Raw genomic sequence first — 250,132 nt, forward strand, 5'->3', positions numbered from 1 at the left:
TCCTGCTAAGGGGCTGCTGGGGTTAATACAGCCTGTGCTGCAGACCCCTGAGCCGGCTTCCTCCCGATTTTCACCTCCTGGGTCCCGGATGTAAGAGAGAGTGTGTGCCCGACCCAGAGTCTGGCGGACTGGAACACGTGTCCCGGCAGCGCCGCCGCCATGCTGGGCCCACGCCCGCAGCCACTTCTCTGTACCTCAGTTTCCCTATCTAGAAAATGGGGATGACCATGGTCCCTGCCTCACGGGGCCAGGGGTGCTCTGCCATCTGGTGACGTTGTGATGTGATCCCTCCTGTTCTCTGCCCACAGGTGAGTGACGATGGTGGAGAGCACGTGACCTGCACAGACCCTTCTCTGCCCACCGAGTGGCACCACCATGCAGAAGCCCAGCGGCCTGAAGCCCCCCGGCCGCGGGGGGAAGCACTCAAGCCCCATGGGCCGGACGTCCACTGGATCAACCTCGGCCTCTGCCACTGTGACGGCCACTGGCTCCAAGGAAGGTGCGCGGGGCCAAGGGTGGAGCGGGGGTGGGTAGTGGTTCTTCCGGAAGAGCCAAGGGAACTTGGGCTGCTCCCTGACCAGCCTGGAGGCCAGCAGTTCCCAGAAGTTCTTCTTGATGTCTGACCACATCCCTTTGAAAATTAACGGGCAGGGACACATGCTTTATGTGCAATTGTTCCTTTTCACGCTCCTCCAAATTTGGGAGGCGGTACCACTGTTGGCTTCCCTTAGGGATGAGGAAATGGAGGCCCAGGGAGACATGGCAACTTGCCCACATCACTCAGCCTGGGAAACACAGCCCGATTCAAACTCCAGCCTCTGCCAGCCTCCCTGCCCCCACTCATTCCCCTTCCAGGGTCTGAAATGCTCCCCATCTTCCCATCAGCTTTCTTGTCTACCACCCAGACCTCTGCCCTTTGAGCTTTACTTGTGTAACCTCTAGTCCTCCTGCTGGTGGGCAGAGGGTTCCTGGCAGGGCAGGGGTAAGGCCAGGTGCTCGGGGTGGATGTACCAGCTCTGAAGGCAGATGGGTTGAGGACAGCTGTTAGCTATCGACTTTTTCTAGCGATAAAAAGTAAGAGAGTCCACTCTGTAATATTTGGAAAGTTTGATGTAGGGGTAAAATTGCCTATAATCTTCCCTAGAGGTAACTATTACTACTTTGGTTTATATCCTTTCACTTTTTTTTTTTTAATATATATCTTTGCAATCATGCTGCATATACAACTTGAAAATCTGCTTTTTTATTTTTTTATAAATTTATTTATTTTATTTTTGGCTGCATTGGGTCTTCTTTGCTGCACGCGGGCTTCCCTCTGGTTGCGTCGAGCGGGGGCTACTCTTGGTTGCGGTGCACTGGCTTCTCATTGCAGTGGCTTCTCTTGTTGCAGAGCTTGGGCTCTAGGTACGTGGGCTTCAGTAGTTGTGGCACGTGGGCTCAGTAGTTGTGGCTCACGGGCTGTAGAGCGCCGGCTCAGTAGTTGTGGCGCCGGGCTTAGTTGCTTCCCGGCATGTGGGATCTTCCCGGACCAGGGCTCGAACCCGTGTCGCCTGCACTGGCAGGTGGATTCTTAACCACTGCGTCACCAGGGAGGCCCTCTTATTTTTCACTTTGGTAAATAATGCTGTGATGAACATCTTTGGCACAAATTCCCACTTTGACGACACTCCAGCCAGCAGGGTAAGACGGGGTCCATCTCATCTGATTGGCATAGAAGTTTGGAGAGGCAAAACCAGTCACAGGCCAGACTGGGCAATCTGGGCCCTGGGTAGGGTCAAGTGAAGTTTGAGCCAAAGCTGCGGGCAGTTGCCAGAGCCAGGTCCCTGGGAAAGCCAGACAGCTAGCATGGAAAGGTGAGGAAGATGTGTCATGTGGCCCGTGGACTGCCCTGCCTGGTACAGGCTCTTGTGGAGGCCCAGACAACCCCTTTCAGGGTGGCAAATGCTCCTTTCCTCATTTCTGAGCCTCAGAAGACCATAGGCGGGGGAAAGAACAAGGGGAAAAGGCTGTTCCAGGTGAGGGAACAAGTAACACAAGGACCCCGAGGCAGGAATGGATTGTTTGGTAAAAAAGAGAAAGAAGACAGGTCTGGGTAGAGAGGAGTGTGAAATGAGGTTGGGGGGGGCAGCAGAGGCAGGTGGTGAAGGGCAGGGGGACTGGGTTTGTTTTAAGTGTGATGGAAGCTGTTGGAGGATGTTAGCAAAGGTCGTCTGGTGGTGTTGGCATTCCTCAGGCCACCAGGCAGAGAGCGGGTTGCGGGGGTTAAGAGCGGGGCTGGGGAGACTGGTGAGGAGGCATGTGGTCACCCGGGCAAAGATGTTTGTACTCACTTCCAGGGCTGTGGGAGGTGAAGGGGGCTGACCACCATGGGTGGGCTGCAGGGAAGACTTCCTGGAGGAAGTGTGAGTGAGCTCAGCCTTAAGGAAGGAGGGAGTGTAAGTGTGGAGGAGGAGGAGGACGATGTGGGTCCTGGAGACAGAGCATGGGCAGAGGCACCAAATGGGCCTAGTGGTCTAGAGCAGGTGGGAGTTGTATATCCCACTGGCTGGAAAAGGGCTCCAGCCAGGCTTGGCCCTGACCCTCTTCTCCACTGGAGAGAGCCCCTAGCACCTTCTGGATTCTTTCCTCATTGCCTCCTCTCTGATCCAGGGGACCTGAGTTCTGGCTCTGATCCAGCTCTAATGTCCCTCCTGTGTGACCTTGGAAGCATTACTTAACCTCTCTGAGCCACAAATGGGATAATGTCATTTCTCTCAGGGAATCAAGTGAGTTAATAAATGAGAAGTGCCTGCAGGCACAAGACTCATTAAAGAGTCATTTCTTTTCCTTTCATCCCTCCATAATCTCATTACAGAAAAATCTGAGTGATAAAAGAAGGAACTCCCATTAGCCCTCCACTTAACCTAATCACAGCCACCGCCGTGACCTATTCCTTCTGGTCTTTTTTCCTGTTCACGTGTTGTTGTTTCAAGCAGTTAAGTCATGGGTTGTATCCAGACTTGCCTCCTACTGCTTCCCGTTTGATTGCGTTCTGTGCAAAGCGCCCCCCCGCCCCCGTGCTACGCAGTGTCCTCTTTGCCATCATTTTGAATGGCTACATCCTGGTCTCTCGAGGGAAGGGGAATGGACCACACTGTGTGGCCTGCTGATTGCCTCCTGGTCACACCGCACGGTGGTCTGGGGGCCGCTGAAGGTGGGGCCTGGGTGGTCTGACTCTGCCTGGACCCCAACCCTGCAGGGCTGTTCCTGTGCGGGGAGAGGAGGTGCCGCTCCATGAATGCCCAATTGATCACAGAGACACGCCCCCTGCCGAGGGACACGGTGGGGGCAAAAGGCTGCAGCTGCGGTTGGTGCCGCCCTCCTTCCCGCTCTGGCACCTGCTGCCTTTGCAGGTCAGAGAGAGACAGACCCCCGGGCTGGGGGAGGGAGCAGAGAGCCGGGAGCAGTTGGCCAGGGCAGTGGAGCCCTGTGACAGGGGAAGGGAGATTTCTGCGGCCCAGAGCTGCTTTCGTCACTGCTCCAGGTCTCATAACAGGAGTCCCAGCAGAGGCAGGATGTGTGGCAGCAGCAGGGGAGGACAGTGGCCCCATTCCTGGCCCGCAGGCTCCCTCACCCACCCTATGGAACTGGCCATCAGCTCTCCGAGGTGCTGGAGGTGCCCACCCCCGTGGGAGGCTGGGAGGCTGGGACTCCGGAGGTGGGTGCTGGAGCACCAAGAGAGGGTCTGGCAGAGGCTGGAGCCTGGTGGTGGCTGGAGGGGGGCAGTGGCTCTGGGAATCGGGGCAGTGGCAGCCTCCCAAAGCATGAGCTCAGCCTCCGGGCAGAGGATCTGCCAAGGGTCAGGCCTGGGCTGATGCCTCCGCCCCGCCCGGCCTTTGTCGGTTCCCAGAGCCGCAGGACCAGAGGGGCCGTGGGAGGGGGTCTCTTACACCAGGAGGTGGCCCAGAGGCGGTCAAAGCAGGTGCACAGGAAGGCGGTCTGGGACCCACCGGTGGGCCAAAACCTGGGTGGGGCCTCTAGGTCAGGGGCAGCCCAGCCAGATGGGATGGACCCCCTGGAGACTGCTTCAGATCAGGCAGTCGGGGCGGGGGTGGGGGTCCTCGCTCAGGAGGTGACGCCGGCGTGAAGATCTTAGTGACAAGCAGGAACCCGCAAGGTCAGGGAAAGGGCATCCAGGCAGAGGCAGTGGTGGCTACAGAAGTCCTGAGTCTTGAGACGTCTAAGGACGGGGATGGAGGCAGAGCGGCTCGAGAGGCCTGGGGAGGGGTGTGAATGGGCCGGGGCGGGCGTGGCGACCAGAAGGGAGTTGGGGAGCTGTGGCCCAGGCCGCCTGGGGGTTGGGAGCCTATCCTAGGCCTGCGGAAGATGTGGGGGGAGCTCAGGTCTCCGGGCTGGTGGCCCAAGATGCTGCTGGGGTTAGGCCTTCCGTTTGGGCCAGGAGCAGCCGGCGCTGGCCGGGCAGGTCCAACACTGCTGGGTAGTCGTAGGACCACGGCAGGCTGTGCATAGGAGCCCTTAGTCCTTCCCGGGGTCTGCTTCTGAGCCTCAGGTGGGGGCAGGCCAGGCTAGGCCGTGGGTGTCCCTCTTGGGACAAGAAGGGCTGGCCGCTGGGGAGGGCTCTAGGGACAGGGACAGACCATAGGCCACTGTGAGGTCCCTCTGCCCTTGCCCCCCACTGGGGCAGGAGGACCCTTGGAGGGCCTCTCCCACCCCTTGCCCTCTGGTCCAGCCCCAGAGATTTCCCATCTAGGAGGGACAGCGTTTGACACTTGTGTGTCACAAGCCGGCCCTGCAGCAGGTGTCTTACCACATTTCTTTCTCATTAACAACTGAGTGAGAGAACTGCTCTTCTGTCCATTTGAAAGATGATAGAACTGAGGCTTGGAGGTCTCAGCTGAGTTGCTCAGAGTTACAGGGCCAGAGGGTAGCAGGGCTGGGCTTGGTCTAAAGCTGATTCAGGCTGCTGGCACCTCCTGCCCCCAGGATTGAGGCAGCTGCGGTGGCTGGACTCGAGTCCACTCCTACGCTCTGCTCAGGCACCGGCTAGACGGGCGGGGTTGGAGGAGCCATCTGTTCTCGTTAGGTTGGTCACAGCTATCCCCCAGTGTGCCTGTGGCCTTTGCACATGTGGACCCAGGACACAGGAGGTCGAGGACGCGTGTGCATGGGCGTCCCCCTCAGAAAAGCAGCGGGCCACTTGGGGCAGGGTCCACTTCCTATATGTTGATCTCCCCCAAGGGGCCCAGAGCTTTGAAGTTCTGGCTTATTGAGCTGGGGCCCGGGTGCTCCCACACCCTGTGGGTGCTCCAGACATGGGAGCCAGCCTGACGTGCCCGGGGTGGGGTGTCCCACAGAGCTTCACAGCTGGCCTCTAGTCCTGGACACTGACCCCACTCCACTCCACCCGCGGAGGTTCGTGTCTTTCACCTTGATCCCCATGCTCCCTACGAGGGTAGGTGGCTTCATCCCCGTTTTAACTGACCTGTCCCAGATGCTGCGCAAACCTGGGCAGAACCGGACCAGCTGCCAGCTCTTGCTCCTGCGGAGCTAGCCCTGGCTCCAGGCGGCACTCACTCCCTTCAAGGTCAGCTCTCCTGCTCTCCTCCCCTGACCACATCCTAAACTTTTTAATGGCATCAGGATGGGGAAAGCCAAGCTGAGCTTTTCTGTGGCTGGGCTGCGGATGGGCGGGGGGCAGGGCAGCCTCCTAATGTTCCTGATGACGCCCAGAATCGATCGGGAATGGGGGCGGGGGGGGGGGAGCAGGGGCCCAGCTGCCAGCGCCTGCCCGCCTGCCTGCCTGCCCTGGCTGGCGTGGCTGTAGCAGGGCTTCTCCATGGGAAGCTGGCTCTGCTCCTTCCAGGGTAAGCCGCCCGCATCTTTTTCTCCCTGGCGCCTCAGCTGAGTCTGCTGGGTAGGGACTCTTTCCCCCTGGTTTGGGAGTAAGGGGAACAGAAGGGGGCTTCTGAGTTCCCTTTGGCTCAGGAAGGACGCTGAGCAATCCTTGGGACTGGGGCCCGCCCCGGAACGGCCTGGTAGAGGGTCCCTTCTGCAGGGATGGATGGCTGGAGCCGGCGTAGCAGGGGAGATGCCGGGCCTGTGGTGGCCACAGGGGGCGGGCCCTGCCTTGGTCAGAGTGGGTTGGGAGGGGTCTTTCCAGAGACCATATGGGCGGGACGCTGTCAAGGGACTGACTGGAGGGTGGACCGGGCTGGGGGACTCACGGTGGGAAAGCTGGCGCCCTTGAGGAATGCTCTAGAGACCCCATCCCTTCCTTTGGACCTCGGTGTTGAATCCCTGCCAGGAGAGCCGGGATCTTAGAGCAGAAAGCTGCTTTGGGGTTTGTGGGGCATTTATGTATGTTGCATAGAGGCACCAAGGAGGGGAGGTCAGGGTCGTGGCCAGGGTATATTTCAGCCCCATTTTGGGGCCCCGGGGATGGAGAGGGGGTCTGTGTGGACCCCACCTCCCAGGGCTTGTCTTCTGGGTGGGGTGCAGACGTGTACCCTGGCAGCCTGGGTGGCAGGCTGTGCCAATCAGGGAAGAATGGAGTTCCGTGGGGTGGCAGTGCCAGTGAGGGGTGGTGGAGCTGGCCTGATGGGCAGGCAGGGTTTCCTTAGGCGACACAGAGAAAAAAATGCTATAATTTTAGGCCAGAGTAACTGTGTACTGCCTGTGGCAGCCCTAGTTTATGCTTGTGGTCTTGGCATGATACTATATTAATAGCACCTCTTTTCTCTCCACCGTGTCTAGTTTTGGATTATAAATTATGTAGGCACCTTATTTATAGCCCTCCCTAAGTCATCACACTGCTCATTTGCACATTAAAGGCTCTGACAAGTCCTGCAGCAAAGTAACCTTAACTTTGCTTAAGCCCCTGTTCCTCAAGTTGTTTGAATTTGGAGATTAAGGTTTTGTTTTCATGATACTTATTAACGCCTTGTTGAACTATGTTCTATGGAACATTTATAGATATGCTTTTTTTCCCTCTGGCTTTCAGGGGCAAAGGGCCAACTTCATCATGCTCCTTGGTGCATGTCATATCATCACTGTGGGTCCCTCCAAGGCCCCTCTTGTGGGTTTTTTTTTTTTTTTTTTTTTTTGCAGTACGCGGGCCTCTCACTGTTGTGGCCTCTCTCGTTGCGGAGCACAGGCTCTGGACACGCAGGCTCAGCGGCCACGGCTCACGGGCCCAGCCGCTCCACAGCATGTGGGATCTTCCCAGACCGGGGCACGAACCCGTGTCCCCTGCATCGGCAGGCGGACTCTCAACCACTGCGCCACCAGGGAAGCCCAAAATTAAGTACATTCTATTAAAAACATAGGTAATAAATATTCAAAACTCATGACTTCTAGTGTTTCTCCTAGTAGTGTTTATACCACCACTACTACTACTATTTTACTACTGGTAAAAAAGCTACTATTTACTACTAGTAAGATTTTGTAGCATCTGTGTTTTTTTTGTTTTGTTCTGTTATTTATTTATTTATTTATGGCTGCATTGGGTCTTTGTTGCTCCCATGGGCTTTCTCTAGTTGCAGTGAGCAGGGGCTACTCTTCATTGAGGTGCACGGACTTCTCATTGCAGTGGTTTCTCTTGTTGCGGAGCATGGGCTCTAGGCGTGCAGACGTCAGTAGTTGTGGTGCACGGGCTTAGCTGCTCCGTGGCATGTGGGATCTTCCTGGACCAGGGATCAAACCCGTGTCCCCTGCATTGGCAGGTGGATTCTTAACCACTGCGCCACCAGGGAAGTCCCCAGCATCTGTGTCTTTGAGGTTATTTACTCTGTGTTGGAAATACTATATATAATCTCTTCCCAATTCTGTGTTCAGTGGCATCACGCTGGTAGCTTGAGATGGATCATGGTGGGAGAATTTACACTATGGAAATTGGCAAAGGCTACAAAATCAGGGTTATTATTATTATTATTATTATTATTTTCTCTTGGAGAACTAGTTAAGCCTTTCCCAGCACAGCACTGGCTGGCATATAGGTGGAGAGGTAGTGGATGGAGACCACCCCATCGGAGAGGACCACCAGTGTGGGCCAGGGTGGAGGACTGGGGAGGCCCCAGTCCTGTCACAGGAACAGGGAGCCTTGAGAGGAGCATGGACAGCAGGGCCAGGCACCACAAGGCCGGGAAGGGCCCCCTGCAGTGCAGCGAGGCATCCTTGCAGGAGAAGTTTCCAGAGCGGGGAGGGGTCAGGAGCTGAGGGTCAGAGAAGGACTGGGAAGCAGAGTCTTATTAGGGCATGGAACCATTTCCTTCTAGACACTGCTGGATGGAAAAATACCAACTGCAGGGAGAGCAGAGGACCGAGTAATATCTAACTACAGCCTGACTTGTGTTTTTGACTTTTAAGTACTATACACACACACACACACACACACACACACACCCTACACGCACAGGATAAAGCGTGGAAAAACACACACCAAGATGTTAACTGTGATTATGTTTATATGATGGAACTATAGATCCTTTTCTTTTTCTTTTTCTTTTTTTTTTGCGGTACGCAAGCCTCTCACTGTTGTGGCCTCTCCTGTTGCGGAGCACAGGCTCCGGACGTGCAGGCTCAGTGGCCATGGCTCACGGGCCCAGCCGCTCTGCGGCATGTGGGATCTTCCCGGACCGGGGCACAAACCCGTGTCCCCTGCATCGGCAGGCAGACTCTCAACCACTGCGCCACCAGGGAAGCCCAGGTCCTTTTCATTTTTTTAATCAGTAACTATGTTTAAATTTTTTTCTGCACTGGACATGAATGATCTATGTAAGAAACATTTAGAGAGAGAAAAGCTTGTTTGCTGGGAAGGAGAATGGGTGACGGCAGGAGGGGGCGAGGTGAGGGAAGCTGTTTTGTGGGCCAGGGCGGTGTTCATGTCACCCGTGGGCTCTGACCTCTGTCGGAGGGCCATCGCGGGGAGAGGAGAGAGGTGGCGGGGAGGCGGGTCCCAGGGAAGACCAAAGCGGGATGGAGGTTTGCTTCTAAAAGGAGAAGAGGGTTCTTAGCTTTCCTCTGGAAACACAGGGAAAATGGGAAGGGCTCAGGGAGGTACAAAGGCGGAAGGGAGACCAGGTGAACCGGAAACTGCCTGGAGTGAGCCTCAGATTCCTTGACTGAAGAAATGGGAGCGACGTTCTGCAGCTCGGATTGTTGACTGTTCCGTGCACCCAGCACAGAGCCGGTGTGGGCCCCCGTTCTGAGCCGGCAGTGCAGTGCAGCTTGCATGGAGGGCCTGCTGCGGGGAACCAGGCTGGGTGCTGGAGAGGAAACAGCCCGTGTGAGCTTCCATTTCAGTCTGGAGGCAGACATACTCAGGTGAAGACGGGGTAAATCTCTTGAAGAATGAAGTGAGTAGAGGGTGCTGCAAGTGGGTGGGCTTTTAGGTGAAGCAGTCAGGGAAGGCTGCTTTGAGGAGGTGAGGGAACGAGCCCTGTGACTGTCAGGGCAGAGGTTCTGGGAGGTGCTCCCACCTCTGTTTGCAGTGAGCCCTCTCTCCCCAACCCCAGGGCCCCGTGGACCTTGGTGCCTTCCTGCCAGGCAGAAGGCTGGCTGAGTTGTAGCTGCGGTCCTGGTGTTCCCCCCACCCCTTTGCTGGGCCCACTTTGACACTGGGTGCTCAACGAATGGGGTCCCTGGTGGCTGAGATTCGGCAGGTATGAAAAATGCCTGTCTCCGCTTCCCAGGCAGGGCAGGACCAAAGCCCTTGCAGAAGCAGGGGAGGATGCGCTCTCATCTGGGCACCTCCCACCACCCCCGCCTTGAGCGCCCCCCGCTCACGTTGGAACAGGCCACCAGCTGCTGTCACTCCACACCATGTCCTTTAGCCCTTTTTATCAAAGTTCTACTTTGAACTTGAAACCAGCAGTCAATTCCCTTGTGCCTGGTGTCTGGGGAAGGGTCAGCTGCTGGCGTGAGGTTTAAGTCTGTTGCTGCCCTTTGCTTTCTTGGGGGTTTGCCGAGCCGCTGCTGGTCCATTTGGGAACTAGGAGGGCGGGGAGGCCCAGGCCCTGCCCTCAGGGAGCCTCCAGAACCACCCCAGAGGCTCAGCCCATCAGCCGGGTCTCATAGCTCTGATGACACGCCCCCTCCTCTGGGAGAAGAGGTGGGGCTTGTAGCATGTCAGTGCTGGCCAGTACCTTAGCAATTTCTGACCTCGCCCTTCGTTGCCCCATGGGGAAGCTGAGGCCCAGATATGGGAAGGGGCTCGGCCAGGCCCAGCCAGCGTGTTACTGACGGCTCCCTGGAGGGAACGGGGCTCTAGTGGGGTTACCACCCTTTCCCCAGCTCAGGCGGCTGCAAGCTGCCCGGGGTGAGTGGGGGAGTGGGTGAAGGTTTGTGCCTGTGAGACTGGAGCATCAAAGAGGAAAAATGCAGCAGAACGCCCAAGTGTGGTCGCCAGGCTCGTGACCTGGATTTTATTTTAGCAGCTGTTCAAACAACTGGTCCCCGGGGCCTGTGACCTCTGGAAGGGGCAGGGGTGGGGAAGAAAGGAGATTACCTGGGGGTCTGCCTGGGCCAGGACAGCTGGGAGGACAGCTGAGTAGGCAGCTTCTTGCCAAGAACAGCCACGCTAGGTCCCCCTCGACCTGGGACCCTCCTCTATGCTCTCTGCACAGACAACAGGTAGGGCGGGGTCTCACCTGAGCCACGGCCATTCCGTTAAGCAGACATCACAGAGCCCCTCAGCACGAGGAAGTGTTCTGGAAACGGATATGGGAAGGGCACTGACACCTGCTAGACACCCTATGCCTGCCTTACGGGGAGGCTCTGAGCCAGACCAGGTGGGCCTGGCTCCTGCCTGGGTAACTTTGGGCAAGTTTTATAACCTCTGTTTCCTAACCTGCAAGATAAGAATATAATATAGAAAAAGTACCCAGTCCAGGGCTTCCCTGGTGGTGCAGTGGTTGAGAATCGGCCTGCCAATGCAAGGGACACGGGTTTGAGCCCTGACCCGGGAAGATCCCACTTGCCGCGGAACAGCTAAGCCCGTGCACCACAACTACTGAACCTGAGCCCTAGAGCCCGCAAGCCACAACTACTGAGCCCACCTGCCACAACTACTGAAGCCTGCATGCCCAGAGCCCATGCTCCGCAACAAAAGAAGCCACGACAATGAGAAGCCCGTGCTCCGCAACGAAGAGTAGCCCCCGCTCGCCGCAACTAGAGAAAGCCCGTGCATAGCAACGAAGACCCAACACAGCCAAAAATTAAAAAAATAAATAAATAAATTTATATATATATATAAAAAAGTACCCAGTCCATTGAGGGCACGTAGTCTCACTTCATGAATGGTAGCTGCTGTCTTAATGATGATAACCTTGACCCCTCGTTGTTAGCAGGACCCACGGGCTGCTTGGGCAGTGTCACGAGGGACCTGGAACACCATCTAACTTGTGGCTTCCTCCCACTATGGCTGCTTTTCGGAGCAGGTTTTTTTTTTTTAAGGAACGGGCCCACCTGACCTAGCGGGGTTCCCAGGCCCCGTACTGCTGTGATCCCAGCAGAAGCTCCTTGTAACAGGATTGTCCTAGATGAGAACCAGGGACCCGGAGCTCAGCCCAGGCACAGGGAACAGCAGGACGAGGTCGGCTGCTCTGGTGGGGGGGGTGTGTGGTGGGGGCAGAGCCATGGGTCCAAGGTTACCAGAACTTGCTGGAAGCCCTTCTTCTGCCCCCTGATCCTTTTGTGGTTTTAAATTTTTTCTAATCCCTTAGTTTGAGGATCAGTCATTTTCATCCCAGTAAGCACGGTCAGCACTTGTTCACTTGTGTGGCCCAGGCACCGTCCCTAGGGCTTTGTGTCCATCACTGTACAGCAGCCCCGTGGCGGAGGGCAGGTGAGGAGACCGAGGCGGGGCTCCAGGGTCTGCTCCCTCAGCCACTGTGGCCTCCACCTTGTGGGATCTCAGGGGTGGAAGAGAAGAGCCTTGGGGACACCCCCCACCCCCACCCCCAGGGTCCCACAGAAGGAGAAGGAGACATCCCTCTGCAGGAAGGAGTACAAGATGAGATTGTTCCCTGCTCGAAGGGAACTGTAGGGTTTGGTCAGAGTCTAGGAAACGGGTCCATGCAGAGGAGTCCAAGATTGGGGTGGTTGTAGTTTAGGGCTTGGCATGGCGGGTGCCTGGTGCACATTTCCTGGACGAATGAAAGCGCCCTGCACCAAGAGCCAGGGGCTGTTGGCCGGACCTTGGCGCTGCTGCCTCCTGCCTGGGGGGCCTAGATAAAGCACCTGATATCTCCAGGCCTCAGTTTCCTCATCTGTAAAATGGGATCATGGAATCACTTCACAGGGTTAACTGAGGGTCCAATGAGCTACTGTATGTATGTCTGCCTCTTAGCACAGAGCATCAATTCGTGGGTGTGATCACTCTGGTTGTTAATCAAGTTCAGTAGCAAAGCTCACTGATTTCCCAGGAGCCCGGCTCACAGCTGAGAGGGAGCCCCTTGCCCCTCAGTTAGGACGCCCGTCCTGGCTCCCCAGGCCCTGGGTGATCACATGCTTTCCCACCACTACCAGTGCCCCGGAGGGAGAACCTGCCTGCTGGAGCTCGTATGTCAGCCCTGCCCTGGAGTTGTGTGGCTTCCTCATCTCCCAGAAGCTCTGTCCTTCCAGCCTTGAGACAGCATGCAGCCAGGCCTGCGGCCCCAGGCTCCTTGGCCTTGGGTACAAAGAGGATGCTGGTGGAGCCGCTGCCCCTGTGGCCCCTCTACTGGCTACCCATGGAAAGGACCAGAAACACAGGCAACTCTGATAGGGGCATGGCAGTGTCTGCTTGCCTCCTGTCCCCATCTGTATTTGACAAGTCCGTCAGCCTCTGGAGTAGAGGAGGAAAAGGATGAGTCCTTCCCTGCCTGATACTTGGTCTGGCAGGAAGGCGGGGCAGCCTCCAGACCTTGAGGTGTAAATGGGCAGGCTTGCCGGCATCCGCTTGCACAGGAGGCCCTGCGTGGGGCCCAGGAGCCAGACACGCACAAAGCATTGTGGGTTTGAGCTCTGCTTTGTCCTTTTGTGAGCAGGTTGCCCCCCTTCCCTTCTTCTTCTGAGTCTAGAGCACAGCAGAGCCCAGGCCTGGGAGGCAGGCCCCCTCCAAGGGTTTGAGTCCCCATTTCTGCTGTGTGGCCTTGGGCGAGGCCCTGGCCTCTCTGAGTCTCAGGGTCATTCTTTCTGTAAAGAGGGGCTGGATTAGGCTACCCAGTTCAGGCCAGAGAGCCTGGAGTTCAGTCCAGCAATAAGGTTAAGTGCTTGCTTCCGCCTCCCACCCTCCTCACACCCCCTTCTCCTGGTCTGTGTGCCCTGAGGCTTGGCCTGCAGCTTGGGGACCGGGGAGGAGAAGGAGACTCAGGAGTGGAATAAGAGGGTTTTCTGGCTCCTTCCTTGTCCCGAGATGTCTGTGGCCAGCTGCCAAGGAACAGTGAGGAGCCCTTCGTGGGGCCCAGAACTGGCTGGAGAAGAAGGTGGGGGGCACAGAGATCCCCCTACAAGACCTGAGTCCCACGTGGGACCATGGGCGGCCTCAAAGTAACAGCTGAGGGCCTGAGCCCACCGGGATGCAGAAGTAGCAGCTTGTAACCCTCGGTCATGGGTTCATTCTGCCCTCAATTTCGAGTGACCCTGAGCAGTGGAAAGCCTTCAGAGGAGGCACTGTCCTGAGCTTTTCATCCCTAGAACTTTCCAGAGGGGTTGGCAGAGTAGGGAGCCGCCCGGGGATGCCTACGGCCCAGGAAGAATGAGACCCGCCCCAGGCCCCACTCCCAGCCCCACCTGCCTCAGTTTCCCCCCGGCCAGCTGGACTATGCGCTCCTGGGACGGCCGAGGGTCCAGCCCCCACCCGAGCCCTAACCGCCGCCTCTCTCCTCCTCCACAGGCTCCCCCCTGCACAAGCAGGCCTCGGGCCCCCCGGCCGCAGCCCCCGCCGCCCCCGAGAAGCCCGGCGCCAAGGCGGCCGAAGTGGGCGACGAGTTCGTGGGGGACTTCGTGGTGGGCGAGCGCGTGTGGGTGAACGGAGTGAAGCCGGGCGTGGTGCAGTACCTGGGCGAGACGCAGTTCGCGCCGGGCCAGTGGGCGGGCGTGGTGCTGGACGAGCCGGTGGGCAAGAACGACGGCGCCGTGGGCGGCGTGCGCTACTTCGAGTGCCCGGCCCTGCAGGGCATCTTCACGCGGCCCTCCAAGCTGACCCGGCAGCCTGCGGCCGAGGGCTCGGGCAGCGATGCGCACTCGGTTGAGTCGCTGACCACCCAGAACCTGTCGCTGCACTCGGGCACGGCCACGCCGCCGCTGACCAGCCGCGTCGTCCCCCTGCGGGAGAGCGTCCTCAACAGCTCCGTCAAGACCGGCAACGAGTCGGGCTCCAACCTCTCCGACAGCGGCTCTGTGAAGCGGGGTGACAAGGACCTGCGCCTGGGAGACCGTGTGCTGGTGAGTCCCCCCAACCCAAGCACTCCACCCCACGTAAGTGAGCTGGATCCCCGGGACTGGGCAGGGTGGGGGACCCACGGGGCTCGGGTGGGGTCCAGGCTGGGGTACCCGCTCCTGGTCAGAACCACAGAGTGACCAGGGAGACAGGTAAAGTGGGTACCCTGGAGACTGTCACTGTGTGACCCTGGATAAGTGTCTTAACCTTCCTGGGCCTCGGTCTTCCCATCTGTAAAATGGGAACTTCAATAGCACCTGCCTTGTGGGTTGAAATGTGTGAATACATGTTAATGCCTTTAGACAGTGCCTGAAACTTAGTGCCCTCAAAGTGTTAGCTGTCATTGGTATTATCCGTTGATCCAGCCCACCAGCGTGGATGTGCCAGGATTATACGGAAAAGGCTGGGGACCAGAGTGCTCAAGACCCTTGGCCCTCCACTTCCTAGAGTAATGAAAATAAAAACAAAAATAAACAAATGGGACCTAATTAAATGTAAAAGCTTTTGCACAGCAAAGGAAACCATAAACAAAACGAAAAGACAACCCACAGAATGGGAGAAAATATTTACAAACGAAGCAACCGACAAGGGATTAATCTCCAAAATATACAAACAGCTCATGGAGTCAATATCAAAAAACAAACAACCTATTCAAAAAAAGGGCAGAAGATCTAAATAGATGTTTCTCCAAAGAAGACATACAGATGGCCAAAAAGCACATGAAAAGATGCTCAACATCACTGAGAGATGTTGAGATGTTATTAGAGAAATGCGAGTCAAAACTACAATGGGGTATCATCTCACACGGCTCAGAATGGCCGTCATCAAAAAGTCTACAAACAGTAAATGCTGGAGAGGGTGTGGAGAAAAGGGAACCCTCCTACACTGTTGGTGGGAATGTAAATTGGTACAACCATTATGGAGAACAGTATGGAAGTTCCTTAAAAAACTAAATATAGAACTACCATATGATCCAGCAATCCCACTCCTGGGCATATATCCAGAGAAAAACATAATTTGAAAAGATACATGCACCCCAGGGTTCACTGCAGCACTATTTACAGTAGCCAAGACATGGAAGCAACCTAAATGTCCATTGACAGAGGAGCAGATAAAAAAGATGTGGTACATACATACAATGGAATATTAGCCATAAAAATGAACGAAATAATGCCATTTGCAACAACGTGGATGGCCCTAGAGATTGTCATACCGAGTGAAGTAAGTCAGACAGAGAAAGACAAATATCATATGATATTGCTTATATGTGAGATCTTTAAAAAATAGTACAAATGAACTTATTTACAAAACAGAAATACAGTCACAGACATAGAAAACAAACTTATGGTTACCAGGGAGGAAAGGGGGGGATAAGTTGGAAGATTGACATATACACACTACTATATATAAAATAAATAAGTAATAAGGACCTACTGTATAGCACAGGGAACTCTACTTAATACTCTGTAATGACGAATATGGGAAAAGGATCCAAAAAAGACTGGATATATGTATATGTATAACTGATTCACTTTGCTGTACGCCTGAAACTAACACAACATTGTAAATCACCTATACTCCAATTAAAAAAAAAAAAAAAGACCCCTGGCCCAAGGTCGGGTGGTTCAGACATCTAATCAGCTAGAACCCCGAGTGGTCAGGCAAGCCGGCTTACAGTCTCACTGAGCTGTCCTTGGGGGTGCCTGGGATCTGAGGGCACCTGCTGGCCATGGCCACTGCAGGGAAATCAGGCCCAGGTTCGTGCCTTTGCTGCTACTTCCCAGCCGTGTGATGCTGGGTGATTCACTTAACTGGGCCTCATTCCCATTCATTCATCATCTGTCCATTCAGCAAAACGGGCATAGATAACTCCCGTGTGATACTTTCGTTGGGATCATTGAGAAGCTGCTGGCCGTGGAAGTGCATCGTAGTTACCAAGGACTCTGGCTGTGCAAGACCTGGGTAGTGTCATGTGAGTGCCCTGTGGGGTGGGAAGTGGAGCCCCTTAGGGTTATTGACCATCCCTGAATGCTCCTCAGGTTGGGAGAGGAGAGAGGTTTAACCCCAGTGTGATCCTGCCTGGAAATCCTCTTGCACCTGCTCCCGCCTCAGGGAGTGAGAACTGGACCTACTGAGCAGGGGGCACTCAAGCTGTCACGAGGCAGGCCCTGCTCTGGAAATCTCCGCCAGACTGCAGCCCTTCAGCAGGGTTGGCAGTAGCAGCAGACGGGCCCCAGTGACTTCCCAGCCTGAGACTGGGTTGCATCCTTTGGTTTGAAACACTGCTTTCTCCAGGGCGAATCCATGCCCAGCACTTTCTGCACCTTGTCTCTTTTGGTTCTCCCCGCTGCCTTACGCAGTGGGTGTTATCTCCCCATTTTACAGATGAGGAAACTGGGCTCAGCCCTGGAAAACAACCTGCCCAGGGCCACTCAGCCAGGAGGTGCTGGGCCATTCATTCCTTTATTCACTCATCAACTGTGACTGCCCTGGAAACAGGACATGCTTGGATTCTGGTGGGTTGGGGAGAGGAATTTGAAGGAGGGATTTACTTTCACCTCAAGGATGGAGCCCCACATGCCCCACCCTAGTCCACAGCTTCCCTTGGGTTAGTCCTCCAGCCTGGACCGCTGTGTACAGCCAGGATCCAGCTGGCTCGGCTGACCCTGGGACTTGCTACTTCTTCCTTGTGCCTTCTATAAACACCTGACACAGCATCTTCCTATCCCTACCCCTCCCTTTAACAAATTATATCCTGGACATGAATGAAGGTAGAGGCCTGAGCTTATACAATTTGAGGATGGGGGCTTTTTAGGAAACAACAATACAAAAAATATTGCTTTCGCAAATTTTACAAATCACGTGATCCCATGAATGTATTGTCAGGGCCCTCCCCACTCAGAGCCTCCAGAGAGGCTAGTGTATGTGAGGGGCTCTGATTACCTAAGCTACGTTAGCTTCACCAGCCACAAACCTGCTTCTGACCCAGGTCAAAGGCATGAACAATATTTGTTATTTTTGAACATAAATAACAGAATTTATGTCCATTAAGTTACGCTGCTCTTCAGTGATACCTCTGGGTCCTGGTTTCATTTGGGCCTCAACACTACCCCAGGAGGTCCGAGTACTCGCCAAATAGTCGTGGGCAAGATGTTTATCCTCTCTCTGCCTCAGTTTCTTCACCTGTAAGATGGGGATGAAAGTTCACCTGCTGGGAATTCCCTGGCAGTCAAGTGGTTAGGACTCTGTGCTTTCACTGCGGGGGCCCAGGTTTGATCCCTGGTTGGGGAACTAAGATCCTATAAGCTGCACAGCATGGCCAAAAAAAAAAAAAAAAAGTTCACCTGCTGCATATGTAGTGTTTAGAAGGTGGTCTGGCTCCAAGTAAGCTCTGTGAAGTGTTAGCTGGTATCAGCATTAAAGTCCATGAAGCGTGAGCATTCTCCCTGGGCCATGGGGTCCTGGGCACAGGGAGGGACTGAGCTCGGGGAGCCTCTCTGAGGTCACACAGCGGCTCACGTCGGCCTGCATGTCCTTGGCTTTCACTGGCCGAGTGCTCGCTGGGAGCGGAGCCTTGTGCCAAGAACTTTACACACAGAATCCATTTCCTCTTCAACCCTGAGGGGCCCTGGCCCCCGGAGGAACCTCTGGGAGGGTGACACAGGGGGAACATGCCTGACCTTCCTGGAATAGTGTCACTTAAATACTGGGCATCTTGTCACATGCCTGCCAGAGCGAAACTGGCAGAAGTTTCAGGTGTGGTTTGGAGTTTCCACACTCAGCTGCATGGACTCACCTCTTACTATCCCAGCTGCCCACGACGCACATGCGCATTGTTCCGTTTTACAGGCTGAGGATGAGAATCAGGCCTGAGTTTCCCACAGCACCCAGAGTGGAAGTGGCAGAGCTGGGCTGTCCTGCCTTTGTCCTTCCCGCCCTCGGCCCCTCCCCCGCCCCAGGACACACACAGGCACACACACGTGCGCGCGCACACACACAGATAACCTTTCTGGCTAATCCCTGAAATTCCTCCAGCATTGAATCATTCTATTCCACTCCAACTTCCTCTTCTGAAATCCTCCCTCCCCGAGTGCTCCCGTGGCTCGGACTGGGTGAGTTTGGGGTAGTACTCAAGGATCCTGGGTGTCTGGAGTTGGGGCGCATGGCAGAGGTGGGAGCAGAGAGATGCAATGACTTGTCCAAGGACACGCAGACTTTTAGAACATGCCTGGCACAGCTGAGACGGGACCCAGGCCCACTGGCCCAGGCTGGTGGGACCCTGGCATCCCAGGCCACCTCTCTATTTCCTTCTGCCTGGGAACACCCACCACCCCTTTGGTCCTGGGCACCTTCCAGGCCCGGGGAGCCTATGGGGGGGCACTCAGCTGCCTAGCTGGCCGGAGACATAGCTGCTGTGTGTGTTCCCCAAGGTGTGGTCCCGAGGGTCCATCCCAGGAAGTGGGTCTGTCCGCGTGGTTTTAGGGATGTCGCTCCAGAGGCAGCAGGGCTGGTGCGGCAGACTCTAGAGCCAGCCATTAGTTTGGGATCTAGGTCGTGGAAGAGAAGAGACGTTCCAGGGGAATTAACAGAGAAGCAGGAACCGAGACTATGTAGAAAGGCAGCTTGAGAACTGGTGGCACAGAAGAGGGGTAGGAAGACAGCCCCACCCGGGGGCCGATCCAGACTCAGACAGGCCTGCTGGGGCAGAGACCACCGGGCCTTAATCACTCATTGTACAGGGAAGGACCGTGAAGGCCAGAGAGGGTGAGCGGTTGCCTGGGGTCACACAGGACATCATGGGCTTGCCTGGAACAGGAGCTCTGGGCTTCTATCTATCAGTCCTGGAATGTCCTCTGTATCCCCCCCACCCCGAGTGGATCCAGCAGTCCAGGTGGAGGGCTGGAAGTATCTTGGTCAGCTACAGTTGCCAGCATGGGGTATGATTAGCAAGGACCAGAGGAGGCTGTCTCAGGAAGGAAGAGGCCTGGCTGGTTGCTTGTGGCTCCAAGAGGTGCCCCAGGGCCAAAGCCGCAAGGAATGGATGTCAGTGGGGTAATGGGAGAGCTCTGACCCCCAAAGATGTCAGATGGCTCATAGGTTGCTATGGAGGGTCGGGTTCTCCAAACGTAGGCGCCAAGGTGGGGTTTGGGGTGTTTCTTAGGGCTTTTAACTTCTGTGAAAGATTGGGCAGAGGGAGAAGTCAGACCGCTCTGCAGGCCAGACAGAGTCTCGGCCAACCTGGGGCAGCTCTGGAGCGAGATTGCCCATCACAGCGTCCCATGCTGAGCCAGCGTGTCCGGGCCTTTCTGCCCCGGCCTCGCTCAGTCACCGCATGTGAGTGCCCCATCTCAGGCGAGGGGCTCCGCACAGCAGGGCAGCAAGGGCTTCCTTGAAGCGGGATCTGAGTGGAGCATCTCCAAGTACTTGAAGTCTCTGCCCCTTTATGTCCCTTCATGTACTGGCCACAGAAGCATCCTGAGGAGGGTGGACCAAGAAACCTTTCCAGGGAATCGCCTCTCCTGCTGACACCCTCTCCCGGCGTATCCCAAAGCTCCCTGCCGGTGCCAGCCTGGCCTTGCAGATAACCCAGAGTGTACCAGCCCGCGAGGCAGTCTGAGCAGCCCGGCCCCTCTGCGCTGGGTGGGTAGGTTCTCTGCAGGGCTGTGTCCTGCCTGCTGCCCCCTCGGCAGCTGGCCTGGGCAGTGTGGGACCAGCCTCCTGAGAGATGAGGAATGAGGTTTTCTCTCTGCAGGTGTCTCCCTCTCTCCTCAGGCCCCGGTCAAGTTCCCACCACTCTGCTGAGAACTGACACCCAGCAGGGCCATCTGTAGTGTAGAGGCTGCAAGGTGGCCTCTGGGGTGTACAGGCCTGGGCGTGAGCTCAGCTCTGCCCTTCACAGCAGTGTCCCAGGGCAGGGTGCTGAGCCTCAGTTTCCTCATCTTTAAAATGGGCCTGATATTCCCATTTCGTAGGATTTGTATAAATTGAATAAGGAAGGGACTTCCCTGGCGGTCCAGTGGTCAAGACTCTGAGCTTCCACTGCAGGGGGCGTGGGTACCATCCCTGATCGGGGGACTAAGACCCCGCATGCCATGGCGTGGCATAAATAAATAAACAAACAAACAAATAGTTAGAATAAGGAAGACTCCCGGCATGTAGTGAGCCCTCGGGAAAGGCTGGTTTTCTTTCCTTGTTCTGGGTGTTGTTTCTTCACCCCGGAGTCTTCACAGCGGAGGGGCAAGTGCTGTGATGCCCAGTGTGAGGCCTGGCTGTAGACGGGAGAGGTTTGTGAGGACTGGCCAGGGGGCATCCTGGGGGCTGCTGTCCTGGGTGCTCAGGCAGAGGGAGCTGGTGTCTGTTGGGAGCGGGGAGGGGTGAGCAGGAGGGGACTCGGTGGCCCACCGAGCACACAGGGCTGCTGGGCCTCCGTGTTCAGGCTCTGCTAATGGGGGGCAGAGCCAGGTAAGGCAGGGGGCCCAGGAGGTACTAGAGCTGCCTCCTGCTTCCTCTGTGTGTCATGGGGCTTCTGGCTGGGTTCCATCAGGGTTCCATCCCCTGTCTCGTGTGTCAAGCCCTTAGTCAACATCTCCACTTAACCTGCATTAGTTTCCTATGGCTGCTGTAACGAGTACCATAAACTGGATGACTTAAAACAGAAATGTACGCTCTCCAAGTTCTGGAAGTTAGACATTTGAAATCCCAGGTGTTGGCAGGGCCATGCTGTCTCTGAAGGATGAAGGGAAGCATGTGCTCCATGCCCTTCTCTTGGGTTCTGGTGTTGCCTGCACTCCTCGGCATTCCTTGGCTTGTAGGTGCACTCCTTGAATCTCTGCCTCAGTCTTTACATGGCCTTCTTCCCTCTGTGTCTCTTCTCTTACAAGGACACCAGTCATACTGGATTAGGGCCCGCCCTCATGACCTCATCCTAATGTGATCACATCTAAAAGACCCTATTTTTATTTATGTATTTGTTTGTTTGTTTATTGGCTGTGCAGCACAGCTTGCAGGATCTCAGTTCCCCGACCAGGGATTGAACCCGGGCCACGGCAGTCAAAGCCCGGGATGCTAAGCACTAGGCCGCCAGGGAACTCCCATGAGACCCTGTTTTTTAATCAGGTTACTCTCATAGTCGTGGGAGTCAGGGCTTCAGCATGTCTTTTTGGGGAACACAGTGCAAACTATAACACACCCAACCCCCATCCCCGACCTGCTCCCCCGCCCCACCGTCCTCCCCCCACCCTCCCCATCTCAGTAAATGGCACACGTGTCTCCAGCAGACCAATCCAGGAACTTGGCAGTTGGCCTTACGTCCTGTTTTTCTCTCCTCCTGACCACGTGATTCACAATCAGGCCTCTGGTGCCGCCTCCAAAATTCACCCCAGTTGGTCCCCAGCCCCCCGCCTCTGTGGGCAGGTCCTCTCTCTCCAGCAGTGGAACTGCCGCCCCCTTCTTGGTCTCCCTGCCCCCAGACCACCACCTCTGTGGGCAGGTCCTCTCTCTCCAGCAGTGGAACCGCCCCCTCCTTGGTCTCCCTGCCCCCACTCAGGGCCCAACACTCCAGGAGGCCCCGTCTCATGTGGGATAAAACCCACCCATCTTCCCATGGCCCCCAGACCCTTGTGGTCTGCCCGCCCACCCTCGTATGATCTGACTTCGCCCTCTGTCCTGGCTGCACTCGGCCGCCCTGGCCTCCTTCTCTTTGCTCCCGTACCAGGCCAGTGCCTCTGCTGTGCCCTGCTGACCTCCTCCACCTGGGACTCTGACCCCAGGGCTCCCCACAGCTCACTGTCCCGCTTCCGTTAGGCCTCTGTGCCAATGTCACCTCTTGGAGACGGGGCCCTCCGGCACTCTTCCACGTAGCCCTTGTCATCCGCCTGGAATGACAGCATTTACTCACTTACTGCTGGGCTGTCTGCTTCCTGCCCTGACGAGGAAGGTTGTGGCGTTTTGCTCACATGGTTGCTCCCCCAGTGCCTGCAACAGAGCCTGGTGCCAGGAAGGCGCTCAAACCTTTTGCTCAGTGAATGACTCACGGCCCTGCCAGGTGGTCCTGAGAGCGAGTGAGGTACCTCGTGCATGACGTCGATGCCGCAAAAGCTAGTTGAGCCCCAGATGCCCCTCACTAGCTGTTCAGGTCAGCGACCGTGGACATGGTCAGGGAGGGTCACCGAGAGGGGCTGCTCACCTCTGTCCCCTCATCTCCCTGAAGGTGGCCCAGTGGCACCACTCACCTGCCCGTCTCTCCCGGGCAGCCTCTTTCCTACCAGGACCCCCTCCTTCCCCGCTTGCTCTGCTCTTCCGCCCCAGCGGCCCAGCAGGTGCTGCCCCAGGCCTTGGAAATGAGCCCCTCACTGGACCCTCATGGCTGCCCTGTGAGACGGGGGGACTTGCCCCAGCCTCCTGATGGCAGAGCTGTCTGTCCTTGTGGGCGAGATGCATGGGTTTATTTTAAACGAGTCACCTGTTTTAACTTCCTCAGGAAAATCCCGGAGAAACAGATAAATTCAATCTGCCCGCCTCCCTTGTTTTATGAGACCCGGGATGTAGTCGCTGTTTGGCCCAGGCCAGTGGGGATTCCAGCCTCACAGATAACCCTCAGGGGCTGGAAAAGGAGCGGGTGGGGCTCATCCCTCTGGAGACTGGGGCCCAGCCTGTGCCCCAGTGGGGGTGTGGGGAGGGACAGTCCCTTAGTGGAGCTGCAGGGACTCTGGTGCATTGCAGGGGAGGGCCAGGATGCAAAATGCACAGGCACTTAGGAAGACAGCTTGGCCACTTCTTACAAAACTAAACATACTCTCACCATGCGATTCAGCAGTCCTGCTCCTTGGTACTTACGCAAATGAGCTGACATATCTGCATGAAAACCTGCACACAAATATTTCTAGCAACTTTATTCCTAATTACTAAAACTTGGAAGCAACCGAGATGTTCTTCAGTAGGTGAATGGATAAATAAACTAAGATGCGTCCAGACAGTGGAGTTACTCAAGGCTAAAAGGAACTGAGCTGTCGAGCCATGAAAAGACACTCAGGAACCTTAAATGCGTCGTATTAAGTGACTGAAGCCAGTGGGAATCTGCCACGTACTATATGATTCCAACTGTATGACGTTCTGGAAAAGACAAAACTTTGGGGACAGTAAAAGATCGTTGGTGACCAGGGGGTAGGGGAGGGAGGGATAAATGGGTGGAACACAGAGCATTTTTAGGGCCGTGAAACTATTCTGTGTGATACTATAATGGTGGGTACGAGTCATTATATATCTCAAAGTCCATAGAATGTACAACACCGAGAGTGAACCCTAATGTAAACTGTGGACTTCAGTTAATAACAATTTGTTGGCTCACCATTGTAATAAAGGCACCCCACTGATGCAGGGTGTTAATAAGAGGGGAAACTGTAGGGGCGAGAGGTGAGGGGATATGTGGAAATTCTCTGTATTTTCTGCTCAAATTTTCCAGAAACCTAAAATATCTCTATAAAACAAAGTCTATTAGGGACTTCCTTGGTGGTCCAGTGGTTAAGAATCTGCCTTTCAATGCAGGGGGTGCGGGTTCAATCCCTGGTTGGGGAACTAAGATCCTACCTGCTGCAGGGCAGCTAAGCTTACACACCACAACTACTGAGCCCTGGCGCTGCAACTAGAGGGAAGTCCACGCGCTGCAATGAAGATCCCACGTGCCACAACTAAGACCTGATGCAGCCAAATAAATAAATTTTAAAAAGCAACATCTTAAAAAAAGTCTATTAATTTTGTACAGTAAAGACAGGTTAAATATAATAAAAAAAGAAAGAAGGGAAAGGTCTCATACCTTGGAGGGCAGGGCCTGGCACACATGCAGTGGGGTCTGGTGAGGGGGAAACTTGTCCATTTCTTCTAGGTTGTCGAATTTGTTGGCATGTAATTGTTCGTAGTATTCCCTTATGGCTTTGGGGATTTGTTTTGTTCTGTTCTTTTGTTGTGCGCCGCGGCATGCGGGACTTAGTGCTCCAACCTGAGATTGAACCCGGGCTACGGCAGTGAAAGCGCCGAATCCTAACCGTTAGGCCACCAGGGAGCTCCTGAATTGCAAGGTTTAGAATTCATGTCTTCAATGTGCCTGGCACGTAGCCAGTCCTTAAGAAATGGTGGGAATAGAGTGAGTTTTAATTAGGGAGCTGGTTCCTTTCGGGCACACCTGAGGCATACTTAAGGGTGTCAGAGAAGGTAGCATTTAGAAAGTCCTATTTTGGTTCAGATAAACACACACATTTATTTTCACCCTTTCCTGAATTTGCACTAGAATGACAGTGAAGGGATTTAAAAAAAAAAAAAAAGGTATTAAACCCTCAAGGACAAAGAGAACAGGAGAGGAGACAGCAGAAATACCACTGGAAACCCAGTGCAGCCCAGCGCACAGGCAGCCGCGGGGAAAGCAGAGAAGCAGTCAGTGTTTCCCTCAGAAGCCCCCTGAGGATGGGAAGTCAGCCGTATGGTGGCCTCTGGAAATGGAGCTGACGTTGTTTGAAAAATCTTCAGACTCCACCTCCCTGCCTAGGGTCCCCTCTGTGCGGTGACTGCCCCTCCAGCAGACGTCTGGGATGAGTGGTTGTCTCGTGAGAGGTTCAGAGAAGGAGTTTTTGGATGGGGGAACCCCTGGCATGTTGGACTGAAAAGGGAGGATTAAATGAACATGTCTATCCTAAAAGCTGAGCCCCTTTTTCCCACTGGTTTCTCCCTCATTCAGCTCCTAGATCACTGGCGGCCAAGCCTCCACCCTCCAGAGGGCGCAGAAGCTGCTTCTCTGGGGAGGGTGGCCGGTCCTGTGAGAAATAAGAGAAGGTGATACCCGTGTCAAATCTGAACAGAAGGCCACGGAATATAAATATGGATATTAAACAAAAAAGCCTGGATAATGAAAAATCTGATTGCAGACACAAGAAACACCACAGAAGTACTAGAAGATAAATTTAAGATAGAAGTACTAGAAGATACATTTAAGGAAATTAAGTTTAATAAATTTAATTTATTAATTTATTTAATGGAGTCTGATCAAAATGAAGCCATCACTGCGTGGCAGGGGTAGAAACCCAGTAGGGGTGTGTGCAGCCTGGTGATGGGGAGGCAACGCCTGCCCTTCCCTGATGAGTCGTAGATGGATGTCACCCCCAAATTGAAAAATTGACAAGTAGCAATATTAGCGTGTCATTTAGAAATATGGAGGTCAACACCAAAAACTTCATCTTAAAGAGTGAAAGTGCTTCTGGGGAGAGGTGGAGAAACTTATAAGGTTTTTTAAGGCTTTGGAAGTGTATATATATATACATACATGTATATATATATATATATATATATATATGTAAAACTTTATGTATATGTATAACTTGAATTGAAAGTTTTTTAAATCATTGTTACAGTAGTATTCCTGATTATTGGCCTGTCCTGAGTTATTTTAATTGTGGTAAAATACACGTAACGTAACATTTACCTTCTTAACCATTTTTGAGCGTACAATTCAGTAGTATTAAGTATATTCACATTGTTGTGCAACAGGTCTTTTTCATCTTGCGAAACTGAAACTGTATTCCCATTAAACAACTCCCCATTTCCCTTCCTGACCAGCTCCTGGCAACCTCCATTCAAACCATTTTTTTTTTCCTTTTGGCCGCACAGCTCGGTCTGTGGGATCTCAGTTCCCTGATCAGGGATTGAATCCGGGCCCTCGGCTGTGAAAGCGTGGAGTCCCAACCACTGGACTGCCAGGGAATTCCCTAAACCTTTTTTTTTTTTTTAAACATCTTTATTGGAGTATAATTGCTTTACAATGGTGTGTTAGTTTCTGCTTTATAACAAAGTAAATCATCTATACATATACATATATCCCCCATCTCCTCCCTCTTGCGTCTCCCTCCCACCCCCTAAACCATTTTTAAGGATAACGTTTATTGAGACTCTAGTATGCTCCAGACACTGCACATTCAGTACTTAATCTTCACAAAAGCCATTTTGACAGATGAAGATGCTGGAGCTCAGAGAGGTTAGGTAACTTGCCCAAGCTCATACAGCTTGTAAATGGCAGGGTTTGAACACAGGTCTGTCTTCCTGACTCCAGAGCTCTTGCTCGGGACAGCCCTGGGAAGCACTGTTTATACCTATACCCCTCCCAGCTGTCCTTGGGCCTCCTCCTCATCTCCCCTGGCCCTTGCACACTGGAAGGGAGGCGTGGGATGAGCCCGGGCACCTGGGTGCCTGTGCCCTCTCTGCAGTTCCCACTGCATCCTCTGGACCTGAGTCTCTCTGTGTGCCTATAGGTTGGTGGGACGAAGACTGGTGTGGTACGGTACGTCGGGGAGACAGACTTTGCCAAGGGCGAGTGGTGTGGCGTGGAGCTGGACGAGCCCCTTGGGAAGAATGATGGGGCAGTGGCGGGCACCAGGTATGGTGGGGAGGGAGGAAGGGAGTCCTTTTCTCCTAGGGTGGGTGCAGGGGTCGGGGTTGGGGCATCTGAGAATACCAGTGTTAAGCATCTGGGTGGCTGTGCCAGATACCATGTACAGATGCTACCACCTCCCTTCTGTCATAGCAGCTCATGGAAGCAGGTGGTGGGACTATCACCCCCATTTTACAGATCAGAGAACCAAGGCCAGAGAGGTCATTGCCCAAGGTCACACAGAGAGTCACGAGCAAGCGCTAGGAGAGTCATCTGTCCCTGGGTTCCCCTCCCCCTGCCACCCATGACTAAGTGAGGTGAGAGCACCAGAAAAGGAGAGGCAGGGGTCCTGCCTTCTGAGAGTTGCCCTGGGTGACACAGGAAATAATCAGACAGTGCTTGGTGCTCTACAGCCAAGGTTAGGGTCACAGCTGGGTCCCAGGTTTCTCAGCATCTCTGATGAAAGGGAATTGACTGCCAGGAATGCTGGGTTGAGAAGGTCTGAGGCCATGCCTGGGCCCTTTCGGGGGGGGCGTTGATGCTGTGGCTGAGCAGTGTCGGGGGTGTGGGGTAAGGCACGGTGGCCTGCGAGCCTGTGTTGGCTGTCCCTGGGCTAGGTTCTGTCGTCCAGGTGAGGCTGCAACAGCTCTGAGAAGGAAGGTGTGCTAGGCTGGGGGTCAGGCTGCACAAAGACCTGAATGTGGGAAGAGGCAGGTGGGGTGGCAGTTTCAAGGTGAGCGGGAAACTGGACAGAACTAGGTCCCTGGTCCCACGTGGAATCCATGGCTAGAGAGGTTTTGAGAGAAGATGATCCAGACTTCCATGACAACACTTGCCTTCCTGTTTTCAAGATGGATGTTTCTCTCAATTTACTCTTGCTTCCAGAATCCAGGGACAGGTTGGGCAGCATCCCTCACCCCACGCCTAAGGTGCCTCCTTCAGGCTTCTGCTTCTCCATTCGGGGCTCCATGGGCAGAGAGCTTTGGGGCTGGGGGTGGTCCAGAGGCAGCCATGAGAGTGGGGCTGCAGATATGGCTGGGGGCCTCTGACTGATGTTTGGGAGACAAAGCACAGTGGGCTTTGGAGTCCACTGGGTCCAGTCTCAGCTTTGCCATTTAACCAGCTCTCTGACTGTGGGCAGGTTACTTAACCTCTCTGAGCCTAAATCTCATCTGTGAAATATGGATAACAATAGAGGGGTTGGGGGATCGAAATGAGCATTTTTGTAAAGGGACTGGCATAGAGCAGGTGCTCGGTAATTGTTATTCCCCCATCCCCCAGAAATATGCCCAACCGCTGTTCATGGCTATGCAGAACATCAGGCCCTGCTCACCTCTATTCCCTTTCTGGGAGTCCTGTCTATTGGTCTTAGGGTGTGGGTGACGGGTCCCCCAGGAGAAGCCTCTCTCTGCTGGGCTCTGAAGAGGTAGGGGAGGCAGGCCAGGCTCCAGGCTGTGGGGTTGTGACAGCAGCATGGTCTCTCCTACCTCTCCAGGTACTTCCAGTGCCCACCCAAGTTTGGTCTCTTCGCGCCCATCCACAAGGTAATCCGCATCGGCTTCCCATCCACCAGCCCAGCCAAGGCCAAGAAGACCAAGCGCATGGCCATGGGAGTCTCGGCACTGACCCACAGTCCCAGCAGTTCCTCCATCAGCTCTGTCAGCTCGGTGGCCTCCTCCGTGGGGGGCCGGCCCAGTCGCAGTGGCCTGGTGAGGGATACCCTGGTGTGTGTATGGGAGTGGGGCGGGGACAGAGAGACCCAGTTGTCCCCTGACTTGCTCTGGTTCCAGGCATCCGTCAGTTTGGAGTTTTTGAACAAAGATGAAAGTATATATTTTTTAACAGAGAAATTGACCCATTTACATTTATTGTTATTTTTATATTACCGATTTGTCAGTAGCTTAAGCCCTTCCCTGGGAGTTAAAGAGGGTCATACAGAGGCAGGGCAGGTAATACAGGTGCACACAGGTGATACAGGTGCAGGGCAGGTGCTTTAGAAAGACTGGCACAGCCACCTTGGGTGAGGAGGGAAGGTGAGATTGCCCTTCCAGCAGAGCTCTGTCTACACGGGAGGTTCCTCCTAGTCCAGGAGAAGGTGGCCCAGGTGAGAGAGCCCACCTTGAGGCAGACCCCCAGGGGCTGTGACTCTCCTGAGAGAGGAAGTTCCCTGGATCGCAAACATCGTGATTCCCTCTACATAACTAGGCAGAGTGTCTAGGGCCCTGGGAGGGGAGGAACCGAACCCCAGGAGTTGAGGCACTTGGGCCCCCCACTTGCTGGGTAGTGGTGGGTTGCCTGGACGGTGCTCCGCATCCCTGAGTCCTGCCTGCACCCACGCCTTCCTGCAGCTCACGGAGACCTCTTCGCGCTATGCCCGCAAGATCTCGGGCACGACTGCCTTGCAAGAGGCGCTGAAGGAGAAACAGCAGCACATCGAGCAGTTGCTGGCTGAACGGGACCTGGAGCGGGCTGAGGTGGCCAAGGCCACGAGCCACATCTGTGAGGTGGAGAAGGAGATCGCCCTGCTCAAGGCACAGCATGAGCAGGTGGGTGGCAGGCAGGGCCACGGAGCACCCGGAGGGCACCAGCGGTCTCCTCGGGCCAGTCTTGTCCCTCAGTCACGCTCAGTGAGCAGAGAAAACTGAGACGCATGTTACCAACACCCCTCATCCTCCTGGTGAATTTCCTTCCAGTGGTAGGTCCACATTCCACCTCCAGAACCTCGATACAAAGTTGCGTGTCCTGCTTTTTCCTACTTCTTATAGTGCGAGCACGATTTCTAGGTCATGGAAAATTCTTCCCCGTTTGAAGGACTGCGTGGCCGTCTGTTGCGGGCCGTGTCCTTACTGACGTGGCCTGTCCCCTGCTGGTGTTTAGGTTGTTTTCCAATTCCTCACTTTTTCTAAATAATCCTGATGTAAACATTTTTGGGGTACCTCTGTCCACATTTCAGACCGTGCTTTCGAGCAGGTTGATTCCTGGTTGGGTTTCAGGGAAGGAAGTCCTTGCCCATAGCCTTGGCTCTGCTGCTGTCATGTGTCTACCCTTCCCTGCTGCTTGTTCCCCACGTGGGAGCTCCCTCCTAGGCCCCTGTCCCCATTTGGAGCCAGGCTCACTCTTCCCTCGGGTTCTGGAATTACTAAGTCCAAGCTCATGTGTGTGCCGTGACAGGGGCCTTGACAAGACAATAGGTCTTAGGCCCTCAAGGGCTGAGGGAGGTGGCAGGGACTGGGGGCAGGTGGACCTGAGGTTCCCGTCCCTGGCACTCAGCCGGCCCTCTTCCCTCACATCTAGGTCCACGGTTCCGGTCAGACTAGGGCTGGCAGGGGAGTATAGGGGTGGCTGGGTTCCAGGCCTGGCTCCTTGCACCCCCTCCACACCCGCCCCTCCGCCACCTGGCTCCCAGTCCCCAGGAGGAGGCTGACCCTGTCCTGGCCCTCGCTTGGGGCCCAGTATGTTGCAGAGGCAGAGGAGAAGCTGCAACGGGCCCGGCTGCTGGTGGAGAGCGTGCGGAAAGAGAAGGTGGACCTGTCCAACCAGCTGGAGGAGGAGAGGAGGTAGGTGCCGCTCCTGTCCTGGTCCTGGCGGGACACTTTCCCAGATCCTTGTTAAGGATGACCGGGAAAAGCAAGGCTCGGGACCAGCAGGCACAAACCCCCCCTCCACCACGTACTGGCTGTGTCACCTGGGCTGGTGACATGAGCTCTGCGGGCCTTAGTCGTCTCATCTGCGAAGTGGGGTGATGATCCCCATCTCTGCAGGCTGTTGGGAGGACTTACGAGATAACTCCAGTAAAGCACCCAGCATGACACTGAGCACATGGGAGACACTACATACGTCACTGTCTTCCTTCCTGACATGGGGTTCACCGTTCCTGCCCAGCTCGGCTCATGCAGCATCATGAGAACGCCCAGGCGGGTGGGGGCACCTCTCACTAGGGAGACGTGCATCCGATGTCCCCACCCCGTGACCCAGTTCAGCGCAGGGAACACCCCTTCTGCATCAGGTCCCTCACGTGGAGCTCACAGCCCGTGTCCTGAAGCTTCATTCCCATTTCATGTGTCAGGAAACTGAGGCTCAGAGAAGCAGCAGGAAAAGGCTCCTGGAAACACCTTGCGCCTGGGGCTCAGCCCCGGGGCTGGGCGCTTTACCTGCTCTGTCTCTCTCTGGCTCACAGTTAGCCCAGGAGGCAGGTTTTGCCCCCCAGGTCACAGAAAAGAAAACTGAGGCTCAGAGCAGGGAACGCACTTGCCTGAGGTCACCAGCCTCTTAGTGGTGCCACTGGCTCTTGCTGTCCTGCCAGTGGCAAGTGGGAGTTGTGTTCCCTCCGTGTGGGGACTCTGGCCTGACTTGGTCCTGGGTCACCTGGTGGAACTCAGAGCTGACTAGGGCCTGACAAGGGTTTCCCTCAGCCCAGAAGCCTCTCTTTGTCTCCTGCTGACACACAGATTTCTGCAGCTTCCTCTGCTCCCCTGCACAGTAGCACCTCCCAGACCCAGCCCTCCACCTCCCCCCGACTTGGGTCTGGTTTTGGGCTTTCAGCTGAGGCATGTGCTCCACGAGCTGTTGTTACTGTCTGGCTTGGAGACAGGAGGGCTTATTCATATCTGCCTGAGAGGGTCGGTGGGGCCCACGCATCTGGTTCCCATGGCAACGTGCCTGACGCCAACAAACAAAAACAGATCTTTGAGACGTCGTGGGAGTTGTGTTCAGGAAGGCCTGGGTGCAAGTCCCAGCATTGCCCTGCACTTGCTGTGTGACCTTGGGCAGGTCACTGGCCCTTTCTGGGCCTTAGTTTCATCCTCTGCTGGGAGCTGTCACGAGGCCCCAGGAGTAGCAGCTTTGTGAGCTGTAATGTGCCTGTGTCTCTTCCCTGTGCTCTCTCGGGGGTGGGTGGGTGTCTCCTTGAGGGTGGGCCCCACACTTGCAGCAGGGTGTTGGGGGCCCTCCACATCAGGGAGCAGCCCAAGCAGTGGGGGCTGGGGCTCTGGGCCCTGATTTTGAGGGGAGGGAATGAGAATGGGGTCAGTAAGGGAAGAAGCCCACCTGGCCTCCTTCCCCACAGACTGTTCCATGCGACATGTCTGTTCCCTGCTGTGATGAAAACAGCTGTTAGTGCCTCCATTTACTATCCATTCTGTTTTTTATTTAACCACCCTAGCGGGGAAGGATGCTGCATTAAACATTCCTATTTTATATATGTGTGTGTGTGTGTGTGTGTGTGTGTGTGTGTGTGTGTGTGTGTGTGTGTGTGTGTGTGTGTGTGTATTTATTTTTTATTTTTTTTTATTTTTTTGCAGAAGGAAGGATTTATTTCTTGCAGCAAGTAAGGAGAACACTGAGGATCTTTCCCAAAGCAGTGTCTATTTTAGAGAAGCCAGTGTTCTCTGTGTAGAGCATGGATCAGTAAATTGGGAGGGCTGGATGTTTCCGGGAACTTGGGGCTCTGGGCAGTGTCTTCTGCATAATCTGAGTGTGGACTTTGTGTGGCCTTGGCTCTCTCTGCTATTGCTGACTTGGCAAAGCCCACCCCTCTGGGTGATGCTCACTCAGCCCCCTCTCCCCCTGCAGGAAGGTGGAGGACCTGCAGTTCCGAGTGGAGGAGGAGTCCATCACCAAGGGAGACCTGGAGGTAATGGTCAAAGGCCCCCCCACCCCAGGCTTGCACCCCAAGCCCAGCGCTCGAAGGGCAAATGGCCATGAGGTCTAGGCAGCAACTCTGGGCCCCCTGGGAGGGGGCGGGGGTATTGCAAGGAAAAAATGGGGAAGGGTCAAAGATCATACCCTGGCGGGGGGGTTGGAGGGTGGCGGTCATGAGAGACTCAGGTGTCAGAAGTGGGAATGGCTCAGCTCCAGGAGCCCCAGAGGGACCATGCTTCCTGTGTCAGCAGCTGGGTGGAATGGACCCAAGGCATCCACAGAGCTGGGCCTGAGGACATAGTGGCCAGGCTCCCCCATCCCTTCTTTCTTGGGCAGTAGCCCTAAAGGTGTTCCCTGGGCCCTTTGTTCATCTTGAATTCCACGTAAAATTTTGACTGGAAATAGCTTGTGGTTGAGTCACAGAATTTATAGATGGGAAAACAGGCTCAGAAAGGCAAAGGGACCCTCCCAGTCATGGAGCAAGTCAGCAGCCAGTGGGATCAGGACCCAGGACTCCTGACTCCTGCATCCAGCCCGTAAGAATGGCTAGTTACAGTGCCTCCTCAGTTATAGCACCTGGACGAGGGGTCTGGACCTTTCACTCTCACTCTGCAATCCAACCCACCCTTTCTGAGCTGAGGGATGAAGGATGCTCACATCAATGAGTAAAGCACTTAAGGATCCCTGCCCCCCAAGACAAACACTAGCCCCCCTCACCAAATCATTTGGAGACCACGGGGCTCATTAGGCCTGCTCACAGTTGGGTGGGCAGGAGTGCCTTTCCACTGAGACCCTTCCTGCTCCCTGGGAGGTGACAAAAGACAAGGACTCCCAGAACCGTCAGATGGGGCAGGGGGCAGTCAGTTCAGTCCCTCTCCACACTCTGGTCCTGGCCCTAATTGGCCTTGGGCAGCCTCTTCCTTTCCCTGGGCCTCTGTTGGCTCCTCTGTAAAATGAGGAGGTTGAACTAGGTCAGTGATTCTCAGACTTGAGAATTCATCACCTAGAGGGTGTGTTCAGACACGAAATGCTGGGCCCTGACCTGAGTGGCCGTTTGGTAGGTCTGGGTGGGCCCTGAGAATCTGCATTTCTAACAAGTTGCCAGGTGATGTTGGTCTGGGGACCATGCTTTGGGAATCACTGCACTAGATCATGTCTGAGCTCCAAGGGGAAATTACGGTTTCTGATTTTGTGACAAAGCCGTGTTAAGACCCCTATGACTTCCAACGTCCAGCAGAATTGTGCACATGGCTGTCCTGTCCCTGGATGACCACGGCTCAGGGAGAGACATGTGTGATCTAGGGTCACGGACAGCTGCCCCTGTTGAGGCAGGTTTTGCTGCTTGAGCCTAAAGGATGGATACTGGGGCACAGCCTGGTGTAGGGACCCCAGCCTGGTATCAGGGTGTTCCAGTGTAAGTTTCCGTCTTAGCCAAGGGGGCAGGTCATGTGGTGATGTGTAGCAGGCTCTCCTGCTGGGCGGCTGCCCTTCTGCAGAGGCTGGGCGGGGGGGGCTTCTGGGAAAAGCACCTGTGGTTGCAAAGAACAGAGACCCCTCCTGCTAAGTCCAGTCATCCGGGGGTTACTGAAAGGCTGCAGGGAAGTCTCACAGCCCCAATGGCAGGCAGTTCAGGGAACCAGAAGGAGGAACAGCATCAGAAATGGAGCCTATTCTCCCCCACTGAGGGGCCTCCCTCTTCTCATGACTCATGGTCAGTCTGTCTGTCACCGTGTCTGCAAGTCTCCTGGCACATCTGCTCCCTTCTCCCCGACACCCATCCTCCTGGATCCGCCCAGCCTTCAGCACCCACTATCTCCCAGCTGTCCTCTTGGGAGAATCTGATTGGCCCCAGGCTAGCCAATGGGCTGGCTGGCTTTGGATCAGGTGTCCAGCCCAGATCCAATCAGCCTTGGCTGGGAGAGGCGTGGGGGTGGGACAGACAGTGACAGACAGCTAATTCAGTCCAAGGGCAGTGGAACCCCGTTGCTGCTGTTTTTATTTTGACTATATTCATGGTAACCAGAAGGCAAAAGTCCCTCTCATCCTCACCTGTCTTAAAAGTCAAAAATAAAACCCAGAATACATCCTTGAGCTTCTGGTCCCCCTCCAGCTATGTCACCCCAGTTCTCTGCTTGTCCTTCTCCTGTCCTCACTCCCCCAGCTACGCAAGGTGCCCCATTCCAACCTCTCACCTCCTTCCTGACCTTGAATGTTGGCCTGTCCAGGGGCTCAGTCTCAGTCTACACTCTCCCTGAGAGCGTCCAGTCTGTGGCATTAATGCCCTTTATAAGCCCACGATTCCCTTGGTCCTCCCCTGAGCTCCACGCCAGTATACCCACTGGACATCCCCACCAGGAAGAGCAAGTGGCAGCCACTTGTAGTAGTTCCCGGGGCTTCAGGAAGAAACTACCACAGTTCAGTGGCTTCAGACAGCACACATTTATGCTCTCACGGTGCTGGAGGCCACAAGTCTGAAATCAAGGTGTGGACACGGCCAGTCCCATGCCTCTCTCCCAGCTCTGGTAGGATGGCTGGCAGCCACTGGGGTTCCTCGGCTTGTCGCCGCATCACTGCCTCTGTCGTCACGTGGCCTTCCTCCCTGTGTGTTCCTGTGTCTCTTCCCGTGACCTTCTCATAAGGACACTAGTCATCAGACCCACCTTAACCCAGTATGACATCATCGTAACTACTTCCATGTGCAAAGACCCTATTCAAAACGAGGTCACATTCTGAGGTTCCAGGTGGACATGAAATTTGGGGAGATGCTCTTCAGCCCAGGACAGCACCCCCCACGTGTAACGTGCCCCAGACAGATCTCTCCGTTTGTTCCTGCCTCCCCTTCACCCCGCACCCCCCTTATCCTTCCCATCTCAGTAATTGGCCCCACAGTCCACACGGTTGCTCAGGCCCCGCAGCTAAAATTCATCTTGAACCTTCTCCTTCCCTCATCCTTCCATCAGAAACCCACTTGACCTTGCCTCCAAAATTGTCTTCATCCCCGCCGCCACCTTCCTGGACCAGGTCACAGTGGGTGACCTGGGACAAGTTACCCCTCTGTTTGGCCCCTGTGTTTCCTCTCTTGTTCCACACTGAAGCCAGATAGCCTTCAAAAAGAATCTTTAAAATTTTTTAACGTGGGAAAAAATTTTAACATAAGTAGAGAGGATGGTGTGATGCACTTCCATTTACCCATCGCCCAGCTTCAACAATGATCAGCTCCTGGCCACTCTTGTTTCACCGCCATCCGCAGCCCTGTCTCAGGTTATTCTGAAGCAAACTGCAGACAGCCTATGACCAAATCTCTTGAAAACATAAATCAGATCCTGCCCCTTCCCTGCTCACACATCTGGTGGCGCAACTCTAGATAAAAGCCGGGCTCTGTAGCCCAGGGACGACCCTGGGGATCCAGCCCTGCTCCAGGTATGTGGGGCTCCTGTCTGAGCTAGAACACCCCATGCTCTGTCTGAGCTGCTGCACGTGCTGGTTCCTCGTTTCTCCTCCACCCCTGCCCTGGTCAGCCGGTTCCTGCTTTTCCTGCAGGTCTCCCCTTGAATTGTATTTCTCAGAGGGCCCTTCTCTGCCTCCTTGATTTTGCGTCATCCTCCTTGCTCTGTTCCTAGGCCAAGTCACAGTCTGAAATGGTCCTCACTGGTCACGTATTGTTTGCATCCCTCCCCAGATGTAAGCCCCTTGGGGGGTCCCTGTCTGTCTTGCGCTCCTTCCTGTCCCTGATGCCAGAGCGGGGCACAGCATGGTGAGATGCTTCTGGAAAACAGGCCGGGGACATGTTTTGTGGTTCTTGAATGGGTGTGGCCTCATGTTGCCTCATGAAAACGTGTGCCACTCCCTGCTGCCCCCCTGGTGGGGACGTCAGGCAGCTACCTTAGACTTGAAGATACTGGGGTTTTGCTGTTGTTTTATCATCCAGGGGATTTGTGTTACTGTTCTGTGAATTAAATAGCGCCTCGGTGTTTTTTTTTCCTTGGCATGGGAACGCCCATTGTAAGGGGAAGAGTCAGAACTCAGAATCAGCTATTTGTTGAGAACTGGCTGTGCAGCTCAAGGCCTGGAGGGAGATTAAGAGGGGTGACGTGCCTCTGGCCTTCAGGAGCCACTGGTGCAGTTGGGGAGACTCCTCCCCAATTAATAATAGCAGCTTTCTGTTATCCGAGGGGTGTCCCAAGGCAGTAACTTCGTGCTTTGGAGTGGGGTAGACACCGTGCGTGCAAGGAGAAGGGGGAAAGCTGTAGGTCAAGGGCTCAGGCCAGGCTTCACCGAGCTTCTGGGATTTGGACGGGGCCAGGGACACAGGGAGTCCCCCATTTCAGGAGCTTCCGTCACTGCTCGGTGTTGCTGCTGGAAGTCTGTGTCTCCGCTCTGTGGAGTCAGGCTGGTTTGGGGGTGGGGAGGCCCTGGCTCTAGAACCTGGGAGTCTGAGGTTTAGGCCTCCTGCTGCCTCAAGTTGCTGGATGATTCTGAGCCTGAGGTGTTCCCCTGGAGTGGCCGCTGTGAGATAGGGAGATAACCGAGATACCCCGTGTGTGTGTGTGCGAGGGGGCAGGGCTTGGGTTCTAAAGTTGGCACGTGAGACAGAAATTACATCCTCCCAGGTCGTCCATCTCACCTAAAATCTAGGCTTCAGGGGCTCTCCCCCCGCCCCAAGCTCCTATGGGTTCTCCTGTGCCCCCATAGACCAGGAGGCGGGGAGTTCTGAAAGTGAGAGTGAAGGGTCCTTTTGGAGGGGCTACCAAATGAAGTTGCCCATGAACTTGTGAAGCTGGAGGCTTTTCTTGCCCTCGGGGCCACAGGTATGGTGTTTGTGATCAGGCTCTGTGTAAGTGCGGGTCCCGGGCAGGGTCGCTGTGCCTGTCATCAGAGGAGAAGGAGCAAGGTGACACGGCCCCTGCAAGGCTGGGGTTGAGGCACCATCTTCAGCCTGTAATTTTCTGGAAGAGACTGAGCAGGGCTGTATTTTAGCACTGGGGCATGCTGCCCTCTTGGGGGGAGAGCGAGAAGAGGCATTTGTTCCTTTAGGAGAACTCACAGGAATACGATCACGGGCCAGAGGACATAAAGGTCTCTGTAGCTCTTGGTGAACTGCACGAGTATTTCTGGGACGGTACTGTGAGTCTGCACCGTCACCATTACCCTTGCCCGTGTCGGGCGTATTCTTGGTTTTCACACAACAGGCTACGGTGCTAAGCCCTGCCTCTCCTGAACTGCCGCTCAGATTTGCTCTCACCTCGTCTCTCCTTGGTGATGATGGGATGCGCGGGAGGATGCAGACAGAGCACCCTGGCTTCTCCCTATGGAGAGCTTGGTGTCCAGACCCCTCTGGATGCCCTGGGCCTTCAGCCTTCTGCTGCCCTCGCAGATCTCTTAGGGGAAATGCAAATGCCAGCCTGGATGCCCGGAGAATGTCGGGCTTTGTCAGTGTGTGAAGCGGGTGTTGTGAGGCAGGGACAAAAGTGCTCTTGTGCTTTCGGGAGGCCGGGCGTCCTCGGCAGGGCCTGGGGAGTGGGCAGTGCTGGGGCCGGGTTTGGGGCAGGGCGGTGGGAGGCCTAGTCCAGCCTCCGCTAAGGAGGCCTGGCCGGGAGAATCCTGACCGTATGGGTATATTTGAAAACCTCCCGTTCAGTCGGTTCTTTGACCTTTAAGACAGGCCTGGGGGCCAGGAATCCTGGGGTCATTTACGGGGGCTTCCTGTGTGCAGGAGTCTGTGCCTAAAATGAGAAACAGCCCTAGGCTTCCTGATGGGGCGGGGGGAGTAGGCTTTGGCTCCTGCCCCGGAGCTGCAAGGGGAAGGGCCACCTGGGGGTGACAGAAGGGATCCAGGTGCCCGTTGTTGCCCCTTCCAGGGGCCGGCTTGGGCAGGGTTACTGCAGTCTGTGCTCTGCCCTTAAACACACCCAGCGGGGACACAGTGAGGGGCGGGCAGCAGGCCCACCCCGCCCCGCCTCCCCAGACCTCCTCTCTTTCCTTCACCTGCTCTCCTGCCTTGTGCACAGAAGATGACCTGCCTCTCTCTCTCTTTTTCTCTCTTCCTCCGGCTTCCTGTCCCTGTGCCCCTCTCTCCTGTCCCCACCTCGCCACCCGCCCCGGGTGGACCAGACCCAGACGCAGCTGGAGCACGCGCGCATTGGCGAGCTGGAGAAACACCTGCTACTGGAGAAGGCGCAGGCCGAGCGGCTGCTCCGAGAATTAGCCGACAACAGGGTAACCGCCGCCACCTCCTGCCACCAGCGCCTTCGCCTGCTGACGCCCCTTCAGCTGCCCTGTTTTTATTATTTTCTCTCTCTCTGGCCGCTCTCCTCACTTTTTTTTTTTTCTTTCCTTTTGCGCCCCTTCTAGGGAGGTTTAGGAACGTGCTTCTATGCTCCGTGGCCATGTGGTGCTTGTTGAGAGGAGGGGGTCTTGGTTCTCTGGGACTTTGCTCCCCAGCTCGTGGACCCACTGGCTGGGAGCGTTCTGTGCGAGCCTCCCCCCGCCCCCCCACCACTGCATTGCCATGACCGTGCTTTGTCATCTTCAGAAATCGGGGGCTCTTGGGAACATTCTGCCCCTTCTGTGGCCAACCTATCCATGCCTCCCTTCTCCCCAGGCTGGGGAAGGCAGAGGTTGGGAGACTGTGGGTCCTTTAACTGTGGATTCTTTAGCCTGGAGGGTCTTAAATAGAATGCCGTGAGGGGCCAACCTGAAGGACCTGGGGCAGTGGTGGGCCTTCGAGGGAGTGGGGTGTTCCCAGGGCATGAGACTCGGTGTCAGCCCCAGGGTGGGAGTGGTTCCTGGGCCAGGGAGAGCTCTGCGTGGGAGTGAAGTCCCCCCTGATTCCCAGGGCATGGGTCTGAGTCCAGTCTCCAGACCCTGCGAGCCCCTCCACGCCCATCATGCGTGCCCCGGGGGCTGGGCCCCCAGGCAGGCACACATCCAAACAGCTGGTCAGCCCAGCGGGCAGCCCAGCTGCAGTTCCCCCGGCCGTGGAGTTAAGCAGCCGCAGAGCAGAGCTTGGGGAAAACCACCGAACACAGGCTGTGGGTGTGGGGTGGGCGACCGTTGGCTTCCGCAGGTCGGCCTCAGTACACGAGTGAGCACGTGTGTGCCCGTGAGCATCTGGAGACACACACGGGTCCCTGTCCACACACTGGCCTTTGCCAGGTGACTGCGTGTGCAGTACACATGCATGGACACGGAGTCTGCTTGAAGAAACGGACCCAGTCACGGTTGACAGGCTGGAGTCCTCCACACCAAGGCATCTTCCTCTAGGGTTCAACCTGATTAGAAAAACAAAAGCAGGTTTATTGAAGTAAAGGTCACCTTCAGAAACAAATTTCTTAAGCTTGTAAAAGATTTAAAACTTTCAAATATATTGCACCCAAACCTGTGATCACTGACACGGTCGAAGTAGGTTTCTGGCGGGCGGAGCCTCTGATCTCAGAGTTTTCCATCAGAAGGAGGGTCTGGGAGCATTCTTTTTTTTTTTTTTCTTCTGCGTTAAACATTAAACCGGACCCTTCTTTGGCCACCCCCTCCAAAAGGCCTCTGTGAATCAGCTCGTTCCGGCTGGAACTTTTCTAGAGCAGGATAGTACGGAATTCCCTCTGTTGTGTCTGCCCTTTAAAAATAACATGAACTTGAAGAAAGCCATAACCTCAAATAGATGGTTTCCTTTCGCCACCGATTTTTCCCAAACCGCCTAGAGCAGCGGGGACCAGGGAGTCCCCGAGTCACTGGGACACAAGCTGGGGAAGCCTCCCTGGGAGCTGCGGTGGGCAGGGCGGCGCTCAGGTGGAGTGGGGCATCCTTCCCTTCTCACGGCCTTCCCCCGTGCCCTCCAGCCGGCCCGCTGACCCCGGTCTCCCTCTCTCCCGGTAGCTGACCACGGTGGCCGAGAAGTCACGGGTGCTGCAGCTGGAGGAGGAGCTGAGCCTGCGGCGCGGGGAGATCCAGGAGCTGCAGCAGTGCCTGCTACACTCCGGCCCGCCACCCGCCGACCACCCCGAGGCCGCCGAGACCCTGCGGCTGCGGGAGCGGCTGCTGTCCGCCAGCCAGGAGCACCAGAGGGAGAGTGGCCTGTTGAGGGACAAGTACGAGAAGGCGCTGAGGGCCTACCAGGCGGAGGTGGAGAAGCTGCGGGCGGCCAACGAGAAGTATGCGCAGGAGGTGGTGGACCTCAAGGCCAAGGTCCAGCAGGCCACCAGCGAGAACATGGGGCTCATGGACAACTGGAAGTCCAAGCTGGACTCGCTGGCCTTGGACCACCAGAAGTCCCTGGAGGACCTCAAGGCCACCCTGAACTCGAGCCCGGGTGCCCAGCAGAAGGAGATCGGGGAGCTGAAGGCCGTGATGGAGGGCATCAAGATGGAGCACCAGCTGGAGCTGGGCAACTTGCGGGCCAAGCACGACATTGAGACGGCCATGCACGTGAAGGAGAAAGAGGGCCTGCGGCAGAAGCTGCAAGAGGCCCAGGAGGAGCTGGCCGGGCTGCAACAGCACTGGCGGGCCCAGCTGGAGGTGCAGGCCAGCCAGCACCGGCTGGAGCTGCAGGAGGCCCAGGACCGGTGCCGCGACGCCGAGCTGCGGGGGCGCGAGCTGGAGAAGCTGGACGTGGAGTACCGGGGCCAGGCGCAGGCCATTGCGTTCCTCAAGGAGCAGATCTCCCTGGCCGAGAAGAAGATGCTAGACTATGAGCTGCTGCAGCGCTCGGAGGCCCAGAGCAAGCAGGAGGCCGACAGGCTGCGGGAGAAGCTTCTGGTCACTGAAAACAGACTCCAGGCTGTCGAGTCCCTGTGTTCGACCCAGCACACCAACGTAGGCGGCCACCCCTCCTGCCTGGCTGTGCGGGGACCACGGACGGCAGCGGTCCGGGCTCGAGGGCCTGGCTGGGGAGGGTCTAGGCGTCTACTGACTGTTTATTTCCAGTCCAGGGAAGCGTCCTCGTTGCCCCCAGGAGCACGCCGTGCGAGGTCGGAGGGCACCTGGCTCAGAGGAGGAGGTCCTTCCATTAGAAGGGCAGCAGGCCCGGGTGACTGTGGGGCCCCAAGGCGGTCTGAGCTGACCTGGCTGGGTCCCCACGGGCCAGGCCTGGAGAGATGTGTATCTAGGCACAGGGAACAGCCTTCTTCCCAGTCCCCAGACACGTCCTCCTGTGCAGGCTCCTGGGCCTCCCCAAGGCACCAGTACCAGATGCTCTGGCACTGGGCTGGCAGACATGTGGAGGGCAAACCCTGCCCATCTCCGAGGCGAGCACCGACCTGGGGGACCCGAGGGCGGCCCCCTACCTGCTGGTCCTGATGAGACTGAGCAAACAGTTCAGCAGCCGCTTTCCCAAGAGTGGGCTGGTCCCTGGAGCGGGACCCTGGAGAGGCTGCTGCCATTGGAATCAGCTTTGCTCCAAATCTAGAAGTCCCAGCTGAGCATGCTGGGGATGCCAAGACCCCGGGTAGCCTGGGCGTGTGCTCCAGCAGGGGCAGGAAGGGCCTTATGAGTGGCTCTGGGCAGCACACCGGGTGCAGGCCCTATGATGCCCTGTCTCACCTGGACTCCTTCAAGGTCCATATAGGCTTCGTTTCACAGATGAGCAAACTGAGATTCCGAGGCAGAGTACCTTTCCCAGGTTTTCTTGTCCATCAGTGGCAGAGCTTGTGTCCAGCCCCACTGCCTAAGGGCCAGCAGAGGGTGCCCGGGATGACAAAGTCAAATCTTACATGATAGGACAGCTAGCAGCAAGATCGTTGCCTTTTTATTAGCCTTGGGGGTTCCTGAGCTTCTGGTTCCCTTTGTACACTTAAACCAGCATTTAACAATTGAGCCACAAGTATTCAGGAGTTCCACGTACAGGAGGTGCCTTTTTTGTAAAAGGAGCTCTGCCCGTGTCACACCTTGAGGTCCCACTGCACCGGCCTTTCTGCCCCCTTCTCCCAGGGAGGGACCAGCAAGTGCTCTCCCAGGATGCTGGGCAGAGAGAAAAGGAAGATCCTCAGGTTAGCTGTGTACGCATGACCTGATTGGCTGCTCAGGCAAGGAGGGTCAGGCCTGGGACCCCAGGACCTGGACTCCTTAGCAGGGGAGGTTTGGGGCTGCTGTGGTTCCACAGGACGGCCTGCTGCCCCTCAGTCACAGACCTCAAGCCAAGGAGTGGGTGGTGATCTCAGGAATGCCCATCTCTTGATTTCCACACACGTGGGGACTTGGTCTGGACCCACATGCCTCCCAGATTCAAAGGTTCAAGTCCAGGGACAACTCAGTTTTTGGGTCTCGTGTAGTAAGTATAGGAATTTGGAAAAATTTTAGTGTGTGCCTCATTTTCCCTGCAGTGTGTGTAAATAAAGATCTAGGAAGCTTAGTTAATCGCAACAAACTGAGATTAAAGCAGGGCTTGGGATGTATGAGCAGAAGTATGAGGGGCAGGTGGATGGAGGTGACTGCCTGCTCAGCTCTGTGCTGCCCGGGTTTGCAGTGTCGAATCGCAAACTGCAGGCTCGGGGGACAGCCAGCTTGGGCAGGAGTCCAGAAACTTCCACCGAAAGGCAGCAAGGAGCGTGCTGATGTTTGCCACGCAGATTTTTTTTTTCCCTTGGTTGATCTTTTCTTCTTTGGCTTCCGGATTTATTTTTTTTTAAAGATGTGTTAGAAAAGAAGTAGCATTTCTTGAAGTCCCTCCGGGAGCCGACCCCGGTGCGTGCCCTGCACACGCTGCCCCATGGCGGTCCATTCTTGCTTTATGGATGGGAACCAAGGCCGGGAGTCTTGCCTCTGGATGATGGTGGAGACAGAGTCCCAGGACCAATCTCTGTAGGCATCCCAGGGAAGCAGACATCTGTTTAATATAATAGGCGTTTGCACGAAGGAAAGGTTAGGAGGTGATCACGTGGAAGCTACGTAAACAGCCTTCCGGGGCCCTGGGAGCAGAGGGGGTCCTCTTGTCAGGGAAGCTAGCCCAAGGACGTCTGTGCCCCCTGCTTCTTCGAGCCCCTGAAAGTCTCCTTGAATTGGGGAGAGGTGGGCTGGCTGGGGCTGAGGGCCGAGAGGGGGAGGCGAGTGTCCCCCTTACCAGGCTCTCCTTTCAGATGATTGAGTCCAACGACATTTCAGGGGAGAAGATGAGGATGAAGGAGACTGTGGAGGGTGAGTGGCCGCTGGGCCGGATGAGATGCGGGGCTATGGGGAAAGGCTGGGCGGTCCCGCCTCTGAGCTGGGTCCCGCTTTGCTTTGCATCATCTGCCGATTGGTGAGAGCACTACTGCGTGCACCAGCCACTCACCCACGAGGGGAGGAGGGCGGAGGCTCAGTTTATTGAGAACCTGATTGTATGTTTGGTTTCGTTATTTTTAAAATAGGTATAAACTTCAGATTGGTCACAGGGCATATGGTGAAGCATCCTCTATCCCCTACCTAGTTCCCTCCGTAAAGGCACAACGTTGGCCAACTCATGTCTCTCTTCCAGAGATGTTTATGCACATACAAGCACAGACACAGATGGTGCCACACTTCCCACACTATTCGGGCCCCTTACTCTTTTTTTTGGCCACGCCGTGCGGTTTGCGGGATCTCAGTTCCCTGACCAGGGATTGAACCCGGGCCACGGCAGTGAAAGTGTGGAGTCCTAACCACTAGCCCACGAGGGAACTCCTTCGGGCCCCTTCCTTCTTTTTGCCCATTTAGTATCGTATCTTGGAGACTGCTCCCCGTCTCCACATTCCTTTGTACGGCGTAGAGTATTCCATCGTGTGGAGCTACCATCGTGTACTTCGCTGATGGATCACGGGTTGTTTCCAGTTTTCGTCCGTTACAAACCCTGCTGCAGGAAATTACCTTGCCCTCCATCAGGCTCAACCCGGGCCATCAGCAGTGAAAGCGCAGAGTCCTAACCACTGGACTGCCAGGGAATTCCCAAGGCTCAACTCATTTTTTTTTTTTTTTTTGTGGTTACGCGGGCCTCTCCCTGTTGTGGCCTCTCCCGTTGCGGAGCACAGGCTCCAGACACGCAGGCTCAGCGGCCATGGCTCATGGGCCCAGCTGCTCCGTGGCATGTGGGATCTTCCCGGACCGGGGCACGAACCCGTGTCCCCTGCATCGGCAGGCGGACTGTCAACCACTGTGCCACCAGGGAAGCGCTCAACCCATTTTAACTCCCACCGGCTCTGGTTGAAAGTATGTTTCCCCACGAGCTTCACCAACAAAATATTTCATCAAACTCTGTGATCTTTGCCTATCTCAGCTGTAAAAGATGTTACCCGCTGTAGCTTCAACTTGCCTTTCCCTTACTGTGAGTGACACTCTATTGCCATTTCTCCTTACATCCTTTGCCCATTTTTTTCCCTGTTGGGTTATTGATCTTTTTGTTGATTTTTAGAAACTACTTATATATGACTTTGCAAACATTTTCGCCCCGTTTGTGGTTTGTCTTTTGACTCTTCTTTGGGTGGTGGTTGCCGTGCAGATTTTTAAACATAGGTCTTTTCTTTTTGGGATCCTGGGTTTATTATTTTTAAAATGTATTCCGTGGTTTCCTCTAGTACCTTTTAAGTTCCATTTTCTATGTTTAAATCTCTGATCCATCTAGAATTCTCTCTTCTATAAGGTGTGAGGTAAGGATCCATTTTATTTTTTTTCCCAAGAGTACCCACTTATGCCAGTACCATTTTTGAAAACCTCATCTCCTGCCTCCACTGATTTGAATTAACCATATTTACCATCTTTAAATTCCATCGGGTAATTGGCTCTATTTCTAGACTTTCGATTCCTTTCCAATGACTTGTCTGTCTCTTCATGTGCCATTTCTACAGTGTTTTGAAGCTTTGTTTATATTTCAGTTACTGGCAGGGCTAGTCTTCCTGTTCTGCTTTTCCAAAATTCTCTCAGCCATTCTTTTTTTTTTTTTTTAATCGAGACAAAATTAACGTAAAATAAAATTAACCATTTTGAAGCAAACAATTCAGGGGCGTTAATACATTCACAATGTTGTGCAACCACCTCCTCTATCTAGTTCCCAAACATTTTCATCACTCCAAAAGGAAGCCGCATGTACATTATCAGTCACTGTCTATTTTCTCCTCGCTGCAGCTGCTGACAACTGCTAATCTGCTTTCTGTCTCTGTGGATTTGCCCATTCTTGATGTTTCATATAGATAGAACCATACAATATGTGGCCTTTTATGTCTGGTTTATTTCACTAGGCATAATATATTCAAGATTCATCTGTGCTATAGCACATGTCTGTTTCATTCCTGTTTATAGCTGAGTCATGTTGGCATCGTACGCATCACCACATTTTGCTTATCCATTCACCTGTCGCTGGGCATTTGGGTTGCTTCCACCTTTTGGCTATTGTGAATAGTGCTGCATGCGCAGGTACTTGTTGAGTACCTGTTTTCAGCTCTTTGGGGTATATACTTAGGAGCAGAATTGTTAAGTCATATAGTAATTGTGTGTTTAACTCTCTGAAGAAGTTTTTTGCCAGACTCTCTTGGCTAGCCTTGCTTATTTTTTCCAAGCGATTTTAGAATCAGTTTATCTAGTTCCACAAAAATTACAATCTTGATGGTGTTTTTATTGGTATCATGTCAAATTTATAAATTGACTTACAGAAAGTTAATACCTTTCTAGCACTTTCCGTGAATCTTTTTCATGACTGTTCTGAGGCTGTCCAGTATTGAACGCACATGGCCAAGTGACCTGGGCACCATTACTATCCCCATTCTTCACTTGAGGAAGCTGAGACCCTTGAGAGTTAAGTTGCCCAAGACCACACAGTATTGGTGCCTCTTCTTCAGGGTGGGTTACCCAGAGGGACCACTGGAATGAGGAAGAACTTGGACTCTTGAGGCCAAGTGTGGCCCCATTTTAGGGTTTTGATGGAAGGGGCACCCCCTCACCCACTGGACCGCAGTGTCGGCCTTGGAGTATTGATGGCCCCTCATCTCTCCCTTCACCCCAGGCCTGCAGGACAAGCTGAACAAGAGGGACAAAGAGGTGACAGCCTTAACATCCCAGACCGAGACGCTCAGGGCCCAAGTAAGTGGTAAGTCTCCCTCCTTCAAGGCAGATGCGGGGAGCTTTCTTTGGGCCGTGTGCCAGTCCAGCAGGGGGTGGGTGGTACTGCGTCAGGGTGCCCTCCCCCACTCTGCCTTGAGGAGAAGGCGGCCTGGCCCAGTTCCCATGCACTGGGCTTCCACCTGGACAGCAGTGAATGGGGAGCAGTAGCCCACACTCGGTCCATAATATAATTGGGGGCCCCAGCCAGCTTCTCTCCTCAGAGCCAGGTCTGTGTTCTCTGTGTTCTGAAATTGCATCACTAGTTATCACTTTCTGGGCTTGAAGACCCTTGGGTTTCAGTCTCTCTACCTTTTGATACAGTATTTGTGCACCAGCCCCTAGAAGAAATACCAGGATTTCAGAATCAGGCAGAAGGTCTTCGGCCACAGCAGAAAGCAAGGCACAGGGAGAATGAGGCCAGAGGGGAGACTAGGGAGAGACGGGGGGGGGGGGGGTCTGGAATTTGTGACCTGGTGACAAACTGGCCCTGCTTCTTGTCCGCCAGAATGCCATTGGTGGTGTCCATGAGACGGCCCCCATCCTGGGAAATGGTTCCCACCCCCACTCCTATCCAGTTCCCATCACGTTCACGTGGCATAATTGGTCCCGACAAAGGTCAGTTGACCTCAGATTCCTCCGGGGCCAAGGTGAAGTTTTAGCTTTTCCTTGTCCAGGCAACAGTGTACGTACCCGGGCCCTGTCTCGGGAAGGGTGGACTGCTTTCCTGACACCAGAGGGCCCAGCTACTGTGTGGGAGCTTTGGTCTGCTTTTCGTAGTAGCTCTTCTCGGCCCCTCGCTGCCTGGCCCTACAGGACGAGAGAGGCCCACTCAGTGAAGTGTGTCCCTGTGACCCCTGGGAAACCTGCTCCCTGCCCGGGCCTTGGCCCCCAGGTGGGATAGATTCCCACGGTGATCCCAGCGCTCTCCCTCCTTACCCTGCCGGCTGGCCCTTAGCACTGGAGAGCAAGTGCAGGTCGGGAGAGAAGAAGGTGGACGCCCTCCAGAAGGAGAAGCGGCGCTTGGAGGTGGAGCTGGAGGCCGTGTCCCGGAAGACCCATGATGCCTCGGGCCAGCTGGTTCTCATCAGCCAGGAGCTGCTCAGGAAGGAGCGGTGAGTCAGCCGTGGGCTGTGTGTTCAGACCTGCCTGACCCTCACTCCACCCAGTTAATATTAGCCAGTCTTCTCCCGAGGCGGGGCAGGGATAGACCCGGTGGACAGATGGCTGGCATCACCGATGATCACCATACTGTGCACTGCTAAGCTCCGATGAAGCATCAGAATCCTTCTTAACACAGTTCTCCAAGCAGAGCTTATAGGAAAGCTTAGTGGTTCCCAAGCATCCTGGGCCCAGGGACACCTTGAAACTCTTAAAAATTATTGAGGATTCCCACCACCTCTTCCTTGAAGCTCTTCTTGGTTGATGTAGGCCACTGTGAGCTCCTCCATGCTTCTGTGGTACTTAGGATGGGAGTGGGAGATCAGCAGATTAAACAAGTAGAGATTTATTTTCCTCACATAACAAGAAATCTGGAGGTAGCTGTAGCTGGCATTTGGTTCAGTGGCTCAAGATATCAGTGCCAACACCTTTGTTCTCTTGGGTTCTGCTAGACTCTCCCTCGTGGTTGCAAGGTGGCTGCTGAAGCTCCAGCCATCAGGAGCCATCATTCCTAGCAGGAAGAAGGAGGAAAGGGAAAGGGTCAGTGCCAGCAGACTTCCATTTTGTTCTCAACTACCCATGGCCACCTAGAGAGGGAGTTTTCCCCTCCTCTATAGTAGATGCAAGCAAGGGAAAGAGCTTAGAAGGTGTGTGTCCTTTTCTCCCGTGCTGTGCCCATGGAAAACATTGCTACTTGATCACTGCACTCTTTTTCTGCAAAGCCCAGAATCATTCTCACCACAGTACTCCAGGTAGCTACTGCCAGTTGATTAAGTTGACATAGGAAATAAAACTTATTTGACATCAGGCATTTAAAATGTCTTGCCACGTGAGCTAGCTCTCTTGGATAAATGTTTTTTTAATTTAACTTTATTATTATTTTTTAATTTGAGATAACATTGATTTATAACATTATATAAGTTTCATATGTACATTATATTTCTACTTCTCTATTATTTAGTTTTTAATTAAACAAATACTATATTCTCTTTTTAAAATTTATTTTATGGAAGTATAGTTGATTTACAGTGTTGTGTTAGTTTCTGCTGTACAGCAAAGTGATTCAGTTATACATGCATATACATTCTTTTTCATATTCTTTTCCATTATGGTTTATCACAGGATATTGAATATAGTTCCCTGTGCTCTACAGTAGGACCTTGTTGTTTATCTATTCTCTATATAATAGTTTGCATCTGCTAATCCCAAACTTCCAAATATTCTCTTTTTTAAAAAAAACTTCAAAATCATCCTAAGAAAGGCTAAGTCCTCTTGACCGTACCATCCCCGAATCCTGGCCCCTCTCGGGTTGTGGTTGGACGGTTTCGGGCCTTGTATTTCCTCTCTGGCCCCTCTCGGGTTGTGGTTGGACGGTTTCGGGCCTTGTATTTCCTCTCTGGCCCCTCCTGGCACAGGTGCTGTCTTAGTAGCCAGCGTCCCCCTTCAGGGTGGCCAGTCTCCAGGCACTTGGCAAATTGCGGAGCACGGGAGAGGAGGGGCCCATCTGAGTGCAGGTGTTCTGTGCGCCCCCCGCCCCCTCCAGGAGCCTGAACGAACTGCGTGTGTTGCTTCTGGAGGCCAATCGCCACTCCCCAGGGCCTGAGAGGGACCTGAGCCGCGAGGTCCACAAGGCCGAGTGGCGGATCAAGGAGCAGAAACTCAAGGATGACATCCGGGGTCTGCGGGAACAGCTGACCGGGCTGGTACGTGGGGAAGGGGGCGGCCTCGGGATGGCAGACACCAGGGAGGGGCTGGGGCTATCTGCTGTCAGCCATGGAGACTGGTGACCTCCTGGAGCCACCCCAGGGATAGCCAAGTCACAGGGAGCGTTCAAAATCCCCTAGAACCACAGGCAGGGTCAGCGAGGTACCTGGTGAAGGGCCGTGGGCGGCCCCTTTTGTAGATATTGTGGTTGGCTGTGTGTCCGTCTGGGTGATGCAGTGCAGAGGAAGACTTCCTAAGAATCTCACCAGTCCAGAGGTGGGATGGGCTACCGGCAGATGGTGAGCTCACTATCCAGAGAAGTAATCAACCAGAAACCAGCTCCTTGTTCAGGGTCCAACAGTGGCGATTCATGCATCCACCTCAGGAAGGAGAGGGGAACAGGGGCCTGACTGAGCAGAGTCTCCAGAGGTGGGGGTGCGGTAGGCGAGGGATGCTGGTAGCACAGGACGGAACCATCCCACTCCATCCCCCTGTGGTCAACCTTCAGGACGAGCCTGTGGCCGGTTCCTGGGCCTGGTCAACTCCAGAACGTTGACAAGATAGGGTCTGGGAGGACAGGATTGCTGTCAGGGGAAGCTGCTCCAAAGCCCCTCGCTGCCCTCCCACCCAGCCACACAGGCTCAGCCACGCTGGAGGAGATGGAAGGAGAAGAGGGTCCTGCAGCCATGGAAGCAGCCCTGGGCCTACAGGGTTAAGGGAGAAGGGTATCAATCTGGCTGCACCCAACTGTGTGTGTGGGGACCACCGGGCCCAGCCGCCCTGTGGCCTTTCAGTCCTGGCAGGTCTGGCCAGCAGGGGGTTGGTTACACGTGGTCCTCGTGGTGCTGTGAGCGTGGACGTAACTCAGAAGCCAAGGCCCCGAGGCTGGTGTGGATTTGGGAGCTCTGATTCCAAGGCTTTCCCAGGGCCGCGCGGAGGGGGCAGAGCCACGCTGACTGTCTCCGTGGGCCACAAGCTGGTCAAATTTACACGTGACTGGCTGCCCCTTACCCTAGGAGAGCCTCTCCCATGTCCCCCTGCACTGTCCTCAGTGCCACGGAGCTGCCCCCCTGGGAGAACTACACACGGGCTTCGTGGTTAGAAAACCTCCGGAACGAGGAAGGTTTGGGTGGAGGGGGAGGTTTGGGTAGAGGGTCAGAGCAGAGCAGAAGGACCCTGGAAGCACCGGCCCAGGGAGGGCAGTGCAGGGAAGCTTCGTGTGGGAGTGAGGAGGCTGGTCTGCCCACAAGGCAGGTGCATCTCCAGGTACCACGGTGGGCGGGGTCAGCTGCAGAGCACTTGGAAGGGAGGGGAAGCCATGTCCTGTTGGGGCAGGGGAGGGTTCTGAGGAGAGGTTCGGGGATGAGGCTGTAGGTCTAGAGGTGAAGAGGAGGGACCCACATAAACAGTGTGGAGGGAGGCGGGGGGGGTGCAAGAAGGAAAGAGGGGGAGGAGGGGTCCTGGGTTTGGGGCCTGAAGAATGTGGAGCATCTGACAGACCCTGGGAATTCAGGGCGGGGGCCAAGGAAGATGCTTCAGAGAGGACCCTTAGGTGAGGGAGGGAGGCCTGAGGGGCATCTTGGTGATTCTCAGGCCTGACCCAGAGATGAGGCGGGACACATGAGTTTCCGGCCTAAAGGAGAGACCACCCTCCTGCAACACGTACACGCATGCACACGCTCTTCCTCTCTCCTACTGCTTCCAGGACAAAGAGAAGTCCCTGTCGGATCAGAGGCGCTACTCCCTCATTGAGCCGTCCTCGTGCTCGTCACCGGAGCTCCTGCGGCTGCAGCACCAGCTGATGAGCACAGAGGATGCCCTGCGGGACGCGCTGGACCAGGCTCAGCAGGTGGAGAGGCTCATGGAGGCGATGAGGGGCTGCCCCGAAAAGTCCCAGGTGAGCTGGGTCTCAGCCAGGTCCTGAGGGGAGAGACTCCGCCCTGCGCCCCGGGAGTCCCAGCCCAAGGGGTACATGGCTTTATCCCGAGGAGCTCAGACTAAGGGTGGAGATGCCCTGAGAGCCTGTGTTTCCTGGGGTGTGTCTTGGGACCCCTATTCTGATGGGTTCTGCTCAGAGTTTGGATCCTGAGATGGTCCTGTTGGGAAAACCTCGCCATCTAGTGGACAAGCCAGGAAACGCTGCCTGGTGAACCTTGCTCAGCATCTTGCCCTCGACTCTTACAGGCCACCGGCAATTCCGGTTCTGCAAACGGCATCCATCAGCAAGACAAGGCCCACAAACAAGAGGTAAGGGGCACCCTGGCCCCGGGGAGATACTCTGCCACTCCCACGGCCCTCCTGTGCAGGCCGACCTCTCTGGAAAAAAACTTTGAAAAGCCACCAAAAATACACAGATACATCGTGCAAGCGGCTTTAGGGTCGCTCACAGAATGTAGTCAAACTTGATTCAATTACCATCCTGCTCTTTTAACCTTGTTTCTCTTTCAAAAAAAAAAAAAAAAGAAAACCTTTTATTATAAAGTAATACATGCCTACTGGGCAACTTTTGGGGAAAAAAATTAAAAATATATAAAGAAGAAAATACTGGGAATTCCCTGGCAGTCCAGTGGTTAGGACTCCGTGCTTTCACTGCCATGGGCCTGGGTTTAATCCCTGCTTGGGGAACTGAGATCCCACAAGACACGCAGCGAAGCCAAAAAAAAAATTACTTACCAGTAGCCCTTCTACCCAGAGATGACCAAGGTTAGCATTTTTAAGTGATATCCTTCCTGAACTTTGCTAAGCATGTACACGTGTGTATGTGTATGGGTGTACAGTCAATCCTCACTATTCCGTATGTGCAGACTTACCTACTTGGTAACATTTATTTGTAACCCTAAAATCAATACTCATAGCACTTTCCTGGTCATTCGTGGACACCTGTGCAGAGTGGAGAAAAAATTTAATCACCGGACATGCATGTTCCCAGCTGAGCTCATACAAAACACCGTGCTGCCTTCTTGTTTAGCTCATTCTGCAAACAAGTGTCCTTTTCACGGTCTATTTAGTGACATGTTTTTCACATTTTCATGCTTTTTTTCTTGGTGATTTCCGCCGTTTAAAATGGTCCCCAAGTGTCTTGCTGAAGAGCTGTCTAGTGTTCCTAAGTGCGAGAAGGCTGCAATGTGCCTTCCAGAAAGTACTTTAGAGAAGCTTCATTCAGGCATGAGTTACGGCGCTGCTGTCCTTGAGTTCATTATTAATGAGTCAACAATATATATTCAGTGAGGTGTCTTTAAACAGAAGCACACATGAAACATGGTTACATATTGATCAATCAACGAAAATGTCAGACCAGAGGTTTGCAGGAACTTTGTATTTCCACTGGGAGCAATGGTTCAGTATTTGCTGATTCCGCATCTGTGTGATTCTGTAGAACAGAACTCCTGCAAATAATTGTTATATGTATATGTATGTGTCTGCAGATGTGTGTGCACATTAACTTTTAAAAAAAACTTTATTGAAGTATGGTTGACACTTAGACATTAACTTTTTATTTGGAAATAATTTCAAGCTGACAAAAAAGTGGCAAGAATAAAATTAGCACCTAGAGCATCAGCTCTCCTTTTCCCCAACATAACATGTTGTTAATCTTTTGCCCCATTTGCTTTATCTTTTGTTCTCTATGTGTAGATGTGTGTGTTATATGCATGGAGTATTCTTCTGAACCATTTGAGTATAATTGCATGAGTCATGGTCCTTAATACTTCAGTCCGTATTCCTGAGAAAAAGGGCATGATTTTACATAAACACAGTACAATTCACAATCTCAGCGACTTCCCTGGTGGCGCAGTGGTTAAGACTCCACGCTCCCAATGCAGGGGGCCTGGGTTTGATCTCTGGCCAGGGAACTAGATCCCACATGCCTGCCACAACTAAGAGTTTGCATGCCACAACTAAGGAGCTGGTGAGCCGCAACTAAGGAGCCTGCCTGCCACAACGAAGGAGTCCATGTGCCACAACTAAGGAGCCCACCTGCCGCAACTAAAAGGAGCCCACGTGCCACAACTAAGGAGCTGAGAGCTACAACTAAGGAGCCCGCCTGCCACAACTAAGACCCTGCGCAACCAAATAAATAAATATTTTTTAAAAATTAAAAAAAAAAAAATCTCAGCAAATGTAATGCTGATACGAGATTTATATCCAGTCACCCTCCATACCCAATTTCTTCACTTGACCCGGGAGTGCCTTCAAAGCTCTTTCGCCCTCAGTACAGGATCCAGTCTAAGGTTGAGTCAGCTCATTGCATTTACTTGTTATGTCTCTTGTTTACTTGTTTAGTCTGCTTGAATCTAGAACATTTCCTCAGCTTCACTTTGATTTTTATGACATTGATATTTATTTATTTATTTATTTATTTATTGGCTGCGTTGGGTCTTCGTTGCTGCACGCAAGCCTTCTCTAGTTGCAGTGAGCGGGGGCTACTCTTTGTTGCGGTGCACGGGCTTCTCACTGCGGTGGCTTCTCTTGTTGCGGAGCACGGGCTCTAGGTGCACAGGCTCAGTAGTTGTGGCTCGCGGGCTCTAGAGCGCAGCGTCAGTAGTTGTGGTGCACAGGCTTAGTTGCTCTGCAGCATGTGGGATCTTCCCAGACCAGGGCTCAAACCCGTGTCCCCTGCATTGACAGGCGGAATCTTAACCACTGCGCCACCAGGGAAGTCCCGACATTGACGTTTTTGAAATACCGTCCTCCCTCCTTTTTTAATAGAAGATTCCTCCTTTGGGGTTTGTCCCATGGCTCCTGCTGCTCAGAGCCAGGTTCTACAACTGAGGCTGGAATACACAGTCAGTGCCACGTTCTCCTCCGGGCATCACGACTGCGGTGTGTGATGTCCATCTGCCCTTCATTCCTGAGTGAATCTTGATCACCTGGTCAAGGTGTTGTCTGACTCCTCCGCTGTGTAGTTGCTGGTTATTTCCTAACGAGCATTCGGTGGAGACCCTGGAAGACCTTGTGAATCCTCTGTTCCTCACCCAGATGTCCCCTGGATTCGTCATCCATTCATGAATCTTGCCTGAGCCGGTCTTTACTGTGATGGTTGCAAAGTAACATATAAATTACTACACTGTATTGTATTATTATTATTTTTTTGGACACGCCGCGCAGCTTGTGGGATCTTAGTTCCTCCACCAGGGATCAAACCTGGGCCCCCTGCAGAGGAAGCGTGGAGTCCTAACAACTGGACCGCCAGGGAATTCCCTAAATTATTTTAATGGAGTAGGTAGTGTGCTCTATATTCTATTTCACCTCTTGTTTTTTTACTGAATATTTTCTCTCTTCCTTAAGCAGTCTTCGTAAAGTCTATGTTTTATAAAATTGTGGGTGGAAAATTTGTTTCCTAAAACTTCATGGACCTGACTCCCTTGCTGGGAATGTCTTTGCTGTGTTGTGTTTTAAGAGGGTGCCTGGTGGCCTCCACCCCACAGTTAGCCACTGGCATTCACCCACAGTGTTAGAGAGCCCACCTGGGGCCCAGGTGCTAGCCCGATTAGGCTCTGTCCCTGGCTCGCTGCGTGACCTTTGGGCCAGTGAGGCTGGAGCACAGGAAGGAAGGCTTAGTCCTTCCAGCTTGGCCAGTGGGACCACGGCCGCAGGCGCTCACGTAGAGACAGGAGAACCTTGGCCACAGCATCTGCCGAGGGCCTGGCCCTGTGAGTGAGAAGCAGAGAGAGAGATGGGCGCGGGGAGGAGGGGACCCTGCGCAGGACCTGAGAGCAGGGTGGAGGCACGGAGCTGTAGTGGGACGTGGTGGGGTTGTGTCTGCAGAGGAGCTGCCTGTACCAGGCACCCTGGGAGTTGATGTCCAGACCTTGTGCGGCTTTGTCCTGCAAGGCACACGGGGGTCATCCTGGTTTACAGACGCGAAAACTGAGGCTTGGGGTCTCAGCACCAGTTTTCCTTTCCTCGGATCCAGCCTCCGTGCAGGCCCTCAGAGCTGTCTGTAAAACCCACCTGCTCTCGCCTCTTCCCCTCAATTCTCATAAACTGCTCCCACCCGGCCTCCTGTCTCACCAGACACACAGCGAAGAGACTGCTCCTGCCTCAGGGCCTTTGCACATGCTATTCCCTTTACCTGGCCCAGGTGGGTCTCCTCCCCCAGCCCCACCCCACCCCCTCTGCCGCTTGTCCCTGTGCCCACTGAGACACTTGCTGACCAAGCCCATTCTCTCTCCAGGACAAGCACTGACCCTGAGGGACACTGTGGAGCTGCCCGGTCCACACCAGAGCCCCTCCAGCCTGCCCCAGCGGCGCCACCTCCAGGCAGGGGCCAGGACTGTCGCTTTGGAGAAGAGAACAGTGTAACAATAACGTACCCACCACCGCGGACAATCCCCTACCCCGACCCCCCTGCCGGACCAGGAGGCTTCCTCAAGCGCGACCTTCCACAGAAGGCGGTACAGCCCCGGCCTGGCCCCCGGGACCTTGAGCCTGGACGCCCTGGACACCCCGGCGGTTTCTGGAGTTGGTTTGGGGAGGCCGAGGTGATCCGGCCAGGCCCCCTGCCCAGAAGGAGCTGCCCTGAGGACCATCGTGGCCCTCTGGGCACATCCCTGCCCTCCCTTTCTTCCCGTTCTCCTGGGTCCCTCTCAGACCCCAGAGCCGTTGTTCCGGGAAGGGGCCAGAGGAGGGCTCCAGCTTCTCCTTCCTTAGGAGCCAGTGGGGGACCCCCTTTTCTGCAGCTGCTTCCAGGCCAAGGCAGTCCCCAGGGCTTCTTGTCCCCGCATACTGAGCCTCTTTCATGCAGTGGTACAAGCTCCCTTCAGCCCGTCTGCCCAGTGAGGCCCCAGGTTCAAAGTGCTTGGGGGGCAAGGCCCTTCGATCCCACCCTGACCCCAACGCACACACGGCTCCGAGCTGCTGGCCGGAGGGTGGTCACCAAGGCCGGGAGCCACGGTATTAGGAAAGTCTGGAAGCCCCTCTCCTTCCTGCACCCCCTACCCCCAGTGACCTGGCTTGGAGCTGGGGCAGGGCGGCCCCAGGGGGGCCCAGGACTAGGGCTCTGGGTATGTTTTGATTGGTCAGTAATATGCTGTCCCCTGGGTTGACTTGATGTTCCGAAACCGGGCCTGCCACCTGCAGACTCACCCACGCAGACCCCGACATATACACCCACTGACCCTTGGCACACACACACTCAGAGGGGTCATGCGTGCACACGTGCCATGTAGGTGGGACTTTTGCAGTCAGCCACACTCAGACCATGTGGACGCTCACCCTCGGGTTCCAGGCCCAAGCCCCAGGCCTGGCAGGGCCGTGACCACACACATTGCAAATGCTCCTGCGACCTCACCGTGCACATACACAGCCAGGTGCACGTGGGTGAGCCTTCAGGGGGGCGTGGCCACACATGCACAGGAACACATGACCCAACAGCCCCCTTTCGGTGGTACAAGGCATCTGCCTTGGGCTTTCTAAGCCCTGTCTTCTGTAGCCAAGAAAAGAGCCCAAGGATGATTGGGACAAGAAAAATCTCCCTGCCTCCCCCGCTTCCTCTCAAGCCCTGCCAAGTTACTCCAGCCTCATGCGTGGTGGGAAAAGACAGCGTCTGCCCAAAGCCCCCACTCTTAGAGCTGGAGGGCCCATGGGTGACTGCCTTGTACCCTGCAGCGTCTCTGTGGAGGGCCTGCCCCTCCTCCCGCAGCTCAGGGAGAGTGCTCACAGGGGCCTCTCCCACTAGGGGCTAGAGGGGGGGATCTGATGGCCCATCACGGTGTTCCTGAATTGCACCAGGACAGGTATGCAGTTGGTGCCCTGGGAGCAGCCCAGGTAGCCTCTGAGTGCTCCTGGGTACAGGTGGGTGGTGTTCACGTCCCTGCCCCAAAGCAGCCCATCCTGGGGATGGCCAGTTAGTCCCATCGGCCCCCTCCCCTCTCCCCGTTGGCTTTCGGTAGCTCTTGCATGCGGTTTTATTAACAACGGTCTAGGAGCAATGCTGTAGTGGCTTAACCCAGAGTCAAATTCTACTCTTTCCTGCAGTCAGGCAGCCGCCCTGCCCACTGGAGATTAGTCTACTAACAGCCAAAAGCCCACACCGGGAGGGGCTGAGCCCCCGGGGCGGGCTGGCGGGTGGCAAGTGCTTTCCCTGTGAGCATCTGCGCCTGCCCAGTGTGCGCTCAGCCACGCCCCCTCCCCAGGTCCTCCCGCACCCTTCCCTTCCCCAAAGTGGAATTGTTGAAGTGTGGCGAGTCCGTGCTCGAGACAATAAAGCTTGTGACTGAGGTCCAGGACCCCTGCAGTTTCTGCTTCTCTCTGTGGGTTCCCTGGGCTCCCCCATCCTCTCTCAGCTCACTGGCACCCTGGTGCCAGGAGTGTGTCTCGATCCTGTTCCTGGTGGACTGCCAGCTAATTCTTACTCAGGTGTGAATGGCTGACAAGAGCCTCAGAGGGCCTGGTGTGGCTGCCATGTCCAAGGAGAGGGAGCTCAGCAAGAACAGGCAGAGAACCAGAGATGGGGGGCAGCAGCGGAGGCCAGGCAAGGTTGCCAGAGAGGTCTGGGGGGTTGGATTTGAATCTGTTGGAGGTATAAGTGGGCCCACAAGGAACAATTGAAAATACAAAATAGTATGTACAAAATAGTGATGGATCAGCTAACACAAGTTTGATGCGTTTGGGGAGAACACTTAAGACTTCAGTGAGCTAATCCTGTCTCCTGCAGCAAGATGTCTATGGATCAGATGGTCAAAGTTTTGCAAGCTTTATGGTCATTTTGCAGGCTGTGCAGTTGAGGGTCCTCCCCCCCGCCCCCATGGAGACCGAACAAGGCTCTCGAGGTTAACAGCTGAACGTACCCAGATTTGTGCTCCTTCTCAGGCACTGTATCAGCAGAGTCCTGGAGGAAGCAGTGGGGCCATGCGAGGGGGAATGAGAGTTTAAGGAGGGGCTGTGTGCACAGGTGTGGACAGGGCAAAGGAAACCTATGAGGGTCTCTACTACCCCCCACCCCCCGCCGCTCTTGCCAGCCCCTCCCATTGGCTGAACACAAGCAGAAGCCAAGGCAGGGGAGCCTATTGGAGGCCGTAGAGGTCAGCTCCTGGGGCACAGCCAGGATGGAGGGGGGGTGCACAGTGGGTCTGGAGGTGGGGACCGATGGAGAGCAGTCAACACAGTGTCCATCCGGGGCAGATCTCGGATAGATTGAAACAGCAGCCAATTCTTAGGTTTCTGCCGCCTCCGATATAAATGGTCTCTCTCTTTCCAGAACTCATCAGCCCAGTATTCTGAAAGTCAGAGAGCTTCTGCGAAGATCCTTTCCTCTGAGACTTACCAAGCACCGCTGTGACTTATTGGGGTTTTTTTTTCCATTTCACCCAAGGCACCGTGTTAGCCCAGTCACCCACCTGGCGATGATGCTAAGTGGGTCACCCTCCCCGAGGTAAAGCCCAGTCACCCAGCTGGCGATGATGCTAAGTGGGTCACCCTCCCCGAGGTAAAGCGTTTCCGGGACCAGTTTAACCTTCGGTGGGAACTCCACGCTGGGGGCTCGTGGTCGGAAAAGAGAGAGACCCCCCACCCGCTCATGGCTCCCAGGCCAGCAGTTGACGTAACCCTGTGTTAGCTGCGGTGAAGAAGAGGTTGCTGGGGGCGGGGGCGGGGAGGAAGGAAGTGTGGGCAGGCAGGGACTGTCAAGGGGAGGGCGAGGGGCCTGGTGTCTCTGGCCCTTACAGGGACTGAGGGTGCATGTGACCTGAGGCCAGATGGAGAAGGAGGGCTTGAATCTCATGGAAGGAGCTTCCTGAGTCCTTATCTGTCCGGGGCTTGGCATCCAGCAGGTGCGGGATGAAAGGAGGACACCTGAAGGAGAGTGAGGGGGCCGTCCGCCAGGGGTGAAGTGGTGACGACAGCCTGCCACAGAGTCCTGCTCACAGGGGCTCAAAGCCTGGGGGGCGGGAAGCCCAGGGGTGGGGACTCAGGGAGGTATGTGCAAAGTCAAAGACCTGGAGGGCGGCCTTGAGCCCTTCAGAGCTGTACCCCTTGGGGGGGTATCTCTGACAGCAACACCCTGGGAAGAGCTCAGGCACTGGACGTCCTTGGGGTCCAGCCCAGCCCGCCACCCTCTGGCTGTGGGCCAGGCCCATTTCTCCGCTTCCCTGAGCCTCAGTTTCTTCATCTGTAAAATGGAGAAAATGAAACTGATCTTGTGCACCGTGGGGTCTAAATGAGACCGTGAGAAGCCCTTCGCTTATGGGCTACACCTGCTGGTTCCCTTCACTTTCCCAGCCTAGAAGGGAAGTTGTCCTTTCTTCATCTGTAGGCCTCTGGGAGCCCTCACCCCCAGCTTGGTGGGCCCCTGGGCAGTCCAGTTTAGAGGCAGCAAGCTTGCTCCCCCCAGAGCCGGGTCTGGGGTAGGGGTGGCAGGGGGCGGGAGCCTGCCAGTCCGGGCAGAGGGTGTCTCGACACCACCCCGGGTCGAGTTTTTGTTTTTTTGGGGCTGCACCACGCCACATGCAGGACCTTAGTTCCCCAAGTGGGAATCGAACCCGGTCCCCCTGCAGTGCAAGAGCAGAGACGTAACCACTGGACCACTAGGGAAGTCCCCCTGACTTTCCTAACTTTTAAGTGTTGAGATAATGTCAGCCATACAGAAGAGCTGCGGATAGAATTCCTACACACCCTTCACCAGCTTCCTCTCGAGTAAACCTCTCGTCCGACCACAGGACGATGATCCAAATTGGAACACTGACGCTGGTGGGGTGCTGTGGACCCAAGTACAGACCTTATTTGGATTTCACCAGTTTTTCCTCTAAATATCCCTTTTCTGGTCCGGGATCCCATCCAGATCCCACAGGGCATGGATTCATCATCCAGTCTGTAGTTTAGCGGACTTGCCTGGTGTTTCACGACCTCGACACATTTGAAGAGCGTGGAACAGCTGTGTTGCACAGTGTCCCCCAGTTTGGTTTGTCTGGTGTTTTCTCACGATTAGATGGAGCCCCGAGGTGGTGTGTCCTCTCAGTGCACCATATCGGGGGTACCTGATTTCAATCAATCTGTGTTATTACTGATGATGCTTAGTTAACCTTGATCGCTTGGTTAAGGTGATGTGTGCTAGTGTCACCGACCAGGGTTCTTGGCCTTCCCCAATCTGTAGAAATTGACTAGAGGCCAGACAAGAAATGTGGGCGAGGCTTTCCTGGGGCCCTTGCTGCAGCAGGGGGCAGTGAGAACAAACAACAGGTTCCCTTGCTCGCTCCCTGAGGGGGGCAAGCGTGTTTCTTATATGGGGTAAGAGTAGGGGTGTGTCCAGGGGTCGGGCCGGAGGGTTGGCTTAGGAGTTTTGCCCACCCCTTAGCTGATGCTGTGTGCAGGGTCCAGGTGCAGTACCCTGCTTTTACTCTTTAGTCCCATACAGTTTCTTTGTGTTTTGTTGCTCAAGGAGAGGTGTGTCCAGGTGCAAGCATTGCAGCACTGCAGCAAAGGGTCCCAGGTCCCAGCCTGTCTCACGAGGATTCTCCACTGTCAAATTACTCTTTTTTTTCCGTTTCTAATCGTAACTATTTGGGAGGATACACTTTGAGATTATGCAAATGTCCCATTTCTCCTTAAACTTTCACCACTGATTTTTGCATCTGTCCATGGAGCTTGCCTGCTGTAATTATTACTATGATATTCTAGTAGTGGTTTTCTAGTTCTCTCATTCTGTCTCCATTTATTAACTGGAATTGTTCTGTAAGAGAGAATTGTTTCTTCTCCCCCATTTATTTATCTATGTATTTATTTTGCTATGGACTCATAGATATTTATTCCATACTTTGGGTTATTATCCAATACGATTGTTATTTACTTTATTGTTCAAGTTGTTCTAGCCCTGACCATTGGGAGTGCCTTCAGTTGGCTCCCCTGTCCCTTCTTGTTTTGGTTTGGTTTTTTTGGCCTGCACCTCGCAGCATGTGGGATCTTAGTTCCCCCACCAGGGATCGAACCCATGCCCCCTGCATTGGAAGGTGGAGGTTTAACCATTTAACCACCGAGGAAGTCCCATCCCCTGTCCCTTTGGTGTGCCCTCATCCTTTTGTCTTTTGAGTACTTCCATACTCTCTGCAGTGCGCTCCAAACTCATTTTGTATGTTTCCTGCCTCAGCCCTGGAATCAGCCACTGAGATAAGAATCTAAAACACAAGCAACCAAAGGGGAGAAAAATAGATCAATTGAATTTCATCAAAATTTAGACCTTTTTTTGCCTCAAAGGATATCCACCAAAGGTGAGAAAAAATGTTTGCAAATCATTTACCTGCTAAGGGTCTAGTATCCAGAATATATATAAGGAACTCTTTCAACTCAACAATAAAAAGATAAATACCTCAATTTAAAGTAGGCATAGGGGGACTTCCCTGGTGCGCAGTGGTTAAGAATCCGCCTGCCAATGCAGGGGACGTGGGTTCGAGCCCTGGTCCGGGAAGATCCCACATGCCGCAGAGCAACTAAGCCCGTGCACGACAACTGCAGAGCCTGCACTCCAGAGCCCGTGAGCCACAACTACTGAGCCCGGGTGCCACAGCTACTGAAACCTGTGCACCTAGAGCCCGTGCTTAGCAACAAAGAAGAGCCACTGCAATGAGAAGCCCGTGCACTGCAATGAAGAGTAGCCCTGTGCACAGTAACGAAGACCCAACACGGCCAGAAATAAATTAATTAATTTTTTAAAATAAAATAAAATTAGGCAAAGAAGCTGAATACACATTTTTCCAGAGCAGATGGACAAATGGCCAAGAAACACATGAAAAGAAGCTCAGCATCGTTGGTCATTGGGAAATGCAAATCAAAACTTCAATGAGGGGACTTCCCTGGTGGTGCAGTGGTTAAGAATCCGCCTGCCAATGCAGGGTACACGAGTTCGAGCCCTGGTCAGGGAAGATCCCACATGCTGAGGAGCAACTAAGCCCGTGTGCCACAACTACTGAGCCTGAGCTCTAGAGCCCGCGAGCCACAACTGCTGAGCTCGCGAGCCTACAGCCCATGCTCTGCAACAAGAGAAGCCACCACAGTGAGAAGCCCACGCACCGCAATGAAGAGTAGCCCCCGCTCACCACAACTAGAGAAAGCCTGCGCGCAGCAATGAAGACCCAATGCAGCCAAAATTAAATTAAATAATTAAATGAATAAATAAAACTTCAATAAATAAATAAAACTTCAATCAGAGGGGAATTCCCTTGCAGTCCAGTGGTTAGGACTCTGTGCTCACTGCCGTGGCCTGGGTTCAACCCCTGTTCAGGGAACTAAGATCTTGTAACGGGGCGGCACTAACCCCCACCCTCCCAAAAAAACCACTTCAGTGAGATACCACTTCACACCCACTAGGAGGGCTACAGTTAAAAGGCAGACGGTAACAAGTGCTGACAAGCTTGTGGAGAAATTGGAATTCTCATACATTGCTGGTGGGACTGTAAAATGGTGCAGCCACGTGGGAAAATAGCTTGACAGTTCCTCAGAATGTTAACCATAGACTTACCATATGACCCAGCAATTTTACTCCTAGGTATATACCCAAGATAAATTTTTAAATGTCCACACCAAAACCTGTGCACAAATGTTCACAACAGCATTCTTCACAGTAGCCCCAAAGCGAAAACAGCGCAAATGCCCATCAGCTTATGACTAGATAAACAAAATGTGGTCGATCCACATAATGGAATATTTTTCCACCAAAAAAAAGAATGAAATACCGATACATGCTACCAGGTGGATAAACCTCCAAATCATGATGCTAAGTAAAAGAAGCCAGTCATAAAAGGTCACATACCCTATGATTCCATTTAAATGAAATGTCCAGAATAAATTCATAGAGATGGAAAGCAGATTGCTGGTTGCCAAGGTCTGATGGGAAGAGGCAGTGGGGAGGAAACTGCTTAAGGGAGGTAGGGTTTGACTTTGGTGTGATGGAAATTTTTTGAAACTAAATAGAAGTGCTGGTTGTTGGACTTCCCTGGTGGTCCAGGGCGTAAGAATCTGCCTTCCAGTGCAGGGGACGTGGGTTTGATCCCTGGTCGGGGAACTAAGATCCCACATGCTGCAGGGCAACTAAGCCCACACGCCACAACTACTGAGCCCTCGCGCTGCAACTAGAGAGAAGTCCACGCGCTGCCGTGAAGATCCCGCGTGCCACAACTAAGACCCGACGCAGCCAAATAAATATTTTTTTAAAGCAACATCTTTTAAAAAAAAGTCTATTAATTTTTACAGTAAAGACAAGGTTAAATATAATGAAAAAAGAAAGAAGGGGAAGGTCTCATACCCTGGGGGGCAGGGCCTGGCGCACATGCTGTGGGGTCTGGTGAGGGGGAAGCTTGTCCATTTCTTTTATGGAAACTTGTCCATAACTACTGAGCCCGCGCACTCTAGAGCCCGCGTGCCACAGCAAAAGATTCCCGCATGCCCCAATGAAGATCCCACGTGCCAGCAACGAAGATCCTACGTGCCACAGCTAAGACCCAACATGGCCAAATAAATAAATAAATACATTTTTTAAAAAGTGTTGGTTGTATAACGTCATGAAAATACTGAATGCCACTAAGTGATCATTTAATCATTTAAAATGATTAATTTTATGTGATATAATTTTCACCTCAGTAAGTTACTTTTTAAAAAAGAAAAGGAATTTTACATTATGATAATTGCCATGTTTCCACATGTGTACCAGTAAGATTGTGGGAGGAGTGCGACTTGTTCATATTAACACCAGACTGTATTGGTAATCTTTGTTAAGCCGTGATGTGTGAACTTTTTTATTTGTTCAGCTAATTTCAGAGAAAAAAATTGCCAAGAACCTGAGCAGGCTTAAGAACTGGACAGTCTGATCTTGTATTCCAGCTCAGCCACTTACCAGGTTTATGACCTGCACCAGACCCCTAAACCTCCCCGAGCCTCTGTTTTTCCATCTCCAGTATGGCAGGGATAGTGGGATACATCTTATGGGATTGTTGTGACATCCCCTCCCCCCAACACAGGGTCTGTCTCCTGGGGGGTGCTGGTCTCAGGAACCGGGATTTCTCTTGTCCCACTTCCCTTCTTTACTCCGACTTCCTGGGGAAACATCAGTCAGACCAGCTAGGTCAGTTGGGAGGTCTTGGCCATCTCCTCCTGAGGGAACTGGGGGTGAAGCTGGAGGGTGGGTGAAATACACAGCCCTGGATCCACGGGAACCCATCTGGCAAGCCAAGCCTGTGATGCTTCCCACTCACCAGCAGGTGTCACCCTCGGCCACCTCACCACTGCGTATCAATCCACCTTGGATGGATGCGGAAGAGGAGACTGAGGCCCAGAAGGCACATGGCCACGTTCACAAGCCAGAACCAGATGGGGACCCAGATGTCCCAGTGCGTGACCCTAGAGCTCTCCACCCCTGTGGGCTCCGAGTCTTGCTTCCGGGCTCTATGTGAGTATCTATCTGGGACCGAGGCCAGCTGGGGATGGATATTCATTCCATCACCAGGACCCTGCAGACCAGGAGCTGACCCATCTCCCTCCTCCCATCACGGTGGCCTCCCCACCCTGCAGGACCTCCGGTCTTGTTTTTGTTTTTGCGGTACACGGGCCTCTCACTGTTGTGGCCTCTCCCGTTGCGGAGCAGAGGCTCCGGACGCGCAGGCTCAGCGGCCATGGCTCACCGGCCCAGCCGCTCCGCGGCATGTGGGATCTTCCCGGACCGGGGCACGAACCCGTGTCCCTTGAATCGGCAGGCGGACTCTCAACCACTGCGCCACCAGGGAAGCCCAGGACCTCGGGTCTTGATGTACCCCCTCCTAACTCTAGGCTCTACCCCCTCCATGGAGATGCCTCCTAGACCTAGAATCTCTGTCCTAAACGTTTTCTTCATGTCCCCCTTGCCAACCCCAACTCTGGGTACTTTTTCTGGTCCCCCTCCTACACCCCAGGAGTGGCTGAAAAATGTCTTAAGACAGAAGTGTGGGGCCCAGTGTAAATTTAGGAGACAATATGGGATAGAGCAAATAACCAGGAGACCGAGTTCTAGAGTCTTCTCTGGAAACTTGGGCAAAGTTTTCTGCTCTTTCGCTCGGGTGTCCCAGCAGAGGGAAGGACCTGCTGCCTCCAGGGCTGCCCCAACGCCCATCTAGATGCCCCTTACAGCCTCCTTCTCCCAGTCACAGTGACCACCCTCCCCTCTGACCCACACAGACAACTTTGCCTCTAATTTCCCAGAAGCCTTGAGCCTGAAATTTACCAGGAACCTCTTCATTATGCCCCTAGCTAAGTGCGCATCTCTGGACATCATTACGTTTGTCACTTTCTATCCTTCATTTCTCAGTCCTGCGTGGACCTCCCCCAGGTACCCCGTCCCCTTTCTCACAACTCAGCCCTCAGATCCTGGCTCAAACCCCATAGCCTCAGAGAAACCATTCCAAGGGGCAAGACACACACACACATAACCCACGTTTTTCTCGCCCTGCACGCTCCCCACCCCCTCATGGCACAGACCACAGTCTGAACTTGTGTACCACCTGTCTCTTCCAGGGGCAAGCACCGTGTGGGGCTCACTCCATACCCCTCACAATTAGCGCAGTGCCTGACACAGAGTAGATGCTCAATAAACGGTTGTCAGACGGATCTATCCCCACCCGACACACACACCTAAATCTTCAGCCTTGCTCTCCACTTGGCCATCTTCCTTGAACTCCAAACGTTCCCAGGTTTGCCCTACATTCTAAAAAATATAGCCCTTTATGGGTCTCTTAATTGTCCTCATTTACTTGTGATCTGAGTTTATTTTCTGTATCTGTAAACTTCTCCAAGTTTTTTTGCTCTTGTTTCCTTTAAAATGGTTTTTCTCTTAGTCCTCTTTCAAGTTTACTTCTTGTTTAGAAGGTAAACAGCACCATCTTCGTTCTCGAAGTCACTTCTTCATCCAGGGTCCCGTCCTCTTGAAAATCTCTCTTTATCTCATGGGTGGTTGTCTGCATCTTCTTAAACTCTTACATCTTTACCTTTCCTAGGTTTAATCTTTTAATCTCAGACTTTAGGCTTTGATCTTCAATCTTAAATCACATTCATTTTGTCACTTTATTTTATCATCATTTTAAACCTCTTAACTTTCATCTCTCATTCAGGGTAATTTTAAGCCCGATTTCCTGGTTTTTCATTTTCATTTTGCATTGGCTGATTACAACTTTGTATTATATATACACATTTACATTTTAAAGTTGTCATCTCATTGGTCCTAGTCTTTGATTTCTGTCATCTTAAATTTTTTTCATTATTTCAAATAATTCTCTACCATGAGTCTTGGCTGGCTTTTTTTTTTTTTTTTTTTTTTTTTTTGCGGTACATGGGCCTCTCCCATTGCAGAGCACAGGCTCTGGACGCGGCCGTGGCTCACGGGCCTAGCCGCTCCGCGGCATGTGGGATCCTCCCGGACCGGGGCACGAACCCGTGTCCCCTGCATCAGCAGGCGGACTCTCAACCACTGCGCCACCAGGGAAGCCCTGGCTTTTTTTGTTTGTTTGTTTTTTTGGCTGGCTTTTGATTTTCTCAGTTTAAAATCATTGTTTTTCTCAGGGATTACGTCTTCTTCATCTTCCAGGCATTCAAGCTTCACTAAACCCTGTGCAACTGGTGTTCTAGGATTGCCATCAGCTCTTTTTGAAAGGTGAGCAGATGAGACCCAAGGAGGATAAACAGTTGCTGGAGATCACACCGCTGGTGAATGGCAGGAGGGATGGCAAGCCCAACGTGGCTGAGTCCAGGCTCTCACTCTCTGCTTCCCCTTCTCCTGGCCCCTGCCACCGCTTTACCTCAGGAGCCCCCCTGCCCCTCTGCAGAGATCCCATGCCTCATTCCCCTGGCTGTCCCTGTAGGCCCCCTCAGGTAGCCCCATAGATCTCCCCACCCATTCACTGCTGCTTTTTCCAAAAACTTCATTCCAAGAAACTAGAGAGGCTCACTAGCCTCTCTGTGCAAAGGTCACCTTGATTTACTGAAGCACATGGTTGCCTAGAATCTCATGCCACCCAGGCTTTCACTAAGAACCTGCAGGTTTTACAATCCGTGGTCTCTGACACCCACAGCTATTGGAGTCAGGGCAGATTCTGCCAGGAGGATGCCACGAACCTAGAGGCTATGCTGGGCAGGAGGTCCTGCCCATGTGCACTGGTCTCCAATGGGAACTGATGCTGGGGTCCTGGTAGCTGGTGATGGAGGACAGGAGACGGTCTACACCAGGAACCTGGCCCAGCTTTATACCAGGCTGCCCCGACACATCCATTTCCTGGATGGTCCAGTCCTGTTCTCCGAAAGGCTGTGTGAAAGCCAGGACGCCATGTTGCACAACTCCAGGGAATGCTATTCACGTAGCGCCGCGCAGGGCTGCTGTGTGAGGGTCCTCCTGACGAGCCGAGGGTCAAGGAGCAGCTGGCTTTTACAGAGTTTATCCCAAACAGAGATCATCTTTGGGGTCACACAGGGGCTCCTGACTCAGGCCAGCCAGTTAGGTTACCTCCTCACCCCCAGCTCTTTCCTGCCAGGACCACCACAGGTCACCAGGATCCCCTAGAATGTCCATCCCTTAGGCTTGTCTCACCTCCTTCCCACACTTCACCCCCAGCTATAAAGAACAGAAGCGTAGCAGACAGTTAAAAAAAAACAACAAAGGACTTCCCTGGTGGTTCAGTGGTTGGGACTCCACACTTCCAAGGGGGGCAGTGCATGGGTTCGACTCCTGGTACCCTGGTGGGGAACTAGGATCCTGCATGCCGCACGGCGTGGCCAAAAAAAAAAAAAGGAATACATCTTAAAACAAAAGGTGCCAGGCAAAACAGTGCATACTGTAGAATCCCATTTGTATATGAAGTAAAACAGGCAACAGTAAGCTATGCTGTTGGTTGTCAGGGTATGAGTAGCAGGAAGTATGGGGGTACTTCTGGGGGCCTGGAAGATTCTATGTCCTCACCTACATGCTGGTTACATGCAAGTGTTCAGTTTATGAAATCCAACATGCTGTACACTTGTGGCATGTGTCCTTTTCTGCATGCAATACCTCAATAAAAAGTTTTTTAAAAAGCAAAAAAAGATGCGTTCTCCTGCAGGCAGAGGATATAGCTTCCCCTGGGCCTGGACCAGGTCTGACCTGCCCTCTGATTATCACACTAAGAGGGCTCAGACCCACCATCCCAGGTCACGACTCTAGGAGATGCTCCAGGCTTTCAGAGACTTTTAGGTAACGATCCATTTCTTCAAGTCACCCCAGTGAGTTTGGGGCCTGATTTAGAGCCAGGAACCACAAGACTCACACCCACACATCTATGACACCTTACTGTGTGTTATTCTTTGCTCTCCTTTCATTTTTTTTAACAGCTTTCTTGAGATATGATTCACATACCATACAACTCACCCTTTTTTATTTTAATATTTTATTTATTTATTTGGCTGCGCCGGGTCTTAGTTGCGGCACACTAGATCTTCATTGCAGCGTACGGGATCTTTAGTTGCAGCATGAGGGATTTTTTAGTTGCGGCATGTGGGAATTTTTAGTAGTGGCATGCAGACTCTTAGTTGTGACATGCGGACTCTAGTTGTGACATGCAGGATCTAGTTGCCTGACCAGGGATCGAACCTGGGCCCCCAGCACTGGCCCCCAGCAGAGTCTTAACCTCTGGACAACCGGGAAAGTCCCCAACTCACCCATTTAAAGTGCTATTTTTTTGGTATAGTCACGGAATTGTGTAACCATCATCACAATCAATTTTAGAACATTTTCATCACCCCAAAAAGAAACCCCATGCCCCTTAGCTGTTACCCTCTCAATTTCTCCACCACTCCCAGGAACAACTGTGTTTACCTGGTAATGGCCTGCTTTTACCTTTTAGATAAAAACGGATCATGTTTCCCTCTGTATATCAGATACCAAAAATTTCATAGGGAAATCGTGGCCCACCTCTGACAACTACACAAGCCCTCACCTCTGGCTTTATCTTCTTTTCCTGCCGTTATTTTGCCTAATTTCCTAACCTGTGTTTGTTTATCTTTACAAATATAACTTGAAAAACCCACATTAGGATTTGATTGGGGTGGCATTGAATTTATAGATTAATTGAAGGGAGAATTAGCTTCCCATCCGTGAATTACCCTCCCATCTGTAATCATGGTATATCTTTCCATTTATCCAGGTGTTTGTTTTGTTTGTTTGTTTTGGGGCTGTGCCATGCGGGGATCTTAGTTCCCTGGCCAGGGACCGAACCCGTGCCCCCTGCAGTGGGAACGAGAGATGCTAATCACTGGACTGCCAGGGAATTCCCCATATCTAAGTGTTTTTTAAATTTACATCCCAAAGTTAATTTTACAATGTTATCTATTAGGTCTTGAGTAACTTTTATTAAACGTATTCCAAAATACCTTATACTTTGTTTTGGACTATTCAATAAATGATGCTAGGACAATTAGCTGTCCAAATGGAGAAAGAATAAAATTAGATTCCCACCTCCTACATAAGCAAAAATCAACTGCAGATGAATTAAAGAACTACTTGTGAAAAGTAAAGTTGTTCAACTTTTAAAAGAAAATGTAGGATAGGGAAGTGTGTTCAACTGGAAACACCCAAAGCAATAGTGGCTTAAGTAAGTTCTCTCTTATTTAAGATCATGTCTATCTCAGGTATAATAACTCTAGAAGTAGGCAACAAAACTAAACTAAACAAAACCAGAAAAACTGTTATGACTGATTCACGGTGATACCAAGAATTAGGTTTCTAACTTTGGCCCTGCCATATTCAGCATGTTGCTTCCATTCTGAGGTCGCCTCAAAGTCCAAAATGACTGCTGGAGCTCCAACCATCACATCTACATTCTAGATGGCAGAATGAAGAAGGTAAGGAAGGGAAATGTCCCAGAAGTCCCACAAAACACTTTCACTCATATATCATCGGCCAGATGTCAGTCTAATGGCCACACCCAGCTGGAAAGAGGACTGGGAAATGTAGTCTTTTAGCTGAGTGGCAATATGTCCAGCTAAACACTGGTATTCTGTTACTAAGGCAGAAAGGTAGAATGGATGTTGGAGGCCCCCAACAGAATTAGCCATAGTAATTTTTTTGAAACAAGATGCAAAAAGCACAAATGTTAAAGGAAAATATTGGCCACTGTGACTAAATTAAAATGTAAAACTTCTAAGAAGTAAAATATTTAACTTATTTTAATAAATAAATATTGACAACAAATGAGTGTTAACTCTTAGTTTGGGGAAAGATTTGCGGTGCATATAGCTAAGTGTTTTAAAATTTTACACAAAGAATTGGGATCCATCGTATCTAAGGAATTCCTGCAAATCAATAAGAAAAAGGTTAAAACCCAGTACATGAAACTTACTCTCATGCACCTAAAAAAGACCATAAAGGATGTGTCTGGGCGGGGGGTGGGTTCCAGACAAACCAGCAATGTTAACACTGAACCCCAGAGTACACGGCGGGAGGCGGAAGCGGTGGCCTTAGGGACCAAGCTGCTGCAATGGGGCAATGTCAGTTCATAAGGCACGGGATGACCCAACTGACATGAGTGTTATACATGTGTTGTTGAAAGTGGCTTTAAATTTTCTCTGAAAGGAGGTACCGTCGAGATAACTGAATAAATGAAAGAGTAAAGATGCAGACTTTTTCCACAGATGCTTACTTCTGGGGTGTCTCAGCCTTTATAGCTTCAGACACCCCCTCTTCCCCAGGGGTTCTGCAGCCCCATACTCCTGGGCTGCTTCTTAAATAGGAGTCAATCCCAGAGAAATAGGAAATTCTGGCTGGCTTTGCTCGAATTCCCCAGGGATTTAAGTGCAAGTGATTGGGAGGTGACCCAGGATGACTGTGGAGGGGGTGGGACAGGGAGAAAAGCCAGTAAAGGGTGTGTTAGTTAGCAGGTGACTTTGGGGTAACTGGGACCCGGGACCCTCTGAGATCTGCGGCTCGCTTCGTGCCTCAGGATCGTCCCACGGAGCGGGGGCAGCTGGGGTGCTCAGTTTCCAGCTTCTGCCTTTCACTGGTTGAGGGAACCCCCCTTATCTAGAGCCAGACATCACCCTTAGGCGGAGTCACGGGATGATGTTTGCAGGTAATGCCAGGTGGGTCAAGGGTATATGGGGAGGACACCAACAGCAAAAGTGTCGCAAACAGCATCATGTCACCCCAACATTATGACTGTGGTCCACCACCACCCCTGCCTGCAGGGCCCCCCGCAGTAAATCTGCCGTTTCTCCTTCCCATCTTCTCTCCCACATTTGGGTCAAGCTGGGCAACTCGTTATTCCTGACGCTTCCTGTGTTGTCTCTGCCTCCTGGCTTGTCCACAGGCTCTTTCTTCGTCCTGATCCGTCCTTTCTCTTCTCCCCTCACTGAGGTCCAGCTTAGAAGCTAGTGTGTGTCTCTCCGCTCACCTTCTTTTGCCCTTTATCTCTCTCTTTCTCTCATCCCCACGGCCTGTTGCCTTCCTCAGAGGATCCATCTAATTGCCTGGTATTTATTCTTGGATGCCCTCTCTTTCCAGCTAGGCTTGGGCTCCTAGAGAACAGGGAATGGTCAGATCAGCTTCCTCTGTGGGTCCCAGGGTCTATCACTGGGACCTGCTCGTACCAGATGCTCCACAAAACGCTCAAGAATTCTCATTTTGCAGATGGAGACACGGACCCAAGAAGCAAAGTGACTTACATCCCAAATGCCTTATTGAGCACCAACAGTAAACTCAGCCCCGTACACGGAGATCCTGGGCTAGGACGTGTTGGTCAAAAAAGAGGAGACGACTTGGTCCCTGCCCTCCGGGAGTGTCCAGTCCAGCCGTGGAAAGAGTGACCTACGTCAGCGCCCGGGGACTGGCGCTCATTTACATGTCCAGCGCGCATGGAGTGTCCTGCCATGTGTTGGGAATGCAGGTAATTGGGGATGGCCAGCCCTGTTTGCTCAGGTCTGTGCAAAGCCACGTGTGGGGCTCAGAGGCAGGAAGCCCAGGAGCCAAGGGGATTCCTCCTTGACTTCAGTGAAGCCATGGTCCATCAAGGAGACCAGAGCATCCTGGGAGAAGAGGACCACCTGGAGGGTCAGGTGTTGGTGGGCAACATGGACAGTAAGGGGTGAAGTAGCTCAGAGAAGTGAGAGATCCAGGAAGACTTCTTGGAGGAGGTGAGTTGGGGCTGAGACATGGAGAACAAAAAGGAAGTGTTTCCTGGCTGCCCCAACCCTGAGGGACCATGGCCTTGTCTTGCCTCAATTTTCCTTTTGTTGTTTTCCAGTGAGGGCCTGGTCTCCCCAAATTCCCTGGGGGCCCATCTCACCCCTATGGGGTGAGATGAAAGGACATTGAAGCCCTGAGTGATGTTGGACAAATCCCTCCCATTCTCTGTGTCTCAGTTTCCTTATCTGTTAAATGGGTCCATCCCCTTTATCACCCTTACAAGTTTGCAGGGAGGAAAAGAGACGATTTGCAGTTTCTGAGCCAGGAGGGGGCAAAGCTCCTTAGAAATCACGTCACCAGCCGCCTCATTTCACAAAGGGGAAACTGAGTCCCAGAGAGGCAGAGGGCCCTCAGTCAGGTTCAGTGAGACCCCATCTGGGACTGAGCTTCCAGGACGATGGCAATGTACTCCTCACCGGCAAAGTGGATTTCCTCCCAGAGCAAGGGGGTCCCCACTTGGGGTGTGTGTGTTGTCTTCTTCTTTGGCACCTTAGAAATGTTAATTGAGGGACATTATGTAAAGAAGCCCGGATTGGAGATGCTCATTTGAATCCCAACAAGGTTCTATATTAAAAATAGCAGGAGGGGCTTCCCTGGTGGCGCAGTGGTTGAGAGTCCACCTGCCGATGCAGGGGACACAGGTTCATGCCCCGGTCTGGGAAGATCCCACATCCCACATGCCGCGGAGAGGCTGGGCCCGTGAGCCATGGCCGCTGAGCCTGCGCGTCCGGAGCCTGTGCTCCGCAACGGGAGAGGCCACAACCGTGAGAGGCCCGCGTACCGCAAAAAAAAAAAAAAAAAAAACCAGGAGGAGGAGGTGGCTTTGGGCTTGGAGGGAGGCAGCCGACCCTGTGACCTGGGAGGGTCCAGACTGTTGGGCCCCTGGTGGGGCGTCCAGGTCTCAGAGCCTGAGTGTGGTCCACAGCTCTGACAGCCCGGGGTCCCCACTGTAGTCAGGCTCCCACGAGTCCCTTTAGCACACTGGACACCCAAGCAGTGGTTCTAAAAATCAGATCTGACCCCGTCACTCTTCTGTATATAACCTGCTGAGGCTGTCCGTTGCCCTGAGGATAAAACCTCAGCTCTGTGCTCAAGGCCTGTCCTGTCTGGTCCCTCAGCCTCATCTCCCACCATGTCCTCAGGGCTACCCGGCACTCCAGCCAAGGGAGCACCCTGTCTGATCACCTGGCCTCACCCTCACGCGAAGCCGTTGCACAGGCCACTCCTGCATCCTGCGACAGCAGTGTCTCCTCTTTCCCACCAGGACAGCTACGTCATTCTTCAAGCATCAGCAGCTCAAAGGCACCTTCCTGGAGCCTCCAGGCCAGGCTGGTTATCTCTGTCTCTGCTCTTCCACAAACTTCTCTTGTAGCGCCTGCTCTTAGAATTGATGTGTCTGTGGGTCTAGCCATCCTGGGCTACATGCACCCCAAGGTCGGGGGCCACATTGGGGACCTCCCCTGGGCCTGCCCACCCCCACCCCCAGAGCCAGCCCTTCTGCACAGAGCATGTTGAGGGGGGAGTGTCAGAAATAATCACAGGGCTGCCTCCCTGGGCCCCGCCATGTACCCCTCCCTCCAGAGATGGCCGAACTGGCCTGGGCGACTTTGCGTCCCCCACCCCGACCTGTCCTCAAGGACATCAGGGGGAAGGGAGGGGAGTGAGGAGGGAGGCTGGTTATTAATTAAAAAGCAAGTCATGTGCAGGTCCTGCCTCATTCCAATAAAAACCGTCAAGGGTATTAATTACCAGATCTGGTGATAGACGCGGGGTAGGTTTACTCAGGCCGGGTAAGGATGCTGGTGGTCAGAATGCCAATGAGCGTGCAGCCTCTGTGGCTCGGGCCTGGGCCTAGGAGGGGCTGGGAGCTGAGGGGCACCTTGGGTTGACGTCGGTAATGAAATAACACCACCGCCAGTTGCCTCCTGCAGAGCAGCTCCCGAGTCCCAGGCAGGCCCACGTGACCGCTTTTCTGTGCCTTCTGTCTTCTCACTCCCTACAGCCTCATGAGATTGGTCCTATTTTTATCTCCATTTTTCAGATGGGGCCATTTGGGCACAGAGAGGTTTTGTAACTTGACAAGGTCACACAGCTAGCAAGTGGCTGCACGAGGACACCAGTCTGGGTCTTCACCACAGGGACACGAGGACCTAGACGTGCTGGCTAGCACCATCAAGCAGGCGGTCATCGCACAGGTGGGGAAACTGAGGCAGGAGAGGGCGTCACTTGCCCAAATCATACTGCACGTTGGTGGCATGGAAACCATGTCCCTGGGTGCTCAGTCCAGGGGTCTCTCTCCTCCTCAGCAGTTAAGTATGCGTGTTGGGGGTTCCCACCAAGAAGGAATAGGGTGGAGGGGCCTCAGGTGGGCCAGGGTTTGGGGCCAAGGCCACCTGCCCTGTCCCACCACCCTCCCCACCTCCCCACCTCCTCCCTCTGCCACCTCCCAGAAGCCTCAGGAACCTAGCCCGTCTGAACCAACCCAGTACTCCTCTGTGTCAGCCCCAGAAGGCGGTCTCAGCCCAGCACTCGTCCCAGTGGAATTAAAATAGGCCTGACCTAAATACAAGCACAATGCCAGCACTGAAAATACGGCTGTGTCAGCAGAAACTCCAACTGGTAGGAAACCAATGCACTTGGGGATGAACACCCCCCCCCACCCCAGAAAGGCGGCCAGCCTGCGTGACCGTGAACACCGACAGTTCCTTATACCATACCCGAGCGTGACATAGAGGTGGGCAAGAGAGAAGGACACCTCCCTCCTGCCGGCCTGGCTGATGGCAAGTTCACAAAGCTGGTCAGGCAGCCGCAGCACCATGGCTCTCACCCCAGGGAAGATGAGACCCAGAGAGGGGAGGTACCCTAGCCAACGCTGCACAGCTCACGGGCAGCAGAGGTCGGGAGACAGGTCTCTGGTTTCTGGGAAGGAAGACAAGCTGGGAAATGAGCTCCTGAAACAAAAGTCTGGGCCCCTGAGGAGGACCAGGCGGGGGTTGATGCCTTTGACTGGCCTTAGGGTGGGGCCCCAGGAAAGCCCCTAGGGCTGCGCACGCCCTTTGTCACCAAAAAGAACCAGCGCTGCAGGTGTGCACTGATGACGTATAAACAGGCAGATGAGCAAACCGTGCCCCCCTTGACAGGGCCCACCTCCTGGGCCACACAGGGCCCTGCGCTCAGAAGGGCTCCACGCTCAGTTCAATGCTCTGCTGTGGCCATCTCAAAATTCTTAATAATTCTGTCACTGAATGTGTGTTTTGTAAGCGAATTCCAACAGGATGATGAACATGCGTGGGAACAGAGGAGGTACCCGGTTCGTATCCGTGCTCTGTGCCACCATGGCCCACAGTGGAGGCGATGGCCGTCAGGCATGAAATTCCAGTGGACTCGTCCAGAGCAGGAGACTCGAAGCAAGTACAAGGTGAGCGTGTCATACCAGGGGGCTGCTGACAACCTCGAGAAGCCCTGCTCTCTGTTCAAACCACAACTTGCTTCGAGTGCAGAAAAGAAGGCAATGACTTCTAAGAATCACAAAGGACCAAGGACCCCTACCATACACTTCCTTATCCGTTACTTCCCTGCATTAGCCAACCACCCTTGCCGAAAATGATGACACAGAAGGAAAAGAATAAGTAGGGCAACTCAGAGTTTCTTTTCCTTTTGGTCCTTTTGTACACATCATAAGCCAGAGGTAGAGGGAGTTGGTTGAACGCATGTGTATGGTAAAGTGAAATTAAAACAGTTGAGTTAGTTTTGTGCCGTGTTTCCACCTGTTGGAGTAAGAATGACATACACAGGCGTGTACAAGGCATGATATAAACTGCGTAAACTCGGGGGTTCCACATATGAGTTAAACGCTCTTATAGCTGCATTTAAAACTGGCCCTGGGCTTCCCTGGTGGCGCAGTGGTTGAGAGTCCGCCTGCTGATGCAGGGGACACGGGTTTGTGCCCCGGGCCGGGAAGATCCCACGTGCCGCGGAGCGGCTGGGCCCGTGAGCCATGGCCGCTGAGCCTGCGCGTCTGGAGCCTGTGCTCCGCAACGGGAGAGGCCACAGCAGTGAGAGGCCTGCATACCGCAAAAAAAAAAAAAAAAACTGGCCCTGAAGAATATAAAGATGAATGGTGAAGATGAAATGGCACAATGCTAATCACTTTACATTTGAATTTTTCTTTACTTAGAATGACATTAAATAGTAAATTTTGGGGCTTCCCTGGTAGCGCAGTGGTTAAGAATCCGCCTGCCAATGCAGGGGAGACAGGTTCAAGCCCTGGTCCAGGAAGATCCCACATGCCGCGGAGCAACTAAGCCCGTGCGCCACAACTACTGAGCCTGCACTCTAGAGCCTGTGAGCCACAACTACTGAGCCCGCGTGCCATAACTACTGAAGCCCACGTGCCTAGAGCCTGTGCTCCACAACAAGAGAAGCTACTGTGATGAGAAGCCCACGCACCACAACGAAGAGTAGCCCCCGCTCGCTGCAACTAGAGAAAGCCCACACGCAGCAAGAAGACCCAACACAGCAAAAATAAATAAATTAATTAATTAATTTTAAAGATAAATAAATAAATTCTAAAAAAAAGTAGCAAATTTTTCAAAACACCATGATAAGTCGAAAGAGATACTGCGGAAGAAAGGGAAAGTTTTATATTTTAGTACCTTTAAGGACACATTTTTCTTGCTTGTTGAACAATGAGCACCTGCCCCCCTCACCTACCCCCAACCCCCATTTTCATTCTGCAGTTCTGTAGCAGGCCCCGGCCCTGGGTCAGGCAGGAAGAGAAGCATGTGTTATGTGGTTTTATTTTTCTTCTTTATTCAAGTCTCTGCAAACCTGATTGATCAGGGGCAGAGTGCCGTGCGTCCACGGGGGCCCAGAGGGACAGCTGACCAGCCTGAGATCAGGGACTCCTTCCTGGAGGCAGCGACGTTGAGAGCTGGGCCTGGAGAGGTGAACAGAATGCTGGGAGGCAAAGGCGCTTTGAGGATGCCGGGCAGCTACCCACCTTGGAGCCTCAGGGCTGAGCGCCTGGCTGGCCCTGGCACGTGTGTCCACCTGGGCGGCAGCTCCAGGTGGCCTTGCACTGGCCCCAGAGGACCTGTCACAAGGCAAGGTGAAAGATGGTGCCCCAGGGACAGGGGGCCCAGCACTGCAGATCCAGGGCCTATAGAGGCCTACTCACCCCTCATTCAATGAACACCTCTTGCACTTCTTCAGGCGGTCTTCTGGGCGCAAGACATAGAGCAGAAAATGACACAGACCAGAGTCCTGGATGCGTGGGGACAGCTGGCTGGAAATGACCAAGAGCTTGGGGAGAGATAGTCTTGGCCGTCAGTGGTGACAGGAAGCGCCGGGTCCAGCAGGGCCTCGGGTAGGACAGGCCTGGACCAACGGTATCTCCGAAGAGGATGTTGCTCTCCGGGAGTTTGGGCAGGTGACCCAGATCCCACAGGTATCGAGGGATACCTCTCAGGAGGGCTCAGCAGGCAGGGGGCTGGTGGCCTCTGAACACATTAGAAAGGGTCTCTGCTTTGGGCAGATGCCATGCCGGAGCGCTAAGTGTGATGGGCTGACCGTGGAAGCAACCTCACACCACTGAGCCCGGGTGAGCTGAGTGTGACCTGGACTTCAGCCCTGGTCACCTGCCCACAGCCTGTCCAACCACCCAGGTCTGGCTCAGCAGGTCTAGACATCCAGTGTGTCTGTCCCTGCAGGTGCCTGGCCTGCTTCCCCCATAGGGTCCCTTAGAGCCGGGGGTAGTTGGGGGCACTCATAGCTGGTGCCGTGGAGCCTTACACATGCCAGGCACAGTGCTGACCATTCAGACGCACGGACTCATTTAGCTCCCACAGCACCTCCTCGAGGTAGGCAAGTTCCTCATTCCCATTTGATCAGTGAGGTCACTGATGCACAGAGAGGTGAGGTTATTTGCCCAGAGACACACAGCTAGCGAGGGGCAGTGCTGGGATTTACACTCTTAATCATTAGTCTGAACAACCTCTTTCTCTTTATCTCTTGGTTCCCTTAGGTTCTGGCTTAAGTGACCCCCCCTTTTTTTTTTAATTTTTACTGGAGTATAGTTGATTTACAACGCTGTGTTAGTTTCAGGTGTACAGGAAAGTGATTCAGTTATACATATACATATATCCACTCTTTTTTAGATTCTTTTCCCATATAGGCCATGACAGAGTATTGAGTAGGGTTCCCTGTGCTATACAGTAGGTCCTTGTTAGTTATCTGTTTTATATATAGTAGTGTGTATATGTCAGTCCCAATCTTCCAATTTATCCTTCTCCCCTAGATGGCCCCTTTTAGACCATTTAGGATGAAGCCCAGGGAAATTCATTAGAACGTTGGATAACTCCTCCCATTTTGAAAAAAACGGAGGCTCAGAGAGGGAAAGGGACTTGCCTGCAGTAGCACAGCAACTCCTGACTCCTTGCTCCAGAGTAAAGCAAACAGTCCCATCTGTCACCCAAAGGATACTTCCTTTTTGAGATCTCAAAATGTCCCTCAGCCTCCGGGCACCTGGGAGGTGAGACCTCGGGGATTGGACAGTTTGTGCTGAGGGGCAGGTGGGGGCTGAAATCCTATCCACACTCGGCTCGCTGGTGCGAGATGGGGCCCTGGGCTGGGGCTGCAGAGAAGGAAATTCCAAGGGTGAGACCCTGGCTCCCTGGGTCCAGGTACTCCCCCTTGTCTCCTGTACAGCGAGAACACACGTTTGCCCACAGCTCTGCCTCCCTCAGGGACCAGAGCTGACGAGTTCTTTGAATGTATTCTTTGGAATTTGCTACCTGGATGGCTTTCCCCTGTCCTCCCTCATCTCAGCAGCCCAGCCCTGAAGGTACAGCTCCTGTACGATGTGACGTCTCCACTTGACCTTCAAATGGACAATTCTCAGTTTGCCCCCTTGCTGTTGAAACCAAGCCCATTTCTGTAACCTTGGCCCCGAGTACTGACCTCCATTTTTTAATTAACATTGACGTGGGTTCAACCGAATTAACATTCCCATCTTCGAGGCACTCTCTGGCAAGGGTCCAGCCCGGAGTTCTGGGCTGAGGACCTCCTGTGTGACATGCTTCTCCCGAGGGGATGGTGGAGAAGGGCAGAGGCAACTCGGGGGGAGTTTAGGCTGCGGAGGCGTCTTCCAGGCAATGGAGACAGGAGCACGCTGCCTCTTTTATTTACTTTTCAGGCCACAAAAGCACCAGTTAAGTGTGTGTCCAGCCTGACCCTGGAGAGGAGCCCAGGCAGTTCCTCTGGGTCTGACCAGCATCCAGTCCCTGGAGTATCCCGAGACTGTGCCAATTGCCTGGGACCCAACAAGTACCAGGGGCCAGAGTCACCTGGGTCACCTGGATTTGGGGGTGGGCCGGGGCAGGAAAAGTGGACAGAGAGGGGCATCTGGCCTCAGACCCCCGCTCTGGGCTCAGCCCAGCTTGCCAATTGTGTTGGTCTCAGGCCCTGTTGGTCAGGGGCCCGGGGTGAGGGGACATAGGCCATCTGTGAGCTTTCCCAGGACTCTCAGGGGTCTGGGCCCATGGCCTCCATGTGCACTGGCATTCTCTGCTCATTCATTTATTTTCAGAGCAGGAAAGTGGATTTGAAACGCTCCTTCTGAATGTTTATCCCCGGGGGGAATGTGGGGCTCATGAATAATGCAGGCCATGGAGGACCGGGGGCCGGCTGGGCTCTGTCCTGTCCGGAAAGTCTCCAAGTCGCCACAGACGGACCCAGGGCACATGCCGGCTGTGCCCCTTGCTCCTCAGGGTTTGGGAAGTGTCTCTTAGCCTCTGAGCCTCCAGATATAAAACAGGAGTGTGGAGCTTCGCCCTGCCACCCACAAGGCAGCCCATGGAGGGCCAGTCCGTCCTCGCTGCCACCTTGGCCCTCTCCTGGGCCGGACGCGCAGGCTCAGCGACCACAGCCTCACTCTGATGCTCAGAGCACACCCATCTTTTCTAACCACACACTGAATAGCATCAGAGCCAGACGGTTATTCCAGGCTGCTGGAGGACGCAGGCTGAGGGGGCGCCCGGTCCCACCGAGATCCAAGGGGCTCAGCTTGGCCAAGTGGGCTGTTGGGTGGTGGCAGTGGGCACATCTCGTCCCCATCCTCGGATGATCTGGGTGGCCTCCCTTAAAGGGGCTGGTTTTGCATCTGATGCAGGATGCAGTTCTTGTTCCTGTTCACACCCTGGGCCTCCAGCCTCACTTCTCCTGGGCGGGGATCAGGGCCTCTGCATGTCAGAAATGTCCCCCGTCCCCCAGGGACTGTGCTCAGGGCAGTGGCCCTGTCCTGCCCCTTAGCCCTCTGCCAAGACCCCTCAGACCACCCCCGAGCTCCTTTAGGACTGAATCTCCAGTCAAACCCAACTTGGGTGTGGAAGGACCATCCTTTCTGTGCCCCCTCACCTCCCCGGTGGCAGTCGCACCACAGCTCTGGAGAGCCCTCTGTTGGTGGGGTGACAGCCTGCAGGCTTCTGAGTGCTTCCTGCTGAGCCGAAAGCAGGAAGGATTTAAGGCAGACACGGGGAGGATCGTTGGGGGTTAAAATGGATCAGCAAATGGCCAAGCAGAAGTTCTTCTGGTGAGGATGGAGTGGGGGACCACAGACCCGCTGTGCCCCTCCTATCCCTCACCCCATCCTCAAGGTCTGGGAGGTAGTGACCTCATGCTATCCTCTATCATAATATTTACCAGCAGTGCTGCAATTGAGCCAGGCAGCTCGGCAATTATAATCATGTTATCACTATTGCTGATAATTCTGATCATAAGCATAAATTATAAACAGGGGCAGGGCCCAGCAGGTAGGCACAGGGAGGGCATGTAGCGGCAGGGAGACCGGCCTCCCTCCCCACTCACCCACTCCCGCCCCCCCTCCTGTTTTCTGGCCAAGACCACGTGTCCCCTCCGGAGCCTGGCCCTGGGATACTGGTAGCTACAGGTGGCCCTTTCCCGCCGGGGTCCCTGGCTGTCCTGGCCACCTCTCACCGAGCCCTACTCTGCCTCACAGAAACTATTACGGTGCAATTATTACAGAGATGGTCATTCCAAAGTGATCTTTCAGTTACCCCACAGCTGCAACCATGGAGACGGCCCCAGCGCAATTACATGCCTCTCTCTGTTCTTGAAAGATTCCAGAAGAGGAGAGTCGGAGGATACAGAGAGCAGGGACGGCAGAGACAAGAGGCGCAAGGAGAGAGAGCCGCAGAGAGCAAGAGAAGTGAGGACCCCCAGAGACAGAGAGAGACAGAAACACAGAGACAGAGAGAAACAGCGGCCCCTGAGAGAGCTGGGAGAGATAAAGGCTCAGGGAGAGAGAGATGACAGACAGCATCACGTGAAAGATGTAGACAGAGAGACAGAGACAGATTCAGAGAGAGACGGAGATGATACGGGAGGAGAGACAGAGGCCAGGGCAGACACAAGGACATAGAAACAGACCCAGGTGCATATTTTGCTGGAGAGAGCCACATAAAAAGATAGCAACAGATGGAGAGTAACAGAGAGAGAGAGAGAGAGAGAAAACAGAGACCAGCAAGTCACGTGACAGCAGACAGATGAGGCCTTTTTCATTCATCCATTCGTTCATTCAGCAAATGTTTGTGGAGCCCTACTGTGGAGGGCTGGGTGCTGGGGACCCCGAGGCACACCAGGACCCCTCTCCATGTCTGTCCTCACGTGATTTTAATGGGTGAGTCAGACAGGGACTGAATCATCACTCACCCAACGTAAAATTCCAATGGGAGCAAGTGTTCAGAGTTTCTCCCCTGCTCTTTCCTAAGGGGCTCTGAGAGCCTTGGTGGGATGGGTGGCCGGGTCAGTGCGGTCAGAAAGGCTGAGATCTGGAGGATAAAGAGCTGACTTGGTTAGGCGTTGGGTTTAGAAGGACTGTGTATGCAAAGGCCCACTTGCATGCAGTGATGCAAAAGCAAAGACTTGATTCCAGACTTCCCCTTGGGAGATGGGCTGGTATGGAAGGCTGATGGGGGAGACAGGGAGACCCTGTGTGATAAGTCTTCTCCTGGGGGTGCAGCAGGAAACCCTGGGGCGGAAAGGACTATTTCAGCACGTGCTGAGGCCCTGGACTAGCGGGCCCATGGCATGGATGCCAGACGGGGCTTCTGGTTTACTATTTCCCATGGGACCCGAGAGTGTGGCCTCGGCCACCCCCATTCCTCCTCAGGCTGAGTTGGGTGCCCCCTCTGGCTCCAGTGCACGGGGCCTCTTCATTGCTGCATACACCACGTCGTTGTGTGTTCATTGTTGGCTCAGAGCTCCCAGGGGCAGGTGGAGACTGGGTCTAAAGGATGCCTGCTACAGAGAGGGCGCTTCGGTGTGGAATTAGGGCTCTCCCATCGCAGGGCTGATCTGGCCCAGCCAGATGTCTGTCCTGACTGCTGGTCTGGGCACCGGCAGCCTGTGAAGGAGGAGCCAGGCTGGAGCGCCGTGTGGCACAGGGGACGTGGCTATGGGCTGGAACTGTGTGGCTGACTGGGCAAACCACAGATGCCAGCGCCTGAGCGACCCTTGGGGAACATGAAGGCTAGTGATCCCCAAACTTGAATGTGTATCAGAAAGACCCGAGGACTGGGTTCTGAAGTGTAAAGTTCCGGACCCCTCTGGTGTCCGGGCCAACACATCTCCAGGAAGGGGCTGGACCTGCGCTTTTTTTTTCTTTTTCTTTTTTTTTTTTTGGCCACCGTGCAGCATGCAGGATCTTAGTTCCCCAACCAGGGATCAAACCCTTGCCCCCTGCAATGGAAGCACAGGGTCTTAACCACTGGACCACCAGGGAAGTCTCTGGACCTCTGGTTTTTTTTTTTTTGCGGTACGCAGGCCTCTCACTGTTGTGGCCTCTCCCGTTGCGGAGCACAGGCTCCGGACGCGCAGGCTCAGCGACCATGGCTCACGGGCCCACCCGCTCCACAGCACGTGGGATCTTCCCCGACCGGGTCACAAACCCATGTCCCCTGCATCGGCAGGCGGACCCTCAACCACTGCGCCACCAGGGAAGCCCGACCTGTGCTTTTAACAAGCACAGGGGAGGAAACTGAGGCCCAAGTCCCACCGTCAGTAGCTGAGCTGAGATGGAAGATGCCACAACACGACCCCCAGTTCCAGCTCGTCCACTTGCCTCCCCTGGTCCCTGCCCTTGTGTCAAGCACTGGGCTGGGGCTCAACTCACTATATGCCTTGGGCTATATTAGAAACCCCCTCTGCAGATGAGAAAACTGAGGTTTGGAGAAAAGAAAGTACCCAAACAACACAGCTGAGCTTCAGTTCTTGCTGTGCTAGACTTCCAGCAGGGAGGGGGGCGCCCGGCTTCTCCGTGTCCTCTCTTCCCCGCACCCTCCATGGACACACACTCATAGCGGGAAGTCCCCCCAGAGCTTTTCTACTGACTTTGCTCTTTTCCTACGGTTTCTGGGGAAGTTGCTTTGAAGTGTTTTCCCCTTGTTTTTTCCTTTTCTGGCCCTGAAGTTGTTCTAAGTCTTCACTAATTTATAACTCTAAATTTGCTTAGCAGAGCTGCTGCCTGGTTCCCGCTGGGGGTGGGGGTGGGAGTGGGGGGCTGGAGGGCCAAGACCTGAGAAGCAGGGGCCCCTCATGGGGGATGATGTGAGGGACAAAAGCTTTGCTCCCCCTTGTCCCACATCCTCCAAGTTGGGGCCACGGAAGACTCATCGGCGGCTTCAGCCTAACTTCTGGGTGGGATGATGGAATCGTAACCTTGACCGTGTTTCTCAGGTGCTTCCCTGAGCCTGTTTCTTCCACAGAATGGGCTTGATGGGAGATGCTGAGTACCACGCCTGGCTTAGAGTAAGCATTCAGTAAGTGTTGGTTATTGTGGGGTTTTTCGGTTTTGGGGTGTTTTTGGCTGTGCCACGTGGCTTGCAGGATCTTAATATTCCCAACCAGGGATTGAACCCAGGCCCACGGCAGTGAAAGCACCTAGTCTTAACCACTGGACTGTCAGGGAACTCCCACGTTATTGTTATTACTAGTATTTTTCAATGGTTGCTCTGTGGAGCAGGGAAGGGAGGGATGGAAAGCGGGGGGCAGGGGGTCTACAGGGGCTTCTCAGAGGAATCAGCAGATGAAGGGAATTTCGAGGCAGCTCCAGGACCTCCACTTCTGCTCCCATCCAGAGCAGCATATGGACTGAGCTTCTTTGCAAGAGTTTATTGGAAAAAAAGATTTTGCAACTTAAAAAGGGTTGGAAAATTACCTCACAGACCCGCATTTTCCAACACATGGCCACTAGTTACATATTAAAGTCTGTCTGGCCGAAACTGGGATGTGTTTTAAGTGTGAAATAGACACTATTTTCAAAGACTTAGTATAAGCAAAATAATGTAAAATATCTCAATTTTTAAAAATATTACATGTTGGGGCTTCCCTGGTGGCGCAGTGGTTGAGAGTCCACCTGCCGATGCAGGGGACGCAGGTTCGTGCCCCGGTCCGGGAGGATCCCACGTGCCACGGAGCGGCTGGGCCCGTGAGCCATGGCCGCTGAGCCTGCGCGTCCGGAGCCTGTGCTCCACAACGGGAGAGGCCACAACAGTGAGAGGCCCGCGTACCGCAAAAAAAAAAAAAATTACGTGTTGAACACACTTTGGGTGTGTTGGGTTAAATCAAATATACGACTAAAATGAATTTCACCTAGTTCTTTTACTCTTTCAACACGGCTACTAGGAAATTTAAAATTCCCTCCGTGGCGTGCATTTGTGGCTCATATTCTATTTCTGTTGGCCCGCGTGGCCGTACCCTACTTACCAGGGCCAAACCCCGGGGGCCTGGGAGGCTGGGGCTGCAGAGCTGCCTGTGTCATGAAAGGAAGACCTCCCTGCCTCCCAGCTCTCCGCCCCAGCTTGCCGGGGTGCCCGAAATCCCAGTACTAGGGCTTTGCTTTCTGGGGTCTGGAAAGCTTGGAAGAAGGCAGATGATTTCTGCCCTTAGCCTTCTGGATGAGCCGTGGAAAGAAAAATCTGGGGGGACAGGGCCCAGGCAGGGGATGAAAGGAGATGCCCGGAGGCCTGAGGGACGGGCCCTTGTTGGGGGAGGGGGTTGGAAATCTGGGTCCCAGACTTGGGACCCCCAAGCGAGCCCATCGCCAGTCCTTTTCTCCTGCGCAGCCCTCGCACCATCTGAGCACCCTGGCTGACAGGGATAACATTCAACATCTAGGCTTACAGATTCTCTGCTCACCTTGCCTGACCTTGTTTTATGGATTCTGCACGCTGTCTTGAAAGCACATTTCCATCCATCAAATCTATTTTCCCTTTGGTTTCCATGATGGAATAAGAGATAGGTTGCTCTGGAGAGAAACAGGAGTAGTTAAATCCAGAAACCATTCAAGTCTCATTTTTAAAGCCTAGATAGTTATTATCAGATAAAATCATTCTTCCTGAAGATCCAAGGAAAGCCACGGAGATGGCAGAAAAGAACGGCCGTTGGGGGGATTGGGAGTCCAGAGGTCCTCGCCTGCCACTCGCCGCTGGGCTGCTGTGGGTTGATCCTTCCCCTTTCCGCTCTCAGTACTGCGGGCTGCTCACCTGTAAGAGGAGAGCATTGGGCTCACCGTCCTCACCTTTGGCCCTTGTGTTCACATCCAGGGCAGCCAAGGCCCAGGCTCCCTCTGGGCTTGTCCCAGTGTTCAGAAAAGGGATACCTTGTTGGAGATGGCTGGGCTGTCCTTCTATCCCCCACTCCCACCCCCACCCTGTGGAGTCTCACCTCCAAGGAACAAGGAGCCAGAAGTGGCCCAGAGTCATGGGAAAGGAAACAATGCACAAGGAGGTCAGGGATCCAGGTTGGGCCCAAACCCCCAGGGTGCAGAGGGCAGAGTCCATACGGCAGTTCTCTCGGGTGGCCAGTCTGCTGGTCAGAGACCCTGAATCAAACACACTGGGCCGGGAAGAAGAGACCGGCTCCTGCCTGGGAGTTCCTGGGCTGATGGGGAGACAGGACGCCCAGACGCACCGTCACTTCCACAAATGACCAACCCTCCTACATTCCCACTTGTGAAATGAGACAAGTGAACGAGGGCGTGCAAAGGGCTTTGTCATGGGAGCAATCCTGTGGCTTTGAGAGAGTTAGGAGGAAGGTGGAGAGAAGAGCCTTGGTTTCCACATCTCTGTAATAGTGGGGACCTTGCCAGGCCTGGGCGAGGATGGGGCAGGGCCAGTGCAAAGGTGCTTCATAAAGCTGGCAGGAGAAGTTCCTGTAGGTGCAAAGAAGCCACTGGCAAGGATTTCTCAACCAAACTCCCCTCTCTGCTTAAGGAGGTGTTGCTGCCCTTCTCGGGAGAAGGAATTGAACTTGACAGAAATGTGAGTGTCCATGACCTTGTCCTTAGAATCCCCACCTCCTTATGAAAAGCAGTCCAAGCAAAAACTCCACATCTGACTTTGCCCCCTAGATGAAACCAACAAATTTATTATTATTTATTTATTTATTTTTGTGGTACGCGGGCCTCTCACTGTTGTGGCCTCTCCCATTGCAGAGCACAGGCTCCGGACGCGCAGGCTCAGCGGCCATGGCTCACGGGCCCAGCCGCTCTGCGGCATGTGGGATCTTCCCGGACCGGGGCACGAACCTGTGTCCCCTGCATCGGCAGGCGGACTCTCAACCACTGCGCCACCAGGGAAACCGGAAACCAACAAATTTTTTAAATGAGCATTGCCCTTTGTCGAGCACTACTATGCCTCAAGTACTTTGCTAAACATTTTCCTGTATTGCATGCCATTTAATCCTCATAGCAAGCTTATGAAGAAAGGACTATCTTTTTTTTAATTTATTTTTTTTATACAGCAAGTTCTAAGAGATATTAGTTATCTCTTTTATACATATTAGTGTATATACGTTCATCCCAATCTCCCAATTCATCCCCCCCACCCCCACTTCCCCTCTTGTGTCCATATGTTTGTTCTCTACATTTGTGTCTTTATTTCTGCCTCACAAGCCGGTTCATCTGTACCATTTTTCTAGTTTCCACATATATGCATTAATATACAATATTTGTTTTTCTCTTTCTGACTTACTTCACACTGTATGACAGTCTCTAGGTTCATCCACTTCTCTACAAATGACCCAATTTCGTTCCTAAGAATGGACTATCTTGACTCCATTTTACAGATGAGGAAGCTGAGGCCCAGAGAGGGCAACTAACTTGGCCTAGGACACAGCCAGTGAACGTGGAGCCAGCTGTCATACCCCAGTCACACGCAACTGAGAGGGGCAGGGCCTTCTGCTCTATAACACTGCCGCCAGTCTCTGCCTGGGTGAGGCTGAAGTGAGGCTGCCTGTTCCCACGTGGAGGAGCAGCCCAGAGGCAGGCCGTGCCCTCCCAGCACTCCACTTGTTTGTCTGCCGCTCTGGATTCTGCCTGCAGAGGGCAGTCCTGAGCACACACCAAGCCTCGGATCCTTTAGGCCCCCGGCTGGGGTCCAGAGGTTTCTGGCACTCTGCCCCTGGACTTGGGGTCCAGAGAAGCCAACAGCTCAGCCAGCCAGCCCTTCCTGGTACCAGCTTCCCCTAGCTGGGTGCACTGAGGCCATGCCTAACCCCCCAAATCTCATGGGTCTTTGCAAATGTAATGGAGGGACCATAGGCCAGTGGGCAGAATGAGGGCTATGGAGAGGGTCCCAGCAATGCCACTCACATGCTGCATGTCCCTAAGCAAGTCACTTCATCTCATTATAAAACGAGGCCAATAATACTGCCTTGCAGGCTTCATGTAAGGAATGGTAATAGCCTAGGTATTATGCCTAGCAGATACAGGTGCCTGGTAGATGCTTAACTAGCAGTGCCCATCATCACTGCTATCTGCAGAGACCACACCGTGGTTCACTAAGAGGCTGCAGGAAGGGGGAAATGGAGGCTCTGAGGGGTGAACTGCCTTGCCCAAGGTCACACGGTGGTAAGAGCCAGGATTTGAAGTCACCTGGTCAGCCTCCAGACCCTGGCCCTTCCCCTTAGTCACTCTGCCACCCCAGGGCCAGCACAGGGCAGGTGGGGATGTGAGTCTGAGGGGGACCACAAGACAGGGTGCTTCAAGGGGTCCCCAGGCCTCCCAGCGGCAAGGAGGATGAGAGAGTATCCCCAAGAGGCCGGGGCACCATGGGATAGAGGGCATGACTGTGGCCTCATTCCCAATCCCCTGCTCTGGCTGATACCCTCTGTGGGCAAGGCATTCAGTGGGCACAAGGGGCCCTCTGGGCTTGGCCTCGGGCTGGGCAGTGTGGACACAGGCTGCCAGGGGGACACCTGGCCAGCCAAGGTCAGCCTTTACCAAGGGCCCGTTGTGTGCCCGGCAGGGCCCCAGTGGGCTTTGCTAGGACCTAGTAGATTCTCAGTCTGAGTCCCTCCATCTAGGCCAGGCACTCCCTGGGGTTGGGGCCTGCCTGGCCTGTTTCCCTCCCCACAGTGTCCAGCATAGCAAGGGCCTAGCACAGGGCTCAGGGCACTGCCATGAACCATCGTGCTCCTCGTGATGAATTGAGATGCACGCTTTGCAGAGGATCGGAGGTGTGCTTCTGACTCCTAGCACGGCTGGTATGGAGGGGAAGGGGGTGGCCCTGGAGGGGAAGGGGGGGAGTCAGGAGGGCTGCCCAGACAAGATGGGACCTGGCGTGTTCAACTGCATCTGATGTGACCTTCAGCATGTCACTGCCTTCCTTTCCATCCCAGGGGACAAAGGCTGAAAGAGGCACCCGGGCCAAGCCACCGGGAAATAACCTGGGCACGGCAGGGGTGACCAGCCGCTGCACTTCCAGTTTCCCCAGCGAGTGGCGCGCCGGGCCTACGGTCGCTCCGGGCCCCGGTGTCTCCCGGGGATCCTCCCGGAGCCCGCTGAGTGACCTTGACCCTCCGGCCCGGCTCCTGCGCCCGGGTCTCCCGGGGCCGAGCCGCGGCTTTCTAATCCGCCGCGGCCTGACCTGGGGAGGCAGAGGGGTGTCGCGGGCAGCCAGGGGGCGCCGGGGCCGCCCCTCCTGAGGGCCACCCTGGCGGCGGGCGCTGCGGCGGAGCGCGCTCAGGGAGCCGGGCGCGGGGCGGGGGCACGGCGCTCCCCCCGCGGTGCCCAGGCCGGGGCGCGGGGCGGGCAGGGCGGGCTAATCCCGTATGTAAATGGCAGCCAATGGAGGGTGGTGTTGCGCGGGGCTGGGATTAGGGCCGGGGCGAATGGCTGGCAATCTTACTGGGATTACAGAACAAAGAGCCTCCCTGCGCTCCCGCTCTCGGCTCCGCTCCCCGCGCCGCGCCCCGCCCTCCGCCGCAGCCCGCGCCGGGGGTGGGGGCCGCCGAGCGCCAGCCCCCCGGCCGGCCCGAGAGCCCCCGCCGGGCCCCCTCCCCGCCCAGCGCCCCGCTCTCCTCCCGCCCGCCCCCTCCGCCGCTCCGCGCCTCCCTCTGCCTCTCCTTCCCCCATTCTCCTGGATTAATTAAGGAGGCAGCGGCAGGAGTCTGAGTCCTGGCCGCGGGCCGGGGCCGGGGCGCCGCTGGCAGGAGCGCTTGGGGATCCTCCAAGGTAGGAGAAACTTTTGCGGGGGGCGGGCGCCGAGGCCCTTCTCCCCTCTCCTCCCACCCCCCCCCGGGGCCCCCGCCCCTCCCCCTCAAGGTGTTACAGAATCTGGGTCCGGCTTTTGGGTGCATTGGGAGGCACGTGACTGGGATTATAATTCGGGCCGGGGGAGGGGAGGGACGGCCGCCCCCACCTGCCGGGAGGGGGTGGCAGTCGGGAGCTGTCACCCCCCGGCCCTTCCGGATGTAGGGGCGCCCGGGGCGGGCAGCGGGCGCCCGCAGGCTGCTGCAGTTGGCGAATGAGGTCAGTTGTGCTGCCCAGACGGCGGGCGCCAGTGTGGGAGCGGAGGGGGCTGGGAAGGCCGCGGCCCCCGCCCCCCAATTCCCCCCACCTCCGCCTTTCTCGGGCTGGGCCGGTCTCCTGGCCGGTGCCCCCCACTTATAGGCTGAGTTCAGGCAGGACTGAACAGGACAGCCAGGCAGGACTGCCCCGGCACAGTGGTTCCTGTTGGGGTCCCTGGGGAGGGGGCTGGCCTGAGTGGTGGCAGCTGAGCTCCTCGTGGGGTGGGGGAAGGAGACTCAGAGGATGGCAGTGGGGGTCGCAAAGCTTTCAGAGGAGCAAGTTGGGGATGCTCTGTCTGTGGGTGGTCTCTGAGTTCCCGCAGATGGGTGGGGAGGCCCCTGGACCAGCCATAGGCTGTGGATGGGCTTTGAGGATGATGGGCTTAATGCCTTTCCTGGGTTCCCCAGCCCCTGCCTGTGGCCAGGGAGAGGGGTGATGCCCCGGCCTGGGCCCAGGGGAGAGGGGGACAGTGCATCTGAGAGTTCCGCCCTCCCGGCATTGCTGGAGGGGGCTCGAGCCCTGGACATCTGGCCCTGTGACCCAGGCTTCCAGGACTAGACCTGGGCTGGGTGGCTCCTGTGTCCACATCATAGCCCAAGTGAGGGAGCTTGGCATGTAGGGTCTCCTTGCCCGGCACGTGGGGAAAGCGATGGCCTTGGGTGGAGTATGGTGCTGTTGATGTGGGGCGTGGGGCAGGCCCGGACAGCTTCTAGAGGAGTGGGCATTTGCGGGGGCTTCTCTTACTGCCCACAGCAGAAGGAAGGGGTGGCCAGAAGCTGCTCTGACCCCTCTGGCCATCGTCTCCCTCGTGTGTCTGGTTGCTCGGTGGCCAGGACTGCTGCTCCCTGGTACTGACCTGGGGCCTCCGGGCTGGGGAGGTGCCTCTGAGCAGCCCATTTATTTCAGCAACGTCATTCCCAAAGGGTAAGGGCATCGACATCGATTATTTATTCAGAGTGAGAGGCAGTGGTGGGGGGGAGGCTGGTGACTGCTGGCAGGGAGGGGCCGGGCACAAGGGCAGAAAGGATGGGGGTGGTCAGGTGGCCATCAGGAGTAGGGGTCCAGGAGGGTGGGGGGTACACTCTGCCTTCTTCTGAACAGGGACCTGTGGACCAAGGGATAGGCCTGGCCCCAAGGGGACAGGATGTCGGAGCCCCCAATCTGCTTTTGGGAGGTGGGGAGCTTAAGACCACACCCCGTTCTGTACCCTGCTCCGAGGGTGACCTAGAAAGTTGTGGCTGTGACTCAAAGGGTCCCAGAGGACCCCAGCGGAGGAAGCGAGGCAGGGTTGGTTCTCGGCCGCCACTCACTGACCACTTGTTCAAAATGTGGGGGGAAAAGGTTGCAAAACTGGGTCTGGGAAGGTAGCATTGTAGGGGCAGGCTTAACCTACTTAGGAGGACCGTTCTCTAGATGCTGGAGGAAGGGTCATTTATTTGCAGTGTGCTTCATCTGTTCGTTTAAGGCAGTCTCCCCGAGCTGGCTAGCCTTCTGACGTGGTTCTAGTTGTTTGATGCTTGGAAATAGTCGGAAAGGCAGACGTAATGATAGGGGTCTCGGAGACAGCTGTTCTTGCAGCCTCCCTGTCTCCAGCAGCCAGGGCGTCCCCAGTTTGGTAATGGCCCAGTTGTTGGAGACCCCGGGTGAGGATCTGAGGGTGATGTGGTGGGTGACAGCTTGGGGCTCTCGTGTCCTAAGCGTGACCTTGGAACCACAGACCGCATCTGCTGGTCCATCCTCATTCCAGGTTCTGCTTCGTGTCCTCTGGCTCTCGTCTGCCCACCCGCTGCCTCCTGGGCCCATTCTTTGAAACCTGCAATCTTACAGTTTTCCTGAATGGCCTTTGCACGTGCCGTTCCTCTCACCTCAGAGGTTCTTCCCACCTGCAGGGGCAGGGCTTCCTGAAATGGCCCCACTTGGTGAGGATGGGGGATAAGAGCTGTAGAATTTGCCTTTTTCCTCTCCTCTGTCAGGACTCAGCTGGCTGTCATGTCCTCCAGCCGGAAGCCTTCCCAGACCTTCCCAGGACTGGCCAAGGTGCTACCTCTGTGTCCCCATGACATTTCTGTCCTTCCCCTGTCCCAACATTGATCTTAATCAAGAGTTACATGTCCCGATTGTACTAGGGACAGGGCGGGGACTGAGGCTTGCTTTTGGTTCCATGGTGCCCCAGGGCTGGTCCCCAAATACTTATTGAGTGAATGAATGAATGAAGTCCTGCCCCAGGGTCCGAATTGCTAAGCACACTTTCTCGCCTTGTTCCTGAATTCCCGTCTCTGGGGCAGATTCCCACAATGGTTGGAATCCCAGGGTCTTTTCCTGAGCTTCCTGCCCCACATCCTCTGGGAGGCTCCTCACCCCATCACCCCAGCCTGTGTCTCCCCCAAACCTGAGTCTGGGGCTTTGCTCCCTGAGCGTCATCCATCCAGCGTCTCTTGATCCTCCGACTCTCAGCCACTTGCGGACATCTCTCTCTTTGATGCCCTGCAGCCAGGACAGAGCCAGCTTCCTTGGGACAGACCAGGAGGGCATGCCAGCTCCAGGGGTTCTGTGGAGGCCTCAGGGGGCACTGGGAACAGGAGCTGCAGGGTTAATTCACAAGTCCCGGAGAGCAGAGCGAGACCCAGGACCGAGGGCTCGGGATCCCCCGGGAGGATGTGGGGCCTATGAGATGTGACCCCTTGTGGTGACTGGAAGGGAATTCCCGGCAGGAATTCACAAGCAGGGGCAGGTGGGGAGGATTGTTTTATATGGGAGGAGTGAAGGAGACAAACCTGGTCCGAAGACAGTGGCATGTCACCCCTTTGGTGACAGGGTGACAGTGGAGACTTCTGGGTGTAAATGTTGGGGTGTCCAGGTGAGTCCCAAGGGGAGCCAGCCTCGCTGGGCGCCCGCCCGGGTTCCTCATTTGCAGGATGTCTGGCTGGGACTGTCTCACTGGGGTTGATATTTCGTCAGTTCAGACTTCGTGCTATGGGTTGTGTCTGATGACACAAAGAGGCTCCGAGCGCTGGGGGAGGATGGCGCGTGGGGCACTGCCCTTGTTCACTTCGGGGTGAGGCTTTGCTTTGACCAGGCACGGGCTTGGCGTGAGTGGCGGGGGTGTGCCCGGCAGGGAGCAGAGCTCTCGCTCCGAACTCCCTCCTGGTCCCGAGCTGGGCCTGGCTGACCCACAGCTATTTGTGTGCCCACCTGTCTCCCTCCTTCAGGACCACCTGCTCCGGGCTGCCAGATTTAGCCAGTTAAAAGAGGGACACCCAGTTACATTTGGATTTCGGATAAGCAACAGATCATGCAGTATTGGGGCTCTCAGTGACACTAAAAATTTACTTCCTGTTTACCTGAAGTTCAGACTGAACTGGGGGTCTTGTGTTTTTTTCCGGCAACCTTTCCGCTGCGGCCTCTGGGCAGTGAGACTGTTGGGGGCTAGGGAGGGACTCAGGGTGTGGCTGGGGCCTGGAGTTGGGGTCAGGACTCAACCTGAGGGGCGGGGGATGGTCTAGAGCGAGTCTGAATCAGGCAGCGGCGATTCTCATTTCCTCGGTTGGGCTTTCTCCTGTCCGGGGTCCAAGCGTCCAGATCTCCTGTTAGGCCTGGGTAGCGTGGGGCCTCAGGGATCCCCAGGCTGGGAGGCCCTGGTGTTCAGTCTTCTGTGCCACTGCAGTCCATACGGTGTATGAAGAAGTGTTGGGAGGAGCAGGGAGGTTGCCGGGGTCGCCCTGTCTGACGCCGACTTAGGATTTGCAGAGCCAGGCCTGAGCCCTGGGAGGCCGTGTCTCTGGTGCTCCCCTCTCCAAGGCTGGAGATCGCACCTCCGGGGCCCCTGGTAGGGGAGGGTCCTTGGTGGGCTGGTCACAGGTTTGAGGGGCTGTCCCTTTAAAGGGATGCCGGGTGGTTACAGCATGCTGGTTGCTGGGAATTACCTCCCCGCTGCCATGCCACCATCCGAGGCAGAAGCCCCAGCCCCTGTGTTGCACTGAGGCCCCTGGAATGTCACAGGAGGGCCCAAGGCCAGGGAGTGACCCACGTCCCCTGCCCCCAGCGGGCTGTGTGTTTGTGTGCGAAGTGGCGATGATGCCCCCGCCCTGCCTGAGCCCGGTGGTGGTGCTGTGGTTTTGGGGGGTTCGGAGTTGCATGGTGGAGGCTCCAGAGGGTGGTAGGTGGGTCACACCACTGCAGGTCTGGAGTGGAGACGGGGTGGGAAGCCAGAGGCGAGAAGTCCCAGCTTGAGGGCTTGGGGTCCTGGGCAGCTCCTAGGTGCCCGGCCTGGCTGTGTGGTTGGGGAAGGAGGGACAGCTGAGGCCATGTCCCTTCCTGGCCTGTAGCTGGAGGAGACTCTTCAGGCTGCTTCTCTCCTGGAGGCTTGGGCAGGGCCAGGCCTGTTTGCTGGTGGGGTCTAGTGGGGTCTCAAGGTACATTTTCTGGCTACTGGCAGAATTGCCCTATGCGGGGGTCTGTATCTGTCCATCCATCCGTCGGTCACTCCACAAGCTAGTGCGAAACTTGCAGAGGCACCAGGTCTGCAGGGTCTCAGGTCCTGGCATCCAGCCCCAGGCCGGCACGTAGGAAGGGCTCACCCCACGTGTTATCATGTATATTGTCGAGGGATGAGGAATATCTGGTGAAATGCCCAGGGCTTAAGTGTGCCGTCCAAGGAACTCGACCAATGCATGCATTCACATAGCCCAGCCCCTGTCAAGACGTAGAACATTCCATCCCCCCCAAAGGTTCTCTCAAGCCGGTATGCAGCCAGCCCCCTCCCTTCCCCCAGCCCCTGGCAACCCCTGATCTGGTTTCTGTCTCTATGGCTTCACATCCTCTAGCGCGTCATATAAATGCAATCACGCAGTATGCAGCCTGCGTCTAGCTTCTTCCGTTCCGCCTAATGCATTGTCGGGGCATCGGGAGCTGGTCCTTTTTGTGGCTGAGTAGTACTCCACGGCACGGCTATACCACAGAGCTCTGCCGCTCTTCTCGTGGAGGAGAGCTGAGCTCCGGCTCGGGGCCGCCCAGAGGAGGGGGTATCTTTTCCTCATGTTCACAAAGACACCCCTTCCCCACCCGCTTTGAGAGCTGACCCTGAGCCAGGATCGCTGCACACTTCTGTCTGCAGAGCTGGAATTTCATCCTCCGTTTCTGGTGACTTGCACAAACGGGGAGCTCCCGATGAAATTACACCTGCCTGCAGCCGCCCTCAGGGCTGCAGTCTTCCACCCGCCCAATGACCAGGTGGCTTCCTGGACAATTGATGCTCTGGGGGCAGAGGGTGAACCTGAAGGGAGGGAAGTTCTCTGTGCCCGGTGGTGCCTTGCCCGTCTCTGTGTGCCCCGCTCCCCCAGGAGTCTGGGGGTCTCTGGCAGTGAGTCCCTGGTCTCCACTTCTGCAGCTCTATAGTTTGGGATACAAATTCTGTGTTTTCCTGAAACAAGCGGATATGGAAGGAGGGCAGGCAGGAGCCTGATTTAGGGTCAGACAGAATGGGACTGTGTGACCTCGGGTGGGTGACACCACGTCTCTGTACTTCGGCCTGGTCATCTGTGAACAGAACAGAGCATCTGGTTTCCAGGGCCAGCATGAGCCTCAGCAGGGGTCACACAAGCTGCTGGGCTTCCGCAGAGCCCTGGAGGGCACGGGACCCCGCAGGGGAAGGAGGTGGGGACATGCGGGCTTCCAGCACCCCGTGTCCCCCTCTGAGTTGGAGTAGGGCCACTTCTATCCAAGTTACCTGTTAGGGCTCTGGATAAAACGTTGGTTGCCACCCATCTGAGATCCACAGATGTGCTGAATGTCCGTGTGGACGGCAGCACTGAGATTTCGGTTGGTCCCAAGCTCCTGGTCAGGCCGATTCCAGCTCTGCCGCCTGCCTGCTGTGCGTGGCTTGGAGGACGGCCAGTCTGCCGAGCCTCAGTTTGACCATCTAGAAAATGGAGGCAGCGCTGCCCGTGGGCTCATGAATGGCGGTCCCTGAGTGAAGGGGGGCCCCCCAGGGGTCGTGGCTTCCTAAGGAAAGGGAGCACCGTGGGTGACAGCAGCATGGCCTATGGGTGTCTTGAGAGATTTGGGGGGTTTTAACTGTTTCTTGTGAGGAAGTCATTGACTTTTCCTGATGAGCCAGCTGCCCCCCCCCTCTACCCCACCATTGTCCCCTCCCCCATGTCCTCAAAAGCTGGACCCCTGAGTCCCACCCTTGGGCTATACTCGGTGGAGGGACCATGGCAGGCTAGCCCTGTGCAGAAGGGCCCTTGGGTGGCTCCCTGGAGCAGGCAGGACTCCTGCCTGCCCACCCACCCAGCCAGCTCCAAGGTGGTCCTGGCGGGCTCCAAGGGGGTCTTGTGACTGGGCCCATCTGGTGTCTCATGTTTATCCAGGAGCTGGTTTTTCAGGTGTGGTGGCTTTCAGCAGAGAGGCCCAGCTTGGGAAAGGTAGGGCCTCTGGGAAGGAGCTAGGTGCCCCTGTTCTCCACGTGTACCCTGGCTGGGGGGTGCAGTCCTCTGGGTGGATAGGCTAACCACATCCTCCCTCTGATCCTGGTCCATTGCCCACCCGCCCTCCTGGAGCCAGCCACTGCCTCAGATGCTCTGTTCTCTGCACATGCAGGGCGGGGAGATGCTCCTGGACGCCCTGGGTGGGAGGCCAGTGCCCCTCCTTGGGGGTGGGCTCCTTTGGCTTCCTTAGAGCTTCCCCACTTCCCAGCAGGGTGCCGTTTAACCATCAGAGCCTTTGAAACCAGACAGGCAAGGGTTGGAGCCCCAGTTCTACCCCTCACCTGCTGTGTGACTTCAGACGAGTGACTTTACCTCTCTGAGCCTCACCTGAACAAATGAGTGTGGTTATCCCTGCGTGACAGGGTTCTTGGGAGGATCTGCGTGTTCAGTTGGGAGAAGCTGGTCCCCATCCCAGTGAAGAGTGTTTTCTCAACTTGTCACACGATGATCCCAGAGGCTGGCCCTTGGAGAGCTCCAGGCCTGCCCAGAGAGGACCTGGCCACCACTATTCCCTGCTCTGCTCTTGCCTACTCTGCCCGCGGCGCGTGGGCTGTGCTGAGTCTCTGTTTCTGTAAGCTGGGAAAACCCCAGGGGTAGAAGTGCTCAGTCCCCTTGGCGTGTCCCCCTCTCAGACCCTTGGGGTGGGTGATCAGGTGTCCCGATGCCAAGTCCTACCTTGGTGCTGGGCTACCCAGGGGTGTGGGCCCCACCGTACTCCCCAGTGGGCCTGGGGGCAGCCTGCAGGAGGTGACTGGGGGACGGGTGGGATTCAGGAGTAGTCTGGGGTGGGCATTCTGGGGTGGGGCGAGGTGGGGGCAGCAGTGTAGGAAAGGGTCCAGAGATGGGGAATGACGCTCCAGAAGGTCCTCTGCGGGGACCAGCTTGGGGGGGGTCTTGTGTTGGGTCCAGGTGAAGACCATCTGATTGCCTCCCTCCCAGCCAGGCCCTGCCTGTCCCTGTGGAAGCCACGATGAGCTTCATCCGTCTTCAGAGCACACTGCGGTCCCGTCTTGCTTCCCAACGTGCTATTGCTTCTCCTTTAAACACGTTGTCCCGCTCCCCATCCATTTCACTGGGCTAACTCTTGCGGGTCCCAGCTTGGATGTCACTTCCCTCCGGAAGCCTTCTCTGATGTCCCCTCCCGGGTCTGTGTTAAGTGCCCCTCCTCTGTGTTCCTACAGCTCAGCGCCCCTCGCCTGCTGTGTTCCAACTGGCCTTGTACTTGTCTGTCTCCCTCCAATGGGACAGGGCCATGCTGCCCTGTCCCTCTGCATCCCTGCCCCCAGCTCGCTGCCTGACACAGTGAGTGTCCTGTACCCACTTGTTAAGTGAATTAGAAGCAAGCTGGGTGCCAGGACATTTGGGGCGGGGCCTTGGAAGGTCAAGGGGCTTTTCCACCCTTCCATCCCAGCTCTCACAGGCTCACCCCCTCGTCCCCAGTTGCTGCCTCTGCTGGCCTGGCTGTGCCTCTCAGAGGCATCCGGGGGGTAATGGCAATGGTGGTGGGGGGCACTGTGTGCAGACCAGTTTGGGGGGTTCCCCCTCCGTGAAGGGCAGCTGGTGCGTGTGGAGAGAGCACAAGTGTGAAGCCTCAGAACAGTTAATCCCCTGGATTATTTAGACACACGCTTTTGTGCGTGCACGTGCGTGTGCACACATCTGTGTGGCGATCCAGAGGCTGCTGGCAGCGACCGTGCCCAGGAACTTGACGTTTAGCTGAGTCCTGACCACCAGCGTCAGACACATGCCGCCCAGTGTGCGGAGCCCCCTCCAGTCCCGGCGGGTGGCACAGGGGCGAGACCATCAGTTAGGAGCGTGTTGGCTCCAGGTAATAGAAAGCCCAAGTACAGAGGCGTAAACAAAGAGGGGTTTATGTAGCCCCCCCAGGAAGAAGCCTGTGGGTAGGTCCTCAGAGCCTCGGGTTGGGGCTCAGTGGTGCCTTTAGGGACTTTGTTCTCTTCCTCTCTAGCATGTTGGATTTTTTTTTTTTTTTTTTGAAAATTATTTCCTTTAAAATGCACACTTCAGGACTTCCCTGGTGGTCCAGTGGTTAAGACTCCGTGCTTCCACCACAGGGGGCCCGGGTTCGATCCCTGGTCAGGGAACTAAGATCCCGTGTGCTGCATAGTGCGGTCGAAAAGAAAAAAAAAGTAAACTGTACACTGCAGTGTGTTTTCATATATTCATAAAGTTGTGCAGTGTTCGCCATGGTCTAATTTCAGAGCATTTCATCACTCCAGAAAGAAGTCCTGACCCATTAAGTAGATACACACACACTCATCCCCTGGCAACCAGTCGGGGTCTGTCTTTCAGGATGTGACTTCTGTCCAGGGCTGGGGCCCAGAGCTTCTGTGGGAGCCCCCGTGCCACCTTCCTCAGGCACCCTTCCCCCTCCCCTACTCCCGAGCCTCCTGGATGGGGTGTGCCACAACCCTTAGAGCTGGAGGGGGCCTCTTTTCCTTTTCAGATGGAGAAGCCGAGGCCCAGGGCTGGGAAGACACGTGGCTAAGGTCCCAGAGTTACAAGAATCAGGATCCAAAACCACATCTCGTGACTCTTGGTCCAGGGCTCCCTGTCCTCCGGCAGGTGCCCCGGAGCCTCCCCGGGCTTCCTCTTCCGGAGGCTGGGTGGACGCATTGAGGCAGACAGCTGGCGGGAGGTCTGGGGGCAGACCGTGGTGAGGGGGGGGGTGGTAGGGGAGTGAGAGTGATCAGGGTATGGGAAACACCCCAGAGGAGGAGAGAGGAGAGTCCGCAGCGGGACCTGGCGGCTGTAGATTCTGCTCAGAGGCAGGAGGCAGGGGGCTGCTGAGGAGTTGACGTAATGGAGTGTAGGCTGATGGCCCCTGGGACCAAGCAGGAGAGAGGGGCACCGATTTCTGCCCCCGGGAGCTCATGGTGTCACCTCGGGGAAACCTCAAGCCTCATTATGTGTCCAGGGTAAATCCCAGCGGACACCATCCTTGGGATCTGTAGAGTGGGGCTGACGAACTGGAAGGACTGCCTAAAAAAGAGACCCCTGGAGCCCGGGGGCAGGGGTGGGCAGGTGGAGTATCGTGGGTAGTGACGCTCCTGGTACGGGTGGACCCAGTCTTGGTGATGCAGGTGCTACATTCATCTGGTGAGATGTTGAGTCACTGCCTGTGTGGGCTGCGTCCGTCCTCACGGCGCTGCCGAGAGCTCTCGAGGCTTCCGTGAGCACGTGGGGTGGTGGGCAGGTGGGCGTGGCACAGAGCTGGCGCTGGCTAAGGTCCGGGTGCCCACCACCCACCTTGGGGAGCCAGTTCAGAGCTATGTCAGTCCCACCAGGGTTCTCACCCTGCAGGCCTTGGAGGGCCAGGACCCTGGAGCCCAATGGGAGGGGACATAGGGATGCCAGGGGCAGTGCCTGGGACCCCTCCCTGCCGGCCTGCCCTTCTGCAGGGACAGAACTTTGGAAGAGGAGTGATTTTCTCATCCCAGGCTTCAGACAGGGTTTCTTTTTTGGCAATGAAACCAGTGCCTCCTTGCTCCCATTTTCCTGGCTTGGTGTCTGCTGTTGCAGACGTGAGGGCAGACTGGGCGACCCCACGTCACGGAGGACTGACAGCTGCCAGGATCTCCACCGTCTCCGAAACTCATCCCAACGTCCCGGAAGGTCCGCGATCTTGGCACCGCCCTCCGCCCTGTTTTTGGCTCAGAAAATTACATCTCCGTATCTGTAGGGTCCCTTCTGGTTGTCAGGACCCATGATGACTCCCACGCTGGGCCTCACTGCGACCCCAGAAAGGAGGCCCGGCCGCTGTCCTGAAGCCCCTCACTCTCTTGAGGGAGGCAAAAAAGACAGTTTGGAATAACGAACCAAGGGAGGACCCCTCAGCCTTTCTGCAGATACCCGCACGCGAGCCACTGGGCAGTGAGCCGTGCTTGGGGCGCTGCTCAGGGGAGGTGTGTGGGTGTCGGGCACATGTTTGCTTCTGGCAGGCTTTGCTTTGAAGCTGGCCCCAAAGTCTTCCTGCTGTGTGACCTTGGGCAAGCTACTCAGCGTTTCTGAGCATCTGTGTCCTCATCTGTCAGATGGGTAGAGTTGTGCTTGGAGGGTTGCTGTAGGGGGTTGAAAGAAGGATGCTAACAGCACAGCACTGGGTGGTCACACATAGCTGCTGATAAGGATGGCCGTACTGTGAGGCTTTGTGGAAAAGTGAGGTTCAGCCAGGACCCAGGCTAAGGTGGGATTTGGATAGAAAGACTCCGTTGGGGCCTGGCTCTCACCTCCCACCACTGCTCTGTGAGGAAGGAAGGAGCAGGGTGCCATACGTGTCTACGGGAGGAGGAGACTGAGGCCCAGAGAGGGGAAGCAGGTTGCTCTACGTCACACAGCCCCGGCAGGTGGCACACCGTCAGTTAGACCCAGATCTCCCAAGGGCTGGCCCTGTGCACGCTCCCGAGACCATGGGCTTTTGGAAGGGGGGGGGGTGCTGCCCATCAGCAGTGATCAGGCCCTAAGGAGGGAATGGTGTGACCTGGGCTGCGTTCCTCCAGGCTGTCCGCGTCCCTGGGGTTGGGAGAGAAGGGCAGGCACGGGTCACTTTATTGGTACTTTTTTTTTTTTTTTTTTTTTTTTTTTTGCAGTACGCGGGCCCTTCACTGTTGTGGCCTCTCCCGTTGCGGAGCACAGGCTCCGGACACGCAGGCCCAGCAGCCATGGCTCACGGGCCCAGTCACTCCGCGGCACGTGGGATCTTCCCGGACGGGGGCACGAACCCGTGTCCCCTGCATCGGCAGGTGGCCTCTCAACCACCGCGCCACCAGGGAAGCCCGTGGGGTCACTTTATTGAATCACATCACCTGGCTGGAGCTTTAGGGGAGCCCCAGGTTGTCCCCGGTAGATCGAGGTAGCTAGGCTCCCCTCGCCCAAGTGAGGGTGGAGATGGGGGCATGAGTTTGGAGCAGGAAGTGGTGTCTGTGCACCCACCTGAGTACACACAGGAGGGGAGGGCCAGGGAGAGGAGCGGGAATGTGGCCTGGAACCCTGGCTCCCCCGGCTTGTGCGGTGGAGGGCGGGTCACCTACACGCTGGGCCTCAGCTGTCCAGCATAGGACGGATGATGATCTAGATCCTGCCCCGCTCCCAGGGTGCAGGGGCCTCCAATGTGATGGTGTGTGAAAGCAGCTGTGGCCGGGGAGGGGTGACTGGTGTGCACCTGTGTGCGGGAGCCTGTGAGTGTCCCGCCGCAAAAGAATGCGTGTCATCCCCTGGGGACCTGGTCATTGATGTGCACCAACCCCCTTATCCTGCAGGGGCAGGGATTCACCATGACACCCCCGGGATGGACCATGTGGCTCCATCCCGTGTGGCTCCATCTTCCCCGTCTGGTGGCGTTCCTCGTCTAGAGCACACAGTGGGTCTGCAGGTGACACTTAACTATTTGTGAAAGGAATGAATGGGACTTGGGGCACCAGCACGTGTCAGCCATGAGACGTGTGCGTGAGTGTGTGGACAGAGGGTGCAGGGACCTGGGGAGGCAGCAGGTGCAGTTGACAAATACCTGATGAGTGGACCTCTGAACGGAGGTGGCCTCCTCTCTCATGTGTGGGTCACCATTTATAACCTTCGGCTTCTCTTTCCCCGCCTGGGAGCTCTGGGGTGGGAACTGGGCCTGAGTCACCCCAGTTCTAGGTCTGTGTCATAACAGGTGCAGTGAAAATACTGTGCAATTAGTTAGGGTCCTGTGGCATCCTTCAGGTGGTTAAGGGGCTCAGGGGGGTGGACAGGCCCAGGACTAGGACTGGGGGAGCCCCCGGAATGGGGAGGGCAGGAGGAAAGGGTCCTGGAGTGTATGTGGTCAGGATTTAAAGGAGCAGGAACAGGGGACTTCCCTGGTGGTCCAGTGGGAGCTCTGCGCTCCCCTTGCACGGAGCCCGGATTCAATCCCTGGTCGGAGACCTAGATTCCGCATGCATGCCGCAACTAAGAAGTTCATCTGCTGCAAATAAAGATCCCATGTGCCGCAAGGAAGATCCTGTGTACTGCAACTAAGATCCCTGCGCAGCCAAAATAAATAAACAGATCGATAAATAAACCATTTTTAAAAATAGAATGAAAGAAAGGAGTAAGAACAAGAGGGTGGGGGGGCTGGAGGGCATCCAGGTTGGGGGTAGTGCCTGTGGACAGGCCGGAAATGAGGAAGGGGTGTGAGGGGGCGGGTGGCTCAGATGACTGCTCTGGAGTGGATCAGGGCAGGTATAGAGGCCAGATGCCGGGGAGGGGTCGTGGTGATCCTTCCATCTGGAGCTGAGAACTTCTAGCCCAAGTTCTCCACTTACAGATGGGGAAACTGAGGCTCAGAGATGGGTGGTGCCCAGGCTCCACTTCAGGGTGTCATCAGGAGTTAGAAGCTAGGTTCCTTCCGATGGGTTCCTGGGACCCTTGCTCCACACCCCTGGTGGCTCACAGGTCAGGGGGCCGGGTTGAGTAGAAGCCAGAAACAGGAGGAAGGAGGGCGGGGCTGGGCTGCCAGTTGGGGTGGGGGCCCGTGAGCGAGCCCGGCGGCCCGATTAGCTCACCCACAGGTGACTAGCTTTCTTCCGCCCAGCCTTTTCCCGACAAGGCAGGGCCTGGGGCTCCTTGTCCAGGTTTCTCATCCTTCTGAGAAGGCCTGTTTACGTCTGGCAGGGGGGCTCTCGGGAGATGCGCCCGCCCCAGGGGCTGGTACCTCCTAGCTTCTTCCCACCGTCTCCTGACACCCAGCTGAGTGCCAGGCCTGCATTTCCCACCCAAGTCCCCCCAGCACGTAGGGGAACACAAGGGTCCTTGTGCTGCCCGTCAGGAGTCCCGGGTGAGCTGGCCTGGAGATGATGAGACGGGTGATGTCAGGGGGAGACAGCCACTCAGCAGGTGATGTCAGCGCGAAGCCGTCATCACCATCATCTCGGCTGCCTCTTTAACGAGCCCGTGGGATCTCCAGGCGCGAGCCAGACGCTTTTCACACGTTATGTCACACGTGATCCTCTCGATGCCGGGAGCGGCGCGTTTGGTGGTACCATTTCGCTCAGGAGGAAACGCGTGGAGGGTTTGGGTGCCCGATGGAAGTCACAGGCTGGTGATAGCTGGGTGGACTCCTGATCCCAGCTTTGCTTGACCCAAAGCCCAGGCACTTGCCCCCTCCTCACGCCGAGAGGGGCAGCCAGGGCAGCAGGGGCACTCGGGCCGGCCGGGTGCAGGCGTGGTGGGGTTGGACGTGCCGGGGCAGGGCCTTGGATGCCAAGGATGGTGGAGTTTGGCTCCGCTTGGTCTCCTCTCCCTCTCTCTTCAGGCTTCTGGTTCCTTTCAGTGACTCATTCATCCACCCAGCAAGTATCATGGACTGCCCGCTGTGGTTCTGGGGGACAGCCGTGAACAAAACAAAACCCCCTCCCCACGTGGGCACGTCCTGTTGGGGCGGCTGGTGAGACCAGCACTCTCTCTGCCTCCCTGGCTGGTCTTTGGGTCCGGCCTCTGCTGACCGGCACACACCTTCCCGTCCAATGGAAAGAAGCGGCCGTGGGGTCGGCACTCTTCATTGTCCTGGGTTGGCAGAGGGCTTGGCACAAGGGTTCTTGGGCCTGTGTCCTGAACTCGGAGGCTTTGGGGTCCATCTGGAAGGACCTGGTCCCCAGCGGAGACTGTGTCTCCATCCAACCCGATTGGTTCCAGGTTTGCTCATCCTAAAGGATGAAGCCCTTCTGAGCCCTCCCCACCCCTCCGTTCTCGCCCACACCCCACGGCCTCCACCTGCTTCCACTCCTCAGCCCTCTACATCTGCTCCCCGGGGGTCACCCATTTGCCGCGCCTCCCACCCCCGTGTTTGTGTTCCTCTAGGCTCCTTGGCCAGCCTCCTGACCTCTGATCTCCACCCTTTTCCCCTCCCCTGACTCTCTGACTCTCCCTTGTCCTCAGTGCCCCTGACTTCTCCCACTATGTTCTCCCTGGCACGCTAGGCCTTTGCTGCTGCCCTGCCGCATGTCTTGCACATCTTGTCCCTTCTGCCCAGAGCTCCCAACCAGCCCAGCCCCTGATCACCCACGGGCTCCAGGTGTCCCTCGGGATCCCAGAGTCAGCCTCTAGGCCTCCTGTCCTCCTCCCTCTGTTCCCTGCTGAGCTGGGGGCACCCTCATCCGCTCTCTCAACAGAACCAGAAAGCCGGGTGTCACTCCGGGCGCCTCCCTCTCAGGACACCCCCATCCACTCAGTCACAAAGTTCTGCCCTGCCCAGTGATCACACCCCTCCTCTCCTCTGCCCCACTGCCACCATCTGCCTCAGACGTGGCCATCCCTGGCCTGGACTGTTGCAGAAGCTTGGTAGCTACCAGATCCCCATCTCCAGTCCTGCCCCCTGTAGTTCACCTGCCAGGAACCCCTAAACTAACCTTGTCTTGCCCCCGCCCCAAACCTGCCGGTGGTTCCCATCCCCCAAATGATGACCGTCCAAGGTCCTTGACCTGGCCCCAGCAACCATGCCCACGTCTTCACCCACCACTTCCTGCCCTGCCCTGGACATTCCAGCCACGCAGAGCCAGGCCCGTCCCCACTCAACCCAGCGCTCGGCTCAGGCTCGACCAAGACACATGGGCGGCCCTGGCTGGTGGTTGGGTTTCCTTCAAACGGTCCTGCCGTATTTGCTCAGCATTTTATTCCAAGGAGGTGGGCCCTGCGGGGGGCAGAGCAGTCATCCCCCTTGTAGGTGAGTGGTGCCTGGATATTGCTGCCCGGGCTTTGCTCCTCCCCTGCAAACTCCTGCTCCCACGTGACATGACACACTGCAGTCAGCTTGGGTATCGCCTCCTCCAAGGAGTCTTCCCTGATTCCGCCTTCCACCATCCTGTGCTTCTTGGGTGTCACTTTTTACCTTTGACGGAAGTATAATTTACTTAACAGTAAAATGCATAAATCTTAAGTGTCCAGCGTGATGAGTTTTAACCTACGTATATGCCCCGTGTAACCACCACTCAAATCAAGGAGTGTCACCCTGTGTTTAATCTTTCTTTCTAAGTCTGTTTTATTGTAACTATCCTATCTCCTCCCAGCCTGGGACTCTCTCTAGGGCAGGAACACCTGCTGTCTGTCCCAGTGCTCTGTGGAATGAAGTGTGATGGTTTTGGCGTGTGTGCGCATATGGTCATGTCCCCACATGCGTGACCATGAGTTGGGGGCGGGGTGTGGCAGAGGCTGTGCCCATGGGAACTGGTGCATTTTGAGCCTGGCTGGGGGCCCTGCTGCGAGGCCAGATGCCCCCTCCTCAGCTGGGAGAGTGCCTGATCTCCGCTCCCCAGCCCAGGGCCTCCGCAAGGAGCGACGCCCCGCCCAGAGAGGCCCCTGCGGGCTGGCAGCCTGGAGATTAGTCTCCAAGGCCACGACGCCAGTTGCCATGGGCACGCGGGCCCGAGTCAGGATTGCGATTCCTCATCCTGGTCACGCAGGCGGTGGCCGCCCCTGCCTGCCCGCCAGGAGCCGGGCTTTAAATAACGAAATGGAAACCTGACCCCCGGGGAGCTGTCTGCCCACCGGAGCCTGGCCTCCCCTCCCGCTGGGACAGGCCCCTGAGGCGACCCAGACACCCGCACACTGCCAACAGCACCTGCCCCGTCCCCTCTGGGGCAGAGCCTGGGTTTGAGGGTTCCCTTCGTTAGCTTAGCGCCCTGAGCACAGGCGTGGCCCTAGCCTGGTCCTCGGGAGCCCGCTCTGAGAAGAGAGCTCACCTTCATGAGCCCCCATCCCCACCTGAGAGGGCTGAAGCCCCACTTTCCAGAATCCAGGGCTCAGCAGGGGCGGGGCTTCCCACGGCCAGGCCCCAGCTCCTCCTCCAAGCGGAAGGCGGGGAAGGCAGGAGGCCTCCCTCGTTTCCCCAGGAAGCAGCGTGATGCACGTGTCTGCCCTTTGCCCGGGCCTGGGCTGCTTTCCTGTCCCGGGGGTGGGGCAGCACGTGGGTTGGTTCTTTAAAAAAACTTTTTTTTTTAAGAACGAGGTTTCTGTTATTTCTTTCCAAATTGCAAAAGTCATACTCCTCACCGCAGATCATTTACAAAACGCAGAAGAGTAGAGGAGAGCAAGTCACTCGTGGATGCCGCCCACGGAGATGAAATGTCTGGAGTCTCCATCCCAGGCTTTTCCGCGAGGTCATTAGTCTGTATGATGCTGGTTTCAGCTCCGGTGGGGCACTTAGGTTGTCTGCCATTTCCCTTTTTTGTGTGTTGGCGTGTGTATTTACGGATGTAGGACATGCTTTGGTGAAATGTTTTTGTACATAAATCTTTGTGTTTTGGATAATTTTCTCAGGATAAATTGTTAGGGAGTTCCCTGGCGTCCAGGGGTTAGGGTTTCACACTTTCACTGCTGAGTTCAGTCCCTGGTCAGGGAACTAAGATCCCGCATGCCTTGCGGCTCGGCCAAGAGAAAAAAAAAAGGATGAATTGATTAAAGGACTGGGTCAAAGGGTGGGAACTCGGTTAAAGCTCTGGAGACGTGTCAGGACAACTTTCTTGTGTGTTGCGTAACTGGGGATCCCAAACCTGTCTCTTTAAAGCGGTTTATTGAGGGGGGACAAAGCTATTTATTACGTCAGCAGCTCGATAAGTGTTAGAAAGCAAGTCACCCAGGTAACTACCCAGATCAAGTTTGGAGCATTCCCAGCCCCCCAGAGGCCTCTATCATGCCCCCTTCCAGCAGCCAGCCCACCCCACTTCCCTGCCAACATGACCACCATCCCAACCTGTAACGTCCGTCAGTTTGGCCTGTGTTTGAACCGCACATAAAAGGAGTTCTACCGCGTGACCTTTCGCACCTGGATTCTTTCATCATCTTGGAGAGACTCGGCCGTAGCATGGCGTGTAGCTGTGTTTTGTTCATACATCTGATGTCTTTTTCACCAGACCAGGCATCAGGGAGAATGCATTGGAGGCAAACACATGGGCAACGCACTGAAAGCGGGATACCATCTGGATTATCGCCCGTTTTCAAAGACATAAAGCGTGTCTCCCTAAAGGCCCTACTCTGGTGAATAAGAAAGACTCTGCAACCAGCACAGCACTGAAGCTCATGGGAGAGCACCCCGTGTTATGGGATGAACTTGCACTGAGTGTGCAGGCGTCTGGGGTACAGTCCGTCCCCTCTGGGCCTTGGTTTCCCCAGAAGCACGTGGAGGTGGTCGGATGGGGGTCCATCCAGCTCTGAGTGCTATGACATTGTATACTTAAAAGCACTAAGAGTTTCTTTTCTAAAGTGGGTGAAGTTTGGTCTCGCCATCCTGTTTACCAATTTGCCTCACTTTCTACATAAAGTAAATGTGAGCTGTCTTCTACCTCTGCCCACGTTACCCCGAGGCCAGGTGACTTGACGGAAGGATCTTTGCAGATGGTGCCCGTCTCTCCTTTAAAAACTTGCACAGACCCTCTCTAAGAGGCCTTGATAAGTGGGCAACTTCCACTTGAAAACCCCCAGGGACGGGGAACCCCGGGGCCCACGAGGCTCCTGGTCTTCCATTTGGAGACAGCCCTCCTGTGGGGTAGCTTTTCCTGTGTTGAGTCAAAGCCTGTATCCCTGTAACCTCTACCAGTGTGACATGAATGCACATGGACTAGTGGGGGGCTTCAGGAGCCAGTCACGAATCAAAGACTGGGGAGATGATGGGCGTCACCAGGCCTGGCATCATGGGTCCCCTTGATAGCGCTCGGTAAATGGCAGGAGCTACTGTTAGTGTTCTTATTACTTTTTTAAAAATATCATTCCTTATTTTTTATTAATTAATCAGTTTATTTTTGCTGTGTTGGGTCTTCGTTTCTGCACGAGGGCTTTCTCTAGTCGTGGCAAGCGGGGGCCAGTCTTCATCGCGGTGCGCGGGCCTCTTACTATCGCGGCCCCTCTTGTTGCGGAGCACAGACTCCAGACGCGCAGGCTCAGTAGTTGTGGCTCACGGGCCTAGTTGCTCCGCGGCATGTGGGATCCTCCCAGACCAGGGCTCGAACCCGTGTCCCCTGCATTAGCAGGCAGATTCTCGACCACTGCGCCACCAGGGAAGTCCTTATTACTTTTTAATTGGGGTAAGATACCCATCACGTAAAATTTACCATCTTAACCGTATTTAAGTGTACAGTTCAGTGGCTTTAGGTACGTTCACATCATTGTGCAACAAATCTCCAGAACTGTTTTCTTCTTCCCAAATGGAAATTCTATCCCCCTTGAGCACTAACTCCCCCTCCCCCCCTCCCCAGCCCCTGGCACCCACATGTCACTCTGCCTCTGTGGATTTGACTCCTCTGGGTGCCGCTTATAAGTAGAATCACACGGTATTTGTCTTTCTGTGACTGGCTTGTTTCTCTTGGCATAATGTCCTCAAGGTTCATCCATGTGGTAGCAGGTGTCAGAATTTCCTTCCTTTTTAAGGCTGCATAATATTCCATTGTATGTATAGACCACATTTTCTTTATCCATTCATCCATCAGTGGACACTTGGCTATTGTGAATAATGCTGCTATGGACATGGGTGTATAATTATCTCTTGGAGACTGATAATAATAATATTAATAAAATAATATTTATTTATTTATTTTGCGGTACGCGGGCCTCTCACTGTCATGGCCTCTCCCGTTGCGGAGCACAGGCTCCGGATGCGCAGGCTCAGCGGCCATGGCTCACGGGCCCAGCTGCTCCGCGGCATGTGGGATCTTCCCGGACCGGGGCACGAACCTGTGTCCCCTGCATCGGCAGGCGGACTCTCAACCACTGCGCCACCAGGGAAGCCCTAAAATAATTATTTTTAATTATTATAAAAAAATAATAATATTATTTTATTATTATCCACATTGCTATGATATAGGATCTCAAACCTGGGATGGATCTGAGAAGTAACCTCTTTCGATCCCTCCTTCAGTGCTTGAGTCGGTCCATCCAGTATCCTGCTGAGACTTCTTCCGGCCTTGGATGCATGCCAGGGGTGGGATGAGAGCCCTACTACCTTCTAACACCTCTGACCATCTGAGTGCCAGGAACTGGGGTGGCATAGGGTGGAGGAAAGAGGCTTTGTGAGAGGAATCATGGTAGAAGGAAGTTCAACCAGCCATCGCCTCTGTCTCCAGATGACCCACTAGAAGGAAGCAGGTGGGGGCTTTGGCTGGAGAAACTCGAATCTGATGCTTGGGCCAATGTTCCTCCATGGCAGGGATTAGGAGATGGTGATATTTATCAAGAGAGTCTTGGAGACTGAGGTCTATAAGAATAGATTCCATTTCAACTGACAGGAATTAATCCCTCAACAGTTCAGTGAGGTACATCCGATTTGCCCTATTTTCCAGATGAGGAAAACAAGGTTTGGGGAGATGAAATAACTTGCTTCCTGGAAGGAAGGGCTTTTTCTCCTTGAACAGTGCCCGGCACTGGGGCTGTTTAAAGGTTATTGGATTGATTTATTTTTGTTTAGTTATATCCCACCTTATTTCAGAAGGGATTTGAAAGATTCGTAAAGAAACATAAACTATATAGCAAGATGGTTGGAGGACTTCCCTGGTGGTCCAGTGGTTAAGACTTCTCTTTCCAATGCAGGGGGTGCAGGTTCAGTCCCTGGTTGGGGAGCTAAGATCCCACATGTCTTGCGGCCAAAAAACCAAAACATAAAACAGAAGCAGTATTGTAACAAATTCAATAAAAATTTTTAAAAAGACAGTAAAAAACAAAGGTTGTGGCCTGACACGGAAGCAGAAGTGAGTCTGAGTTTGATGAAGATGCTTGCCGTGGAGTCTGTTTCCATTAGGACTGTGTTCAGTTGTAAGTAATCTGAGAAACAGAGACTTAAGAAGTGAGGGTTGGGACTTCCCTGGTGGTCCAGTAGTAAAGAATCCATCTCCCAGTGCAGGGGATGCGGGTTCAATCCCTGGTTGGGGAACTAAGATCCCATATGCTGCAGGGCAACTAAGCCCTCGAGCCACGACTACTGAGCCCAGGCACCACAACTGGAGAGAAGCCCGCGCCACAACGAAGAGCCCACGCAATGCAACAAAAGATCCCATGTGTCGCAACTGAGACCTGACACAGCCAGAAAGAAAGAAAGAAAGAAAGAAAAATATATTAAAAAAAAAAGTGTGGCCCAGCCCTGGGGCAGCCTTCTGGGACTTCAGGGAGACCAGTGCCTTCCCTTCCCTGGCTTTTCCATCCTAGGTGGTGGCTTTGGTCATCCTGAGGCACACAGGACTGTTGGCCACCAGGCAGCAGGTGGAAGGGGTGGGGCAGCCAGTACCTGCTCTGTGGGCAGGAGAGAAGAGGGTTGAGTGAACCAGCTACACCTTTGGCCGCAGAATCCTAGGTTCTTTCTGCGGGTCGATCACCAGATGGGATGGCCACTCTCTAGCCGCCAGTTACAAAAGGAGTGTTGGTCTGTTATAAAATAGACCAGGAGGCAAAAACAGATGGATGGTTTTTTGCTTTGGTCACACTGCGAGGCTTGCAGGATCTTAGTTCCCCAACCAGGGATTGAACCCAGGCCCTGAAAGTGAAAGCGCCGGGTCCTAACCCTTGGACTGCCAGGGAATTCCCCAAATGGGTGGGTTTTTTTGTTTTTTTTTTTTACAACTGGTAAAGGTTGACTTAACTAGGATGCTTTTAGCTACAAGAAAAAGAGACCTCCACTGAGCGAGGCTTATGAAACGTGGGCTTTTATTATATCCAGCCTGAAGCCCGGAGGTGGCAGGTCCAGATCATGAGCGTCCAGGTTGTTCCACGGGTCTGCTCAGCTGTCCTCACCTCCTGTACTGGCTCCTCTCGTGGTCCTCAGATGGCTGTCACGGCTGGGGGTGTCACATTCAGACCATCCCGACATCCTCGTTTCGGTCCCCTTCTAAGAGCAGGGAAAACTTTCCTAGAAGCCTCGTGTCTCAGTGGCCAGAAGTGGGTTCCATGCTTCTCCTTAAACCAATCCCAGGTGAGGGAGTGGGATTGCCTTGACCTAAGGCCTCGGGGCGTCCCCAAAATTTGCTGCCCCAGGTGTGAATTTAGGTGCCAGGACATAACGGGGGCTCTGTGAGCAGGGAGGAGGGAAAGGACTGGGGTCAGAGGTGGGGTTGGGATTCTGGTGTCTCGACCACAAATCCGGGCTGCCTTCCGTTGTACTGTGGCCCGTGTAAGACCCCCTCCAGCTGCCCCGCTGGTGCGGAAGTCAGGGCGGTGGCCTGCTTTATTCTCTGCCAGCTGCAGCGATGGGTGGACAGTGGGGAGGGGGCGAGAACTCAGGGCCCCAGGTAATTCCATCCCCACTGGGGAGCCCCTGGGACAGGAGATCCCATGGTGGGTAGGGCTGCTGGGGAGAAGGGATGCCCCCCCTCCCCTCAGGAGGGGAGACATTTCTTTTTGTTTGTTCTCTCAAGCTTCTTTTTCAAGAAACACAGGCATATGGCAGCGGATGGTGCGGGGGCCGTGTTTGGGTGGTGTGTGTGCTCTTGCCTTTGGCGTGGTGGTCGTATTTTTTCCACTGGCTCCAGTGCCCAGCTGGTACCTCGGGCATTGAGACTTGAGTCAAAGGTGCTCCCCTGGCATCCGGAGAAAATCCAACTCTTTCCAGTGGTGGCTCCTGGCATTACCTGTAGGGTAGGGATGGGAGAACTTTCCAGCAAACCCAGGTCTGAGCTCTGTAGAAGTCTGAACTGAGGAATGTGTGTCCAGGAGGTTGAGGATGTGGACGGGGATTTGTGAGGGGGACGTGGTGAGTGAAGGGGTCCTGGATTCACTCCTGAGGCTGCTGTAACAATTACCATAAACTTAGTGCCTTAAAAAAACCGAAAAATTTTTTTCTTAGAGTGTGGGAGACCAGAACCAGAATCAGTACCACTGGGTCAAAATCAAGGTGTCAGTAGGGTTGTGCTATCTCTAGAGGCTCTCAGGGAGAATCTGTCCCCGCTTCTTCCGGCTTCTGGTGGCTGCTGGCATCCTGTGGCTTGTGGCCGCATCACTCCAGTATTGAAGGCCGGCATCTTCCCATCTCTCCCTGCTCTGTCTTCATGTGGCCTTCTGTGTGGGTCAAATCTCCTTCTGCCTCCTTATGAGGATATGTGTAATGGCATTTAAGGCCCACCCAGATAATCCAGGATAATCTCCGCATTGCAAGGTCATTAACTTAATCACATCTGCAAAAGTGATTTTTCCATATAAGGTGACATTTCAGGCTCCAGGGATTAGGATATGACTATCTTTGCGGGGCCTTTTTTGGGCCTACCACAAGTCCTTAAGGGCAAATTTGAGCAGCTGTTCTTATAGAAGGGCTCTCTGGTAATATACACCAACCAGGAAGAGGGGGTGGGTGGAAATTTCCAGCTGACCCCCGCTTCTCTTGCCATCTCAGCTCTGCCCCACACTGGGGGCAAACTTGCACACATGCCTGTGGACACCCTAAACATGTACCCAAGTTCCATTCGCCCTTCCAAACAGCTGCCCCCTAGGGATGCACCTGCACCTGCATGGTCTGCCCTCAGTGTATCAGTTACCTATCACTGCATAACAAATAGCCCCAAACTTAGCAATGTCAAACAACAGTCATTTCTCATTTTAATCTCTCACAGTTTGGGATTTGACTAGACTCAGCTAGATGGTTCTCGTTCGAGGTCTCTCCTACAATTACAGTCAAAAGATGGCTGGGGTCAGGGTTGTCTCAAAGACTTCCTTACTCACAAGGCTGGTGCCTGGCCTGGGAAAGAGCTGGGGCTCCTCAGGCATCTCTAGATCCACTCAACCTGTCCAGCACAGTGGCTTCAGGACAGCCAGACTGCTTATATGTTGACCCAGAGCTCCGATGTTCAGTGTCTCCAAGAGAGCAAGATGCCAGGAGAAACCAAGCGCCCTTTGGGACCTGGCCTTGGAGGTCAGGGTGGCATCTCCAGAACATCTGTTGGTTAGAAGTGAGTGATTAAGGGACGTCCCCGGTGGTCCAGCAGTTAAGACTCCTTGCTCCCAGTGCAGGGGGCCCGGGTTCCATCCCTGGTCAGGGAACTAGATCCTGTGTGCCGCAACTAAAGATCCTGCACGTCGCAACTAAAGATCCCGCACATGGCAATGAAGACCCCCGCGAGCCACAGCTAAGACCCAGTGCAGCCAGATTAATTAATTAATTAATTTAAAAAAGTGAGTGATTAAGGCCCATGTTCAAGAGGATGGGAATTGGATGTCACCATTGGATGGGAGAAGTGTCAAAGAATTTGCCATCATGTTTAAAGCCACCTTGGGTGGACACACCAGAGGAGAGGCCCCCTGGGGGTCCAGGTCGGGGAATTGCTTGCCCAGTGGATTCCAGGGGCCTGAGTGCCCAGAAGGTGGTCTGGGGCAGATGCGGGCTCGTGGCGGGGTGCCTCTTAGGCTTGTAGGCTGCTTGCCCCTCGGACCAGGGCTGGAGCAGGACCTCTGAAGTGCAGTCCCAGGCTCTGAGGTCAAGGGTGGGATTCCTACTAGACAGTCCCAGAACCTGACTGTGGTCTGTGTTGAAAGTGCTTCAGCCATCCGCCCTCCCAACCTCACTGACGACCCTGAGCCACATCGTGCTTGCTAGTGACTCAGGGTCTTTGCCCATGCCACCTCCTGTCCAGAGTGCCCCCTTCCTCCCCACCCACCTTGTTCACGTCTCTTGATTCTTTCAAACCTGCAGAAACAGCCCCTCCCATCAGACACCTTTCCAGGCCTTTGTGTACCAGGCTGGTACACAGCAGGCCTGGGGGTACACAGGAACTGGTGGTCTCATGGGGGCCCAGACGCCTCTGCATCCTAACTGAAGGAGAGTTGCAGGGTTGGAGGGAAGAAGGAGCTGTGGGTGCCCAGACGAGGGGCAGCAGGCCAGCCTGGAGGGTCAGGACATGCCTGACCACAGCAAAGAGTGAGCCAGGCAAAGGGAAGGGTGTCTCTTCTGAAGGGCACAGGGGTGCTACGGCCCAGAAGCCAGAGGTCAGGCATGTCCCGGGGCCTGTAGGCTGGTGTGTTGGGCACCAGAGGGAGGGCAGCAAGGCTGGGATCAGGGATCAGGTCATCTCCTGGTATAGCAGTGACTTTGGACAGGACGGTGACCCCCGAGGGCAAGGTTTGTGTCCTGTTCATCTGTGTGTGTGGCAGTGCTGGGCCTGGGCTTGGGTTGGTGCCTTCTCTCTGACTGTCTCCCTGTGGGGGGAGCCCCAGCAGGACTTGCATCAGCATACTTGCGTGTGCACCTGTGATGTGGGTAAGTATGTGTTGGGTTGCTAGTGCTCACACTCACCTGTGGGTCAGAGATGTGTTTGCCAGGTACATTCTCTCCCCCCTTGCCCCATTCCAGCAGAGGTCACTGAGCAGCCACTCCCATTTTAGTGTTGACACTTAGTGAGTACAACCAAACACTTCCCCTTACCCATAGAGTGAATGTTATGTATCTCCAAGCCATGCTTCTTGCCTATGCCTCTCTCCACAGAAATGCGAATACTGTCTGAGAACACAACACATTTGTGTTCTCAGAGAACTCCTATTCACCCTTCAAAACCCTTCTCAACAATCATCAACTCAGGAAAACCTTGTTTGGAAACCCTGACTCCTCCAAAGCTAAATAAACAGAAATTGTTTAAATAAAAGGGGGTGGGGACTTCCCTTGTGGTCCAGCAGTTAAGACTCCGCACTCCCAATGCAGGGGGCCCGGGTTCGATCCCTGGTCAGGGAACTAGATCCCACATGCTGCAACTAAAGATCCCGCATGCCACAATTAAGACCTGGCACAGCCAAATAAATAAATAAATATTTGATAAACAAATAAAGGGAGGGAGCCCTTTTCCCCCATATCAAGCCTTGTTGCCTGGGTGAGCTTCTCCTCTTATTCTCATTTCATGGTTCTGTAATTTTTTTAATTAACTTATTTATTTTTGGCAGCATTGGGTCTTCGTTGCTGCGTGCGGGCTTTCTCTAGTTGTGGCGAGCCGGGGCTACTCTTCATTGCAGTGTGCAGGTGTCTCATCGCGGTGGCTTCTCTTGCTGTGGAGCACGGGCTCTAGGCGCGCGGGCTTCAGTAGTTGTGGCTCGTGGGCTCTAGAGCGCAGGCTCAGTAGTTGTGGCGCACAGGCTTAGTTGCTCCGCGGCATGTGGAATCTTCCCAGACCAGGGCTCGAACCCGTGTCCCCTGCATTGGCAGGCAGATTCTTAACCATTGCACCACCAGGGAAGTCCCTGGTCCTGTAATTTTTTGTGGACTGGTCCTGTGAGCTCTAGGAGGGCAGGCACGGCTGTCTGAGTCATTTCCAGGAGGTGTTAAGTAAACAAATTGGGGTGAAAGGAGGCCCGGGAAGCATCTCCCCTGGGGCCTCCCCACAGGTGGCCAGACCTCCAGCTTCTGCTGAGTTGTTGTAGGCTGCCCGCCCCACCCCCCCAGAGCACATTGCCTTGGGACTTTGACCCAACTGATGGCCAGGTGGAGGTGTGCTCGCTGTTCTGTCCCAGTGGGGCCTTGCTGGGTGTCTGATGAGCACCCAGTGTAGCCCTCGGGGTTCAACAAATGTGTGTGGAAAGGAAGGAGGGGCGCCCAACACGTGTGCTCCTGATACTGGGGGACCCGGACGCGCCGGCACGTGGGAGGAGGGCCTGGGCTGCTGCAGGCCCGGCCCGTGGGTAGCCCGTTGCTCGCCACCCCCTAGATAGGCTGCTTGCAGGAGGGCGAGTGGCGTTTGTTTCTCGGTTCACCCCCAAGCCAGCAGGGACAAGTGACCCTCCCCAGCCTGGTGAGGCCAGGCCTCTCGGTCTCACTCTGACTGGTGGCTTCTCTTGTTCTGTGTGTGTCATACACGCACTGTCTCTTTTTTTTACCCGTCCCCATGCTGACACATGAATGCTCACTCACACTTCTGCCTCTTTCAACAAGTACTCTTCAACCTCGGTGGAGACTTGAGGGACGTGGGATTCCCAGTTGGGCCACTGTCCAGGGAAGGAACCTGTCAAAGGTGGCCCTGGGCTCTGGGGACAGGCTCGCTTCCTGCAGGCCCAGGAAGGAGAAATATACCCTCCTGCCAGGAGTCTCCTTACCTGTGCCTGCCCTGGGGTCCCACGGGCAGGGAAGCAGGGTGCAGGGTGGGCCCCCTTCTCTGCCAGCCGGGCTGAGCCCCCCGATCTGTCGCTGCTCCAGAGGGAAGTGAGTTGAAGGCTGCGTCGTGGGGTGGAAGGAACCGGGATTAGTCGGTGCGATCTGGACTCGGGTCCCGGCTTTGCCACATCCTGGCTTTGGGACGCTTGAAACTCGAAATCCTTCTCTGTGAAATGAGGGTGGTTGTGAGAATTAACCGTGCGTCGGGGCCTAACCAGCCCTGGGCACCTGGGGAGCAGTGCTTCGGCTTCTTCCCTCCCTCCCCTGGGCACCTGCTGTTCTGGCTCTGGCCCACTTTGCGTGTCCTCTGCGTGCGGCCCCGAGTCCCTGGGCTCACGGTGTGAAGGACCAGCGCCTGGGCTCCTGCGGTCCTGTGCACAAGCCCTGCCCTGGTTCCCGTCTGCCCGGCTCCAGCCAGGAGTGGGGCCAACCCACCGGTCTCATCAGCCACCTGGCTGTCCTGTCACCGTGCCTGGGGTTCCACCCTTAGCCCCGTTCCTCTGAATTAAGAGTCCTGCGCCAAGGAGGAGCAAAAAGAGAACGGACCGTGAGTGTCAGATGTCCCTGATCTCATCCTGGCTTCATCACTCACTTGGAGCAAAACTGTGCTGCCTCTGGGACTTGGTTTTTTCACCCTTGAAATGGGCCCAGTTCCCTCCATCCTGCTGCCCTCCAGGGGTGGAGGTCACAGGTGTCAGCGTGCTCGGAAACAGGCACTCCCAGGGGAGGGGGACAAGAGAGTGGCTCTTCAGCCAGGGAGAGGAAGAGGGAGCTGGCAGGGGAAGCAGGGCAAGGAGGGAAGGGGCGTGGGGGGTGCTGAACCCCTGGATGAAGGGGGCGTCTAGGATGGTGGGTGGGGAAAGGGTTTTTTTTTATGGGTTGAGCTGGAACGTTTATCTGCAGCCCTGATTTTTTGCCTACACACCCTTCTCCCCTCCCCCCTCATCAGCCCCATCCACTTCTCCTGCGGGGCCCCCTGTCACTGGGGGAGGTCAGGTTCCCTCCAGAGTGAGCACCTGTCTTCCCAAGGCCATGCCCAGGCCATGGACAGCAGTAAGGACAAGTTCAAGGACAGTCCCCCCTTAGCCTCTTAGTGGCCCAGTGCGGGTTGTTTAGGATTGGAAACCCCAGCCCAAGTGCTGTCTCCTCACCCTCTCCCAGGGCCCGGGGGAGTGGCCTTTCTGGGCCTGACTGCCACGGGGGCCTCCCTCCCGGGGGCAAGTCTGCCTTGAGTTGGGGCAGCAGTGACTCAGCCATGGACACAGCACTCAGCTAATCTTTGGCTCAGGGACCGGGAAGGCCTCTACCTCTCGGTGGCCAGCAAAGCTGCCACTGTCTGGGCCAGGAATCCTGGACGAGTGTAGGAGGCAGGCGGCGGGCAGAAAAACTGAGCTGCTTGGAAACATCCCCAGAGATCATCCAGGCCCTGTAGCTGACTGCGTGTCAGAATCTCCCGGGGCTGAAAAATACAGCGTCCGGGGCCTGAGGTAGACTTGTCACCTCAGGGCTTCTAGGGGGAGGGCCCCAGGAAGCTGGGAGCTGGACCGGCAGGTGTTGGCGGCAGCTGGGCCACCTGCCTGCCTCACTCACACATGGGCAAAGCCGGGTGATGGGGCAGGTGTCACACAGCAGTGTCCCTGCAGACCGGGGACCCAGATCTTCCCTCCACCTGCCCCAGCTCTGCCTTTTGGGGCTTTATAAAACAAGGTTGTCCCCTCTGGTCCCTGTGTGACCTTCAAACACATCAAGAGCATGGCTTCCTCCCCTCCTGTGATCTCCTGGATGAAACAGCCCTGCCTTCTCCTCTGGCAGACCCTCCCCCTTTGTCCCCTCCCCTGAGGAGCCCCCAAGCCTGTCTCTCATCTCTAACTGAAATTGGATATTTTGGACCCAAAGGCAGGACCTAATGTCCATGGTTTGCCTTCCTTATTGGTGTCTGTCCTTGTCCTCAGTGGCCGAGAGGGGCCTTTGGGCTCCCGGCTCTGCTGGTCCCTGTGTCATGGGGAGACCAGCCATCCTGCTTTGCCTGGGACTAAGGGGTTTCTGTGCTAAACGCAGGAAGGTCCCGGGCAAACCAGGGCGAGTTGTTCAGCCTGGCTGAGCATCAGCTGTGGATTCGATCGGCTGGTCTTCCTGCTCCCCGCGTCCTGGCAGGTGTGAGGGGTACAGTCCTCATGGAGCATGTTGACGGGAGAGGACCGGGCTTGGTGACAGAGGGACAGATGGACGAGCCCATGCCCACTACCGTCTGTGACGGAGTGATGATATAGCAAGGAAGGCGGCTCACATTGTGACAAGCGTCGAGGCGGTGCTGATGCTGCAGGTCCTTGGGACCACGCTTGGAGGAGCACCTGTGCAGGACACCTGTCTGACCCAGCAGCCTCCCTCATTTTCAGTTCCTGGACTGTTCCTCCTTCGTGATCCAAATACATCCAAAGTTGCAGTCCCCCATGTTACCTTTTTATTGTTGTCAGACCACCCTGCTTATAGCTTGCAAACATCCTGGCTCCCACCCAAAGTGGCTGACCATCACACTTGTCAGTTCCCCAGATATTTTTGTTTTGGGCCACTCCACGCGGCACGCAGGATCTTAGCTCCCCAATCTTAGTTCCGTGACCAGGGATCGAACCCATGCCCCGTGCAGTGGAAGCTCGGAGTCCTAATCACTGGACGGCCAGGGAAGTCCCCGTTTCCCCGAATATTTGTTGAGTGTCCCTGAAATCCCAGGCAGGTGCTCAAGGCAGTGAAGGTTTGGTAAACCTGACAGCCTCTGGTCTCCCGGGGCCACGTTCCAGGTGGGGAAATCTGGCAGGACGCACGTGAACAGGTCACTTCGGATGTTATGAAGGAAATAAACGAAGGGGTGGGGGCTGCCGCCTGGCTGCTGGGTCAGGGAAGGCGCAGAGGACCTGGTGGTTGTGGGGAGGCCTGATGGAGCGAAGGGGGCAGCGGGAGGAGACGGGGACCGGGCAGAACCTTCCGGGCGGGAGGAGCCGCGAGTCCGAGGCCCCAGAAGGGAGCACACGGTGTGTTTTGGGGACAGAAGGAGGGCGGTGCTGGAACCAGCACAGAGCGGGGAGGGCAGACAGGCCCAGGTCACACGGCCTGCAGCGTGGGGAGGTGACATTCTGCCCGCGGTGGGAACCCCCTGGAAGCTTCTTAGCGGGAGAGCGGCGTGAGACTGGTGTGGCAGCTGCTTGCAGGGGGACCGTGGGGGCAGGAGGAGGGCAGGGAGGCTACAGTGGGGAGCCACTGTCCCCACGTGGGTGAGCGAGGATGGTGGCCTGGATGGGGAGGCGGCGAGAAGTGGGCAGACCTGGGTGCATCCTGGAGCCGAGCTCGCAGGACTCTCCCTGGATTGTTTCAGGGACGTGGCAGGAGAGAGCCGGGGATGAGGCCTCAGTGTCAGCCTGCATCTGAGCTGATGGCAGGAGAGGAGCGGATCTGAGCGGGAAACGCGGGCCGTGTTCCGTTTGGGTTGCTTGTTAGACGTTGCACAGGAGACGGGGAGGAGGTAGCATCTCAGGAGACGGGGGAGGGGAGAGAGAAGTGGAGAGTCCCCAGCATACAGGTGACATGTAAGCCGCGAGATTGCCTCGCAGCGAGGGAGGGAGTTGGACGGGGATGAGAAGAGGGCCCAGGACCCTCCAGCGGTCAGCGGTCAGTGCCAGGAGGGACGTGGCCGGGAGGTGGGGCGGAAGCCAGGTGTGTGGCCCTTGGCAGCCCTGGGAGAAGGGTTTGGGGAGGGATGCTCACAGCCCCCTGCTGCCTCTCGGCCCTCGTAGGCCTTACCCCCCCAGGAACCCAGGGGTGGGTGGAAGTCCCTTGTCACTGAGGGCTTCCTGGCCACTTGTGCCTCAGGTCAGGAGCCAGCCACCCATCACCCAGGATGTCACTTCTGATATCCTCTCTCAGGTGACACAGAGCAGCCCTTAGCTGCCTCCAGCCTCGCCCGGCCCCTTGTCCTCGCTTGCTGGTGTGTGGCGTGTGTGACGGCTCAGGCAGTGGCCTCTGTTCTTGCCATCCACTCCCCCTGGGGACTTTGTCCTGTTCGTTTTTTGGGCGCTTGCCTCCTGGTTAACTAGCATACTTCGCGCTCTGTTCTGTCATTTGTTGGTTTCATTGGGTGGTTGTCTTCTCCCTCGTTTTCAGATTAGAAGTAGCCCCACCTTACAAATGAGAAAACGGGGGGGTTAGGTGGTTGGTCCAATGTGGTCCTGGCAGCCTCAGGCCTGGGTCTCACTGTGTGCGTGATTCACGGCTCGTGGCTCCCAGCCCAGCGCTCTGGTCCCCCTGTTCCACCCACAGCCGCTCCAGCCACGGGAGCCTGCCCCTCGCTCCAAGGCCCGGGAGGATCTTCTGCCCTCCTGCCCAAACGCACCCAGCTGCCTAGGGCTCGGCCTCCTTGGGCTCCGGCTCCAGACAGAGCGTCCCGGGAGCCCAGACGGACTAGAAATCAGGGGATGGCCCACAGCCCGGCCCCCTCCTCCTCCGTCCCTGAGTCCCTGGCTCCTTTCTAAATGGATTAGGACCTTTGCCGGAAGGAGCCAGCAGCCGTCTGGGGCGACCGGAGGCCAGGGCTGGCGCGCTGTCTGGTGCCTCCTGCTTTGCCCTGATTCGATTTGGGCTCCAGCAGCTGGGAGGCTGGCAGCCTGAGGCCTTTCTGGAAGTGGCTCAAGGGACTGGGGGGCAGGGGGCGGCTGAGGGGAGGAGGCAAGACTTCACGCGCCCCAGGCAGGCAAACCTCTCAGCTGGTCGTGCAACAGACCTGCGATTGGGCTTCGTGCCACAGAAGGCCCCTGGCTGCTGCTTGGTCCATTAGCAGGTCCCATCGGGGCCTGTCATACCCTCAGCATCCCTAATAACGTGGGTTTCGAGCTTTTATTAAAAATAAGGCAACTGGGACTTCCCTGGTGGTCCAGTGGTTAGGGCTCCACGCTTCCAGTGCAGAGATCACAGGTTCGGATCCCTGGTCGGGGAACTAAGATCCCACATGAGCGCAGCACGGCCAAAAATAAATAAATAAGGCAACCTAGGAGGAGAAATACATTTTATAAACATTTTGAAGTGAACCCATACACATTTTGGCCAACTGCTGACCTGGCCAGTTATTTTGTTTTTGTTTGTTTTGTTTTGTTTTAATTTATTTTATTTATTTTTGGCTGTGTTGGGTCTTCGTTGCTGCGCGCCGGCTTTTCTCTAGTTGCAGCGAGCGGGGGCTACTCTCCGTTGCGGTGCGCAGGCTTCTCGTTGCGGTGGCTTCTCTTATTGCGGAGCATGGGCTCTAGGCGCGCGGGCTTCAGTAGCTGCAGCACACGGGCTCAGTAGTTGTGGCTCGCGGGCTTAGTTGCTCCACGGCATGGGGGATCTTCCCAGACCAGGGCTCGAACTCGTGTCCCCTGCATTGGCAGGCAGATTCTTAACCCCTGCGCCACCAGGGAAGTCCCTGGCCTGTTATTAAAATCAGTATTTATCTACAGCCAAGTAGCCAACTTGGGCCAGGACGGAGTCCAGAGCCAAGCTCTGCTGCATCCCTAATTCCTTTGAATGTTTCCGTTTCCGTCATTGGATGCATCTCACCTTGTTATGTGTGACGTGCTCTAATTGCTGTTCCGTGTCATCGATTTTACAACCCACTAAAAGGCTACAGTCTGTGGTTTGGACTACACTGAGCTGGACGCTGGGGGTGCAGCAGTGATTGGCAGACCAGTCCCTGACCTCATAGAGCTTACAGTCCAGGGGGCAGAAGACACTATGGACTTGGCACTATATTAGGTGCCAGGCCCAGCCATCACCTACCCAGGACCTCCGACCCCCAACCCCAGTTACATGCACAGACTCCTTTACCCCCAAGAAGCAGAGAGGGCAGGACTCACAGGCTCCCTCCGATGCCTGCAGCTCTGTTCCCTGATCCCACCCCTGAACTGGCCACCTGGGGCCCTTGCACAGAGTACTAGAAGGTCTGAGCCCGGGGAGGGAAACTGAGCGTTCCTGCCTCTGCCCTCTACCTTCTCCTTTGCTTGGATTGGCGAGGGGACAGCTGCCCCATAGGAAGATGCTGGCACTGGGGCATCCTGTGGGTGGGCCCCCTGGACCTGATTCCTGGGTCAGGAAAGGGAGGGGCAGGATGGATCGGGGACCGAGGGAGGCTGACCTTTGTATCTAGTGGGGCCCAGGCCCGGCTGGGTAATACAGGGCCAGCAGACTTGTTCCCTGCCTGCTGTAGCCCCGATATGATGCCCTGATCTGAGGGCGCCTCAGCAAGGGGGGAGGATACAGCTCTGTCTTCCGGGAACCTCATGACGAGCGGCAACGTCCTATGTTGGGGAAACCCCACCTGAGGTGAAGGGGCCTCTGCCCCGTGGCATCTCTCTGCACCTCTGAGATTCAGTCCTGGAAGCCAGGAAGTAGACCGAAATTCCACGGCCTTGGGGTGGCGGCCTTCCCCCGGGGAGCATGTGACTTGATACACAGCTGTGATGGGGGGCTTGGGGACAGGTGGGAGGCCAGGGACACCTGACCAGCCTGGGCAGGAAGGGGCAGGAGGTGGGGCAATCCGGGGCACCTTCCCAGCAGAGGTGACAATTAAAAGCTAAGGGGGCAGGGCTTCCCTGGTGGCACAGTGGTTGAGAGTCTGCCTGCCGATGCAGGGGACGTGGGTTCATGCCCCGGTCCGGGAAGATCCCACATGCTGCGGAGCGGCTGGGCCCGTGAGCCATGGCCGCTGAGCCTGCGCGTCCGGAGCCTGTGCTCCGCAACAGGAGAGGCCACGACAGTGAGAGGCCCGCGTACCGCAAAAAAAAAAAAAAAAAAAAAAAGCTAAGGGGGCAGTCAGTAGATGCCAAAGGGGCCAGGGAGGGCACTCAGGGAGAACAGAACTGGTGACAGCTGAGGAGCCGTGAAGGATGTCCATATGTTTGGAGGATGGTGACACTTAGAGTGCCTAGAGCATGGGGTATAAGGAGGAGTTGAGGCGAGGGACAAGAGTCTAGACCCTTGAATACCAAGCTGAGGAGTCAGGAGCTAATGTGGGCAGCAGGGAGCTATGGAGGGTGTGTGGGCAAGGGAGGGCCATGGCCAGAAGGGTGTGCGTGGGGAGAGTTGGCGTTTAGGGCCTGCCGGGCACACTGCTTGTGGCTTTGGCTGTGGGGGTGCAGACTCGGGAGACGTGCCCTGAGGCACCCGCCTCCGTTATCCTGCTGTCTGTTCCCACACCTGTGTGCAGGTGCTGTGTGTCCAGGCCTGTCAGAGCTCAAACCCCATCATGCATGTAAGACCCTTAGGTGAAGAAAAGGCCAGCTCTTGATTTGTCCCACCCGGGAAGTCGAGGTGGCCTTGGGGATCCCGGGGGCCTGGCGGGTTAGTGGTGGCATGCCACGCCCTATGGCCCACGGCCACCTCCGCCTCTTCCCTTCCTCCATCCAGGCGACCATGGCCTTGCTGGGAAAGCGCTGCGACGTCCCCACAAACGGCTGTGGGCCTGACCGCTGGAACTCCGCCATCGCCCGCAAAGACGAGATCATCACGAGCCTCGTGTCTGCCTTAGATTCCATGGTGAGGGCCCCTGCCCGTCCCGGGAGGAGCGGGGCAGCCAGCCTTCGTAAGCTCTGCTGCTCACAGGAGCCCTCGCCGGCCTGAGCCTCAGAGTCCCCGTCTGCTACGAGGCCCGTCTGCCGACGCCGGGGGTGGGAGGCTTAAGTGAGGTCAAGTGTGTGGGACTCCAGCCCTCGCCCCCTCGCCCCCTCACCCTGTCTTCGTTTCGTCACCTCTTACAGTTGACGTCCCGTCCCTGGGATGGTCACAAGTCTGCCTCCCAGCAGGTCACCTGGAGGGTAATGCGTCAGTGATTCATTAGAAAGCTGTCACCCCTGTTGTTAAAGCCAGGGCTGTAACTGCATCACTCCTCTGGCACCCTTGCCTCCGTACCTAAACCTATAGCAGTTTATCCCAAATGAGAAAATAACAGGGAATTCCCTGGCGGTCTAGCGGTTAGGACTCAGAGCTTTCACTGCCAAGGGCCCGAGTTTGATCCCCAGTAGGGGAACTAAAATCCCATGAGCTGCACGGCTCAGCCAAAAAAACAAAAAAGAGAGGGAGAGAGAAAATAATAACGTCATTTTCCTGTAGACTTTTCCTGGGGCAAGTTCGGTGATAGAGGGTGGGCAGGTGTCTTAAAAAAAAAAAAAAAAAATTCTGTCTGGCATCAGGTAGCTGCACCCCCTGCATTTTGGTTCAGTGAAGTTGAACTTCAGAGAGGGCAGTACTTTGCCTGATGTCACACAGCATGATCAGTTTTTAAAGTGGGCTCCCGGGGCAAAGTCTACAGTTTCCCAAGGACAAAGGGCCTCCCTCCAGGCTATTCCAGCTGCAGGCAGCTCAAGGGCTGCTTAGGTGGTATTTGGGGCAGAGGTGGTAGACACCCCTGGGAAGACCAGCTGGGTTTGACCCCTCCCCTGTACAGAGTGGCCTTCATGAGGAGGGGGGGCCCCAGGAGCTCAGCCCTGTGCCGGTAGCAGTGTCAGCTTGGTGTGGTGGTGGAGGTACAGTTGACACAGGCAGCGACGGCCAATGCCACAGCCACTAGCCACATGTGACAGTCGATATTTAAATTGTAATTTGTGAAAATTAAACAATTCAGTTACTCCATCACACTAGCTTCATTTCAAGAGTTCGGTGGCCACACGTGGCTAGTGGCTGTGGTATCAGACAGTGTAGAAATAGAACATTTTCATCATTGCAGAAATTCCAGGGTCCAGTGCTGGTCTAGAGGGTCTTTCAGAGGGTCCTTGGAGGAGCCAGTGACCCTGTAGCTGTCCTGGTGGCATGAACAAGACAAGCTCCCCCCGCCCTGCGACAAGGCCTTTACAGGTTTCCTAAGGGACCTCGTGGGTGACAGCGGCACTTACTTGGCAGTGACTTAACGCCGGCACCCAGCGGGCCTGGGGCCAGGTTCTCAGGCGGCCTGCAGGAAGACTGGGGCCAAAGTGCTGTCCGTTCGTCACCTCCTCCCGCCCAGCCTCAGACCCTTTTCCAGACATTTCCTCCTGACCCCCATTCTCTGTGCCTTTGGGTGAGTCTACTCCCTGCTGTGGCCTCAGCTTCCTCAGCTGAGAAGTGACCATGCAGCGCAGGGAAGGCTCTCCTCCAGCTCTGCTGGCCACTCCTTGGAAACGGTTGAATCCGTTTATCGTCTTTGTTATACAGTGTTGCCACAAGGCAAGGGAGCAGTGGGGTTTGGTTTTCATCTTAGAGAGGCGGAAATGAACACCATCCCTGCCCCCAGGAGCTCCCAGGGGACAGTCCTGCTGGCCCTGAGATGTCCCCAGCTTCCTCACCGGAGCGACTGCAAGCCGGAGCTGGCACTAAAGGCATGATCACGGCTCAGAGAGGTTGTAGAACCTGTCCTAGATCACACAGCAGTGGAACTGCGATTAGAAGCCAGGCTTCCCGACTGTCCGCAGAGCGCTAACTCAGATAAAAGCCAGCATTTATCAGGCACCGACCGTATGCCACGAGCTTTGCAGGCAGGGTTTTCCCAGTGAAGTAGGCCTGAGATGCTGGCGGTCTCGGTCGCAGGGCCCCCTGTGTTAGGGCTTCCTGTGCAGTAGGCCTGCCAGTCTCAACTCTGGGGCTGCAAAAAGAACCTCTTTGCCTCATACCCACACGGGATGCCCCGGTTTAGAGACTTTTTCCCACCAACCGGGCCCCATTGAACCCCCACAACAAGCCCATCACAACTCTGGGAGCTGGGCCGCTTGTCCGCATTCTGCACATTTGAAAATTGGGGCCCAGAGAAGGGCGTGACCTGCAGGAAGAGGCCGATGCAGGACTGAAGCCTGGATCTGTCTGTGCCTTGGTTCTCCTGGGACCCCTCCCACCTCCTCATCCAGGACTTGGAGAGCCCAGGACAGGATCATCCGTGAGGCTGGGGCCAGGCCCGAGGCAGGAAGCCCACCCCAGAGCAAGGAGGAGGAAGGGGCACAGGCCGCGTCCTCCTCCAGCCCCTGTAACCTTGTCTTCTTCCCCTGACCTTGGCCAAGCTCTGGGGGTGTCGTTCGTTCATTCCCACTGCAGTCTAAGACCCAGAACGTCGGGACGGTGACCTCTCCCTGGAGCTGCTGGTGGGCTCTCGGGCAGCTGGGAGCTCACCTCGCACCCCCCACAGCTGGCACTGGGGGTGTCCGGAGTAGGGGGTCCTTCCCCCGGCTCACACAAAGCTGGTACTGGGGGTGTCCGGAGTGGGGGGTCCTCCCCCCGGCTCACACCCCTGCTCCCCCGGCAGTGCTCAGCGCTCTCCAAGCTGAACGCAGAAGTGGCCTGTGTCGCTGTGCACGATGAGAGCGCCTTCGTGGTCGGCACCGACAAGGGGAGGATGTTCCTGAACGCCCGCAAAGAGCTGCAGTCAGACTTCCTCAGGTTCTGCCGTGAGTACCCGGGGCTCCAGAGGGCCAGTCCCCGCTGTCCCCGAGGGGAGGAGCAACACCGGGTGGCCCTGTGTGGGAGGAGGCACTGGGCAGGAGGGGCTGCCGCAAGCTTCCCAATGTGGCGTCGTCAGGGGCGGCCACCGTTTTCGTTGGAGTCACACAGCAGCCCCTCGGCCGATAGAGACTCCGGGCAGGCCAGACCTAGCTGCCTCCTGTGCTCGTGGACAGAAGGGGACACTGTGGCCCAGTTCCTGTGCGGCCCTGAGGCAGGGACCCAGCGCACGTGCTCAGCTAATACTTAGCGCCTGTTGTGGGCGACACCCTTTGAGCACGAACTCGCTTATCCTGACGTCAGAGGCTGGCGCTGACCCTGTTACAGTAGCAGAATCTCGGAGCCGCCTCCTGGTGGCCCGTGGGGATGAAGTGACTGAGGACTTGTCCAGCACGTAGGAAATGCTCTAGAAACGGGAGCAGTTAGGGATGATGTGATAAATAGAGCCACGGGCTGGGCCACGTGCTGGGGCTGTTTACTGTTCCCAGCAGGCTCGGGAAACAGTCATCACCGGTTTACAAATGAGAAAATGAGATGCATTGAGTGTAACCATAGGGAACACACAGCTGACGAGTGATGGAGGTGGAGTTTGCTCTTTCGGCTGCAACCCTTCAAAACGGGGGATGCAGGGACTTCCCTGGAGGTCCGGTGATTAAGACTCCACGCTTCCAATGCAGGGGACGCGGGTTCAAGCCCTGGCTAGGGAACTAAGATCCCACATGCTACGTGGCACAGCCAAAAAAAAAAAAAACGAGGGATGCAGCATGGGCACCCCCGGGACTCCTGCCAAGGGGTCCTGCTCGCTCCCGGAAGAGACCAGCCCCAGCACTCAGAGCTGTGAGCCGGGACCCCCGAGGCAGGGGGGTCGTTCTGAAGCCCCCACCTCTTCAATGCTACCTAGGCCGTCAGGGCCCCTCATAAGCAGCCCCGGGCTCTGCACTCTCTCCTCCAAGCATCCCTGGTGCTCACCAGGCTGCACTGTGCTGAAGTGTGCGTTCCCCGGCTCTGTGTGTCCCTGCTCACCACTGCCTTTTGTCCCTGCTGTTCCCCACCTGGAAGGCCCTCGCTCCTCCCCTCTGCCTGGCAGATGCCTCCCCAGCCTCCAGACTGACATCCCTCCCGCCCCGGCCCCATCGGTGCCCCTCCGCCCCAGCGCCCATGCCTGACTGCCCCCCACCCCTTGCAGCTTCCTGTGCCCTAAACTTCCATCCACGCCTATGCCCCAGCTTAGCGGTGAGCTCCCGAGGCAGGTCAGCTTCCCCTTCATGGTGGATTAAGTCCTATGGGGTTAGAGCCTGGGCGGGCATTCTAGCCCAGAAGTTGGGACTCAGAGATCTTGGGGTTAAGAGCAGGCCCTAGAGGCAGACACCTGGGGCCACATCCTGGCTCTGCCAGCTGCTGCCTGCTGGACCTCAGCCTCTTCACCTGTGAAAGGGGAGGACAGTGCTACCCTGTCCTGGGTCGATCTGAGGATTAAACGAATTAATACACGGCGAGCACGCAGAACAATGCCTGGCACTTAGTTTACACTCACTAAACACCAGCTGTTGTTTTTCGCACCGTTATTAGCATTTCCATCACCCGACCCCGGCCTGGGCCTGGACCCTGGGATCAGCCATTTCTGGGAAGGCTGTTCCCCCCCAACACACACACACACCGTGCTGGGGCGTATCGTTACTGGGGTCCAGCCACTTCCCCAGCCAGCCCCCTCTCCCACCCGGCCCTCAAAACCTGTACCCTCTCCAAGGTTGGGCAGGGGGCTGGACCGGTGTAGGGTGGCCAGTGGCAGGGTCCTGTGGCCCTAGATGGCCAGGCTGAGAGCCAGACTGGGGCCTGGGGCAGGTGCACCTGGCTTCCCAGAGCCAGGCAGATCTGCTATTTATAGCACCGGGAACTTGGCTGGTCTATTTCAAGCTTCTCAGGTCCCAGAGGAGAGCACACTCCAAGCTGGGAGGGGCACCCCCAAGCCCTCTTCTCATCCCCTTTCCAATGCAGTGCCTAGCATCTTCCCAACCCAGGGATCCAGGGACACTCCCAGGCCCCCACCCTGGCCCAGCCTGGCATGAACCTGCCTCTTCCCAGACCCTCAGCTTCCTGGTGGGGTCCCCATTGTCTCCCCATTTGGCAGAGCAGAAAACTAGGGCCTCAACTGGTTAATTCAGAAATAGGTGATGGGGGACTTCCCTGGTGGTCCAGTGGCTAAGACTCCATGCTCCCAGTGCAGGGGGCCCGGGTTCGATCCCTTGTTTGGGGAACTAGATCCCACGTGCATGCCGCAACTAAGAAGTCTGCATGCCGCAACTAAGAGTCCACATGCCGCAACTAAAGAGCCTGCGTGCTGCAACTAAGACCCGGCACAGCCAAAATAAATAAATAATAAATAAATAAATATTTTTAAAAAAAGAAAAGAAAAAAGAAGTAGGTGATGGAACAGACATTCGTTGAACCCCAGTTCTGAGCCAGCCCACCTGGTCTCTCATGAGAGCTCACAGACTGAGGCCCAGAGAGGGAAGGGACTTGCGTAAGGTCACACAGCGAGTTAGAGGTGAGCAGGGATGAATGCCCTCTGCTGGGCACTGGGAACCCTGAGGTAAGCAGCCCTGGCCCTAGGCAGGGCGGTTGGGGCAGGCCTTACTCACCCACTTATTCTTCCTTCATTCATCGACTTGCACTCCGTGTTGGGTGCCCAGCTACAGGGCTTAGCACAGGGCAGGGACGTCCCAGCTCACTGGGCTGGTGGTGTGATGAGTACTCACCATGGCCCCGCATGCTCTGTGTCCCACAGGAGGGCCCCCGTGGAAGGAGCCGGAGGCAGAGCACCCCAAGAAGGTGCCTCGGGGTGAGGGTGGCAGCCGGAACATCCCACGGTCTGCCCTGGAACATGGCTCGGACGTGTACCTTCTGCGGAAGATGGTAGAGGAGGTGTTTGATGTTCTTTATAGTAAGATCCTTCCTCATTCCATTTGGGGCCCCCAGGCGGGTGGGAGCCCCCAGCCCTGCCCAGAGGAGGAGGCCCCCTCCTGCCCCACTACAGGCCCTGGGCGGAACCTCAAGGCGTGGGTTCCTTCTCTCTCCACCCCCAGCCCTCCCTCGTTCTGCATCCCAGGCGTGGATCTGCCGTCCCAGCCCCGTTCCCTGAACCACCATCCCTACCACCCCTGCCCTGGCGCTGCTCACTGCTCCCTCGTGCCTCGAAGAGGCCCCAGGCTTGCCCTGGTCTGCTCGCCACCAGCCCAGCTCCCTGCTGTCCCCACCTGCCCTGTGACCAAGGGCATGGTCCCAAAGCACAAGTCTGACCACAAAGCTCTTCCCTCCGCTGCCTGCTCGGGCTCCCTGTCACCCTGGGCGTGGCCTCAGACCCTACCACGGCCCGTCCCCAGCCCCCTCCAGCCACGCTGACCCACCTCCTATTCTCCCGCTCATTCTGGCTTCATTTCACACCTGCTGTGACCTTTGGGCCGACCTTCCCCTCCTCTGTCTGGTGGACGCCGCATTGCTCTCTAAGGCTCAGCTCCAGGAAACCCCCAGCTCTGAGCTGGGTTAAGGCCTCCTCTGGGCACCCACTATGCCCTGTGTCCTCACTCGCCCAGTTGCTCTCCAGGATCAGGGACTGTATCTGCTCTTTCTGCTGTTCCTAGCCTGCACTTCAGAGCCCAGCAACAGCGGGCTCTCAGAGGGTGTTTGCTGAATGACTGAGTGAAGGCTAACTGCCCAGCCAAGTACTACCTTTGGGGTGGAAGAGGGGAGGGGACAGGCAGGCCTGGTCTCCCTTGGGAAGTGTCAGGTTGCAGAGTCTCTGGCCCAGTGGTGACCTTCACACTCCCTGGGTGACCTCATGCGGGTCCCTTCCGTCCCTAAGGGTCCCACCCCATGATTTCTAATTTGCTTTATTCCTTTCTTTGGTTCTGTGGAGCAAAGGTCGGGGTGGGGTGGGGGGACTCCTGTCGTTGTCTAGATGTCAGGAGGAGGCCAAGAGGGGTAGGGGGCCCGGAGGCCCTGGTGGGCATGCTGGCCCCGGGGACGGGAGGACTTGTCACGCGTGGTTGGCTGTGCCTCTGCAGACGCTTTTGCCAGATGCAGGGTTCACGCCCAGAGCCCCCTGCACCCCTGCCCACTCTGCCCCGACCCCCCTTGCCTGCCTCGGGCAGAATCAGAGGTGATTATGAGGGGAGGGGCTTCCTTCTGGCTCCAGGTGGGAGGCAGCAGACGTCTGTGAGCCCAGATGCTCGGCCCTCCCTCCCCTCCCCCCTTCCCGCGTTCTCAGCAGCTTCTCATCCTGTCTCTCCTCTCTCTTCTGCTTCCTCTCCATTCCTCTCTTCCTTACCTGCCCTCCTCTCCCTCGCTTTCCTTTTCCCTTCCTTCCTGTGGCTGTTTTCTTGCGGTTTCTCTCCCTCACCCCTCTCTCCTCACCCCCTGCTCGCAGCCTTGGGGCCTGCTTTCCCCTCCACCCAGATGCCCAGAGAGGAGAATGGCGGGGGAAGCAGGGAACCCCCTCGATGGGGCAGCCCCAGCCCTCAGGTGCAGGCCGCAGGCCCCTGTCCACAGCCCCTGCCGCCCCCCTCACCGCCGGCAGGGGCTTATTCTGTGGGAGGTTGGCAGTGAAGGGGCCTCTGGGGTCCTGTTTCCCGGGGATCCGGCACCACAGGGCGTCACTCAGCATGGTCCCAGCTCCGGGGCGCGCCCCGTGCTCACCACAGCCCGGCTGCCGTCTCATACTAGGCCCCCTCCTCGACCCCTCCCACAGGCGAGGCCCTGGGCCGGGCCAGCGTGGTGCCGCTGCCCTACGAGAGGCTGCTCCGGGAGCCGGGGCTGCTGGCTGTGCAGGGGCTGCCCGAGGGCCTGGCCTTCCGGAGGCCGGCCGAGTACGACCCCAAGGCCCTCATGGCCATCCTGGAGCACAGCCACCGGATCCGCTTCAAGCTCAAGAGGTGAGTGAGGCAGCCCACCTGGGAGAGGCCCGGGGCCGGGTGACTGGACCCCGGGGGCCAGGCCGGGCCGGGCGATGACCTGCTTCCGTGCGGGCTCAGCCGCTCGTGGCCGCTTGTCCTGCCCGAGGGCAGGGGACTTCAGACTCCCACAGGGGACCCTGGTTGTAAGAGCTCCCAGTCCGATGGCAGAGGTGAGGCAGAAACTCAGTCACAGAGCATGCTCTGAGCCAGGTGTGGAGTCACGGAAGTCTTCCCCGGGGGACTTCTGTGTTGCAGAGAGGCTTGGTTGGGGAAGAAATAGCGCCAGTAGCACTCGAGGTATCAGGAACAGCCCGTGCAAAAGCAGGAGGCAGGAAGCCACATCGTGGGTGCTTGCTTGGGTTGCCAGCCGAGGGCTCCATTAGGGACTGACGGGCCATGAGGTCATGGAGGCTGGGCTGGGGAGGGTACCGATCTCTGGGGCAGCCAGGAAGCAGCCTGAGGGCTGAACGTGGCCCGTCAGGGCTCGGGCACCGCGGCCGGCCAGTGCACGAGCGATGCATTAGGGGGTGCGAGACGATCAGCTGCAGCTGAAAGGATGTGATTGGTGGAGAGGGGGCACAGAGGCCAAGGGGCAGGGCCCAGGTCCTTGGATGGCCCAGCCGTGTGGCCCTGGGCACGTCACACCCCCACCCGGGCCTGCACCCCGACCTGTAAAATGGGGACTGGTCATGCATACTTCACGGGCTGTCGTGTTCTGCAGAGGGAGGGCTCGGGGAAGACATACCCCTGGTGGGACAGGTGGATGAAGCTGTCTTGTGTCCTTTCCTTCACCCAGGCCGCTCGAGGATGGCGGGCGGGACTCGAAGGCCCTGGTGGAGTTGAATGGCATCTCCCTGATAGCCAAGGGGTCTCGGGACTGTGGCCTGCACGGCCAGGCCCCCAAGGGGCCACCCCAGGACCTGCCCCCAACCGCCACCTCCTCGTCCGTGGCCAGCTTCCTGTACAGCACCGCCCTTGCCAACCGCACCGCGCGGGAGCTCAAGCAGGAGGCACCCGCCTGCCCTCTTGCCTCCAGTGACCTGGGCCTCGGCCGGCCCGGGCCTGAGCCCAAGGCCCCCACTGCCCAAGACTTCCCAGACTGCTGTGGTAAGCTGCTGCTGGGACTCCCGAGTCTGGGGGGTGGGGGGTGGGGGACAGAGGTCACTCATGCAGGGGCAGCTTCCCAGGGCGGGTCGGGGTGCTCAGGGCTGCAGGGGGCACGTCGGAGCAAGGAGCTGGGGCAGGACAGAAGGTGTGGTAGCTCGGACTCAGTCAGACCCCGGGCCTCTGCCCAGTCATCTGTGAACAGTATCCTTGCCTGGGACCAAGAGATGCCCGAAAGGACTCCCAGGGGAGTCTATGGAGGGAGAGAGTAGACATGCTAATCAGGTACGTGCATTTAATGAGCACCTACTACCTCCACCCAGCGTGGATTCGGGGTACTGGAAGCATAAGAAAAGGAACAGCTGGACATGAGAAAGACCTGTGTCCATATTTTGGCCCCTGTACTTAATGGTTACGTGTCCCAGGGCAAATCTCTACCTCTTTGAGCCTCAGTTTCCTCATCCGTAAAATGGAGATGCCAATAGTACCTGTCTCGCTGGGCTGTTATCATGATGAAATGACAGAGCACGTTAGAAATGCACATTCTCAGGCCCAGCCACAGCCCTGCTGAATCTGGCACTTTGGGGGCGGGGTGAGCCCCAGCTGCCTGCAAACTGACGCGTCCACCAAGTGTTTCCGATGGGTGCTCAAGTTTGAGAACCTCTGTATTAGAGCACCGAGTCCAGTGCTTGGCACAGAGTAGGTGCTTATAAGTTATACTTAACTGTTATTGTTATTATGAGAAGGAGAAAAAAGGACACCCCCTCCCCACCACAGCCATGAGGGCTGAGCAGGGGGATGGGACTTACATGCCTGAAACAAGTGTCCCCATCTGTAAAATGTGACCTGGGACGTCCTGCCCCCCCCGATCTGCCATTCGGGGAGCACACTCTGCTAAAGGATGTCTCGGGCCTCTGGTCAGGGAACTTGCCTTGAGTTCATGATCACACGGCTCAGTCCTGGGTTCTCCCTGGTGGGGGAGACTGTTACCCCAGAGCCCCAGCCCGTGCACTCAGGCCAGATGTGGGGAACCCCTCTTGGGGCCCACCTGGAACCTGTACCTTTCCGCTCCCTTGTCCAGGACAGAAGCCCACTGGGCCTGGCGGTCCTCTCATTCAGAACGTCCATGCCTCTAAGCGCATCCTCTTCTCCATCGTCCATGACAAGTCAGGTAGGACAGTGCCCGTGGCAGCACCCTGACCAGAGTGGGGATCCAGGACTGGGGTGGTGCTTATTACTGAAATGGATGTGTGTCCACTGGGTCTTTGTGAGAGAAAGGAGGAACGGCACCGCACAAGGGACTTGTGAGTGAAACCAGAGTGAAGCCAATATATAATAGTTACATATTGCTGCGTGCCAAATTGCCCCCAAACGTAGCTTAAAATGACAAGCATTTATACCTTACGGTTTCTGTGGGTGAGAATTCGGGAGCAGCTTAGCTGGGTGGTCCTGGCTCAGAATTCTCAGGATGTCAGCTGGGGCTGTGATCATCTGAAAGCTCGTTTGGGGCTGGAGGATCCACTTCCAGCTCACGCATGTGGCTGTTGGCAGGATACCTATTCAGGGCTGCGTAAGTGTCCTCAAAACGTGGCGACTGGTTTCTTGGAGCTAGTGATGTGAGAGAGAGTAAGGAAGGAACCACGTCTTTTATGACCCAGCCTCAGAAATCACTGTCACTTCTGCCATATCCTACCCATTAGAAGTCAGGAACTTGGTCCAGTTCATACCCAAGGGAGAGAGAGGAATTAAACTCCACCTCATGAAGGAACAGGGTCAAAAAAATATGGAGACAGATTTTAAAAGTACCACACAGAACAGAGAACCAGAAGGTTTGGGATTCATTTGTACCAAAAAGGGATGTAGTGAGACTTTCCAGCAACTTTACCTTGTGGAGGTCTCAGCCTCACCTTCAGTGAAAGGTTCTTTAAGAAACCTAGTTTCCTGGGATCAGAATGGAGACCACCACTGCCACAAACAAGCTGCATCCCAGGCAGGGAGGGGACCTGGATGTCCAGGCAGAACGGCATTGTGGGAGGCCGTGGTGGGCAAGAGATAAAAAGCAGAGATAGGATCTCACCAGATACTAGCTGGGTGATCTCAGGCAAGTTACTCAGCCTCTCTGAGCCTCAGTTTTCCCACCTGCAAAATGGGAATAATATCTATTTCCGCACATTGTCCTGAGGGATTAACTAGGATATTATACATATTAAGTGCTTAGCACAGATAAGTACGTAATAAATTAAAGATGTTCCTTTTATAATTTTAATGAACCAAATGATCGCTCTAGTTATTAATATTAAATTGAAGCAGAGGCTTTGGTTTTATGGGAGAGGCCAGCAGGGCTGAGGGTTCAAGGGACTCCAACAGGGCCAAAGCTGGGTGAGACCCCGGGTGCACAAGGCATGAGGGTTAGGTTTTCAAGGTCAAGACTCAGGAGAGGCCCAGAATGGACTGGATGGACTGGCTGAGCCTGCACAATATCTACTGCCGTGGGGGTGGACAGAGAGGCAAGAGGCAGCCAAGCCATGGGGTCCCTGCTCCGACGGGCCCTCACTTGTACCTCCTGTGTTTTGATAGAGAAGTGGGACGCCTTCATAAAAGAAACCGAGGACATCAACACGCTCCGGGAGTGTGTGCAGATCCTGTTTAACAGCAGATATGGTGAGTGGGCGGCGCGGCCCGTGGTGTGGCCCCAGCAGCGCACTGAGCATCTCATTGTGTGGCAGTCACTCGTGTTCCCCAGCATGACGGTGGCAGCCATATGCTGGCTTCACGCGCCGTCAACGCAAATGTCATCTCCTGTCTGGGTAGGGGGTGGTTGTGTCAATATTTCCCTTCCAGATTCTCCAGGGGGCGGGACTGATGGCAAAGCCCCAGACCTTGGCTCACCTGTGGGAGGCGGGCCGCTTGGGGGGGGCGGTGGCGACCATCCGGGAAAACGGCTGTTGGCCTCTTGTGCCTGCAAGTCCCCCACGCACCACCCTGTCTCCTGCCTCCTCACCTTTGCCCGTGCCGTGCCCCCTGCCCAGCGTGCCCTTTGCACGTATTGCGGGCAGACTCCTACCTGTTCATCAAGACTCAGCTCTTAAAGCTCTGATGGTTTCCTCTCTGTTTCATGTTGCACACTTGATGCGCCTTGTCTGTATCTGTCCCCGTGAAAGCCAGGACAGCACCGGCCCCTCTGTGCCCCCAGCACCCAGGACAGAGCCGAGCTCAGAGCACGTGTCGGCTCACTGCACTGTGGGCAGCAGACGCAGGTGGTAACCGGGGCAGGGGTGCCCTCCACGTGGTAGAGCTTCAGCCAAGTGCAAAGTGTGGCCACTCGTTGGCTAGACGGCAGGGGCTGGACCAGATGGACCTGTAAGCCCTTCCCGCTCTGGGTCCTGGGACCCCCGAGTGCCCTCCCACACCTGGTCTCCTTTGTCCCCTCAGTAGTCCTCGCTCACTCTCACTTATTCGCTCAGCCTCTGTTGCGCTCCGTCTATAAGCCCCGCTCAACGGTCAGACGCAGCGTGGCTCTGGCCGGGGTGGGTGGCTCTCAGTCACCGCGGAGATGACGCAGGTACCCACAGATCACTCATCACGCAGGCGTGATGTCATTGAACCCCACTTGAATCACGCAGCCCCTCTCTGGGGCAGCCCCTCTGCACGATGGGACCAAGGGAGGGGGCTGGGGGGAGGGGCACCACCCAGAGCTGCAGGGACAGAGAGGAGGGTCCCGGGCCACCTACATGTGCGGGTCAGGGGAGAGCACTACCCTGGGAGTCCACGGACACTCGCTGGATGCCCTGGAGATGGCCAGTCTCCCTGCCTAACATTGGCTTTCTCACCATGAGCAGACCAGACGTGCCGGGGTAGGGCTTCACTGCCCTCCCTGCCCCCCCTCCCCTCCTGCTTGGCTACGAAAAAGCCTCTCTCTCTACTCAACAACACTTCTGACAGCAGGAGTGTGGGTTTTCCACGCCACGCAACCCTCCAGTTCTCTGTGGCCACCAGCTGGGGGCCCTACAACTCGATTCAATTCTGACCCTAACTCCCCGGAGTTACACAGGTGCCTCCCCAGGTGAAGGGCTCAGTGCCCCAAGGCAGCACCCCACTTCAGATGCCAGTCACAGGTAGTGGGTCCCCAGGGTACCCACACTTCCATCCAATTTGGCTGCACACCCGTATGGTTCCCAGGACCCTCCTCCGCGGGTTTGGCAGTTTTCCATAATGGCTCACAGAACTGAGGGAGGAAACACTTTGCTTCTCTTGACCTGTTTATTACAAAGGGTACAGATGAAGAGGTACATGGTGAAAGGTCCGGAAGGGTCTTGAGCACAGGGGCTTCTGTCCCCATGGAGCCTAGGGTGCACCAGCCTCCTGGCACGTGGAAGCTCTCTGAACCCCTTCGGTTAGAGTTTTTACAGAGGTTGCATTAAGTGGGTGTGATTGATTTAACCGTTGGCCATTGGTGATGAGCTCAGCCTCCAGCCCCTGTCCCCTCCCAGGAGTGGGGGATGTTTCCAACCCTCTAATTGCGTTTTTGGTTTTTTTTTTAATTAATTAATTTATTTTTGGCTGCATTGGGTCTTCTTTCTTTAACTTTATTTTTAATTTATTTAGTTTTGGCTGCCTTGGGTCTTCGTTGCTGCACGTGGGCTTTCTCTAGTTGCGGCGAGCGGGGGCTACTCTTCCTTGCGGTGCGCGGACTTCTCACTGTGGTGGCTTCTCTTGTTGCGGAGCACAGGCTCTAGGCACACGGGCTTCAGTAGTTGTGGCACGTGGGCTCAGTAGTTGTGGCTCGCGGGCTCTAGAGCGCAGGCTCAGTAGTTGTGGCACACAGGCTTAGTTGCTCCGCGGCATGTGGGATCTTCCCGGACCAGGGCTCGAACCCGTGTCCCCTGCATTGGCAGGCAGATTCTTAACCACTGCGCCACCAGGGAAGTCCCTCTAATCGCGTTTTGAGCCCCCTACCTTGTGCCAGGCACTCAGAGCAACTCTGGTCTCAAGGTGCTTCAGCAAGTGGCTGAAGGTGGGTCTGCAGTACACGCAGTGGTGCACGGTAGTACGTTCGAGTATGTAGTAACGTGCAGGGGTGGGGGCCCTCAGAAGGGGAGGACGGCTCAGAGAAAGGTGAGGTTTCTCGATAGGCCTGGGGAGTCAGGGGAGGCTTCATGGAGGAGGTGTTCTTTGATCCACCCTGGGGCCTGGGAGGCTTGGTCACGTGGGCTCGGTGGGCTGGGCCATTCTGGTTGGGGTGGGGCTGAGCGAGGCCCCGTACTGCAGGGGGCTGTCTGTACCCAAGTTTCTCCCCTCCCTTCCTAGACAGGTGTGAGCAGGGCGGGGAGTAGGGAGAGGGGAGCTGGGGAGGGCTGGCTCTGTCCACATTGGGTGGGTTCTGCCCCACCGCTGCGGGCATGGCAGCTGCCAGTCTTCCAGTCTGTCGTGCGTGCTGGATGTTTCCAGAATGTTGAGCCTTTCCTAGAGGTCGGCACTTGGGCCCCCCACCATGGCCAAATCCAAGGAGGAGTGTCGGGCTTAGGGTGGTTGAGACCTTGCCCCTCCTCAGGCCAGAGCTCCCTCTGAGCTGTCCCTTCCGCTGCCCTGGGGAGAAGCTGCCGCCCGCCGCCCCGCCCCCATGAGTACTGGGGGTTCCTGTGGCAGGGCTGGGGATGTTTGGCAGCCTGAACAGTCCTGCAGATCCAGGACGAGCAGGTCCTGCTCCTGGTTCGCCCTTTCAGCTACCAGCTCCGGGCCAAGTGGGCCCGCGATGTTGCTGGGGGTGCAGAGGGGGGAAAAAGAAACAGAAAAGACATGGGGGGAGCCCCAGCCTTGAGGAAGCCACAGTGTCTCTGTCACCCGGGGGGGGGGTTGAGATTACACCAGGGTCTAAGGGTTGTGCATGGCGGCTCCATCCTCCTCTTCCAGGTGGGCAGCAGCTGGAGGCTGCGCGGGCTGGAGCTTTTGTGCCCTGGGCTGAAAAGACAGGCCTAGCAAGTCAGATGAACCCGAGGGGAGGTGGATTCACGTAGACTCGAAGAAGCCAAGAGCCCGTCGCTCAAGTGCTGGGGCTGGGGGGTGGCTGGTGACGCTGGGGTTCGGGGGAAGAGACGGTTTGACGGCTGCTGAGATGGTGAGGGTTTAATTAGACGATGAGCTAAGTGTGACTTCACAGTGAGACCTGGCTGCCAAAGCCTCCAGTGCAGGCCTGGGCCGCATCAACAGAAAAGCAATCTTGGCGGTGCCCCAGGGAGGGCCACAGGCAGGCGACTCTGCCCTGCCCCGGTCCTGGCATGACTGCAGGGGTCCGGCTGTGGGCTGGCCTTGTCAGAACACAGACACATCCTGGTGTGGCCCGAGGAGCCAGGCCAGGACGGGGAGGGGCCTGAGGAACAGTGAGGAGACGTGGAACCCTTGGGACAGGTTGGAGTGACCCTTGGGAGAGGCGGGAGTGAAGGGGACACCCAGCTCAGCTCGCCTCCCAGGCCTTGGGGCCCCATGAAAGTACCATCAAGCACATAGTAGGTGCTCAAGAAGTATTTGGTGAGTGAATGAATGAAAAGGAGGAGCTGGGGTGTATGAGTGACTGAAATGGCACAGGACTGCACCTAATGGTTTGGAGGAAAAGAGCAAGTAACCACTTCCTGAGCTCGGGTTCTGTCTACACTGCTGTTGACAAAGCTGTCGGCTTCCAGCAGTGTCTCCTGTCACTGACGAGTGAGCAGAGTGCTGGGCCCCTCCCTGGAGGAAAGGGCACACCTGTACAACTGGGAGCATCCTGCCAAGAGTCCACCTCCAGCCTGGAAGCTTCCCTCAGCCGCTCATTCACTCCCAAATATGCAGGAAGCAGCTACTACGTGTCCTGCCCTATTTAGGTTCCAGACAGTGAACCAACGCACAGTGAATATGTTTGTAACGTCAGATTATGATAAATGTGGGATGAAAAACAAAGCAGGGTGGGCTAGGGAGGGATGGAGGGGGCTGTTTTAGGCTGGTGAAGTGACATTTGAGCAGATGCTTGAATGGAGAGAGGGAGGGAGGGAAGGGTACGGTGATCTGGAAGAAGAGCGTCTGAGTAGACAGAAGAGCAGGTGCAAAGGCCCTGGGATGAGGGCGCGCTTGGCGTGTTAGGGAAGCACCAGGGAGGCCAGAGAGACCGGGCTGAGCAAGTAGGGGGTGAAAGATAAGGCCAGAGGTGATGGGGTCCTGGTCACGTAGGGCCTTGTAGGACTTCGGCCATCGCTGAGTGGGAGGGGAGCCTATGGGCCTTTTTTAAGAGAGTAGTGATGTGTTTGGTGTTTCAGGAGGATCCCTCTGGCTGCTGAGTGGCCAGAGTGGTGCCTGGGAGGTGGGAGGTGGTGATGACCAGGCCCTGGGGCCCTGCATGTCCCGCAGCCTCCATCCCGCGTTCAGCCTTGCCGTTGCCCTTCCAGCGGAAGCCCTGGGCCTGGACCACATGGTCCCCGTCCCCTACAGGAAGATCGCCTGCGACCCGGAGGCTGTGGAGATCGTGGGCATCCCGGACAAGATCCCCTTCAAGCGCCCCTGCACCTACGGGGTCCCCAAGCTGAAGCGGATCCTGGAGGAGCGACACAGCATCCACTTTGTCATTAAGAGGTAGGGGGTGGGGTGCAGGGGGGCAGGGCTGGGCAAGGGGGCGACGGCAGGCGCGAGGCAGGCCCTGGGGAGGCAACAGGGGTCAGGAGCGGAGCGAAGGGGTTCTGTAGCCTGACAGCTGCGTGGCCGCCTCCTTCTGGCCTCTTTTGAGTATTGCAGGGAGAAATGGAGGCACAGTGCCTGACCCGAGTAGGCGCTGGCTAAGCTCTCAGAGGTGTTTTCCTGCCACTGAAGAAGACCTGAGGCCTTTGTACTTACCTCCCTTCAGAGAGGAGCCCACCTGAGCTCAGGTGGGGCTGGGCCAGCCTCTCCCTTTCTGCACCTCCCATTGGACTACCCTGCCTGCTGGTAGTTTGTCCACCTTTCCTGTCTTCCCAGGTGGCCAGTCTCCCTGGTGCAGGTGCGGGTGGGCGGGAGAAGGCAGAGCACTATGGACTCTGGAACTGCAGCCCCTTCCCCCCGGCCTGCTGCCACCCACCCCCCAGGCTTGTCTCCCAACTCCCACAGGGGGCTTTGTCCTCACAGCTGGCCGGACTCACCAGCGAGCGGGCATCCCCAGGCAATGCCAGGCTTCCTGGGATTGCTTCCTCCTAAATAGTGAGAGAGGGAGGGGGCCAGAGGCCATGCCGTCCAGCCCCCTGCCTCCAGCAGCACTGCCTGCGTCGGGCCCTTCCCAGGCATCCATTCTGGGAGCCCGCGGAGGGCGTGGCTCCCAGCGTGTGCACGCGCCCACGTGCCTGCTTGATTGTTGCCCTAGACTGTAAGCAGGGACGGTGTGGCTCGTGGCTGAATCCCCAGCGCCCACAGCAGTCCCTGGCATGCAGGAGATGCCAGTCCATATCTGTGGAATAAAAGGATGGATGGATGAAAGTGCTTGTCCAAATTTGGACTGAGGCCATCTAACTTGTTAGAGCTTAGGAAATAAACAGGGTTATAGGAGAGAGAAAAATGGTGGGTGGGTGAGGAGGAGACCTGTTTAGGGTGGCCCGGGGGCCTCTGAGACAAGGTCCCATTGGTTAAGCCAGAGCTGGGAGGTTGAGAAGGGCCGCCTGCATCCACCTGGGCAGTGTCTGGGCAGAAGAATTGACCTCAGTGAGCAGCCCAGACGGCTGGGGTGCAAGAGGGTGGGGATTGACCCTGAGAGCGTGGAGTTGTTCTGAGCCTTGGGAAGGACCTCTGCAGGGTTGCTGGATGCCAGAGCTGGGGTCTGCCCGGCCCCCTGGCTGCTGGGGGAGAACGGACTCTAGAGAGCAGAAGCAGGAGACTGGCGAGGAGGCTGCTGCAGCCGTGGGCCAGGCCAGTGTGGTGGGCACAGGGAGAGAGCGGCTGGGTTGGGGATGGAATCTGAGCGGTGACGGGGTGTGCTGGTGAGTGGACCGTGCAGGTGGGGAGGGGAGTGGGGAGGAAGGGTCACCCCCATGTTTCTGAGTGAGTTCACCTTGGAGGAGATCAGGAGATGGAATTTTCAGAAGCCCAGCTGAGAGGTCAGAAGCTCGTGAGGGAGGTCTGGGAGTTAGAGATGAAAATCTGAGAGTTGGCAGCGTGGGCCAGGAAGGGATCACGGGCAGGAGAGAAATAGAGAAGAGAGGGGCAATTCCCCGGCGGTCCAGTGGTTAGGACTCCACTCTTGCCTGCTGAGGGCCCGGGTTCAATTCCTGGTCAGGGAACTAAGATCCCACAAGCCATGCAGCGTGGCCAAAAACAAAAAAAGAAAGAAAAAAAAAAAAGAGAAAAGGTGGAGAGGACTCAGATGGACTCTGGGATCCCCACGTTAGAGGCTGGGGCCGCCAGCAGAGGAGGCTGAGAGTGGCCAGGGAGCTGGGCGGGCGTCTCACTGCCACCGAGGGAGGTGACTCTGAGAGTCAGCTCTGACTGTGGGGCACGCCTGCTCAGAACCCTTCCCCGCTCCCCCACTCTCCGTGAGCCCCGGTGTAGTGGCTCCCAGGGTACCACACTCCAGTCCGTCAGCAGCCACCATGCCCGCCTTAGTGCCGCTCCGCCTTCCCTCCTGTTTCTCTGAACTCCTGCCTCCTCACGTGCCTCCAGCCATCACTGAAGCCCTTTCCTTTGCCTGGAGCTGCTCCCCGCCCTCCTTCCCACCTGTCCTGTCTTTCAAGGCTCACTATTCTGTCTAGAAGCCCTCCCCTGTCCTCAGTCGGAAAGAATTTCCCCCTTCCGCAGCAGATGGCTTCTTCCCCCCATCCGCGTCCCCACCAGCCCCCCATCACCCTGATCACTGGCGGCAGTGGGACCACATCTGAGCCACCTCTGTTCCCTCTCAACCTCTACCAGGGGTCCCACTTGATAAATCATTCTGGAGGTGGATTTGAAATCATTCGAGGGAATTCCCTGGCGGTCCAGTGGTTAGGACTCTGCACTTCCATTGCTGAGGGCCTGGGTTCGATCCCTGCCTGGGGAACTAACATCCCGCAAACCGAGTGGCGTGGCGGGGCCAAAAACAAAATCATTCGGCCTTCTGTCAGGTAGTGCCTCCTGTTGTCTAGCTTAAGTCTCTCTTGCTGCTGCCTAAGTCCTTTTCCTTCAGTTGACTCCTGGTAGCAAGGGAGGAGGCTAGGAGAGCAGAAAGCAGCAAGGGCATCCCAGTGACCCCTTACATTCCTGGCCGTGGTGTTTGAGTCCTCACTGTGGCTGACCTTCATCTCCCTCTATCCAAACTGTAGGTCGTTTAACCCTTCACTAGTATTTGCCAGGCGCCTCCTGCAGGCCCAGCCCTTCACTGAGCTCTACTGAGGACTTCACGAAACAGCAGGCACAGTCCCCATCTGCCCCCAGGGGCTACCGCGAGTCATGGGGGGTGGTCACTCCTGCGATGAGTCCTGGGAGCATCAAACAGCATGTTTCCAGGTGTAGACTCGATGGCATCTGAGCAGCAAGCCTGTGGGGCTTCCTGGAGGAGGAGGCTTGGCATCAGGCCGACTGGGCTTGAAGCCACACAGCACGTGAAAACCTTGGCTAGCACTTCTCTTCTGAGCCTCAGTTTCCTGATTTGTAAAAATAGGGACAATGATGCCCTATTCCTCAGGTTTTTCTCAACATAGTATGAGGAGGTAGACATAACATACCTGGCATGAAATAGATGCTCAATAAACGCGAGTCTTCTCCCTTGACCTCATCTCCTTCACGTAGAGAGAAGTAGTTAATCAGTGCTGACAACCCGGGTTCGAATCCTGGCCCTACCATTTTCCAGCTGTGTGTCCTTGGGCAAGTTACTTAACTGCTCTGCCTTACTTTCCTCGTCTATAAAATGGGGCTAATGAGGCAAATTCCCTGGTGGTCCAGGGGTTAGGGCTCTGCCCTGCCACTGCAGGGGGCATGGGTTCGATCCCTGGTGGGGTAATTAAGATCCCACATGCTGCACCGTGTGGCTAGAGAATAAAATAAAATAAAATGCGGCTAATGATTGTTCAGGCCCCACAGTGCTGATGGGAGACGACATGGACGTGAGCAACGTGCTCAGAACAGAGGCTGCTCCTTTCTGAGCCCCAGTGCATTTTCACTGTTGCACATCCCAGCCTCGTCAGGGAGACATTCGAGATCACATCTGCGATCGTCCTAGCAGAAGGGAGTCAGAGAACAGAGCTTAGGAAGCAGCCAGGAGGGGGAGTTGCCACCCCAGCCCAGGTGTCTGCAGTGCGGGGGAGGTCAGGGTGCTCTCCTGACAAAAGGGAGAAGCCCCTCGACAAAGCCTGTGGGTCTTGTTATTAGTGGAAGGGGGCTTCCTGCCCCTGGGTCCCCAGTCATGCCCAGCCCTGACCCCTAAATCCCCAGTTTCTACCAGGACACAAGCCCAGAGCGAGAGGCTCTGAGTTCACGTGTGTCGGTTCTACCTAAGGGAGGACTTCAGAGGGAAAAGTGTGTGGAGGGGGTCCTAGAACTCTGCAGTGTGCAACAGCGACCCTTGTTCAGTGCTCATCAGGTGGGCCTTCCAGGCCGGGCAGCCCATGAGAGCGTCTGTCACAGCATCGGAGCCACGTCAGATCAGACTTTCTCCCTGTCATCTGTCTCCCCGCTCCCCGCCCACCAACTCCTCTAGGAACTGCAGGCCAAGGTGTCACACCCCCTCCCTTGTGCTCCCTGATAAGTAAATATAACCATAAATAATAAAACCTGCTGTTAATGCTGGGAGCCTCCCCGTCACTGGGTGGAGCTGAGGAAGCGTGCCTCAGAGTGGAAGCCAGTTCTCTCCAGAATTATGCCCTGTGGCCGCTTCTCGGCCTTGGGGGACCCAGACGAGCATGAACCTCCAGGAACAGTGGGGGAAGCTTGCACCTCTCAGAATAAGAACAGGATGCCGTGCCTGGGGTCTCACCGCCCTGGTAACCCACACGCTCTACCTTCTGTCACTGACCTTTTCGCCTCTGTTTGAATTTCCCTCTGGGCCCGGCTTGGGCACTGTCGGTCCCCTTGTATTTGGACTCAGACAAGCGGGACTTCGTTTGTCCCATGTCGCCTCTGGGGGTGCCAGTTTAGGGGCCAAAGCCCTGTCCTCTTGTCCAGCCACTCCATGGCACGCAGGCTGTGCTGCAGACCCCCCAGACCAGCTGCCTGAGGCTCCCCAGCCCGCTGGGAGCCACCTGGTGGGGTCTGGGAGCAGAGCAGAAAGAACAGCAGCCCTGCAGGTAGGCAGCCAGGTGATCCCAGCTCCCTCGCTGACCTTTACTCCATCCTCGTTTTCCAGGAATAAGAACTCCAGGTGTCTTATCAGGATGACTCAGGAGTCCCCAAATGGCCCCTGGGCCCCTAGCCATCCCCCCTCCAAGCCATCCCCCCTCCAAGCCATCCCCCCTCCAAGCCATCCTCTGCGTGGTGATGGAGTGATCTGAGGGTGCCATGCCCCCTGGGGGCTCCCCGTTGCCCACGGTGTAGAGACCACATGCCTGGGCACAGCACAGAAGGCTGGTCACCTCCCACAGGACGCCTCCAGCCGGCCAGATGGAGCTGCCAGCCCTCCCTGTGCCTTTACCTGGACAACCTCTCAGCCCTCCCACCTGGGCTCTCCATCCCCAACTCCGTGAAGTCTTTCCTGACCCCCTCCCTGCTTGGGTCCCCTTGGCTTCTGAGACAAACCGGAGGGGTCCCACATGTCACGCTGTGAGGCTGTGATCTGGAACGCTCCTGGCTTGTGCCACCGACAGAGAGCTTCCTGGGAGCAGGGCCTACCCCTTGCCTGTCGCTGAGACACAGGTGGTGGTGGGTAAAGGCTGCGGAGCTCTGGTGGGAAAGGGGTGTGAGTTATCCTCCAGCTGTGGCCGGGGAGAGCTCAGGGCCGGAAGAAGCCCCGCCCCCCAACCTGGGCTGTTGAGATGAATAGGTTGGACCCTCCGGGACCCCCACAGGGGCTGGCCAGTGCCTTCCCTGGCTGTGGAGAAATGGTTCGGGATGTCTGGTTGTTTGGCGGTATCTGGCTGTCCCGGACCGTGCCCTCTTCTGCCCCCATGTGAGGCCAGCCCGGTGCCCAGGTCTGCAGCCATGCATGTGGGACTTGAGTGACCGTCACTGAGGGGACCTGGAGGCCGGCTCCCCTCTCATGCCCATCTCTCCTCTCTCCCCAGGATGTTCGATGAGCGAATTTTCACAGGTATGTGTGGGTACCGTCTAGTCTGTTCCGAAGCCACCAAGCTGATGCCCCCAAGAGTGCTTGAGCTGCCACCACACCGGACCCAAGGGAGCCTGGGTGTGGCTTCTGTATCCGGGGGCCCCAGCTCCCAGGCGCAGACAGACTGTCAGGACATCCCCTCCAGACATGGGAAGCCCTGGATGGGGAATCATAAAGCTAACATTTGCTGAATACTAACATGTGATGGCTACTCTCCTAAGCTGTTAGCATATTTAATGTTAATTTAATTTAGTTTTCAACAGTCCTATAAAGTGGGTTCTGGCTTTTTCCCTGAAGTCTAGCTAGTGAGCACTGGGGTCTAGATGCAAACCGAAGTGCCCAGGCCATGGCCAGTGGGTGGCCAGCCTCTCAGGAGGAAGAGGCGGACTCTGCCAGGTGCAGCAAAGGGAGCACGGATCTTGGGGTGCAACACATCTGAGTCCCAATACCAGCCCTACCTCCCCCCAGCTTTGGGACCTTGGGCACGGTCATGTTGGCCTCAGTTTCCACATCTGTGAAAAGATAAGAGCACCATCCTCTGGGTTCCTGGGATAACTAAATGAGAGAATGGTCCCATGGTACAGCCTTGGGAGAGACTCGGTCCCTTTCCCAAGGGCTCCCTCAGCCCCAATAGCATAGCCCCTGTCCTGAGGTCAGGACAGCCGTTTCTGACTTCTTCCTCCTGCCAAATCCTCTGAGATCCCCGGTATCCTTATTCCTCATCCCAGGGGAGGCATCTCTCCCTGGACCCCTTCCTGGCTTGGCTGGACGTGGAGGCCACAAGAAGGAGGGACAGAGGCCAGACCACACCTGAGGGGTGCCCCCAGAGGCCCCTGCTGGGTGCCCCGCAGGCAGAGGAGGCTGGAGAACCTTCGCCTTGACCACCCTGCCCCTCCCCGGCTCTCCCCCCAGGGAACAAGTTTACCAAAGACCCCACAAAGCTGGAGCCAGCCAGTCCGCCCGAGGACATCTCTGCGGAGGTCTCCCGTGCTGCCGTCCTGGACCTGGCTGGGACTGCTCGGTAAGGCCACGCCCCGGCTCTGCGCCAGCTCTGCAGGGAGGAGCGAGGCCTAGGGCTGGCTGGAGGATGCTGGGCCCAGCGTCTCACTCCACCTGGACACCCCGCACAGGGTTATCCCACACAGGCACCTGTACGCCTCACCCCACTGTGGGCCAGGGAGAATCTAAAGGGACCCAGAAGGAGAACAGAGATTTCGCCAATTTTCTTCCACCTGGAGGATTCTTGTCACCCCCTTGGGATCTAGCCATACGTTATCTAGTCTCAAAAGCCTTCCCTGGCACCCAGACTAGGTCAGGAATCTGCCCTGCATGTCCACGAGGCCTCGCACTCAGCTCATGGCCTGGTCGCCATTCACCAGTGCCCCCCACCCAGGGCCTGGGCTCCTGGGGGCCAGGGACGGGCCATCTATCCCGGAATCCCCACGTCCAGCCCAGGCCTCCCCGACAGTTCTATGAATGAACCGAATCCTCCATCCCAGGGTCCTGCCCAGCTTCACTCCCCAAGCCCCTCCCCAGACTCCTGAACCCTCTCCAGGCGGGTGGTCCCTACAGCTCTCAGTGCCCCCAACAAGCACTGATCAAACCCCCACTGCACTAAGTGGTGGGGCTCCTAGACTGGCCAGTCCCAGGCCTCAGGAGCTCCCAGCTGGTGGGCAAGGTGGACGCCCAGCACGTCACCCGAGGGTACAGATCAGGAGCTCGGCTGGGGCAGCCAGGAGACTGCTGTCCGGGAGACGGGGCACTGGGGGTATTGCTGGCGTAGCGGGGGAGCGGCGTGGGTCCCGCTGGGATGGGAGCAGATGTGGTCAGGGGTGCATTTTGAATTGGCAGCCGCCGTGGGCCCCTGACTGCCTGGAGGGGGAAAGCTGGGGCTGATGCCATGTCATTTCTCGGCTTCCTTCCCACAGGTCGGACAAAAGCAGTCTCTCTGAAGACTGTGGGCCAGGTGAGGAGCTGGACCCCACTGCGCGTGTCTGGGGTGGGAGGGCGTCCACCAGCCCCACTCAGCAGCTCTGGGGAGGAGGCCGGCTCAGACCACGAGCCTGGGTATTCATGAATGTCCTCCGTCCACCCCTGTCCCCTGACCCTCCCCCAGGCCTTAGAGCATGCTGGGAGCTCGCTGGGGGCCGGGAGGGGCAGGTGGGATGTGGGTGGCTTTGTGGGAGACCTGGATTCGGGTATCACCTCTGCCTCCACATCCTTGGCGATGCAGGTCTCAGTTGCCAGGTCTATACGTTGTATCTACCTATAGCTCAGACACCAGGGCTGACGTGACTTTTCTTGGCACTACTAACAAGTCACAGACGGGAGAATGTTCAAGAATGACTGCCCTGCCCGGCCGAGCTCACGGCCACACTTGACCAGATCCCTCATTTCCCCCCACAGGAACCTCTGGGGAGCTGGGTGGGCTGAGACCCATCAAAATTGAGCCAGAGGATCTAGATATCATTCAGGTCACTGTCCCAGGTAAGGGCTGATCCCGCCACCCCCGCCTGAAGGTACAGGGTTCGAGCACCACCGTGTCCCCTCCCGGGCTGTCCTGCTCTGTCTCTGGAGAACCTGCCCCGGCCAGGAAGGGGTCGCCAGGCCGCTGTCTCTCTGGTCTGATCGTGAAAGGCTGCAGCGTTGCGTGTGCTTTCTGTAGGCACATCTGCCCTCTGGGCTGGGGGTCCGGTCTCAGCTCCGAACTTCCTAAAGGTCCCCCCAGCCTTCACCTCTCTGGCCTGGCTTGCCTGGGATTTGAGAGGCTGCGGGGGAGAAGAAAAGGTCATTGGAGTAAGAGGATCTGAGTCTGACTCCAGCCCTGGGTCCCTCTGAGCGTTAGTTTCCGCATCTGTGAAGAGGGGCATGTACTTGTCCTCTGGAGGCTCAGTGTGGGGTAACCACAGGCTCCAGGCCCCTTGGGTCCCTGCTGTCCTCTGGCACGGCTACCCTCCTTCCTTAAGGGTCCTGCTCTGCGGGCACGCTGAGCTGGGAGGTCCCTGAGGGACCGTGACGGGGTGGGACAGACAGAAGATGCTGTTGTCATTTGGAGTTTTGCCTCCAGACCCTTCCCCAACCTCTGAGGAAATGACAGACTCGATGCCTGGACATGTGCCCTCGGAAGATTCCGGTTACGGGATGGAGATGCTGACTGGTAAGAAATGGGCTGGGGACCCACCTCCCTGGGATGTAACAGGGAGAGGGGTGGGCCAGGAAGCCTCTAGACTTTTCTTGGTATTGACTGTCCCCCTTGGAAGAAACTCAGTATATGCCTGGCTCCCCCATCCCGGCCAGGTTCCTTTCTGAAAACTTGAAATAGGCCTTGAGTTAATATTAAGTCTGGTTACTCTGTCTTTCCCAGGAGCTCCCATTTGGATAAGTTTGTTTATTTAGTCAGTAACTATTTATTGAGCACCTACTATGTACAAGGTCCCGTGCAAGGTGCTGGGGACAGAGCAGTGAACCCGACAGACCAAAGTCCCCGCCCTTGTGGGCTGACATCCCAGTGCAGGGAGACAGGTAATAAGCAAATCAGTAAGAAAAATAGGGGAATTCCCTGGCGGTCCAGTGGGTAGGATTCCAGGCTTTCACTGCCAGGAGCCCGGGTTTGATCCCTGGTCAGAGAACTAAGATCCTGCAAGCTGTGCAGTGCGGCCCCCAAAAAAAGGAAAAAAGAAAAATAGAAAGTCAGATGGTGGTAAGTGCTATAGGGAGACACAAAGCCAGGAGGGGAAGTATCAGGGGCAGGAGGGGTGGTTATTACAGGATTTGAGTGGTCAGAGAGGACTTCACTGAGAAAATGACATTGGAGCAAAGACCTGAAGGAGGTGCGGGCAGGAGCCGTGTGGATATCAGGACAGAACTTTCCAGGCAGAGGGAGCAGCATGGGCAAAGGCCCTGAGGTGGGCTATGCCCAGCATGTCTCAGCAACAGCAAGGAGGCCGGGTGGCTGGAACGGAGTGAGGTGGGGAAAGGGAGGTGGTGGGTGAGTTATGCAGGGTTGTGTACATCAAAAGAAGGACTGGAGACTTAACTCTGAAGAGACAGGAACCAGTGCGGGGGTTGGCGCTAATGGAGTACATTTTAACAGTGTTTACTCTGACCGTGGAGCTGAGAACAGACTGCAGAAGGTCTGGGGACAAGGACAGAAACAGACTCTGACGATAATTTAGACAAGAGGAATGGTTGGGCAGGTGGATAGCAGCAGGGAGAGGGTAGGGTTCTGTGTGTTTTGTTTATGAAAGTTTATTTTGGAAATGTTCAAAACCACCCGAAGTTGAAAAGAATAGCTTAATGAATCTCACATGCCCAACTCTCAGCTGCAACCATTCTCAACAGATGTTATTATTGATAATAAGAAGTAAGAATTATTACACGTAGTTAATGTTTTCAAAAAGTGAATCATTATAGGACTTCCCTGGCGGTCCAGTTGTTAAGACTCCGCGCTTCCACTGCAGGGGGCGCAGGTTTGATCCCTGGTTGGGGAACTAAGATCCCGCGTGCCGCGTGGCACAGCCAAAAAATAAAAAAAAAAAATTTTTTAAGTGAATCATTATAAAGACAAATAGTATGTAAATTATAGAAGGTTTGCGGATATGGCAGAAAACGATATTAGTACTTAGATGATTTGAGTTTGGAAGGCTGTGTAACAAGGGATGCAGGGCCAGGGCAGGAAACTTTAGGAAGATGGCTGGAATTCGTTTCCCTTGCCTGTGATGTCTGGTGTGGGCTTGATGAGGAGGGGAGAGGGGTGGGTATTGCTTAAGGATACTGTGCAAAAGCGTAGTAGGTGTATTTAAATGCACAGTGTGAAGAAACCTCATAATGTTCAATGTGAAAAGCAAGTGCAGAAGGATATAGACAATATGGCATTTCTGTAAGTTTGGAGACGTAACAATAGTATTGCTAATGTTTTATTTTTAGAAATCGTGTGCAACTATGACAAAATGCTAATGTGTATTCATTCCGGCTGATAGGTCCGTGAATGTTTGTGGTAATATTCTGTACGCTTTACTGCACTTTTTAACGTTTCCCCTACCAAAAATAAACAAGTGACTGGAAAAATAAATAAGGTTTCCTACAGGCCCAGATGGGTGGTGCCGCGTTAATTGGTGACAAAATAAAGGCAGAATCTCTCTGCTCCTCGTCTGCTTCCGTCTTCTCTGTCAGGGAGAAGGGTCTGGAAACAGGAAAGAGTGAGGAGGACCTGGGAGTCCAGTTCGATAAGGAGATATAAAGGGTCCTCAGAGCTGCTGTGGATCAGTGTGCTCTATGGATAATACCTAAGACGTGCCTAGGACGTGAGAAGTCCCAGCGGACACAGATGAGCTGACAACAGAGATAGACTTGGAGATGAGGTTTTGCCCCAAATGCAAACAGGTGGACCGTGCGTTAGTCCCAGGCACAGTTCTGGAACAGATTTCTACGTGGGCGACTGGGAGCCATCAGAGGGGACCCAGTGTGGGGTCATCCACGGGACTGAGTTGGCTCATACGACGTCGAGATCTCCAGAGGACCCTCCAGCTGCGGAAGCTCCTCATTTTTATAAACAAAAGGGTTTTGACTCTAAATGCAGTTTTAAGTATTGTTTTCAATTTAAATAAAAGTTATTTGAATTTCAAGCAAAAAAAGGGAGGGCCGCAGGGGGACCCCAGCCTCCACACGGGGAAGGTTTCCCCTGTTGTCCTGGAGGGCTTGGTCCTTCCTCAAACATTTGTCAGTTAGTTGGATAAAGGACCTTAGGCAGCAAGATTATGCAATTTGCAGATCCTTGGGGAGGAATGGTCAGTCCATCCAAGAATGGTGTTCCCCGTGGCCTTGACAGACCAGAACGCTGGGCTGAAACGCACAAGAAAGATTCACAGCCCCAGGACGTGTGTCATGGGTTGTGTTCGTGGGGCCCAGTCTCTGAGATGGAGTTTAATGTGTGGGGTGTTTATTAGGGGCTGCCGTTGGGATCAACACCTATGTAAGGGAGGGGACAGAAGCACAAGGGGGACGAGGGGGAAGGCAAGCCATGATCTGGCTGCAGCAACACGTCCACCAACCCCACGGGGAGCTCGGAGCCAGAAAGGCCCCTTAGAGTTGCTCCCAGTTGCACTGGATACCCTGGCCTTTATACCTTCACCTCAATCAGTCACGAAATGCGGGCCACCCTGGAAGGGCAGTCCTTGAAGGGGCAGCTGCCCACTGACCACACTCCCCGCTGCTAGACCAACAAGCTCTTCCTTGAAGGGGATCTGAGTAGTCAGTACATCCCAGTGCCTGCCACAGAAGAAGAGACAGACAGTAAACAAACGCATGCAGCCACAGAGAAACAGGGGCTTGAACAAAGGGGCATCTCTTGCACCTTTTAACTGAACAGAACTTTGCCTGAGCGCATGGGGAAATGGGCACAGACCTGGCGCTGGTAAGAACGCAAATGGGCAAATAGCTTTTTAGGGAAATGTGTCAGCCTTAAGAGCCGTAAAAACGAGCACCACCACCCCTCCCCGCTACGCCCAGCAGGACCCCGGTCCGAGGACATTGTCTGAAACGTGAAGTGTTTTCTGCGCGGAGATGTTCGCGGCGGCGTTAGTGATGGCCATGAAAGATTGCAACAAGCTCGCCCAGCTGTCAGGGGCTGTTAACGGTATCCTCCCGACGGACTATCAGCCACTAAAAAGAGGCAACGAGGGAGACTGCAGAAGACACAAAGCTGATGGTGTTTACCACTGTGTTGAACACATGATCTCTGTTTTGGCGGGGGGGGGGACTCCCAAAAAAGTAGCTATGTTAGGTTAAGTGATCTATCTTTGTCACTCCCTGAATCAGTTGCGATGTGCTTTTAATACCTTGGTGATGAAGAAAGAATATTGTCAGGCACGGGCTGGGCATGAGTGGAATTGGAAGCAATCCGGTAACTGTGTGGGGAGTGTAGTGGACCAAAGGCTCAGGATGAGCTGACAGTGTGGCCTGGTCTTTAAGAAGTCACATGTCACCTGGTTGCATTCACAGCAGAATTAAGAAGACCGAGGGGGATTTCCCTGGAGGTGCAGTGGTTGAGAATCCATCTGCCAGTGTAGGGGACATGGGTTTGATCCCTGGTCCGGGAAGATCCCACATGCCATGGAGCAGCTAAGCCCTCAGGCCACAACTACTGAAGCCCGCGCGCCTAGAGCCCGTGCTCCACAACAAGAGAAGCCACCGCAATGAGAAGCCCGCGCACCGCAACGAAGAGTAGCCCCCGTTCGCCGCAACTAGAGAAAGCCCCGTGCGCAGCAACGAAGACCCAACGCAGCCAAAAATAAATAAATCTAATAAATTAAAAAAAAAAGAAGACCAAGGGGGTCCCGATCTGTGGAGGCCCCTGGGGTTGGGGGGCCGTGGACCAGCATGGTGCGATTTCTATCGGAAAGGCTTCTCCCAGCTGGTGGTGTTACTGTATTGTACAAATCATCCCTCGTTTGCTCACCTGGTGCCTTGGGCATCTCTGGTCATGCCCTCGATCGTTTACCAAGGTTGAAAATGGGGAGGCAGTGAGCACATGGACGGGTTTGTTCAGGGTAAGTAGCCCCGCACCATGCCAGGGGGCAGGGGGGAAAAGCAGGCAACTTTCTCACGTTTGGAATTAGGGCCCCCAAAGTACAAAGGTCATCATCTCCTGCTGCCTTTGAAAGAGCCCCCCGCCCCCTGGGGGAGGACCCGGCCCCGCTTCCTTCTGTTTTCAGGGTCCTACAACAAAGGCTGGCAGAAACCCCTCCTTAGTGGAGCCACAGAGCTGAGCTGGTTCCCTGTGGGTGTCTGGGTCCGGTCATCTGCCTGGCTCTCAGATTGTTGCTACCGCCTGGGGGTGGCCCTGCACACACGGACAGCTCAGAGCGGGGACAGACTTCCCGGTCTCCCCTCTTGTTCCTCTCAAGCCATTTCATGAACTTGATCGGTGCTGCCACTGTGACATCTGGGCATCTCCCTCCGCCCTGAGACAGATCCAGCTCCCTGATTCAGGGAACCCTCCCTGGCAGCACTGCTTGTCCCTCTGTCCCCACCAGACTCCTCTCCTCCTGTCTGCCCCTCTCTGTCTAGAAATGGCAAAGATGAAGTTGGTGAGTTTGGGATCCCCCAGGGGCTTCCCCTGAGACAGGGGCCTTCATTCATTTGGGAGGAGAGTCCGGGAAGGGCAGTCCTGGTACGAAGGGGGACTGGACAGGACAGCAGTGCCGTCAGGCCCGTCACCCCTGTGGGCAGCTGAGCTGAGGGACCACGGGAGCCCACGTAAATCACACACCTGAGTTAACGCAGCTGAGGAAGCTGGGAGCTGGGCTGGTGATCTGCCCTCCATCACTGGCTGAGAGCTCTTTCCAGGCATTGATCCCAGCCCTTGTACCTTGCTGGTCTGCTCCCACAGCCAGAAAAAAGCCTCCAGGCAGAGTCAGGTGGGCCCATAGTGTACTTACTGCCATGAGGAAAATTTAGGCCGAAAGCTCAGGCCTGGCCCTTTTTAAGTCAGAGGCTGAGCATAGATGAAACCTTCCAGAACCTTCCGGGCTGAGCCCCAAGGCTTAGGCTTGTCTGGCAATCCCAGATGCAGGCTCCCCCTCCCTCCGTCCGTGAGTGGGCCTTGACCATGGGCAGCTCTCCCAGGATCAGCCCCTTTCCATCCCACTCACGATCCCATCTGGAACATCCCTGCATCCCTCATCACCGAGCATCCTCTCCACCAGCTGGCCAAGAGCAGACCCAGGTCCGACTTCTCCACCCCTCACCAGCTCAGCCTCGTGTCAGGGGCTGAGAAGGGCTGTTAAGGGTTAGCCCTGCCTGGGAAAGCACCTGGCAAACGCACAGCAAACTTCCTAAGTCGCAGTTTCCTTCTGGTTCTTTCAAGTGTTGAAAGTCCCCACACCTTCCTCCAGCTCTTGGCACCAAAGAGCTGCTGCTGATGGAGGCCCTGCAGCCCGCCGGTCGGCCTGTGCCGCACCCCCTGCACCCCACTTCCACTGTCCGCACTTGGAGTTCATCCTGCTGCGGAAATCCGCCATCTCTGAGTTTGCCACCACCCTCCCCACACACACTTCCCCCCTCCCTGCCTGTGTCCCTCTCCCACCCCACTGCTTTCCCTGGACACTTGGGTCCAGCCCAGGTGTACCCCCCCTCAGCCCCCCAGGGCCAGTCTCACCCCTCCCCTGTATAGCTTGAGCCCTCACCTCCCCTGTTGTTCACTGTGCCACGACCTTGCTGCCTGTTGGACGGGCACCTGGGGACAAGGTTGGGTTCCTTGTGCCCAGGCCAGAGCCAGTGTCATCTTGTCAGATGCTTTGGGACCATGTGACCCTAGATGGCTCCACGCCCCCACCTGCCTTTCCTCCATCCCCTTACCCAGCCATGCCACCTGACATGTGGGATCGTAGTACCCTGACTGGGGATAGAACCTCTGCCCCCTGCAGTGGAAGCGTGGAGCCCTAACCACTGGACCGCCAAGGAATTCCCTCTGTTTTTCTTGACGGCATCACTGCCATCTGGCATCATATGTAATGTTTGACATCACACCAGGAAGACAAGGCTTTGTCTTGTTCCCGTGTGTCCTCAATACCTAGAACAGAACCTGGCAGTCAGTAGATGGAAGGACAGGCTGGTGCAGGGCTGGTCTCCACGGGGTGTTTACCAAATGTGACAGGATATCTGGTCTCTGAAACTCACATGGAGGCAAGGGCAGGTGCTTGTGCAAAATTGGGGTCCATGATCCCATCTGGGAGTCACCATGCCGTGCTCCAGAGTCTGGGCCTGCCGTTCCCCACCTGTCTGCCCTGACTTTGGTGGTGCAGGAGATGATGAACATGGCTGCCTGGCACCCTCTTTTTCAGACAAAGGCCCCAGCGAGGACCCGCGGCCTGAGGAGAGGCCTGTGGAGGGTGAGGCACTGTTCACCCCCCATTTTTCACCCCCCCCCCCACGTCTCCTCCCCTCCCCAGTCCTGCATCTCCTTTTTGTCTCTTCCCAACACCGGGTTTGGGGGTGGGTGTCCTGTGGGCTGCCTGAGTTGGGAGGAGGTTTATAGACCTGTCTTGTAGAACTAAGAGGTACACGGTCAGAGGTAGAAGCAGCTCTTTCTGGTAAAGGAAATTGTAAGCCTTTCTTATTTTGTTTTTATATACACCCTGCCTCTTTCCACAAAGGTTTTAAGGCTGAGTCTTCCTGAGCAAGTCGAATTTAGGCCTGAAAGCACAAAATTGGCTTTGTGTCCAATAGACATGTTCAATCTCAGGAACACTGCTCATTCCCACCCTGCGGAGGGTGGGAGTAGGACAGGCAGGGAGATCAAGGTGAGGATGGGTCTGTTTCCACCCCTGGAACGGAATGAGTGGGTGTCAGAGGAGAGGAGCGTCACTTTCCCAATCCCAAACCCAGCCTGGCAGGGGAGGAACTCTGAAGTTTTAATCAACATCCACTGCCACCTAGTGGCGGCATACTCAATTTGCAGGCTTAGAGTTCACAAGCTAGCAAAGTCACTTACGGTGCTGGTCTAGAGTGACATTCACATAGAAAGCCCCATGGTCATTCTTAGGCCTCAGAACCTTCCATTCAGTCCTGGTAATGCCCTAGATCCGATTTCACAAGCAGGTATTTGAGCCCCAGAATTGTGGACCTGTCTGCAGGGATGCCACTTCTGAGGAAGTAGGTTACTGCCACCATTACCCTTCCCCATTCCAAGGTCCCAGCACAGGGTCATTCTTGGTGCCAGCAGACCTAGGACATGAGCTGAGAAGCAGGGTCCTGCTGCCACTGGGGAGGCTCACCAAACTGTTCTTTGCCTTTCAGACAGTCATGGTGACGTGATCCGGCCTCTGCGGAAGCAGGTGGAGCTGCTTTTCAACACGCGATACGGTGAGCGAGGAGCCGGGTAGGGTCGAGGGCATCCAGGCCTCCCTCCAGCTGCCCTGTTTTCAGAGGGCCTGATCCCCCATCCCAGCTGCTCCTGGAACAGAGACAGAGGAGGGAGGGGCCGGAGGGGCTGGGACCAACTGGGAAAGGGCCGGGGCTCCGCAGGGCCTGCCATCCTGCCCCTTCCTCAGCTCTAGACCTCCCTCCCTGGGAGACTGAGGCACTGCCAGAGAACCCCACCCTCTGAAACGCAGCGTCCCCACCTCCTCCTTCAACAGGCTCACACTCAACTCATGGTCTGCCTCAGCCTCAGCTTACAGAGGCCTCTCTGACTGCTGTCACTGCCCCTCTGTACCCACAGACACCCTTGTTCAGGGTCCTCAGGAGAACAGATGGATAACAAGGTCTTTCCTACTAGAAAGACCAGGAAAGAAAACAGGGAGGCAGGGAGAAGCCTGCTCTTCATTCAGCCCTTGTGGTTGGCCAGGCACTGGCGAGGTGCTTCTCCCATCCCATCTCACAAAACGCCTGTGTCCTAGTGCCCATTTTACAGATGAGGAAAATGAGGCCTGGGGAAGTGATGTGGCTTGTCCTAGGCCCCAGAACTAGTGAGCGGCAGTGCCTGGCCTGGGCCTCAGATGTCTCTGGTTCCCAAGGCGTGGTGTTGGGCCATGCAGGGGGTTGGGGTTATTTATGGTGGCAGGGGGACCCTCTGGAGGGCCTTTCTGGCAGCACGGGGACAAGTGGACTTGGGTGGAGCCGATGCCAGGTCTCACCAGCTGTCAGCAGTTTCTCCTGCATTGCCTGGGTATGAGGGCATGAACTGAGCATAGGTCTTACCCACTTACTTGGGTTCACATCCCCCAGCTCTGGGGCTCTGAGACTTGAGACAGGTCACATCCCCTCTGGGCTCTGGGTCTCTTACCCACAGCCTGGGGCTAACAGTACTTACCTCAGGAGGGTCAGGAGGGTTCAACTAAGGGCTAAGTTTCAAAAGGGCTCCAGCACCTGCGGCCCCCCCATGCAGACCTGGGAGGTGGGAGTTGAGGCTCGTGGCCCCATAGATCTGGGTGGCCCTACAGCAGCCGTATCTCTGCAGCCAAGGCCATTGGCATCTCGGAGCCTGTCAAGGTGCCCTACTCCAAGTTCCTGATGTACCCAGAGGAGCTGTTTGTGGTGGGGCTGCCTGAAGGCATCTCCCTCCGCAGGCCCAACTGCTTCGGGATCGCCAAGCTCCGGAAGATCCTGGAGGCCAGCAACAGCATCCAGTTCGTCATCAAGAGGTAAGGCCCGGCCGGGTCCACGGGAGCCCTTCCAGGCTCGCCCGGCACCCAGGAGCAGCGCCAAGTAGCCATCTTCCTCTTCAGACTGGGGAAGGCTTTTTTCTTAAAAAAAAATAGGGCATTCGATGAGGTTTGGCCTCAGTTGAGCAGGCACGAGGTTGCCCAGGCCCAGCCCAGGCCTGAAGGACCTTAAGCAACTAGACTGACGCCCTCTCAGTCCCACGAGAACAGCCCCCAGTTTACCCAGGTGTAGAATGGGAGAACTCCCGCCAGCTTGACCTCCTGGGTAATTCTGAGCACCTCTGGGCCAGGGGGCATCCAGGCTGAGGACAATGCCCCATGACCCCAGGACTGGAAAATCAGGCATTGGCATTTTGAGTCTCTTCTGTTTCCTCGGGCATCTGATTTTTGTCAGCGAGGACCCAGGGAGCTCCAGTGTGTCCAGCCTGTGTGCCGGCTCAGATATAAATTGTCAGCGAGGACCCAGGGAACTCCAGTGTGTCCAGCCTGTGTGCCGGCTCAGATATAAAGTCCCTTTGGAGGAGGTGGAGGCAGCTACTAAATTTTTAAAAGGTGAGGGAGGACCTGGGGTGAACTGTTTTGTGTTTTTGGGTTTTTTTTTTTGTGGTACGTGGGCCTCTCACTGTGTGGCCTCTCCCGCTGCGGAGCACAGGCTCCGGACGCGCAGGCCCAGCGGCCACGGCTCACGGGCCCAGCCGCTCCGCGGCATGTGGGATCCTCCCGGACCGAGGCGCAAACTCACGCCCCCTGCATCGGCAGGCGGACCCCCAACCACTGCACCACCAGGGAAGCCCTGTTTTGTGTTTTTTTGCTTCTGTGTATTAACGCGATGTCTTATAAATTTACTTTTAGTTTGGTTGGAAGTGACAAGAAAGAGGAGACTCTTAAGGGCTTGTTGTCCCTGGGGGAGTAGATGGCCCCCAAATTGGGAGACTCACAGTGTCCTTCACGCCTCGAGTGGCAGGCTGGTGATGGGGTGCGGAGCAGGGAGCTCTCTCGTGGGGCCTGGTTTGCGCCAGGAGAAGCAGAGAGGGTGATGCTCCAGGAGATGCAAATAGTGGACACGTGGTTCCCTCCTTCCACAAATACATCTTGAGTGCCCACCGTGTTCCAGGAGTGACGCAGCAGCAAATGCCACCGAGTCCTGCCCTCGAGTTGGCTGATCTCACGGAATTGAATCACAATACAGTATCAGGTAGAGATAAATGCTATGATGCAGGTTAAAGGGGCAAAGAAGGAGGGGCAGGAGGAACCTGTCCATGGAGGGGACTTTGGAGCAGAGACTTAATGAAGCAAGGTTTGCAAATTATTTGCAGTGGAAGAGCATTGAAGCAGCGGGAACAGCAGGTGCAAAAGCCCTGAGGCAGGGACATCCTTGTGTGTTTGAAGTCTAGCAAGGTGCCATTGTGACTGGTGCAGGGGGAGTGGGGGAAGAGTGAGAGTGGCGAGGCCCAAGAGATAGCAGGAGCTGGATCATACAGGGTCTTAGACTGGTTTAAAGAATCTGGATTTTATTTCAAATTTAACAAGGACTCACCGGAAGCTTTTGAGGAGGATGGGCAGGGGCAGAAACGGGGACCAGTGAGGAGGCTGTTCCTGGCCCAGGGGACACAGTGGCATCTTGGATTAGGTAAAGGTAGGGGTGGGATGGTGAAAAGTTGTCAGATTCAGACAGTGTTTTGAAGATGAGGCTGGTAGAATTCGCTGATATATGGGATGTGAGTCTGCTGTGTGTTATGTTTGAGGTGCGTGGGGGCCTTCCAGAGAGGGTTGGCAGGTGGATTTACGGGGGTCAGACTCAGGAGAGAGGCCGGGGTGGGGACAGAACATGGGAACCTGTCAGCATTCAGGAGGGACGTAGCACATGGGGACTGCTTGCCTCATCCACCCCCTCAAACTGAGAACTGGAAGCCCTTGGGTGACTCGCAGGCTCCTGGGTCTAAGCCCAGCTCCTCCTGTTACTCCCCCTGACCTTGGGTAGGTTTTTCAGGGCATTAAATGGGGCATACTGTACCAATTATGGGGTGGCCCTGGAGGTCAAGGCTTAGCAAAAGACCTGGCACAGTGTAGGTACTCAATTAAGATTTTTTTTTTTTTTTAGTATCAGGTTTATTGAAGTTTAATTTACATTCAGTAAAACTCACCCTTTTAAAATGCACAACTCTTTGATTTTTGGCAAACTCACACTGTCACATCACTACCATCAAGACACAAAACAGTTCCATCACTCCACAAGCTTCCCTTGTGCCCTTTTGTTGGCTACCCCAGACCCTGCGACCTGGTAGTTGATCATTTTTTTGCCATTTTGCCTTTTCCAGAATGTCATATAAATGGAATCATACATTGTGCATCTCATTGGGTCTGGCTCTTTCACTCAGCTTTTGAGATTCATCCATGTGGTTGCCTGTATCAGGAGTTCATTTAAAAAATATATATAAATTTTAAAAAGTGAATTTAGATAATTCGTTTTCTGAATGCCAAGTGAAGAAAATGATTCAAGTAGGAAAGAGTGATTAACTTTGTCCAGTGGAACAGTTGGGGTGTTAGGATTAAGGACCAGTTGGGGTGATTCTAAGAGATAATCGGAGAAGAGAGATGGAGCACTTGAGTATAATTATTTTGTTATTCTTCATTTAAAAAATTAGTCAAAAATACTATTGGGAATATTAGTGAAAAATCGCCACTTCTCATTAATCTTACTTCTAAAAAATATGTATTTGGGGGATGATGTAACTGTTCTGGAATTAAAAGTATGGCTGCATAAACAACTTTGTGAATATACTAAAAACCATTGATGCGTGTACCTTAAAGAGTGAATTACATCTCAATAAAGTATAAATGTATGTGTGTGTGTGTGTGTGTGTGTGTGTGTGTGTGTGTGTGCGTGTGTGTATATATATATATTAGTTGGCCAGAGCAGCCATAACAAAGTACTACAGACTGGGTGGCTTAAACAACAGAAATTTATTTCTCGCAGTTCTGGAGTCTGGAAGTTCAGGGTCAAGGTGTCAGCAGGGTTAGTTTCCCCTGAGGTCTGTCTCCTTGGCTTGCAGACAACCACCTTCTTGCTGAGTCTTCACATGGTCATTCCTCTCTGTCCACACATCCTTGGTATCTCTCTGTGACCTAATCTCCTCTCCCTATGAGGACACTAGTCAGATTGGATTAGGGCCCACCCTAATGTCCTCATGTAAAGACCTTATTTTGAAATACAGTGAGCCTATAAAAAAATATATGAGAAATCAGCACTTGGAGGGATGTCACTGACGGACTGATTTCCACCTAAACCTGAATTCCACGTCCTTCTAAACAGCCTCCAGACAGCGGCTGCCAGTTGATGAGAGTTGGCACAGAGTCAAATCAAACTTTCTAAATCTTTGATCAAAAAACATTCTTAACCCAGATTCTTGAACAAACATGTATCCAAACTTTTCATATTCTTTTGTGCATTCTTCTGGAAATAGGGTCCCTTGCTTCATCAAATTCTCCAAAGTTAAAACAAACCAACAACAAAAAAAAAATCTTGGGAAATTTAAAACCATGGGTGGATTCACACGGATGGGAGACTGAGGTCCAGGGGAGGAGTGGCAGAAGGTCTGTCTGATTGCAGCGCTGCAGGGCAGTTCTGGTGCCGACCTCCCAGACTTAGCAGACCCTACGGATTCAGGACACAGTCCCCAGCAAGACCACCCCCACTTCCAACATCAGCTAAAGTTCAAAGGTCCCTAGACCACCGACACTCCTGAGCAGCTGGCTGCAAATTCAGGGGTTCCCAGGACCCCTCCCCAAGTTTGATAATTAACTAGCACGACTTACAGGACCCAGGAAAGCACTGTGTGACAGTTTTATAGAAAGGATGCAAATCAGGACCAGCCAAATGAAGAGACATAAAGGACAAAGTTTGGGAGGGACTGGATGTGGAGCTTCCATCCCCTCTTCCTGCGAAATCAGGGCCCATCACCCTCCCAGCACATCAGTGTGTTCACCAACCAGGCAGCTCCACCGACCCCAGTGTCCACACTTTTACTGGAATTCATTGCTAGCCTTCACTGGCTTACTGGCCAAGTGATTGGACTGTCTCCAGCCCCCCTCCCCTCCCTAGAGGTCAAGAGGTCTGGCTGATAACAGTGGCTTGAAGACCAGACAAGCTATATTATACAGCACTGATTCTAAGTGCCCCATTTTTGGTGCAACCTTGTCCAGCTGTAGCAGGCCTGTCTGGGTGGCGGGGGTCTGGGCTGAATGGCAGGCTGAGGGCACTGGGGAGGTCACATTGGCCAGAGGAGGGCTGGCAGGGCATGGCGGGTGCAACAGGTACCAGAATCACTCCTTCACATCTCCCGAAGGGAAGGGATGCTGGACCAGGGTTCAGTGTGAGGGTGAGTCTGTAGGTGAGGCTGCCCGGGGAGGTGCTGGGCTTTTCCTCACAGGGGTATCCAAGCAGTGACACAGGAGACCCTGCCTGGGAGTGAGGCCAAAGGCCAGACTCTCAGGGCACCACCCCCTCCATCAAGTGGATGAGGATTTGGTGTCCCTCCTGGCAGCGGTCATCTGTGCCTGACACGGAGCTGGGCTTACAGGGCCAGGGAGGGAGGAGGCACAGCCCTGCCTTAGATCACAGTTTCAGGAGCTGGAAAAGCCCTCAGACTACATTTAGACCCCCCATCACTTCCTCTCTGCCTTCTTATGGGGAAGCGGAAGCCCAGAAAGTGTAATGATTTCCCCACAGGCACTGAGCAGGGCTCCCAGGCCAGAGTGCTGTCTGCGGTCCTGTTGTGTCTTCAAGTATGGATTTATGAGGCCTGTTCCCCTCTGAGCCAGGGCAGCGTTATTATTCCATTTCAGATGAGAAAACAGGCCTGGGGTGGGAGGGGTCCCTCAGCGGGAGAGGCTGCAGGCAAGAAGGAGGGGATGCCTAGTTTGAACTCTGCCCCTCTCGCTGTGCGGTCTTGGGCACGTTACTCACCTTCCCGATGCCTCAGTCTCCCATTCCTGCAAGTGGGATGATGGAAACAGTGCCTACCTCAAGGATGTCGGGCGGGTTACCTAATGTGAGGACAGGCTCTGTCGAGTCTGCAGGGATACAGACATCAGTGTAAAGCTGGGTCTGGTCCCCGAGGCCCCGACCCCAGAGTGAGATGGTGTCAGCCAGAAACCTTGGGCCTTCCCTACACCAGGATCTTGCCAGAGTCAGTCCCGACTGTGTCTACAGCTCCGTAGGAAGGCCCCCAGACCACGTGCTCTGACCCTGGCCAGTGGCAGTTATGCATCCTGGAACCGAGAGTGAGGGGTTCAGCTCCACCGGGCCAGGACCAGGCTGGTTTCGCTCCTGGCTGGATCCTCAGAGCCCAGCGCAGCCCCCAGATCACACATGTGGGTCAGCAGGACAGCTGCCTGGGAGGCAGAAACCCCAGACCTTGACTGTCCAGAGCCAGGAGCGCCCACTGCACAGATGTGCAGACTGAGGCCCAGGGGGAGAGCTGGGTAGTACCGGGGAGCCCTGGAGGGACCTTGGTGATAGCCCCACTTGTGTTTTGCAGGCCTGAGCTGCTCACCGAAGGAGTCAAAGAGCCCCTCACAGACAGCCAAGGTACCCTGCGCAGGGTCATGGGCCGAGGCGCGGGCCGGGCGTGGGAGGGGTCCCAGGCTTCTGCCATCACCCCTCCTCCTGCTTCCTCTGTCCTGGTCCCGTCTACCCTGGCATCCCCCCATTGCCCTCCCTGCTGGGTTTGCCCCCACCAGATACCACCTCTGTCCCGGGTCCCAGGAGCTGCCTGCTCACCCTGGCTTCTCTCCCCCCCGCCCCCAGAGAGGGATTCCGGGGACCCTCTTGTGGACGAGAGCCTGAAGAGACAGGGCTTTCAAGGTAAGGTTGCAGCTCAGGATGGGGTCCGCAGTCCCAGTGCCATGACCTTGACCTGGCTTGGGTTTGGAGGGCCAGGCTAGGGGTGGGAGGGGCTGGACGCCAACCTCAGGGCCCCGGGGTCTGAGCGAGGCCGGCGGGCAGCCAGGCAGGGCTGGAGTTTGCCAGCCCCAGTGAGAGGCTCCGCAAGGTGGCTGGGGGTTCGGGGGTACAGGGCGCGGGAGCCGGCCTGCTGTCCGTCTGGGGAAGCAGCTGACCTGCCCGCTTCGTATTAGGCAGCCGGCCGTGCTCTTAGTGCTTTGAAATCAGAGGAGAGGAGGTCACGGAGGGCAGGGAGGGCTCTCCCAAGAAGGAGGACCCTGGTTGGGCCAAGGAGGGGCGGGAGGATGTGAGCGTGGAGGAAGAGGCATGGAAGATGGGGGAAGCCTGATGCAGGGAGGGGCCAGGGACTGACAGGGGAGGCTCCCTCCCCACAGTGGAGGCTGGTATTACCTTTTGGTTAAGATCAAGTGTAGTATCGGTAGGGGCTGCGGTGGCTGAGAGCAGCCGTCCACGTGCACGTCGGGGCAGCTCTAGGGTGTGGCTGTGAGTCCCCTAGGGTGGGTGCTCCCCATGTGGGTCCTGGGTGGTCAGTGTGACCCAGAGGAGAAAGTGGGGTCAGCCAGACCAGCGGCAGGAAGGGCCAGCCCCTGTGGGTGGAGGAGCCCAAATCCCAGAGGGGCACCTGCTTACCCCCCAGCCTCTCAGCTCCTTCCTGGGCAGCCGGAACTTTCTGGGACGGGGGAGTTCCGTCTCTCACTTCACCCTGTGACCCCTCATACTCAGCCCTCTTAGCAGACTGGGGTCCGACCAGCCAGAGACCCACCCCCTCCCTCCTCCATCCTCCACCTCTCTCTTCCCACAAGGCAGTGCAGGTTCTCATCTCCCCAAGGCCGGGGGCTCGTCCAGGGGTCTCATGGCAGGTGCTGGCACGCGGGCTCCATAAGCGATAGCTTCTGGGTGAATGAGTGACCACGGGGAGCTTCCAGGCCGGCTCCTGCCTCCGCGGGGCCGCCGTGTCCACTGAGCTCACGTCCCCGCGCTGCCTCCTGCCTCCCGCCTGACTCTGAGCGAGGCCCCACTCCCCCCGCCGGTGACGCAGAAGGCTGCTCCCCTCCGTGGCGTCTCTCACCTCCAGGGCTGGCTCACTGGTGTGGGTTTCAAATGTCAACAGTTAATTTCCGACTCATCGCTGTTGTCGCGAGAGTGCGCGTCCTTCCAGAAAAAACACACGTCTCCGTCAAGAAGTTAGTGCTGGAGGACTCCAAGGGCCCCACTCCACGGAGCTGATAATTGCCTGAGAAGGAGTTCCCCATAGTTAGGAAATCGTATTCCTTTAAAGTCACCAAGTGCCTTTTCATTTAACAGCCCAAATCCGTAATTGTTTTTCACTTTGCAGAAAATTATGATGCCAGACTCTCACGGATCGACATTGCCAACACGCTGAGGGAGCAGGTCCAGGATCTGTTCAATAAGAAATACGGTGAGCCCCGGGACACCCTGGCGGGAGGGAAGAGAGGCAGGAGCAACCCGGTTCTGGCCGTGGTCTCCTCTGGGAAGACCGCTCACCTGCATACAAATACGTCTTGAGCACTTACTGTGTGCCAGGCACTGGGGAAAAGGGAGTGAAGAAAACACGCAGTCTCACGGGGACTTCTCTGGCGGTCCAGTGGTTAAGACTCCGTGCTTCCACTGCAGGGGCTGCGGGTTCGATCCCTGGTCGGGGAGCTAAGATCCCACATGCCAGAAACAAACAGACAAACAAAAAAAACCACGCAGTCCCTGCCCTCGGGGGACCCTGCAGACCAGTGACGTGAGACCGGCATAGAACAGCTCTACCCAGAATCCAGCGACAGTGAGGCGTCGTCCCATGATTATGCAGGAAAAGAGCAGGCTGCTCAAGAGAAAATAGCTCTCCTTAGATTGGAAGCCAGGGAAGGGCTCATGGAAGAAAGAACTGAACCATGGGGAATCAAGCAGAGTGTGAAGGAAGGGCATTCTGGCTGAGGTGATGGCATGTGCAAAGGCCCTGAGGCTTGTCTTAAGAAGGAGCCAAGGGAGTTCCCTTGCGGTCCAGTGGTTAGGACTTGGCGCTTTCACTGCCGTGGGCCCTGGTCAGGGAACTAAGATCCTGCAAACCATACGGTGCAGTCAAAAAAAAAAAAAAAAATACATATATATATATATATATATATGTATATAGACACATATATATATGTAAGTAGATAAATAGATGTAAGAAGGAGCCAAAAGCCGAAGCGTAAGGGCAGGCACTGGGGGAGAGGAGGGCCCTGCGGAGCTGGCCAGAAGACAGATCCAATTGTCCAGGGCCTTGGAGGGAACCATGATACCGGGTTTGTATTTTGGGAGGATTGAAGTAAATGGAGCAGTTTTGCACTTTTAAAGTGTCTCCCTGGATGCCGTGAGGAAAGTGAGTGGCTGTGGGAGGGTGGGAGTGGACACTGGGAGACCAGCCCAGAGGCTGGAGCAGTATTTCGGCGAGAGTGATGATGGCTTGGGCAGGCCCTGGCCGGGATGCTGCAGGAAACCGGATGGAGTGAGATGTGCTTCCGAGGGAGAACCACAGGCGCAGATTGACGGGGCAGCGGGAGGAGTGGAGGCATCCAGCTGCGTCCTGCCTCGAGGAGGACAACCTGTATCTGTTAAGGTGCTTTCCGGTCTCAAGTAGCAAAACCAAACTGGCTTCAACCGTTAAGGGGGTTAATTGGCTCATGATTCAGTTACTATGACTTCACAACAGATCACCCTAACACGTGGTTGCCTAGAATAGCCATGATCATGTATTATCTCTGAGGGTCAGTGAGTCAGGACTTTGGGAGCAAGCCGAGCTGGGGAGCTGTCACTCACGGTCTGTCCCGGGATTGCAGGCAGAAGGCGGGTGAAGCTGGGGTCATCTGGACGGCATCCTCACTCACATGTCTGACGCCTGGGCTGGGGAAAGAGCTGGTGCTGGAACGGCTGGGCCCCTCAAGCATCTTTCTCAGTGTCTGTGTGACCCCTCTACGTGGGCTTTCTGGCATAGCAACTCCATGGTAGCTGGATTTCCTCCTTGTTGGTCGGGGCTCCTGAGTGTCCTCAGAGAGAGAGCCAGGTGGAAGGCACGTTGCCTTTTATGACCCAGCCTCAGAGGTTGTGCAGTGTCCCCTCTGCCGTACTGCATTGGTCAAGGCAGTTACAAAGTTCCACCCTAGTGTAAGAGGAGGGGATATAGACCCCATCCTCTATGGGGAGTGTCGATGTTACACTATAAGAGGAGCATGTGGAATGGGAGAAAGATTGGTGCAGCTGTCTTTGGACAGTACAATTAGCCATAACTCAGGAAATCCAGCAGGAGGGTGGCTTTCAGGATTAGCTGGATCCAGCAGCTCAGGGAGTGAACTTGGTGTCCTTCCGCTGTGTCAGAATCATCTCAGGCTGACTTCCTGCTTGCTAGCAGGATGACCTCGGCAGGTCCAGACATCCCATCCAGGGAGAGAGCTGGCTTTTCCACAGGCTTTCTCAGGAAAGCCTGATAGTTTCCCAGAATTCCCTGGGCCCTCCCCTGTTTCTCATTGATCCCCATTGAGTCACATGTCCAGTCTTTACCCAATCCCCATGGCAGAGAATGCCATGTGCTCATCAGCTTAGGCCTGGGTTACCCAGACCTGTCACCATGACAAGGGGGAGGAGGGGGGAGCACAGAGCTGCCAGAGACAGGTGGATACCCAAACTGCCAGCCAGGGAGAAGGGGCAGCGCCCTCACTGAGCGGGGAAGTTTGAAGAGGGGAGATGATGGGTTCCATTTGGATATGTTGAGTCTGAAGGGTGAGTGGAGATGTCTCATAGGCAGGCAGAGAGAAAAGTCTGCTGTTCAGGAGAGGTGTCTGGACTGGATGCAAAAATTAGACCACAGGAGCAGAGGGGACACCCCTAGGGGTGCAAAGAGAGCAGAAAGAGGACCCATGCAGAAAGCCAAGGAGCCCTGTGTTTAGAGGTCAAGTCCAGGAAGGGGAGGCGTGGCCAGAAAGGGGAAACCAAGAAAGTGAGGCATCATGGACACCAAGGTGTTGGATTTTGCCAAAAGAGAGCAAATACCTTCTGAGTTGGGCAACACAGAGGCCATCAATCATTCTAGCAAGAGCCCTTTTGGGGGCAAGGAGTGAGGAAGTAGAGATGGCAGTGTTCCCATTCATGGATTGTGGGTATAAGTACATTTCTGTCTGCAGCAAAGTCAGGATAAAGAATTTAAAACAGGCTGGAAATTCATAGAAACAGAAAGTGGATTGGTTTGGTTGCCAGGGCACAGAGGGAAGGAGTGAGGTGTGACTGCTGATGGGGGTGGGGGTTCTTTTCGGGGTGATGAAAACGCTCTGGAGTTAGATAGTGGTGATGATTTCACAACCTCCTGAGTACGCTAAAAACCACTGGATTGTTTAAGATGGTAAATGTTATGGTACGTGAATTACATCTCAATTAAATAAAGCCAAACAAACAAGCTGAAGCAGTGGCACGAAGCCAGGGGTGACATGAAGACTCAGCCATTCTGTACTTGCTAGATGCAGGGCATGCATCAAGCTCTGAGTTTCCCAGGAGCCAGAGCAAAAAGGGAAATGAGGCCAGTTATACCATTCCCAGTGTCCACGAGATAAAAATTAGTTTATTGCCCAGAAAAAGTTCAGCTACTTCTCCTAGTGCAAAGATTTCTGCAGCACATCTTCGTAAAGGGGCATCCTGTGACACTGAGGAGTGTCCAGCCCTCCGTCCAGGAGGGGGCTCCCATGGTGCACCCCACCTAAGTCAGAGAGCCATGGACGTTCACATCAGCCTGACAGCAGGCAGCAGGCCTTGGCCCAGAGTGGATCAGCAGTGGACTCAGGGCTGCTCCCAGGCTGTGAGACAAGGCACAGTCCCCGGGATGGACATGCCACAGCCCTCTGCAGAGGGGATTGGCGACAGCAATGAGGCCGAGCGCCAGATGTGGAAAGAGAGCCCTGAGGTCTGAGCCGCACCCTGGCTGGCCTCCCTGCTCCCAGACGCGATCCGCCCTTTCAGGCCAGGCCGATCCTGAACCAGGGTGAGGCAGAGCCTGTGGGGCTGATGGATCGTTGTAGGGAAGGGCCAGCTGTGCCCACCAGGTACCATCCTTGAGACGGCTTTCAGATTCTCAAGCCGTGAGGCCTCTGACGTTGGCCCCTGCCCTCTCCCAGCAGCCACAGCCCCACGTCCCCTGGCCACTCCTCAGCCTGCCCTGGGCACACGCCCACACCCCCGACCCCCCAGGGCCCCTGCTTCCCAGTCCCTCACTGACTGTGCCTTGCTGCAGTGCTACACGACAGCCCCCCACCGTACCCCACTGTGCACGGGGTGTATCACAGTCGTGCATGGAGCACCCCCTGGCTGCCGACAGCCCACCAGCCCCGCCTCTGGCTCCTGACACCTCCTCTGTCCCTCTCGTCCGCAGGGGAAGCCTTGGGCATCAAGTACCCGGTCCAGGTCCCCTACAAGAGGATCAAGAGTAACCCCGGCTCGGTGATCATCGAGGGGCTGCCCCCCGGGATCCCTTTCCGAAAGCCCTGCACCTTTGGCTCCCAGAACCTGGAGAGGATCCTTGCGGTGGCTGACAAGATCAAGTTCACCGTCACCAGGTACTCAGGGGAAGGGAGACAGAGAGGAGGCGAGGCTACCACGGGAGGGCCTCGCACCACAGACCCTTGGCCTTTCCTTCGGGTGGACCTGCCCTCCATGGACAAGGCAGCTCTTCCAGCACCACCCTGGGCCCTGGGGGTTGGAGGAAGGGGGACTGCCAGCCAGCCAGGGTGCAGGGAGCCCCACAGAAGTGAGACTAGCTCCCCTGCCCCGCAGCCACCATAGCGGGGGCAGCCTTCACGGGCCCCGTCTACCTGCTGCGGCACCTACTCACTGCACTCCCTCAACCCCTGGAAGAGGCGTGGAGCCAGCAGGGCAGAGCCAGCGGGAGACCCTGCTGGGCCTGGTGCACAGCGGCCCTGCCGCATCGTCCCAGGGTCCCCAGGGTCCCGTGCGCACGAAGCGCCGGGCATCTTGTTAAAATGCAGATTCTGCTTCGGCAGGTCTGGCGTGGGTCCCACGCATTCCGCACAAGTTCCCAGGCCCTCCCCTGACACCCCCGTCTCTGTTTCTCTTCCAGGCCTTTTCAAGGACTCATCCCAAAGCCTGGTAAGAGGCGCTGGCTATGGGGGGGGCCACTTGGCACGGGGGTGGGCCATGGTGCTGAGGGCCAGAGGCCGGAGTGGAGCTCACCGTGGGGCACCGGTTCCAGGGCCCTGGAGCGGGACCCCCGCCCTTCTGTTGTCCCACCTCCCTGGGCTCTGGCCCCAGCAGAGAGGAGGAAGGCCAAGCTGGGACCTGGCCCCGGTTCCTGGGACACAGAAAGGGGTGGTGGGGTGGCACTGGTGACTTCTAAGCCTGGGATGGGGGTTCAGGAGGGAGGGGCCTGGCCGGGTCAGTGCCCCCCACTTTCCCTAATGCAGGGGCCTTGGTGAGCAGATGAGGGTGATGGGGGGGTTCCTAGCCTCAGAGGGAGGGGTGTCTGTGGGGGAACCCGCGAGCTTGGCGGTGGGATGGGGGTGAGTGCTTACCCGCTTCGTAAAATGCCTCTCCTGGCCCCATTTCCAGGCATCCACCACCACCACCACCGTCCCCCGGGCTATGTCCTGGCCCTCCCGAGCCCTGAATGAGCAGGGGCTGTCCCTGCGGGGGGTGGCATGACCACCTGGTCAGCACTCAGGGCTGGCCGGGCCTCCACGGAGGCAGCTGCGTACGCAGATCCCAGAGCCTGCGGGTGGAGACACGGGGAGGAGCTCTGCCGCCTCTCCCCTGCTCCCGCCCAGAGTCACTGGCAGCCCTGGGCCCTTGGGGAGGCTGCACTGGGAACAGAGAAAGCCTGCAGGACAGGACTCCAATTTCACAGTCGCGGTCACATCCACTTTACTCCTCACTCACCTCCGTGTGCCCTGACCCTGCTACCTATAGCTGTTCACTCCCTGCTCCCAGGCCTGGCTCGGTGGGCTTCTGAGGAAGGGGCGACCTGGAGCGGGGCCAGACTCACGGAGGGGGGTAGCAGTGTGGCAGCTGCCGTCGGGCTGCAGGGACCCCAGGGAGGAGGAACAGAGGAAGGGGTGCTTGGGAGGGTTTCCCAGAGAGGAAGGCTCTCGCGGGGCCTCAGGGGAGAGCAGTACTTGGAGGGCCAGGGGGAGAGGGAGGGAGAGGCAGGTGGTCAGCTGGGGAAGCAGCAGGGCTCCAAGGCCTACGCCCAGGGTGGTTTTCCAGAACTCTCAGAGGTGTGAAAGCCGTCAGGTGATGTTAGTAAGGTAGAGATGGTGAAGGTAAGAGCAGCAAAGCGCAGCAGTGGTGGCCCCGGCGGAAACCTTGCCAAGAGATTACTGGGCGTCAGACCCTGTGCTGACCGCTTCACGTGGGTCCGGAGGTCCTTCCTCCTAGGGCTGGGCAGTGGTCTGGGTACCGTGGTTACAGACGGAGGAGTCATCTCGTTTACTCCTCACACCTGTGAGGCTGGCGCCAGAGCCTGACCTTCAGGGGGAAACTGAGGCTCGCGTTTCAGCAGTGTGCCCACGTCACACGGCTAGCCAGTGGCCTGGCCGGCCTCTAGGCCCGTGATCTGTAGCACTTCGCCCCCGTGGACAGGTAGGCCTGTGCTTCTGGGGGCTGCAGGACAGAACAAGGGTACGGGGGCTCAGGTGCTCATGAGAACATCACAGGCCCGGGGACCCTCTTCTTATCGGCCATGGGGGGCAGGACACACGTCCCCTGGTGCCACCTGGGGCCCCTGGCCCATCCCTGCTCTGTGACAGGCCACTCAGCCCTCTGTGGACCTGCCTTGCTGCAGGACCGTGGTGGGCGGCCTGTGGTCCGCTCGCCTGCCCCGCAGCAGGGGCCCCGTGACCCTGTCAGCCCTGTGCCACTGAGTCAGCTTCAAGCCACTGCCCGTCCCGACTTCACTTTCTGCCCAGGTTGGTGTCAGAGCCGGGCAGTGTCCGTCCTCTTCCCATGAGCGGCAGCAGGAAGGATGGCCGGGCCTCCCTTTGCTGACGGAGAGGAGAAACACGGCGAGGCAGTCCGTCGGCCTCCCCCTGCACACCCTGTAATCCCCAGCCCCTCCTACCCAGAAGGAAGGGCCCCACGGAGGCCTGAAAATATAGCTGCTCCAGGGGTAGGCACATACTTTAACGAGTTTGAAAAGCAAGAAATACACTTGATCGTAGGCTGGGCTGTGAGTTCAGCGCTTTGTATATCACCTTTTTTTGTCCTGTTTTTACGGATGAAGAAACTGAGGCCAAGGGAACTTCAATGACTTGCCTTGGACGCCCAACCTGTAGTGGAGGAAGCGTTGGTTCCACACCTGGCTCCCTGCTCCGTCAGGGAGGCCCACTGATGTCAGGCGGGCGGCACGTAATTCAGAGCAGCCCCCAAATAGCGGAGTGTCGGGCTTTGGGGAGAAACACTGGGGGGCGGAGAGGCAGCCAGCAGCCATTGCCCCCTTCTGGGGGGGTGACCTCTTCCGCTGACCACGGCTCACCCTCCAGCCAGGGGGCCTTGACAGCTCATCTTCCTGTTCGAACAGCTTCTTGAATCTCAGCCATCACCCCAGGGTGGCCATCCGCCCCCCATTTCTCTGTGCCAGTCTGCCCACCCACCCATCGGCCTTCCCTGTGGCCCCTCTGTGTGCAGAGAGGGCCCTTGGAAATGCTTTCTCTGCCCACGTGGTATGGGAGAGGGTGGCAGGCTGCCTAGAAGAAGAGATGGGCACCTGGCCCTGGCCCCAGGCCTCAGGGATGGGACTGCCAGCGCCTTTCCAGGCATTGGCGCTCTGGGCCGGGTGTCAGCCTGGAGGGACCGGGGCAGATGGGCTGGCAGGCCAGCTGTGTGCTTCCTAACGCCATTTGTCACGCTGGGCTGGGAAGGTGTCCAGACTCACAGGGGCCTCCGAGGGTTCACCAGAGGTCGCTGGGTGCTGTTCCTGCCCCAGAAAGGGCTGTTCCCAAACCATCCATTAGACAGTCGCTGAAGCCTGATGCGGGCCAGCTCCTGGGGTTCCGAGGTGAACTGGAGCAGGTCAGGTCAGGTCTCTGGGGAAGGCGGAACGTTGGCAGGTGCCGTAGCCTAGAGAAAGGAAGGCTGTAGCTGTGCGCCTGGAGGGGTGTTAGATGATGTGCTTTGGGATTGGGGGCCGAGGTGGTGTGGGGGCCCATGGGAGAGCACAGGCTGGTGCTCAGACAGACCCAGGTTGAAACCCCAGACGCCTCTTACTAACCCTATGACTCTGGGCTCATTATTTCACGTCTCCGAGCCTTCACTTCCTCATCGGTGAGATGGAGATGGTCATGTCTGCCTCCCCGGGTGATCTGAATGAATGAATGGTGGGCATTGGGGGGTGAGCCATGGAGGACGGTTTTCCCCCTGCTGATGCTTGAGAGAGATGTTTGTGAAGCTCTCAGCCCTGGACCAGCTGTGATAGGAAGGGCTCAGCCAATGGGGTTGGCAGTTGTTACTGTTATTCCTGGAGATCGGGAAGGCTTCCTGGAGGAGGTGACATTAAGCTGGGCCTTGGAGTTGAGCAGAAGGGTGTGTGGTTCTAACACAGGGCACAGCCTAAGTGGGGGCACAGAGCGGGTGTCTGACTAAACCAGGCTCAATCCCAGGGGCCTGAGTGAGTGAGGTCTGGGCGAGGTGCACACCACTGGAAGCTCCTTGCCACCTGGCCAGGCTGCTCCCCAGTTCACCCACCTGCCTGCAGCAGCCCTGAGTTAAATTAGGGACACTGGGCCAGGGGCCAGAGAGGCAGGTGGCTGGGGACAGTCTCTGCCCTCGGCAGCACCAAGTCAAGGTGGGTCTCTCCCCAGACCCAGAGGGGCCCGAGGCTGTGTAAACCCAGGACGGCAAAGGGGCTGTTCATGATATGTTGGGAAAGATCAGTGGTGACTAAGGAAGGAGAGGCCCTCCGCCCAGGTAGCTGGTGTAGTAACAGCTGTAGAACATTCTAGTAGGTCGGGAAACACGAATACATACCCATGGTGGAAATCTGGAAAATACAGAGATCTCACTGCCCAGATGGCTGTTTATTTTTACGATGATACATTTCTTCCAGATTTTTCCCCAAACTTATTAATTGTATATCTCGTCCTTTCCATAAATTCACACACACACGCGCTTAAGCATAAGCATTTTCCCATGTCTTTAAAACACTTTACAATGGTCTGTCATCAGGGTGCATCATAGTTATATAGCAGCCCTGTCCCCCGAGAATGGACATTGGGGCAACTTCTCACACCATGGATACCTAACACCCACGTCATGCTGATGATTTGCTGATTACCAAGCCTTCCCATACCAGCACATTCGATCTCCCCCAATAACCAGTCCTACAGGGAGAAACAGGCTCAGAGAGGTTAAGGAACTCGCTGGAGGTCACACAGCATGTGCCCAGGCTTTCCCCACCCCCGACCTTTCATCCACACTGGGTAGGTCTTTGCTGCCCCCTTCTGGCTATCAGCATCTATAACAGTCCTGCCTGTCTAACCCTTAAGGCTCATAATCCTTTGAGTTCATTTATTTGCACAACAACAACAAAAAGATTATTGAATACCTGTCGTATGCCAAGGAAGATCTGGGAATACAAAACAGAAAAAAAATCTCTACCGCCTGTGGTGCTTATATTCTAATAGGGGAGACAGGTCAATAAGAACAAATTGTATCGTATTCAATAGTGACAAGTGCCGTGGAGACACACACAAAGGATGGCACTGTCAAGAGCACAATTTTAGAGAAGCCACCAGAAGCTAAGGCCTGAATGAAGACAGGGTATAAGCCATGTAGAAATCTAGGTCAATGATCAGGGAACTAAGATCCCACATGCCGTGGGGCAACTAAGCCTGCGTGCCACAACTACTGAGCTCGCGCACCTCAACTAGAGCCCCCGTGCCCTGGAGCCCACACGCCACAACTAGAGAAGAGAAAACCCACACGCCACAACTAGAGAGAAGCCCGCGCACCACAACAAAGAGCCCGTGCCACAACGAAAGATCCCTTGTGCCTCAGTGAAGATCCCGCGTGCCGCAACTAGGACCCAGTGCAGCCAGAAATAAATTAACTAAACAAATAAATAATAAATAAATGTTTAAAAAAAGAAAGAAATCTAGGTTGAGACATCCAGGGAGAAGAGTTGTCAGTGCAAAGGCCCTGGGGCCCTGGACATATTTTGAAAGTAGGGCCAACAGGATTGCTGAGAGTGAATGTGGGGAGGGGGAAAGAGAGAGATCAAGGATGGCATCAAGGGACTTCCCTGGTGGCCCAGTGGTTAGGACTGCACGCTTCCACTGCAGGGGACGTGGGTTTGATCCCTGGTCGGGGAACTAAGATCCCGCAAGCCACATGGTGTGGCAACAAAAAACCCAAAACAAAACAGGGTAGCGTCAAGGTTTTGTCCCAAGCAGCTAGAGAGGGAAAGGGAGGTGAGGATCTGAGTGGTGGGCAAATTTGACACCCAAGTGGACAGGTTGGGAAGGCAGTTGGATCTACAAATCAGAGAGAGCCCCACTGAGGGGTATAGCTTAGGGATAGAGCATTTGACTACAGAGAGAGTCCCCGGGAGACATGCAGTCGGGAGCCATTCTGTATTTCATGCATTTTAGTCATGAAACTGGATCACAGTGGGGTTCAACAGGGATAGTCAGAAGGGGTTCGAGGATGAACCCTGGGGCCCTCCAGCATTTAGAGCTGAGGAGAGACAAGTGAACCCCCAGAGGGTGTGATGTCCTGGAAGCTGAGTGAGAAACTGTTGAAGGAGAGTGATCACCTGGGCCCAGTGCTGCTGCAAGGTCAGGTTCAGACCTGAGATGGGACTGTGGGGTGGAGCGCCCAGAGGTCCAGGGATGGCATGGTCAAGAGCAGTTTCGGGGGCTTCCCTGGTGGCGCAGTGGTTAAGAATCCACCTGCCAATTCAGGGGACACAGGTTCAAGCCCTGGTTCGGGAAGATCCCACATGCCGCAGAGCAACTAAGCCCATGCGCCACGACTACTGAGCCTGCACTCTAGAGCCCGCAAACCACAACAACTGAGCCTGCGTGCCACAACTACTGAAGCCCGCGCACCTAGAGCCCGTGCTCCACAACAAGAGAAGCCACCACAATAAGCCCGTGTGTCGCAACAAAGAGTAGCCCCCTCGTCGCAACTAGAGAAAGCCCGCGCACAGCAGCGAAGACCCGACACAGCCAAAAATAAATAAATAAATAAAATACATTTATTAAAGAAAAAGAAAAGAGCAGTTTCAGGGAGGGGAGAGGACCTGAGTGGAATCGTGGGCTCAGGGGAGAACAAGAGAAAAGAAATGAACTCATCAGCTGCAGATGATGGCCCTTTAGGGACAGAGGAGAGGTGGGATGGGAGCTGCAGGGTGAAATGGGATGAGGAGAGGGTTTTAGAGGTTGAATAGTGACAGTATGATTTTAGAGAAATGGATGACATGGCAGCAGAGAGCGTGGGGAGAGTGGGCAGAGGAGGGACGTCCCCCTGAGAACAGGAGGTGGGGAAGGGGGTGCTGAGAGCACTGCCAGAACCCCTCTGCACACAGGGGAACAGGGGAAGGGTGACTGGGGCGGAGGGAAGATTGTTGGAGTCAGCGTCCTAGAGGGAGGGCTAGAAAGATGGGAAGGGACAGTCTCAGAAGGAAGTATGACCTGGACACCGTGGAGAGGCCACCAACGTTGATGACCAAGGGGTTTGGACATGACTGGAAAGAGGAGAGGAGGTCGAGACAGAGAGGGCCAGGGGCTTGGAAGGCATGTCTACCCGCACGTTGATCCCCAGGAAACAGGACGGATGGCAGCGGTGTGGGTGTCCTGAGCCCCGTGCAAGTTCAGTGCCACCCACAGGCAAAGACCAGTCCTCCCCCTTCCCCAGGAGAACCAGCTCCCCGCAGGCAGGCCACGTGCATCTGGGGGTCTGGGAGAGCTTCCCAGGGAGCTGACGTTCCTCCCCGGGGATGGGGGGTGGGTTGCAGGCTGAGGGGGCAGCACTTGCAGAGGTGGGGAGCCCTGAAATGACCATCCTTGTCCAACCCTCGCTGAGTGCCCACGGCGTGCCAGGCCCCAGGCCTTTCCCCCAGAGCCTCGTGGGGTCTTCACAGCAAGCCTGCGAGGCAGATGCTGTTTTCATTCCCATTTTGCAGCTGAGCACACTGAGGCTGAAGGAAGCAGTCACATAGGTAACACAGGGCTGAAGTCATACACAGGGCTGTGCCGTTCTGGAGCCTGGGCTGGTTGGGCAGTGGGGGGGAAGATCGCAGAAAAAGAATAAGGCCGAATCATGCACGGCCTTGACCTAAACTCAGGCTTTCTCTGGTGGCACTGGAGGCTTTTTCAGTCAAGGAACTGATAGGGTTGGATTTGTATTGTCTTACGATTGCCATGGTAACCACACTTCCACCTACCAAGGTGGGTGGGAGAAGGCAAAAGTGGAGCAGCATGGGCTGTGGGACCCAGAGGTGGGTGGGGTTAGGATCTAGAGGTGGCACTGGGGCGTGAGGAGGGAGAGAGGGCAGAAGGTTCCAGAAGGGTGATGGTGGTGTCCATCCCCAAGGCGGGGTCTGCAGGCTGTGGGACATCCAGGAACAGTCATGGTGCTGAGAGCCTGCAGGGTGGCGCTGGGGCTGGCCTGGGTGAGCGTGGAGCCAGCAGAGAGGGCCCAGGGCAGAGCCGGGAGCACACCGACCTCCAAGAGACCTTGAGGGAGAGGAGCCTGTGAAGGAACAGAGGAGGTGGAGCCCCAGAAAAGGAGGTGGAGGGATTTACGGGTAAGAAGCGCTGAGTCAGGCAGCTGTTTGCAAATCTCCCATGAGAGCAGAGTCCTAGGCAACACCAGAGAGATCAAGGAAATGAACATTCTCTAAAGGTTCTCGAATAGCAGTGGCTTTAAAAAAAAAAAAAAAACGAAAAGCCTTGTAGGTAGTGAGTTCCCCATCACTGGAGGCATCCAAGCAGCACTCACCTGGAGGCACTGCAGGAGACGTGGGAGAGGCTTTGCCCGCTGCAGCTACCTTTGGCTTGTGCATCCTGTACCTGTCTGCCTGGAGCCCCAGCCCTTTAGAACTAGGGAGGGCGCAGACAGAGGGGTCTCCCCACGCACTGACTCGCTTCCCTCTGCTGCCCGGCTCCAGGCTTCCCCACAACTGCCCTGCCCCGGCTCCCTTCTGGCCAAACACAGGCTTCCAGCTTCCTCTCCTTTTGGTTTGGTTCTTTGGACCCCAGCAGCTCAGCCCTCCCTGCCAGCTTGGGGGAACTCCCTGGTGAGCAGCAAACCCGCCCACCCCTGGAGCAGGGGCTCCGGGCCCCACAGACAGAGCAGAGCTGCCGACTTCCTGTGTGACTCCAGCAGCAAGTCCGGTTTGCCTGCCTGGGCCTCGCTCTCCCTCTTTGCAAAGTGGGAAGAGTCACACTGGGGCTGCCCCGGGGTGCCCCAGCAGGGCAAGGAAAGGAGGAATAAATGGCCCGTCGTGCGCGGGAGGGGTAAGGCGGAGAGGCCGGCCAGGCCGGAGCGTGGAGGGCCTGGAAGGCCTGGCTTTGCAGCGTGGACTGGACCCTGCAGACCCGGCCTTGGCAAGCTCTTCCGCTGACGTCCCCGAGGCCGGAGCCCGAGCACCCCCGCGGGACAGGGCCGAAGCGCTGCCGGGCCCCAGCTTTACCTAGGAAGCCCCCATTCCAGAGAGTCTCCACTTGAGTTTTCATTCAAGGAACTATGTCAGATTACATTCTGCTGAGAAAATAGATGTTCCCACTCGACCTACTTCCCACCCCCAGCGTTCCCTGAGGCCCAGTTTGAGAAGCTTAGCTGTGGGTGAAGGGTCTGCGGAGGGGGGTGGGGTACAAGGAGGGAACGGCTCCAGCCCCAAATGGTACCTCTTGTCATTGTCCCCACTGGGGCCTCTGCTAGGTCTCTGCGGGGTCTCCTGTCACTCATCGGGTGCTGGGAGGAGTGGGCTTCCCGGAGAAGGGGACCTGAGCCGGGCCTGGGATTGACCTCAGCAGAGGGCATTTGGGGGTGGGGGGAGGGACTGAATAGGAGCTGGAAGGAGTCGCCTGCTGGGCCCTCGGGAGCTGGGTGACCTTGGATAAGTTAACTTACTGTCTGTGACCCTGGATAAGTTAACTTGCTATCTCTGGGCCTCCAGGTCACACGGAGCAGGGACAGCCTTCGTGGTCCACCCCCCGACCCTTGTCACGCACCCCTGCCTCCCTCTCTTCCCTACGCCACCCCCCTCCACCCTTCCAACTCGTAAGAGCTCAAAATAAAACCCTGCTTTCTCAAGTTTCTAAAGATGTCACAGTTCCAGTGCCAGCCACATGTTTCTCCACTTCATTATCTCTGCTTTTCTTTGTTAATTAGGCTCCAGTAATGATCTCACTTCTGCCTTCCCGGGAAGAGCTGGCATCTGCTGGGTGGGGCCTGGAGGCCTTTGTGGGCAGACGCCCGGCTGCCAGGCCCAGAATTGGCCGGCTGCCTCCTTTCCTGCAGGAGGGGAGGCCCCGCCCTTTCCATCTGGGTCGTGGCCGCCCCAGTCTGTCCCTGGGCTGGTCAGTGGTCCCAGCCCTGCCCTCCCTCAGCTCTGCCAGGCGGGGGAAGGGTACCTCAAGGTTCCCAGCGGCTGTTAGACAGGGGGCTTCTCAGGCCCCAGGAGCGAGCGGTGGGGGGGCTCCAGGCTCTTCTGCAACATTCCAGAAAACCTCACCGAAACTAGTTCCCCAGCTGGGACCACCCAAGCCGACAGGAACAACCAACGCCTTTATTTAGGCTAGGATGAGATCAGCTCAGGGTCACCAGGCACTGCGTGCGAAACAGAAGCTCTCTCGCTGGCTGATAAACGCGTCTTTGAGCCACGCAAGTGGAGGCCTGGGGGGTGGGGCACGAAGGATGGCTCAGCGCACATGGCTTACTGGGTGGACAGGATCTTTCCAACCTCCTGGGCTGGGTGGGGTGGGGTGGGGGAGGGTCTGGTGGCAGAAGAGACCTCATGGTGGGAGGTGGGGATGGGGACAGCACAGTCTGCGGAGGGACCCCTGCAGGTTTGGGAGCTCAGGACCAAGTACTTAGTCTGTGAACGTTCCGAGGTGTCTTCAGGGCTGGGTGTGAGTAGCTTTTGATCAACACCAATTAAAGAGAACCCTGCCTCGGGGAACTTGCGTTCTGGTGTGGATGCAGAGAACAGACCATGTGCGAAGGGTAAAGGGTACCAGGTGTGAGTGCTGAGAAGTTACAACCCTAGGTGTGGGGCGGCCAGGGAAGGCTGGTGAGCACAGGCCTGGAGGCGGCAGTAGTGAGCCAGGAGGGCATAGAGAAGAGCCTGGCAGGCCGAGTACAGACTGCAAAGGCCCTGAGGTCCCCTGCCAGTGTGGGAGGCCAGGTCGGGTGGAGGACCTGGTAGGAGATGAGATGGAAATGGGAGAGAAGGCCGACTGTGGACGCTGGATCAAGACGCTGACCCTTGTTCCGAGTGAGCTGGGAGCCAGGGCAGGCTTCCGAGCAGAGGAGAGACAGAATCCCTTCTAGGATCTAACAGGATCCTTCTGGCTGCTGGGTGAGGACACACAGGGCGGCAGCAGGGGACGATGTAGGGAGTTGGTCCTGGCAAAGCAGGTGAGGCCCAGTAGTGGCAGCAGTGGTGGCAAGTCCTTGACTCTGGGCAGAGTTCGTAGCTGAAGCTGACAATTTGCTGATGTGGGCTGTGAGAGAGAGAGGAGTCGAGTTTGACCTCAGGGATTGGGGCTGAGCTTCTGGAAGGATGGAGGTGCGGGTAGGTAGCTGAGACGAGGAAGATGCAGGAAGAGCTGGCCGGGGGTGCGGGGGAGTCTCAGGCATGTTTGTGGCGTGTTAAGTCCGGGGTATTATCCAGGCGCTGTTGCATGTAGAGTGGGGGCGGGGGGCGCGTCCAGGGAGTGGTCCAGGCTTGAGGTATAATTTGGGGAATCGCAAGCAAATCGCTGGTATTTAAAGCCCTAACAGAATGAGATCTTTGGGAGTGAGCGGAATCAGAGGACCAGGGCCCTGGTGCCTTCAGCCTTTGTGGGTAAGGAAAAAACTGGGAGGGGCCAGGAGTGGGTGGTGTCCTGGGGCTGAGTGGAAGAACCCCGTTCTCCCTGGGGGAGGCCCTTCTCCCCTTGTGGCCGTGAGCCTCCCACGGCCCAGAGACGCGGCTGACATCTTGCAGGGATGTCAGGGGTCAGGCCCTGAGCCACGATGGTTTCTCAGCAGGCCACAGGCCCACTGTGCAGGATTATAGATGCCACCCAAGGCAAGCGGGAGGAGGTTTCCCCTCCGTTGCGCGAAGTAGGGGAGCCCCAGGTTTCCACTGTCTGTTCCGTGAAACAGCAGGTTCTGCACGCCCTCTTGGGTGGGGACCTGGAGAGTGGCAGGGCTGGGTGAAAACCACTTCTCTGGTACCAGCAGAGGATCTCCTTCGCCGGGGAAAGGAGGATGGATTTGCCCCACAGACAACAGAGAGCCCTCAGCGAGTTTAAAGCGAAGGAAGGACATGGGCGGATAGACTGTTTAGAAAAATCTGAGTGGCTTGCAAAGCAGAGGATGAATTCGGGGAGGGCAGGTGAGAAGACCCACCTGGATTGTTGGATGGAGACAAGGGGGCACAGAGGGGTTTCGTCGGCTGCTGTAACAAATTACCCACTCGGTGGCTGAAAGCAACACAGGTTTATCTCCTTACAGTTGTAGAGCTAAGAAGTCCGAAATGAGTCTCACGGGGCTAGTCACGGTGTCCGCAGAGTGGGTTCCTTCCCAAGGCTCCAAGGGAGAATCTGTTTCCTTGTCTTTTCCATCTTCTAGACACCGCCTGCGTTCCTTGGCTTGCAGCCCCTCCTGCATCTTCAAAACGCATCCGTCCAACCTCTGTTGTCCCCTCTCCCTCTGCTTTTGACCTTGCCTCCTTACAAGGACCCTTGTGATTACATTTAGGGTCCACTCAAATAACCCAGGATAACCTGGCCACCTCAAGATCCTTAACTTAAACACACCAGCAAAGTCCCTTCTGCCATGTAAAGAAACATAGTCACCGGCTCCGGGGATTAGGGCATGGACAGCTTTGGGAGCCACTACGCAGCCGAGGTTTCTCTCCTGAGCGACCGTGTGGGAGGTTGGAGCCAGGGACCCACGAGAAGGGAGGAGGGACAGGTTTGAGGGGACCTGGAGAAGCCGGCCCGGGATGTGCAGAATCAAAGGTGCTCGAGGAAGCAGGCGGAAACATGGGTTTGGGGGTTGCGGGTGCAGAGACAGTGAGAAGAAACAGCAGCATGGATGGAGCAGAAGGAAGATCTCTTCCCTCCCCGTGTGCAGCGACTGAGTCGGACGCTCCTGCTCTGTCCTCCCAGCCACAACAGAACGAGGCTGTACTGCCAGGTGGTCAGCGGGCTGGGGTGAATCCCGGCTCTCCCTCTAACTCACTGTGTAACCCGGGGCATGCGGCTTCCCCTGTGTGCCTCAGTCTCCTCGTCTGTAGGATGCAGACACTCCTAGGACCAACTTCGTAAGGTTGTCAGAATGATTAAGTGAAGGAAGCCATGCAAAGATCTAAGAAGAGTGCCTGGCACGCAGGAGCTTAATTTCTCAGACGGTTATTTACCGAGCGCTTGTGATGTGTCGGGTGTTATTGCGGGTGCTGGGGCTGTAGTCCTGAACACGTGCAAACAGACTGCACGCTCAGCCCACAGGAAGCATCTGTTCTCGGGTCGTTGGCTGCAGAGTTTGCTGTACAGCACGAGGATCGGGATTGGTACCCGCTCCCCGCGTGAGGCAGCAGAGCCCTCCCTCGCCTGTGCGCTCCGCTGCCTCCATCTGCCCACCTCGCCCAGGCTGGGAGCCGATGTCCTGCTCATCACAGTTAGTGTGTGGCATTCCGTACCTGGCCAGTCATGGCCACAGTTCGGCCTTGGGACCATGGAGGAGGGAAGGGGAGAGGAGAGGGAAGGACACGATTTCCCTTGGGAAGGGCCACGGGCATGTCTGCTCCCAGGACCGTCCGTCCAAGACAGACGCCCACAAGAAAACCTGGCACTTGCTCCGCCCAGCCAGGTTTGCAGGTTCGAGCACAGAGCTGCAGGAGAGTTTGAGAAAGCCCTCTGAGGAGGTACTGGGCTGTTCTCGGATGGGAAAGCAGCACCCAGGGCTCAGAGAGACCTGGGTTTGAGCCTCAGCGCCACCCGTCGCAAACCATGCGGCCTTGGTGGCTGGGAACAGGCACCTTGACTCCTCTGAGCCTCGGTTTCCTTACGTGTAAAATGGGGATCGTAACACCTAGAGGTCAGGTTTGTCGTGAGGAATAAAGAGCATCACTGTGTACGTCACCAGGCATGGTCTCTGGTGGGCACGTATCGTCAGCAAATGGAGGATTTGCATCCCAGTGTCTGGCAGCTGGGAGGGCAGTGAAACGGCCTGGAGCCCCAACAGGAGAGGCCCCAGCCAGACAGCTCTCTGTTGGCCATTGTTCCAGGCTCCTGTGTGCAGTGGGTCAGCTGAAGGTCAGACAGCTGGGCTCCAGGGAGGAACCTGGATCACCTGCCCAGGCAGGTTGTGGTCCACCCACCATGCACCTCCATCCCAGGGAAGGGAGATGGATTCATGGGGGCACAGAGCCCAGCTCGAGGGAACTCTGGGGGAGAAGGCTTGCTTTCTTCCCTCCCCTGTCCCCCTCCCCAGTGAACCCCATGCACTGATCAGATCCGTCATGATCCCTGGCTCATAACCCGCTCTGCCATCAATCCCTGCATGTAATCATCAATTGATTGATGGTTGTAACTTTTTATTTTGAAGTGATTTTTAATTTACAAAAAGTTGCAAAGATAGCACAGAGTTCCCACATACCGTCTGACCCGTGTGGGATGTTAACATCTGGCATAACCATGGTCCATTTGTCAAAACTAAGAAGTTAACATCGATTGGTGCTGTGCGATTAACTAAGCTATAGGTTTTATGTAGATTTCTTCAGTTTTTCCACCGATGTCGTTTTCACAGTCCAGAATCCAGTCCAGGATACCGCACTGCATTTAGCATTCATTTATTTTTATTCTTTCATTCGTATTCCCACATATTTGTTTGCTCACTCGTTAATAAATACTATGGTGAACGCCCACGAACCCGCCACCCGTCTAAGAATCAGAACAGAACCAATAACGTACTTCCACCTACGTGCTCTCCCTCATCCTGTCTGCCTCTCTCCCCAGAACAAATATTCTGAATTTTATGTGTGTCATTCTCTTGGTTTCTTTCCCTTCAAAATTGCAAAACTGCAGGAAAAAAAAAGAATAGTAGAAGAATAGGAAAAAGAATAGGAAAAAAAAAAAGAATCCCTGGCTATATATTCTTTGTCAGGATTCATTAATTCTCTTTTTTGTGTTTGTGTGTGTTAATTCTTCTTTCTTCTTTTTATTTATTTTTTTATTTTATTTTATTATTTTGTTTTTTTATTTATTTTTTATTTTTTGGCTTCACCATGCGACATTCGGGATCTTTTTTTTTTATAAATTTATTTATTTTTTATTTTTGGCTGCGTTGGGTCTTCGTTGCTGCACGCGGGCTTTCTCTAGTTGGGGCGAGCGGGGGCTACTCTTTGTTGCGGTGCATGGGCTTCTCATTGCGGTGGCCCCTCTTGTTGCAGAGCACGGGCTCTAGATGCGTGGGCTTCAATAGTTGCGGCACACAGGCTCAGTAGCTGTGGCCCCCGGGCTCTAGAGCACAGGCTCAGTAGTTGTGGGGCGCGGGCTTAGTTGTTCCGCGGCATGTGGGATCTTCCCGGACCAGGGCTCGAACCCATGTCCCCTGCTTTGGCAGGCGGATTCTTAACCACTGTGCCACCAGGGAAGCCCAGACATTCGGGATCTTATTTCCCGGACCAGGGGTTGAACCCAGGCAGGCCCTTAGCAGTGAAAGCGCCGAGTCCTAACCATTGGACCACCAGGGAATTCCCTGGAGTCATTAATACTTTCCTTTTTAAAAAAATATTTATTTATTTATTTATTTGGCTGTACCAGGTCTTAGTTGTGGCACTCGGGATCTTCATTGCGGCACACAGGATCTTTAGTTGCGGCATGCATGTGGGATCTAGTTCCCCAACCAGGGATCGAACCCAGGCCCTCTGCATTGGAAGCGCGGAGTCCCAACAGCTGGACCACGAGGGAAGTCACTGGAGTCATTAATTCTTAACATTTGCCAAATTCCTTCCCTCTCTCCCTCCCTCTGTTCCTCTCTGTCTCTCCCACAGGCACAGACCCCACCCCATTGATTTCTGTCTCTGCCTCTTTCTCCATTCAAAATAAGTTGCAGACATCTTGAGTGTTCACGCCTAAATATTTCAACACACAACCCACAACTCTCCAGAACAATGCTATTCTTTTGCAGATCCACAATACTGTTGTCACACTCATAAAACTTACTAACTCCCTGTCATCTAATAGACAGTCTGTATTCAAATTCCCAAAAATGTCTTTGATACCGTCGTCCCCCGTGATTTAATCACTGCTCACAGGTTGATTTCTTTTAACATGTCTATTGCATATAATACGGGCCTAAACCAAAATTATTTCATTTTGCTCTTTTTTTTTAACTTTCTAAAAATTATTATTTATTTACTTAGTTGCACCAGGTCTTAGTTGTGGCAGGCAGGCTCCTTAGTTGCAGAATGCATGTGGGATCTAGTTCCCTAACCGGGGATCGAACCCAGGCCCTCTGCATTGGGTGTGCAGAGTCTTATCCACTTTGCCACCAGGGAAGTCCCTTTTTTTTTTAACTTTTATAACCAAGGTGTCCTGTTGTAACAAGCCTGGGATTTGCTTCTGTCACTTAACATGACGTAACACAAGGTTGAAACGTGTGGCCATAGCAGTTTGTTTTCAGGGCTCTGTAATATTCCACTGAGTGACTGTACCACGATTGACTCGTCCATTCTCCTGTCCTTGGCCATCTGGGTTCCCTCCGTGGTCTTGCCGTTACTAAGAACGCTCTTAGCACGCTTGAGTATGTTCTCTTTGGCACACATACGAAAGATCCTCTTGGGTACGTGAGGTCATGGGCCTGGGGAAGGCTTCCACCCCACTGCAACATGGCCATCCCCTCTCTGAGCCTCAGCTTCTCCGTCTGTAAGACAGATGGAGGACTTCCTTGCGGGTCCAGTGGTTAGGACTTGGCGTTTTCACTTCCGAGGGCCCGGGTTCAATCCCTGGTCGGGGAACTAAGATGCCACAAGCCGCGCAGCCTGGCCAAAAAAACCCCCAGAATTCCTGCTGCCCCTAAATACAGATCATGGAAGGGGTTAAGCGATGAACTGAGTTTTACCCTTTTATCCTGGCAAAGCTCTGGTGCCGGGAAAGGGAGGTATCGTGCAAGTCGCAGGGTCCCAGAGAGGGACTTGGCTCGTCCCCCACCTGAGCGGCCCCTGCTTCCTGCACAAGGCAGCTGTTCTGCCCAGGTGGGGTGCCTGTGGATATCCACCCTCTGCTCTCTTGAGAGCCAGGCCCGCCCAGGTCTGCTTTCTGCCTGGATCGCCCAGCCGAAGCCTGGCAGAGAGGAGAGGCTGCTTCGAGAGGGTTGAGGAGGCATAGTTACTCCGCTCTTCCCCCGAGATCCGGTCTCTCCCTCTGAGCAGCATTCCTTGCTGCTTTTAGATGGTGACTGTCAGTACACAGTCATCAGCCTGAGCTGGGGACCTCAGAGTAGGCGCAGAAAGGCCAGGCTGCTTAGGGCTCGTGTACTTTGCCCGGGAGAGGGCTGTGAGGCCACCCCAGGCATCACCCCGAGCTGACTGGCCTAAAACTGTGTACATAGCATGGCTGGGGTTTAATAAGCTTGGTTGTTTTCTTTCCCCAGGCAAAATTCAGTTAATCCTCAGGCTAACAGACAGCAGATTAGAAACAACAAGATGAGAGCCACAGTAGTGAGATAGACAGTAGTGAGAGAGAGACCAGAAAACTGGAAACAGCAGCAAAAGGCAGGAGAAATGCCAGCCTGGGGCAGTGGGGGACAGGTCACTGCAGCCAGGGCAAGTTCAACAGCACTTTCTGGACAGCACTGGGGTCAGGTCATGAGGGTGACCTCCATCTACCCCCAACCATGTGCTTAATAAGAGAGGGGTACTTGATGAGTTTTAGAAAATGGTCTCCCCCACATGAGTAAAGCAAAAACCCAGGGACTTAAGAGAACAAACCTCCATCATCTGGAAGAGTTTCGTATGGAAGATTTTGTTTCCTGAGACTACACAAGATAACTGAGGCACTGATCTGGTAATAACATCAATGCTAACTTGACACTGATGGCATAAGACCTTAAATGTTTTTATGCACCGTATCACTAGATCCCTCCCAACAGGCCAGGATTCCCATTTGAGGGATGTGGAAACTGAGGATCACGGAGGTTGAGTGCTTTTCCACATACCACACAGCCTTAGGGTTACAGTCAAGATTGCCTTGCAACCTGCTGGGCCAGGGAACTTCCCTGTCACTGGCCCTGAGGACCCCCTTTCTCCCCACTGTCTACAGGCATTCAAGCAGGTACATTGAGGGCACACCACACTCCGCATGGAGCCCTGTGACGTTTCCAAATGGAGAACATTCTGAAATGTTTGCAACCGTTGGTGTCCTTACAACCAACCTGGGTTCAGAGAAGCTCAGGCAGGACCCCCCCCAGAGAAGAAGAGTAATAACTAGACCGTGGACCGTGCCAGGCACGGACATAACGTCCTCACCTCATCCTCACGGCAGCTCCATGTGGCTAATTTTTTTTTTAAGGTGTTTTTTGTTTTTAATTTTTGGCTGCGTTGGGTCTTCGCTGCTGCACACGGGCTTTCTCTAGTTGCGGCGATTGGGGGCTACTCTTCATTGTGCTGAGCGGGCTTCTCACTGTGGCGGCCTCCCCTGTTGCGGAGCACGGGCTCTAGGCACACGGGCTTCAGTAGTTGTGGCACGAGGGCTCAGTAGTTGTGGCTCACGGGCTCCAGAGCACAGGCTCAGCAGCTGTGGTGCACAGGTGCAGCCGCTCTGCGGCATGTGGGATCTTCCCGGACCAGGGCTCGAACCCGTGTCCCCTTGGCAGCCGGACTCTCAACCACTGCGCCACCAGGGAAGCTCTGTTGCTACTTGCCAGACGAGGAAATCCAGTGGTTGCCTAAGGTCACGAGCTAATAACAGAGCCAAGATTTGAAACCAGGCAGTCAGGCTTCAGAGAGTGTGGTCTTAACTCCTGGCAACAGGGCTGCACCTCAGAGCCCGGGAAAGACCACTGGGTGTACAGCCGAGGCCCCACGGGGCCCCAGTGACTGTGCCTCACCCCCCTCCCCATGTTCTCATGTTTCCTGATCCTAGTTTCGCCCACAAGCAGACCAGACTCAGAGGTGATGGCTGCCGGGACCGTCCCACCCCAGCCTAGGCTAGGACAGCCGCTGCCCACAGCCATCCTTGGGGAGGTCCCTGGTGACCCCAGGCCTGGCCACCCCCTCTCCAGACGGTGGGTGTGTGACGGTGGTGGCAGGAGCCTGGCTCTGTCAGGAAGGAGTCCTGTGAGCCGCCCGCAGCCTGCCAACAGGCGCACTTGGCTGGAGGTGCAGGCTAGCAGGATGTGTGGGCTTCCTCCTCCACACCGGGGCTCGCCAGGGCTCAGCCAGAGGCCAGCTGAGGAGAGTGGCCATGATTCACGTCACAGGAGACCAGCTCTGTCCTGGGCACCTCCGAGGCCCCCCGACACAAGCGTGTTCAGCCCTCCCCCCTGCATGGAGCTGGAGGGCTGGGGCTCAAGCAGGAACACAGGGAGGGCCTCTTCACCTGGGGTTCAGGTTCAGCCTCCCAGCAACTGCGTCACTCCTTTGCCCTCACCACCTGAGGGGTTGCCTCTGAGTACACGGAGGACCAGCGCCTCTCTCCCCTCCAGCCCCCGCCAGAGGCTAACCTGGCCTATTTCATTCAAAAACTAGTCCTCTAAGAAAAATGGAACCCCCTTCCTCCAAATTAAGTAAAAACAAAGAGGTCGGGGAGAAGCCAGGAGCAGCTGTGGGGAAACGTGGGCATCCTCTCAGAGGCCCGACACTGAGCTGGGAGGATCCAGTGGTAACGCGCGTCGTGGGCCTGACAGTCTGCACATGGGACGTGCTTGGTCCACTCAGCAGCTGTGATTATTCTTGGTATTACGGAAAAAGGCCCCTAAACTCCCACCACACTCCAGAGGCATTCAGGACACCTCTCGGTGCCACCAGCGTCCCTCAGGCAACTCAGGTCCCACTTTCCTGACATTTAACTGCGGCCACAGTTTGCTGCCTGGGACTGACCTGTGTGCTCTTCGTGCTGGCTGCCCTGTGATGTGGTGTCACCCCTGCCTGTCAGCTGCAGCCTGGTTTGGGGGTGCTCTCCCCGGCAGATCAGACAGGACATAGGGGAGGGGACATTTTCCATGTCCCCTAACATGTGTTGAGCACCCGCGGGATGTCTGCAGCCCCAACGTGCAGATAAATCTGCGTCCCACGGGGCCTTGGGTGGCATGGGTGTCACCTCCTCTGGGAAGCCCTCCTTGATCCCTGGCTGGGTTGGAGTCGTCCCCACCCCCACCCCATGTTTCCACGAGCCATGCACTGACAGTTCTCAAGCCCAGTGGGTCACCGAGTGTTCCCCACTGTCCCCTGCCTCGTCTGGGGCTGTGTTCTGTGCTCTGCTAAATGCCCAAGGGCAGCACTGCGTCCAGATGGGACGGTGCTCGTGAAATATTCGTCCAAGACGAATACTGTGTCAAGACAGTGAGCTGAAATGCTGAGAGGTGACATGGCGTGGCCCTTTGAGGCCTGGCGTTGCCTCTCAAAAGGCGAGGGCAGTGTGCAGCCCAGGCCTGCCCTGTCTTTCTCTCTCTCCACCCACTGGCAGTGGTGCAGCAGGAGCCTGCAGGGGGAGGTGGGGTTGGTGAGTGAGTCCTGCGCTCCCAGAGAGGTGCACAGGTGACGGCCATGTCCAGCAACTACGGGGACCCGAGCTGGTGGGTTTGCTTTGAGGTGCTGTCTTTTAATCCAGAAGGCTTTTTGTCATGTACCGACTGAGTCCGGCCCTGCCCTGGGCTTGAGAGGAGACAGAGGCGGGGAACTATGAGCTGACGGAACAAGAGATTTAGAGGAAACACCTTAAAGATCAACCCTTCTTTCTACAGATGGGAAACTGAGACTTCAGGAAACCCAGAGTGCATGGTAGCGTGAAAGACGAGGACTTTTGAGTCAGACAGAGTATTCCTGGCACTTAGCGGCTATGTGACCTTGGGCAGGCTACTTAACCTCTCTGAACCTTTGTGTCCTCGGCTGTGGTGAGCAGTGACCATGACCGCATCTGGGAAAGCTGCCAGCAGAGCATCCAAGCGCTCGTTGGGTGGATCCAGGCTGATCTTTCCCTGGCCTGTGTGGTGCTGCCGTGCCTGTGCAGAATGCCGGCCACCAGAGCAATCCCTGGTGACAGGGGGTTAGCTGGATAGAGAGTGTCCTCCACCTCTCTGCAGGCTCTTAAGTGGCCCTGGGGCCCAGCGCTCGGTCCTAGTTGTCTGCTGACCTGGAGGAGGGTCAGGTTGATTCTCGCCACGTCCAGGGTCGTGAAAACCATTTGGAAGGGCCATGTTGGGGCGTATGGGAAGATGGAGGGCTCCAGGGGGTGCTGAGTTTGGGGTGTGGCCGAGGGGAGCCATCACTCCCCAAGATGGGGATGCAGGAGGGAGGGTGTTATCTGGGATGCCTGACATTTGCAGTGTCTCGTGGGCACCCAGGTGGCTGGTAGGCCGTGGTTGAAGAGAGAGATTCAGGAACTCTGAGATACGGCAGATCTAGGTTCCAGAGTCAGGAGCGCTGGCAAGAACAGGACCAGACCAGGGACAGCAGGTGAAGGGGGAGGAGGCACCAGGCAGTGCGGGAAGCTCTCTGCCCTGAGGGGCGGCCCTGGACTGGGAGTGGAGGCCCCTCCCTGGCGCTGGTGCAGGGAGAGGGCTGGGCCTGCTGGACGGGGCGTGAAGGGCAGGCGGGGGCAGCAGACAGTCTGGGTGGCACAGAGCCCTTGGCTTCCTAAATGGAACCGAGTTCTGTGAGATTTTCCAGATTAACACAGGAGCTGTTTTTCTTCACAGACCCATTCTGTCTGCTCTGCCCCTCACCTCCCAGGCCCTGGCTCCCTGCCGGCTCCCCACCCCAGAGGCCCAGCCCCGTGGTTACTGTGCGAGGGTGCCCGGGCCCTTCCTGGAACTCCAGCTCCCTCCCCAGCCCAGGGCACCAGCCCCGCAGCCCGGACCTTCACCATGCCAGCCACTCCCACCCAGCCCGGCCCTGTCCCTGGGGGGCTCCACTGACCCCCCCTCCTGCTCTTCTAGGCCAAGGAGAGGAGTGAGGGGAGCACGGGGTTCAAGCAGAAAGTGCCCGTGGAGGGCTGCCCTGGACGCTAGGCCGGAAGGGTGTGCAGCCCCTACACCCCCAAAGCATGCCTGTCTCCCTGGTCACAGGCCTGGGGCTCTTGGTCTGCAAGGCAACCAGGGTGAGTTCTGAGAGCCCAGCTCAGTCAGGCGGGCACACACTGCTGGACCCATTACTGCCCCCTCCCCGGCACCGGCCCGGGCTTTAGCCGCATCCAGCACATTGTGACCTTTCTCCCTTCAGTGCCCACACATGGGCCAGTCCTACACCTGCTGTCTTTTCCCACCCGCACCCCACTCATCACAGACCCCTACCTGCCTTCCAAGAGACCACTTGAACATCCTGCTCTCCCAGGGGGCCTCCCCAGACTTGCACGGACGGGGTAGGCACCCCGATTCATGCCCCACGTCTCCTCGGAGGTGTCCCCCGTCGCATTTCTGGGCGCCACCCTTGCCAGGCTGTGAGTTCCTGGGAGGAGGCTCACGTCCTCCCTCTCCTCGGGGTGCTCCATGCCTGACATGGGGCCTGTACGGGGGGAAGGTGTTCAGAGAATGTGGGGCGGGTGGATGGATGTACAGACAGATGGCTGAGGCCAGAAACAGGCTGCAGGGGAGTGGGCGGGCCCTGGAGAGTCTGCGCCAGCAGGTGAGGGTCTGGGCCGCCATGGGGGAGAAGGAGTAGGTCCAGTGACCGAGACCGTGCCAACCCTCATGACCCCTCATCTTCCTCTTGTAGATGAAGATGATGCCAACAGACTTGGGGAGAAGGTGATCCTCCGGGAGCAGGTGAAGGAGCTCTTCAACGAGAAATACGGTCAGTGCGTGGCAGGGGAGGGCAGGGCCTGGGGGGCAGCCTTCCTTGGAGGCGCCCCTCCCTCTGCAGCCAGCCTGGCCTCCAGTTGCCCCCAGCTGGCCTGTCCGCTCCCTGGGGACATAGTTGCCCTGTCCGAGACTGATGGGAGCTGATCCCTCTTTCTCCCCATCCAAGAAAGGGGAAAAAACCCTGATCTGTGATGCACACAGTAGGGATGGCTATGGTCAGCATTTCTGTTTCTCTAGGGCTGGGCTGTGTGGCAGAGGCCGTGCCCCACGGCCAAGTGCTTGTTCACGCAGACGCTTGTCTGCCCAACACACACTCAGCCCTGAGATTCCAGAGGAAGGCATCTGATCCCGCCGTCCAGGGGCTCAGTGTCGGGAGGGAAGTGGCCGTGGAATATATGAAAGGTGCCAGGTCCTGTGCAGAAGGCATCCAGGTGCCAGGGCGGAACCCAGGATGGTGCAGTTGATAATACGGTTACCACTGATGGAGCATTTTCTAGATTACTGGGTGCCAGGCTGCACTAGGTGCTCTATATACATTTTGTTCGTGATGAATTTAGTAGTATTGGCTCCACTTTGTATTGTAGCAGAGAAAGACAGTTTAAAAAAAAAGAAAGAATTTCAGAGAGTAACAAAGGAAAACAGGAAAATGTAGAAGTGTGATAAGGGTGAGACAGGGTAGCCGTGGCCTGTCTGGATCGGTGAACCAGAAAGCTCCTTGGGGACTTCCCTGGTGGCGCAGTGGTTAAGAATCCACCTGCCAGTGTAGGGGACACGGGTTCAAGCCCTGGTCCGGGAAGATCCCACGTGCCGCGGAGCAACTAAGCCTGTGCACCACAACTACTGAGCCTGCGCGCTAGAGCCCGTGAGCCACAACTCCTGAGCCCGCGTGCCACAACTACTGAGCCTGAGTGCCACAACTACTGAAGCCCGCGTGCCTAGAGCCCATGCTCCACAAAAAGAGAAGCCACTGCAATGAGAAGCCCGCGCACCCCAACGAAGAGTAGCCCCCACTCGCCACAACTAGAGAAAGCCCATGCTCAGCAACGAAGACCCAACACAGCCAAAAATAAACTTAATTAATTAATTAATTGAAAAAAAAAGAAAGAAAGAAAGCTCCTTGGAAGAAGGGATGTTTTAGCCAGAACTTGAATGTCAGGAGGGGACAGACATTAGAAGGAAGCTTGCCAGGCAGAGGGAACAGCTCGGTGACTGGGGAGCAGCGAGAAGTCAGGAGGGCCTGGAGTGGGAAGATGTCCTGATGACGGGGTGGGGAGAGGTGGGCAGGCCAGGACTCCAAGTTGGGGTTTCATTTTGAGAGTAACAGGAAGCAGCTCTGCTGGTGGTTTGTGGTGTCTTTTTCACTTTTTATTTTGGAATCAGTTTTCAAACATATACAAAAGCAGAGAGAATGACAAAATGACCCACCATGTAACTCAAACCTGGCTTCTGTGCTTACCAACATTTTGCCAATCTTAGTTCATCTCTTTCCACAGGCACACTTTGATAGGTTTAGTACTTTGAAACAAATCTAAGACATCCCGTCATTTCAGCCACAAATACCTAAGTAAGGACTTTTATGTTTTCTAACACAATTGGAGTGGATTTTTAGCAGCATCAGGTCCTCATTTGTCAGGTCCAGGCGTGCACACTTAACAAATCATTGCACTGGGCATGTGTGAAAGTACCTGTTTCATTGCCAGTGTTGGATATTGAATTTTTTTTTGGGGGGGGGGGAGCCTGGAGGCATGCGGAATCTTAGTTCCCTGACCAGGGATCAAACCTATGCCCTCTTCAGTGGTAGCATGGAGTCTGACCACTGAACTGCCAGGGAATTTGATGGATTTTTTTTTAAATTTTATTGAAGTATAGTTGATTTACAATGTTGTATTATTTCTGCTATACAGCAAAGTGACTCAGTTATATATATTCTTTTTCATATTCTTTTCCATTCTGGTTTATCACAGGGTATTGAATATAGTTCCCTGTGCTATACAGTAGGACCTTGTTGTTTATTCATCCTGTATATACTAGTTTGTATTTGCTAATCCCAAGCTCCCACTCTTTCCCACCCCCACCCCTCCTGGATTTTTAGTTTTGCTAATTGGATAAAAAAAAAAAGTGGTGTGTGTGTTGACTTATAAACTCTCAGTGGTGCGGTGGCTACCGAGTGGGGCTGTGCTGGGTCCCAGCCGTTCCCCACAGAGCTTGGCTTTGACAGGGGACATCTTCCCTGACTCCCTGTGCCCTCTAGGTGAGGCCCTGGGCCTGAACCGGCCTGTGCTCGTCCCTTACAAACTGATTCGGGACAGCCCAGATGCTGTCGAGGTCACAGGCCTGCCCGATGACATCCCTTTCCGGAACCCCAACACATATGACATACACCGGCTGGAGAAGATCCTGAAGGCCCGGGAGCACGTCCGCATGGTCATCATCAACCAGCTCCAGTGAGTGCCCCCAGCACCTGCGTCAGGGTGGGCAGGGTGGTGGGGGCCATGGGAGAAGGTGCTGCTTGGATCTGGGAGGGGAACACCCAAAGCAGGCCCAGCCAGGAGTCAGAGAGAGAGACAGAGAGAAAAGGAGAGAGAGGGACCTTTCACTTGCACAGAATCCAGGAGATGGACTAGCTTAACACTCTCATCTTAAAGATCAGGAAACTGGTGAGGAAAGGGACAGTGTAAGTCACAGTGGGTCAGCTGGGCTCTAGACCCAGGTAGCTTAGTCCATTCGGGCTGCTGTAACAAAATACCACAGACCGGGTAGCTTAAACAAAAGAAGTTTATTTCTCACCATTCTGGAGGCTGGGAAGTCCAAGATCAAGGTGCCAGCAGATTTGGCATCTGGTGAGGCTCTTCCTGGTTCACAGATGGCCCTCTTTTCACTGTGTCCTCACATGGTGGAAGGGACAAGGGAGCAATCTGGGGCCTCTAATAAGGGCACTAATCCTGTTCTCGAGGGCTCCACCCTCCTGACCTAATCACCTCCCAAAGACCCCACCAACAAATACCATCACATTGGGGATTAGGTTTCAACATTTGAACTTTTCAGTCTGTAGCCCCAGATGTCCTGATTACAACCCCTTTCAACTGAAACACAGGCCTCAGCATTCATGGGTGTTGGTTTACTTTTTGGATTTTAATTAAATTTGATTTTTTTTTTTTTTTTTTTTACTATTCCCCTCATGTTTACCCATTTTACTGTATTTAGAAAATAACAGTAATTCAGTACCCCCAGAGACAACCACTGTCTGTATTTTACTATATATCCTTATAGTGTTTTTTTAAAAATATTGTAGTTTATTTGATTATTTTCTGATTTAGAAACAATACACACAGCAAACTTGGGAAAATACAAAAAGTAGAAAAAACGAGGAAGATAACCCATAACACTCCTGTTCAGAGTTAACACTGGTGGTGCTTTTTTTTTTTTTAATAATATTTATTTATTTATTTATTGGCTGCACCGGGTCTTCGTTGCGGCATGCAGGATCTTTAGTTGCAGCATGTGGGATCTAGTTCCTTGACCAGGGATCGAACCCGGGTCCCTTGCATCAGGAGCACAGAGTCTTAACCGCTGGACCACCAGGGAAGTCCCTGATGGTGCATTTCTTTCTTAGTTTTTCCTCTACCCATATTTTCTTTTCAATTTTATACTCCATGTTTTAAAATTAAAATAGTATTTGCATGTGTCAAAAAAATCAAATTATTCAGAGGGGTCTCAAATGAAAAGTAGAGGTTTCCCTTCCTTCCCAACTGCAGTCCACTCCCTGAAGTAACTTCTGGAAAATAGGAGAAAATGCCCACCCCACACCCTGTAGGCATACGTTCCACAGAGAACCACCAAAGACATTCTGGGGTTTTCCTTCAACGTTTCCACTTCTCTTTTAATGCCTGTTAGATATATATTTTGAAAAATGAAACTGAGATCAAACAGTATTTATCTGTAGACAGTAAGTAAAACTTGCTGTTTCCACTTCTCTTTTAATGCCTGTTAGATATATATTTTGAAAAATGAAACTGAGATCAAACAGTATTTATCTGTAGACAGTAAGTAAAACTTGCTGTTTCCTCGCTGGCTATCTTGCGTGTATTTGACCATTATCCATTTCCATGATAACTCCCTTTAACGACTGTTTAGATGGACCATAATGTCCTCTACTGATGGACATTTAGGTTACGTCTGATTTGTGGGGGGTGGTTCATATAATAACACTGCAAGTAAAATAATCAATAAAATAAAAAGTAAAAGATATATTAAGATACACTACTGTCTCAAATATCCATTTACATAAATCTAGGCACACACTTTTGATTACTTGGTCAGATGACACCCTCGCTCTCTAGAGGAAACCAGGTCCCGAGACTGGCGATCACGCTCCTGCTCTGGGCGGGGATGCTGACCGTTTTCATCCGGGTCTTACCTGGCTAATGTTCCAGCAGTGGCGGCATCTCATCTCATGTCATCTCACGAGAGATGTCGCCCAGACTCAGGGAGCAGGTGAGAAGGAGGAGGGGAAACCTCATTTTCTAACTGCCACCTCATCTTTCTCTTTTTCAGGCCTTTTGCAGAAATCTGCAATGATGCCAAGGTGCCAGGTAAGTCAGAGGCTAAAGAGGCCATCCTTGGGAAATCCCTGGCAGTCCAGTGGTTAGGACTCTGAGCTTCCACTACAGGGGGCACGGGTTCAATCCCTGGTCAGGGAACTGAGATCCCACAAGCCACGCGGTGTGGCTGGGAAAAAAAAAAAAAAAAAGCCCACCCTTCTGCCCCTCAGGGACCAGAGTCTATGGACAGATCTGGGCCAAGTGGCACGCAATAGAGGGAAGTGTAGTCCCCCTGCCCAGTACCTCCCCAGGGAGCCTGAGACCTCCCTCTGCAGCGCCAGTATCCCCAGGTGCTGGAAGGACAGGAAGCCTGCAGGCACCCTTCAGAGAGGCCCTGCCACAGAGGGCCAGATCAGCTAGAGAGGATCAGCTAGAGAGGGTGTCAGATCTGCTAGAGAGGGTGAGGGACAGGCTGGAACCAGCAAGAGGGGGCGTCAGGTAGGATGGCGGAAGTCACCTGGGGAGGGGAGGAGGGGTGACTGGGGTCGGCAGGGGTGAGGCAGGCGGGCGCTGCCGGAGGCTGGCTGGGCCCCCTAGATTCTGCCTGCATTTGCAGGGCAGCACCTGCACCAGACCCTGGTCTTCTGGAACCTCTCAGGGCGCAAGAACCTGGGAAACTCTGGGATTCTGATTAAGCAGGCGTGCCACAGAGCTCGAGAGGATGGAGCCCTGGGGATTGGGAGGTGCACCTCTGATTAAGAAACACCCATCTCGTCCCACCTCTCATGGTACCTCTGGGAAACTGAGGCCCAGGGAGGGGAAGGGACTTGCCAAGGCCATATAGTGAGTTGGCGGCCGCCTAGAACCTGGTGTCCGGACCGTCCATCTGAACCACAGGCCACCGTGGACTGCAGGCCCCAGCGCGGCTGCTTAACGGGGACAGTGATGGAATTCAGCGAGGTGGCCCCACCCCAGCCTGAGACCCAAGATGGCCCAAATCCAGGTGGTCCCAGTTCCCCTGGGACACCACAGCCTGGGGTGGCACAGGCAACCAGCAGCCACCTCCTTCTAGCATGTGCTGATGCCACGGGCACGGCACTAGGCACTCATGGTAGGGAGGTGACTAGGTTTGGGAGCTGCTCCCAAGTCAAAGGCACACACGCAGAAGGCTCCATGGAGGCCTCAGGGAGGAGAGTTTGGGACAAATGGTCAGAGACTGGATGCTGTCACTTACATCCACCCCCCGCCCATGGCCATCTTTAGGGTCCACAGCGCTGGGCCAGCGCCTCTGACTTGTTGGCATGTGAAGCCTCCTACAAAAACTCCTCCTCCCTGGCTCGCAACCTGGGCTCCTCCTGCCTCCAGAGCCTCCTGTTTCCCGGGGTCTTTACACCACATCCCAGATGCCAGGCTCTGGTTTTGCTTCAGCAGCTGAACGAACAATTGCCCCCTGGGCCCAGCCTGCCCTCGTGCTGTGTCATTAAGACCCTTCTGGTGGGCTGTGTCAGTCACCTGTCCGTCCACTCAGTCGAGCCCAGTCCCCACCTGTGCATCACAGCAGCAAATCGTTTTCTGTTTTTTTTTTTTTTTGGCCTTGAGAATTCGGGGATCTTAGTTCCCCGACCAGGGATGGAACCCGGTCCCCTGCGGTGGAAGTGCAGAGTCCTAACCACTGGACCGCCAGGGAATTTCCCAATATACAGCTGCAGATCTTTTTGATAAGTCTTACATATTCACATGAATTGAATTCAGCAGCAACACGACCCCTGCTAGGCCTGCTGTGTGCTGGGCTTGGTACTAGGCTCTTTCATACACATAATCTCCTTTGAGTCTCATATCACAGTTGTCCCCTTTTGGCTCAGAGAGGTTAATCAATTTACCAGGGTCACACAGCTAGTAGGTGGCAGCAGTGGAGTTTGAACTTAGGACTTCTGGCTCTAAACCAGGGTTTCTTTCCATTGGGACACTGCCTGTCTACTAGTACCTGTGACCTGTCATCATTCACAGCAAATCAGATCTGGGTCATCACACATCAGCGGTAACAGTAGCAACAATACTCATACCAATTCTCAGTTTCTGACTATTTACTGGGGACCAGGCACATTAGCTCATGTGACTCTCCCAGCAAGCCTGCAGGATCTTACATTTTACTTGTGACAGAATGAAGGCTCGTTGGCCACTAACTGACTCCCCTTAAGACTTAAGTCTGTGTGGCTCAGAGTCTGGGAGTTCTGGGGAGGCCGAGAGCCCGCAGGCTACATGGTCTGAGGAGGGTATAAGGAAACCTGCTGGGGAGACCCACCTGGGGGAGGAGGCTCTATCGTTAGCAAAGCAGACAGGTGAGCGGGAGCAGGAAGGTGGGCGAGTGGGGCGCGGGGCTGCTTAGGGAAGGAGGCCGGAGAGATGGACCTCAGCCGCTGGTGGGCCGGGAGCCTTGAGTGCTGAGAGGGGGACTTCAAACCAGAGAGCAAGGCCTTCTCCGTGGGGTGTCAGGAGGCCAAGACACAGTGGCCCTGGCACCTGGCGTCAGCAACCCTTTCTCCCACCAGCCAAAGACAGCAGCATCCCCAAGCGCAAGAGAAAGCGGGTCTCCGAAGGGAATTCCATCTCTTCTTCCTCCTCCTCTAACCCGGAGTCAGTGGCATCCACCAACCAGATCTCACTCGTGGTAAAGTTGCACAGACCTGGACCTGACTGCTCTTCTCTCTGGCTTTCAGCCGGCACTCGGGCAGGCTCGTCTACTCCAGAGCGTGGGTCTGGGGTGCGGGGAGATGCTGGGCACTGAGTAGAGTCTGCAGACACATCTGCCTGCCCTACCCATGAGACAGTCCACCCCCCTCTCATCAGTGCCCACAGGCGCCCGGGGAAGGAGTTCACACCCCCACTGTGCAGATGGGCAAGCTCAGGCCGAGGAGAGGGAAGGGACCTGACCACCCACTCGGCAGGACCTCAAGCAGACTCCTGGGTTCCCGGGGCAATCAGATGCTAGACTAATCTCTGCGCTCCCATCACATGCTCTGAGCCACAGCCCTGTGAGGTGTTCCCTGCAGTTACGTAGACAAGGAAAACCAGGGTCAGAGGCCGCAAGACTCTGTGTCCTCATGGCTGGTCAGTGGTGGATGGAGACCCCACCTCCAAAGCGCCACCTGTTCTGCCATGTGGCTGGATTTTTCTCTCCTACCCACGAGGAAAACCTCATTAAGGGCACACACTTGAGGGTTCTTTCTGATTTCAAAATATTAGCTTTGAAATCCTGAGTCCAAATGGAGAGAATATTGGGAGACAGTTGAAAATGACTTTAGGATTTGTTTATCCTTGGACCCCTTCCTGCTAAACCCCGAAGCTCAGGCTTTGCCTCTGTTCCTGCCAGGGTGCTCACAGAGGGTCCCTAGCCCCTCGCACCACCCAGAGAGACAGGACAGCTGCTTTGGGGCCTGAGGCCTGGAGGGGGCTGAGTTGATGGTGGTGACCAGCAGTTCTGAGCCAATCCCCAATTCCCTCCCCACATGTCTGCTCACATGGCTAGCCCCCGGGACACAGGTGGGAATAGGTCAGAAGACTCCAGCCCAGGCCCCATGGCCACTGGTGAACTGCGTGACCTTAGACAGGTCACGTCCCGTCTCTGGGCATTCCATGGCCTCAAAATAAATAGCATCTGAGGAAGCCCTTCAGAAAGCAGCGCTGAGTGTTCTGGTATGCTCTCCACGTCACCCGGAGTCCTAACCCGGGCTCTCTGTCCCCCTCTTTCTAGCAATGGCCAATGTACATGGTGGACTATGCCGGCCTGAACGTGCAGCTCCCGGGACCTCTGAATTACTAGACCTCAGTGCTGAATCAGGACCTCACTCAGAAAGACTAAAGGAAATGTAATTTATGTACAAAGTGTATATTCGGATATGTATCGATGCCTTTTAGTTTTTCCAATGATTTTTACACTATATTCCTGCCGGCAAGGCCTTTTTAAATAAGTAAAAAAAAAACATTGCCTTTGTTCCTGTTGTGTGTTCTCTCTTGGAATTTGTGGCTGCAGCTATCACTGGAACGAGGTCAGGAAACCCAGCTCAGGTGGCCTGCCCTGGCCCTCCGTCCTTGCCAAAGCAGAGGCGGTGGCCCTGACCGCGAGGCCCTGGGTACAGACTTCACTCATTTGGCTGCTGCTGGGGTCACATGACCTCAGGATGCGGCACCACGGAAGGCAAAGTGCTAGGCTGACCCCCCTGGCCTCAAGGAGCGTTCAGTGTGGTAAGGGGCCGTCTTGTCCTTGCCCCAGTAACTCAGGTGAAGTCAGAAAAGTCAAGTATGGGGACTTCCCTGGTGGCACAGCGATTAAGATTCCGAGCTCCCAATGCAGGGGGCCTGGGTTTGATCCCTGGTCCAGGAACTAGGTCCCACATGCCACAACTAAGGAGCCCACATGCCGCAACAAAGGAGCCAGTGAGCTGCAACTAAGGAGCCTGCCTGTCGCAACTAAGACCTGATGCAACCAAATAAATAAATAAATATATATATATATATATATATATATATTTAAGTCAAGTATGATAAGCAAGTATGGAATTTCCATAGCTGGAGGGAAGGCATCTTGGCGAAGGGGCTTTGGGTTGGGCCTGGAGGGCTGGGGTGGGTTTTTTTGTGTGTGTTTTTCTTTAACATCTTTATTGGAGTATAATTGCTTTGCAATGGTATGTTAGTTTCTGCTGTACAACAAAGTGAACAGCTATACATATACATATATCCTCATATCTCCCCCCTCTTGCATCTCCCTCCCACCCTCCCACCCTCCCTATCCCACCCTTCCTATCCCACCCTCCCTATCCCACCCCTCTAGGTGGTCACAAAGCACGGAGCTCATCTCCCTGTGCAATGCAGCTGCTTCCCACTAGCTAGCTATTTACATTTGGTAGCATATATATGTCCATGCCACTCTCTCACTTCATCCCAGCTTACCTTCCCTCTCCCCATGTCCTCAAGTCCATTCTATACGTCTGCGTCTTTATTCCTGTCCTGCCCCTAGGTTCTTCAGAACCGTTTTTTTTTTTTAAGATTCCATATATATGTGTTAGCATACGGTATTTGTTTTTCTCTTAAAAATATGGAATGCTTCACAAATTTGCGTGTCATCCTTGCCCAGGGGCCATGCTAATCTCTGTATCGTTCCGATTTTAGTGTATGAGCTGCCGAAGCCAGCACCTGGGGTGGGTTTTTGACAGAGTTCTGGGTACTGAAGCAGAGTGATGGGTCACAGCTGCTTCTCAGAAAGACCTCTTTGGTGGCAGGTGAAGGAAAGGATGAGACAGGAGGCAGAAAGACAAGTCAAAAGGGCCTGGCGGTAGTCCAGGCCTGGCACCCAGTGGCCGCTCATTCAGTCCTGGTGGGGAAGGCAGGGCGCCCTTACCTAGTGCAGAATCAGGAAATGGTCCTAGAAGCACATTAGGAGTTGGTGGGACAAAGCGGGGAGGGCTGGCGCAGGACGGTGGCACAAAGCGGGGGAGAGCCGCACGTGCAAAGGCAGGGAGGCCCGGACTGAGAACCTGGAAGTTCCAGGAACAAGGAGTCGCTGGAGCAGAGGACTCAAGGAGAGCGGCTGGAAGTGTGACGGATAGGTGGGTGTGTTCCCAGAAGGCTGCTGCCTGCACATGGTGCTGTGATCGAGAGGTGGGCGGGGGCAGAAATGCAGCCTGGGTTCTGCTGGCCCAGCCTTGCACGTTGCATCCTGTTCTCCCGGGCCCTGGTGGAAGACCTTGTGGTCCGGGTAAAGGTGATGGGGTATGGTGGTGAGAGCCACAGCACGGAGTACCAGGGGAGAACCAAGACCAGATCTGCATTTTGGAAGAGTCCACTTCCAGCAGCCAGGAAGCTTCAGAGGAGAGAGAAGCTGGAGGCCATGTGGGAGGCTCTTGTAGTTGTTCCAGCGAGAGCTGGCAGGGTTTGAGCCAGGTGGAGAATAACAGGGAGGGCAGCCAACAGGACTTGGAGGTCAATTGGATGCAAGTGCTGGGGCATAGAGGAGTCAGGGTGACCACGGGGTCCAGCCAAGGTCCAGCAGGAAGCCTGCAGCTTGGAGGAACTGAGTCCTGAATCAGCTAAGTACACAATCCAAATGGTTCAGGAGCTTCTGCCAGCCCTCTGGGTTAGCCCGGTGCCCAGAGCTGGGAGGGAAGGCCCTGTCCCAGCCTTCCAGACTCTGCTTCCTCCTAGAAAGACGCAAGAAGCCGGAACCACGAGCTGGGTATGCCCCACCCAAACTTGTCCTCTTTCTGCCACATGCCAGTGGCCCCAGGACCTGCCAGGGCTCTCCACTCCATCCTCAGGCCCCTGGCCCTGGGCCCAGCTGGCCTTGTAATCTCCAGGATCAGGGGGAGGGGCGACCCCCTCTACTGACCACCCCCCCCCAAGGCATAAACTGCCTAGATCAAGGACATCGTTGCAGCTGCCACCTTGCCTTCAAGCCCCCTTCTCTTGCCACCAGCCTTCCCCCATCTCATCCTATCTCTCCCTGGATTAAAAAACCCCACTGCTTTCCCTCCCCCGCAGCACTGAGTGCCAACTTCTTGGCGCTCCCGGTCTGTCCCCCTCCTCTGCCTCTCATCCCACCGATCTGTCCCCTTTCTTCTCCACGTCAGCCACAGAGCAGTGAGCGGCTGCAGCCTTGGCACCGGCTTCCTCGCGGCCTGGCCGGCCTGGGACTCGGGTCCACCTGGCGCCCCCGCACCCCAGCTGGCGCCTCCCGGTTGTCTAGACCGACCAGGGTCGCCCCGCCCCCGGGCTCAGATCTGCGGCCAGAGCCGGAAGTGGCTCCGGCCCCGGGAGGGCGGGGCTCCGCGTGCCCGAGACGGTGCCGCCGCCGACTGCGCGGAGAGGCGGGGAGCCCCGGCGAAGGGCGCTGGAACCCCGGAACACCAGCGCTGCGGACTGCAGAGTGTCTGCATCTGTCATCTTTCGGACGTGTGCAAATAGGTAGGTTGGTGCAGCAAACCTTCGCGCCTTGTTGCCGGACTTCATTTCATAAAAGCATAAGGCGGAACCCCTCCCGTCAAGTCAAAGCTTTTGAACCAAGAGGTGACCTGTGTCCGTTTCCCCTCCTGTCCCGGTCGCTCCGGGCTTTGGGAGGTGTGTCCGGGCTGAGTACGGAGGATGTGCTTGGGGGCCGCTGGCCACCTCCCCTCCACCCCCCACCCCGCCTGCTCTCTTTGCCCAGTGTGCCCAGCCAGCACCCCCAGATACGCTGGGGGATGCCTTACCCAGTATGTCCTCCCAAGCATCCCCTGCTTTCTGCAAGAGAGCCAGATGCTGTTTATGCAACCTCTCCAGAATCTCAGCGTACTGTACTTTTTAAAGTGATTTGATTCAAAGCACTCATTCTTTAATTAAACTTCATTTAGCTGCCATCTGTCTGGGTTCAAAATTGGCTTCGTGTTTTGCAACTCTAAATGAGAATTGTTATTGGATTTGTAAACACATGCACCAAAAAAAAAAAAAATCACAAAACACTTTCAAAAGTAATAAATGAGGAGTGTGCAGAAGCATGTTGGGAGCTGCATCTTAGGCGTTCTGATTGCCGGGGATGTATTCTGGTGGGTACATAATCATTTTATATACAAATCTTTGTATAGAAATCTGGGATCAATGAAAAGATCAAGATTATAGAAAATGCTGGAATTATATCTGACTGAAAACAGTAATAAAGCAATAATCAGAGCAGGGACAAAGCGAGGGTGAGGCCGGAGGGGGGCGGGGAGCAGCTCTCATGCACCTGTTCCCCTGCAGGGAGCCTCCCTCACCTGCCCAGCTGCTTCCCTTCTGCTAAAAAAGGAGGAGGGTGAGCCTGAGCTCTACTGGCAGGGGCTTCACAACAACCCTTCTAGATACCTTTTTAAGTAAGGAGTCAAAGCTTTATTAAGGCTCAGCTGCTGACCTCCAAGGTGTGGGGTCTGCTCTCTCCCACCTGGGCCAGGCAGAGAAGGAGAAAGAAGAGAAAAGATGGAGAGGGATGGTAGCACCTCTTTGAAGCCTCATGTAGTGGCTCTTCAGGAAGAATAGTATTAAGGATTTTTCGGTGGGGAAACTGAGGCACAAAGACAGTGGAGGAGCAGAGCTGGAGGCTGGTGGTCGCAGGATGGGCAGCTCTTGGTGTCAGAGTTTCTGGTTGATCGAGTTTGGAGGACGCAGAAGTGGGAAGGGGGGTAGAGGTTGACGTGTGTGGATTGAAACAGGACCCCAACAACCCAAAGACTCTCTTTGAGTGATCTGGCCTCTGCCCTGTGCTCCCCTGATCTCATATCCTGGGCCGTCTCCCCAGCACTGCCCTTCTGTCACATGGGGTTGGGGGTCCTTCTTTCATTTCCTCAAAGAGGCCTCTCCTTCTTCCCAACTCACGTGGCAGCGCCTTCCTGTTTTACCTTTCACTGAAATGTCCCCTCCACGGAGGCCTCTCCGAACCATCCAGTCTAAGGCAGAAATACCCTCCACCTCATGATTTTTAAATTTCACCTCCTTTTAAAAAACAAACCATGTTGGGCTTCCCTGGTGGTGCAGTGGTTGAGAGTCTGCCTGCTGATGCAGGGGACACGGGTTCGTGCCCCGGTCTGGGAAGATCCCACATGCCGCGGAGCGGTTGGGCCCGTGAGCCATGGCCGCTGAGCCTGCGCGTCCGGAGCCTGTGCTCCGCAATGGGAGAGGCCACAACAGTGAGAGGCCCGCGTACTGTAAAATAAATAAATAAATAAATAAATAATAAAATAAAATAAAACCATGTTATTACTGCACTCATCTCCACAGGGGGCAGAAAGTGAGCCTTCCCTTAACTCTATTTTTTTTTTCGCTGCACCACTCAGCTTGCAGGATCTTAGTTCCCCGACCAGGGATCAAACCCGAGCCCTCAGCAGTGAAAGCACCGAGTCCTAAAACCACTGGACCTCCAGGGAATTCCCTTCCTTTAACCCTAGATCCTCCTTCCTAGTGATTCCAGTAACCTTGCCCCCACCCCATCACCCTCCCATCTACGGGGAACCAGGACAGGTGCCTCTGCCTGTTTTCCACCATTAAAGCCTGCTTGTTTGATTTCTGATCAAGCGTTTAGACTCCAGAAGCCTGATGTTTCAACATCAATGTCCCTGAAATGGTCCACCTAAGATGTAGGAAATGGGAGCCAGGATAAACACTAGATGCTACAAGAGGTACGAAAAACACTCCACCTGGCTTACACTTCTGCAGATAATAGTAATATAACCACTATATACTAACTGTCTAAAATGCCAGAGCCATTAGGTAAGACCTTTTGTGTGCACTGTTAGTCCTCACAGCCCTGCAAGGTAAATATTCTTTCTTCCTCTTACAGATGAAGAATTTGAGGTTCAAAAAAGATCAAGGGTTATTATCCAGGGTTACACAACTAGGAAAAATTGAGCACCAAGCCAGGATTCAAAGCTAGGGCTGCCTGACTTAGAGGATTCAGGCCACCAAGCGCTGCCCCAAGGTAGAGCCTGCATGCAGCTGCCCCTCCCCGCTCTGCGTACAAGGCAAGGGGTGGAAAAGCAGTGGGCAACCTCCAGCTGGGAGGAATTCTTGTCTCGTTTCCTCGTTTGAAGAAGAACAGAGGTACATTTAAAAAGAGGGGTCTTCCCTGGTGGCGCAGTGGTTAAGAATCCGTCTGCCAATGCAGGGGACACGGGTTCGTGCCCCGGTCCGGGAAGATCCCACATGCCGCAGAGCAACTAAGCCCACGTGCCACAACTACTGAGCCTGCGCTTTAGAGCCCGCGAGCCACAACTACTGAAGCCTACGCGCCTAGAGCCCGTGCTGCGCAACAAGAGAAGCCACCGCAACGAGAAACCCACGCACCGCAACGAAGAGTAGCCCCTGCTCACCACAACTAGAGAAAGTCCACGGGCAGCAACAAAGACCCAACGCAGCCAAAAATAATAATAAATAAATTTATTTAAAAAATAAGAAAAAGGGGAGGGCTTCCCTCGTGGCACAGTGGTTAAGAATCCACCTGCCAATGCAGCGGACATGGGTTCGTGCCCTGGTCTGGGAAGATCCCACATGCCACAGAGCAACTAAGCCCGTGCGCCACAACTACTGAGCCTGTGCTCTACAGCCCACGAGCCACAACTACTGAAGCCTGCACGCCTAGAGCCCGGGCTCTGCAACAAGAGAAGCCACCGCAATGAGAAGCCTGCACACTGCAACGAAGAGTAGCCCCCGCTCTCCGCAACTAGAGAAAACCTGCATGCAGCAATGAAGACCCAACGCAGCCAAAAATAAATAAATAAATAAATTTATTTTTAAAGAAAAGAGGAGGGAAGAATGGGTACCAGTTCAAGGCTTGCCCAGAAAAGTTGCTAAGACACTCCTCTTAGTGCACAGGAAAGGGATATTAACAGGAGGCCACAGCTGGAAGGACCAGAGAAATACAAACACATACAATCTCACGTATACACACTCACACAGACTCATACACATAGCGCACATACGCACACATATTTTTAAAACTGTTAATTAGAGGTGTTGTCATAATCCCCAGTTATAGCAGAGTGCTTGGCTCACAGATGTTGGACTGGCATCTGAGAAAGTGGTACAGAGAGGAGCCATCCTCAGCCACAGCTCTGAACACAGCCGGCCCTGCCAGCACGCAGCTCTGCTGGACCCCACTGCCCCAGGAGGAAATCCTCCGGCCTCACTCTGGCATCTGGGGCCCAGCCCCCAACAACTCCTTCTGTATCTCCCAGTGTGCCTTGGGCTCCAGCCAAACCATGTCCTTACTGTTCTCAGAACATTCTAGAGCCTAACATACCTCCACTCCTCTGCCCCGGCTTTCAGCCTGGCTGGCCCTTCCCCTTTCCTTTGCTTCACAAGGGTGTGCCCTGCTCTGTGGTCCAGCAGGAAGGTCCTGTCTTGTGCCACCTCCCCAGGCGGTCCCGGCCCAGCAGGTGCTCTCAGAAAACTCCACACAATGTGCTATTGTCCCCTGAAAAAAAAAGAGCTTATTGAACACACAGCCTGAAACACTAGCTCCTAATATCTCCTAAACATCCCCCAGCAAAAAGAATGTCGTTTTCTTCTCTGTCGCCTTCCAGACGTCCTGCTCTGAAGTCTGAGATACAAGCCTTCCTTGCTCAGGAAATCTGCTCTTCCTCTTGAAGTCTCATTTCTCGTTTTTTTCATTTTCCCCCCCTACCATGGTGTACATTACATCCCCATGACTTATTTATTTTATAACTGGGAGTTTGTACTTTTGCACCACCTTCACCCATTTCACCCATCCTCCACTCCCTGCCTCTGCCAACGACCAATCTATCTGTATCTGTAAGGATTTTTTATTTTTCTTAATTTATTTTTGGCTGCGTTGGTCTTAGTTGCTACGCATGGGCTTTCTCTAGTTGCTGCGAGCGGGGACTACTCTTCGTTTTGGTGCATGGGCCTCTCTTATTGCGGAGCACGGGCTCTAGGTGCATGGACTCAGTAGTTGTGGCTCGCGGGCTCTAGAGCACAGGCTCAGTAATTGCGGCGCATAGGCTTAGTTGCTCCGCAGCATGTGGGATCTTCTCGGACCAGGGCTCGAACCCATGTCCCTTGCATTGGCAGGCGGATTCATAACCACTGCGCCACCAGGGAAGTCCCAGTTTTTTGTTGTTTTATTTGTTATTTTGTTTTTTAGATTCCACATATAAGTGAAATCATGTGGTATTTGTCTTTCTCTGATTTACTTCACTTAGTGTAATACCCTCTAAGTCCATCCATGTTGTCACAAATGGCAAGATTTCATTCTTTTTTGTGGCTGAGTGATATTCTATTGTGTGGGTATATATAGACCACATCTTCTTCTTCTTTTTTTTTTTTTTTTTTTGCGGTACGCGGGCCTCTCACTGTCGCGGCCTCTCCCGTTGCGGAGCACAGGCTCCGGACGCGCAGGCTCAGCGGCCATGGCTCACGGGCCCAGCCACTCCGCGGCATGTGGGATCCTCCCGGACCGGGGCACGAACCCGCGTTCCCTGCATCGGCAGGCGGACTCTCAACCACTGCGCCACCAGGGAAGCCCAGACTATATCTTCTTTATCCATTCATCCATCCAGGGACACTTAGGTTGCTCCCATGTCTTGGCTATTGCAAATAATGCTGTAGTGAATACAGAGGTACAGATACCTTTTCAAGGTAGTGTTTTTGTTTCCTTCCAATAAATACCCTAAAGTGGAATTGCTGGATCATATGGTAGTTCTATTTCTAAGTTTTAGGAACCTCCATACTGTTTTCCAGAGCCGCTATGCTGATTTACATTCCCACCAACAGTGCACAAGGGTTATCTTTTCTCCACATGCTTGCCAGCATTTATTATTTGTTGTCTTTTTGATAACAGCCATTCTAACAGGTGTGAGGTGGTATCTCATTGTGGTTTTGATTTGCATTTCCCTGATGATCAGTGATTTTGAGCACCTTTTCATGTACCTATTGGCCATGTGTACCTCTTCTTTGGGAAAGTGTCTATTGAGATCCTCTGCCCTTTTTTTTTTTTCTGGAGTATAGTTGATTTACAATGTTGTGTTAGTTTCAGGTGTACAGCAAAGTGAATCAGTTATATATATATATCCATTCTTTTTCAGATTCTTTTCCCATATAGGTTATTATAGAATATTGAGTAGAGTTCCCCCTGCTATACAGTAGGTCCTTGTTAGTTATCTATTTTATATATAGTACTGTGTCTATGTTAATCCCAATCTCCTAATTTATCACTTCCCCCCATGTTTCCCCTTTGGTAACCATAAGTTTGATTTCGAGATCTGTGAGTCTGTTTCTGTTTTGTAAAAAAGTTCATTTGTATCATTGTTTTGTTAGATTCCACATATAAGTGATATCATATGATATCTGTCTTTCCCTTTCTGACTTACTTCCTCTGCCCATTGTTTGCTTTTTGCTCTTGCGTTGTGTGAGTTCACTATACATCTTGGATATTAACCCCTTATCAGCTATGTGATTTGCATATATTTTCTCCCATTCAGTAGTTTGTTGAAGCCTCATTTTTTGGGGGGGGGGGTCTCTGACCCTTTCTCCTTCTCCAAGAGCTTGCCCTGCTCTGCTGTCAGCCAGCCCTGCAGCTGCAGGCTGTTTTTTTTTTTTTTTTTTTTTTTTGGCCATGCTACTCGGCTTGCAGGATCTTAGTTCCCCGACCAGGGATCGAGCCCATGCCTGCAGCAGTGAAAGTGCAGAGTCCTAACCACTGGGCCGCCAGGGATTACCCCAGGCTGCTTCTGCTCCCTTTGCTTCTGCCTCCTTCCTTCTCTCTCTCTGCTTTGCTACTGCCCCCACCTCCTTTCAGAGGAGGTGTTTCTAAGGACTCTGGGAGGCTCACACACTTGCCTCATCCCCTGAGGGACTTCCTGCTCTCCAGGCCTCAGACATCCTCAGGGCCTAAGCACCTGGTTCCCTGGACCCCAATGAAGAGAATGGTTTGAAGTGAATCTGGAAAGTGGGCAGGGACTGCAGAGGTTGGGGGAGTTACCTGCTGTGTCTTCAGTAGATGTGTGAACCTCTTGAGTTGGCTGTCAGGACCAGGAGGTGAAAGGGACCAGAAAGCATCCTCCCGAAAGGTCATAAGCCCATTGGAGTGACAATTCATTGGCTTATTTAGTGATGAAACAAACACTCATGAAGCATCTTTGCCAAGACCTCGTGCCTCCTGCCTGTGATGGACAAGAAGCAAGTCAACAGCCGACATGTAACTACAAGACCAGAACTGTGAAGGAAATGGACAAGGTGTAGGAACCAAGGCTGGGGTCGGCCAGGGAAGAGACGAGGATGAAATTGAGTCTTTAAACGTCAGTAGGAGTCAGCCAAGCAAAGAACAGGAGGAAGACAAACATCTCCAGAGAGAGGGAGCAGGGCATGGGGGCCCTGAGTTGGGGACTGGGGAAGAAGTGGACTTCTTTCTGTGGAGGTGATGAGTGGTGGGTGAAGGGGAGAGAGCCATGGGATGCAGCTGGAGAAGCACGACTTCATCCGCAGTGTCCTGGCCGCTGCCAAAGAGTTTTATTTAGTCATGGGAGCAACACGCTCCAATTTATGCTTCTTCAGAACTCACTCTGGTTGCTCTGTGGAGAATGTAAAGAACTCCAACAACTCAACGGAAAACACACACGGGCTTCCCTGGTGGCGCAGTGGTTTAGAGTCCGCCTGCCGATGCAGGGGACACGGGTTCGTGCCCCGGTCCGGGAAGATCCCACATGCTGCGGAGTGGCTGGGCCTGTGAGCCATGGCCGCTGAGCCTGCGCGTCCGGAGCCTGTGCTCCGCAACGGGAGAGTCCACAACAGTGAGAGGCCCACGTACGGCAAAAAAAAAAAAAAGAAAGACAGAAAACACACACAACCCAAGTAAAAAATGGGCAAAAGACTTGAGTGGATATTTCTCCAAAGAAGATATACAAATGGCCAATCAATTAATGAAAAGATGCTTAACATCATTAGTCATTAGGGAAATGCAAATCAAAACCACGATGAGGGGGACTTCCCTGGCGGTCCAGTGGTTAAGACTCTGCGCTCCCAGTGCAAGGGATACAGGTTCGATCCCTGGTCGGGGAACTAAAATCCCACATGCCACACAGCGTGGCCAAAAAAAAAAAAAAAAAACCCCACAATGAGGTACCACCTACTAGGATGTCTATGATAAAAAAGAAAACAGAAAATAGCAAGGGTTGGAGAGGATGTGGAGAAACTGGAAACTTCCTGCATTGCTGGTGGGAATGTGAAATGGTGCAGCCTCTGTGGGAAAGCATCTGGCAGTTTTCCAAAAAGTTAAACATGGAATTATATGACCAGTGTGATATTGTGATATGATAAATATATATTTTGGTCTTCACCTGTTTTCCCGGTACCAACTCCAAAAGCTGTCAGGATTTCCTAAGTGATAAGAGCAACAGAGGTGTCTTTTGTTATTCATAACAAGCCCTTCAAACACACCTGAGTTTATGTTAATGCGGTGACTTTTGGACCGCCCCTAAGGAAGGAGGCTGGTTGCCAGGTGAATCAGCCTTATAGTTAGAGGGTTGGAACTTTCAGCCCCACCCCCTGAACTCTGAGGAGGGAAAGGGGGCTAGATTCAATTACTCACCAATGGCCAATGATTTAATCAGTCTTGCCTAAGTAATGAAGCCTTCATAAAAATCCCTACGGTACGGGTTCAGAGAGCTTCCAAGTGGATGAACCAGAACGCCTCCATGTGCCAGGAGGGTGGCGCACCTCAAACTCCACTGGGACAGAAGTCCCTGTGCTCTGTACCCTTGTGGACCTGGCCCTATGTACCTCTTCATCTGGCTGTTCATTCATATCCTTTAACATCCTTTGTAATAAACTGGAAATCTAGTAAGGAAATTGTTAACCTGATTCTGTGAGCCACTCTAGCAAATGACTGAACCCAAGAAGGGAGTCATGGAAACCTCTAATTTATCACCAGCCCTTCAGAAGCTCAGGTGACAACCTGGATTTAGGATTGGCATCCAAAGTGGGGTCAGTCTTGTGGAATTGAGCCCTTAACCTGTGGGATCTGATGCTATCTCCAGGTAGATAGCATTAAAATTGAGTTAAATTATAGACCCACTAAGCTGGTGTCTGAAAATTGGTTGGTGTGGGAAAAACCCCACACATTTGGTGACCAGAAATGCAGAATGTTGTAATAGAGGAGAAACACAGGAGTTTTTCATTTTCGCCTAGCAATTCCACGCTAAGGCGTTACCCTAGGGAATTGAAAGCAGGGACTCAAATAGGTATTTGTATACCAATGTTCATTGCAACGTTATTCACAATAGCCAAAAGGTGGAAACAACCCGAAGTCCACCAACAGATGAACTGATAAGCAAAATGTAGTGCATCCATACAATGGAATATGATGTAGCCACAAAAAGGAAGGAAGTTCTGATACGTGCTACAACAGGGATGAACCTTGAAAACATGCTGAGTGAAAGAAGCCAGGCACAAAAGGGCAACTAGTATACGGCTCTATTTCTATAAGGTATTTGGACAGGCAAATTCACAGAGACAGAAAGGAGATTCGAGGTTACCAGGGGCTAGGAGGGGAGGGGAAAGAATGGGGAAGGATTATTCTTTCTTTCTATTTTTTTTTTTTTTGGCTGCACCACACAACTTGTGGGATCTTAGTTCCCTGACCAGGGATCGAACCTGGGCCCTCGGCAATGAAAGCACAGAGTCCTACCGCTGGACGTCCAGGGAATTCCCTGGGGAATGATTATTTAATGGGTACAGAGTTTCTGTTTGGGATGATGAAAACGTTCTGGAAATAGTGGTGATGGTTACACATCATTGTGAGGGTACTTAGTGCCACTGAGCTATGCACCTAAATAGTGAGTGTTATATATTTTTTACCATGATTAAAAACAAAATTTTTTAAGCATTCTGGCTGCTGTGTGGAGGACAGTGGTGGCATCTAGATGACCTCTCTAGTCATTGAAATCAAATTCTCTCCTTCCGTTTTTCCCACCATCCATCCATGCTGGAAAAAGCACGTAGTATCGACCAGAGCATCCTCAGCCTGCCATTCAAAGATTTCCTGGCCCACCCAGGTGATCGGAAGCCCCTTGGACACTTATAGGTGGGCATCTGGGAGACCCAAGCTTGTCTTAATCCAACCCAACCCAGCTGGTCCAGGGAAAGCAAGTCCCTCCAGAGCATCTTGAAACTACACCACTGTAGAGAAATTTTGAAGGTAGGGGGACCCCTTCCAGGGCCCGAGAATGGGCTCTTGTCTAACACTTGGAAATGAATTGTCCTAGGAGACACAAGTGCTGACAAAGCAAGAGACTTTATTGGGAAGGGGCGCCCGGGCGGAGAGCAGCAGGGTAAGGGAACCCAGGAGAACTGCTCTGCCACGTGGCTTACGGTCTCGGGTTTTATGGTAACTGGGTTGTCTCTGGCCAATCACTCTGACTCAGGGTCCTTCCTGGTGGCGTGCACATCACTCAGCCAGGGTGGATTTCAGTGAGAAGGATTCTGGGAGGTTGGTAGGACATATGGACTAGCGTCTCCTCTCTCCTTTTGACCTTTCCTGAATTCTTCTGGTTGGTGGTAGCTTGTTAGTTCCACATTCCTTACCAGGACCTCCTGTTGCAAGTGACTACTATCTTGCCTGGCCAGGGTGGGTGGTTTCCGTCAGTGGTTCCCCTAACAGAGAGAATAGCCCCAGAGGGCTTTGTGCCAATGATGGCTGTGCCAGTGCTGAGTACTCTAAGTGCCATGACAGGCGATGCTTCCCAGAGGCAGTCCCTGCAGTGGCCACAGGCACCAGGAAGAGGGCAGGTTCAGGGCCCAGTGGGGGCTGAGTCACTCTCCATCTGGAGGGAGGAGGAAATTCTGTCTTTCGGGATCACGGGGATCCTTTTTTGTGACTGTATCTTGCACATACCAACTGCTGGCCAGTTGCTCAAGGGGCCGGGAATCCCACTCCTCTCCCAGGCCTGAGTCTGACACACGGAGGGGTTTCTCAGAACCAGTGTGATGAATGGACGGGTGCTGAGGCCACAGACGCCAGCCTGGGAGCCCAGGGAGGCCCAGCCCCTGCCCAGGGTGACCAACAGGAAGTTGGTGGCTGAGTAAGGATTGGACCCGGGTGTCCCCTCCCAGACTGAGCCTCTCTCTGTCTCGCGCCCCCCCCCGGGGGGGGGAGGTCTCTCCAACCCCAGACCCTGAGGAGGGGCAGCTGTTGAGTCGCACACATGCTCTTTTCACCGGTTTTTTTATGGGTTTCTTTTCTTTTGTTCTCTTTCTGGGAAATCTGATTTGAACTTTGAAAGCCGAGGATCGGGTTGCCAGATTTAGCAAATAAAAATACAGGATGCGCCGTTAAATGTGATTTTCAGATCAACACCAAATGATTCTTTAGGATATGTATATCCCATGCAATATTTGACACAGAACTTACACTAAAAGTAATTATTTGGTGTTGATCTGAAATTCAAATTTCTGTATTTTTCTGGCAACCTCCCCTAGAAGCTAGACTCTGTTATCTGCAGAGAAAAGGCGGCCTTTGAGTGGGGGAGGATGGAGGAAGAAACAAAGCGATCAGGCCTGGTCCAGGAAAATGATGGCCTCTCTCCACCGACTCCCCCAGAACCTAGCTGGGCCCCGCCAAGCGGAGCTGCCATTCCTTCCACGGTGCACCTCTGAAGAATCCCAGAGGCTCTCTGTTTGCTCCCAGCCTGTCCGCCTTTCTCAGCACAGAAGCAATCCAGACACCTGCTGCAAGACGTCGAGAGACAAATGAGGAAGCTGCCTAGACAGCCCGAGGGGACAGGAAGCTTCTGGCTGCCTCGAGAGAGGAAACTGGAGCAGGGAGGCAGCGCTGGGGGAGGTGGGGCCAGGACAGCAGCACTGCGGCCCTCACCCCGACCCCTTGGTGCCACAGAGAGAGGGCCATGACGGCTCCAGAAAGTGAAGAATCACTGGAAAGCCCAAGCACAGTCAGCTGCACAGTTTTGCTTGTGATTTGGTCCGGACACCTGGCTCCTGTGTGCCGCAGCCCTGCTCAGCTGCATGGACGGCGGCGGGATCCAGCCCCAAGGCCAGGCCTCCAGAGCAGGCAAGGTAACTGAGCCCTGCTCCTGAAAGCCAGGACCGCTGGGGAGCCTGGGGCCCGCGCTACAGGCCACAGCCGTGCTAGGCCACAGGTCAGGACCCCTGCCTTGTGTCGTCCGCTGATCCCGGGCCCCAGCTACCCCTGGCCGCTCTCCTTCTCTGCCAGGCTGCACCTGACCCTGGAGCCTCCTGTCTCCGGGCGGGGTTCTGATGATCTCCTGGGTGCCTGCCTCGTTAGGCTGCCAGTGCTAGGGCCCCACCCTCCACGCCAAGGCCTGCGGAACACTCTGAATCTGGTGGTGTTGGCTCAAACTGGAGAGCTCTTCCGAATCTTCCATTTCCTCAGTCTCCCCACGCCTGGCTCCACGACACTCTCTGTAGTACCTGCCCAGTCACTGGGGCCCAGCTTGCCTTGAACCTGAGCTGGCTGAGTGATAACAGGTAATTCCAAGAAGGTGTTGTACCCTTTTTCTTTCTTCCTCTCTCCCTTTTTATTCTGTTGTTTTGTTTTTGTTTTCGTTTGGCCACACCACGCATCATGCAGGATCTTAGTTCCCCAAGCAGGGATTGAACCCGTGCCCCCTGCAGCGGAAGCTCAGAGTCTTAACCACTGGACCGCCAGGGAAGTCCCTTCCTCTCTTTTTTTTGTAAGGTGGGACACTATTGTATTTTATCACGAAATTAACGAACATTTCCTGTACCAATGTCAACAACATAGAGTACAAACGGAAACTTAATAATCTCTACTTTGCCTCCAAGTTTATCCGTTGCTATTAACTGTCAATGTTCATGGTGACATGTGTATCCTTCAACATCTTTATGCTGGTATAATTCATCACACACATACATCCACTGGTAATTTTTCTCCCTTTCTTTTTCCTTTAAATGAAAATGGATCCTACGGTAATCAGGAGTGCATGCGGCACCTAAATGGTGGCTTAAGTAAGAAATGTGTTTTGTTAGCTGATGTGGGCTGCTGCCGCCACTCAGGCACACATCTCTTTATGTTTCCCCATCCTGAAAGTGTGACTTTGGTCCCCTGGTCACAAGACGGCTCTGCCTTGCATTCGCTGAGTCCATGTTCCAGGCAGACAGAAGAAGGAAGGCAAAAGATAACAGGCATATACCAGCTGATTCTGATTAAAAGTATAATAACGTGCTACAAGAGAAACAATATTTTCCCCAGAGGTTCCTTCCTGTAGATTTCTGCTTATAGATCTCATTAGCCAGAAATATGTCATGTGGTCATGCCTAGCTGCAAGGGAAGCTGAGAAATCAAGATTGATTGATCGATTGATTGATTGATTTTAGAATTTTTGATGTGGACCATTTTTAAAGTCTTTATTGAATTTCTTACAATATTGCTTTTGTTTTATGTTTTGGTTTTTTGGCTGTGAGTATGTGCTATCTTAGCTCCCCAACCAGGGATCAAACCCGTACCCCCTGCACTGGAAGGGGGAGTCTTAACCACTGGACCACCAGGGAAGTCCCAAGGTTTATTTTTTAAGCTGGGTACATGGCCTGTGAATAAGGAAGAAGGGGAGTACAGGTATTGGGGAGACACATCCAGCAATGCCTACTATAGATACCATACCAATAACTCAGCAACTCTTTTTCTCTGCACTTGATGTATCATGAATCTTTTCAGATTCCCATCAAAAGCTGTACAATCGTCCTACAGAATAGTACCACCATAATTTATAATTATACCGAATCATTTTCCAAAACAAAGCCAGTGGCAATAAACGTCCTTGTAGATGCATCCTTTACTGCCGGTTGCTTCTGTCTCTGAAGTTTAGATTTACCCAGAGTGGCTTACTGCATGAACGAGGGGCATCTATTGCTTTTATCGATTGCTGTGAACCAATTACCCTGACATTTCATAGCTTAAAATAACAAACATTTATTATCTAATATTGATTCTGAGGGTCAGGAATCTAAGAGCAGCTTAGATGGGTGGTTTTGGATCAGAGTTTCCTAGGAAGTTTCACTCAAGCTGTGGGTTGGGCTGCAGTCATCTAAGGGTTCAGTTGGGGCAGGAGAATCTGCTCCAAGCTTACTCACATGGCTTCTGGCAAACCTCAGTTTCTTTTCCTTTTTTTTTAAATATATTTATTTTTGGCTGTGTTGGGTCTTCATTGCTGTGCACAGGCTTTCTCTAGTTGCGGCGAGCGGGGACTACTCTTCATTGCACCGTGCAGGCTTCTCATTGCGGTGGCTTCTCTTGTGGCAGAGCACGGGCTCTAGGCGCACAGGCTTCAGTAGCTGTGGCTCTCAGGCTCAATGGTTGTGGCTCGTGGGCTCTAGAGTGTAGGCTCAGTAATTGTGGCGCGTGGGCTTAGCTGCTCTGCGGCATGTGGGATCTTCCCGGACCAGGGCTCGAACCTGTTTCCCCTGGATTGGCAGGTGGATTCTTAACCACTGTGCCACCAGGGAAACCGAAACCTCAATTTCTTGATGGTTGTTGGACAGCAGCTTCAGTTTCCCAGCACATAGGCCTCACCTTAGGACTGCTGACAACGTGGCAGCATGCTTCCCCCAGAAAGAGTGATTCAAGAGAGAAAATGAGCACCAAAGACAGAAGCTTCAGACTTTTTAATCCCCTGAGATCATCACTTCTGCCTTCTGCTGCTGATCACACAGCACACCTAGTACAACTTAAGAGGACAACACAGGGTGTGAATCCCTGGAGGCAGGGAACGTTGGGGTCCATGTTCCCCCAGTGGCTGGCTACCAACTTATCTGTTTTTTCTCTTGTTGCTTTAGTTGTCATATCTAAGAAACCACTGCCTAATCCGAGGTCACAAAGATTTACCCTCTTCTGAGACTGAGTTTTAAGCTCTTACATTTAGGTTGATGTCCCATTTTGAGTTAATTTTTGTACATGGTGTGAAATAGGCATCTAATTTCATTCTTTTGCATGTATATATAAAACTCTACCAGCGCTTCCCTGGTGGCGCAGTGGTTGAGAGTCCGCCTGCTGATGCAGGGAACACGGGTTTGTGCCCCGGTCCGGGAAGATCCCACCTGCTGCAAAGCGGCTAGGCCCGTGAGCCATGGCCACTGAGCCTGCGCGTCCGGAGCCTGTGCTCCGCAATGGGAGAGGCCACAATAGTGAGAGGCCCGTGTACAGCAAAAAACAAAAAAACAAAAACAAAAACAAAACTCTACCAGTCCCATTGGTTGACAGGACAATTTTTTCCCCATTGATTGGTCTTGGCACACTTGTCAAAGATCGATTGACTAGAAGTGAGAGTTTATTTCTGGGCTGTCAATGCTGTCCCACTGATACAGGTATCTCTGCTCATGCCAGTACTGCACTCTATTATAGAAGTTTTGAAATCAGGAAGTAGTGAGTCCTCCAACTTTGTTCTCCTTTTTCAAGATTGTTTTGGCTATTCTGGGTCTTTTATATTTCCATATAAATCTTAGGATCAGCTTCTTAATTTCTGCTCAAAAAAGCTAGTTAGGATTTTGATAGGGATCACTTGGAATCTATAAATCAATTTGGGGAGTATTATCATCTTAATAACATTGTCTTCTAATCCATGAACATGGGATGTCTTTACATTAATTGAGGTCTTCCTTAATTTCTTTTTTAATTAATTAAGTTATTTATAAATTTATTTATTTGCTTTTGGCTGCGTTGGGTCTTTGTTGCTGTGCACGGGCTTTCTCTAGTTGCGGTGAGTGGGGGCTGGTCTTCGTTGTAGCGTGTGGGCTTCTCATTGCAGTGGCTTCTCTTGTTGCAGAGCACGGGCTCTAGGCCTGTGGGCTTCAGTAGCTGTGGTACTCAGGCTCAGTAGTTGTGGCTCGCGGGCTCTAAAGCGCAGGCTCAGTAGTTGTGGTGCACAGGCTTTCTTGCTCTGCAGCATGTGGGATCTTCCCCCATGCAAGGCTGGACCAGGGCTTAAACCCATGTTCCCTGCATTGGCAAGCAGACTCTTAACCACTGTGCCACCAGGGAAGTCCCATTCCTTAATTTCTTTAATAATGTTTTATAGTCTTCAGTGTACAAATCTTACATTACTTTTTAAACTGTTATTCCTAAATATTGTATTATTTTTGAGTTTGTTATAAGTAGAATTCTTTTTTTTTCACATCTTTATTGGAGTATAAATGCTTTACAATGTTGTGTTAGTTTCTTCTGTACAACAAAGTGAAACAGCTATATGTATACATATATCCCCATATCGCCTCCCTCCCACCCTCCCTATCCCATCCCTCTAGGTCGTCACAAAGCATCAGTTGATCTCCTTGTGCTATGCAGCAGCTTCCCGCTAGCCCTCTATCTTACATTTGGTAGTGTCTATATGTCAGTTCTACTCTCTCACTTCATCCCAGCTTCCCCCTCCACTGCTGTGCCCTCAAGTCCATTCTCTATGTCTGCATCTTTATTCCTGCCCTGCCACTACGTTCATTAGTAACACTTTTTAAAATTCCATATATGTGTGTTAGCGTTATAAGCAGAATTGTTTTCTTAATACCATTTTTGGATTGAAATGCAATTGATGTTTTTTGTATACTGGTCTTGTATCCTACAACCTTGCTAAGTTCATTCATTTGCTCTAATTGTGTGTGTGTGTGTGTGTGTGTGTGTGTGTAATGGCTTCCTTAGGTTTTATATATACATGATCATGTCATCTGCAAGTAGAAGTAATTTAGTTCTTTCATTCTGACCTGGAAGCCTTTTATTTCTTCTTGCTTAATTGTCCTGGCTTGAACGTCCAGTACAAAGTTGTACAGCGGGACTTCCCTGGTGGTCCAGGGGAACACCCAATGCAGGGGGCCCAGTTCGATCCCTGGGCGGGGCATCCCAGATGCATGCCGCAACTAAGAGTTCGCATGCCACAACTAAAGATCCCACATGCCACAACTAAGAAACGGCACACCCAAAATAAATTAATTAGTTAATTAACAAAAAAACAACCAAAGTTGAATAGCAATGGTGAGAATTGCCGTCGTCATCTTGTTCCTGATTTTAGCTTTTTAGTCTCTGACTATTAAGTGTGATGTTAGCTGTGGGGGGTTTTGTAGATGTTCTTTATCAGGTTGTGAACCATAACTTACACTTAAACGGTAATTTTCATATAAAGTCATTGGTACAGTGTTTGGCACAGAGTAAGCCATGAAGAATGTTGGTTATCATTCTCATCATCAGCATCTAGTTAACTATCCTCCTACTGTGGGACATTTAGATATTTCCTCTATTTGACCATTATAAGTAACCCAGCAATGACCATCTGTGCTGATCCCTCTGCCCTTTAAAAACCAAATAATATTTCACAATATATGTAAGTCAAATCATTATGCTGTACACCTTAAACTTATACAGTGCTCTATGTCAATTATATCTCAGTAAAACTGCGAAAAAAATAGTAGCCCCCAAATCTTAAATACTATATCACATTGGCTTCAACTTCACCCACAAAGGTTAAGAATATAGCAATTCTACCAATCCTCTAACAGTAATATCTTCAAATCTTCTCCATAACTGTTATGGGTTGAATTGTGTCCTCCCAAAAAAGATATGTTGAAATCTTCATCCCTAGTACCTTAGAATGTGACCTTATTGGGAAATAGGGTCATCACAGAGGTAATTAAGTTAAAATGATGTCATTAGGGTTGGCTCTAATTCAGTATGACTAATGTCCTTATAAAAAGCGGAAATTTGGACACAGAAACAGACAAGCACAGGGGAGGACAATGTGAAGAGACACAGGGAGAATGCCACGTGAAAGAAAAGGAATTCCAAAGACCACTGGTAAACCACAGGAAGCTAGGAGAGAGACCTGTAACAGATGCTCCCTCCTCACCCTCAGAAGGAACCAACTCTGCTGACACCTTGATCTTGGACTTCTAGCCTCCAGAACTGAGACAATAAATTTCTGATATTTTTATTTTTAGTTTATGGTATTTTATCACGGCAGCCCTAGGAAATTAACTAAAACAGAGGGGAATATGGAGATATGGGGAGGCAACTGGAGGTATCTGCAGCTCAGGGTCTGAAAAGGAAGCGTTTCTTCCCACGCTGGGCTTCTGACCCAGATGCGTTACCATCATGTGCACAGGTTCTGTTCTGGGCTGCGTGTTAGCTGATGTCAACTTTGCGTGCCTGATGGGACATCCCCGGTGGCGCAGTAGATAATACTTCGTGATCCCAATGCAGGGGGCCCGGGTTCAATCCCTGGTCAAGGAACTAGAGCCCACACACATGCCACAACTAAGAGTTTGCATGCCACAACTAAGGAGGCCGCCTGCCACAAGTAAGACCCAATGCAACAAAACAAACAAATAAATAAATATTAAAAAAAAAAAATGAACTTTGTGTGCCTGAGGCTGCCTGGAGCTTGCCCTCTCCTAAGCCTGGTGTAATGTATAGAAGTTAGAACTAGACTTGGAATGGGGGGCTAGAACATGCCCGGGCAGGGGAGAGAGAGCTCCGGCCCCAGCGCACACACACTCCCTCAGAGATCACCATTGTGACAATATTTGTGTGGAAAATGAGCTTTTAAACATCTCATTTGTGCACACCTGCATTCACCAAACACAACTGAGCACTGCTTGACTCACTTTGTTCTAAATGGAAGAATCAGAGATGCAAAAGGCCTGTGCTTGGGAGAGACAGACCTGCACATGGGGCATTACAATGTGGACAGTAGCAATGAGAGTTCACACTTCCAGAGGGTTGCCTCTGTGCCAGGCCCTGTTCTAAGCGCGTGACGGCTATTAGCTCATTGAAGGCTTATAATAACCCTTTGAGGTAAGACTATAATTATCTTCCTTTTGCGCCAGAGAAAACTTGCTCACGGCTCCACAGCTAGTAATAGGCAAAGCCAGGATTTGAACCCGGAGTGGGAGCTCTCAGCTCTCACACTATTCATTCCCTCTACAAAATTATGACAGTAAAACGAATAAAGTGCTACAGCAGTAAATATGGTAACAGTAAATATGACCCTAGCAGTGGGCACAATTTCCTGTGGAAACAAAGAGGGAAACATGACCCACTCTGCCTGGATGAGCTGAAGGATGTTTCCACGGAGGAGCCATTCCTTAGCTGAGCTTTGAAAAAAGAATTCACCCGAACCCAATGCTGGGAAGGTCATTTCACGTATGTGCAAGACCAGGCAGGCATGAGCTACAGAGAACACATTTCATCATTAGGTCCTCTCTGCTCATTTCAACTACAACTGAAATAATATTTATTTTAAAAAGAACTATTTATAAATTAAAAAATTTTACATTTAAAATATTTTAAGAATAAGTATTATTACTTAATAGCTAATCCCATTGTTTCTATGATATGCTAACCATTTTCGAAGCGACCTCAAAGGATATAAAAGCTGCAGTTGGGTCTTCCCTGGTGGCGCAGTGGTTGAGAGTCCGCCTGCCGATACAGGGGACGCGGGTTCGTGCCCCGGTCCGGGAGGATCCCACATGCCGCGGAGCGGCTGGGCCCGTGAGCCATGGCCGCTGAGCCTGCGCGTCCGGAGCCTGTGCTCCGCAACGGGAGAGGCCACAACAGTGAGAGGCCCGCGTACCGCAAAAAAAAAAAAAAAGCTGCAGTTGGCAGGCCAAAGATTCCCAGGGGTTTTGGTCCCAGGGAGTGTTACACAGTAGCAGTGACTAGAAGGCCTTAGAAGACAGCAAACATGGATTCTTGCCTAAACTGGAAGTTTATAAAAATTTTCCGTGAGGTGGCAGCAGTTCTTCAAGTAGTTGTGGAAAATAATCTTGCTTGAAAATTTTTTAAAAAATTTTGCCAATAAAGTGATCTCTTTCCTACCCTTGAATTTTGCCTGCCTTGAAATAAAAGCTGTGATTTACAAGTCCTTCAGCTTAAAAATGGAAACTGTTCAAGTGTCGCTATTCTCTTGACAGTATTTTCTACCAACGAACAAAAGTTGAGGTTCTTCTATCTTTCAAGGTCATTTCCAAAGCGTCTAACAAAAGATGCAAAAATTTAATTCCCATCCCAGCTACTGGAAAGCAGTATTTAATTTTAGCCCTGCCAAAGAAAGTGAAGCGGGCAGTAAGTGATTTGGGCATCTGGAAGTGTTTCATGCTTCAAGACCGACCAGCTGTGTCCCTTACTTTTCACTCTCAGGATGGCTGCCCTGTTAATTTCTAGTTTCTCGGAAATTAACACTGATCTCAATTTACACTGTAAGAAAAAGAATAAGAAAAGAACTAAGCTAGCTGGATTGCAGCAGAGAACAAAAAGTAGAATGGATGGGCCCTTACAGAAGAGAATTGTTTCAGCCTCAGAACAAAGGGGCAGATGGATTAAGCCAGTCTGAGCCCTAGCTCCGCCTCTTGCCAGCTGGGCCCCTCACCTGATCTCTCTACACCAGTTTTTTTCAACCATAAACATAATGACAACAATATCTATTCACGGGATTGTAGAGTGCAAAGCAGAGAACATCTTTGAAAACACTTTAAAAACTCTTCACGTGCCATACGCATTAGCTGGAGCTAGAGCAGACATTTACCAGGTCACCAAAATATTTTTATCCGCTGGCTTTTTCTTCTTCGCTGGTCTCCCATGCAGGACAGACAATGGAAGTAAGACCAAAGTCATCATCCTCTTGTCAGTCAATTCTTGGCTGGTTTTCATCCCCAGCTGCACATCAGAGTCACCAGGGAGCCCTCACCCCAGCCTGGGGCAATCACCACAGGCCCTCTGGGGTGGGGCGGGCGTGGACATGAAGCAGACACTTCATAAACCTCTGAATGTCCTTGAAGGGACTTGGCCTTACCCTGAGTAGTCACATGGTTTCCTTGCTGAGGACACTGCCAGCCAAGAAACCAAAGCTTTTGCTTAAATGAGTCTGTTAAACAGCTGCTTCAAATTCAACCTAACAGATCCCTTGGGGGCTAAAGCCAGCCTGACCTCACTGAGTTAAATGGACATCCTTTCATTCATTTTAAATAGCATCTTTATAGAATTATTCAACATTGAAAGTGGATATCTGTGGCCTATAATTTGAAAGATCTTTACTATAATTATAGAGACACTTCTGAAATTAATGTCCAAATAACCAAAGGCACTAGATGACTACCCTCATACATTATTATTATTATTTTGTCTACATTAATTTTTTAAAATATATTTATTTATTTACTTAGGCTGTGCCGGGTCTTAGTTGCGGCACACAGGATCTTCGTTGTGGCATGAGGGATCTTTAGTTGCAGCATGCGTGCGGGATCGAACCTGGGCCCCCTGCATTGGAAGCGCAGTCTTACCCACTGGACTACCAGGGAAGTCCTGTTCATACATTATTTTAACACCTTCCTTCCTCCATTCCCCATCTCTTCTGCAAAACGATACTTAAATTCAGAGTTTTTAACTAATTTTAAGTACTTCATTTATTGCGACCAAGTTTATTAAGCCCCTCTAGTGAAAATATTAGCAGTTTCTGGTTAGTTTTAAATCAGAGGGACTTCCCTGGTGGCACAGTGGTTGAGAATCCGCCTGCCAATGCAGGGGACACGGGTTCGAGCCCTGGTCTGGGAAGATCCCACATGCCGTGGAGCAACTAAGCCAGTGCACCGCAACTACTGAGCCTGTGCTCTAGAGCCTGTGAGCCACAACTACTGAGCCCACGTGCCACAACTACTGAAGCCCACGCGCCTAGAGCCCGTGCTCTGCAATGAGAGAAGCCACCGCAATGAGAAGCCTGCGCATCACAACAAAGAGTAGCCCCCGCTCACCGCAACTAGAGAAAGCCCACACGCAGCAATGAAGACCCAACACAGCCATAAATAAATAAATAAATAAAATCAGAGGCATTCATTAATAATCTTCAAATATGAATATTCCAGGGAATTCCCTGGCAGTCCAGTGGTTAGGAATTCACACTTCCACTGCAGGGAGCACGGGTTTGATTCCTGGTCGGGGAACTAAGATCGCGCATGCCGCAATGCACAGCCAAAAAAAAAAAAAAAAAGAATATTCCAGAAAATTTCTCCATGCTATCTGATCAAGATTAATTTGCTATAAAATTACCTTTCTTTGGAAGGTATCAGCACACATTTGAATTCAACTCATCATTTTTCAAAATAAGTCCTAAATTTAAAAAAAGAAAAACCATTCTGTAATAAAACCAGAATAATTTCATACAACTTTCCTTTCCAGGAATAATAGCAAATGAAACAAGGCCTTGTAAAATGTGGTCCTGACATGCTATGGTGGAAAACAAATGTGCGATGAGCTTCACCTCTTCAAAATAAACTCTGTCTTGCAGACTTGGAAACCAAGGAAGGGCAGTAACTTCTGGCCAAATGCAAAATTCAGGCTGCTGGGGTCCAGGTATTTCTCTATTAGGGGCCACACATCCACTGGGATGTAGCCAGATTGCATATCTCTAACGCCTTCATTACATCATCCTAACCACAGCCATGGCCCATCATAACTACTTCTTTCTTTTTTTTTTTTTTGTGCGGTACGCAGGCCTCTGACTGTTGTGGCCTCTCCCATTGCGGAGCACAGGCTCCGGACGCGCAGGCTCAGCGGCCATGGCTCACGGGCCCAGCCGCTCTGCGGCATGTGGGATCTTCCCGGACCTGGGCACGAACCCGCGTCCCCTGCATCGGCAGGCGGACTTTCAACCACTGCGCCACCAGGGAAGCCCTTCTTTCTTTTTTTTTATTAAAATATAGTTGACATACTTTTATGTTAGTTTCAGATGTACTACATAGTGATTTGACATTTGCATACAGCATGCAGTGATCACCACGATAAGTCTAGTAACCATCTGTCCCCATACAAAGTTATTACAATATTATTGACCATATTTCTTATGCTGTATGCATAAGCCACATCCCTGTGGCGTATTTATTTTATAACTGGAGGTTTGTGCCTGTTAATCCCCTTCACCTATTTTGCTCCCCTTCCCCCCAACATCATAACTTCTGATTCATACTCTGGGCCTGCAAAGTGCTTATATCTGACAACTCTCACTATACATAAAGCCATCCACTCTTGGGTCTTACAAAGCCATAAAATATTCATGATCTTCTGTAGGCCAAGTAAATTGAAAACAAAATTTTTATTGAAGTATAGTTGATTTACAATGTTGTGTTAATTTCTGCTGTACAGCAAAGTGATTCAGTTACACATATATATATATTCTTTTTCATATTCTTTTCCATTGTGGTTTATCATAGGATACTGACTATAGTTCCCTGTGCTATACAATAGGACCTGTCATTTATCCATCCTATACATAATGGTTTGCATCTGCTAATCCCAAACTCCCAATCCTTCCCTCCCCCACTCCCCGCAAATTGTTTTTTAATTGTGGTAAAATGCACATAACATCAAATGCATCGTCATAATCATTTTTAAGTGTACAGTTCAGTAGTGTTAAGTATATTCACGGTATTGTGCAATCCAGCTCCAGAACTGTTTTCATCTTGCAAAACTGAAACTCTATACCCATTCAACAACTCCTCTTTCTCTCTACCTCTCAGCCCCTGGCAGCCACCATTCTATTTTCTGTCTCTATGAATGTGACTACTCTAAGTAGTGCATACAAGTGGAATCATACAGTATTTGTCTTTTCGTGCAAGCAAATGTTTTTAACCGTAATTGTGTCTGTCCCATCGAATTCATAGCCAGAAAGCAGAAGATCTGAAAACTTGAACTTTATGAATAAGTATGTAAAACACACTACACATACACACAGACTCCAGACACATGCTTCCCACAGCACTGACCTTGGGACAAAGTCCATCTGTGGGGGCCACCGAAGGCCTGTTGTGCAAGACTGCTGCCCCAGGTGTTTCATCTGAGTGAGCAGAAAAGAAAGGTGTGCTTATGGCAGCTGGGAAGGGTCAAGGTCTTTCAAGTAATACAAGAATGGACATGCAGGGGCTTCTCTGGTGGCACAGTGGATAGGAATCTGCCTGCCAATGCAGGGGACATGGGTTCGAGCCCTGGTCCGGGAAGATCCCACATGCCACGGAGCAACTAAGCCCGTGTGCCGCAACTACTGAGCCTGTGCTCTAGAGCCTGCAAGCCACAACTACTGAAGCCCACGCACCTAGAGCCCATGCTCCACAACAAGGGAAGCCACCGCAGTGAGAAGCCCGCACACTGCAACAAAGAGTAGCCCCCGCTCACCACAACTAGAGAAAGCCCGCACGCAGCAACGAAGACCCAACACAGCCACAAAAAAAAAATTCATACTCCTGAAAAGGCTCCCTCACACACACACACACAAAGAATGGACATGCAGAGAGGGTTCTCAGGACACAACCTATAGCTGAAAGTTGACATGAAACCAGTGGCAATGGCAGGAGGGAACAGCAGCCGCCTCTGAGATCAAACCCAGGGCCAGGCGTGCAAAGAGGCCTTGGGGCTCAGAGCTCTGGCCTGGGAATTTCACAGAAGCCTCATCTGGTTCTGCAGTTTTGGCTTTGAGGCTGTGTTCCTAGGCCTCCCAATGCTATTTGCATCTCCTGGGCCAACTTGGCCCAGCGTCAAGGTAGGCTGGATCCAGGAGAAACCAGAGAGCAGGTGCCCTGACTATGGAGCCAGGAAGCCCATTGGGAGCACTTCTTACTGCCTCCACGCTGAAAACCACTGTGTTCTTGCTTCATAAAAGGTTCTGGCAAATTTGCTCAGGGGTGGAAGCCATTGCTGGCTGCTCTGCTGGTGACAGGGCCAGAGTGGGGCGCAGAGGCCGGCAGCTTTGCCAGGGACGCGGTGCAGTGCGCCCGGCCTGTGGCTTCTCCCGCTTCCCAAGGTGAGGCGTCAGGAATGCGGGTGGGGAGGGGCCTTCACTAAGGGCTCTGCACTGTTATTCTTCCCCCCTCCCTTTGCTGCAGTTGGATCTCTCCGGAGAGTTCCTCCATCTTGAAGCGCTTGCAGAGAGTGGCCGCCTGTGCTGGCCGCCAGGTGGGCCTGAGCAGGCCGCTCCCGGGGCCTGGCAGGTGGGCTCACGGGACAGGCGCTTCCTCCGGCCTCAGGGCCTCCATCCTCATGCCTTTAGGGGGCCTCGGGAAGACTCGCCTCTCCACGAATCCCACCCTGCCAGCCCTCCAAGGCCTTAATCCCCGGGGTCCAGCCCGCCTCCGCTCCCAACTGCACGTGGTCTCAGGCTTCCGGGGACTCCTGGCGGCACCCGCTCTGGCTCTTTCATGGGGGCGCCTCGGGTTCCATGTACTATTCCGTGTGGCTTTACGTGTTGGGAGGAGAAGGGGCTTCCTCCGGCCGCTGCGGTGGCCATGCTGGTGGGGCCGGGACACAGATGTGGATGCGGGGCCGCCCTGCACGTGCCTCCCCCGGCCCCTCCCAAATAATCCGGCTGCTGCTTTCTAATCTTAATTCCCCCGCTGGCTTGAGAAGCTCGCACTGTCTCCTCTGTCTCTCTCTTTTTTTTTTTTTTTTTGGCAGCGGCCAGGGCCATGCAGGATCTTAGTTCCCCTAGCAGGGATCCATTGACGCCTCCTCCCCTGCAACGGAAGAGTCTTAACCACTGGTCCACCAGGGAAGTCCCGCTCTCTTATCTGTATCTCTCTGCCCCCTACTTACCTCCTTCTCTTCTCTCTCTAACAGTTCCGCAGTTTCTAAGTTAAACGCACAAATTACAAATACATACAATAGCATGAATTAATCTCCAAAATGCTAGGCTGAGTGAGTGAAATAAGCCTGACACAAAAACTACATGTTGGATGACTCCATTTCTATGAAGTTCTGGAACAGGAAGACTAGTGACAGAAAGCAGATCAGGTGAGGCCATGCCTGGAGTGGGTGTGGGTGGGATCAATGCATGCAGATGGGCAGGAGGCAACTTTTTAAGGTGATGGAAACGTGCTATATCTTGATGGTGGCAGGGGGTTATGTGGGTAAACACATTTGTCAAAACTCATTTAACTAAACACACAAAAAGGAATCATTTTATTCTGTGTAAATAAAATACTTGAATGAAGGTTTTGTTATTTGTTTAAAACCGCTTAGTCCAGCTTCCCTGAGTGGGTGGCACAATTTTGCCTGGAAATGGAAGCTGGAATGACAGGCATCCTGACTAACGTGTCCAGCACAAACTTCTTAGGTGGCACAGAAGGCCCATTGTGATCAGACACAAGTCCCTCTGCAGCCTGGTCTGCTCCTGGCCCCGAGCCCCTGCCACCAACACCCCCTCTGTGAGCCGTGTATGTTGACACTTCCGTATCTTTTTTTTTTTTTTTTTTTTTTGCGGTACGCGGGCCTCTCACTGCTGTGGCCTCTCCCGCTGAGGAGCACAGGCTCCGGACGCGCAGGCTCAGCAGCTATGGCTCACGGGCCCAGCTGCTCTGCGACATGTGGGATTTTCCCGGACCGGGGCACGAGCCCGTGTCCCCTGCATCGGCAGGCACACTCTCAACCACTGCGCCACCAGGGAAGCCCAACACTTCCGTATCTTTGACACGCTCTTCTCTTTGCCTTCAATACCCTCCACCCTCCATCTTCTCTGCTAGAAACTTCCATGCATCCTTCAAAGCCTGACTCAAGGGTCCCTTCCCCACCTCCTCAGGGCCTCATGACAGTGTACCAGTCATACTGTGTGATTACCTGTTGATTACTCTGTCCTCCCACAAGTCTGTAGACTCCCTGAGGTCAAGGACAGGGCCATATTCCTTCCTGCATCCTCCAAAGCAGCTAGCACATTCCCTTGAATGCCTGTTAGGCAATATGGTAGGCCTAAATAAATTTGTTAAATAAACTCTCACAGCCTCCCGAAGAAATAGATGCTCTTCTCCTCAACACACAGATGAGAAAAATGCAGTTCAGAGAGTTTAGGCAATGATGCCGAATATCTCAGAGGCAGGATGTGGTGGAGTTAAATCTAAGGCTTCGAAGCCTGTGCTCTTTACCTTCAGTCAGTCAAAAAAAGCCAAAGGGGGCTTCCCTGGTGGCACAGTGGTTGAGAGTCCGCCTGCCGATGCAGGGGACACGGGTTCGTGCCCTGGTCCGGGAAGATCCCACATGCTATGGAGCGGCTAGGCCCGTGAGCCATGGCCGCTGAGCCTGCGCATCCGGAGCCTGTGCTCCGCAACGGGAGAGGCCACAACAGTGAGAGGCCTGCGTTCCGCAAAAAAAAAAAAAGCCAAAGGCCTACTGTGTGTGTGAGGCACTGTCTTAGACCCAGAGGGTGGGAAAATAAATGAAGCTCAGAGAGAAGAAAAGTTCACAGAGAGTGCAAACATATATTCAAACATTGAATAAATGAATGAGTGAATACAAGCTACCTTTCCTCCTCTTTGCTGTCCGCACCCGCACGCACCAATGTGTACAGCAGGGGCCCACCATTTCTTCTCTATGCACACCTCCACACACACCCTGAGGGACCTAATCCATGGAACCTTTGCACACTCCCTCTCAAGGGCAGCCAGCTATGGATCTAAGGGTTTGGTTTGGCTAATGGGTTTATAGTTCTTTGGTGGGCTTATAGTCACTGCTGTGTTGTGAAGAATCTGGTTGGTTTTATTCACTAGGTTGATGCTGACACTGCTTTTGCATTTTTGCTAGAATTTGAGTTTGGAGTATGTGGTCACCACACATGTAAGAGACCGAACATAACTTTCCCTGTCCATTTATAAACTTAATGGCTTTTCTGGTGCCTTGAACAGTGCTGAAATGGACTAAATGTCCAGATATTTGTTATAAGTTTTGTCCATTTCATTTGCTGAAACTTGATTTTGAGAGAGTGAACTTTCCTAGTCAGATTTCTAAAAAAAAAAGGAAAAAATCTTTCATTTCCTATGTCTGCAATATGTCAGGAAATAGCTCAGAGATCATTTCACTTTACTTGAAAACAAAGTTAACCTCTGATTGGGGGCCGAGTGTTACTTGTTTTCACCTGCTTTCCAATTCGTTGGTGGAACAGATACATTTGTGCTAAATATTTTGCTACATGGTCCCACCGAGAATAATGCAATTTAGAAATTAGTGCCTATATTTTACTTTATGTTTTTATAAAAATTAAACCTATCATCAAGATATGATGAAACCAAAGTATTGCTACTTAGAACAACATGGATGAATTTCATAATATTGAGGGAGGAAAAAGAATACAAAAGAGTATATACATGTCATGATTCCTCAAAAAGAGGCAAAATGGATCTGTAGGAAAGGAAGTAAGGGCTGTGGTTCTCACTGGGGGTAGTAACTGTGAAGGGGGTCCAGGGGGCCTCCTGGGATGCTGTCACTGTGCTATTTCTTTTTTTTTTTTTTAATTTTATTTATTTTTGGCTGTGTTGGGTCTTCTTTGCTGCGTGTGGGCTTTCTCTAGTCGCAGCGAACGGGGGCTACTCTTCGTTGCAGCCTTCTCATTGTGGTGGCTTCTCTTGTTGCGGAGCACGGGCTCTAGGCATGCAGGCTTCAGTAGTTGTGGCTCGCGGGCTCCAGAGCGCAGGCTCAGTAGCTGTGGTGCACGGGCTCAGCTGCTCTGCGGCATGTGGGATCCTCCCAGACCAGGGCTCGAACCCGTGTCCCCTGCATTGGTAGGCAGATTCTTAACCACTGTGCCACCAGGGAAGTCCCACTGTGCTATTTCTTGATCTGATTACACAGGTGTGCTCACTGTGAAAGTTTATAAAACTATTCAACATTTGTGCTCCTGCCTGTATGCATGGCACATGTCAACAAAAATGAAAAATGTGTTGAAACCAAATTTCAGCACCTTTTCTAGATAAAATAAGGGATTTTCCTCCAATTGCCCTTTATCTTCTGTAAACCAAGAAGTAGTGACAATAAGGTAAAATTTGTTTTGAGTTCTTAATTCTACTTCATTGAATTAACAGTTTCATTTAATTTAGTCAACATTTTGGACCTTTGTTCTAAGATAATCTATAAGATTATCCATATCTATCTTAATTGATTTATTTCTCAGGATTTTGCCCAATATGACCACTCCTTTTTTCTTTCTTTTTTTTTTTTGATGGCTTCAATGTATTCTTACTTTAAAAAAAAATTTTTATTGGAGTATAGTTGATTTTCAATGTTGTGTTAGTTTCAGGTGTACAGCAAAGTGAATCAGTTATACACATACATATATCCACTCTTTTTCAGATTCTTTTCCCATATAGGCCATTACAGAGTATTGAGTAGAGTTCCCTGAGGTATACAGTAGGTCCTTATTAATTATCTATTTTATATATAGTAGTGGGTATATGTCAATTCCATTCTTCCAATTTAACCCTCCCCTCCCTTACCCCCTGGTAACCATAAGTTTGTTTTCTACATCTGTAACTCTTTTTCTGTTTTGTAGATAAGTTCATTTGTACCCATTTTTTTGATTCCACATGTGAGCAATATCATATGATATTTGTCTTTGTCTGATTTACTTCACTCAGTATGACAATCTCTAGGTCCATCCATGTTGCTGGAAATGGCATAATTTCATTCTTTTTTATGGCTGAGTAATATTCCATACATTATTGTTTCATAAAGAAATAAATACCTTTAAAAAGGTACATGATGGGGCTTCCCTGGTGGTACAGTGGTTAAGAATCCACCTGCCAATGCAGGGGACAAGGGTTCGAGCCCTGGTCCGGGAAGATCCCACATGCCGCAGAGCAACTAAGCCCGTGCGCCACAACTACTGAGCCTGCACTCTAGAGCCTGCGAGCCACAACTACTGAAGCCTGCGTGCCTAGAGCCCATGCTCTGCAACAAGAGAAGCCACCGCAATGAGGAGACCGTGCACCGCAACGAAGAGTAGCCCCCGCTTGCCGCAACTAGAGAAAGCCCGAGCTCAGCAAAGAAGACCCAAAGTAGCCAAAAATAAATAAATAAAATAAATAAATTTAAACAAACAAACAAAAGGTACATGATGTCCAGAAATAAAATTTTCCCCATAGTTCATTTCCTACTTAGCACACCTCCTGATTTGTTTTGTTGTTTAGTAAGCGATGCTTAGGTACTAAATGTGACAAGGTGAACACACGTGAAAATGCCACTTTGGTAAATGAAGCCCAGGGACATTTTCAGGTTCCAGAGACCCCACAGCAGCCAATTCTGTAAGCTAAGCAGCTAGCACTATTCCAATACTAATGATGCTCATTTGAAATCTCCTTCCTCTTGTATTTATTTAAATTTTTTCCCTTTGAACTCTGAATATTTATATGATTAAAAAATCAATGGAGTTCCACCAAAATTCAAATTGTCTGGTTTCTCTTAATCAGAAAATTCGGTCACAAGAGACCTACGTTCCTGATTGGCAGCAACTGGCTGATTCACATTTATTTTGTCAGGTATCTGACATGTGACAGGCATTTGCACTGTGCCAGGATTGGGATCAAAAAATGAATGAGATGAGATCTTTGTTTTCAAGAAATCAGAATCGAAAATGTAAGAGAGGTATGCAGATAGTTATAATACAAACTAGAATGTGGTATGTGTCCTAAGAGATTTATAGAAAGCTATAAAATTCCAAAGAAGGGAGAAATCACATATCAATAGGGAGCTCACCAAGGACTTTACCATGTTTTTCCAATTATAAATAAAATATTCTTATCGTAGAAAAATTAGAAGATTCAAACATATAAATGACTATTTAAAAAACACTCAACCAGGAGTTCCCTGGTGGTCCAGTGGTTAGGACTCAGTGCTTTCACTGCCGTGGCCTGGGTTCAATCCCTGGTTGGGGAACTAAGATCCCTCAAACCACGTGGCAGGGCCAAAAAACAAACAAATGAAAACAAAACTCAACCATAATACCTCCACACATTTTGGTATATTTCTTCCAATCTTATTTTTTTGTGTGTATATCTTAATAAAAATGACATATCATATTTATAGGCTGCTTTTAGTTGCCCAAGATATGGTGTGAGCATTTTCCATGTCATTATTGTTTCAGAATCCTGTTTTTTTTTCTTTAGAACTTTAAAAAATTAATTTATTTATTTATTTATTTTTGGCTGCATTGGGTCTTCATTGCTGCGCGTGGACTTTCTTTTTAGTTGCAGCAAGCGGGGGCTACTCTTCATTGCGGTGCGCAGGCTTCTCATTGCGGTGGCCTCTCTTGTTGCGGAGCGTGGGCTCTAGGCGTGCAGGCTTCAGTAGTTGTGGCGCACAGGCTCAGTAGTTGTGGCTCATGGACTCTAGAGTGCAGGCTCAGTAGTAGTGGCGCACGGGCTTAGTTGCTCCACAACATGTGGGATCTTCCCAGACCATGGCTCGAACCTGTGTCCCCTGCATTGGCAGGTAGATTCTTTTTTATTTTTTTTGGCAGGTAGATTCTTAACCACTGCACCACCAGGGAAGTCCCCAGAATCCTAGCTAAAATCCTGAGGCATTTTATCTCATAATATATAGATGCACCAACATCATTTTATCTAGTGCTCTATTATTCAGCATTTAGATGGTTTTTACTTTTCTGCTATTATGAATAATGCTAAGGTAAATCTATTTATTCGAAAATATATGTCCCAGCTACAGAAAATTTTTTGAAGCAAGTGTCATTTGGACTTTGCAAAAGTTGGTAGAAGTTTTTACAATGATGCAGAGTATTACTTGAGGATAACCACTGAGATAGGTCACCAAAGGAAGATACCTTGAGAATTAACTAATACTATTTAGGGAATGGTTTTGTCCTAAAGCTTTTCAGGTATTTGTGTTCAGTATTTATAATTTTTGCAATATCTTTGTACCAATTGCACAGATTTATATATAAGTATTCATATAAAATATTAAGAATATTTATAATATATTCTAAATATTTATTAAATGACATATAAATATGATAACATAATTATATAAATTATTATAAATAAATGAGCATATTTAAGTTGATTATTTTTAATTGCATTCTATTCTTAGCATACACACAGAGGTAACTATGTGAGGTGATGAATGTGTTAACTGACCTTATTATGGTAATCACCTCACAATATATACATAGATCAAATCATCACGTTGTATACCTTAAGCTTACACAATATTATATGTCATGTATATCTCAATAAAGCTGGGAAAAACATAAAAAATAAATTCTTATGACCAAAAAAAAAAAAAGTCCATTCCAGTGTCACACAAGATGGTGGAGTAGGAAGCTCTGGGGATTAGTCCCTCCTCCATTGAAGCAAACTTTGAGCTGGAAAGAACGACTGTAATCCACTATTTCCAAACTCTGGAACCTGATCAAACACTTATAACAACCAGGAGAGAGCTTGATGAGGGAGAGGTGCTGATTCTTCACAACCGGTGTGCACAAACCAGCTACTATTGCCAATTCCTCAGTTCCACCATGACTGTAGGGATCGCAGCCTATGTTCCTGGAGCAGCTAGATTTGTGCCAGGGTGGGTAGTGGGGATCTTTGGGGTTGTGCATTTTGGCTGGTCTGATGGTACCCTAAGGGACTAGTGCATATACTTGCCTTGGATTTGCCCCCCTTGAGCTACTGCAGGTTCCCTGGCAGTACTTATTGGAAGATTTGAGGGACCAGAACATTTTTTTGTGTGTTGGGGGGAGGTGGGACTCTTTCTAGGTCACTGGTTTTGTGTGTGTGTGTGTGTGTGTGTGTGTGTGTGTGTGTCCCTTAACTATTTATGGTGGATATAAATGCTTTTACTCCTTTTGTCTTCTTTATAAAATTATTTATTTATTTATTTATTATTTATTTTTGGCTGCGTTGGGTCTTAGATGCGGCACACGGGATCCTATTGCGGCATGCGGGATCTTTTTCTTTTTTTTTTTTTTTTTTGCGGTACGCAGCCCTCTCACTGCTGTGGTCTCTCCCGTTGCGGAGCACAGGCTCCAGACGCGCAGGCTCAGCGGCCATGGCTCACGGGCCTAGCCGCTCCATAGCATGTGGGATCTTCCCGGACCGGGGCACGAACCCGTGTCCCCTGCATCGGCAGGCGGACTCTCAACCACTGCACCACCAGGGAAGCCCATGCAGGATCTTTTGTTGCAGTGCGTGGTCTCTTCATTGTGGCGTGTGGGCTTCTCTCTCTAGTTGTGGTGGCCGGGCTCAGTAGTTGCGGTGTGCGGGCTTAGTTGTCCCGCGGCATGTGGGATCTTAGTTCCCCCACCAGGGATCAAACGCGCATCCTCTGCATTGGAAGGTGGATTCTTAACCACTGGACCACCAGGGAAGTCCCTAGGTCACTGGTTGACTGCAGAGATAATGGAATATAAACTTCAGTGACCACATACAATAAATACATCTTATGAAAACAGTTTGGAAAAGACAGACAGTCCCAGCCCTCAACAAGCAAAATCAGCAATCCCTGAGGACTGAGAGAATCAGATTTTCTTGAGCTACCACATTATAATACTTAGAACGCCCAGGGCTCAACAAAAGATTACAAAGCATGTAAAGAAACAGGAAAGTATGACCCATTCATAGGAAGAAAAGAATTTGACAGAAATCATCCCTGAAGAAGCAAAGACACTGGAATTACTAGTTAAGATATTAAGTCACTATTTTAAATATGCCCAACATGCTAAAGGAAACTATGGACAGAGAACTAAAAGCAATCAGGGAAACAATGTATGAGCAAAATGAGAATATCAATAAAAGAGATAGAAATTATCAAAAAGAACCAACCAAATTCTGTAATGGAAAAAACACAACAACTGAAATGAAAATTTCACTAAAGGGGTTTAACATATATATACAGAGCCCCAGAATACATGAAGCAAAAATTGGCAGAACTGAAGGGAGAAAGACTGTTCTACAATAGGAGACTCCAATACCTGACTTTTAATAATTGATAGAACAACCAGATAGAAGATCAATAAGGAAACAGAGGACTTGAACAACAACACAAACCAATTAGACCTAATAGATACAAGTAACACTTCACTCAACAACAGATTTTCTCAAGTAAACATGGGTCATTCTTGAGAATAGACCACAAGTCTTAACAAAGTTGAAAAGATTGAAATCATGCAAAATATCTTTCCTGGTCCCAATGGGGGTGAAACTAGAAATCAATTACAGAAGGAAAATTGGAAAATTCACAAATATGTGGCTATTACACAACATGTTCTTAAACAGCTAATGAGTCAAAGAAGAAATCATAAGGGAAATTAGAAAATACTTTGAGATGAATGAAAATAAAACATAACATACTAAAACTAACAGGATGCAGGACTTCCCTGGTGGCGCAGTGGTTAAGAATCCATCTGCCAATGCAGGGGACACAGGTTCGGGCCCTGGTCCGGGAAGATCCTACATGCCACGGAGCAACTAAGCCCGTGAGCCACAACTAGTGAGCCTGCGCTCTAGAGCCCGAGAGCCACAACTAATGAGCCTGTGTGCCACAACTACTGAAGCCCACATGCCTAGAGCCCATGCTCCACAATAAGAGAAGCCACTGCACTGAGAAGCCCGTGCACCGCAACGAAGGGTAGCCCCCGCTCGCTGCAACTAGAGAAAGCCTGTGCACAGCAACAAAGACCCAGTGCAGCCAAAAATAAAAAGATAAATAAATAAATAAAATTTTTAAATAAATAAACTAATACAATGCAGTGAAAACAGTGCTAAGAGGAAAATTTATAACTGTAAATATCCATACTAAAGAAGAAGAAAAATGTCTATAACCTAATTGTACAATTCAAGGGACTAGAAAAAGAAGCGCAAACTAAACCTAAGGCTAATAGAAGGAAGGAAATATTAAAGAATTGAGTGGAGTTAAAATAGAGAACAGAAAAACAATAGAGAAAATCAATGAAACCAACAGTTGGTTCTTTGAAAAGTTCAACAAAATTGACAAATCTTAGCTAGACTGACTAAGAAAAAAGAGAGGACTTAAATTACTAAAATCAGAAATGAAAGTAGAGACATTACTATCAACTCTACAGAAATAAAAAGGATTATAAGAGAATACTGTGAACAATTATATGCCAACAAGTTGGATAACCTAGATGAAATGCACAAGTTTCTAAAAACACACAAGCTACCAAAACTGACTCGAAAAGAAAAAATCACAAAAAAAAAAAAGAAAAAATCTCAACAGACCTTTAACAAGGAAGAAGATTAAACCGGAAATCAGAAACCTATCAACAAAGAAAATCTCAGGACTGGATGGCTTAACTGGTGGATTCTACCAAACATTTAAAGAATAATTGACACTAATCTTGCTCAAACTTGTCCAGGGTACTGGAGAGGAGAGAACACCTTTTACCCTATGTGATCAGCATTACCCTGATTTCAAAGTCAGACAAAGACACTGCAAGAAAAGAAAACTACTGGACAATATCCCTCATGGGTACACACAGATGCAAAAATTTGCAACAAAATACTGCCAAACTGAATTCAGCAGCATGTTAAAAGGAATATAGGGAATTCTCTGGTGGTCCAGCGTGGTTAGGACTCCACGCTTTCACTGCTGAGGACCCGGGTTCAGTCCCTGCTGGGGGAACTAGGATCCCACAAGCCGCATAATGTGGCCAAATTTTTTTTTTAAAAAAGGATTATATTCTATGACCAAGTGGGATATATCCCTATATCCCTGTATGTAAGGTTAGTTCAACATACAAATATCAATGTAACACACAGCATTAATAGAAGGAAGGGGAAAAAACTACACGATTATCTCAATTGATGGAGAGAAATAATTTGACAAAATCCAACACCCTTTCATAATAAAAACATGCAACAAACTAGGAATAGAAGAAAACTTCCTGAGCATGATAAAGGCCATATATGAAAAACCCACAGCAAACATCATACTCAGTGATGAAAGGTTGAAAGCCTTTCCCCTGAGATCAGGAACAAAACTAGTATGTTAACTTTTGTCACTTCTATGCAACGTAGTACCAGAAACGTTAGCCTGATCAATAGGCAAGAAAAGGGACTTCCCTGGTGGTGCAGTGGTTAAGAACCCACCTGCCAATGCAAGGAACACGGGTTTGAGCCCTGGTCCGGGAAGATCCCACATGCCGAGGAGCAACTAAGCCTGAGTGCCGCAACTACTGAAGCACACGCACCTAGAGCCTGTGCTCTGCAACAAAGAGAAGCCACTGCAATGAGAAGGCTGGGGCACCGCAAGGAAGAATAGTCCCCGCTTGACGCAACTAGAGAAAGCCTGCATGCAGCAACCAAGACCCAATGCAGCCAAAAATAAATAAATAAATATTTTTAAAAGGTTAAACATATTATTACCGTAAGACCCAACAAGTCCACTTCTAGGTCTATATCTAAAATAAACGAAAACAGGGACTCAAACAAATACTTGTACATGAATGGTCATAGCAGCATTATTCACAACAGCCGACGGGTGGAAATGATCCAACTGATGAAGAGGTAAAGCAAACATGGTGTGTACCTACAATGGAATATCATTCAGCCATAAAAGCGAATGAATTTCTGATGCGTACAACAGCATGTAATCTTAAAAACATGCTAAATGAAATAAGCCAGTAACAAAAGGACAAATGTTGTATGATTCCAGTTTTATGAGGTATCTAAAATAGGCAAATTCAGAGACACAAGGTAGAATAGAGGTTACCAGGAGAGGGGGGAGAGAAGAGAGTGGGGGTTGTTGCTTAATCGATACAGTTTTTTGGGTGATGACAAAAGTTCTGGAAACAGTGATGATGGTTACACAACATTGTGAATGCATGTAATACCATTGAATTTTACACTTAAAATGGTAAATTTCATGTTATACATATTTTACTGCAATAAAACAAAACCAAAATCCGGACCAAACTGAGACTGTCCCTTCAACTTACTTATAAAGATCAAAAGGACATGTTAAAGGGAAACCTTTTTCACCATTTAGGTAACGATGCCATCTGGCTGAACAGGACTCAGACGAGGACTGCGGAGGCTAACCCGTGCTAAGCAAGCTCCCGTAAACGGAATTATAAAACCAAAATACCTGTTTACCTATTCACAGTTTATAATGAGAAACAGAAATGTCCGACGGACCAAAGGGGCTTTTGTTCTAAGCTGTTTATGTTCTGTCTGCAAGCTATATGGAGAGGGAAATCCCTCCCTAGTTGGGGATTTTCCCGTTGCTCGGCAGCTGCCCGAGAGCGACTGCGGCAGGATTCAGCGGTATCCTTGGCCCTTTCTCCCACTTCCTCACCCAGGACCTAAGTACTCTACGAGACTTTCCTTCGGCCACGTGCTTCTGGGATTCGCAGGGACGCTCAGAACCAGCGTGCTCGGGACCACCGTGGAAGCAGATAAGCCAGTGATGCGAGCCTAAGGGAACAGAAGGTCGACTTCCGCTGTGCCAGGAGAATGATGGCCCGGGGCCGCAAGGGAAGTGACGAGCCTGCGGGGTCGCAGGAGCCCTGGAGGCGGCCCCACGCCGAGAGGGGCGCGGGAAAGGATGACTCCAGGCTCCAACGCAGCCCACCTGGACCCGCGGGACCCAGAGGGAGAGGCTTAAAAGAGACCATGAAATGGAAAGCCCCAGACAGGCCAAGCAAAGGAAGGAAAAGATGAAAGAGACAGAGAAGTATAGAAATCTTGCTGTGGAGAGACTATGTGTGTGTATGTACACATCTCTCTCTCTCTCTCACACACACACACACACACCTATCTTGATGTGGTGGAGGCTTCTCTTACCATTGATTTATAACACTGACGACATGGAGAAAAAAATGGCTAACTTTGACCATGTAAAAATGAAACTTCAGTATGACAGCAACACACAAAAAATGTCACAAAGACAATCTGGGGAAATACTTGTTAACACTTTAAACAAAAGGAGAATTTCTTTCATTTAAAAACCACTTAAGGAGTGGGGAGCGATAAATTGGGAGTTTGGGATTAGCAGATAGAAACTACTATATATAAAATAGATAATCAACAAGGACCTGCTATATAGCACAGGGAACTATGCTCAATATTTTGTAATAACCTATAAGAGAAAAGAATCTGAAAAAGAATATATATTATATATTCATACCTATATCTATATCTGAATCACTTTGCTGTATACCTGAAACTAACACTGCATTGTAAATCAGCTATACTTCAATTAAAAATAAATAAATAAATAGCACTCATATAATAAGGGGAGAAAAAAGAGCAAAGACCTAATTGCAAAAATGCAAATGATTAGTTTGCAAAAACATAAATGTAAATGGCTAATAAAAATATGAAAAGATGCCCAACTTCGTTCACAATGTGTGCATTAGGACCACTAAAATAAAAAGTTACTTTCCACCAAAATTGGGCAGGTGTGGAGGAAATGGGCATTTTCACACCTTGTATGTATAGCAGTGCTATCTTTTTGGAGGGCAAACTGACAATGCGTATCAAAGTTTTAGGTGCACAGGTTTGTATTTTTTTAACATTTAAAAAGTCAGGGACTTCCCTGGTGGTGCAGTGGTTAAGACTGCGCTCCTAATGCAGAGGGCCTGGGTTCGATCCCTTGTCAGTGAACTAGATCCCACATGCATGTCGCAACTAAGAGTTCACATGCCACAACTAAGGATCCCGCCAGCCGCAACCAAGACATGGTGCAACCAAATAAATAAATTTTAAAAACTAAAATAAAAAGTCATTTAAAATTTTTATTGTGGTAAGAACACTTGACATGAGATATGTGGTCTTGACAAAGTTTTTTTTTTTTTTTTTTTTTGCGGTACGCGGGCCTCTCACCGTGGTGGCCTCTCCCGTTGTGGAGCACAGGCTCCGGATGCGCAGGCTTAGCAGCCATGGCTCACGGGCCTAGTCACTCCGCGGCATGTGGGATCTTCCCAGACGGGGGCATGAACCCGTGTCCCCTGCATCGGCAGGCGGACTCTCAACCACTGCGCCACCAGGGAGACCCTTGACAAAGTTTTAAGTGTACATCATTGTTGACTACAGGTAGAGTATTGTACAGCAGATTTCTAGAACCTATTCATCTTGCTTAACAAACTTCATGCCTGTTGATTAATAACTCCCATTTCCCCTTTTCCCCAACCCCTGACAACCCCCATTCTACTCTTTGAGTCTGTGAGTGTGTATTTTATCTCTTCTACTTTTTTTCTCATATTTTGGAATTAATTTCTTGGAAATTTCTTTACACGGACCTCTCACTGCTGTGGCCTCTCCCGTTGCGAAGCACAGGCTCCGGACGCACAGGCTCAGTGGCCATGGCTCACGGGCCCAGCCGCTCCGCAGCATGTGGGATCTTCCCGGACCGGGTAACGAACCCGTATCCCCTGCATCGGCAGGCGGACTCTCAACCACTGCGCCACCAGGGAAGCCCTCGAGTGTGTATTTTAGATACCTCATATTCGTGAAATCATGTTGTATTTGTCTTTCTGTGACTGGCTTACTTCAGTTAGCATAATGTTCTCAAGGTTCATCCATGTTGTTCCATACTGCAGAATTTCCTTCTTTTTTAAGGCTGAATAGTATTCCATATATATATATATGGATCACATTTTTTTATTTATCCATTTATCTGTGGATGACAAGTTTAGGTTGTTTCCACATCTGAGCTACTGTGAATAGTGCTGCAATGAACATAGGAGGGTGCACAGATCCTTTTACGTGATCATTTTGCTGCCAAGAATTTGCTTTAAAAACATGCCAATATAAGAAACAACCTAAAGGTCCATCGTTAAGGAATTGATTAGAAGAATATTCATAGTATGATCTCATCTCTATACATTTTTAAGCGATGTGTATACACCACTATAGGCTTCCATGCCCCCCCCACCAGGATGACTTTGATTAGAAGTCTTAGAAAAATTAACCAGTCAATCTAACAAGGAAATGGAAAATTTTATTCGAGCTGTATTTGAGGATTATAACCTGGGAAGATCATCTCAGAAAGCTCTGAGAACTGTTCTGCCTGTTAGAAGTCAAGGCACAGTTATATAAGTTTTTTCAGGTGGACGGCTGTACATCAAATAATGTATTTTTTAAAGTTATTTTATTATTATTGAAGTAGAGTTGATTTATAATGTGTTAATTTCTGCTGTACAGCAAAGTGATTCCATTATACATATATACACATTCTTTTTCATATTGTTTTCCATTATGGTTTATCACAGGATATTGAATATAGTTCCCTGTGCTATACAGTAGGACCTTGTTGTTTATCCATTCTATATATAATACTTTGCATCTGCTAAACCAAGCTCCCAACCCATCCCTCAGGAATGTTATCTTTTAAGGAGTTGTCTTGTCGATGTGGGGAGAATGTTGTTGTTTATGGTTGAGCAGGTATTCCTGAGGATGGGGGAGGTCTGGTCGATGCATAATGCAAATACACAATGCACACGATGGAGGGAGAGGAGGCCAAAGGGCAGAGAAGAATTTTTATGTTTAAATTTTTCTTGTCTTGCCATAAAATATGAATTTCATTTCACAGAAGGCTAAGAGAGTTCCTCCCCCTTTAAAAAAATTCATGTTATTATTATTTTTAAAATTCTATCCATCCTTTAATATTCATTGCAAATGCTGCCTCCTCCATTTAAAATTGCATGCTTTATCTCCACCCATCTTGTACTATCTGATGGTGTTTACTGGAGTGTACTTTGTATTTGATTCATGTGTCACATCAACCTGGATGAGATGACTGTAGCCTACAAATAAATAGACAACAATAGTTAAAAATTTAGACTTGGACACAGGCTGATTTAGATGAGAATCTGGATTTTTGCCATCTGTGTATCATTGGCCAAGTAACTTAACCTTTCAGAGCCTTTTTAGCATATGAGGAGGTGTTAAGCACCTACCACAGGGGGTAGTTGTCAGTGCAGTGAGATAACCTAAGTGTTGAGCAAAGCAAGTGGCATGGAGGGAATGCTCAATAAATGTTAGCCTTTATTATACATTTCTGGAGGACAGAAGCAGTCTCTCAGGCTTTCCAGAATTTAGTCGGTGCTCAGTCTCTTCCCTGTTGCTCACTTTGGGGTTAATCCGAGTTCACTGGGGATTGGACCACATAGTTTGCTGGAATGAAGTCAGAGGCGCCAGGTACAACACAGAGCCTGCCCAACCCCTCTCCTTAGATTCAGGGGGAAGAGAAAAGACGGTTAGCATACCTTCCCACTGCTGGGAAAACAATTTAAAGTAGTACTTGACTACTTGATGATGGCTAACTTCACATTGGAACAGCATCATTATTTTTGGCTTCTTTTTTCCTCCCTCTAACCCGTTGTTCAAAATTTCCCTTTATTCTTAGATGAAAACTTTCCCAATGTATTTACCTTAATTATAATAAACACAGGGCCAGGAGGGGGTTAAAAAGTTGTTTTGATTCACCAGAAAAAGAGTAAAGGCTTGGTAAATGCAAAGATAATAATCAAGCACCTGGACATAAGTTGATATTGGAAACAAAAATAGAAAAGGGAAAGAGGGACTTCTGTGGTGGTCCAGTGGCTAAGACTCCTCGCTCCCAATGCAGGGGGCCCGGATTTGATCCCTGGTCAGGGAACTAGATCCCGCATGCTGCAACTAAAAGTCCGCATGCCGCAAGGAAGATCCTGAGTGCCGCAACTAAGACCAGATGCAGCCGAATAAATAAATAAATATTAAAATAAATAAAGGGAAAGAATGGGGCTATTTGTTTTCAGCATTAAGTCCAAATTATCCTTTTCTTGATTTTAGGAATGAAACGTTGCATGGCTATCGATTATGCATTTCGTTTGGAAGTAACTTTCCTTGATTCGATTTTGTACTCAAAGGTTTCTGAGTATGATATTCTTGGCAGAGATATATTCTGAAAGGATGTGTTGCTTATAATGCCAGTTATTTTATTAGTTGCATCACCTGATCAGTCAGATATGATAACAAGTCCACCTGAATCCAGTGATAAGTGTATCTGTAAATATATTTTCTTAAATCTTAGAACAAAAAGCATTTTTAAAATTCTTTAGTTAGAAAAGAAACATGAACATTTTGTTCATAAGATATTTTAAAATACTGTTTTGAATGCTAAATTATACCATTTAATATTTATAGAACACTTAACTAAGAGTCTATAAAGTATTTTCATTTACATATTGCCTGATTTCCCCAAATCCCTGAGGGAGGCAGAGAAAATACTATAGAGATTCTTATGTTTTAAAAATGAACTTACACAACAATTACAGCAATAGTAACAAAATACTAAATAGAAGATAACATTCATTTAAATCCTGTTAAAACAACAAATAAAGCTGTTTATTTCAATTGACGTTACATGAATATTAGATTTACTGCATAGGGCAGATGTTTGCACAAAAAGGCATAGCAAGAGCTAGAAGGTCTGTTTAGGTTACATCTACATTATTAATTATTATGAATAAATTATAACTTGGATTTAGTTTTTTTTTTTTTCCGCCTTTGGAAGAGTTCTCTAAAAGGTAATTTACTCAGGATTCGAAATATTCAAATTGTCCAAACAAAAACCTGCTCAAAAAGAGTGTTTTATAAGCAGTTAAAAAAGCATCCTTGTAATAACAAAGGAGTTATCTGTTACAGGGCAGACACCCATGCAGAAGCTAAAGATGTCGTTTTGGCCCTACCCATGTGATCTGGACTAGGTATGCAATTCCCAGCTGGGATCCCAGATCTAAAAGATCAAACTGTTATTTTACACATGATAGATATGTTACATCCCATTCTCTCTCTATACTGTACTATGTATATACTGTAAAGAAAAACCAAGAAATTGGACCCAGAAGTTTGGGTCCTGCATGAAGCAGAGTCATGGGGAAAAAAAGACCTTTGTTTAGTGTTCATCAAAAGACTGATGTACTTCGGAAAAAAGGGTGTGTCAAGAGCGTTTCAGCTTGAGGACTTCCCCGGTGGTCCAGTGGGTAAGACTCGAACTCGCAACGCAGGGGGCCTGGGTTCGATCTCTGGTCGGGAACTAGATCCCGCATGCCACAACTAAGATCCGGTACAGCCAAAATAAATAGGTAAATTAAAAAAAATTTTAATGAAAAAGAGTATCTCAGTTTTCGCTAGAGTTACGGTTTTGAGCAACCTAAAATATACGACAGGGTCACAAAAAGATTAATTATTCAGTTTGGATTTCAAAGAGCATCTTTTTAACACTAGGGAATTCCTTGGTGGTCCAGTAGTTAGGACTCGGTGCTTTCACTGTTGGTACGGTTTCGATCTCTGGTTGGGGAACTAAGATCACAGCATAACCCGCACTCCTCCCCGAAAAAAACCCCAAAAAACCCCACTAAATAATCTCAACCACAGTGACCTTGACCAAGTGGTGTAAGTGTGGTTCTGTCAGCATAGGTAGCTGATAGGGGTTTCCTATGGGGGTGGGTCCCTTGATAATGGAGAAAGCAGACTCCTGATACCAGTATTAAAAATCCAAGAAGAAGGTGATTATTTTTCAGGACTAGTGAAGACATTCAAACATTGCCACATCACTTGCTATTTAAAAGCAATTAACAAGTCTGTAAGTGCTCAGAGACTGTATGAAGATGCATTTAAGTTGGTGGAAGAGCTCACACTTGGTTTAGATCCTTATCTATCCTGGCTGTGGCCCTTCTGACTTGGCTTTTGTCTCCCACAGTACAGTAGACCCCCTTATCTGCGGTTTCACTTTCCACGGTTTCAGTTACAGGCATTTGGAAAATATTACAGCCGTCCCTTGGTCTCGAAGGGGGATTGGTTCCAGGACCGCCCCACCCCCCTCAATACTCCCCAGATGCCAAAGTCTGCAGATGCTCAAGTCCCTTATATAAAATGGCTGTAGTATTAGCATGCAACCTACACACATCCTCCCCATTTACTTTTAATCACCTCTGAATTTCTAATACCTAATACAATGTAACTGCTATGCAAATAATTGTAAACCAATGTAAATGTTATGTAAATAGTTGCCGGGCACCCAGCCAGCAAATTCAAGTTTTGCTTTTTGAAAGTTTCTGGCATTTTTTTGTTTGTTTGTTTTAGAATATTTTCCATCCATGGTTTGCTGAATCCGCAGATGCAGAACCCGCGGATACGGAGGGTTGACTGCAGATGGAAAATTCCAGAAATAAACAATTCATAAGTTTTAAATTTCACGCCCGCCCGCTCCGTCCTGCCTGGGTCGTGAATCATCCCTTTGTCCAGCGTATCCTGCCCGGTAGTCACTTAGTAGCCGCCTGGGTTATCAGATCAACTGCCAGGTATCGCAGTGCTTGTGCTCAAGTAACCCTTATTTTACTTAATAATGGCCCCAAAGCGCAAGAGTAGTGATGCTGGCAGTTCGGATATGCCAAAGAGAAGCCGTAAAGTGCTTCCTTTAATTGAAAAAGTGAAAGTTCTCGACTTAGTAAGGAAAGAAAAAAAATCGTATGCTGAGGTTGCTAAGATCTACGGTAAGAACGAATCTTCTATCCGTGAAATTGTGAAGAAGGAAAAAGAAATCCGTGCTAGTTTTGCTGTAGCGCCTCAAACTGCAAAAGTTACAGCCACAGTGCGTGATAAGTGCATAGTTAAGATGGAAGAGGCATTAAATTTGTGGGTGGAAGACATGAACAGAAAACGTGTTCCCATTGACAGCAATGTGTTGCGCCAGAAAGCACTGAGCCTGTACGAAGACTTCAGCCAGGGATCCCCAGAAACGGGTGATACCAAGCCATTTACTGCAAGTAAGGGATGGTTACACAGATTCAGGAATAGGTTTGGACTGAAGAATATAAAAATTACTGGAAAGGCTGTGTCTGCTAAGGAAGAAGCTGCTGCCACACTTCCAGCAGAGTTGAAGAAGTTGATTAAGGACAGAGAATATTATCCAAAGCAAGTCTTCAATTGTGATGAAACTGGGCTCTTCTGGAAGAAGATGCCCAATAGAACCTACATTCATAAAAGTGCAAAGGAGGCACCAGGGCATAAAACATGGAAGGACAGATTAACTCTGGTGCTACCTGGCATCTCACATCATCACAAGAAGGGTAAGTACAGTATAATAAGACATTTTGAATTTTTTTTTAATTTTATTTTTTGGCCTCACCGCTCAGCATGTGGGATACTAGCTCCTCAAACAGGGGTCGAACCAGCACCCTCTGCATTGGAAAAATGAAGTCCTAACCACTGGACCACCAGGGAAGTCCTAATAAGATATTTTGAGAGAGACCACATTCACATAACTTTTATTTATTTATTTTAATTTTTATTAATTTTATTTATTTTTGGCTGCATTGGGTCTTTGTTGCTGTGCGCCGGCTTCCTCTAGTTGGGGTGAGCGCAGGCTACTCTTCGTTGCGGTGCGCAGGCTTCTCATTGCATTGGCCTCTCTTGTTGTGGAGCACGGGCTCTAGGTGCGCGGGCTCAGTAGCTGTGGTGCACTGGGCTCAGTAGTTGTGGCTCACAGGCTCTAGAGCGCAGGCTCAGTAGTTGTGGCGCACGGGCTTAGCTGGTCTGTGGCATGTGTGATCTTCCCGGACCAGGGCTCGAACCTGTGTCCCCTGCATTGGCAGGCGGATTCTTAACCACTGCGCCACCAGGGAAGTCCCCACATAACTTTTATTGCAATATATATTGTTATAATTATTCTATGTCATTTTATTTTATTTTTTTAAGAAGATGTTGGGGGTAGGAGTTTATTTATTTTTGCTGTGTTGCGTCTTCATTGCTGTGTTGCGTCTTCGTTTCTGTGAGAGGGCTTTCTCTAGTTGTGGCAAGCGGGGGCCACTCACTATCGCGGCCTCTCTTGTTGTGGAGCACAGGCTCCAGACGCGCAGGCTCAGTAGTTGTGGCTCACGGACCTAGTTGCTCCACGGCATGTGGGATCCTCCCAGACCAGGGCTCGAACCCGTGTCCCCTGCATTAGCAGGCAGATTCTCAACCACTGCGCCACCAGGGAACCCTCTATGTTATTTTTTAATGAATACTTTATCTCATTGGAAATTTCTAGGACATGATCTTTTTATTTTTTACATATTTATTTATTTGGCTTCGCTGGCTCTTAGTTGCGGCATGCAGGATCTTGGTTGTGGCATGTGGATCTAGTTCCCTGACCAGGGCCCCCTGAATTGGGAGCACGGAGTCTTAGCCACTGGACCACCAGGGAAGTCCCTATTCTATGTTATTATTAATCTCTTACTGTGCCTAATTTATAAATTAAACTTTATCATAGGTATGTACATATAGGCAT

The 250,132-nt window shown here is 53.5% G+C and overlaps 2 protein-coding genes across 2 annotated transcripts; both read left to right on the forward strand.

Moving 5' to 3' along the window:
• Positions 1-375: 375 nt before the first annotated feature.
• On the forward strand, positions 376-57,584 carry CLIP2 (CAP-Gly domain containing linker protein 2; the record flags this gene model as incomplete). Its single annotated transcript, XM_082671525.1, has 16 exons — positions 376-499; positions 13,874-14,424; positions 26,710-26,834; positions 28,324-28,537; positions 29,177-29,374; positions 30,282-30,385; positions 32,400-32,460; positions 38,580-38,684; positions 40,341-41,276; positions 43,535-43,592; positions 46,405-46,488; positions 47,458-47,614; positions 49,204-49,363; positions 51,070-51,261; positions 51,549-51,611; positions 55,540-57,584. 16 exons carry the CDS (start codon positions 376-378, stop codon positions 55,549-55,551), a joined length of 3,144 nt encoding a protein of 1,047 aa, XP_082527651.1. The 3' UTR covers positions 55,552-57,584.
• A 32,340-nt stretch (positions 57,585-89,924) lies between these two features.
• GTF2IRD1 (GTF2I repeat domain containing 1) lies at positions 89,925-201,532 on the forward strand. The gene is made up of 27 exons (XM_082670524.1): positions 89,925-90,046; positions 124,361-124,489; positions 127,218-127,359; positions 130,197-130,352; positions 132,156-132,339; positions 133,157-133,467; positions 134,546-134,635; positions 136,042-136,125; positions 140,880-141,063; positions 146,637-146,662; positions 147,593-147,701; positions 148,609-148,646; positions 149,087-149,167; positions 149,748-149,837; positions 156,523-156,570; positions 157,478-157,543; positions 158,640-158,823; positions 164,385-164,434; positions 164,612-164,710; positions 166,146-166,229; positions 170,208-170,391; positions 170,913-170,941; positions 192,936-193,013; positions 195,273-195,465; positions 197,576-197,613; positions 200,112-200,230; positions 201,314-201,532. Exons 2-27 carry the CDS (start codon positions 124,367-124,369, stop codon positions 201,380-201,382), a joined length of 2,859 nt encoding a protein of 952 aa, XP_082526650.1. The 5' UTR covers positions 89,925-90,046; positions 124,361-124,366; the 3' UTR covers positions 201,383-201,532.
• The last annotated feature ends 48,600 nt before the right edge of the window (positions 201,533-250,132 follow it).

This window comes from Grampus griseus (assembly GCF_964374135.1).
Source record: "Grampus griseus genome assembly, chromosome: 14".
Taxonomy (NCBI): domain Eukaryota; kingdom Metazoa; phylum Chordata; class Mammalia; order Artiodactyla; family Delphinidae; genus Grampus; species Grampus griseus.

Excerpts from the sequence above, each read along its gene's own strand:
- GTF2IRD1 (XM_082670524.1), top strand. The coding sequence starts at position 124,367 with ATGGCCTTGCTGGGAAAGCGCTGCGACGTCCCCACAAACGGCTGTGGG. Across the intron at positions 133,468-134,545 it reads AGACTTCCCAGACTGCTGTG|GACAGAAGCCCACTGGGCCT; the intron begins GTAAGCTGCTGC and ends TCCCTTGTCCAG. Across the intron at positions 195,466-197,575 it reads GTCATCATCAACCAGCTCCA|GCCTTTTGCAGAAATCTGCA; the intron begins GTGAGTGCCCCC and ends TCTCTTTTTCAG.